A 224,118-nucleotide genomic window follows, 5' to 3' on the forward strand; every position below is an offset into this window, starting at 1 on the left:
TACCCATCAAGGTAGTACCCTACTGCTGTTTTAGACCTAAAAGGCTTTATAATTTACAATTTGTATGAAAGAAATAACCTTATTGTTAAGTTGCGAGATAATAATTGGGAAGGGGCAATAGTTATTCATTGCTCTAGTTTTCCTTTGGAGTTCAAAAGTGTGTAGTTTCAAAACAGAAATCAGAAAGAAACATGAGACTGATGCATTTATTCCAAGTAATTAACACATTAAAAAACTGTTAAACTCCAAGTCAACTTATAAATTCTTTAATCTTTTAAACAAAATATACAGCCAAAAACATCACACTTATGGTAGAAATAACTTGAGAAAAGGGAGAGGTAGGAGTACATATGGACTGTGAAACAGAGAATGAGTCCAATCTCAAGACAAATTTCAAATCTTCCACCTCTTCAGAAGAGAAATATCTGTTAAACAATTTAACACAAAGTGTTACTGGATCATAATACAATGAAAAAAGGCCATTTCAAAAATAAAAGTGACCCCAAAAACTTCTGTTCCTAGCACTGAACCATGAACAAGTCTTACCGATCTGCTGTCTTCCAAAAGTGAGCCTGTTAGATTTCCTTCCATGCTTACAAGATCATTTCCAAACAGCTTTGTGAGTTCACATGACCATAGTGTTGTAAAGGGTATGGGAGTGAGGCTGACATACCACAAAGAAGTAAAGACAGTAAACAAAAGAGCTACTCACACTGCATTTCAAATAATGTTAAGGCAGGTCCATCCAAATGGAAGCTTGGGAGATGAACAACTTTTCCTTCATTAACAATTTTCCATTTTAGTAGGCTTTCTGGTGTTTCTCTTAGAGATCCATCAGTGCCCATGAAATTGGGTGGGGATACAATACAGCAACTGGAGAAGTCAATTGTTTCCCTCCTCCCCCACATTCCAGAGTGACAGAGCCAAAGCCAAAATACAATCACACTACATGGTGAGCCAGATAGACATCTGTTTTTAATGACAAAGTAGGTAAAATAAGTTGACCAAAATTATTAACAGAAAATACAATTTACAAATAGGTATAGTAGTTATGATAGGTTTGTCTTTTAAGGAGAAAGGAGGTAACTTTTTTTAAACTCCCACATTTACTGTAAGATACTGACTGCATCTTTTGATGTAGATTCCAGATGAAAGAAGCCAACTTGTCCTGCATAATCTGGGCACCTTATTTCTAGAAGTCAATTTGATTCATCCACAAGTAGCTCCAGATGTATATTCTTGGTCATGAACAGTACATTCTGTGGGGTCCTGAATGGCATCAACTGTGGCTTCTTGTGTGGTTATTTCCTGAGGGATAACATTGCCTCTAACTACATGTTCCCTTGAAGGGGACTGTGGAGCCAGAGATTTCACTAAATTCAAAGTATTGTTATCGTCCTCATCCACTTGAGGATGAGGATCTGTGAAGGATGCATTTACTTTTTCTAGTTGTACTGGTTCCACATCTGGGGAACATTCAGGAGTGTCACCTGGTTCAGAGGAGGGAGAACACATCTCTTTTTGAACTCCAGATGTTCTTGTGACAAAGTCAACAAGGTCTGGAAGGCAAGGAGATGGCCCAGCCCCTGTAGAGTTCATTGTTTCTGATTCCAACCTGAGTGAATCTTGTTTCTCTAACTGAGTTTCTTCTATTTCTTCAGGCATCATTCCTCCTGATAATAGGTCAAGGGCCTGGTGTGTTCCCTCTAGGGTTCCCAAGCTAAGCTCATCAGCATTTTCTACAGAAAGTGCAGGTTTCAAAATGTTATGAGTGATCCTCCTACTTCTGGGATTAGATGAGTTTTGTCCACCCTTTGTGGCAAAATTAAGCACCAGGGTTTTGGGAGAATCTGATGGAAACTCAGAAAAGGATGGGGTTGGTTCCAAGTCAGTAGCAGTAGTAGTGCAACTACATCCTATAGGTAACAAAGAATTTTCTTCACACACATTCTGAACCAGGGCAACTGGGAATCTATGTGCTGTGTCTGCCAGGTTCCCAAGAGGAGTTATCTCTTCGACTTTTAAGTTTGTAATTTTAAAATCTTCTAAGGCCTTTTTTTCTACTGTAACTTTTAATTCTGGATGTACATCTTGTATCTCCAGGACTTCTGCTTCTGATTTCTTTGGACTCTCCCAAACCTCTGGCTTCTTATTTTCATCCCAAGCAGCCTGCTTATAGGTCACTTTTTCCTGAAAGTCTTCTGGTCTTTCTCTCTTGAGTTTGAGGCTTCTGTATGTAGAGGCTTTGGAAGCTGATTCTGGAGCTGAATTTTCTGTTCTTTCTTCACTATCAGCTAAAACTCCTTGTTGTTGTGTGCTATTTGTTAAATACATATCTGACCTGGCTGAAGACTGAAGAAACAATTCTGGGGCTGAAATTTTCAGAGGCTTACTTGGTGGGTTTTGCAATAAAGACTTAATGTCTGACTGATATGAATCTATTTTTTCCTCTGTGGAAAAGTGAGTCTGTGTACTCAATTCAGTAACTACTCTATTTTGAATTTCAACTCTTGTCATCATTTTCTTGGACTGTTCAGCCTCAGCCTTCTTATCAGTCATTTGCAATTTAGGCTGTTCTGCTTCTCTCTCCCTTATGTATTTATCCCCACGCTTCATATTAATATTCTCTGTGCTGCTGGGTCCAATACTGACCCCTATTCCCTCTCCTACCATCCTTTCAGAATGTCTTGCTCCTCTTTCCTTTAGCTCAGTGTTTGTATCTGCCACACATTCTCCATACTCCTTAGAATGGTGGAACTCTTGGTTTTCCCCATCCTGGCTACCAGATTCCATAAGATGGGCTTCTACCAACTTCTGAGAGTCCATAGCATGACAGTGTATTTCTGAGAGTTCAGCTGGTTCTATGTCTGGTTGTTCTGGATCTCCTAGGTCAAGCTCATTTCTTCCCTCTAAAGACCTAGTCCTACTAGCATCACTCTGGGAAGTGCTAGAAGTCCATCTAGTGAAAGAATCTGTCTGTGAGGTAAAAGTTTCATAAGGCTTGCTTTGACATAACCTTGTCAGAGGCTGAAGGAAGCCATAGCTATTGTCTTTGCATTTTGAATCTGTTTGTTCTACAACTGACCATTTTCCTAATGACATCAAAGTTTTTGCATCAGATTTTTCAGAACTGTTGGCTGGAGCAGAAACCAAACAGCTACCTGGAGACAACTTCTCTTGCGATGCACTGCTGTTCAAAGTAGAAGAGATGTTTGAACTTTCAGTTTTAGAAAGGTTGCTATTTTCCCCATTGGCCAGTAATACATCATTTAGCTTGGTCTCAGAAGCCCCCTTTCCACCACCACCACTACTGTAGAATATATCATACAGATCCTTAGCATTGGCTGTGGCTAAACATAAATTTCTCTTTTCTAACTTTCTGGCTTGTTCACTAAACACACTTGAGAGGGGAGGTGGAGGACGCACTAATACAGAGAATAGGGTCTGGTCATGGTCATTCTCACTCACTCCAGGAGCTGTCTCATCAGAAGGAATAGCAACTGGCTGTTCCGAGGCCAGGATGGCTACTGGCAACACTGGGTTCAAAACGTTAAGACCCAGGAAGCTAGGGCTGGCAGTATGAGATACAGCTGCATTTGATTTTATTGGAGCAAAGACAGCATTTACTTGAGTGGGAGATGGGGCAGCTGAATGAGGTACAGCTGGGGGCGGTAGAGGTGGTGGTGGAGGTGGTGGTGGGAGAGGTGTTATAATTTCTTCAGGCATATGAGATGGTTCTTTCTTTTCAGTTAGTGCCATTTTTTCCTCCAGAGATCCTTTTAGAATCACCTCTTCCCCTCCAAATGCTTTGGAGATGATGTCAGGAGGTAAAAGGAGGTTAGCTGAAGATTCTTTAACCACTGGCAAAGGTTTGGCAGTGGTTCCAATAGACTTAATGGACAGAAAGGTATTAAGAGGAGCTGGTTTGCTCACTACAGATGAACCTGATTTTCGGAGTACTGTAGATGGGATAGGAAGGTTGGGTCGGATTTTAGTCTGTGTGGAAGTTGTCACTATAGGAGTCCAAGAACTAGTATGTGCAACAACAGTTTTCCCAGACAACTTGATTTTAATGGGCTTTGCCTTCCCAATTTCAACTTTGCTATCCTCCTTATCCTTACTACTTTCCACGGTCTCTTCCTTGGGCACACCTGGGGCTACCACTGAATTTTTTTCCTCCTCTTTTTCTGGCTTCTTCCAGCTGAATTTCCCAAATGAGGAAGAGAGTAGTGATTCTTTCTTTACCTTCTCTTTTAGTTGGAGTTTGGTGGCACTTGTCTCTTTATTTTCAGGGGAGTTCAAACTCTCAGAGAACTCTTCTGGTTCTTCAATGGTCTTGATATCCTCCTTTGTTTCTCTCACAATTTTTGCCTTTTTTTCTTTTTTGTCTTCATTTGGCTTCTCACTAAGTTTACGCTTCAACTCAATCTGTCGTCGCCGTTCTGTCTCTAGGACCACAGCCAAGCCTGCTTGACGATCCAGATTCCGCCGTTCTTCATATAATGGGTTTTCATCCACATAATTCTGGGAAGAGAAAAGATAAAAGCTCAACAACTTCTCAAAATACTGTAATAGAGAAAATCTTGATCCCACCATTGTTAGAATTCACATAGTAGAAATTCCTAGTGTCATCTTCCACGAGAATATAGGTGATGCTTATCAGGTAAGCTTCTCTCACTAGGACTGTAAGCTTCCTGGTGCTTATATGGATTTGAAGTATTAATGATTTTTTTCCTGGTTAACTTTTTTTTTCTGTCTTAACTAAGTCAGAAAGATTATTGCAGAAAGTGGGAAACTCCACAAGCTACAATAAAGGCCAACCTTATATTTCTCATTATGTTGGTGACCCTTCACATGTTGTTCTCCAGAAATCGAATCCCCAAAAAATTCTTCACAGAGCTGACAGTAATATCCAGTGATGGGAATCAGAAACTCAGAGCCTGAAAAAAGTAGAATAAAGTCAAGAAAATAAACTCATTTCCACCCAGTATTACAGTAACCAAAAGAAATCCTACTTCCCGGGAGTTGGGCAGTAGCACAGTAGGCTAAGTGCACATGGCGCAAAGCACAAGGACCGGCATAAGGATCCCAGTTTGAGCCCCTGGCTCCCCACCTGCAGAGGAGTCACTCCACAGGCGGTGAAGCAGGTCTGCAGGTGTCTATCTTTCTCTCCCCTTTTCTCTCCATTTCTCTCTTTCCTATCTAACAACAACATCAATAACAACAACAATAAAAAGGGGGGGTCAAGAAAAGGAAAAATAAAAAAAAAATTTTTAAATCCTATTTCCCTTTCTCCACATAATGGTTAATGGTATTAAGGGTACTACCTACTTTTAAGTAAAAAGTAGCATTTAGATTAACCCCAATGGCATATTCTTCCCAACTTAAATTTGAACTCAGAACCTCTATCCCATCTACCTTTTGGGAACACTAACTGGCTAATTCAGTAGTTTCGTGAGTGAGACTTCCGTTGCCGTTCTCTTCAGACCCCTAACATTAAGCAACTTAGAAGATTCTTAAAAGAGTATAGATCCTAGAAAGGGATGACAGAGGACCTAGTGGGGGTTGTATTGTTATGTGGAAAACTGAGAAATGTTATGCACGTACAAACTATTGTATTTACTGTTCACTATAAAACATTAATCCCCAATAAAGAAATTAAAAAAAAAAAAGTTACGCAAAAGACTTTCATACCTGAGGCTCTATGGTCCCGGGTTCATTCCCCAGTTCCACCATAAGCCAGAGCTGAGCAGTGCTCTGGTTGTTCTGTGTCTTTTTCTCTCTCTCATTAAAATAAAAATAAATTAACTTTTAAAAGTTCAGTCAATTATATTTTAGCAGCATGTGTATGCTTAGTGTGTTAGATTTCTGGCCATATGTAAAGAGAACATTCTTATAAATCTGTTTCTTCAGAACCTCATACTGTTTTACATATAAAAGAATTCTTACAGTTTTATTAAAAGGAATGGTTATTGGTATGTCTCATTCTATGTTTCCTATCCCCCTAGAGTTCAGGGACACTTCTCCTTGGATGACTGTAAGGAAATCACAAAGGAGGCAAAGAGGAAACATACCTTTTGCAGGAACAGTAATCTTGTCAGTGCGCTTTATAATATCTTGCTTGGCCTTTGTGGGTGTCTTTGAAGCCCAAGGTCTGTAGTAGGGATCCAGTGTCTATTTGCAAGAGGCAGAGGCGCTCACACAATAGCATTACCAACTCAATAACCTACTTCTATCCCTTTTTGCCCCCAACTAGCCAACCCCACCCAATCTACCAATGGAAATCACCTGTGGGAAAAGCAAACACATTAGAGCAAATACTGGCAATGAATAAAAAGAAACAAAAAATGAGATACTCAAGGAATTGAAAGAGAAAAAAGCCTCACTTACAACTGTCATGGTGTTTAGTTAGAGGACATTCCCCTAGGCTGAGCCTGGGGATGGTGTCTCCTTTGTTGGTATCTCTTGGCTCTTCATATTGGGGCTCCTGCCCATAGGAGAGTATTTCATTTTCTTTTCACCTTTGTTATGCAGGTTTAAGGGGAAGAAGGAAAAGAAAAGAGGGCAGGAAACCTACCTTTGTGTGCTTTGTATTGTGCATATGGGTGAAGAAGTCAAACATGGTTCCACAGATGGTATTGCAGTCTTTGCACCAGTGACTGCCAGCATCATAATACTCATAGACAGCAGTAGGCTGATCAGCCTGCTTAGCAGCTGACTGGGGGTTCTCAGGAGGCTTAGAATAGTTCTCATTTACGTTTGACTTCTAGAGGGGGAAAAATACCACATACAAAGAATTCAGGGTGGGGGTAAGGGTAGATAGTACAATGTTTATGCAAAGACACTCATACCTGAGGTTCCAAAGTCCTAGGTTCAGCCCTTGCTATACCATAAGCCGGAGCTAAACAGTGCTCTGCTTAAAAAAAAAAAAAAAAAAAAATTCAAGGGTGGTCTGGGAGGTGGCACAGTGGATAAAGCACTGGACTCTCTAATGAGATTCCCTGGCAGCACATGTACCAGAGTGGTGTCTGGTTCTTTCTATCTCATTAGTAAATAACTAAAATCTTAAAAAAGAAAGAGAACTCAAGGTTGTTAAAATCTGTCTTTTTTCAATATAAGTAAGCAGTCTCCTTTGATAATAAAAATAAGGCCACAGGACATTTTTATTGTTTAAAGTTGCATAAGCTGGGGAAAATCCCTAAGGAAGTCTGCCTGCAAAGTTCAAACAAGAATGTTTAGTTCCATTGCCTAGTGTAGAGTGAATAATGGCTAAAATGTCCTTAGAATACACAAGATTATGCTGACTCATCTATGGAAAAGCAAAATAAATCTGTCATTACCCCCAAAAAATAAAAAAGAAAAAAGAATACACAAGAGTATGGAAACACTGGCTGTCTTTGGGAAAGGAAAATGAAGGACAAGGTTGGATTGTAATCTCCTACATACCCTTCGGTATTTACTTAATGTGTTGCCCATGAAAGTAAATACATTAAATTTAAAAATAATGACAACTAGGGAAGGAAGAAAAGGTAGTGACTTAAGCAAATGTAGAAAATCTGACTAAATGATGATAGTGAACTCCAATCCTGGTATAAAAAACTGGAAAACATGACTGGTGTTGTGTATAGAAAAAGCAAACCTTTCCTTTCATAGTATACTCTAATTCCATCCCAGGTGGTTCACTTTCTAACAAAGTCCCAAAACCTAGATACAGACCAGGTTCTGTGAGAGAGAGCATACGTTCACACGTATCCATAAACTACTGCAAAATATATACCTGAAAGCAGAAGTACACTAGAGTATGCAGTGAGTATCCCCCTAACACTTCCTCTCCACTAGTCCAAGCTTTGGGTCCATGATTGCTCAACAATTTGTTTGGCTTTGTATGTTAACTCTCTTTTCAGTCACCGGGTTCCAGATGTCATCAGGATGCCGGCCAGGCTTCCCTGGACTGAAGACCCCACCAATGTGTCCTGGAGCTCCGCTTCCCCAGAGACCCATCCTACTAGGGAAAGAGAGAGGCAGACTGGGAGTATGGACCGACCAGTCAACGCCCATGTTCAGCGGGGAAGCAATTACAGAAGCCAGACCTTCCACCTTCTACAACCCACAATGACCCTGGGTCCATGCTCCCTGAGGGATAGAGAGTGGGAAAGCTATCAGGGGAGGGGATGGGATATGGAGATTGGGTGGTGGGAATTGTGTGGAGTTGTACCCCTCCTACCTTATGGTTTTGTTAATTTATCCTTTCTTAAATAAAGGAAAGAAAAAGAAAAAGCAAACAACGATGTAGGATGTTGTACAGGAGAAAGGGCAAAATATTTCTTTTTTAAATATTTATTTACTTATTTCCTTTTTGTTGCCCTCATTTTTATTGTTGTAGTTATTATTGTTGTTATTGTTGATGTCGTCATTGTTGGATAGGACAGAGAGAAATGGAGAGAGGAGGAAGACAGGGGGAAGAAAGATAAGACACCTGCAGATCTGCTTCACTGCTTGTGAAGCGACTCCCCTGCAGGTGGGGAGCTGGGGCCTCGAACCGGGATTCTCATGCCGGTCCTTGCACTTTGCACCATGTGTGCTTAACCCACTGTGCTACTGCCCGACTCTTGGGTAAAATATTTCTAACAAGGACCAGCAAGATAGCTCATCTGATTTCTCATGTGCATGGCCTAGGTTCTATTGTGGCTCCCACCACACTGGGGGGAACTTTGGTGCTCTATCTTCCTCTCTGTGTCTCTATCCAAAAAGCTGGCCTGGAGTAGTGGAGGCCCCGTAATGACAAAAAATATATATATATTTGCAGCCTGGGAGGTGACACAGTAGCTAGAACATTGGAGACTTGCAAGGAAATGCTGCCAGGTTTGATCCCTAGCATTGTATGTGCCAGAAATGATGCTCTAAAATACTACTAGAATTTTTTTTAAGCATTTACTACCTAAAATTACCATGAAATCACTTTCAAAATAATCAACTTCTCAATAATACATTAACAATAATATAAGGTTGGGCAGTGGTGCATCTAGTAGGGCAGCACACATATTGCAATGCTTAAGGAGGCTGGTTTAAGTCCACATACCCCACCTGCAGGGAGGAAGCTTCATGAGTGATGAAACAGTGCTGCAGGTGTCTCTTCCCCTCTCGACCTCCCTCTTCCCTCTTAATGTCTCTTTGTCTCTATTCTAAGTAAAATAAAAACAAAATAATTTTAAAAATAATTTAAGATGAATTCAGTAATTTGGATATAGGCACTTAGTAAAGAAAAAAATTTTTTCTCTTGATGTCAGAGAGTGAAATACCAGGGGGGAAAAAAGACAATTGGAGTTGGAGAGAGAGTGTAATTATGCAAAAAATTCTCATGCCTGAGGATCCAAAGTCTCGAGTTCAATACCCAGCACCACAATAAACCAGACCTGAGCAGTGATAGGTGAGTAGGTGGGTGTGGGAGTGGGTGGGTGTGTGTCCATATCTCTTATGAAAGAAAAAAAAAAGACAATTGTGGAACACAAAGTGATAAAATATAAATGGGATTCTGTAATAGACAAGACTGAGGAACTAGGCACCTGGAATAATACTTGTAGGAAAAAGACAGGCTACAGAAAGGAAAACAATTAGAAAACTTTGAATAGTGATGGGGGACATAACACAGATGAAGCACTGGACTCTCAAGCATGAGGTCCTGAGTTCAATCCCTGGCAACACATACACCACAATAATGTCTGGTTCTTTCTCTCCTCCTATCTTTCTCATTAACAAAACTTTGTATAATCTGTCCCAAGGGCTGGGAGATAGCTCATCTGGCATACTGCACACTACTGTGCATGCACTCCTGGATTTAAATGCTGACATCACCTGGGAGCTCCATGATAGCACCAGAGGAACTCCATAAATGATGGACTGATGTTATGGTGTCTCTTCTCACTCTTTGGGAAGAAAGAGAGAGAGAGAAAGATAAGAGACAGAGAGGAAGATAAAAAGACAAAATTCAGCTAAGGGAGGTTGCTTACTTAGTATCACACATGTGTAATGCCCCTAGTTCATTGACAAATAGCACATTAAAATAATAAGGATATTTGGTGTATTGTACTAAAGTAAAAGACTCCTGTGGGGGATCCTGGAACATGGTGGAGGAGGATCTAAGTGGGGGGTTAGAGTGTTGTGCAGAAAACTGAGAAGTGTTACATATATACTACTGTATTTACTGTTCACTATAAACCATTAATCCCCCCAAAAAAAATAATAATAAACACAAAGAGAAGTCTGTGCAGTGGTGCTATAGATAAAGCACTGGACTCTCAAGTAAGAGGTCCTGAGTGCAATCCCCAGCACTTCATGTGCCAGTCATACTCTGGACTCAACTCTCTCTTGCAAATAAATTTCTTTCTTTAAAACAAACAGGGCTGGAGAGACAGTATATGGTTATGCAAGACTTTTATGTCGGGGATGGGCAGCAGGTTAAGAGCACATGGCGCCAAGCCAAGGACCAGCATAAGGGTCCCGGTTCGAGACCCTGGCTCTCCACCTGCAGGGAAGGGTCCCTTCACAGGTGAAGCAGGTCTGTAGGTGTCTATCTTTCTCTCCCCCTCCTCTCTCAATTTCTGTCCCGTCCAACAACAACAGCAATGGTAACAACAAGAGCAACAACAACAACAACAATAACAACAACAACAACGGCAACAAAATGGGAAAAGTGGCCTCCAGGAGCAGTGGATTCATAGTGCAGGTACCAAGCTCCAGAGATAACACTGGGGGGGGGGGGGGGAAGACTTTCACACCTGAGGTTCTGAAGTCCCAGGTTTAATCCCCAGCACCACCATGAGCTAGAGCTGAGCAGTACTCTGGTCTTTCAGCATCTCTATCATTAAAATAATAAAAAGGGGATGGGTGGTGGTGCGCCTGGTTGAGTGCACATGTTACAATTCAAAAGACCCAGGTTAGAACACCCATTCCCCACCTGCAGGGGGAAGCTTTGTGGGTGGTGAAGCAGGGCTGCAGGTGTCTCTCTATCTCTTTGCCACTCCCTTCCCTCTCGATTTCTGGCTGTCTCTAATAAATAAAGATAATAAAAAATTTAAATAAAATACTAAAAAGTAACAATAATAAAAACAAATAAGCAAACAGGGCAAGCAATGACACGTGGTTAAGCGCACACATTATAATGTTCAAGGTTCAAGACAGGGCCCCACAAGCCAGGGAAAGCTTCACGAGTGGTGAAGAAGTGCTATAGGTGTCTCTTTCTCCCTATCTCCCCTTTCCCTCCTGATTTCAGGTTTTTAAATAAAAACAAACAAACCTATGCAGCAGGTGCTTGAGTAGCATGAAGATCATGCCAGACTCTCAAATATGAGGTCCCAAATTCAATATCCAGCATCAACTACATCAGAATAATGCTCTGGTTCTCTCTCTTATATCAATAATTTTTTTTCTCTCTAAAGGCAACTCGGTATGTATTTCAGTGGCAGAGCATATGCTTTAATGTATGATGCCCAAGGCTTGATCTCAGGCAATAAAATGAAATAAAATTAAAAATAAATTTAAAAAGATGGACCAGGGAGATATCACAGTGGTTATGCAAGATTTTCAAGTCTGAATTTTTGATGTCCCATCTATGTCTCTATCTATTCTTTTTTTTTTTTTTTAGATTTTCTTATCTTTTTTTATATTTATTTTATTTATTTATTCCCTTTTGTTGCCCTTGTTGTTTTATTGTTGTAGTTATTATTATTGTTGTTGTTGTTGTTGGATAGGACAGAGAGAAATGGAGAGAGGGAGGGGAAAACAGAGAGGAGGAGAGAAAGATAGACACCTGCAGACCTGCTTCACCGCCTGTGAAGTGACTCCCCTGCAGGTGGGGAGCTGGGGTTCGAACCGGGATCCTTATGCCGGTCCTTGTGCTTTGCGCCACCTGCACTTAGCCCGCTGTACTACAGCCTGACTCCCAGATGTCCCATTTTCAATCTCCAGCACCACCATAAACAAGAATTGAAGCTACAAGGAGTTGGGCAGTAACGCAGCAGGTTAAGCGCACGTGTCGCAAAGCAAAAGGACTGGAGGAAGGATCCCGATTCAAGCCCCCGGCTCCCCACCTGCAGGGGAGACACTTCACAGGCAGTGAAGCAGGTCTGCAGGTGTCTATCTTTCTCTCTCCCTCTCTCCATTTCTCTCTGTCCTAACGACGACATCAATAACAACAATAACTACAACAATGAAAAACAACAAGGGCAACAAAAGGGAAAATAAATATATGCAATCCCAGGGATGTTTTATCCACTGCACCACTTCCTTAGCCACTTTCTATTTTTAATTATTAATCCCAATTCCAGCATTGCTTTAGTAGGAAATGATGATTTGTAGTATTGCTGTTGTCACAACATACCATATCATATTTTGAGTATTACTACGTGCCAGGCACTAAGTTATATATTGAGGAATATATTGAAAAATGAGAGGGCTGAGGCACACTGGGTAGAGTATACATGTTACAATGTTTAAGGACCCAGGTTCAAGCCCCTGTCCCCATCTGTAGGAGGAAAGCTTCACAAGTGGTAAAGCAGCACTGCAGCTCCCTCCCTCTCTCTCTCTATCTTTATCAAATTATATAATTAAATGTTTTAAAAAATGGTGTTAAAAATAAAAGACATGGTGGTCGGGCTGTAGTGCAGCAGGTTAAGCGCACATGGCGCAAAACTCGAGGACCAGTGTAAGGATCCCGGTTCGCCCTGGCTCCCCGCCTGCAGGGGGGTAGTTTCACAAGCGGTGAAGCAGGTCTGCAGGTGTCTATCTTTCTCTCCCTCTCTCTGCCTTCCCCTCTTTTCTCCATTTCTCTCTGTCCTATGCGGCAACATCATTAATAACAACAATAATAATAACCACAACAATGATAAAAACAACAAGGGCAACAAAAAAAGAGAAAAAAATTTAATAAGACATATACAGACTCTAATCCTTTGAATCTTAAAATCAAATTTGGTGGTCTGGGAGTTGGTGCAGTGGATAAAGCATTGGACTCTCAAGCATGAGACCCTGAGTTCAATCCCTGGCAGCAAATGTACCAGAGTGATGTCTGGTTCATTCTCTCTCTCCTCCTATCTTTCTCATTAATAAATAAAATCTTTTTTAAAAAAAATCAAATTTGGGGAGTCAGGTGGTAGCTCAGTGAGTTAAGGGCAGGTGGTACAAAGTGCAAGGACGGGCATAAAGATCCCAGTTTGAGCCCCCAGCTCCCCACCTGCAGAGGAGTCACTTTACAAACGGTGAAGCAGGCTGCAGGTGTCTTTCTCTCCCTCTCTCTGTCTTCCCCTCCTCTATTTCTCTCTATTTCTCTCCTATCCAACAATGACGACAACAATAACAACAACAATAAAACAACAAGGGCAACAAAAGGGAATAAATAAATAAATATTAAAAAATCAAATTTGGAGAACACATGTAATTATCTAAATACAATAATAAATGCTCAGAAGAAAAGTTAGGTTTTATTAGTGCATATAGGCAATTTTTTTTTAATAGACACAGAAAAAATAGAGAGGCAGAGAGTGAAAGAAACTATTGCACATGAAGCTTTCTGCAATGTAGCAGACGCTAGGTTCAAACATGGATTTTGCACATGGCAAGGCAAATTTAATAGTTTGGGAAAACAAGGAAGCATTTAAGTTGATGTGAAGGGTGAATGAGTTTGTTAGGATAAGGAAGTTATAGTTAGAAGACTTCTGTAGGAGTTAATCGAATTAAAAGGTGAAATAACAGAAATAGAAAAGTTGAGGTGTGGGCGGGGCTAGATAGCATAATGGTTATGCAAAGAGACTCTCATGCCTGAGGCTCTGAAGTCCAGGTTCAATCCCCTACACCACCATTAGCTAGAGCTGAGCAGTGCTCTGATTAAGAAAAGAAAAGTTAAGTTGTTACCTTACTGTTGAAAGAGTTTGAGGAAGATGCTTTTTCTGGGCTCTTTGATTTTTCTCTTTTTCCTGTAGACTCTTTACTATCTTTAGACTTCTCTGATTTATCGAAAATATTGATTCCCAAGATCTGAGCAACTTTGTCCAGTTCAGATTGCTTCTTTTCGGCCTTTTCTGCCTCTTGTCGAAGTTCTGCAATGTCCTTCATAATGTTATCCTGAAGCCGACTCACCTCCATCAGAAGTGGGTCTTTGTGACCATCCTTTTCCCTACGTTTCTTGCGCATCATTTCTCCTGAGGAGTCAAAAGACAACAGGAAGAAATTAAGTTAAGAGGAGTTGTTTTGGGAGTCAGGTGGTAGCGCAGCGGGTTGCGCAAAGCGAAAGGACCGGCATAAGGATCCTGGTTTGAGCCCCCGGCTCCCCGCCTGCAGGAGAGTTCCTTCACAGGCAGTGAAGCAGGTCTGCAGGTGTCTTTCTCTCCCTCTCTGTCTTCCCCTCCCCTCTCCATTTCTCTCTGTCCTATCCAACAACAATGACATTAATCATAACTACAACAATAAAACAATAAGGGCAACAAAAGGGAATAAATAATAAATATTTTTAAAAAGGAGTTGTTTTTCAGTAAAAAGAAATACTCTCAGTGGGGGTAGATACATAATGGTTATGTGAAGAGACTCATGCTGGAGGCACTAAAGTCCCAGGTTCAATCCCCACCACCACCATAAACCAGAACTGAGCAGTGCTCTGGTAAAATAAAAATTAAAAAGAAAATAAATACTCTCTTAAGACTTTATGGTCATAAACTCTATTCCCAAAAAGTTCTTGGACTAGCAAAATAGTGGATAGCATGCTGTTTTGCCAGTAACATTTTGGGAAAAGAATTCATGACCATAGAGTACATAAAAAACAATGGGAGGGGGGACCAGGCAGTGGCTCACCTGATTAAGCACACATACTACAGTGTGCAAGGACCCTGGTTGAAGGCCCTGGTCCCCACCTGCAGGGGAGAAGCTTCACCAGCAGGACTGCAGGTGTCTCTCTGTCTTTCTCCCTTCTCTCAATTTCTCTCTGTGTCTATCCAATAAGAAATAAAAATTAAGGAAAAAAAAATGGAGGCTGGCAAAATAGCTCACTTATATACTGTGCTGCTTTGCCATATATGCACAACCCAGGTACAAGCCTGGCCCCCAATAAACTGAAGGAAGCTTGGGTGCTAGAGAGAGAGAAAGAGAGAGTGAGAGGAAGAAAAAGAAACAGGATTGCAGAGGACCTAGTGGGGGTTGTAGTATGTGGAAAACTGAGAAATGTTATGCATGTACAAACTATTATTAATTCCCCAATAAAGAAATAAATAACAACAACAATAATAATAAAGGTACATTATCATACCAAAATAACACAGTCAATTTTTGAGCAGTTTTTCAGCTCTGGGGTGTGGTGGTACCAGGGATTAAACCTTGGACTTCTGTTGCCTCAGGCTCTGATGCTCTCTCAGTAGCCTAAATAACTTTTTTTTTTGCCTCCAGGGTTATCTCTGGGGCTCAGTGCCTGCACTTCGAATCCACTGCTCCTGAATGCTATTTTTTCCCTTTTGTTGTCCTTGTTTATCATTGTTGTCGTTGTTGTTGTTGTTGTTGTTGGATAGGAAAGACAGAAATCAAGAGAGATGGGGAAGACAGAGAAGGGAAGAGAAAGCCAAGACACTTGCAGACCTGCTTCACCGCCCAAGAAGCAACCCACTGCAGGTGGGGAGCTGGGGGCTTGAACTGCGATCCTTACACTGGTCCTTGTGCTTTGCATCATATGCACTTAACCCACTGCACTACCACCCAGCCCCCCAAACAACTTTTTCTTAAGTGAGACTTCAAGATATCAAACCTGAAAATCCCCAAATCTCTCTATTGGTCTATTATATAAGTAACTACAAAAAAGGCAGCCACACAAAAAAATGTCTGGTACCTTGCTGTTTATGAAGCCGCTCCAACTCATTTCTGAGATAGTACATCTTTTTCTGGCGAGCTTCCCGATCACTCTTCAGTTTTTCCCTCTCTTCAATAACCTGCAAGGTACAAAACAGTAAAAGTCCTTCCACTTCCAACATTCTCCTTTTTCTCTTGCTATTTTCCACCAGTCCTCTATGATACATACATTTGAATACCAGGATCCAAATGCCTGAACATAGAGTCTGATGTGACTACAGTCAAGGCAATATTTTGTTTTAATCTAAATTCTAGAACAAAATTATCCTTTTCAGAGCTCTCTTTCCCTGAACTTATTATTTTGGTGCAGAAAACATCACCCCGTTAATATTAAAGCTAATGACAGCAACTTTTTTTCTCTTAAATATTCATTTCTCATTTAAAAATATTTTAGATATGTGGTCCAGGAGGTAGCACAGTGCCTAAGGCACTAGACTCTCAAGCATGAGGTCCTGAGTTCAATCCCTGGCAGCACATGTACCAGAGAGATGTCTGGTTCTTTCTCTCTTATCTTTCTCATTAATAAATGAATAAAATCTTTAAAAAATATTTTAGTTATTTATTGGATAGAGACAGAAATCAAGAGGGAGGGGGGCAATAGGGAGAAACCCACAACACTGCTTCACAAAGCTTTTCCCCTGCAGGTGGGGACCAGGGATTTGAACCTGAGTCCTTCCACAGTGTAACACGTGTACTCTGCCAGGTACGTACATCATCACTGGCCCTTAACGAAAACACTTAAGAGGGGAGCCGGGCGGTAGCGCAGAGGGTTAAGCACAGGTGGTGCAAAGCGCAAGGGCCAGCTTAAGGATCCCAGTTCAAGCGCCTGGCTCCCCACCTGCAGGGGAGTTGCTTCACAAGCTCACAGGCGGTAAAACAGGTCTGCAGGTGTCTATCTTTTTCTCCCCTGCTCTGTCTTCCCTTCCTCTCTTCATTTCTCTCTGTCCTATCCAACAACAACATCAATAATAACTACAACAATAAAACAAGGGCAACAAAAGGGAATAAATACATATTTTTTAAAAAACACAAGAGAGATTCTAAGCCCTCAGAGAACCACTGAGAAGGAATTAATATATGCTACGGATGTGGCAATTAATGTCTTAAGTTACTTTACATATGTCATCTTCAATTCTAGTGATATTTTCTCTTACAATAAGAAAACTAAGGTCACGGAGCCAGGTGTAGCAAACCTAGTAGAACAGGAACTTTTTTAAAAATATTTTATTTTTCTTTTTTAATCTTTATTTATTAGAGACAGCCAGCAATGGAGAGAGGTGGGGGTTACAGAGAGGGAAAGAGATAGAAGCTCCACACCTGAAGCTTTACCCCTGCAGGTGGCTTGAACCTGGGGACTTGAACCTGGGTCCTTGCACATTTTAACATGTGTGCTCAACCAGATATGCCACCACCACCTGGTGCCGAACATGAACTTAATAAGCACAATGACCTAGGTTCAAAACCCCAGTCCCTACCTACAGGGAAGAGGAAGTTTGTAAGTTTGATGAGCAGTGAAGCAGTACTGCGTATGTCTCTCCTCTCTGTCTCTTTCTCATTCCTTCTACCTCTCATGTTCTATCAAAATAATAATAATGAAACAAAAAAAAGAAAGAAAGGAAAAAGGAAGAAAGAAAGATGGAGTAGGGCACCAAAGTAAAAACCCTGGAGTGAGGGTGAGGGTAGATATTCAGCTTCCCGGGGTGGCTGGGAGGTGGGGGTGGGATGGCACACAGTCTTTTGGTGGTGGGAATGGTCTTTATGTAAACTATTAATTTGTAGTCATATAAATCACCATTTAATTAATATGAGAGGGGAAAAATTGATTGTATGTCTCAAACTTTTTAAAGCACAGACTGAGTCTTCTCAATACATAGGCTGAGTCTTTGATATGATGACTCTCTCAAAAGCCTAGACCAGGGAGTCGGGCGGCACAGCGGGTTAAGCGCACATAGTGCGAAGTGCAAGGACCGGCATAATGATCCCGGTTGGAACCCCTGGCTCCCCACCTGCAAGGGAGTCGCTTCACAGGCGGTGAAGCAGGTCTGCAGGTGTCTTTCTCTGTCTTCACCTCCTCTCTCCATTTCACTCTCTCCTATCTAACAACAATGACATCAATAACAACAACGATAATTACAGCAACAATAAAATACAACAAGGGCAACAAAAGGGAAAATATAAAAATTTTTTTTTTTAAAGTCTAGACCAGGGAGAACAGAAGCAACCAGTGGCACAGCTATATACAAGATGTTGGGTATTATACAGCAAATCCTAACAAAGGGATTTTTCAAAATTAACCCAATTACCAAATGATGTGATTATAATAATAATTATTTATTGTTTTCGTGAACCCTAAGACAGCAGGAACCTCACATTTCCACTAGAGCCTGTATTTCCCCCAGTCCTGGAACCTTAGGGTGGGGTATACTTTCCTATATGCTTCTCTCAATTCATATGAAATAATATTGCATCCACTGATCACAACCTAATCAATGCAACAAGTGCCACCTCAGCATGCTTCACTTCAGACTGTGTCCAGAGACTTCAGGTGTGGAATGACAACCCTTCAGCTTCATTACTCAGGTGAGATCTTCCCTTTCATAGTATTCTCTAGTTCCATTCCAGGTAGTTCACTTCCTAACAAAGTCCCAAAACCTAGAGATAGACCAGGTCCCCTGAGATAGAGCCTATGTTCACACATATCCATAAACTAGGGCAAAATATATACCTGAAAGCAAAAGTACACAATAGTCTGCAGTGAGTACCCCCAACACTTCATCTGCACTATTCCAGCCTTTAGGTCCATAACTGTTCAACAATTTGTTTAGCTTTGTATGTTAACTCTCTTTTCAGCCACCAGGTTCCAGACGTCAGCATGATGCCGACCAGATGACCCCGCCAATATGTCCTGGAGCTCTGCTTCCCTAGAGCCCCGCCCTACTGGGGAGAGAAAGAGGCAGGCTGAGAGTTGGATCAACCAGTCAACGCCCATGTTCAGCAGGGAAGCAATTATAGAAGCCAGACCTTCCACCTTCTGCATTCCACAATTACCTTGTGTCCATACTCCCAGAGGGATAAAGAACAGGAAAGCTATCAGGGGAGGGGATGGGATACAGAGTTCTAGTGGTGGGAATTGTGTGGAGTTGTATCCCTCCTATCCTATGGTTTTGTTAATGTCTCCTTTTTAAAAAAAATTTTTAAAAGAGAAAATTTTTAAAAGAGAAAGAAAATTTTAAAATTTTTAAAGAGAAAGAAAAAAGAAAAATGGCTGCAAAGAAAAAAGTGGAGTTATACAGGCACTGAGCCCCCACAATAACCCTGGTGGGAAAAACCAAACAAAAAAAAACATTGAATAGGACTGGGGAGATGACATTATGGTTATGCGAAGAGCCATCCATGCCTGAAGCTTCAAAGTTCCAAGCTCAGTCCTCAACTCTATCACAAACCAGAGCTGAGAATTGCTCTGGTTTAAAAAAAAAAAAAAAAAAAAAAAAAAGACTGAATAATCTAAGGACATACTGCAAAAAGATTTAAAAGGAAGGTATATCTGTCTTAAAGTTCATGATCTTTCAATTATATTACTACTTAATATAAATATTATAAACAAATATGGCTTTGGGAGGACCAGGCAGTGGTGCACCTGGTTAAGCATACACATTACAGTGTGCAAGGACCCAGGTTCAAGGCCTGGTCCCCACCTGTAAGGGGAAAGCTTCACAAGTGGTGAAGCAGGGCTCCAGGTGTCTCTCTGTTTCTTTCTGTCTCTATCTCCCTCTACCCTCCCTTCTCAATTTCTGCCTCTATCCAATAATAAGTAAATTAATAAAAAAATTTTTAAAATTAAAAAATAAATCTTTTTTAAAAATATGGCTTTACCAGACAATCACCTGATGGTTTTACTTCTATATGGAATTTAGAGAACTGAAATATATGAACTTGGGGGTGGGGGTGGGGAGACATAAGCAGCCAAACCAAACTATCTCTAAGTATGGAACTGTTGGTATGCTTCTAATTCTGCTTTTAAAAACCCCTTCTGTTTCATTTGGTTTAATCCCCCCTGCTTAACACTGTATTCTATTTACATAACCACTGTTAACAAGCACCACCCTCCCTCCAGGGCATTGGTGGTAGAATTCTTGCCTGCTCCGCCCCCTCTCCTTGTCACACCGATATTCACCAGTCACTTTTCTCTCCACCCTCTCTACATCACATCCTGTTTACACCCTACTTGGAAAGTATATATAAAGACAGCATTGTTAGTTTAGTTTAGCTCGGCTTAGATTGTGCTGCGTCCTGCATGAATAAAGAGATACTGCGTACAACCCAGCCATGAGTCCCGGGTCCTCTGTCTCCGCTGGCGAAGCCAGTCCGACATGGAACTATAACAGTTATCATTAGGAGGGAAGAGGAACAGATATTTTGGTTGTAGGTGCAGTGTGGAACTATATCCTGTAATCTTATGAAATACTATTTTTATTTGTGTGTATTTTATTTATTTATTTATTTGAAAGAGACATGAGAAAAATTAAAGAGGGATGGAGAAGACAAAGAAAAAGCAAGACAGACACCTCTAGCACTGTTTCACCCCTCACAAGCTTTCCCCTTGCAAGTGAGGACTGGGGGCTTGAACCTGAGTCTTCTGGCATTGTGATATATGTACTCAACCAGGTGCGCCACTGCCCAGCCTCATAAACCACTGCTAAATAACTAATTATAATAGAAATAATGGGAGTCAGCAGTAGCACAGCAGGTTAAGGGCATGTGGCGCAAAGCGTAAGGACTGGCGTAAGGATCCCGGTTCCAGCCCCGACTCCCCACCTACAGGGGAGTCGATTCACAGGCGGTGAAGCAGGTCTGCAGGTGTCTATCTTTCTCTCCCCCTCTGTCTTCCTCTCCTCTCTCCATTTCTCTCTGTCTTGTCCAACAATGACGACATCAATAACAACAACAATAGCTACAACAATAAAACAAGGGCAACAAAAGGGAATAAATAAATAAATATAAAAAAGAAAGAAGTGGGACTGGCAAAACAGTCCACTTGGATAGTGTGCTGCTTTGCAATGTGAGTCCCAGATTCAAGCTTAGCCCCCATCACACTGGAGGAAGCATCAGTGATGGGGTCTCTTTGACACTGTTTTCATATCTCTCTATCTCAAAGTCATCCCAGTTTGATGAAATCTCAGGGATGATCAAAATGTGTGTGTGTGTGTGTGTGTGTGTGTGTATAAATGTGTGTCTACAAAGGGATAATTGTGATAGACCTGTTTATTACCCACCTTGACTTACATTTTTAATATTTATTTATTAAGATAAAAAAGGAAGACTTGGAGAGGATCAATTTAATTTCCTTTGGTCTATATTTTATTTTATTAAAAATTTACAGGCAGGGCTAGATAGCATAATGGTTATGTAAAGAGAGTCTTATTCCTGAGGCTACAATGTTCCTGGTTCAGTCTCTCACAACACCATAAGCCAGAGCTGAGCAGTGCTCTGGGGAGAGGAAAAAAATATATATACAATGACGACATCAATAACAACAACAATAATAACTACAACAATAATAAAAAAAAAACAAGGGCAACAAAATCAAAATATAAAAAATTAATATAAAAAATTAACAGTATGTCTTATTTCTACTAGAAATTTCTTTATTTTATCCTACATTCCCTGCCTCTATGTAATTTTTACCTTCTATTCTAATTAAAAGATCTAGAATTGAGCTGGCCAAATGAAAATATCACTTTGATAGTGTGTTGCTTTGCCATTATCAGTGACCCATGTTCAAACCCAGGCCCCACCGCTCTGGAGAAAACTTCAGTGCTGTGATATATTTCCCTCTCTCCCCCTTTAATTTTCCACTTTAGATATAGGCAGAGGGGCAGAGAAATTGGGAGGGGGGCAGAGGGAGGGGAAGGGGAGACCACAGGCACAGAGAGGCAGGGAGAGAGAAAGAGAGGGGTTATGTGGTGTCACACCTGGCTGAGTGCACATTACAATGCACAAGGACCCAGGTTCAAGTCCCCAGTCCCCACCTGCACGGCAAAAGCTTCACAAGGGGTGAAACAAGTCTGCGGATGTCTATCTCTCTTCCTTTCAATCTCCCCCTTCCCTCTTGATATCTGGCTGTATCTATCAAATAAATGAAGGTACCAATTTTTTTTAAGTATTAAGGGGGGGAGATAACATATGATTATGCAAACAGACTTTCATGCCTGAGGTTCTGAGGTCCCAGGTTCCCCCAAATCACCATAAATCAGAGCTAAGCAGTGTCCTGGAAAAATAAATATATAAATAAGTAAAAATTTTAAAAAAGAGAGACTGTCTCTCTGACCACACCACTGAAGTTTCAAAGGAACCTGGGTCACTCATATGGCAAAATAACACACTGTCAAAGTTAGATTCTCACCAACCCTGTAAAGATTTGTTTTATTTATACATATCTGTGTTCCTCATGAAACAGAGAGCCAGAGAAAAAAAGTGAGAAGTCAAACCACCATTCCAGTCCATGTGCTGCTAGTGGAGCTTCAGGTATCCAAGTCCAATGATCTACCATTTGAGTCATTTCCCTAGAGCTATCTTTCTACTAAAAAAAAAAGAAAGTCAGCCCTAGGAGTCAGGCCGTAGCGCAGCGGGTTAGGCGCATGTGGCCAGAAGTGCAAAGACCAGCGTAAGGATACCGGTTCGAGACCCCAGCTCCCCACCTGCAGGGGAGTCGCTTCACAGGCGGTGAAGCAGGTCTACAGGTGTCTTTCTCTCCCTCTCTCTGTCTTCCCCTCCTCTCTCCATTTCTCTCTGTCCTATCCAACAATGACATCAGTAACAATAACTACAACAATAAAAAAAAGGGCAACAAAAAAGAAAATATATAAATACATATTTTTAAAAAGTCATCCCTAAGTGAAGCCACAGACTTTACCCCAAACCCTAAAAGTCTAGATTACATCAATACCCTTGTCACTGGTCCTTTTCAACAGCCTAGAGACTCAATAAACCTTGATAGTATGAAAACTGCTTTTAGGGTGGTGGCACACCTGGTTGAGAGCATGTGTTACAATGCACAAGGACCAAGGTTTGAGCCCCTAGTCCCCACCTGCAGAGAGAAGCTTCATGTGTGGTAAAGCAGGGCTGCAGGTGTCTCTCTGTCTCTCTTTCTCTTCCCCTTCCCCCTTGATTTCTGACTGTCTCTATTCAATAATAAATAAAGATAATAAAATTAAATAAATACATAAAAACTGCTTTTAGGGGGGAGGTAGTGGCTTACCAGGTAGAGCGCACACATGACCATGCAAAAGGGTTCAAGTCCCTAGCCCTCACCTACTAGGGGGAAACTTCAAGAGCATGGAGCAATACTGAAGATTATCTATCCTCAGTCTCTTTTACCCAGTTTATCAAAGAGAAAAAAATAAACAACAACAAAAAAAAAAACGCCACTAAGAAAGGTGGAGTTGTTTGTTCTTTTTAAATAGCCAGATCACTGCTCAGCTTGGGATGCATTGGATCGACCTTCTCGTGGTGCATCCCGTGAGTACCCATTCATTGGGGAAACTGACGATCCTTCCTAGCCAACTGAATCCACATGGATCCCAGTCACTTTCAAAGCCAGCAACAAGCAGCTCCTGACAGCTTTCAACCTGACCTGTTGACTGGCTACGGAAGAAGGGCAAACGCTAGAAGAAGAACTGCTCAGCTCTGATTTACGGTGGGGTAGGGGATAGAACCTGGAACTTTGGAGCCTCAGGCATGAGTCTCTTTGCATAACCATTACACTATCTACCCCCCCACCCTACCCCACCCCTCCGCCCGGAATGGTGGAGTTCTGTAAGCAACAAGCCCCAACAATAATCTCAGTGGATCAATGTGAGAGGTGTTGCAGGAGGGGCAGGGGTAGATAACATAATGGTTATGCAAAGAGACTCACTTGCCTGAGGCTCAGGTTCAATCCCTCACACCACCATAAATCAGAGCTGATCAGTGCTCTTTAAAAAAAAAGAGAGAGAGATACAGGTCCAAGAAGGATGACAGAGGACCTAGTGGGGGTTGTATTGTTATATGGGAAATTGGGGAATGTTATGAATGTACAAACAATTGTATTTACTGTTGAATGTAAAACATTAATTCCCCAATAAAGAAATAAAAAAGGGGGGGCAGGTGGTAGCGCAGTGGGTTAAGCGCACATGGTGCAAAGTGCAAGGACAGGCGGAAGGATCCAGGTTCAAGCTCCCGGCTCCCTACCTGTAGGGGAATCGCTTCACAGGCAATGAAGCAGGTCTGCAGGTGTCTATCTCTCCCCGTCTCTGTCTTCCCCACCCATCTCAATTTCTCTCTGTCCTAGCCACAATGACAACAATTAATAGTAACACCACCACCAATAAACAAAAGGGGGGGAGAGAGAGATTGCAAGATAAAGTACTAAACTCTCATGTGTGAGATTCAATCCCTAGAACCACATGTGGCAGATTCTGGTTCTCTCTCAATAAATAACAGTAATAATAATCCCTCTGCTGGCGCGGGGGGGGGGGGGTGGTACAATGGCTAGAAGATTGAACTCTACAGCATGAAGTCTCAAGTTTGATCCCTGACATCAATATGCCAGAGTGATGCTCTGGTTCTCTCTCATAAATAAATCAATCCGGGAGTCGGGTGGTAGCACAGTAGGTTAAGCGCACATGGTACAAAACACAAGGACCGGCGTAAGGATTCTGGTTCAAGCTCCTGGCTCCCCACCTGCAGGGGAGTCACTTTCCATGTGGTGAAGCAGGTCTGCAGGTGTCTATCTTTCTCTCCCCCTCTGTATTCCCCTCCTCTCTCCATTTCTCTCTGTCCTATCCAACAACGAAGATATCAATAACAACAACAAGTACAACAAGAAAACAAGGGAAACAAAAAGGGAAAATTAATAAATATTAAAATAAATAAATCCTAGCACCCACCCCCAACCCCCCTTCCAAAAACAAAAGGCCAAATATCAGCATAGGAAGTGGTACAGTGGATAGTGTTGGACTCCCAAATAAGACATCCTAAATTTAATCTTTAGTATCACTTAAAACAGAGTGGGGGAGTCGGCAGTAGCACAGCGGGCTAAGTGAACGTGTCACTAAGTGCAAGTCCCACTTCTGGTTATCTTGTCCATCTCCAAAAATCTCTCCCTTTACACTGTCTGAACTGGAAGACGCTTTGAAGAGGGTTAAACCGGGCTGCTGGCTATGATAACATCACCCCAGAACTCATTCTTAACCTGGGCCCCGCGGCAAAGAAGTGGCTCGCTTCATTCCTGTCCCACATCCTGGAATCTGAGTCTATGCCCAAAGTTTGGCGTCGTGCGAAGATTATAGCGGTTTTGAAACCAAAGAAAGACCCAACACTGGCCGCCAGCTATAGACCAATTTCTCTCCTCTCCGTGTGTTACAAACTCCTTGAGAGGCTGCTTCTGTCACGTATTTCTCATCTTACAGAGAAATTCCTATCACCCGCCCAGGCTGGTTTCCGCCCAGGAAGATCTACCTGCGAACAAGCCCTGGCCCTCTAAACTTACATTGAAAATGGATTCCAGAAGAATTTAAAGACGGGTGCTGTCTTTGTTGATCTCACAGCAGCCTATGACATGGTCTGGCACTGTGGTCTCCTAGTCAAGATCTCAAGATGCCTGCCTCCATGGGTGGCCAACACTATATCGTTTCTTCTCCAAAACAGAAGATTCCGGGTACATCTGGGTGACAAGTCTAGCAGACGGAGACTTGTCTCAAGTGGCCTCCCCTGTTCTGGCTCCTACGCTATTTAATATTTACATCAATGACCTCCCAGAAACTTCTTCAAGGAAGTTCATCTACGCCGATGACATCTGCTGTGCAACTCAGGCATCCAAGTTCGACATCCTCGAGGAAACACTCACGAAAGACATGTCTCTGATATCTGATTACTGTAAAAGATGGCGACTAATCCCTAGCACTGCAAAAACGGTATCATCTGTTTTCCATCTACACCATGCCTCGGCCTCGCGTGAGCTTAATGTGCAGCTTGGCGATATGAGAATCCGGCATGAAGCCCAGCCAGTCTATCTTGGCATTACTCTCGATCGCACTCTGTCATTTCACAAACATCTCATAAAAACTGCAGCAAAGGTGGGCGCGAGGAATAACATCATTGCAAGACTGGCCAGCTCCTCATGGGGCGCGAGCGCTTCCACACTACGATCATCCTCTCTGGCATTATGCTATTCCACTGCAGAATACTGTGCCCCAGTATGGTTCCGTAGCCCCCATGTCCACTTGGTCGATTCCAAATTATATTCCTCCATGAGGATCATTTCTGGAACCATCCGTTCCACCCCGGTTCCATGGTTGCCAGTTCTTAGCAACATCGCCCCGCCAGATATTCGTCAGGATGCGGCATCATCTAAGTTCATTTCCCACGTCTATGCTCGACTGGACCTGCCAATATACGCGGATATCTTCGCCCACCCTGTCCAACGCTTGACGTCTCGTCACCCAACCTGGTCCCCTACGCCTACACTGAACTTCTCTGTTCCAGTCTCTTGGAAACAGAGCTGGCAGTCAGCTGAGGTAAAGAACAAATACCTCATCACAGACCCCTGCAAGCGTCAACCCGGCTTTGACCTAGCACGTTATGATTGGGCCCTCCTCAATCGCTATTGAACAGGCCATGGCCGGTGCGCCGCTATGTTCCACCGCTGGGGAGCCAGAGACAACCCGAACTGCCCCTGCGGCTACAGACAGACTATGACCCACATAGTCAACGACTGCCACCTCTCCAGATTCAAAGGAGGTCTCGAAACTTTACATCAGGCTCAACCTGATGCTGTTGACTGGCTACGGAAGAAGGGCAAACGCTAGAAGAAGAAGAAGTGCAAGGACCAGCCTAAGGATCTTGGTTCGAGCCCCCGGCTCCCCAGCTGCAGGGGAGTCTCTTTACAGGTGGTGAAGCAGGTCTGCAGGTGTCTATCTTTCTCTCCCACTCTGTCTTCCCCTCCTCTCTTGACTTCTCTCTGTCCTATCCGGTAACGACAATATCAATAACAACAATAATAATAACTATAAAAATGAAAAAACAAGGGCAACAAAAGAGAAAATAAATATTAAAAAATCATTTTAAAAAAGTGAAACTCAGGTTCTTTCTCTCTTCTTGTCCCTCCCATAAATAAATCTTAAAAGATTTATTGTGCAGCTAGAGAAAGGTAGCTTAGCAGGCAGTATGCAGAATTTGTAGCATAAAGCCCTGGGTTCATTCCCCAGCACCACATATATCTGAGTGGTTCAATCTTCCAGAGTCACCATAAACCAGAGTTGAGCAGTGCTCTGGTTAAAAAAAAAAGGGAGGTGGGGGGGCTGGGAAGTAGCACAGTGGGTTCAAGTCACATGGCACAGAGCGGAAGGGCCGGAGTAATGATCCCGGTTCAAGCCCTCGACTCCCCACCTGCATGGGGTCACTTCACAAATAGGTGAAATAGGTCTGCAGGTGTCTTTCTCTCTTCTCTATCTTCCCCTCTCTCTGTCCTATCCAACAACAGCAGCTATGACAATAACTATAACAAGGGCAACAAAATGGGAAGAATGGCCTCCAGGAGCAGTGGATTTGTAGTGCAGGCACCAAGCCCCAGTGATAACCTTGAAGGCAAAAAAAAAAAAAAAAAAAAAAAGGAAGGAGATTGAAAACTTTGGGAAACAGATTTGCTGATGCTCCTTCATTCAAACGAATGAAGCGCAAAGACCGGGTAAGCCCATGGTTCGAGCCCCCAGCTCCCCACCTGCAGGGGAGTTGCTTCACAGGCAGTGAAGCAGGTCTTCGGGTATCTGTCTTTCTCTCCCCGTCTTCCCCTCCTCTCCATTTCTCTCTGTCCTATCCAACAACGAACGACATCAATAATAACAATAATAACCACAACAAGGCTACAACAAGGGCAACAAAAGGAGGAAAAAAATGGCTTCCAGGAGCAGTGGATTCATGGTGCAGACACTAAGCCCCAGCAGTAACCCTGGAGGCAAAAGGGGGGGGGGGGCTGACAAACAGTACTACTAAAAGATAAATACAAACTTATATTAAGAGAGAAAACCAAGTGCTAATACTCACCTTCTGCTTCTGGGAAGCACGGTTCTTTTCATCAGAGATCTTCTCTGGATTATATTTTATGAGAGATGATGGGGTGGATTCCTGCACAGGATTTTGGACATTAGAAACTGAGCCAAGTGCTGTTGCCTCCGGCTTGGATTTAGTAGGAGTCACAGTAGGAATCACACGGAGATTGGGACGGCTACGAGTCGTCTGTTTGGTAACTGGTATTAGCCTATGTGGTTCACATAAAGGGTGGCCTGAAGGTTGAGAGGTGGGATATATAGGCCATCTTGAGGCTGCGTATGCCATGTAGTGACTATAGGCATCAAAGGAGGGAGGAGAAATGCCAGATCCTTGGTAGTTTGGAGGTATCCGAGCTGCAGAAAACTGCGAAGACCTTGGCAAACGAAACTGAGATAAAGGAGGAGGGTGTGTAAGTCTAAGTGGGGTAGGAGGAACTGATGGCAACATGCATCTGACTGTGACAGATGACTGAAATCCTCTGCCAACCAACTCTGTTCCTGCAATGTGACCAATTGGCTGGGCAGACTTTAGGAATGGGGGGTTACTTTTTGTGTGCAGGTAAGGATCCATAGATGAGACTGAATGTGCATGTGACACCTCTGGGGAGTGAATACTGTTATGGTGTTTCTCCTGGCTTTCTAGACTGTGAAGATCTGAGGTACACCGATCAGCTGAGAAACGTCGGTCAACTGAGTATCGGTCAACTGAAGAGTATCGGTCAACTGAAGAGTATCGGTCAACTGAAGAGTATCGGTCAGAAGAAAAGCGCTGGTCAACTGAGGTGCGTCGGTCAGCTGATGCACGTAATGGCTTTTTGCCATGAAGTCGTTCCTGGGTACGTACACCCATCTTACTAAACTCTGCAACCCCAATATCCAGTCCTATGGTCTTGAGCAAATCATGAATCTTAGCATATTCTGGATTAGGTTCTTCTGATTCTAGCTTAATAGATGGAGTTGATGAGGTTAGGCTGCTCGGCTTCTGCCTTACAGCTTCATCTTCTGAGCCACCAAGGGGCTTTGGTGGAGATCCTGCCTTTAAATCTTCTTCATCTCCATAAAGAAATTTCTCCTCATCCTCAATGTCAGGGAAGCTGCATTGACTTTTTTCCTGTGTACTAGCAGAATCTGCCAACAGACTCAGAATACGAGAAAATCCATTGCCATCCTGGCTGGCTCTCTCATGAGGCAGCAAGAAGTCTGTGTGTTGTCCATGTCCCTCAGTTTTCATATTCAGTTTGTCTTTATGGCACAGGAAACTTCCAAACTTCTCTCTAAAAGGGCTGTTGTGTTTGGTCTGTCCAGTGAGAGGACCCCTTTGGTAGGGGTTGCCCTGAGGTTCACTCAAGGGAGTATCTACCACAGTCCCCCCGCTGTTTTCAATCTCAGAGGCAAAAGTAGCAGTAGCATCACTTAATGAGAGAGATGGACGTCCAGAATAGAGAGAATGATCCTGGCTGGAACTAGTATTGCTGGAAAAACTTTCATGCTGAAAACACAAACATAACAGATTTAGCCTCTGTAGAATCTCAGAAAAATATAAGTATTAATGAATGAAGAGTAGGCTGGAGGGACAGCTCACTATCTAGTTAAGTGTCTGTTTTTTCATTCATACCACACAGGTTCAGGACCTAACACCACATCACAGTACCATCCTTTCTGTGTCTCTATCTGAATGAAAAAACAAAAAGGGAAAAAAACAAAACAAAACAGCCTGGGGCTAGTGAATCACTGCATGGTGCTTCATGTACGAACAAGGTCCCAAATGACTCAAAAAAGAAAAGAATTATGGGTATGCTTAGCCAGAATCAGGCTCTCTCCATATGCTTTTTTGCTTTACTTTACTTATTTTGGATAGAGATGGAGAGAAATTGAGAAGAAAGCAAGAGACATAGAGGAAGAGAGACCCACAGCACCATTTCACCTTTTTTTTTAAAGTATTTATTTATTTTCCCTTTTGTTGCCCTTTTTTTTTTATTGTTGCTGTAGTTATTGTGGTTATTGATGTCGTCGTTAGGACAGAGAGAAATGGAGAGAGGAGGGGAAGACAGAGAGGGGGAGAGAAAGACAGACACCTGCAGACCTGCTTCAGCACTTGTAAAGCAACTCCCCTGCAGGTGGGGAGCCAGGCACTCGAACTGGGATCCTACCACCAGTCCTTGCACTTTGTGCATGTGTGCTTAACCTGCTGCTCTACCGCCAGACTCCCCATTTCACCTTTTGTGAAGCTTTCCTCCTACAGTTGGGGACTGGGGACTGAGGACTCGAGTCTGGTTCCTTGAATACTGGTATGTGCTCAACCAGGTAGGTGTGCCACCACCCAGCCACTCCACATGCTTCTTCTATAGCAAAGGAGAGGGCTAGCAACATAGCTTTACCATGTGTGACTCTGATTTGAGGCCAGCCCACATTGAAGGGTTGTGGTTTCTCTCCCTACCTCTCTCTCTGCTCTCTGTCTCTCTAGCTGGAAAAAAAAAGTTATAGTCTAGAATGAAGAAGTCCTGGCAAGGAGAAAAAAAACACACACACACACACACACACACACACACACACATCATAGGAGAACCAGAAATAAAGCAGACAGGAAGATGGGTGGTAGTTCAGCGGGGTTAATCTCAGGTGGTGCACAGCACAAGGACAGGCACAAGATCCGGGTTCGAGCCCTCGGCTCCCTACCTACAGGGGAGTCACTTCACAAGCAGTGAAGCGAGTCTGCAGGTGTCTTTCTCCTTCTCTTTCTTCCCCTCCTCTCTTCATTTCTCTCTGTCCTATCCAACAACAACAACAATAAAACAAGGGCAACAAAAGGGAATAAATAAATAAATACTAAAAAAAAAATCTTAAAAAGAAAGAAAGAGAGAGAGAGAAAGAGCTCAAGGACCCAGGTTCAAGCACCCGGTCCCCACCTGCAGAGGGAAAGCTCTGCAAGTGGTAAAGCAGGGCTGCAAGTGTCTCTCTTTTTCTCTCCCTATTTTCCCTACCCTCTCTATTTCTGGCTGTCTCTATCCAATAAATAAAGATAATTTTTAAAAAATTTTTAAAAATAGAAACCTCACTTTTTTTTTTTCTGTCTCCAGGGTTATTGCTGGGGCTCGGTGCCTGCACTACTCCACTGCTCTTGACTCTTATCTTTTCCGGGTTTTTTGTTAGTTTGTTTGTTTGTTGTTGGATAGGACACAGAGAAACTGAGAGAGGAGGGGAAGACAGAGAGGGAGAGAGAAAGATAAGACACCTGCAGGCCTGCTTCATCTCTTGTGAAGCAAGCCCCCTGCAGGTGGGGAGCCAGGGGGCTTGAACTGGGATCCTTGCACTTTTTATGTGCACTTAACCCAGTGTGCTACCATCCAAATCCCGAAACCTCACAACATTGTTGTCCATTTCAAAGTAACTGAATTCAAAGGCACCAGCTTGTTTTCTTTTTTCTTTTTTTCTTTTTTCTTTTAATTTTTTATTTAAGAAAGGATTAATTAACAAAAACATAAGGTAGGAGGGGTACAACTCCACACAATTCCCACCACCCAATCTCCATAACCCACCCCCTCCCTACCAGCTTGTTTTCTTTGTATCACCAAAATAAAAGCAAAATAAATTCAGAACCCTATCAAAGTCTGTATTCTTTTTTTTCCCCTTTTTTTGCCCTTGTTTTATTGATGTTGTTGGATAGGACAGAAAGAAATCGAGAGAGGAGGGGAAGACAGAGAGGAGGAAAGAAAGATAGACACCTGCAGACCTGCTTCACCGCCTGTAAAGCAACTCCCCTGCAGGTGGGGAGGCGGGGGCTCAAACTGGGATCCTTACGCCAGTCCTTGCGCTTTGTGCCACCTACACTTAACCCGCTGCACTACTGCCCAACTCCCCTCAAAGTTTGTATTCTAATAAAGCACCCTAGACCCTTTTTTTGAAATTGAAATTTTATTATATTTATTATAGGATAGAGACAGAAATTGAGAGGGAAAGGGGAGAGAGAGAAGGAGAAAGATAGAGACACCTGCAGCTCTACTTCACCACTGGTGAAGCTTTCCCCATACAGGTGGAGATCAGAGGCTTGAACCCAGGACATTCCACACTATAGTGTGTGCACTTGACTAGGTGTGCCACCACCTGGTCCCACTCCCTTAGACACTTTAGCTCCTAAGAGGACAGCTAAAAACTAGTGCTCTTGACTGATAATCATTTCATAAATGAAGGAGAAATATAAGACAAAAAAGAGAGTTAACTTTTCTAAAAATCACAAAACAGGCAGGTATATAGCATAATGCAAAGAGACTCTCATAGCTGAGGCTCTAAAGTCCCAGGTTCAATCCTCCATACCACCATAAGCCAGAGCTAAGCAATACTCTGGTAAAACAATAATAATAGGGGATCGGGCGGGTAGCGCAGCAGGTTAAGCGCATGTGCCATGAAGCGCAAGGATCGGCATAGGGATCCCGATTTGAGACCCCCAGCTTCCCACATACAGGGGAAGTCGCTTCACAGGCGGTGAAGCAGGTCTGCAGGTGTCTGTCTTTCTCTCCCCTCTCCGTCTTTCCCTCCTCTCTCCATTTCTCTCTGTCCTATCTAACAACGACAACACCAGTAACAAGAACAAAAATAACTACAACAACAATAAAACAAGGGCAACAAAAGGGAAAAACAAAAAAACAAAATGATAATAATAACAAATAAAAATAAATTAAAAAATAAAAATTACAAAGCAAAGTAATTAGAGAGGTGAGTACAGAATTGGAATCACCTAAACTAATGGCCCAACATACTAACCACATAATTTATTTATTTATTAATTCCCTTTTGTTGCCCTTGTTGTTACATTGTTGTAGTTATTGATGTCGTTGTTGTTGGATAGGACAGAAAGAAATGGAGAGAGGAAGGGAAGACAGAGAGGGGGAGAGAAAGTGAAGCGACTCCCCTACAGGTGAGGGCTCAAACCAGGATCCTCAGGCCGGTCTTTGCGCTTTGCGCCACCTGTGCTTAACCTGCTTCGCTACGACCGACTCCCACTACCGACTCCCACTACCACATAAATTTTGTCTTCTTTGTAAAAGAAATGAGGAAAGTGTGGTCTGGGAGTGGTGCAGTGAATAAAGCACTGGACAAAGCAATGGACTCTCAAGCATGAAGTCTTGAGTTCAGTCCCCAGCAGCACATCTACCAGAGTGATGTCTGGTTCTTTCTCTCTCCTGTCTTTCTCATTGTAAATAAATAAAATCTTTGGAAGAAAAAAAAAGATGAGGACCTTGAAAAATTCATGTTAAGTGAAATAAGTCAGAAACAGAAGGATGAATATGGGATGATCTCATTCTCGGGGAGAAGCTGAAAAACAAGATCAGAAACGAAAACACAAGTAGAACCTGAACTGGAATTGGCATATTGCACCAAAGTAAAAGACTCTGGGGTGGGTGGGTGGGGAGAATACAGGTCCATGAAGGATGATAAATGACATAGTGGGGGTTGTATTGTTAAATAGGAAACTGGGGAATGTTATGCATGTACAAACTATTGTATTTACTATTGAATGTAAAACATTAATTCCCTAATAAAGAAATTAAAAAAAAAAAAAAAGATGAGGAATGTCAGATCATTTCCTCTCTTTACCATTTGAGTACTGCCATGGACAGGGGAAAGAACATAATGGTCATGCAAAGACTTTTGTGTCTGAGGTTCCAAACTCTGTACCACCATAAACTAGTTTAGTCGTGCTCTGATTTAAAAAAAAAAAAAAAAAAAAAAAAAGGACTGCAGGGGGAAAGCTTCACAAGTGGTGAAGCAGGGCTTCAGGTATCTCTCTGTCTCCCTGTCTCCCCCTTCCTCTCAATTTCTAGCTGTCTCTGTTGAATAAATAAATATTTTTTTAAAATTTTAAAAGGTGAAGTTTTATTGCCACAGGCCAGAAAATATCACAGTGATTTTAAAGATTTTCATGCCTGAGGCTCTAAGGTGCATGTTCTGGGATCAACCCCTGGCACCACCATCATAATAAGCCAGACTTAAGTTATGTTTTGATGAAAAATAAAACTATTGTCAGGGCCAGGCAGTTATTCACCTGGCTGAGCCCACATGTTACAATGCTCAAGAACCTGCGTTCAAACCCCAGGTTTCCACCTGCAGGGAGAAAGCTTCATGAGAAGTGAAGCAGTGCTACAGGTGTTTCTCCCTATTTCCCCTTTACCTCTTCATTTCTGTCTGTATCCAATAAGTAATAAATAAAATATTTGTTAAATTATTGTCAAATAGGGAGTTGGGCAGTTAAGCACACATGGTGCAAAGCGCAAGGACCGGCATAAGGATCCCGGTTCAAGCCCCTGGCTCCCCACCTGTAAGGTAGTCGCTTCACAGGCAGTGCAATAGGTCTGCAGGTGTCTGTCTTTCTCTCCCCCTCTGTCTTCCCCTCCTCTCCACATTTCTCTCTGTCCTGTACAATAACAACAACAATAATAACTACAACAACAATGGAAAACAAGGGCAACAAAAGGGAAAATAAATAAATATAAAAAAAAAGAAAAATCAAAACAAAAAAAAAAAAATCTTGTCAAATAACCCCATACTCCAAGATTTATACAGGCCTATCCAATTCAGAGTAAAAACATTCCAACAGAAACTCTCTAAAATATGTTTAGAAACCCTAAATATATGGCAGTAGCCCTCTTCTACTGAGGCATTAGGAGGCCTAAAGGTTTCCTTGGGGGGCCAGGTGGTGGTGCACCTGCTTGAGTGTACTTGTTACCATGCACAAGGACCCAAGTTCAAGGCCCCAGTCCCCACCTGCAGGGGGAAAGCTTTGCAAGTGGTAAAGCAGTGTTTCAGGTATCTCTCTGTCTCTCTTCCTATCTTCCCCTTCCCTCTTGATTTCTGGCTGTGTCTATACAATAAATAAATAAATTTTTAAAAAGTTTATGAAAAAAAAGATTCCCTTGGAAATGTACAGCAGAGTGGTCCAGGAGATGGCGCAGTGGAAATGTACAGCAGAGCAGCTCATCAGAATGGCAATATGGGCCCAGCATATATTCTGAACACAGCCCCCTGGACAGTAACTAAGCTTTAAGATTTTAGAGAACTAACATGACACCCTAAAGAAATATAGCAAAGCGAGTTGGGTGGTAGCACAGTGGGTTAAGCACACATGGCACTAAGTGCAAGGACTGGTATTAAGGATCCAGGTTCAAGCCCCCGACTCCCTGCCTGCAGGGAGGTCACTTCACAAGCAGTGAAGCAAGTCTGCAGGTGTCTGTCTTTCTCTCCCCATCTTCCCCTCTTCTCTCCATTTCTCTCTGTCCTATCCAACAACAATGACATCAGTAACAACAATAATAACCACAATAATAATAAAAAATAAGGGCAACAAAAGGGGAAAATTTAAAAATAATACTAAAAATTTTATAAAGGGGGAAAAAAATAGCTTCCAGGAGCAGTGGATTCGTGGTGCAGGCACCGAACCCCAGCAATAACCCTGGAGGCAAAAATAAATAAATGCAGCAAACTCAGGTTCAAATCCAGTCCTCACCACATTGAAAAAGTCTCAGTGATGTGGTTTCTTTACTTCTGTCTGCTTTTATCTAAAAGAGGAGGTTGGAGGGCAGAGAGAGAAATACAACACAGACCTGCACAGAGGAGTCCACGTTCACTTCAATCCGTTTCTTCAGAATGGATTTCTTGGGCATCACAGATACTTCAGCAGGATGATGTAAAGAATATCCTGGTTCGGATGATGGCAGGACAGTTGATAATCCAGGAATGGGACAGCTAGTGCCACCATCATCAACTGTCAACAGTTCCTGATTCAGGATCCTACTTCGGTCTTTCTCCTCTTCTCGTTTACGCTGGGCATGATCCAGTACTTCAAACTCAGGGTCCAGAAATTCAGGGCTAGGGCTTCGCCTACGCTGTCGATAATTGCGTGTTCCTGATGTAAAACCTGGCTGATCATCTCCCCTGCTGTGTATCTTCTCTCTGTCATCATAACGAGGGCGTTTGGCCTCCCTGCTCCTTTCCTCAGGTCGTATATAATAGGAGCCCTTCAGCTTGTTTCTGTTCTGTTCTGTTCCCTGTAATAACTCATCATGACAACTAACATGAGGGCTATAATCAGAACGATGCAGGTAAGTTTCTCTTGTTCGGTAATCCTCATCAAGATGACCTAAGAAGGGACTGAGAGGTCCTTCTTGCCGGGAAATAAATCGATCGAGACCTCTTCGAGTGAAGACCAAATCCTCAGTCAGGTCACCTCTAATGAAAAAGACAAGCATCACTGAATATAAGGGACTTGAAAGGAGTACAACCAGAGAAGGCATAGAATAGTTAGGGCAATAGACAATCATGAAACCCAAAAGCAAATCTATGGACACATGCTGGACATTTCCTCTTCCCTTCCCTCAGCACAAGCAGTTTAAACTTGTGGCTGGAGAAATAACTCAACTAGTAGAGCATGAACCTCCATTCCAGATTCCAGGTTTATTCCCTGTTATCATGTATACCAGAGTGGCTTATTTCTCTATGTCTCATGTAAAATACTCTGTCTCACACATATAATAAGTAAGTCTTTGTGATTCGGGAGGTGGTGCAGTAGATAAAGCATTAGACACTCAAGCATGAGGTACTGAGTTCAATTCCCAGCAGCACATTTACCAGAGTGATGTCTGGTTCTTTCTCTCTCTCCTCCTATCTTTCTCATAAATAAGTAAAATATTAGAAATAAATAAATCTTTTAAAATGGGGGTGTGCAGGTGGTAGTGCGCCAGGTTAAGAACACACATTACAGTGCACAAGGATCCAGGTTCAATCTCCCAGGCCCCACCTGCAGGCAGATGCTTCACAAGTAGTGAAGTGTTGCAGGTGTCTTTCTCTCCCCCATCTATTTCCCCTTCTCTCACTTTCTCTGTCCTATAAAATTAAGAATAAATAAATATTTTAAAAAGCTGAAAAGTGGGGAGGCGGGCTATAGCGCAGTGGGTTAAGCGCAGGTGGCACAAAGCACAAGGACCGGCATAAGGATCCCGGTTCGAACCCCGGCTCCCCACCTGCAGGGGAGTCGCTTCACAGGCGGTGAAGCAGGTCTGCAGGTGTCTATCTTTCTCTCCTCCTCTCTGTTTTCCCCTCCTCTCTCCATTTCTCTCTGTCCTATCCAACAACGACAACAACAATAATAACCACAACAATAAAACAACAAGGGCAACAAAAGGAAATAAATAAATAAAATAAATATTAAAAAAAAAAATTTTAAGAAAAAAAAAGCTGAAAAGTGTTCCTCTGTATCTTTTTCTCTATATCTTTTACTAAAATATTTCTAAAAATAGGGCACCAAAGTAAAACTCTGGGGTGAGTATAAGGGTGGACATTTGGCTTCCCGGGGCGGCAGGGGTTGGGGGTGGGATGGGACAGTCTTTTGGTGGTGGGAATGGTGTTTATGTAAACTCCTATTAATTTGTAGTCATATAAATCACCATTTAATTAATATGAGAGGGGGAAAATTGATTGTCTCAAACTTTTTAAAGCACAGACTAAATCTTTTTAATACATAGGCTGAGTCTTTGATATGTTGACTCTCTCAAAACCTAGATGTTGGTATTCTTCGTGTTGGTTTGGCCCCCTTCCTCCTACCTCTGAGAGAAATGGTTTGGCCCTTGCTAGTTTCGCACCCCTCTTTCTCCCCGCCCCATATGCTAAGGACATGCAGAGTCCCAGCAGCAGCGGCAGAGGGAGAATGATGGAGAAGCACATGGTGTGGTGATTTGCCCATTTGTGAATAAAGATTAAACTGCAGCTTCTCAGCCCAGCCGTGTGTCCCCGAGTCTACCTCTGTCTACCACCATGACGCTAGCCTGGCCTGCTGGAGCCCCCAAACTTTAACAACACCTAGACCAGGGAGAACAGAAGCAACCAGTGGCACAGCTATATACAAGATATTGGGTATTATACAGCAAACCCTAACAAAGGGACTTTTCAAAGTTACCCCAATTACCAAATAATGTGATAACAATAACTATCCATTGTCTCCTTGAACTCTTGTCATTAAGCCAGCTTGGCATTAGGCCAGCTCCCCCTGCTCCACCCTGCATTGCTGATAGTATGGCCTATTTACATAATCATTGAAAGATCCCCACCCATTCCATTCCTTTGATCTATCTTCTTTGAGACCCGCCCTACCTGCAGGGTAACATTAATCCCACCAGTCAAAACCACCACAACAGTTGCTAGGGAAGTTTATACCTTCTCAGCCCACTTTTGCCTTTCTCCACCCCTCTTCCTAGCCATTTCTGTTTTCTATTTGTCACTTCCGGCTCTATCCTATAAAAGCATTGTCTCTCTGATCAAATAAAGACATTGCATTACCTCACACCACGTGTTTGGTTCCTGAGTCATCTATCTCCTGTGTCATTGAGTGAGTAGCAGGCCATCCTGGCTCAGGTCGAGTTCTCTCCAACCCAGAGAGTACGCACCTGGGAAGAAGCACCCCCACGTAGCCCGGCACACCCTAAGACAGGAGGAACCTTATATTTCCACTATAGATTCTATATTTCCCCCAGTCCTGGAACCTTAGGGTGGGGTGCACTTTCCTGCATGCTCCTCTCAATTCATATCAAATAATCTTTCATCCACTGATCACAACCTAATCAGTGCAACAAGTGCCTCCTCAGCATGCTTCACTTCAGACTGTGTCCAGAGACTTCAGCTTCATTACTCAGGTGAGACCTTTCCTTTCATAGTATTCTCTAGTTCCATTCCAGGTGGTTCACTTCCTAACAAAGTCCTAAAACCTAGAGATAGACCAGGTCCCCTGAGATAGAGCCTATGTTCACACGTATCCATAAACTAAGGCAAAATATATACCTGAAAGCAAAAGTACACAATAGTTTGCAGTGAGTAGCCCCCAACACTTCATCTGCACTATCCCAGTGTTTAGGTCCATAATTGTTCAACAATTTGTTTGGCTTTGTATGTTAACTCTCTTTTCAGCCACCAGGTTCCAGATGTCAGCATGATGCTGACCAGACTTTCTTGGACAGACAACCCGACCAATGTGTCCTGGAGTTCCGATTCCCCAGAGACCCACTCTACTAGGGAAAGAGAGAGGCAGACTGGGAGTATGGATCGACCAGCCAACGCCCATGTTTGGTGGGGAAGCAATTACAGAAGCCAGACCTTCCCCCTTCTACAACCCACAATGACCTTGGGTCCATATTCCTAGAGGGATAAAGAATGGGAAAGCTATCAGGGTAGGGGCTGGGATATAGAGATCTGTTGGCAGGAATTCTGTGGAGTTGTACCCCTCCTATCCTATGGTTTTGTTAATCTCTCCCTTTTTAAATAAATAATAAAAAACATATATTTCTGAAAAAACTCTAGGGTAGGAGATAGCATAATGATTATGCAAAGAGACTCACATGCCTGAAGCTTGAAAGTCCAGGTTCAATCCATCACTACAAGCCAGAGCTGAGTAGTGCTCTAGTGGGAAAAAAAAAAAAGCTTAAAAAAATACACCCTAATAAAAGTGACAAAAAACTTAAAGGGGGGGGAGTCGGGCTGTAGCGCAGCGGGTTAAGCGCAGGTGGCGCAAAGCACAAGGACCGGCATAAGGATCCCGGTTCGAACCCCGGCTCCCCACCTGCAGGGGAGTCGCTTCACAGGCGGTGAAGCAGGTCTGCAGGTGTCTATCTTTCTCTCCTCCTCTCTGTCTTCCCCTCCTCTCTCCATTTCTCTCTGTCCTATCCAACAACGATGACAACAACAATAATAACTACAACAATAAAACAACAAGGGCAACAAAAGGGAATAAATAAATAAAATTAAAAAAAAAAAACTTAAAGGGGGGAGGAGACAGACAATGGTGCACCCAGTATGGTACACATCACATCGCTCAGTAGGAAGCTTCACTAATGGAGCAGTGTTGCAGTTGTCTCTCTCTCCCCTCATTCTGGATTTCAGTCTTTAACAAAATGAAAAAGAAAAAATATATATTAGTGCCTAGGAAGTGGTGTTATAAGTAATATGCTGGATTCTCAAACATGAAGTCCTCAGCTCAATCCTCAGCATCCCATGTGCCAGAAAGATGCTATGGTTCTCACTTCTCTCCCTATCTTGTGTTAATATCTTTTAAATATTAAAAAATTTGGGGACTCAGGCAGTAGTGCAGCGGGTTAAGCGCACGTGGCACAAAGCGCAAGGACCTGCATAAGGATCCTGGTTCAAGCCCCTGGCTTCCCACCTGCAGGGGAGCTGCTTCACAAGTGGCGAAGCAGGTCTGCAGGTGTCTGTCTACTCTCCCCGTCTTCCCCTCCTCTCTCCATTTCTCTCTGTCCTATCCAACAACAATGACATCAAGAATAACTACAACAATAAAACAACAAGGGCAACAAAAGGGAATAAATAAATATTTAAAATGTTTAAACTTACATATAAAAAAGAAAAAAAATATTCCACAAAAATTCTTTTTTTTCTTAGTGATTTAATATTAATTTGTAAAATTACATGTCAACAGGGGTATAATTCCATACTGTTACCACCAGAGCTCTGAATCCCCAACCCCCTTATTGTAAGCTACAGCAGTTTTTCAAAGAAAATAATCTTTTTTTTTTTTTTTCCCACCACCCAATCTCCATATCCCACCCCCTCCCCAGTAGCTTTCCCATTCTCTATCCCTCTGGGAGCATGGACCCAGGGTCATTGAGGGTTGCAAAAGGTAGAAGGTCTGGCTTCTGTAATTGCTTCCTCGCTGAACATGGGCGTTGACTGGTCGGTCCATACTCCCAGTCTGCCTCTCTCTTTCCCTAGTAGAGTGTGTCACTGGGGAAGCTGAGCTCCAGGACACACTGGTGGGGTCTTCAATCCAGGGAAGCCTGGCTAGTATCCTGATGGCATCTGGAACCTGGTGACTGAAAAGAGAGTTAACATACAAAGCCAAACAAATTGTTGAGCAATCATGGACCCAAAGCTTGGAATAGTGGAGAGGAAGTGTTAGGGAGGGTACTCACTGCAAACTCTAGTATACTTTTAATTTTTTAATATTTATTTATTCATTTTCCCTTTTTGTTGCCCTTGTTGTTTTATTGTTGTTGTTATTGGATAGGACAAAGAGAAATGGAGAGAGGAGGGGGAGACAAAGAGGGAAAAAGAAAGACACCTGCAGACCTGCTTCACCGCCTGTGAAGTGACTCCTCTGAAGGTGGGGAGTCGGGGGCTTGATCCAGGATCCTTAGGAAGGTCCTTGTGCTTTGTGCCACCTGCACTTAACCGCTGTGCTACTGCCCGACTCCCTTACACAAAAATTCTAAGAGTACTCTGAGCTACCTACATAAAGGATATTTATTATTCTTGAGAAATCAAAGACGGCATAGTTCTGGGATTTCCACTTCAATGAAACTGTACTAAAGGTGCCAGATCAAGGTGCACTTTGTAGAGTGGACATGTTATCATGTGAAAGGACACAGGTTCAAGGCCTGAGTCCCCACTTGCAGGGAGGAAATTTCAAAAGCAGTTGAGTAGTGCAGCAAATTTTTCTTTTCTCTCCCTATATATAGCTCCCCCTTCCCTTATAAAATTCTGTATTAAAATAAAAAAATATAGGGGGAACTTTTTTTTTTAATTTTTTTTTATATTTATTTAATTTATTTATTCCCTTTTGTTGCCCTTGTAGGGGAAACTTTTAATTAATGAATATCTAATTGACATGACATTCTTCAACATTTCAGAAGTCTCCAAAATTTTGTACTACTAGTATATATATTTTTAAAGATTTACCTTATTATTTAAATCACAAGAGTGACCCAGGAGGTGGTTCAGTAGATACAAGCATTGGCTTCTTGCGCACTGGGCCAACTCATCAGTTTTTAACTGTCCATTTCAAGTGAACTATATGATATATACTACTATATGCTACAATGCACAAGGACCCATGTTCAAGCCCCCAGGCCCTACCCACAGGGGGAAAGCTTCACAAGTGGTGTAGCAGTGCTGCAGGTATCTCTCTGTCGCTTTCCCTCTCTATCACTCCCTTCCCCCTCGATTTCTGGCTGTCTCTATCGAATAAAGATTACTTTTAAAAAATTCATTTTAAAAATCATTATAAATAGTAAAGCCATTAAAATCATACATGGCAGGGGCTGGGTGGTGGTTCACTCAGTTGAATACATGTGTTACCATGTGCAATGACCCAAGTTTAAGCACACTTGTAGGGGGAAGCTTCACAATCGGTGAAGCAGTGCTACAGGCATCTCTCTCTCTCTCTCTCCTTGTCTCTCTCTCCCTCTCAACTTCTGTCTGTCTCTTTCCAATGTGTCCTGGAGCCCCGCTTCCCCAGAGCCCTGCCCTACTAGGGAAAGAGACAGGCTGGAAGTATGGATTGACCTGTCAACACCCATGTTCAATCAGGAGGCAATTACAGAAGCCAGACCTTCCACCTTCTGCAACCCTCAATGACCCTGGGTCCATGCTCCCAGAGGGATAAAGAATAGAAAAGCTGTCAGGGGAGTTGGGCAGTAGCACAGCAGGTTAAGCACAGGTGGCGCAAAGCGTAAGGACCAGTGTCAGGATCCTGGTTCGAGCCCTCGCTCCCCACCTGCAGGCGAGGTGCTTCACAAGTGGTGAAGCAGGTCTGCAGGTGTCTTTCTCTCCCCCTCTGTCTTCCCCTCCTCTATCCATTTCTCTCTGTCCTATCCAATAACAACAACATCAATAATAATAACTACAAAAAAAAAGCTATCAGGGGAGTGGATGGAATCCGAAGTTCTGGTGGTGGGAATTGTGTGAAGTTGTACCCCTCTTAATCTATGGTTTTTGTCAGTGTTTCCTTTTTTAAAAATATTTATTTATTCCCTTATGTTGCCCATGTTGAGTGTTTCTTTATTTTATAAGAAAATTTTTTTAAATTAAATATAGGGAGTCAGGCGGTAGCGCAGCGGGTTAAGCGCACATGGCAAAAAGCACAAGGACCAGCACAAGGATCCCGGTTCGAGCCCCTGGTTCCCCACTTGCAAGGGAGTCACTTCACAAGCAGTGAAGCAGGTCTGCAGGTGTCTGTCTTTCTCTCCCCCTCTCTGCCTTCCCCCCCTCTCCATTTCTCTCTGTCCTGTCCAACATAACATTAATAACAACAAAACAACAAGGGCAACAAAAGGGAATAAATATTTTTAAAAATTAAATATAATCCCCACCTGCAGGGGAGTCACTTCACAGGTGGTGAATCAGATCTGCAGGTGTCTGTCTTTCTCTCCCCCTCTGTCTTCCCCGCCTCTCTCCATTTCTCTCTGTCCTACCCAACAATGACAACATCAGTAACAACAACAATAAGACAACAAGGGCAACAAAAGGGAATAAATAAGTAAATAATTTTTTTTCCTTTTTTTTTTTAATATTTATTTATTTATTTCCTTTTGTTGCCCTTTTTTTTTTTTTTATTGTTGTAGTTATTATTGTTGTTGTCGTCGTTGTTGGATAGGACAGAGAGAAATGGAGAGAGGAGGGGAAGATAGAGAGGAGGAGAGAAAGACAGACACCTGCAGACCTGCTTCACCGCCTGTGAAGCGACTCCCCTGCAGGTGGGGAGCCGGGTTCAAACCGGGATCCTTATGCCGGTCCTTGTGCTTTGCGCCACCTGCGCTACAGCCCGACTCCCAATAAATATTTTTTAAAAGTCATACATGACAAAGCAAAATATACACATCAGGGAGAGAGTACATTAGATCTGCATGCTGATGCTTCAGAGGTCCTAGGCTCAGCCAAGGTAATGCTCTGGTCCACTCGTCTATCTCGTGAAAAACTGGAACTCCCTCCCTCCAAAAAAAAAAAAAAGGCCAAATACCTAAGTCATTTTTGTCTTTTACTGATTCCCCATGTATGTCACAAGAATACTATTTACTACAGCAAATAAAGGAAAAGAAACCTATTCCAGTGGGCCAGGAGGTGGCGCAGTGAATAAAGTGTTGGACTCTCGAGCATGAGGTCTTAAGTTCAATCCCCAGCAGCACATGTACCAGAGTGATGTCTGGTTCTTTCTCTTTCCTCCTATCCCTCTCATTAATAAATAAAGAAAAATATTTAAAAAAGAGAAAGAAAGAAAGAAAGAAAGAAAGAAAGAAAGAAAGAAAGAAAGAAAGAGCCCTATTCCAGACAAGGATGAGTTAAGAGACAAAAAATTCAGGGTCCAGAGAGTGGTACATCTGGTTTAGCCTACACATTTACCATGTACAAGGACCTGGGCTCAAGCTTGGGTCACCACCTGCAGGGGGAAAAGCTTCATAATTGCTGAAGCAGTGCTACAGGTGTATATATCTCTCTCCCCCCTCCCTTTCTGTGTCTCCTCAATTTCTTTCTGCTGGGCTCTACCCAATAAAAAAACAAAATAAAATAAAAATAGTAAGGGGGGTCAAGCAGTGAGTGGTACACCAGGTTAACCACAGAGTATGAAGTACAAGGACCAGTGCAAGGATCCTGGTTCTTCAAGTCCCCAACTCCCCACCTGTAGAGTGGTCACTTCACAAGTGGTGAAACAGGTATGCAGGTGTCTTTGCCCTCTCAATTTCTCTCTGTCCTATTCAATAAAATGTAAAAAAGAGCCGCCAGGAGGAGTGGATTCATAGTGCTGGCACTGAGCCCCAGTGATAACCCCAGAGGCAATAAAATAAAACAGAATAAATAAAATAATAATAATAAAATACAAAAAGTTCATTAATGGGCAGGGGTAGATAGCATAGTGGTTATGCAAAGAGATTCTCATGTCTAAGGCTCCAAAGTCCCAGGTTCAATCCCTTGTACCAACATCAACCACAGCTGAGCAGTGCTCTGGTAAAAAAAAAAAAAAAAAAATTCATCAAAAGTTCATTAACTGGTTCTAGGAGATAGTAGATAGCGCAATGGTTATATAAAAACACATGTAGGGCATGGGGTAGATAACAATGGTTATGCAAAGAGAATCTCATGCCAAGGCTCCAAAGTTCAAGGTTCTATCCCCTGCACCACCATAAGCCAAAGCTGAGCAGTGCTATGGTAAAAAGAAAGGGGTGGAGGAGAAAGAGAGAGAGAGATAAGTAGATATAGACAGACAAACAGATATAGTGTCCCAGGAGGTGGCACAAGGGTAAAGCTCTGGGCTTGCAAGTATGATATGAGATCCCAAGTTTGACTCTGATACTGCATATGTCAGAGTGCTGCACTGGTCTTTCTATCTCAGGTGAGACAAATAAAAATAATTAATTTAGAAAATTAATTTAAGAGCAGGAATAGACAGTGTAATGGTTATGCAAAAAGACTTATGCCTGAGGCTCTGAAGTCACAGGTTCAATCCCCGCCCCCACCATGATAAACCAGAACTAAGCAGTGCTCTGGTTAAAAAAAAAAAATTAACCAGGGCCAGACAGTGGCGCACTTGGTTAAGTGAGCACATTACAGTGTGCAAGGATCCAGGTCAAGTCCTTGGTCCCCACCTGCAGGGGGAAAGCTTCACAAGTGATGAAGCAGGGCTGCAGGTGTCTCTCTGTCTCTCTCCCTCTCTATCTTCCCCTCTCAATTTCTCTCTGTCTCTATACAATAATAAATAAAACATTAAAAAAATTTTTTTAATTAATCCCACTTTCTGCACCCCAAAAAGAACTTTGGTCCATACTCCCAGAGAGGATAAGGGAAGACAGGATGGCTCTGGATCCCAGTTCCACCAGGATCCGAAGAGTTTGTGGCCAGGAATCTTTTTTTTTTTTTTTTTTTTTTGTACCATCAGAGAAAGAGAAGCAAATCTGGGGTGGGGGTATAACATAATGGTTATACAGAGACTTTCATGCCTGAGACGCTCAAGTCCCAGGTTCAGTACCCCACACCTCCATAAGCCAGAGCTGAGCAGTGCTCTGGTAAAAAAAAAAAAAAGAGAGAGAAAGAGAGAAGCAAATCTGAAAAACACCAGAGGAAGCCAGGTACAGTTTCCCTTATCAGAGAGAAGAGGAAAAAAAAAAAAAAAGGACACCCACAAATTAAAAAAAACAAAAACAAAAACAGGGAGTCAGGTGGTAATGCAGTGGGTTAAGCGCAAGGACCAGCCTAAGGATCCCAGTTAGAGCTTCCAGCTCCCCACCTGCAGGAAAGTTGCTTTACAGGCGGTGAAGCAGGTCGGCAGGTATCTTTCTCTCCCCTCTCTGTCTTCCCTCCTCTTCATCTCTCTGTTCTATCCAACAATGATGACATCAATAACAACAATAACTACAACAATAAAAAACAACAAAGGCAACAAAAGGGGAAATAAATAATAAAAGTAAAAAGTAAACTTTGGTTTTTTTTTTAAAAAAAAAGGACACACAAAAGTACTAATAGGTATAGGTGTGATTTAGAAAAGAAGTTAATGGAGCGGAGGGTAGATAGCATAAAGGTTATGCAAAAAAGACTCTAATGCCTGAGACTCCAACGTCCCAAGTTCAATCCCCCGCACCACCATAAGCCAGAACTAAACAGTGTTCTGGTTAAAAAAAATAAATAAATGGGAGTCGGGCGGTAGCGCAGCGGGTTAAGCGCACGTGGTGCAAAGCGCAAGGACCAGCATAAGGATCCCAGTTTGAACCCTGGCTCCCCACCTGCAGGGGTGTCGCTTCACAGGCAGTGAAGCAGGTCTGCAGGTGTCTGTCTTTCTCTCCTCCTCTCTGTCTTCCCCTCCTCTCTCCAGTTCTCTAACAATGACATCAATACCAACAGCAATAATAACTACAACAATAAACAAGGGCAACAAAAGGGAATAAATAAATAAGAAAAAAGAAAAGAAGTGAATGCAGAAAAAAAAAATGAATGTAAGAACACAGAATAAAATATAGATGGGAGCCGGGTGGTGGCGCAACAGGTTAAGCGCACATGGCGCGAAGCACAAGGACTGGTATAAGGATCCCAGTTCGAGCCTATGGCTCCCCACCTGCAGGGGAGTCACTTCAAAGGTGGTGAAGCAGATCTGCAGGTGTCTATCTTTCTCTCCTGTCTTCCCCTCCTCTCTCGATTTCTCTCTGTCCTATCCAACAACAGCAATAACAACAACAATTTAAAAAAATTATAAACAACAAGGACAACAAAAGGGGAAAAAATTTAAAAATGTATAGAGGTATAGGTATACATAGCTATAAAGTCAATTCATATCGGCAACCATGGGAAAACTACTGCGGTTTCCAATGGAGGGGATGAGGACACAGAACTCTGGTGGTGGGAACATTATGGAATTACACTATTCTCTTATAATTTTGTAAACCAGTATTAAATCACTAATAAAAAGAAAGAAATTTTAAAGTGACTGGCTGTCTGCCAGAACACTGTTTGTCCAAAGGACAATGAAAAGAAATTATACTCTAAGCTTCACGAGTTGAAACATTATAGTTACCTCAAAACCTCAGCACTGAAGGAGGAGAACCACACATACTAAGAATCTGGGCTCAGTCATTTCCCAAAATAGCCAGAAGGACATAGGCTATTGCCTCATTAAGCCACATATCATGAAGACCTACCTTCAGAGGCCTAAGTGTTATGTAACACAGAACTGTCCTGCTTTGCTTCACTGTGACTGTTACTAGAGCTTTGAAATAAACATTACCAAATGGCAATACTACCACTCAGACTTACTGCTCAACTGTCCCCCACCTACACTTATGCTCTCTACTACATGGGCAGATTCATTTTGTTTTATTTTAGATAGACACACAGAGAGTAAGAGTAAGAGAGATCACAGAACTAAAGTTTCGTTCAATGGAGTTGGGGGCAAACTTCAACCTGGGGATCATACACATGGCAAAGCAAGCACACTACCCAAGCAAGTTACTGGGTTGTCATGATATATATATATTTTTCTAAAGATTTTATTTATTGATTCTAGAGAGATGATAGGAGAGAAAGAAAGAACCAGACATCACCCTGGTACATGTGCTGCTGGGGACTGAATTTAGACCCTCATGCTTGGGAGTCCAGTGCCTTATCCACTGCGCCACCTCCCGGACCACTCATAATATATTTTTCTATACAAAAATGTGTTATAACTTTTCTGAAAACCCAGAAAGACCTTTTAAAGTCTCTAATTATTTTTATTTTATTTACTAATGAGAAAGGAGTTAGAGAGAGAACCAGACATCACTCTAGTCTATGCGCTGCAGGGGACTGAATTCAGGACCTCATGCTTGAGAGTCCAGTGCTTTTACCCACTGCACCACCTCCTGAACCACAGTCTCTAATTCTATGTAATGCTTTCAGCAAGTCTATATTCATCACTGTCCCCACTCAGAAAATCCTTTCCCATGATCCGGGAGATTTATTTAAAAAAAGAGAAAGAGGGGAGAGGGGAACAAAGCATCAGGAAGGCAGTTATGCAGACTTTTGTGCCTGAGGCTCCAAAATAACAGGTTTAATCCTGCACCACCATAATCCAAAGATGAGCAGTACTCTAATGAGGGCCAGGCTCGAAAGTATCACATACATTGGCAAAGCAGTGAGCTATTTTGCCAGCCCTTATTTATTTATCTATTGGATAATCAGAGAAATTGAGAGAGGAAGGGGAAACAGAGGGAGAATGACAGAGAGACACTTGCAGCGCTGCTTCACCACTCATGAAGCTTTCCCTTTGCAGGCAGGGACCAGGGCCTCGAACCCCAGTCCTTGTGCATAAAAATGTGTGCGCTTAACCAGGTGCACCACTACCCGGCCCCCTTCTGCCTTTACTTATTAATGAGAGAGCTAGAGGAGAGAACCAGAGCATCACCCTAGTACATGTGATGCTAAGGACTGAATTCAGGACTTCAGGCCTTACAATCTTCAGAATCGAGTAGTTTATCTACTATGCTACCTCCCAGATCATATTTCTTTTGGTGGAACTAGAGCTGATTTCAGAACTACAGGCCACCCTTTCATGGTAGGTAAGTGGGTGGGAGGCACACATAAGGACACCATAGCACCAGAGCTTCCTCTGTTGCCACAACACTTGCCACATGGGTCCAGGCCTTAAACCTGGACCAAGCAATGCAGGCACCCAATCCAGTGAGTTTCCTCTCCTGTCCAACATTTCCAACTTAAAGTACTGTTAAAGTATGCCTTGCCTTAGATGAAGCCTACCTGCCCACATCCTCCAGATCATCCACAGGTGACTCCAGTCGATCACTAAGGCACCGCCGTTCTGGTATGCTGGCACAGAAGTGGTCATTGCCAACAGTGATCCTTAGGCTCTCATCCAAAGAATCAGAATGCAAACCAGGAGAGTGTCTCTACAAGTAGAAGGTGACAGTCAATTGGATTAAGGTATTTCTGTATGTAAAAATGTTCATTATCCTAGTGACAAAGTTGTGATCTAACAAGGCAAGAAATATACTAAGATACTACTCCAAAAATAAAACCCTTAAGAAAAAAATAATCATTTTCTTGATGGCACCTACATCCAACCCTTCCAAATCAATGGCCTCCCATTATTTTATTTATTGACAATGAACACAGAAATGGAGTAATGAGAAAAGTTCATTCAGAACCCAGACATTTCTAGTAAAAGAGGTAAGCCAAAAACTGCTTTTTAAAGGATCAGTAACAATAATTCAAGCTATACCATTAAAACATGATAGAGATTGGGGGAAACAGTTACTTCAGATGACATTTAGAAGTTTTTTGTTTTTTTTTTACCAGAGCACTGATCAGCTCTGATTTATGGTGGTGTGGGGGATTGAACCTGGGACTTCAGAGCCTTAGGCATGAGTCTCTTTCCATAATCATTTTGCTATCTACTCCTGACCCCAGGAAGGATTTTTCTTATGAATGAGGTCCAAATGAAATGTTAGCATTACAAGAACAGAGAGGCAAGATGTTTCACGTAAAAAAAGCAAGTTCTGGTAGCCAGGGGAAAAAAACTCAACTGGTGGTAGTTTCAGACTTACATGCTTATAATTACAGGTTCAACTCCTGGCACATCTAACAGTTATACACCAATTTGTCACTCTCTGTGTTCCATGTGATGCCCTCTCATAATGGATAAAATCTTTAAAAAATAAAATAGGGAGTCGGGCTGTAGCGCAGCGGGTTAAGCGCAGGTGGCGCAAAGCACAAGGACCGGCATAAGGATCCCGGTTCGAACCCCGGCTCCCCACCTGCAGAGGAGTCGCTTCATAGGCGGTGAAGCAGGTCTGCAGGTGTCTATCTTTCTCTCCTCCTCTCTGTTTTCCCCTCCTCTCTCCATTTCTCTCTGTCCTATCCAACAACGACAACAACAATAACTACAACAATAAAAAAAAAAAAAGGGCAACAAAAGGGAATAAATAAATAAAATAAATAAAAAATAAAAAAAATAAAATAAAACAGTGGTCTGGGAGGTGGCTCAGTGATAAAGCTTTGGACTCTCAAACATGAGGTCCTGAGTTCAATCCCCAGCAGCACATGTGCCAGAGTGATGTCTGGTTCTTTCTCTCTCCTCCTTTCTCATAAATAAAATATTTTTTAAAAAATAAAGTAAAATAAATAAAAATAAAACAAAAAGAGTTCTGTAATGGTAACAGCAGTAATGCCAGTGTGACTGCAGCCACAAGGATAGAAAACTAGAGGGTGGCGAAATCGCTCACTTGGGTAGTATACTGTTTTGCCATGCATGAGAACCAGGTTGGACCCCACCATACTATATTAAAGGAAGTTTCTGTACAGTGGTCTTTCACTCCCTGTCTTCATCCAAAAGAAAACAAAGTGGAATACAGGGGCCGGGTGGTGGATCACCTGATTGAGCGCACGTTATAACATGCAAGGACCTTAGTTCAAGCCCCCGGCCCCTACCTGCAAGGGGAAAGCTCTGCAAGTGGTGAAGCAGTGCAACAGGTGTCTCTCTTTCTCTTTCCCTCTACCCACTCGATTTCTAGCTGTTTCTTTTTTTAAAAAATAATTTTTATTTATTTATTTTCTTTTGTTGCCCTTTTTTTAAATTGTTGCTGTAGTTATTATTGTTGCTGCTGTTAATGTCGTTGTTAGATAAGACAGAGAGAAATGGAGAGAGGAGGGGAAGACAAAGAGGGGGGGGGAGATAAAGACAGACACCTGCAGACCTGCTTCACCGCCTGTGAAGGAACTCCCCTACAGGTGGGGAGCCAGGGACTTGAACCGGGATCTTTACGCAGGTCCTTGCACTTTGCGTCACGTGCACTTAACCCGCTGTGCTGCCGGACTCCTGATATCTGGCTGTTTCTATCTAATAAATAAAGATAATTTAAATTTTTTTTTTTGTTTTTAGAAGAAAAGTAGAATACAAATACCACAGTAAGAGAGAGTTAGATGGTGGTACACTGAGCACACGTTACAGTGTACAAGGACCTGGGTTCAAGCCCCTGGTCCCCACCTGCAAGTGGGAAGCTTCATGAGCTGTGAAGCAGATTATGTCTCCCTATCTTCCCTTTCGCTCTCAATTCATCTCTGTCCAGTAAATAAATAAACTATAAAAAATAAGAAGCCGTGGTCTGGGAGGTGGTGCAGTAGATAAAGCATCGGACTCTCAAGTATGAGGTCCTGAGTTCGATCCCCAGTAGCACATGTACTGAAGTGATGCCTGGCTCTTTCTCTTTCATCCTATGTTTCTCATTAATAAATAAATAAAATCTTAAAATAAATAAATAAATAAACCACAGTTAAAGAAATGTGGAACTTAATATTATATACCAAGAAGTCAAAGGAAGATTACAAGCAAATGAATGCTATGACCTGACTACATTCTTCTTCCAGATGTGCACACTGCTCATAACTTCATCTATTTCAGGTGTTTATATAAAACTCATTTTCCTGGGCTGGGGAGACAGCATAATGATTATACAAAAAGTTGTTTATGCCTGAGGTACCAAAGGTCCCAAGTTCAATCCCCAGCACCACCATAAGCCAGAGCTGAGCAGTGCTCTGGTAAAATAAATAAATAAATCATTTTCCCAAGAGCAGTTCTCCAGCTACCTTTTCAAAACTTTTAAGTTTTTTGGTTTTGTTTCTTTCTTTATAGCTGTTAGCCACTTTAACATGTGTTAACATCTTACTTCTCTATCTTCTTTATAACTGTCTGTCTCCTCCAAGTAGAATATAAATTCCATGAAGGTAAGGGTTATCTAGTTTGTTCACTGCTACCAAAGTGCTAACAAATACTTCTTGGAAGTACATAATAAAAGTGTCTGAGGGTCTGGTGGTAGCACACGGGATTAAGTGCACATAGTACAAAGGGCAAGGAAGGATTCCAGTTCCAGCTACCAGCTCCCCACCTGCATGGGGTTGCTTCACAAGTGGTGATGCAGATCTGAAGGCATCATTCTTTCTTTTTTCAAAATATTTATTCCCTTTTGTTGCCCTTGTTTAACTGTTGTAGTTATTATTGTTGTTGTTATTGATGTCATCCTTGTTAGATAGGACAGAGAGAAATGGAGAGAGATGGGGAAGACACAGGGGGAGAGAAAGATAAGACACCTGCAGACCTGCTTCACTGCTTGTGAAGTGACTCCCCTGTATGTGGGGAGCCGGGACTGGAACCATAATTCTTATGCTGGTCCTTGCGCTTTGCGCCACATGCACTTAACCTGCTGTGCTACCGCCTGACTTCCCGGTATCTTTTTTATATATTTTTATTTATTTACTTATTTATTTATGAGAAATATAGGAGGAGAAAGAGAAAGAACCAGACATCACTCTGGTGATTGAGAGTCCGATGCTTTATCCACTGCACCACCTCCCGGACCACGGTATCTATCTTTCTATCTCCCTCTCCTCTCTCAATTTCTCTCCGTCTGATCCTATTTAAAAAAAATTAAAAAAAAAAAAAAAGCCTCCAGGAGCAGTGGATTTGAAGTGCTGGCACCAAGCCATAGCGATAACCCTAGAGGCAAAAACAGATAACATAATACAAGTTTTTAAAAAATAATTCTCCACCTGCAGGGGAATCACTTCACAAGCAGTGAAGCAGGTCTGCAGGTGTCTGTCTGTCTTTCCCCGTCTTCCCCTCCTCTCTCCATTTCTCTCTGTCCTATCCAACAACAATGACATCAATAACAACAATAATAACTACAACAATAAAACAAGGGCAACAAAAGGGAATAAATATTAAAAAATTAAAAAATTAAATAATTCTAGGGGGAGTTGGGCCGTAGCACAGTGGGTTAAGCACATGTGGTGCAAAGCACAAGGACCTGCGTAAGGATCCTGGTTCCAGCCTCTGGCTCCTCACCTGCAGGGGAGTCGCTTCACAGGTGGTGAAGCAGGTCTGCAGGTGTCTGTCTTTCTCTCACGCTCTGTCTTCCCCTCCTCTCTCCATTTCTCTGTCCTATGTTAACAATGACGACATCAATAACAACAATAACTACAACAACAAAAACAAGGGCAACAAAAAGGGGATAAATATAAAAAATCTTTAAAAAATAGTAATAATTATAGGAAGGCCCAGTAATGCAGCAGCAGTAGTATGTGGAATCTGCATGCAAGAGATCCCAAGGTACCACTACATACCAGAACTGAGTAGTGCTCCAGTCAAGAAAATAATCATTTCAGCTGCTGGGTACACAATAAAGTGGATGGTAAAGTGGACAATCTGGAGAGGAGTGTAAAGAACGTCGTTGCAATAACCCAAGCAAGAAGTAATCAAATGGAGTGATAGGAGGAGGACAGGTTGGAATAAAGGGGTAACAGAGATAGTTAACCCAACAGATTAGATTTAGGAAATAGAGAGCTGTCCAGTATTTGACTGAGTGATATCATTTACTAAAACAGAGAGACTGGAATAAATAAAATGTGTGTTGAAGAAGAAAAAAGGAGTTTGGAAACAAATATTCCTTTGCAGTACTAACAGAATATCCTTGATCGTGTACCCAGGGCAGTGGGATACTGCTCAAGAGAACACAAATTGTCACAGGGTTCATAAAAATACTGGTGGGAGTCACACACGTGGCGCCAAGTGCAAGGACCGGCCTAAGGATCTCAGTTCGAGCCCCCGGCTCCCCACCTGTAGGGAAGTCGTTTCACAAGCGTTGAAGCAGGTCTGCAGGTGTCTATCTTTTTCTCTCCCCCTCTGTCTTCCCCTCCTCTCTCCATTTCTCTCTGTCCTAACCAACAACAGCTATAACAACAATAGCAGTAATAACCACAACAAAATGGGAAAAATGGCCTCCAGGAGCAGTGGATTCATAGTGCTGGCACGGAACCCCAGTGGTAACCCTGGAGGCCAAAAAAAAAAAAAGAAAGAAAGAAAGAAAACGATTGGCTGAGAGACTTTCATATTTATGGTTCTAAGACCCCAGGTTCAATACCAAGCACCACCATAAGTCAGAGCTGGTGTATTTTTTTTGTCTCTCTTATTAAAATAAATAATTACAAAGATTTATTTCAGGAGAAAGATAGCCAGAGCATCACCCTGGCACAGGCAGCACTAGAGATGGACCTCATTCCCACAAGGACTGGGCTCTCCCAGACCGTTAAATCCCTTAACTTCCATTTTCTGTCCCTCTAGACAGGGACACATGGGTGCTGGGCGCCTCGCAGATCTGAGCTGAATCCCAGTTCCCCCACTGCCCGGCTGTGTGACTGCCTAAGTGGCTTGGCTCTCTGGGCTCCTGAGCTGTCCCGTAACATCAAGTGTCTCAGCTCACGGGTCACATCGTCCGAAGGCAACTTGTGCATAAAGCCAGAGCCAAACACGCAGAGCCTCCTGCCTTTGGCCAAAGCTCGGTGAGCCGCAACAGCCCATCCTCACAAGGGCTGTACAGGTCCCGCTCGCTGCGTTTTGGAGAGGCGGCTCCCACTTACAACGCTGACAGCCAGCCGCGCCGCGCTAGGTGTCAAACCCCCAAGTCCCCCGACGCCTCTGCTCCTCTTCTAAGATCCGGAGACTAGGGGCTGGGGGAGAGGGCGGCAGGCTGACAAGGAGCGAACCTCCAAGTGAGAAAGCACCATACGATTGGGAAGAAACTGCCCCTGCAACTTCTCTCCACACCCACTCGCACCCCAACACCCTACCGCGGAGAAACGGGGCATCCCTCCCACCAGGCGCCGAGTTCCCGAGTGCGGTGGGGGGGGGGGTGACAGGCGCCTCGGGACTACGTGGGGGTGGGTTTGCACTCGGGGGTCCGGGCCTCCTCGAGGCCCCGAGCTGCCTGGGCTGCGAGCGCGGGACGCGGGGGCGGGACGCGGCGAGGTCTGCGATTACCCTGCTGCCGCCGTCGCCCGAGCGGTCGCGGCTGTCCCCGCGACTGGCGCCTCGGAAACCGCCCGGACCCGGCGGGAAGAGTCGTCTGCCCCGCGGCGGCGACGGCGAGAGGCGACGGCCCCGAGGCGAGGACGGCGAGACCCGGCGGCCGCGGGGCGGAGACGGGGAGGGCCGGCGGCCGCGGTGCCCCGAGGGAGATCGGGGCCGGCGAGCCTGAGTCCGCGACGAGGAGGAGCCTGAGGGCGGCGGCGACGTGCGGCGAGCGGGGCCTGAGGAGACGCAGGAGCTGCGCCCGGGGAGCGAGCCGTCCCCGCCGCTGTCCTTAGGCCGGTGCGAAGAGCTGGGGGGCCGCGGGCCGCTGCGGTACATGGCGCCGGCGGCAGCGGCCAGCGCGGCAGTGCCGAGCCGGGGGCGCCCTCGACGCCGGTCCGCTGAGCGCCACGGCCGCTACAGCCGCAGCCACGACCACCGTGCGCGCCGGCTCAGCCCCGCCCCGCGGCCGGGCCGAGCGCGCGCCCGCGGCCGCCAGTTAGCGGGCGCAAGAAGCGCCTGACAACCTCCGCCCGCCGGGCTCTGGTCTCCCCCGCTCCGCGCGCGGGCGGCCGCCGGAGTCAGGAGAGGGGAGGAGCGCGGAAGCGGGCGCTCGCTTGGCTGCAGGAAGGGGAGCTGGGGCGCGCGACCTCGCTCCGCCAGCTCCGCCTCCAAGCCGGGAAGATGGCGGCTTCCGAGCCGCCCACTTCCCCTCCCCTGGGTGGCCACGTGACCCGGCGGGTCTCCACCGGAAGGAGGCTGGGCGGAAAGGACCTGTTTGACTCCAGCTGTGAGGGCTCTTCCGGCCTGGGCCTCGGCCGCCTTACAAGTGTCGCGAGTCCTTGGGGCCCGGCCCAGCCCTCCAGCCCCGACTACTGTAGGCAGGAAGAATGAATGGTTTGCAGTGACCCACCTGTGTCGGAGTGTATGCAATCAGAAGCGGCCTCTGGAGTGCCAGACCCTGCTGAAGCTAATGACCAACCGCCAACTTTCTTTCTAGTTTGCCTGGGAAACTGATGATGAAATGGAAGGGAGATCTGAGGGGCAGCGCGAATCAACCCAGGAGGATTGAGCTTTTGTTGTATTGTGTGTTTTTTTTCGTACTGTTAAGGCAGTACAAAACCGAAAATATTGCAAAAGGCTTCCATTTTTGGTAGCTGGGGAAAACAACTGGTAGGTCACCAGACTTAATGCCTGAAGGTCAAGGCACAACCTGTACCAGAGTAGCTTGTCTCCATCTCTCCCTCCTGTGAAAAACTAGCAGCAGCCCAGAAAGTGGCATAGTGTGGCCATTGGAACCTCAAATATGAACTCTTCAATTTGACTCTCAGTATGGAATCAGATAGAAAGTACCGGCATGAAAAGTGACGAAGTCGTGCTCTCAGTCTCAATCAATGAATATTTTTTGAAGGTTGTAGGCCAAACATCTCCTTGTCCATGACTGACCACATGTGGAGGTGGACGGCTCACAGACGTGTTCATGAGAGCTATTGTCTCTACTCACAACTAATGGCTCAACTAATGGTTCCTGATCCATCTTGCTCAGTTGCCATCTTGGGCATTAGGAAATAAGACAAAGAGTTGAGAAGGGTACTCTGTGAGCTCAAGTGGGTCTAAGGGGGCAGTGAGGAGGCAATTACCTGTTTATTTACACAGCCTTAAGATCCTTTAGTAAGGTAACTTTTTCTGCATGCCTCAGGGCAATGAATTTTAAGTAATTTAAATTTAAGCATTCCTGAATGTAGTTTCTTGAAAAACTGCTTTGGACTAGGTAGATAATGCAATGGTTATGTAGAAGACCTTCTTATCTGATAGTCCGGCATCTTGGGTTCAGTCCCTGGCACCTATACAAACTAGAGCTGAGCAATACTTGGTTGGCAAAATAAAAAGGAAAACCCAGAAACCTCCTTTGTCCCAGGTTTGAATCCCCCACTGCACTGAGATGCTTCTGTGCTGTGGTGGTATCAATCTCTGGTTTTTGTTTGTACCAGAGCACTACTCAGTTCTGGTTTATGGTGAGTGGTGCAGGGATTGAACCCGGGACTTTGGAGCCTCAGGCATGAGAGTCTCTTTGAATAACCATTATGCTATCTACTCCTCCCTCCAACCTGTTTCTTTATCTTAAAAATCTGCAGAGATGAAACCCCAACAAGGACGGGTGGGGCTGACTGCTTCATAAAGGACTAGGGAAATAGAATAATCGTTATGCAAAAGATTTTCCTGCCTAGGGCTCCCAGTTCCAAGTTTCAATTCCAGGTACCATCCATCACGTGTCATAGTTCTGAATAGGAAAATAATAGCATGGCCATGCAGTGGCGCACATGATTGAATACACCTTATAATGCACAAGGAATCAAGTTCAAGCCTCTAGTCTACACCTGCAGGGGGAATGCTTTCGAAAACAAAGTCCTGCTTCAAGTGTCTCTATTTCCCCTTTCCTTCTCAATTTCTGTCTTTACCAATTAAATTTTAAAAATTTAAAAAACACTTATTTCTATAAGAGAGATACAAAGAGGGAGAGAAGAGAGAGAAGTCCGAGAGGTGGCACAGTGGGTAAAACTTTCAAGAATCAGGTTCCAAGTTCAATCCCCTGCAGCATATGTATCAGAGTAATGTCTGGTCCTTTCTTATATTTCTCATGAATGAATAAATAAAATCTTTAAAAAAGAGAGAGACTCCAAAAATACTGCTTAGCTCTGGTTTATGATAGTGCTAAGAATTGAACCTAGGACCTTGAAGCCTTGGACATGAGGCTTTCTCCCTCTCTGTCTTCCCCTCCTCTCTCCACTTCTCTCTGTCCTATCCAACAACGAAAACATCAACAATAATAAGTACAATAATAAAACCAGGGCCACAAAAGGGAATAAATAAATATAAAAAAGGGGGGATTAAAAAAAAGAACCAAGCTACTGGGCTATTTTGGCCTTCTGGCTTATGGACTCTCAGCTGATGGTACCTGTGTGCCTGTGTGTTTACCTTTGTAAGTTTGTGTCTTTTTACTGGCTTTTGTATGTGCTTGTGTGAATAAATACTTCAACATCATCTGTTTGCTGAGTCGACCTCAGTTTGTAATGCCCGTAAGCAAAATTTAACAATCTACTTATTGAATAGAGATAAAGAGGGGAGGGGAAGATAGAGTTGGAGAGAGACACTGTCTCTCTCCCTCTGTCACCCCCTTTCCTCTTGATAGAATCCAATAAATCTGTCTCTATAAAACAAATAAAGACAATAAAATTTTTAATTAAAAAAAGGGAGTCAAGCGGTAGTGCAGCAGGATAAGTGCACATGGTGCAAAGCGCAAGGACCAGCCTAAGGAATGAGGTTCAAACCCCAGGCTCTCCACCTGCAGCTGCAGGGAAGTCACTTCACAAGTGGTGAAGCAGGTCTGCAGGTGTTTTTCTCTCTCCTTATCTGTCTGCCCCTCCTCTCTCCATTTCTCTCTGTCCTATCCAACAATGACATCAATAACAACAAAATAACTACAACAATAAAAAGGGCAACGAAAACCCAACACACCCATCCAAAGAGATCTGTGTACACATATGTTCTTGGCAGCACAATTGTAATAGCCAAAACCTGGAAGCAACCCAGGTGTCCAACAACAGGTGAGTCGCTGAGCAAGTTGTGTTATATAAATACAATGGAATACTACTCAGCTATAAAAAATGGTGACTTCACCGTTTTCAGCTGATCTTGGATGGACCTTGAAAAATTCATGTTAAGTAAAATAAGTCAGAAACAGAAGGATGAATATGGGATGATCTCACTCTCAGGCCGAAGTTGAAAAAAAAAAAAGATCAGAAAAGAAAACAAGTAGAACCTGAACTGGAATTCGCATATTGCACCAAAGTAAAAGACTCTGGGGTGGGTGGGTGGATAGAATACAGATCCAAGGATGACAGAGGACCTAGTGGGGGTTGTATTGTTATATGGAAAACTGGGAAATGTTATGCATGTACAAACTATTGTATTTACTGTTGAATGTAAGACATTAATTCCCCAATAAATTTTTAAAAAGACAAAAAAAAGGGCAATAAAAAAGGGAATAGATAAATGAAGAGTGTGCACAATAATAAAGAGAGAGAGAGAGAACAGCCCTGCTTCAACAGTCATAAAGCTTTCCCCTGCAGGTGGGGAATGGAGGCTCAAACTTGGGTCCTTACACATTGTAGCATGTATGCTCAACCAGGTGCACCACCACCTGGGCCCTCTATATCTCCCTTTTCTATCTCAATTTCTCCCTGTCTTATTGAAGAATATAGAAAAAAAAATTTTTAAAGGAGGGGGGCAAGGGTAGATAGATGTTTATGCAAAGATACTCTCATGCCTGAGGCTCTAAAATCCCAGGTTTAATCCCATCCATCACCATAAACTAGATCTAAGTAGTGCTCTGGTAAAAAAAAAAAAAAGAAAGAAAGAAAGAAAGAAGAGAGAGGAAGAAAAGAAAAGAAAAAAGAAAGAAAAAGAGAAAAATACCCACCAGGAGCAGTAGATTCATACTGCTGGAAGGTACCAAGCCCCAAAGACTAGAGTAAAAAAAATAATATTAATAATTAAAATTAAAGAAAAGAAAAAAGTGCAAGGACTGGCGTAAGGATCCAGGTTCAAGCCCCCAGCTCCCCATTTGCAGGAGGGTCACCTCACAAGTGGTGAAGCAGGTCTGCAGATGTCTATCTCCCCCCATCTCTGTCCCCCCAACCTCTATCCATTTCTCTCTGTCCTATTCAGCAACAACAACATCAATAACAATAATTACCATAACAATAATAAGGCAACAAGGGCAACAAAAAGGGGGAAAAAAATACTCTCTAGGAGCAGTGGATTCCTTGGTGAAGGCACTGGGCCCCAACAATAACGCTGGAGGCAAAAAAAAAAAGAAAGAAAGAAAAGACAAATAGCATTATAAAGTGCTACCATTATGCTAAATAAATTAGAAAAACAGTGGTCCGGGAGGTAGTGCAGTGGATAAAGCATCCAATTCTCAAGCATGAGGTCATGAGTTCAATCCCCGGCAGCACATGTACCAGAGTGATGTCTGGCTCTTTCTCTCTCCTCATCTGTTTCTCATTAATAAATAAAATATTTAAAAAAAAAAAAAAAAAGAAATACATCAGTTATTTCTCTCCCTTTCTCCACCACTGTGTTGTACTGATAAACTAGTCTTCATCAAGTCTTCTTGAAATAGTTAAGGAGGGGGAGTCAAGCAGTAGCACAGAGGGTTAAGCGCAACTGGCACAAACGACAAAGACCAGCGAAAGGATCCCGGTTCGAGCCCCGGCTCCCCACCTGCAGGGGAGTCACTTCACAGGTGGTGAAGCAGGTCTGCAGGTGTCTATCTTTCTCTCCCCCCTCTCTCCATTTCTGTCCTATCCAACAACATCAATAGTAACTACAACAATAAAATAACAAGGACAACAAAGGGAATAAATAATTTTTTTTTTTTAAAAAAAGAGGGGAAGTAAGGCGGTAGCACAGCAGGTTAAGCGCATGTGGCACAATGCTCAAGGACCAGCGTTAGGATCCCAGTTCGAACCCCAGCTCCCCACCTGCAGGGGAGTCACTTCACAAGTGGTGAAGCAGGTCTACAGGTGTCTATCTTTCTCTTCCCCTTCTCTCTCCATTTCTCTCTGTCCTATCTAACAACGATGACATCAATAACAATAACTACAACAACAATAAAAAACAAGGGCAACAAAAGGGAAAATAAATATTTAAAAAAATTAAAAATAGTTAAAGAGGGACCAGGCAGTGGCACAATTGGTTAAGCGCACACACCACAGTGTTCAAGGACCTGGGTTCAAGCCTGCTGCAGAGGGAAAGCTTCACAAGTGGTGAAGCAGGGTTGCAGGTGTCTCTTTCTCTCCATCTCTACCTCCCTTTCCCCTCAATTTCTGTCTCTATCTAATAAAAAATTAGTTTTTTTTAAAAAAGAAATAGTTTAAGAAAGACCAGGCTGGATGTAGACATAGGGAATGCCACTGCAGAAAGGTATGTAAAAACATATATAACTATATGTGTAAACTGTAAGAGCCAACTGCTAGTAATCTATTTCTATACTCCATGCTTGCTATGCACCAGTGAAATTGTGCCAAGTAACTTAAAGACCTGTCTTACAGGTATAACTCTGTATCTCCTCTTTTTCAGAGATCTGACAAGCCCTCCTTTTCCAAATATTGGTTCTCTGATCTTGTTTACCACAACATTCTTGTTCTTCTTCTAGCGTTTGCCCTTCTTCCATAGCCAGTCAACAGCGTCAGGTTGAGCCTGATGTAAAGTTTCGAGACCTCCTTTGAATCTGGAGAGGTGGCAGTCATTGACTATGTGAGTCATAGTCTGTCTGTAGCCGCAGTGGCAGTTCGGGTCGTCTCTGGCTCCCCAGCGATGGAACATAGCGGCACACCGGCCATGGCCTGTTCAATAGCGATTGAGGAGGGCCCAATCATAACGTGCTAGGTCAAAGCCGGGTTGACGCTTGCAGAGGTCTGTGATGAGGTGTTGCTAGAGGCAGTAACTCTAACATAGTTATAAGTATAGTTGCTTTTTGAGTTTGAGTTTTAAGAATAGTTTAAATATAGTTGCTTTTTGCCCTCCTGCCCAGTGAGGTAAAAAACTCCTTGCCCTTTTCCCCTCAACAGAACCTAAAAGGCCATCAATTATTTTGACAGACCCTGCAGCAAACAGGCCTCCTCATGAACTCTGCAACAGAATACTGTTACCAGATAGTTAAAACAGATGGCCTGATAAATGATGGCCTGGCCTGATAAATGATGGCCTGATAGATGGCAAACAGATGGCCGGGTGGTCCCAACTAAGAATGTGGTGACCCCACTTTGGCCGGGACCTGTTGGTCTGGTTTGATTGAACTAGCCCATGCTTTGCTCTGAATAGATCAGGCTTTTGCTAAGTTTGAAATGATTAGATATAGGCTGATAAGGTGATGTGTTCCCCCCTCCATGAGTGTAGTCTGAATTCCTATAAATTGTATGGTTTGAGCTTTGTTCAGGGTCAAGCTGGCAGACTGCTGTCTGTTGCCACTCGGCCTGGATTGCAATTTGTGAATAAACATCTTTTGCTTCTTGCAGTGGATGGTGGTTTGATTTTGCTCGCTAACATTTGGAGGCCCCAGCGAGATCTCCTCAGACGGAGATTCCTGAGGACACCCCATCCCGGGTCCAGATCCTAGGAAAAACCTTGGAAGCTTTTGCCTGGCACCAGTAAGTCAGGCCTGATTTTTGTGCATGGTACCATTTCGTTTGTGTGTTTTTGTGTCCTCGCGGGGCCTCGGTCTGTGGATTGCGGGACGCCACGTTGGAATCCCAGACCACAGCGCTGGGAAGTGACGACTTCCAGGCTGCTGGGGTTGGGTGATAACTGGATCTGAAACAGGGTCCGCACCCTAAGGATCTGAAATAGGGTCCGACAGCCCAGGATACTAGTTCTGTCTTTTGTGGCCATTTGTTGTGTCTGTCTTCTCTCCTCTTTGGCGATTCGCGATAAGGTTGACCTTGTTAGTGCAACAAGCTACTCTCCGGTGACTCCTGAAGGCCTAACTTGTGGCGCCTTAGTAGCGGCGGCTGGACAGGTAATCGCCCTCCCTTGACGGAGTGAATGGTTTGATGTGAATGCTAGTGTGCCTGTTGCGTGCCTCACAGTCAAAAGACTACGGGGCTTGATTGGGCTCCAACCTGCGTGTCCGTGGAGTCGTTTCGGCTCAGTGGAGATTCTCAGCCTACTGAGACCGAGACCGGGGTTTATACGGCTACTCCTAAGCTAAGACTCCTTAAGGTCCCGTGAGGGGCACAGCCAGGTGAGCATAGTTGATTGTCTGGCATCCATCGGATGTCAGTTCTTTTTCCAACACTCACTGTTTGTCGCTTTCTGTGTCAGCCTTCTTGCTGTGTCCAGACGCCAACAGGCTCCAAAAAGGAACTCTTGGGTAGGAAAACTGGAGTCCTCTTTTATAGAAGCTCCATACAGTCTAGATAAGGAAGAAAGTCCCAGGTGGACACCCTTTGGGTTAGTAGGAAAAACAGTTGAGAGTGAGAGAACGTGTGAGAGTGTTTGGTGCGCTGACTAGTGAGTACAAGGAAGAGTGAGAGGAATCTTTGGTCTAATTGCTGTGATTCTTATTGCAGTGTTTGTCTCCCTTCTGTTCCACTTTGGCGAGGAGATGGGACAGAGTCAGTCCAAAACCAGCTCGCTCACCCCCCTTGAATGTTTGACTAAAAACTTTTCAGATTTTTCCAGGAGAGCCGCTGGTTTTGGAGCCCAGGTGGACGCCTTCACACTGAAGAAGTTCTGTGAAAGGGAATGGCCAACCTTTGAGGTTGGCTGGCCTGAGACAGGAAGTCTCAACCTGGGAAAGTGCACAGCAGTGCATGATGTGATCTTTGGGAATCCCGGGCACCCTGACCAAATGCCATATATTGAGATCTGGATGAGTATTGCTTATGATAAACCAAGGTATCTGCGGGAGTGTCAGGGTGACCCCAAAGGAAAGGTCAAAAGCAGGTCGAGAGTGTTGGTGATTGAGGGCATGAGGGGGGATAGATTCCCTAGGAGGCCTACAGCTCCTCCTGTCCTCCCTGCTAAGCCCGAATCCCCCCTACGACTGAGAAAGAGGAGGGATGAGAACCCTCCACCGTATGCTGGCACTTCAGGGGCTACCACTCCTGAACCCGATTCCACTTCTGGGTTGCCGTCAGGGGTCCTGAGCCCACCTCATACCAGAATGGGAACTACGTTCGGGTCAGAGTCTACGCCGGTCGGGACCTTTCCTTTACGGGAAGTGGGGGAGTTGGATGCGTCAGGACGGCCCCTCCGAACTTACGTCCCGTTTAGCACTTCTGACTTGTATAATTGGAAGAACCAAAACCCTCCTTTCTCTGTAGACCCCGAAGGGGTGGCAACCCTACTTAAGTCAGTTTTTTACACTCATCAACCTAGTACCCTATTCACTCTAGAAGGGAGAGAATAAAAATCGAGGGAAAGAAGCAGGTCCAGGATAAAAAGGGAGAGCCTCCCACCGACCAGGACGTGGTGGAGGTATTCCCCCAATCCCGACCTAAGTGGGACCACAACACGAGCACCGGGTATGAGGCCCTCACCAGGTACCGCCAGACTCTATTAAGGGGTATCCGGGATGCGGGTCGGAAACCCACCAATCTGTCTAAGGTGACCGAGTCTAAGCAGGGTGCAGACGAGAGTCTGACTGCCTTCTTGGAGAGGTTGTACTAGGTGTATCGAACTTGGACGCCCATAGATCCCAAGGCCCCTGAGAATGTGCAGGCCTCCAGTTTGTGGCCCAATCCGCCCCAGATATTAGGAAGAAGTTGCAGGAATTAGAGGGTTTTGAGGGGAAGTCTCTCTCGGAGCTGTTGGCTATAGCCCAGAAGGTTTTTGATAATAGAGAGGACCCTGTGAAAGCCACTCTGGAACTGAATAAGAAGATGGCGCAGGTCCTTTTGGCTAAGGAAACAGGAAATAGAGAGGAAAGAGGGAGGTATGCGAGAGAAAAAGGGCAGATGAGGGGAAAAGGTAAACCCCTAAGAGGACTGAGAAAGACTCAGTGTGCCCTATGCAAGGAAGAAGGGCACTGGAGGAAGGAATGTCCAAAAGGGAAAGAAGAAAGAGGATGGAGAAGGAAGCCCCCCTCTTAGTTCTAGACTGAGGAAGTCAGGGCTCCTCCAGTCCCCGGGAGCTTAGGGTAAAACTCTCGGTAGGGGGGAAGGTAATTGATTTTTTGGTGGATACCGGGGCCACCTACTCAGTACTTCAACAACCAATTGGACCCACTGGAAAGGATAAGGTTAAGATTATAGGAGCCACTGAGGAAGAAAGGAGTTACCCAAAGTCCATAGGAAGAGTCGCCGGCTCTGGCCTGAGGACTATTACTCACTCTTTCCTGGTGATCCCTGAGTGCCCTGAGCCACTGTTAGGTAGGGATCTCCTTAATAAGCTACAGGCCACCATTTCTTTGAGACAAACGAAGGACCAATAGTACAAGCAGGTGGCCGAATTTTGCTCACCATGCCGGCAAGGGAGGAATATCGTCTCTATGAAGCACCACAGAATGCAGGCAAGCAGGACCTATTAACAAGGTGGAAGCGGGAGATCCCAAGAGTTTGGGCCGAGACCAATCCCCCAGGGTTGGCTAAGCATGTGACCCCCCATAATAATTCAATTGGTCAGCACTGCCACCCCAGTCTGAGACCGGCAGTATGCCATGAGTCAGGAAGCCCAGCATGGTATCAGGAACCATATTAGATGCCTAAAAGAGGCCGGTATCTTGGTGCCCTGCAAGTCGGCTTGGAATACACCCCTTCTCCTGGTCCGAAAGCCTGGAACAAACGACTTCAGAACAGTGCAAGATCTGCGAGAGGTAAATAAGAGGGTAGAGACCATTCATCCTACAGTTCTCAACCCTTATACTTTCCTCAGTCTCCTGTCACCTGACCAAACCCGGTATAGCGTCCCAGATTTGAAAGATGCCTTTTTCAGCCTCCCCTTGGCCCCGCAGAGCCAACCTATCTTTGCCTTTGAATGGACAGACCTCGAGGAAGGGGAGTCAGGACAGCTGACTTGGACCCGACTTACCCAAGGTTTTAAAAACTATCCTACCTTGTTTGATGAAGCACTGAGCAAAGACCTACTGACCTTCTGAGGTGAGCATCCCGAGTGCAGCCTCCTACAATATGTAGATGATCTGCTGATCACGACCTCATCTCATGAGGACTGCGAAACGGCAACTAGAGACCTGCTCGAGGCACTGGGGAGCTTGGGGTACCGGGTATCAGCCAGAAATGCTCAGCTGTGTACCCAAGAAGTAACCTACCTGGGCTACCAGATTAAAGAGGGACGACGGGCCCTGTCTGAGGGAAGAATCCAGGCTATCCTAAAGATCCCAACCCCCACTACCAAGAGACAGGTCCGAGAATTCCAGGGTCGGTAAGCTATTGTAGGCTATGGATCCCAGGGTTCGCTGAACTAGCAAAGCCCCTCTCCACCACCACCGGCGAAGGCGACGCTCCTTTGAAATAGACTGAGACGGAGGAAAGGGGTTTCCAGGCACTGAAGGAGTCCCTGGTAAATGCCCCCACTCTAGGCCTCTCCGACCTGAACAAACCATTCCAGCTGTTTGTAGCAGGAAATGCCGGTGTGGCTAAGGGAGTACTCACTCAAACCCTGGGCCCCTAGAAGAAGTCTGTCGCCTACCTGTCTAAACGACTGGACCCAGTAGCCGCCGGATGGCCTGGGTGTCTGAGGACAGTGGCGGCAGCTGCCCTACTAGTGAAGGAGACTACCAAACTGACTTTTGGGCAGACCCTAGAAATCACCACAGCCCACAACCTGGCCAGCCTACTTCACTCACCTCCGGACGGATGGATAACCAATTCTCGGGTGACCCATTACCAGGTACTGTTGCTGGACCCACCTCACATTACTTTCAAACAGACTGCAGCCTTAAATACAGCTACCCTGCTCCCAAACCCAGAGGAAGACACCACCCATGACTGTGGAGAAATCTTGGAAGCCCTGACCTCGTTGAGAGTTGACCTGACGGACATCCCACTACCGGACACACAGGAAACCCTCTACACAGATGAAAGCAGCTTCGTGGAAGATGGTGTACGATATGCAGGTGCTGCGGTGGTCACCAACCGGGAGGTCTTGTGGGCTGCATCCTTGCCACAAGGGACATCAGCCCAAAAGGCAGAGCTGATAGCACTCATTCAAACACTCAAGTGGGGAGCAGGGAAGAAGATAAATGTGTACACCGACAGCAGGTATGCTTTTGCCACTGTCCACGTCCATGGGGCTCTGTATCAAGATAGAGGATTGCTGATGGCCAGAGGGAAAGCTATCAAGCATGCCCAGGAAATACTGGCCCTGCAAGCAGCTGTTTGGGGGCCAGAGAGGGTTGCTGTCATCCACTGTAAGGGACACCAAAAAGATGACTCAGAAGTCTCGCGAGGCAGTCGGTTGGCAGACCAGACAGCCAGGAAAGCGGCCCAAAGACTAGTGGGGACCCTGGCCCAACTGGTGGTGGCTACCCCTATACCAAGAGAAGTGAAAAAAAGACAAAAACCAGTGTACTCAAAACAAAAAGAGGAGATGAGCTGGAGACTGGGGGGAGGCTAAATGAGGAAAGATGGATCGTCCCCCCAGATGACAAGATTATATTACCCCAGCCACTGGGAAGACAGGTGGTCTCTCAAACATACCAAGGTACCCATTTTGGGGGAAACAAATTAGCTGAACTGATCAGTAAATTTTATTTGATAATTGGTTTGCATAAGATCTCCCAGAGTATGGCAGGTCGCTGTGCAACGTGTGCCAGAGTCAACACTAACCCAGTACAAGTGAAAGGACCAGAAACCAGGTGGTGGCGGGGGGGGGAACCTAGAGAACATTGAGAACTGGACTTCACTGAGATGCCTGTGGCTCAAGGAAGATATAAGTATCTTAGTCATGGTAGATAGCTTTTCAGGGTGGGCCGAAGCCTTCCCCACTAAAAAAGAGACTTCCCAGGTAGTACTAAGACAACTGGTCTTTGAAATTATCCCTAGGTTCGGGCTCCCTTATTCACTGGGGTCGGATAATGGCCCGGCATTCATTGCCAAGGTCACCCAACAATTGGCAGAAATTTTAAAAATTAAATGGAAGTTACATTACATTTACCGCCCCCAGAGTTCAGGACAAGTAAAAAAAATGAATAAGACTATTTAAAAAAGCTTAACCAAGTTAAAAATAGAGACTGGCGGAGACTAGATTTCCCTTTTACCCTTTGCTTTGCTTAAAAGTAAAAATACCCCATATGTGTCTAGATTTACTCCGTTTGAGATTGTATATGGTAAACTGCCAACCCTGGTGCCCTGGGTTGAGACTAAAAAATTGACCGAAGTGTCGCGGAGCAGACTCCTCAAGTCCCTACAGGCCTTGCAGGTGGTGCGAGGAAAATCCAGAGCCATCGTCCAGGACGAAAAGCCTGGGACCCAGAGGGAGGAAAGCCGAGGCCAAGTTCCCTTGTTCAAGCCTGGTGATTCCGTACTGGTGAAGAAGCTGCATCCTGACCATCTTGAAGCCCGGTGGGAAGGACCATACACCGTGATCCTGAGGACGCCAACTGCCGCTAAGGTTGCTGGGAAACGACACTAGATTCATCATACTCGCCTGAAAAAATCCGTGGCGGACCCCCCAAAAGTAGCGAATCAGAAGAAATGGTGTGCCATACCCACCCCGGACCCAATAAAGGTCTGCTTGGTCTCCTGCTGACTTGTGTGTGTGTTTTGCCTGGTGCACTTCTGTTTTACCTCTGCCACTGCCCGAGCTCACATGCCTCCCACCCCCCGAGTGTCCTCTCTGTACGTATGGGAGCTGAAAAACAAAGGGAAAGGTGGTCGCCAACCGTCGGGCAGCCTATATTCACTCTTGATCTGTGTGATCTATTTGGTGCCAACTGGACCGGGGTAATCTATGCTGGCCAGACTGCAACCGGGGAGATTACTATAGATGGGAGGTGCAGCTCCATTGACCTGGAGGCTCGCCTTTGGGACAGACCCTATTATGTATATCCCAAAGACGACAGCCCCACCAAATGTAGAGGAGAACCATATTTTTTTTCTGTGGGTTGTGGGGAGAATGTCTGACAGCATCTCCAGGGAGGGATGGTGATAAGCACCTGAAAGTCACAAGAGTGATTCGACCAGGCGGCCTGACCGAACCAGGTACTTGCTACATTAAAGACTGTAACCCTGTGGAGGTGACGGTCAAAACTTGAAATGAGACTGATTCATAGATGAGAGAAAAATGTGGGACATTAAGATTCTTTTTTCTGAAAAGGACTTTGAAACATTATTCACTATTCAACCGCAGACGCTGCCATGGACTCAAAATCCTATTGGGCCCTTGAGACGCACCATTTTGGGAGAAAAGCCCCGACCTACTCTCTCCCTCTTTAGAGATGGAGGGAATGAGACTGATACAGATCAGACTGACGTTGTGCCAAGTGGCACTAAACCGACTGATACAAAACCCTTGCATCCCAGGGTAAAGCCACTAGTGAAAACTGTGGAATTAATGTATTACCTTTTAAATGAGTCTGACCCTAACATAACCAGAAACTGTTGGCTGTGTTTATACCCTGAGCCTCCTTATTACATTGGTGTGGCCGCCTCTACAAAAATAGGTAGCCAAAAGAGAGACATAAGGAAGCTGGCTCTATCCTCTAACAACTTTAAGGGCCCAAAATATAAGTGAGAAGTACAGCACCACATGACACTGAGAGATATCCAGGGAACAAAAACTTATATTCTCACAGCCAACTATAAATTAGACTCCTCCCCATACAGGGGAAATTACAACCTAACCATTAAAGTTAATAAGACTCAAGAGTAAGCGACCCTCCTCAAAGCTCCTGAGGGGACTTGGTGGGCCTGTACTTCGGGCATGACCCCCTACGGAATGACCAAAGACCTCTGTGTTTTGGCCCATATCCTGCCCCATGTATACTATTCCCATGGCGAAGAAGGTTGGGCGCACCTTGAACGGCAAGAAACAAACTACCTCAGACCAATAAGACGAAAGCGCGTCCTGATAATAGTTCCTATACTTGTGGGGGCAGCCATAGCAGGGACAGTGACAATGAGAGCTGCGGCCCTAGCTAAGGAGACTACTCTAGTACAATTAGATCAGCAGATCAATCAGGATATGGCCACACTAGAGGGCACTATTAAATCTCTCAAAGGGTCCCTATCTTCGTTGGCTGAGGTGGTCCTGCAAAAACGTAGGGGGCTTGATTTGCTATTTATGAAACAGGGTGGGTTATGTGTGGCCCTGAACGAGGCCTGTGGCTTTTATGCCAACCACTCCGAAATGGTGAAAAAAACTTTAAGCGAGGTCAAGAAAAAAATAGAAAACAGAGATAACCGTCTAAGAGACCTGAGCGAGAACAGCTGGTTCGCAAACCTATTTTCTTGGCCCTCTTGGTTAAAAACACTAATTAGTTCCCTGGCAGGGCCTCTGATCACCCTACTTCTACTTCTTACCCTGGGGCCTTGTCTATGGAGGTCTTTGATCTCCTTGAAAGAAAACTGAGAAGGTTATGCTCCTGGAGTCTCGGTATGTCGAGGTGCAATACAACTCAGAAAAAGAAGATGAATCAAGGATTTGATTCCCAGCTAAGACCAGTGGGGAATGTTAGAGGCAGTAACTCTAACATAGTTATAAGTATAGTTGCTTTTTGAGTTTGAGTTTTAAGAATAGTTTAAATATAGTTGCTTTTTGCCCTCCTGCCCAGTGAGGTAAAAAACTCCTTGCCCTTTTCCCCTCAACAGAACCTAAAAGGCCATCAATTATTTTGACAGACCCTGCAGCAAACAGGCCTCCTCATGAACTCTGCAACAGAATACTGTTACCAGATAGTTAAAACAGATGGCCTGAAAAATGATGGCCTGGCCTGATAGATGGCAAACAGATGGCCGGGTGGTCCCAACTAAGAATGTGGTGACCCCACTTTGGCCGGGACCTGTTGGTCTGGTTTGATTGAACTAGCCCATGCTTTGCTCTGAATAGATCAGGCTTCTGCTAAGTTTGAAATGATTAGATATAATCTGATAAGGTGATGTGTTCCCCCCTCCCTGAGTGTAGTCTGAATTCCTATAAATTGTATGGTTTGAGCTTTGTTCAGGGTCAAGCTGGCAGACTGCTGTCTGTTGCCACTCGGCCCGGATTGCAATTCGTGAATAAACATTTTTTGCTTCTTGCAGTGGATGGTGGTTTGATTTTGCTCGCTAACAATTCTCACAAGACTTTCAGAATTCCTGGTCAAGAAACACAGCAGAATTTCCCAGTCCGGGTGCCGGGCTATAGCTAAGCAGGTTATGCACAGCGGGTTAAGCACACATGGCACCAAGAGCAAGGACCAGTGTAAGGATCCCAGCTCAAACCCCAGGCTCCCCACCTGTAGGGGGATTGCTTCACAAGCAGTGAAGCAGGTTTGCAGGTGTCTTTCTCTCCCCCTGTCTTCCCCTCCTCTCTCCATTTCTCTCTGTCACATCCAACAACAGCAGCAATAGCAACAACGATAAAAAAGGGCAACAAAAGGGGAAAAAAAATATCCTCCAGGAGCAGTGGATTCATGGTGCAGGAACCAAGCCCCAGCAATAACCCTGGAGGCGATAAATAAACAAACAAATAAAGTCAGTTACAACTCCCAAGAAGAAACACTGGAGAAGAGCAAAGTAGGGTCTATAAGGAGTCCCCTAAGATGTACACATACTTTTTTTGTTATCATTGCTGTTATTATTGTTGTTATTGCTGTTGATTTTGAATAAGAGAGAAATAGAGAGGGGGAAGACAGAGAGGGGTAGAGAAAGATAGACACCTGTAGACCTGACTCACCGCTTGCAAGGTGTACATCCCTGCAGGTGGGGAGCCAGGGCTCGAACCGGGATCCTTTTGCCGGTCCTTGAGCTTTGCTTCATATGCACTTAACCCTCTGTGCTATTGCCCAGCCCCACACATACTTTTCTTTTTTTTTTCCCCCTTTTGTTGCCCTTGTTTTTTATTGTTGTTGTATTGTTATTGCTATTGATGTTGTTATTAGATAGGACAGAGAGAAATGGAGAGAGGAGGGGAAGACAGAGAGGGGTAGAGAAAGATAAGACACCTGCAGACCTGCTTCACTGCCTGTGAAGTGACTCCCCTGCAGGTGGGGAGCCGGGGGCTCAAACTGGGATCCTTAAGCCTGCAAACCTGCTTCACTGCCTGTGAAGCAACTGAGATTATGGATTTCATGGATCAATCACTTCTTTTTTTTTTTTTTCCCCCAAAACATGCCTGACTATACCCCAAACAAGCAAGCTCCATAAAAATGGATGTCCAATTTGGAACTGCTACAGTAGACTAGAAAAAAATGGCTTATTACTTTGGTTGAACTTTAGGGGGTTTCCAGACCTATCTTGCAAAGAACAAAAGCTGAAAGTTGAGAGTAGGCCACAGGAGTCAAACCACCCAGGAAGGACATAAAGAACAGAATGATAGGTGGCATAACTGGTGGTCAGGCATATCCTGCCAAGGATAACTAACTTGTCTCATATCTGTCATACTCAGGAAGGATGAAGCCCACAAGTAAAATATCACCTGGTTTACTGATGGGGAAAGGTGCCCACTTGTAAATAACCGCAGGTAAAGCAGACATAAAGAGAATGGTGGCTAAAAGTGACCTCTGCATCATTAAAATGTCATTGTGATATAAATTTACGTTGAGATTTTTGCACACTCCCACAGCCCTGTGGGCTTTTCTGTATGTATCATGGGTAAGCAAATTTGCACGATACTATTAATTATATAACCGCCAGTTTGTCAGTCACTCATGTAATTTTAGACTCATCTCAAACTTTTGCTTAAAAACACACTGCCCTGTATTTTGGGGCTTCCTTCCTTTCTTGGGGCTAGTGGTCTGGGAGGTGCATTAGTGGATAAGGCACTGGACTCTCAAGAATATTTTGGGGCTGGGAGTCTGGCAGTAGCACAGCAGGTTAAGTGCAGGTGGCACAAAGCACAAGGACTGGTGTAAGGATATGGTTCGAGCCCCGGTTACCCACCTGCAGGGAAATCACTTTACAAGTGGTGAAGCAGGTCTGCAGATGTCTTTCTCTTCCATTTTACCCTCCTCTCTCCATTTCTCTGTCCTATCCAACAATGATATCAATAACAACTACAATAAAAAAGGGCAACAAAAGGGAATAAATATTAAAAAATATATATATATCTTGGGGTCAGGCGGTGGTGCACTTGGTTAAGTGCACACATTACAGTGCACAAGGCCCAGGTTCAAGCCTCTGGTCCCCACCAACAGGGGTAAAGCTTCAAGAGTGGTGAAGCAGGGCTACAGGTGTTTATCTCTTCCCCCTCAATTTCTCTGTCTCTATTCAATAGCAAATAAAGTTTAATAAATTAATATCCTTACTAAAACTGTAATTAACTCTGCTTCAATTTTTTGTGTATTAATGTCCAATTATTTTTTAATAGTCATTTATTGAATAGACAGCCAGAAATTGAGAGGGAAGGGGGAGATATAGAGGGAGAGAGACAGAGAGACACCTGCAGCCCTGCTTCACCTCTCCCATGCAGGTAGGGACAAGGGGTTCGAACAGTATTTATACAATTTTCCCATATTTGGGAGCTACTCTTCACTGGTCCAGCTTCCTAGTCCTTTTTCCAGCCATGACATCATCTCCCCAGACAATAACTTAGGAGTACTAACTACCTATAAAACAGAGACGCCCCCAACTCTTCATATGAACCTAGCCTTTAAGTTCGTGATTTGTCAACAATTTTTTTTCCACTCAGAAGGCATCCTCTCCCTCTAGCCCTCCATAGGGGGAGAGCAGAACGGTCATCAATGGCAAGAGGCAGTTGCAAGTAGCAACACCTAGAGTCAACTTCACGATCAGAAGAGAATGCTATATACCTTCTCCTCATGGATTTGGGTGCCCTACACATTCAGAGGAACTCCTCTAATCAACAATTTTTTTTTTTTTGGCTCTATAGCCATCAGGTTCTAGACACTAACATGATGCCAACTGGACTTCCCTGGGCAGACAATCCCACCAATGTGTCCTGGAGCCCCGCTTCCCCAGAACCCCACTCCACTAGGGAGAGACAGGCTGGGAATATGGATCAACCTGCCAACGCCCATGTTCAGCAGAGAAGCAATTACAGAAAAGCCAGACCTTCCACTTCTGCACCCCATAATGATCCTAGGTCCATACTCCCAGAGGGATAATCAATAGGAAAGCTATCAGGAGAGGGGATGGGATACGGAATTCTGGTGGTGGGAATTGTGTGGAGTTGTACCCTTTTTATCCTATGGTTTTTGTCAGTGTTTCCTTTTCTTTCTTTCTTTTTTTTTTAAGATTGTATTTATTTATGAGAAAGACAGGAGAAAGAACCAGACATCACTCTGGCACATATGCTGCTGGGGACTGAACTTGGGACCTCATGCTTGAGAGTCTAAAGCTTTATCACTGCATACTATGGCTCGTGCCAAGAAGTAAGTAGCGTTTGGAAGACCTAGAGCTTTTAGACTTACGGGCCAGGCAGTGGTACACCTGGCTGAATGCACGTTATAATGCTCAAAAGTCTCAAGCCTCGGGACCCACCTGCAGATTATTAAAAATAATCTTTTTATTTTTAATGTGAATTTTAAAAAATCTTTATTTATTGAATAGGAACAGCCAGATATTGAGAGGAAAGGGGAAGATAGGGAGATAGACACCTGCAGCCCTGCTTCACTCGTGAAACTTTGCCCCCTGCAGGTGGGGTCCTTATGTTTTGTATTAAGTGTGCTCAATCAGATGCACCACCACCCCGACCCGGGGAATTCTTTTTATGTGGTGAAGGTGTACCACAGGTGTCTTTCTCCCCTTACTTTCAATTTGTCTCTATCCAATAAACATTTTTTTTTACTTACTCCTTTTGTTTTCCCAGTTATAGAAGTACTTAAAGGATTAGTTTATAGTACTAAGGATAAGGTCCTGGACCTTATATAATTTTTCCTTTACTTGCTGTTCCTTGCTTTTTTACCATAGCACTGCTGAGCTCTGGTTTATGAATGCCAGGGCATTCATTGAACCTGAAACTTCTAATCTTCAGACTTGAAAATCTGAAAAGCTAGTACCATGCTATCTCATCGGCGCTTTAAACAGATTTACGCATAAGGACAGAACCAGAGTACCATCCTGGCACATGTGATAGTGGGGATTGAACTCAGGATTTCATGTTTTTAAAATCTGATGCTCTTATCACTTGGCCAACTACTGTATGAGATTTATGTTTTGTAGGTGTGAACCAAAGCACTAGCACTCAGCTCTGGTTTCTGGTGCTATAGGGAATTGAAGCTGAGATTTTGAAGCCTCAGGCATGGAAGGCTGCCTACATTACCCTAGCCACAGACAAATTTTTCATAAACTTTGTTTTGAATGGCTTCATTTACTGCATATTGATTAATCCTGGTTATAATACATTTGCCACCAGAGCTTCACCCCTGTGCTATTCCACCCCCCCCACCCCATTTTCCCCAGAGCACTGCACAACAAAGGCTATGATGATGCCTGGAACTGAGCTTTAGACATGTAAATTGTTTGCATAACTATTATGCTATCTCCCTGGAGGGTGTAGTATTATTTTTCAATTTTAGGTAAACACCTACAGACCTGTTTCACCGCTTGGGAAGCTTCCCCACCCCCCCACCCCCCCCCACCCCCCCCCACCCGCAGGTGGGAACTAAGATCTTAAACCAGAGTCCTTACTCACTGTAGTGTATGCCCTTAACCAGGTATACCACTGCCTGGTCTTTTTTTTTAGTTGCTGGGGCTTTGTACCTGCATGATTCCACTGGTCCCAGTAGTTATTTCCCAGAGGATGAGAGGACACTAGCACTGCTCCATCAATTCTAAAGCTTTTCCCTTGCATAGTGCTCCCATATGATGAATGGGGTTGGGGTTAGACCCCACACTTACATAGAAAACGTGTCCTTTACTGAGTGAGACATTTTCTAATCCTTCTGGGTACAAGTTTTGAGGAAATATTTGGACGTAGATGGGAGGGGCATTGTGAATGTGTCAACATCAACTGGGAGATTTCATTCAAGAGGATGGTAGTTTATTCAACAAGCACTGATTCTCAAAAACAATTCATTGTCTCCAGAATCAACTTGTGGAACAAACAAAGGATGTTAATAATTAACTTAGGGTCAGGAAGATAGCACAGACTCATATGTGAGACCCTAGAGGTTTCAGCTTCAACTCCTAGCATAATATGCTAGAGCTGAGCAGTGGTCAGGTCTTTTTCATGAAAACAAATTACAAGTTAAGTCCACTTACTTAGCTGACTCAACTATTTCTTACTATTAACTTGTGCATTAATTCCTTCTTTGGGGAGAGTATAACCAGTTTGAGTAAGACATTTTCCACTGCTCCCAGACCTACTCTTTCATCCTTTTAAAGTATTTATCTGCTTACTTATGTTTATTTATACTGTAAAGAGACAGAAGTTGAGAGGGAGGGGAAAGATAGGGAGAGACACCTGTGTGTGTGCTCAACTTGGTGATCACTGCTTGGCAGAAAGAGCACCACTCCACCAACCATGGAACTTACTCCATTGCTCTAATGCTCCTATGTGGTGCTGAAGCTTAAATCTAGGGTCCCATGAAAAGGAATGCAAGCATCTCCAGGCATCACAGTTCTCGTTAGTATCCACCTAATAAATAGAGAAGAAAAATAAAGAGAAAAGGACATAAATAAAAGGAAAGAAGGTTCAGGGGCTGTTTTAAGAGAAATTTCCAGAGGGACAAAGCAAGTCTGCAGGTATCTTTCTTCCTATCAACTCTCTGCTTACAATTTCTTTTCTTGTCCTGTGTCAAATAAAATAGAAAGAAAAAAAAAAGATTTAAAAAATGGCTATCAGTAGCAGTGGACTAGAAGTGTTTGCACTGGGACCCAGTGATAAACCCTGTGGGAGGAGGGAAAAGAGATTAAGGTAGGTATGGGGCAGGGGTAGATAGCATAATGGTTATGCAAACAGACTCTCATGCCTGAGGCTCTTATAGGCCCAGGTTCAACCCCCCACACCACCATAAATCAGAGCTGAGTTGAGCTCTGGTTAAAAAAAAAAAAAAAAAAAAAAAAAAGGTGAGGTATGCATCTCTGTCAATAAGGAGAGGTATTCATTCACAATCTGAGGCTGACTCGTGGAACCAGGTAAGAGGGAGAAGATTGGGGAAAGCCCTTGTGGCTTCTTGGAACCATCCATGCCACTGGGAACTGGGAAGACCCTATAAAAGCTGGAGAGAAAGCTCAAGGAGAATAAAGCACTTATGTTTGAAAGTAATCAATATTCAATGTTCTGGCTTTTTGCAAAAAAAGCACCATTTCGGCTTCTGGTTCAGTGGAGGAGCTTTCATTTCACAGTGTTGATGGTTAAGGTTTCCAGTGCTCTTCATATCATGTGGCTCATCTTTACACTTAGGAAGTTGTTGCTGGTGGGTGCATTCAGCCATTTTACTAAGCTCAGCTACTAAGTTACCCAGCCCCATGCTTTTGACCAACTCATGAATCTTAGCACTTTCTGGATTAGATCTTTCTGTTGGTTCCAACTTAATGGCTGGAAGTGATGAATCTGCTAGAGGTCTTGGTGAAGATTCGACTTTTATAGCCTTTTCTTCCTCCCCGTAGAGAAATTTTTCCTCGTCTTCTATATCAGAGAAACTAAGTCGCCCCCTTTCCCGTGTGCTGGTAGAATCTGAAAACATACTCAGGATACGAGAAAACCCACTGCCATCCTGAATGGCAATTTCATGGGGCAGCAAGTCGTCTGTAGATTGCATCGGCTCCTCAGATGCCATTTCCAATTTGTCTGCATGGCAAAGAGAACTTCCAAACTTCTCTCTGAAGGGACTATTTGCAGTAGCTCCACTGAGTGGAAGAGATGGATGACCAGAGGGGATAGGGTTATGTTGGCTGCAATTGGTATTGCTGGAAGAACTGTCAAGCTGCAGAAACAGAGACAATTGGGTTAGGCTCTATGTAGAATATTGGAAAACCACTAAGGGATAAATCTTTTTTTTTTTAATAGTTATTTATTTTCCCTTTTGCTACCCTTGTTGTGGTTATTGATGTTGTTGTTGTTGGATAGGACAGAGAGAAATGGAGAGAGGAAGGGAAGACAGAGATGGGGAAAGAAAGACAACTGCAGACCTGCTTCACCACCTGTGAAGCGACTCCCCTGCAGGTGGGGAGCCAGGGCTTGGAACAGGGATCCTTACGTGGGTCCTTGTGCTTTACTCCCGGGATAAATCTTAAATACTTTGTACTTCTTCAAATAGCAGGAAAAGATCCAGATTTGGATAATCATCTGATGTTTCTATAAGAAGCAACAGTAGAAGGAGCCAGGTGGTACCTCGCCTGGTTGAGCGCTCACATTACAATGAACAAGGACCAAGGTTCAAGCCTGCTGTAGGGGGGAAGCTTCATGAGTGGTGAAGTAGAGGTGCAGGTGTCTCTCTCTATCTCTATCTACCTCTCCTCTCAATTTCTGGCTGTCTCTATCCAATAAATAAATAAAGGTAATACAAATTATTATTTTTTAAAAGCTGGGCTTTTTTTTTTAACCTCCAAGGTAATCACTGGGGCTTGTGCCTGCACTATGAATCCACTGCTCCTGGAGGCTATTTTTTTCCCCTTTTGTTGCCCTTGCTGTTTATCATTAATATAATTACTGTTGTCATTGTTGCTGGACAGGACAGAGAGAAAGGGAAGACAGGGGGTGAGAAAGCTAGACATCTGCAGACCTGCTTCACCACTTGTGAAGTGACTCCCCTGCAGGTGGGGAGCCGGGGGATCAAACCAGGATTCTTGCGCAGGTCCTCGCATTTCACGCCATGTGCGCTTAACCCACTGTGCTACCATACTGCCCGGCTCCCAATAAAAAATTATTTTAAAAAAAGTGATAGTAGTGTTGGCAAAAAACAAACAAACAAACAAGAAGACAACTCACCTGGATAGTGTCCCCCCTCCCCCCCCCCCCCCGTGTCATGCACATGATCCAGGCTGAGCCAGGGAGCTCCAATGCTGCTGTGTTTTTTTACTTTCCTATCTAAAAATATCAGATTGAAGAGATAATGCCCCAGTGACAAAGAGAAAGGGAGGAAAAGGTAATAAAAGAAAAGCTAGATTATTTCCCGCTTTATTTTCAATTTTTTTTTAATTATCTTTATTTATTGGATAAAAACAGCCAGAAATCAAGAAGAAGGGGGTAACAGAGAGGGAGAGAGACAGAGACACCTGCAGCCCTGCTTCACCACTCATGAAACTTTCCCCCTGCAGGTGGGGACCGGGGGTTTGAACCCGGGCCCTTGAGCATTGTAATACATGTGCTCAAACAGGTCTCTGCCACCACCTGGCCCTAATTTGTTGTAGTTCTTATGAAGAAAACTGAATCCATTGACACTTTGAAACTGTCTCAGATTGTATTTCATTTTCTGTGGATCACCAGGAGAAAAGCACATAAATGTTGCTGCTATGTGGAGAAAAGAAATTGTGAAACCCTCACTGACAGTGTGTCAAGGCATCCCTTAACATGGCTTTTCTCTATTTAAAATAGGTTAAGTGCACACATTACAAAGCACAAGGATAGAAGTTTGAGTTCCCACTCCCCACATGCAGGGGGTACCCGCTTCACAAGCAGTGAAGCAGGTCTGCAGGTATCTCTGTCTCTTTCCCTCTCTAGTCCTCTCCTCTCAATTTCTCTGTCTCTATGCAATTATAAGTAATATGAGAAAGAGCAGCAAAGGTGGGCGCGAGGAATAACATCATTGCAAGACTGGCCAGCTCCTCATGGGGCGCGAGCGCTTCCACACTACGATCATCCTCTCTGGCATTATGCTATTCCACTGCAGAATACTGTGCCCCAGTATGGTTCCGTAGCCCCCATGTCCACTTGGTCGATTCCAAATTATATTCCTCCATGAGGATCATTTCTGGAACCATCCGTTCCACCCCAGTTCCATGGCTGCCAGTTCTTAGCAACATCGCCCCGCCAGATATTCGTCGGGATGCAGCATCATCTAAGTTCATTTCCCACGTCTAAGCTCAACCGGACCTGCCAATATACGCGGATATCTTCGCCCACCCTGTCCAATGCTTGACGTCTCGTCACCCAACCTGGTCCCCTACGCCTACACTGAACTTCTCTGTTCCAGTCTCTTGGAAACAGAGCTGGCAGTCAGCTGAGGTAAAGAACAAACACCTCATCACAGACCCCTGCAAGCGTCAACCCGGCTTTGACCTAGCACGTTATGATTGGGCCCTCCTCAATCGCTATCGAACAGGTCATGGCCGGTGCGCCGCTATGTTCCATTGCTGGGGAGCCAGAGACGACCCGATCTGCCCCTGCGGCTACAGACAATGACCCACATAGTCAACGACTGCCACCTCTCCAGATTCAAAGGAGGTCTCGAAACTTGACATCAGGCTCAACCTGACGCTGTTGACTGGCTACGGAAGAAGGGCAAATGCTAGAAGAAGAATGAGAAAGAGAAAATAGGCCAGGAGCAGTGGATTCATAGCACCAAGCTCTAGCAATAACTCTGGTGGCAAAAAATAAAATCTGCTATTGTGTGTAAGAGACACCAGAGCACCACTGTTTATGGTGCTATTTATTTGCTTCTCTCCTATGGTTTCTCTGATGAAATGTTAGGGATCAATTGCAGGACTCAAATGCAGGGCATGTGTTCTATTGCCAAACCACTTCTCTAGCCCCCTCCAAACACATTAAATGATTTGAGCTTCTCTAAGGCCAGATAATAACAAATATCCTTGTGCCAAGGAGACAGCATAGTGGTTATGCAAAAAGATTTCATGGTGAGTCACCGAGGTCCCAGGTTCAATATCTGGTACTACCATAAAGCCAGAATTGACTAGTGCTGTGGTAAAAACAAGTGAGTGCTACAGCTTCAGAGTTGGTGCAGCACATAAAGATCCTCAAGCAAGCATAAGGTCCTAAGTTCAATCATCAGCAACACATATCCAGAGTGATGCTTTGGTTCTCTTTTCAAAAAATAAATCTTTAAAGAACAAATTAGTACTACTATCTGACCATCATAAGTGAGCTAAGTTGGCAGAAACAGCCAAATAAAAACTAGCTAATGACAAAAGTGACTTCTAATCCAGTTTCATACTACTTATATATTGTGTTCTCCCTGAAAACTGCAGAAAGACATGTAGGATGAAGCTTTGGTCCAACCTATATTATATCATTATGGGAGACAAACATAATGGTTACACATGTAAATCAAAGGCTCCAGGTTCAATCCCCAGCACTACCACAGGGTAGAGTTGAGCAGTATTCTGATGAAGCGACACCATTAGGGACACAGCTTCCAAGAAAACAACCACTTTTATTTTTTAAATGGAGCACTGCTCAGCTCTGGTTTATGGTGGTGCTGGGATTGACTCTGGGCCTATGATGCCTTGGGCATTAAGATTTTTTTGCATAACAAGTACGCAGTTTCCCCTAGCTGAAATAACCAGACTTAAAACATTAGAAGGGGAAGTCGGAAAAAAAAAAAAAAAGAAGGGGAAGTCGGGTGGTTGCGCAGCTTACATGGAGCAAAGTGCAAGGACCTGCTTAAGGATCTCAGTTTGAGCCCCCGGTTCCCCACAGGGGAGTCGCTTCACAGGTGGTGAAGCAGGTCTGCAGGTGTTTTATCTTTCTCTCCCCCTCTCTGTCTTTCCCTCCTCTCTCCATTTCTTTCTGTCCTATCCAACAATGCTATCAATAACCACAACAATGTTAAACAACCAGGGCAACAAAAGGGAAAATAAATAAATAAATAAATGTAAAACATTAGAAGGATCAGGAAGTGTGTGTGTGGGGGGAGCATAACAGTTGCACAAACAGGCTCTAATGCCTAAGGCTCAGGTTCAGTCCCCCATACCACTAAAAACCAGAGCCAAGCAGTCAGTGCTCTGTTAAAAAATGAAAAGGATTATGAAGAGACCCTGAAAGAAATTCAGCAGAGACCTGCACAGAAGGTTCCATGTCCACCTCAACCTCCTTCTTCAAAGTCAGCTTCTTTGGTATCACAGATACTTCCTCTGGACGATGTAAAGAATGAACTGGTGCTGATCTTGGCTGGGTATCAGATAATTCAGATTTAAAACAGCTAGTGTCAGAAACATCAACTTTTCGCTCCCCCTCTTCTTGATTTTGCTGGGCAAGGTTCAATTCTTGAAATTGAGGGTCCAGAATCTTTGGGTCAGAGCTTTGCCTAAATTGTTGATTATTGCCTGTCCTTGATGTAAAACCTGGGTGACCCTCTCCCATGCTGTGCATCTTCTCTGTGTCATCATAACCATAACGGGGCCGTTTGGCCTCTGGACTCCTTTCCTCAGGTTGTGTATGGTAGGAACCTTCCAGTTTGTCTCTGTTCTGTTCTGTTCTCCGCAACAGTTCATCATGACAATTCATATGAGGGCTAGAATTAGAAGAATGCAGAGAGATTTCTCTTGTTTGGCAGCCTTTATCATGCTGACTTAAGAAGGAATTCAAAGGTCCCTCTTTGAAAATAAGTCGTTCAAGATGTTGAGTGCATTTTGAACTTTGATTGAAGGCTGAATCATCTGTCCGGTTGCCCCTGAAGAAAGAGACAAACATCACTAAATATAAGGCACATGAACATAGGATAATGGCTATGCAAAAGGAGTTTGTATTTTTTTTGTCTCCAGGGTTATTGCTCCTGGAGGCCATTATTCCCATTTTGTTGCCCTTGTTGTAGTTGTTATTGTTATAGCTGTTGTTATTTGGATAGGACAAAGAAAAATCGAGGGGGGGGGGGGAAGACAGAGGAGAGAAAGACACCTGCAGACCTGCTTCACTGCTTGCAAAGTGATGCCCCTGTAGGGGCTTGAACCGGAATCCTTACCCCAGCCTTGTGCTTTGTGCCATGTGCACTTAACCCCCTGCACTACCACCCAGTCCCCGCAATAGGACTTTCATGACTGAGGCACCAAAGGTCCCAGGTTTAATTATCAGCACACCATAACCTAGAGCTGAGCGGTGCTCTGGGGGGAAAATTACAAGAAGGGGCACAAAAAAAGGGAAAGAGACCAACAATTGGCAACAGTGCTATAGAATGCTTAGGGCAGTGGTCTGGGAGATGGTGCAGTGGATAAAGCACTGGACTCTCAAGCATGAGAGATCCCAAGTTCAGTACCCGGCAGCATATGTAATATGTATTGGAGTGGTATCTGACTCTTTCCCTCTATCCTTCTCATTATTTAATAAAACCTTTAAAAAAATGCTTAGGACAAAAAACAATAGTCATTAAATCTAAAACAAAATCTATGTATACAAATGAAATATTTTCTCCCACTTCTAGGCAAAAGCAGTTTAAGTCAACCAGGGAGATAAGTTAAGTAAAATCTCCTACCTAAAAGAACAGTTAGAGGGCCAGGTGGTAGTACATCTGGTTAAACACAGTGTCCAAAGACCTGGGTTTAAGCCCCTGGTCCCTACCTGCAGGGGGAAAGCTTCATGAATGGTGAAGCAGGGTTGCAAATCTCACTCCTTCTCCAGTCACAATTTGTTTCTATCCATTAATAAATAATTAAAAATTTTAAAAAATAAGGGGGTCAGGTGGTACAGAAGGTGGCACAGTGGTAAGGCTTTGGACTCCCAAGTATGAGGTCCCGAGTTCGATCCCTGGCAGCACATGTGCCAGAGAGTGATGTCTGGTCCTTTCTCTCTCCTGCTATCTTTCTCATTAAAAAAAAAAAAAAAAGTTATAAAAAAATAAATAAGGGGTCAGGTGGTGGTACACTGGTTTAAGTGCACATAGTACAAAGTGTAAGGAACCACACAAGTTTCCCAGTTTGAGCCTGGCTCCCCACCTGTAGTTCTTTCTCTCCCCCATCTCTCTCAATTCCTCTCTGTCCTATCCAATAACATGGCAGAAATGGCCACCAGGAGCAGTGAATTTGTAGTGTAGGCACTGAGCCCCAATAATATCCCTGGAGGCAAGGTTATACCTAATAATAAAAATAAAAGAACATTTAGGTCAATCTCTTTGACTAGACTTTGGGGATACTGGGTTCAGGTGGAGATATAACTAACTGACCTCCAAAAATACTGAAAGTGCTAGGTTATTAAACTCCACATGGGGAGTGTGTGTGGGGGGGGTAGCACAGTGGGCTAAGTGCACATGGCGGCAGGACCGGCACAGGGATCCCGGTTTGAGCCCCTGGCTCCCCACCCGCAGGGGAGTCGCTTCACAGGTGGTAAAGCAGGTCTGCAGGTGTCTATCTTTCTCTCCCCCTCTGCCTCCCCATCTCTCTTGATTTCTCTCTGTCCTATCTGGTAACAACAGTAATAACAATTAAAAAAAATAATGACAAAAAGGGGAGAAAAGAAAAGCCTCAAGGAGCAGTGGATGTGTGCGTGTGTGTGTGTGTGTGTGTGTGTGTGTGTGTGTGTGTGTGTGTGTATGAAAGAGGTCCCAGGTTCAATCCTTGGTACCACAATAACTACAGCAAGAGTGAGCTTTGGACAGAAACAAATAATGCCCAGGTTGTAGTGATGCTCTACATTTAAAGTGTTGGAAATATTAATATCATTTTTACTTTTTTCCTTCATTTTAACGTATTTTTAAAAAATATTCATTTATTTATGAATGAGAGAAAGAACTAAAGCATCACTCTGCTGCATGTAATGTCAGGACCTGGAACTTGGAATCATGTATTTGAGAGTGTAGGGCCATATCTTACTCCTTGGGCTGCCTTTTTCAGTCATTTGTTTTTTTAAGATCCATTTTGTTTGCAATTCTATTAACTTCCTGCAAACTACTTTTAAAGAATATTTTATTTATTTACTAGAACACTGCTCAGCTCTGGATTATAATGGTGCTGGGATTGAACCTGAGACCTTTAAATCCTAAGCATCAAACTCTTTTGGATAACCATCATGCTGTCTCTCCCCGGCCCACCTATAACTTTTTAAATTTTTTAAAAATATTTATTTATTTACCCTTTTGTTGCCCTTGTTGGTTTTTGTTGTTGTTGTATTTATTATTGTTGTTACTGATGTCATCATTGTTATATAGGACAGAGAGAAATGGAGAGAGGAGGGGAAGACAGAGAGGTGGAAAGACAGACACCTGCAGAGCTGCTTCACTACTTGTGAAGCCACACCCCCTGCAGGTGGGGAGCCTGGGGCTCAAACCAGGATCTGGTCCTTGTGCTTTGTGCCACCTGCACTACCTCCCGACTCCCCCACCTTTTTTTTAACCTTATGTTGGGTCACAAACACAACCTCAATAAATATGTGAAGATTGAAATCATAAAAATTTACTATATATTTTTTAAGTATTTTATTTATTAATGAGAGGTATAGGAGAGAGAGAAAGTATCAGACATCTCTCTGGTACACGTGCTGCTGGGGATTGAACTCAGGACCTCATACTTGAGAGACCACAGTGTTTTATCCACTGTGCCACCTTCCGGACCACAAAATTTACTATTCTTTCAGTCATGAAACTGGGAGGTTAGGTTAGAAATCAACCACAGTGGTCAACCAGAAAAAGAAAAAAAAAAGAAATACACCCAAAAAACATGGGAATTAACATAGGAGCCACTGAAGAAATCAAATGAGATGTGTGTGGAGGGGGAGATAGCACAATGGTTATGCAAACAGATTCTCATGTCTGAGGCCCCAAAGTCCCAGGTGCAACCCCCACACACCACTAGAGCTGAGCAGTGCTCTGGTTAAAAAAAAAAAAAAAAATCTAAAGAGAACTTAACTACCCAGAGAGCAACGAGATGAAGAACCAGACCCTATGGGATGCTCTTTATCACTAAGTCAAATTGTTACGGACAGGCAGGGCAATGGAGTCCCAGGTTGCCAGGAAAGGGCTTCTACAATACAAAAGAAAATAAATGATCAGAGGGCTGACCGATTAACTAAAATTTGGATGTGTGTGGAAGTTGGCTGCCTCCAACTGTGACACAGAACATTGTGTTCCAGGATGAACAGCAGTCAGAAAAATCATGAAGGGTAAGGGTAAATAGCATAATGGTTATCCAAAGAGACTCTCATGCCTGAGGCTCCAAAGTCCCAGGTTCAATCCCCTGTACCACCATAAACCAGAGCTGAGCAGTGCTCTGGTAAAAAAAAAAAAAAAAAAAAAAAAAAAAAAAATCATGAAATGTTGCGTAAACTGTCACTGATTATCACAACAACCCTGTTTTTTGTCCCCTTTGTTGCCCTTGTTTATCATTATCATTGTTGCTATTGTTGGTAGGACAGAGAGAAAAGTAGAGAGGAGGGGAAGACAGAGAGGGTGAGAGAAAGACACCTGCAGACCTGCTTCGTCGCCTATGAAGGGAACCCACTGAAGGTGGGGAGCCGGGGGCTCGAACCGGCATCCTTATGCCAGTCCTTGTGCTTTGCGCCATGTGCACTTAACCCACTGCGACACTGCCTGGCTCCCAACAACCCTAAGTTTCTTTGTCCTAGGTGGGGACCAAGGCCTAGAACACGGGTTCTTTGTGCACTGTAGTGTGTGTGCTTAACCAGGTGTGTCACCTCCTGGCACCCCTATTTTTTTTTTACTAGACATGACAGAAATTGAGAGAGGATAGAGAGATAGAGAGAGAAAGAGAAAGATAGACAACTGCAGACCTGCCTCACTGCTCGTGAAGCATCCCCCCTCTGCTGGTGGGGAACTGGGGGATCGAACCCAGATACTTGAACTTCTTAACTGGGTGTGCAACCACAAACCCCATTCATATTCTCTCAAATGAGAAAAAAAAATTAAGATAGATTCTAAGAGAGAGAGAGAGACACACACCACAGGCAGGGGCCAGGTGGTAGCGCACCTGGTTGAGCGTACATGTTACAATGTTCAAGGATCCAAGTTCAAGCCCCTGGTCCCCACCTTCAGAGAGAAAGCTTCACAAATGGTGAAGCAGTATAGCAGGTGTCTCTTTTCCTCCTCTCAATTTCTGTCTATTCATAAGCAAACAAACCAACCAACCACAGCCTTGAAGCTTCTTTCAGTGCAGAGGGGGGTCAGGCTCAAACCTGTGTTGCACAGATGGCAAAGCATCACCTTAACCAAGTGAGTTATCTCAGTGGCCATGAATAAATTCTTGTTTTTAAAACAGAGCACTGCTCATCTCTGGTTTATGGTGGTGCTAGGGATTATACCTGGGAGCTTTGGTGGCACCCCAGGCATGAAAGTATTTTTGCATACCTATTATGCTATCATCGCCACAGATCCCAAGGAATTTTCTAAATGAATTATTTGGGGTAGGGAGATAACTCAGTGATTATCAGAGGGTTGGAATTTCCAGTTCTTCCCCTAGGAAGATGTGCGACTACCGACTGAGTAGTTGATGATTTATTTGTGCTGAAGTAATGAAAGCAACATCCAAACCCAAGAGAAAGTTTGGATAGCTTCCTGACTGCCAAACATGGGTAGGTGAAGAGTAGTCAGTCTGATCAGGGCCTAAAACCTGTGCCCCTTTCCCATGTCTCACATAATGCATCTCTTCCTAACAGCTATTGCTTCTTTTTGTTTTTTTCTTAAAAAAAAAAAAAAAATTAATGATCTAGTAAGCAAAGAGGTTTGCTGCACAAGCGAAGAACAGATGGAGCTTGAGGATTTTCTAGGAGCTTAAATTGATAGGAAGTAAGGATAAAATCTCTCCCTCTTCAGATAGAGGAAGTAACAAGTTAATATCAAACACCTTAAAACACTGGAAGAGAAAAAGGCCAAATCCAATGACTTTTATGTCTGTAAATTCTGAAACAAACAGTGGGGAGAGGATTATAGGCTGTGCAGTGTGATCTGGAACTTTAAGAGTAGGTTGCAGCAGTATGACATCTAACAAACCTTGCTGTGGATATTTGCCTTACCTTAAGATAGAATTCTCAGATAGGTTTCTGGAGGCCTACCTAAACCTAGCGAACTACATTTAAATATAAGAGTTTCTACACGGGGCCTCCACTAACTGTCAGAACAGTATCTCAGTTTTAAAAAACCCATCAGGGGAGTCGGGCGGTAGCGCATTGGGTTAAGCGCACATGATGCAAGGACCGGCAAAAGGATCCCGGTTCGAGCCCCCAGCGCCCCACCTGTAGGGGAGTCTCTTCACAGGTGGTGCAGCAGGTCTGCTGGTATCTATTTTTCTCTCCAACCTCTGTCTTCCCCTCCTCTCTTCATTTCTCTCTGTCCTATACAAAAACGACAACACAATAACTACAACAACAATGAAAAAGAACAAGGGCAACAAAAGGGAAAATAAATAAATTTAAAAAAAAGCACATCAGAATCTAGGGCACCAAAGTAAAAACCCTGTGGTGAGGGGTAGACATGTGGCTTCCTGGGCTGGTGGGGGGTAAAGTGTAGTCATATAAATCACTAGTTAATTAATATGAGAGGGGGAAAATTAATTGTATGTCTCGAAGTTTTTAAAACACAGACTGAGTCTTTTTAATATATAGGCTGTGTATTTGATATGCAGATTCTCTCAAAAGCCTAGACCAAGTAGATCAGAAGCAACCGGTGGCACAGCTATATACAAGATACTGGGTACTATACAGCAAACCCTAACAAAGGGACCTTTCAAAGTTAACCCAATTACCAAATAATGTGAGAACAATAACTAGCCATTGTCTTTTTGAACCCTAAGACAGCAGGAACCTCACATCTCCACTATAGAGCCTATATTTTCCCCAGTCCTGGAACCTTAGGATAGGGCCCACTTTGCCACATGCCTCTCCCAATCCATATCAAATAATATTGCAGATGCCGATCGCAACCTAATCAATGCAATGATTGCCACCTCAACATGCTTCAGCTCAGACTGTGTGCAGAGACTTCAGGTGTGGAATGACAACCCTTCAGCTTCATTACTCAGGTGAGACCTTTCCTTTCATAGTATTCTCTAATTCCATCCCAGGTGGTTCACTTTCTAACAAAGTCCCAAAACCTAGATACAGACCAGGTTCTGTGAGAGAGAGCATATGTTCACACGTATCCATAAACTAGTGCAAAATGTATACCTGAAAGCAGAAGTACACTAGAGTTCACCCCCCAACACTTCCTCCTCTGCACTATGCCAACCTTTGGGTCCATGATTGCTCAACAATTTGTTTGGCTTTGTATATTAACTCTCTTTTCAGCCACCAGGTTCCAGATGCCATCAGGATGCCGGCCAGACTTCCCTGGACTGAAGACCCCACCAATGTGTCCTGGAGCTCTGCTTCCCCAGAGACCCACCCTACTAGGGAAAGAGAGAGGCAGACTGGGAGTATGGACCGACCAGTCAACGTCCATGTTCAGTGGGGAAAAAATTACAGAAGCCAGACCTTCCACCTTCTACAACCTACAATGACCCTGGGTCCATGCTTCCAGAGGGATAGAGAATGGGAAAGCTATCAGGGGAGGGGATGGGATATGGAGATTGGGTGGTGGGAATTGTGTGGAGTTGTACCCCTCCTATCTTATGGTTTTGTTAGTTTATCTTTTCTTAAATAAAAAATAAATTAATAAAAAAAAAAAGCCATCAGAACCTTTTAATTTTTTTTAAATTTATTTATAGGATAGAGACAGAAATTGAGGGACTGGGGTGGTAGAGACACCTGAAGCATGCATGAAGCTCCACACCTTGCAGACGGGAATCAGAAGCTTGAAACTGGGTCCTTGCACATGATAACATGTATGTTCAACCAGGTGTGTCACAAACCAGCCCCTCATCAGAACCTTTTTTGGACTGATCTCAAAGTAGCCAGGTGGTCACAGAAATAGGTAATGAACAATCAGGACTTGAAGATGGTGTCTTGCAGTCTGGGAGGTAGTGCAATGAATGGAGTGTGTTGAACTCTCAAACATGAGTTAAAGCCCTGGCATCGTATATGCCAGTGCTGCTCTGGTCTTCTCTCCCCCCACCCCAATTTAAAAAAAAAAAATCTCTGGTGGGAGCTAGGTGGTAGTGCAGGGGGTTAAGCGCACATGGCGCAAAGCTCAAGGACCAGCATAAGGATCCTGGTTCAGGCCCCTGGCTCCCCACATGCAGGGGGGGTGGGTCGCCTCACAAGCAGTGAAGAAGGTCTGCAGGTGTCTATCTTTCTCTCCTCCTCAGTCTTACCCTCCTCTCTCCATTTCTCTCTGTCCTATCCAACACAACAACTATGACAACAATAACAATGGCAACAATAACAACTACAACAAAATGGGAAAAATGGCCTCCAGGAGCAGTGGATCCGTAGTGCAGGCACCAAGGTCCAGCGATAACCCTGGAGGCCAAAATATATATATATATCTGAGAGTCCGGCGGTAGTGCAGTGGGTTAAGTGCATGTGGCGCAAAGCTCAAGGACCGGTGTAAGGTTCCCACTTTCCCACCTGCAGGGGAATCGCATCACAAGAGGTGAAGCAGGTTTGCAGGTCTTTCTCTCCTGCTCTGTCTTCCCCTCCTCTCTCCATTTCTCTCTGTCCTATCCAACACTGACGACATCAATAACAACAACAATAATAATAACTACAACAATAAAACAAGGGCAACAAAATGGAATGAATATTTTTTTTAAAGTCTCTAGAAGTGGGGGCGTGGGGACACCAAGTTAAGCGCTCACATTACAGTGCACAAGGACCCAGGTTCAAGATCCTGTTCCCCATCTGCAGGGGGAAAGCTTCACGAGAGGTGAAGCAGGGCTGCAGGTGTCTCTGTTTCTTCCCATCTCTATCTCCCCTTCCCTTCTCTCTGTCTCTATCTAATAATAATAAATGTTTCTTTAAAAAGTGGGCTGCATGTGATCCACCACATCAACAAAAGCAAGACCAAAAACCACATGGTCATATCAATAGATGCAGAGAAAGCCTTTGACAAAATACAACATCCCTTTATGATCAAAACACTACAAAAAATAGGAATAGATGGAAAATTCCTGAAGATAGTGGAGTCTATATATAGCAAACCTACAGCCAACATCATACTCAATGGTGAAAAACTGGAAGCATTTCCCCTCAGATCAGGTACTAGACAGGGCTGCCCACTATCACCATTACTATTCAACATAGTGTTGGAAGTTCTTGCCATAGCAATCAGGCAGGAGCAAGGAATTAAAGGAATACAGATTGGAAGAGAAGAAGTCAAACTCTCCTTATTCGCAGATGACATGATAGTATACATGGAAAAACCTAAGGAATCTAGCAAGAAGCTTTTGGAAATCATCAGGCAATACAGTAATGTGTCAGGCTATAAAATTAACATTCAAAGGTCAGTGGCATTCCTCTATGCAAACACTAAGTTAGAAGAAATTGAAATCCAGAAATCAGTTCCTTTTTCTATAGCAACAAAAACAATAAAATATCTAGGAATAAACCTAACCAAAGAAGTGAAAGACTTGTATACTGAAAATTATGAGTCACTACTCAAAGAAATTGAAAAAGACACAAAGAAGTGGAAAGATATTCCATGCTCATGGGTTGGAAGAATTAACATCATCAAAATAAATATATTACCCAGAGCCATCTACAAATTTAATGCTATCCCCTTCAAGATCCCAAGCACATTTTTTAGGAGAATAGAACAAATGCTACAAATGTTTATCTGGAACCAGAAAAGACCTAGAATTGCCAAAACAATCTTGAGAAAAAAGAACAGAACCGGAGGCATCACACTGCCAGATCTCAAACTATATTATAGGGCCATTGTCATCAAAACTGCTTGGTACTGGAACATGAACAGACACACTGACCAGTGGAATAGAATTGAGAGCCCAGAAATGAGGCCCCACACCTATGGACATCTAATCTTTGACAAAGGGGCCCAGACTATTACATGGGGAAAGCAGAGTCTCTTCAACAAATGGTGTTGGAAACAATGGGTTGAAACATGCAGAAGAATGAAGCTGAATCACTGTATTTCACCAAATACAAAAGTAAATTCCAAGTGGATCAAGGACTTGGATGTTAGACCACAAACTATCAGATACTTAGAGGAAAATATTGGCAGAACTTTTTTCCGCATAAATTTTAAAGACATTTTCAATGAAACGAATCCAATTACAAGGAAGACTAAGGCAAGTATAAACCTATGGGACTACATCAAATTAAAAAGCTTCTTCACAGCAAAAGAAACCACTACCCAAATCAAGAGACCCCTCACAGAATGGGAGAAGATCTTTACATGCCATACATCAGATAAGAGTTTAATAACCAACATATATAAAGAGCTTGCCAGACTCAACAACAAGACAACAAATAACCCCATCCAAAAATGGGGGGAGGAATTGAACAGAATATTCACCACAGAAGAGATCCAAAAGGCCGAGAAACACATGAAAAAATGCTCCAAGTCTCTGATTGTCAGAGAAATGCAAATCAAGACAACAATGAGATATCACTTCACTCCTGTGAGAATGTCACACATCAGAAAAGGTAACAGCAGCAAATGCTGGAGAGGCTGTGGGGTCAAAGGAACCCTCCTACACTGCTGGTGGGAATGTCAATTGGTCCAACCTCTGTGGAGAACAGTCTGGAGAACTCTCAGAAGGCTAGAAATGGACCTACCCTATGACCCTGCAATTCCCCTCCTGGGGATATATCCTAAGGAACCCAACACATCCATCCAAAAAGATCTGTGTACACATATGTTCTTGGCAGCACAATTTGTAATAGCCAAAACCTGGAAGCAACCCAGGTGTCCAACAACAGATGAGTGGCTGAGCAAGTTGTGGTATAGATACACAATGGAATACTACTCAGCTGTAAAAAATGGTGACTTCACCGTTTTCAGCCGATCTTGGATGGACCTTGAAAAAATCATGTTGAGTGAAATAAGTTAGAAACAGAAGGATGAATATGGGATGATCTCACTCGCAGGCCGAAGTTGAAAAACAAGATTAGAAAAGAAAACACAAGTCAAACCTGAAATGGAATTGGAGTATTAACCAAAGTAAAAGACTCTGGGGTGGGTGGGTGGGGAGAATACAGGTCCATGAAAAATGATGAATGAAATAGTGGGGGTTGTATTGCTAAATGGGAATCTGGGGAATGTTATGCATGTAAAAAAAAAAAAAAGAAGAAGAAGTAGAAACGCAAAGCAGAAATTGACTGAGTTTGGAGTATGGCACCAAAGTAAGAAAGCAGAAGTATACTAGAGTTTGCAGTGAGTACCTCCCTAATACTTCCTCTCCACTTTTCCAAGCTTTGGGTCCATGATTACTCAACAATTTGTTTGGCTTTGTATGTTAACTCTCTTTTCAGTCACCAGGTTCCAGGTGTCATCAGGATGCCAGCCAGACTTCCCTGGATTGAAGACACCACCAATGTGTCCTGGAGCTCAGCTTCCCCAGAGACCCATCCTACTAGGGAAAGAGAGAGGCAGACTGGGAGTATGGACCGACAAGTCAACGCCCATGTTCAGCGAGGAAGCAATTACAGAAGCCAGACCTTCTACCTTCTGCAACCCTCAATGACCCTGGGTCCATGCTCCCAGAGGGATAGAGAATGGGAAAGCTATCGGGGGAGGGGGTGGGATATGGAGATTGGGCGGTGGGAATTGTGTGGAGTTGTACCCCTCCTACCCTATGGTTTTGTTAATTAATCCTTTCTTTAATAAAAAAAAATAAAATAAAATAAAAAATAAAAAAAATAAAAATAAAAAGTGGGCTGCGGGAGTCGGGCGGTAGCGCAGCGAGCTAAGCGCATGTGGCGCAAAGCACAAGGACTGGCGTAAGGAGCCGGTTTGAGCCCCTGGCTCCCCACCTGCAGGGGAGTCTCTTCACAGGCGGTGAAGCAGGTCTGCAGGTGTCTATCTTTCTCTCCCCTTCTCTGTCTTCCCCTTCCTCTCTCCATTTCTCTCTGTCCTATCCAACAACGACATCAATAACAATAATAATAACTACAACAATAAAACGGGCAACAAAAGGAAATAAATAAATATAAAAATATTTTTTAAAAGTGGGCTGCGACAACATAATGGCTATACAAAGACTTTTTATTTTTTTAAACCTTTATTTATTTATTGGATAGAGACAGCCAGAAATTGAGAGTGAAGAGGGTGATAGAGAAGGCGAGAGACAGAGAAACCTGCAATCTTCCTTCAGCACTCGCAAAGCTTTCCCCATGCAGGTGGGGACCAAGGGCTCGAACCTGCATTTAACTGGGTGTGCCACCACCCAGCCCCTGGTTATGCAAAAAGCCTTTCATGTCTGAGGCTCTGAGATTCAAGATTCAATTCCCAGAACCACTATAAGCCAGAGCTGAGCAGTACTCTGGTATTTCTCTGTGCTTTTCCCTCTGTATATCTCTTATTAAAATAAAAATAAATTATATAAATTTTTAAATAAAGGCGTGTTAAGTCTAGGAGGGGTTTATGATAATCCTCAGTGAGAAATTGGCTACTTTAATCTAAAATAGGTATCAGTCTTGGAATACTAAGCCAATTTTCCTTTGTATTCTTTTTTTTTTTTTTAATTTCTTTATTGGGGAATTAATGTTTTACATTCAACAGTAAATACAATAGTTTGTACATGCATAACATTCCCCAGTTTCCCATATAACAATACAACCCCCACTAGGTCCTCTGTCATCCTTCTTGGACCTGTATTCTCCCCACCCATCCACCCCCACCCCAGAGTCTTTTACTTTGGTGCGATACGCCAATTCCCTTTGTATTCTGATGCTACAAATGTCTTAAAATTAAGTTTAATTCTCAGGCATTCTGCTGGTGTTCAGAATTGCTTCTTGATGTGGGAAACTCCAAACACACTCATTTGGAAATTTATTCTCAGGAACCAAATTCACTACATTAATTTTCCATTTATATATGTATTTATATTTATTTATTTTTATTCCAGAATATGCTCAGCTCTGGCATTGAACCTGGGACATTTGGTACCTCAGGCATGTATAAGTCATGCATAAATTACTGTGTATTCTCACTGATGAAATTTTTTATTTAGCGCAGATACATATATTAAAAATTATCTGAACCTTTTCAGATTGTTTCAAATGAAAAAGATTTCCAACTTATCTGAAACTTCCTTTTGAAGAAGGAAAACCTAGTTCCAGTCTATACCATCTGAAATATTTACCTTGATTTTAGCACAACACTGCTCTATTGTGACTTATGGTGGTATAGGGGAGTTTCATGCATCAAAGTCTTTTGTATAACCGTTATGCTGTCTCCCCAGTCCGTCTCAACTATTTTTAATTTAGAGGACTGTATGTCTCTTCAGCTTTCCTCATTCTAGCTGGACAAAAATGATCTTTACATAATTTTTTTTGTTTTGAGTTATTACTGGGGCCTGGTGATTGCACCACAAATTCACTGCTCCTGATGACCATTTTTCCTTTTTTTTAAATTAATTTATTGGATAGAGACAGTCAAAAATTGAGAGGGAAGGGAATGATAGGGAGAGAGACAGAGAGATAAATACCTGCATCACTGCTTCACCACTTGAGAAGGCCTTCCCCTGTAGGTGGGGGCCGGAGACAAACCTGGGTCCTTGTGCACTGTCAGATGTGCTCTCAACCAGGTGCACCACCACTTGGGGCCCCGCCCTGTTATTTTTCCCTTCTTTTTTCCTCCATTTTCATTTGATAGGACAGAAAGAAACTGAGAGAGGATACAGAGATAGAGGTGGGGTTGGGATTTAGTATACTGGGTTGAAGCACAAAGGTCTCGGTTTGATCCCCCAGTTTCCCACCTGCGGGGGCAGGGGGCGGTGTGCTTCACAAGCAATAAAGCAGGTCTGCAGGTGTCTCTCCGCCTCTCTTCCTCTATCTCCCTTCCCCCCTCAATTTCTTTCTGTCCTAGCCAGTAAAAATGAAAAATTGGCCACCAGGAGCAGTGGATTTATAGTGGTAGGTAGCACTGAGCCCTAGCGATAACTCTCAAGGCAAGAGAGAGAGAGAGCGAGTTAAGACACTTGCAGTGGTCTGGGAGCTGACACAATGGATAAGGCATTTGGACTCTCAAGCATGAGGTCCTGAGTTCAATCCTCGGCAGCACATGTACGAGAGTGATGTCTGAGTTTTTCTCTCTCTCCTTCTATCTCTCTCAGTAATAAATACAATATTAAAAAAGAAAGGAAGGAAGGAAGGAAGGACCAGTCTGATACAAGTGCTGCTGGAGCCTGAACTTGGAACCTCATGCATGAAAGTCCAATACTTTGTCCACTGTGCTATTTCCTGGACTGCAAACATTTCAATGTTAATTTTTTTTTTTTTTAAACCAGAGCACTGTTCAGTTCTGGCTTATGGTAGTGCGGGGGATTGAACCTGGGACTCTGGAGCCTCAGGCATGAGAGTCTGTTTGCATAACCATTATGCTATCTACCCACAGACCTCAATATTAAATTTTTAAAAACAATTTTATTATTTTTATTTATTTATTATTGGATAGCGACAGAGAGAAATTGACTGGGGAAGAGGAGGTAGAGTGGCGAAGGCGCTGCCATGCGATCTGCTTGACGTGGTACCAGCTTCGCAGGAAGTTCAGCACGGCTGGACTCTCCAGGCCAAACTGAAACCATCTCGCCTTTTGCCATGATTAAGCTCTGTGTGGTCTTAATAATATTTACCTATGGCCAGGCTCAGAGCCTGACCAATGACAAAAATAATGACAAAGCCTGCACTGCACTCTGTAAGATTGAACATAATGGAACAAGCAATATCAGTAATGCAAAATTTTTCAGGAGGCCCCAATAGGAAGAAATGTTTTCCCCTTGATCTACACCACTTCCTTTAGTATTCCCCCTAAAATATAAAGAAAAATTGGTGGTTCCCACAGTGCAGGGGCCACCTTACATAAATAATTAATGGAAAGTTCTGGTACCTGCCTAGATACAATGGGCCTTTTAATCTACCATCCACCACTATGCTCCCACCTCCTTATGCAGAAATAGTACACAAGAACCTAGGTCACATAGTGAGCATACACAGAAGATGGATTCTAGCTAGAGAGTTTAACTTGGAATAAAATAAAACAAAACTCCTTGATCAAACAATGGAACAGATTTTGTGAAAAATGGGCTGATCAATTTGTTTAAGGCCCCTAGAAACATAACAAGCTTGAACTTTCTATAAACCATTGTCTTCTGATGCATAGGGCCAAGAGAATGGCATAAAAGGTAGAATATTAATCTTAATCAATAGGACATTTGCCTAGCACACAGGTACAGGAAAAACAAAAGATACAGAAATGGTGATGTGATTTCTAGGGCGGAAAGTGCCCCTGGAATGTAAATTCCACAAAGCAGGAGGTGTTCCCTGCCTGTGCTGTTCTTACTTGGTGATTTTTGTTTCAATAATCAATACCATGGTGATTTTTGTTTGAATGATCTAAGCCTTATGAGACTATAAAAATAAAGTTCTGCTTAGGTAAGACAGAGATGTCTGCTTGAGCTTGATTCAGCATCAACTCACTCGTCTTTCATTCTTCATTCTTCGCCGACGCCCCTCCTCCTCCAGGCTAACCCTAATAACCTGCTGGGGCTGGCCCCGGCAGTAGAAGAATAGAGACAGTGGGACACCTGTAGTCCTGCTTCAACACTCGTGAAGCTTTCCCCCTTCAGATGGAGACTAGAGGCTTGCACACTGTAATGTGTGTGCTTCAACAGATGCGCCACCAACTGGCCCCCCAGTATTAAACTTTGTCCTGCGCACAGTGCAAAACTTCAATACTAGGGCCAAATAGCTCACTTGGATTGTATGTCACTTTGACATGTGTATGAGCCACGTCACTCACTGCACTGAAGGAAGCTTCAGTGTGCTGTGGTCTCCTCCCCACCTCCCTTATTTATTATTAGTATCTTTTAAGATTTTCTTATTTACTAATGAGAAGGTAGGAGGAAAGAAAGAATCAGACATCACTCTGGTACACATGCTACCAGGAGTTCAACTCAAGACCTCATACTTGAGAGTCTAATGCTCTATCCACTGCGCCATCTCCTGGACCACACAAAAATATGTATTTATTTATTTATTTTCATTTTTATTTTATTTCCTTTTTGTTGCCCTGGTTGTTTTTATTGTTGTTGTAGTTACAATTGTTATTGATGTCGTCTTTGTTGGATAGGACAGAGAGAAATGGACAGAGAAGGACAGAGAAAGACAGACACCTGCAGACCTGCTTCCTCGCCTGTGAAGTGACTCCCTGCAGGTGGGGACCTGGGGGCTTGAACCGGAATCCTCATTCCAGTTCTCGCGCTTTGTGCCACATACACTTAACCCGATGCGCTAACGCCCGACTCCCTTTTATTTTTTTATTTATATTTTATTTTATTTATTTATTTTCCCTTTTGTTGCCCTTGTTTTTTCATTGTTGTTTCAGTTATTGATGTCATCGTTGCTGAATAGGATAGAGAGAAATGGAGAGAGGAGGGGAAGATAGACACCTGCAGACCTGCCTGTGAAGCGACTCCCCTGCAGGTAGGGAGCCAGGGGCTCAAACCATGATCCTTACTCCGGTCCTTGTGCTTCGCCACATGTGCTTAACCCGCTGCACTAACGCCCAACTCCCTTATTTATTTTTTATTTGATAGAGACAGAGAGAAATTGAGAGAGATGGGGAAGATACAGAAGGAAAGAGACAGTGGTCTAGGAGGTGGCGCAGTGGATAAAATATTGTCCTCAAGGACATCTTTGATGAAACAAAACCAGTTGCAAGACTAAAGCAGAAACAAACCAATGGGACTACATCAAATTGAAAAGCTTCTGCACGAAGTTAAAAAACAAGATCAGAAAACACAAGTAGAACCTGAACTGGAATTGGCGTATTGCACCGAAGTAAAAGACTCTAGGGTGGGTGTGTGGGGAGAATACAGATCCATGAAGGATGATAAATGACATAGTGGGGGTTGTATTGTTAAATGGGAAACTGGGGAATGTTATGCATGTACAAACTATTGTATTTACTGTTGAATGTAAAACATTAATTCCTCAATAAAGAAATAAAAAAAAAAAAAGCTTCTGCACAGCCAAAGAAACTATCACACAAAGAGACCCCTCAGAGAATGGGAGATCTTCACATGCCATACATCAGACAAGAGACTAATCACCAAAATATATAAAGAGCTCAGCAAACTTAGCAACAAAAAAGCAAATGACCCCATCCAAAAAATGGGCAGAGGATATGGATAAAACACTCCAGAGGAGATCCAAAAGGCTAACAAACATATGAAAAATTGCTTCAGGTCGCTGATTGTCAGAGAAATGCAAATAAAGACAACATTGAGATACCACCTCACCCCTGTGAGAATGGAATACATCAAAAAGGACAGCAGCAACAAATGCTGGAGAGGCTGTGGGGACAGAGGAACCCTTCTACACTGCTGGTGGGAATGTAAATTGGTCCAGCCTCTGTGGAGAGCAGTCTGGAGAACTCTCACAAGGCTAGACATGGACCTTCCATATGACCCAGTAATTCCTCTCCTGGGGATATACCCCAAGCACTCCATAACACCCAACCAAAAAGATATGTGTATACCTATGTTCATAGCAGCACAATTCATAATTGCTAAAACCTGGAAGCAACCCAGGTACGCAACAACAGATGAGTGGCTGAGAAAGCTGTGGTATATGTACACAATGGAATACTACGCAGCTATTAAGAACAATGAACCCACCTTCTCTGACCCATCTTGGATAGAGCTAGAAGGAGTTATGTTAAGTGAGCTAAGTCAGAAAGATAAAGACGAGTATGGGATGATCCCATTGAGAAAGAATAACAGAAAGGGAAACTCAAAGCAGGATCTGACTAAATTTGTAGTAGGGCACCAAAGTAAAAACCCTGGGTGGAGGGTGAGGGTGGATGTTCAGTGTCATGAGGTGTGTGTGTGTGTGGGGGATGTAGAAGGGGTGGGATGGGACACAGTCTTTGGTGGTGGGAATGGTGTGTATGTACACTCCTATTAATTTGTAGTCATATAAATCACTAAGCAATATGAGAGGGGAAAAACTGATTGTATGTCTCAAACTTTTGAAAGCACAGAGTCTTTTTAATACATAGGCTGAGTCTTTTGATATACTGACTCTCTTAAAAACTTAGTCAAAGGAGAACAAAAGCAACCGGTAGCAAAGCTATATGCAAATAATGTCAAAAGACATAAAATATGGTGACGGTGGGTATGATACAGCAAATTCTAACAAAGGGATTTTTCAAAGTTAACCCAACTGCCAAACAATATGATTATTGAAATAACTATCTATTGTCTTCTTAAACTGTAAGACAACAGGAATCTCCCGCTTCGTCTATAGAGCCTATGTTTCTCCCAATCCTGGAACCTCTAGGGTGGGGCTCACTTTCCCGCACGCTTCTCTCAAGTCAGGCCAAATGATATTGCATCCAGTGATTGCAACCTAATCAATGCAACAAGTACCATCTCAGCATGCTTCACCTCAGACTGTGTACCGAGATGTCAGGCATGGAATGCCAACCCTTCACCCTCATCACTCGGGTGAGACCTTTCCTTTCATGGCATTCTCTAATTCCATTCCAGGAGGTTTAATTTACTTCCTAACAAAGTCCCAAAACCTAGATATAGGCCAGGTCCCGTTAGATAGAGCATATGTTCACATGTATCCATAAATTAGGGCAAAATATATATCTCAAAGCAAATAGTCTGTAGTGAGTATCAAGTTCATAATGGAATAGTGTCCACTTAGACTTAGATATCCACTTAGACTTAGATACCCTCCTCACCTACCTCCTATTAAGTTTTCTCACTCACTCCAAAGCTAATCTTATCAAAGCAAGGACTGCAAAAGCTGAATAAGGGCAAGAGACTGGCATACTTTAATGATGACTCTTTATAGTCACTATCAGGCCATTCCACCAGCTGGGGCCCTAATCCGGGAATCCTGAGATTCCCAAAGAGACCTGATGGGCCTAGAACTAGAATAAATCCCTCTTTCCAATGATACCGGTCATTTCTATCAGGAAAACAAAATAGACCCCTCTGTGGGTCCCCATAGGACCTTGCCCTCAACTTGGATCAACAATGGTAGGTAGAGAATGTTCCATCCTCTGAAGGGAGGATGGACAAGATACTCTATGCTACACCTGAGGAAGATGGGTTGATACTGGGGCAGCATGGAATGTTCCTACTCATGACCACAGAATGTGAGCTCAGATCTACAGGGATGCAGAGGTCACAAAGCCTCCTAAGCTAATTATGGGGCCCAGATCACATCAAATTGATGGGGTTTACAGTCAACAATTTTTATACCCCTTTCCCATATTAGGGAGCTACTCTCTTCCCCAATGCAGCTTTCTGGTCCTTTTCCTAGCCATGACATCATCTCCCTAGACAATAAGTTGTATCCACCTGCATTTCAGGCTCAGGCAAAAAAAAAAAAAAAAAAAAAAAGGCCCTTTGAAATATAACTAAAATATGCCTACTAGCTATCGACAAAATGGAGGACCCTCGAACACTTCATCTGCACTATTCCAGCCTTTAGGTCCATGATTGTTCAACAATTTGTTTGGCTTTGTATGTTAACTCTCTTTTCAGCCACCAGGTTCCAGATGCTAGCAGGATGAGACCAGACTTCCCTGGAGAGACAACCCCACCAATGTGCCTTGGAACTCCGCTTCCCCAGAGCCCTTCCCCACTAGGGAAAGAGAGAAACAGACTGGGAGTATGGATCGACCTGGCACCGTCCCTGTTCAGCGGAGAAGCAATTACAGAAGCCAGACCTTCAACCTTCTGCATTCCACAGTGATCTTGGGTCCATACTCCCAGAGGGGTAAAGAACAGGAAAGCTTCAACAACAACAATAATAACTACAAGAAGGCTACAACAACAAGGGCAACAAAAGGGGAAGAAAAAAAAAAAGGTTTCCAGTAGCAGTGGATTCATGGTGCAGGCACTGAGCCCCAGCAATAACCCTGGAGGCAAAAAAAAAAAAAAAAAGAAAGAAAAGAAAAATAGGAAAGCTATCAGGGGAGGGGATGGGATACGGAAGCCTGGTGGTGGGAATTGTGCGAAGTTGTACCCCTCTTATCCTATGGTTTTGTCAATGTTTTCTTTTTATAAATAAAAAATTGGAAAAAAAATATTGGACTCTAAAGCATGAGGTCCTGAGTTCAATCCCCAGCAGCACATGTACCAGAATAATGTCTGGTTCTTTCTCTCTATCTCCTCTACTTCACATTAATAAATAAATAAAAATCTTTTTTTTTAAATGGTGTTCTTTAAAAAGAGAGAGAGAAGGAAAGAGACAGAAAGACACCTACAGCACTGCTTTACCACTCATGAAGCTTTCCCTCTGCAGGTGGGAACTAGGGGCTTGAACCTGAGGTCTTGCACACTGTAATGTTTGTACTTAACTAGGTGGACCACTGCCTGGCCCCTTCTCTGCCTCTCTATACAACAGAAACACACAACAACAAACTTCAATGCTATTCTCTGTTATCACTCCAAAAACACTTTACCTGCAAGTTCTATTATAGTCCACCCTGCCTTCAATGAAGCCTACCTGTCCAGAACCTCCAGATTATTCACAGGTGACACCAGCCCATCATCGCTAAGATGCTGCTGTGCTGGTATGCCAACATACCGGAAGTAGTTGTTGCCAACAGTGATCCTTAAGGTATGATCCAAAGAGTCATAGCGAAGACCAGGAGACTGTGTCTACAAAAGAAAAGGTAACGGTCAAAGGGGTGGCTTGGGAGGGTGGAGGAGTGATAAAATCATTGCACTCTCATGAGGCTTCAAGTCTGATACCCAGCATGGCATGATACATGCCAGAGTGGTGTTCTGGTCCTTTCTCTTTCTCATAGAAAAATTAAACCATCTCTAACCCTCCGAAACCAGTGCCTCTCATTTCTCTTATTCTTTTTTTTTTTGGTTACTAGGGTTATCTCTGGAGCCTGGCCCCTGTATGAGGAATCCACTACTCCTGGTAGCCGTTTGGTTTTTTTTTTTATCCCCTACCCTTTAAATTATCTTAATTTATTTATAGGATAGAGAAAGCTAGAAATGGGGAGGGAAGGGGAAGATAGAGAAGGAGAGAGACAGATAAACACCTGCAGCCTTGTCTCACCACTTGCAAAGCTTTCCCCCCTGCAGGTAAGGACATGGGCCTCCAATCTGGGTCCTGTGCACTTAATGTATGCGCTCAACCAGGTATGACAATCAGCCCCCAACCTTTCTTTTTATTTTTATTATTATTTTGCCTCCAGGGTTATTGCTGGGGTTCGGTGCCTACACTATGAATCCACTGCTCCTGGAGGCTACTTTTTCCTTTTGTTGCCCTTGTTGTTTATCATTGTTGTTATTGCTGTTGTTGTTGGATAGGACAGAGAAAAATGGAGACAGGAGGGGAAGACAGAGAGGGGGAGAGAAAGATAGACACCTACAGACCGGCTTCACCACTTGTGAAGCAACTCTCCTGCAGGTGGGGAGCCAGGGCTTGAACCCAGGTAATTACACCATTCCTTGCACTTCACACCGTGTGCGCTTAACCCGCTGTGATACCACCGCCTGACTCCTGGTCTCTCCCTTTCTATTTCCCTCTCCCCTCTCAATTACTAAATAAAAAAGAAAGGGAAAGGGGAGTCAGGTGGGTTAAGCACACGTAGCCTGAAGCGCAAGGTCTGGTACAAGGATCTGGGTTCGAGCCCCTGCTCCCTATCTGCAGGGGTGTCACTTCACAGGCAGTGAAGCAGGTCTGCAGGTGTCTGTCTTTCTCTCCCCCTCTTTCTTCCCCTCCTCTCTTCATTTCTCTCTGTCCTATCCAACAACAAGGACATCAATAATAACTACAACAATAAAACAACAAGGGCAACAAAAGGGAAAATAAATAAATAAATATTTAAAAAAGAGATGGAGTCAGGCAGTAGAATCCAATGCCTTACCCACTGTGTCACCTCCTGAACCACCTGATGGTCTCTCATTAACAGAAGTCAGTCACAAGAGGGTCACAAGCAATGGAGTGATGTCTGTCATCTGATTACATTTCCTTTTCCAAATGTGCACACTGCTTCTTTACCTCATTCAGATCTTCATATAAAAGACTATTCTGGGGAGCTGGGCGGTAGCGCAGCGGGCTAAGCGCAGGTGCAGGCACTAAGTGCAAGGACCGGCATAAGGATCCCGGTTCGAACCCCGGCTCCCCACCTGCAGGGGAGCCGCTTCACAGGCGGTGAAGCAGGTCTGTAGGTGTCTATTTTTCTCTCCTATCGGTCTTCCCCTCCTCTCTCCATGTCTCTCTGTCTTATCCAATAATGACGACAACAATAATAACTAAAACAAGGGCAACAAAAGGGAAAATAAATATTTTTTTTTTAAAAGTTACTTAAAAAAAAAAAGAGACTATTCTGTTAATTATCATCAGATTCTCCCTGCTAGAATACAAATTCCATTAAGGGACGAGGTTAACTGGTTTGTACACTGTTGTGTACATAGTGCCCAAAATACTACCTAATACACAATAGATTTTAACAAATACTTCTTGAGGGGAGGTAGCACAATGGTTATGCAAACAAATACTTCTTGGATGCCTAAGAGGTCCCAGAACAATCTTCAGCATCACCATATGCCAGAGTTGAGCAGCACTCTTTGGCCAAGAAAACAGATAATAGACACTTTGGCTCTTGGGTAAATAGTAAACTAGAAAGTAGCAAAATGAGTGTAAATGTGATAATCTAAGCAAGTGAAAGACTGGAGTAAAGGCAGGAGGAGGACAGCTTCGGAACAGAGACAAACTTAATCTAATGGATTAGAGATGGAAAAAAGAGGGTTAATTAATGTATCTCACTTAGTGGTAGGTGATATCATTTTACTAAGACAGAGAGAACCAGAACCAAAAAAAAAAAAAAAAGAAAGAAATGGGTAACAGAAATGGGCAGGGACCGGGTGTAGCACACTAGGTTAAGTGCACATAGTACAAAGTGGAAGGACCCAAGCAAGGATCTTGGTTCGAGACCCCCGGCTGGGGGGGGATCACTTCACAAGTGGTGAAGCAGGTATGCAGGTGTTTATCTCTTTCTCTCCCTCTCTATTTTCCCCTCCCCTCTCAATTTCTCTGTCCTATCCAAAAAAATCTAAAAGATGGCCACAGGAGCAGTGGATTGGTAATGCAGGTACTGAGCCCCAGCAATAACCCTGGAGGCAAAAAAAAAAAAAGCATTACTCTTTAGTAATTAATACTCAGTTGGTCAGCTATGAAAATATTTACTTATTTTTTTATCGTTGGAGCTTCACCACATTGAGCTCACTTTTTTCTATCAGAGACAGAGGAAGAAAAGAAAAGATAATACAGCACTTAAGCATCCTCCAGCATAAAACCGGTTGCGCACATCAGCTATGAAAATTTTAATAATGGACTGGGGAGACAGCATAATGCTTATACAATAGATTCATGGTGAGGCTCTGTGGTCCCAGGTTCAATTGCCAGCACCACCATAAGCTAGAGCTCAGCAGTGCCCCTCTATATTTCTCTTTTATTAAAATAACTGACTAATTAAAAAGAAAAACTTAATAGTGGAGGTAGAAGGATAGGTAGGTGGAGGGTTCCAACTGGTGTGATGCCACAAGAACTTCAGTGGTGTGAAGAGCTGTATACACACAATGCACACACACAGCTGTGAAACTACACTCGTAAAACCTTACAATATTAAAGGCCAATTTAAATCAATAAAAATATATTTTAGGAGTCAGGCAGTACGCAGTGGGTTAAACGCACGTGGCGCAAAGCGCAAGGACTGGCTTTAGGATCCCGGTTCAAGGCCCCGGCTCCCCACCTGCAGGGGAGTCGCTTCACAGGCGGTGAAGCAGGTCTGCAGGTGTCTATCTTTCTCTCCCCCTCTCTGTCCTATCCAACAACAATGGCACCAATAATAACTACAACAATAAAACAAGGGCAACAAAAGGGAATGAATAAATAAATAAATATTAATATATATATATATTTAAGGGTGGGGTATAGCATAATAGTTATGGAAAGAGACTTTCATGATTGAGGCTCTCAAGTCCCAGGTTCAATCCCCCACACTGCCATAAGCCAGACCTGAGCAGTGCTCTGGTAAAAAAAATAAAGAAATATATTTTAAAAACACATTTGATTTCATTTTATCTATTTGCTCTATTGCCACCAGGGTTATCACTGGGACTTGATGCCTGCATAACTTCACTGTTCCCGGTAGCCATTCTTTTCTCTCTTTCTTTCTTTCCTTTTTTTGCCTCCAGGGTTATTGCTGGGATTCAGTGCCTGCACTTTGAATCCACTGCTCTTGGTGGCCATCTTTTTTTTTTTTTTCTTTTTTCCCTTATTGTTGGTGGTGTTGGATAGGACAGAGAAGTTTGGAGAGGAGGGTGGGGGAGAGAAAGATGCAGACCCACTTCATCACTTGTGAAGCGATCCCCCTAAAGGTGGGGAGCCAGGGTCTCAAACCGGGATTCTTGTGCTTCACTCTTCGTGAGCTTAACCTGGTTGCTACTGCCTGACGCCCTATTATTTTCTTTTTATTCCTTATAGACCCAGAAATAGAGGGAGAAAAGGAGGGGGAGAGACCTGCAGCATTGCTCCACCACTGGAGAAGCTTCTCCCTTGAAGGTGGGGGCCAAGGGTTTGAAACAGGGTCCATGCATATAATGTGTGTATTAAACCAGGTGCAACCACTGACCAGCCCCCCAAACAATTTTATGGCCCATGTTTGAACTCCCCCTGGGATACTGCATAGGATTGCTATGGCACTTAAGAAAACTTTAGTATTAAGGTGTCTTTTGCACTTCTTGTGAAAAAGTCTAGTGTGGTAAAGTCTCAGCAACAACAACAAAGTAATCTTTTTTTTTTAAATATTTATTTTATTTATTTATTCCCTTTTGTTGCCCTTGTTTTATTGTTGTAGTTATTATTGTTGTTGTTGTTGTTGGATAGGACAGAGAGAAATGGAGAGAGGAGGGGAAGACAGAGAGGAGGAGAGAAAGATAGACACCTGCAGACCTGCTTCACCGCCTGTGAAGCGACTCCCCTGCAGGTGGGAAGCCAGGGTTTGAACCGGGATCCTTATGCTGGTCCTTGTGCTTTGCGCCACCTGCGCTTAACCCGCTGCGCTACAGCCCGAATCCCAACAAAGTAATCTTAACAGTGACAAGCCGTGGTCCGGGAGATGGCACAGTGATAAAGCTTTGGACTCTCAAGCATGGGGTCCCGAGTTCGATCCCCGGCAGCACATGTGCCAGAGTGATGTCTGGTTCTCTCCTCCTATCTTTCTCATAAATAAATAAAATCTTAAAAAAAAAACAGTGACAAGCCAACTCATCTACTGCTAGAATGCCAGAGCACTGTGATACTGTTTTTTTTTTAATTTTATTTACTTTCCCTTTTGTTACCCTTGTTGTTTTTTTATTGTTGTTGTAGTTATTATTGTCGATGTCATTGTTAGATAGGGCAGAGAGAAATGGAGAGAGGAGGGGAAGACAGAGAGGGGGAGAGAAAGATAGACACCTGTAGACCTGCTTCACTGCCTGTGAAGCGACTCCCCTGCAGGTGGGGAGCCAGGGGCTGGAACCGGGATCCTTATGCCGGTCCCTGCGCTTCGTGCCACGTGTGGTTAACCCGCTGCGCTACCGCCCGACTCCCTGTGATACTGTTAAGACAGCAAGCCAACAGAAATTTTGAAATGGGGTTTAAAAACAAAAATTGATGAGGGGAACCAAGAGATAGCTCACCTGGTAGAGTACATATCTTACCATTTGGGAGGACCTGGGTTCCAGCCCTTGGCCACCACATGGTAGCACCACGGGAAGGGGAAACTTCATGAGTGGCGAAGCAGTACTGTGCTGTTTCTCTTTCTCTCTCTGTCTTTCCCTTTGTAGCTCACCTTCTGTCTGGAAGAAAAGAAAGAGTCCACCAGTGGTGGCGAGAAGTCTTAATGAAAGGGGTCAGGCAGTAGCACAGGGGGTTAAAAGCATATGGCAGGAAGTGCAAGGAACAGTAAGGATCCCAGTTCCTGCCCCTAGCTCCCCACCTGCAGGGGAATCCCTTCACAAGCGTGAAGAGGTATCTTTCGCTTCCCCTCTTTGTCTCCCCTCCTCTCTCCATTTCTCTCTGTCCTATCCAACAACAGTAACATCAATAATAACAATAATAACCACAACAACGATAAAACAGCAAGGGCAACATAAGGAGAAAAAATAGCCTCCAGGGGAGTCGGATGGTAGCGCAGCTGTTAAGTGCAGGTGGCACAAAGTGCAAGGACCGACTTAAAGATCCGGGTTCCAGCCCCTGGCTCCCCACCTGTATGGGAGTCGTTTCACAGGCAGTAAAGCAGGTCTGCAGGTGTCTGTCTTTCTCTCCCCCTCCTCTCTCCATTTCTCTGTCCTATCCAACAATGACAACAGCAACAATAAAACAAGGGCAACAAAAGGGAAAATAAATATAATTAAAAAAAAAAATTTTAAAAGCCTCCAGGAGCAGTGGATTCGTAGTGCAGGCACTGAGCCCTAGCACTAACCCTGAAGGCAAAAAAAAAAAAAAAGAAAAAAATTCTCAGTGAAAATTCTGGTGTTGGGTCACCAAAATAGCTCACCTGTGTAGTGTGCCTGCTTGACCATGCCTGCTCCACACAGCCTCAAGCCCTGCCACCACTGAATTGGAAGAAAGCTTCCAGATTCTTGTGTATTTATTTCCCTATTTTTCTCCCTCTGGAAAAAAAAAAAAAATCATCCAAAGCAGTGAAGTCTTGACAACTACAGGAAGGAAAAAAATGCAAAGGACTGGGTGGTGGCTTAGGATGTACAGCCCAGTTACTATGCTTAAGGGCCCACCTTTATGAAGGGTGGAGCAGTTCTGCCTGTTTCTTTGGTCTCTCCTTGTCTCCCTCTTCAACTTTCATGCTGTCTTTATTTTTTTTATCTTTATCTATTTATTGGATAGAGACAGCCAGAAATCAAGAGGGAAGGGAGAGAAACAGAGACACCTGCAACACTGCTTCACCATTCATAAAGCTTTCTCCCTGCAGGCTTGAACCTGGGTCCTTGCGTATTGCATCATGTGCACCCAACGAGGTGCATCACCACCCAGCCCTCATCTCTCTTTAAAAAGAAAAAAAATTTTTTTTTTTACTATTTTTATTTATTTGATAGAGACAGGCAGAAATCGAAAGGGGGATATAGAGAGGGAAAGACAGAGACACCTGCAGCACTTGAGCCTGGGTCCTTGTGCATTGTAACATGTGCTCAACCAGATGCGCCAGGACCTGGGCCCCCATCTCTCACTATCAAAAATAAAACCTTGGAGACAAAAAAAAAAAAAAAAAGAGAGAGAGAGAGAGAAGACTGAAGCTGAAGCTTTTGCAACAGGTAGAGGACAGGCATGAGTCTGTTATATCCATAGCACTGAATGTGGCAGTAATGCTTAGGTTCTCGTTCCCTTTACCTCTATCTTGTGAAGTAAAATTAATCTCTAGGGCTGGAGAGAGGCTATAATGATTATGCATAAGGCTTTCATGTCCAAGGCTCTAAGATCCCAAGTTCAATTCCCAGCATCACGATAAGGCAAAGCTGAGCAGGGCTTTGTTCTGCCTCGTTAAAATAAACTGTTTTTTTAAAAATATCTATTTATTTACTTATTCCCTTTTGTTGCCCTTGTTGCGTTATTGTTGTAGCTATTGATGTCGTCGTTGTTGGATAGGAGAGAGAAATGGAGAGAGGAGGGGAAGACAGAGAGGAAGACAGACACCTGCAGATGTACTTCACCTCACCGCTTGTGAAGTGACTCCCCCGCCCCCGCAGGTGGGGAGCCCGAGCCTCGAACCGGGATACCGGGATCTTTAAGCCGGTCCTTGCGCTTTGCACCACGTGCGCTTTACCCGCTGTGCTACTGCCCGACTCCCAAATAAACTGTTTTTTTAAGAAATACATATATTAAACATACTTATCACGGCAAGATGAGACATTTTACCCATATGTCAATAGCTCTACTGTAACCCATTAACCCAATAAAATGAAAAAAATAAAGCATATATAAAATTTCTGTCTAAAACTAACTATATAGTGGTGGGTGGGAGCAGATTGCATAATGGTTACGCAAAGAGACTCTCATGCCCTGAGGCTCCAAAGTCCTTGGTTCAATCCTCCGCACCACCGTAAACCAGAGCGGAGCAGTGCTCTGGTAACTAACAAATGAATCATCCAAAACACCAGACCCCCATCTATAAGCGTTACAAGAGTTACCATTACAGAGAAGGTTCAATGGGGGTCAGGCGGTGGCACACCTTGGCTAAGCGCTCACATTAGAGAAGGGTCAAAACCACGTAACTCCCAGGGAACCTCAACAAGTGAAAAAGTACCAGGCACATGGTTTGGCCGAAACTGCCCCAGCAACTTTGGCTCGAATTCAAACAGCCCCCAGCAGCAGGCGCGCTCGGGTCACCGGCACAGCTTGGTGGGTGGCGATGGGGGTGACCGGAGCCTCTGGAAACCTTCTGCGGGTCCGCGGGGCTAGGGGAGAATCTTAGATTTTGCCGTCCAGGCTTGGGGACCTCTAAGCAGCTAGCAGGCGCACGTTCTGAGAAATGGGGACCCCGGGAAGGCGTTGCGGGGTTACCTCATGGCCACTGTCCTCGAAAGGATCTTCGCGGACGTAGCGCGCAAAGTCGGCGCGGGACACCCCCCGCCTGCGGGCTCGGAAACCCGCCCGACTCGGGCGGGGCAGCAGCCGGGCCAGCGGCGGCGGGAAGCGGTAGAAGATACAGCCGCGAGGCGGGGCGGGAGGGGACCTGCGGCCGCGGTGCCCCATGTCTGCGCGCGGCCGTCGGGGGCGCCGACCCCGGCCCCGAGAGGGCGATGGTGCGCCGGAGCTGCATTCGGGGTGCGACTCGCCCTCGCTGCCGTCTTCGGGGCGGTGCAGCGCCCCGCCTGCCGTTCCAGCCCGGGGGCGCCGTGGACCCCGGCTCGATGGGCGCCTCTGCTGGCGCGGCCACTGCTGCCAGGGCCCGTTCCCGTCGTGCGCCCCCCTCACCGGGAAGGACCCCCTCTGGTTGCTCCCGCGCCGCCCCCGGCCGCCGACGAACTGCCTTCGGCCGCCGGAGCCCCGGACCGCGAAGTGGGAGCCCTGCTCCGACGTGGCCGCCTTGCTCTCGGCCATCGCGCGTGCAGACTCAGGGCGCCCGCAGAGCCGCTGGAGCGAGTGGCGGCCGGCACGTGGCCCAGCCCGGGGTGGGGTGGGGGCACCGAGGCTCCACCTCCCGGCCCCAGAGGCCCGCAGCCTCGGCCGCTGCCCTCCCCCAGCTACACGTGACGCGGAGGCTTCCAACCTCTGGGGCTGTGAGGGGCGCGCCCTCCTACCCGGAGGGGAAAAAATGGCTGTAGCGGGAGCGGAAAGGGCTCTTGCTTAGCCTGCTGCTGACTTAGAGTCAGTGAGAGACAACATTTTCCTATTCCTGGCCACCACCTCCCCCCCCAGCTCTGTAAATTTACATGAGACTAAGAAATGGTTATAATACTCTCTTTCGCACTATATGCATCTGGAATCTCGTTGGTGGAGCTAAGATCCAACCAGCAGTTTACTTGTCCTGGTTTCTTTAGGATAGGAAGTTGATTATGGGAAAGTACGCAATTGGCATTTGTAGGATGAAGATCAACCTCGAAAGAGTGAAATATCCAACGAGTAAAATATCCAGCGATGACTAGTATTTTCCCAATTGTCTGATTGTAGTTTAAGCCTGGTAAGTCTTAAAGTCCTGCTTAATAAATGATCAAAACACGAAAATGTTGGCCTTAACCAGTCAGCTCTTGAGACTAAAACAATGGCTTAACACTTTTTTTTTTTTTTAACCAGAGCACTAATCAGCTCTGGCTTTTGATGGTAAAGGAGAATTGAACCTGGAACTTCAGAGTGTCAGGCATGAGAGCCATTTTGCATAACCTTTATGCTATCTACCCCTGCCCGGTTTAACACTTTCATCTATTAACCAGAAATATAAAGTCTGCAGTTGGAATGGTAGATGGTCGATTCAAAAGATAGCATTAGATGAATGGAATCAGAGGACAGGAAGAGACCAATGATTTTGCAAAAAGACATATCAGACTATAGTCTGATTCAATACCCTTCACCACCTTAAGCCAGAGCTGAGCAGTGCTTTGGATCAAAAAAAAAAAAAAAAAAAAAGAGGAGGGGAGGGAGTTAGGGAGGAAGAGTTAGAGGTGGAAAGGAGAACAGAAAGGGCTGCTTTGTATGATTTGCATATGTGAGACCCCAAAGTAGATCCCCTTATGGGCATGTGCCTACCAGAATGGATCAATAAACCTGGGTTTCCCTCAGTTTCTCAGTAAATAAACTTTAATATATATATAGAACTAGGGAAAAAGCATAATGGTTATGCAAAAAGACTTCCATGCCTGAGACTTATAAAGTCCCAGGTTCAAACCCCAACACCACCACAAACCAGAGTTGAGCAAAGCTCTGGTGGTTTAAAAAAATAATTTAAAAAAATTTTAAGTACATTTATAAATGTTTAAGTTAATATTAATCAATATTTAAATATCAGTATTGTTCATTATATAAATATTAATACTGTGGTCCGGGAGATGGCACAGAAAAAAGCTTTGTATTCTCAAGCATGAGGTCCTGAGTTCAGTCCCTGGCAACACATGTACTAGAGTGATGTCTGGCTCTTTTTCTTTTCCTTTTTCCTTTTATACTTATTATATATATATATATATATATATATATATATATATATATATATATATATACCAGAGCACTGCTCAGCTTGGCCTACAGTGGTGCAGGAGATTGAAACTGAGACTTTGGAGTTTTCAGGCATTGGTTTGTTTGCATAACCAATATTTTATCTACCCCTGCTCAGTCTGGCTCTTTCTCCTCCTATCTTTCTCAATAACAAGTAAATAAAATATTTAATTAATAAATATTAATGTTTTAAATATTAATACTGGTAAATAAAATATTGATATTAAAATAAATTGTGGTACAGTGGGTGAGTCAACTGATTTACAAGTATGAGGTCATTGTTTGGATCCCATATGTTAGGACTATGTGCATTTAGTCCTTGCATCAGTATAAAGATTCACAACAGGGGGCCCAGTGGTAGCACACTGGTTAAGCTCACATGTGACAGTGGGAAAGGACCCGGGTTCAAGCCCCTAGTCTGCACATACAGGGGGGATGCTTCACAAATGTTGAAGCAGGGCTGTAGGTGTCTCTCTGCCCATTTTCCTCTCTATCTCCCCCTCCCTTCTCAATTTCTGGCTGTCTCTATCCAATAAATAAAGATAATTAAAAAATTTAAAAAGCAAAAACCATCAAAACAAAAAAAAAAAAAAGAGATTCACAACAGGAAAAGTATAAAAGTAAGCAAGAGGCAGGGTGGGGTGGGGAGAAACTACAAAATAACTCACTTGGATAGTGTGTTGCTTTGAATCTGTACTACCCAGATTCAAGCCCCACTACTTACCATACTGAAGGAAGCATTGGTGCTGTAGTCTCTCTCTCTCTCTTTTTCCCTCTCCCTCCTTCTTCCCTTCTTCCTCTCAGTCTCTATCTAAGAGAACAGAAAAGACGAAAGAAGAGAAGAAGTTGTTAAAGAAGGGGCTAGAAAGAAAGCATAATGGTTATGCAAAAGTCTTTAATTTTTTAAAAATATTTGTTTATTCCCTTTTGTTGCCCTTGTTATTTTATTGTTGTTGTTATTGATGTCATTGTTGTTGGATAGGTCAGAGAGAAATCTGGAGAGGAGAGGGGAAGACAGGGGGAGAGAAAGACACCTGTAGACCTGCCTCACCGCTTCTGAAGCGTGAAGCGACGCCCCTGCAGGTGGGGAGCCAGGGCCTCCAACCGGGAGCCTTAAGCCAGTCCTTGAGCCTGTCCTTGTGCTTTGCGCCACTGAGCTTAAGGTAACTACACTACCACCAGACTCCCCGCAAAAGACTTTCATACCTGAGGTTCCTAGGTCCCAGGCTCAATCCCCAGCTGAGCAGTGTACTGATCTTTTTCTGTGTCTTTATCTCTGAATCGCTCTCATTAAAAATAAATTAATAAGTGCTCGCTTCGGCAGCACATATACTAAAATTGGAACGATACAGAGAAGATTAGCATGGCCCCTGCGCAAGGATGATACGCAAATTCGTGAAGCGTTCCATATTTTTTAAAAAAATAATAAAAAAATAATAAATAAATAAATTAATTAATTAATTAATAACAACAAGGGCAACAAAAATGGGCAAAATGGCCTCTAGGAGCAGTGGATTCGTAGTGCAAACACCAAACCCCAGTGACAGCCCTGGAAGTAATTAATTAACAAATCAATTAACTAACAATGGAAGAGGAGAGTCTTTACTAGGAAATAAGCCAATAAGGAGTAGCTTGCAGGAGACAGAGAAAAGGCAAGGACAAAGAACTCTCAGACGCATATAAAAGAAGCCTTGTAGGGAGCTGGGCTGTAGCGCAGCGGGTTAAGCGCACGTGGAGCAAAGCAGAAGGGCCAGCGTAAGGATTCCCATTAGAACCCTGGCTCCCCACCCTGCAGGGGAGTCGCTTCACAAGCAGTGAAGCAGGTCTGCAGGTGTCTATCTTTCTCTCCCCCTCTCTGTCTTCCCCCTCCACTCTCCAATTCTCTCTGTCCTATCCAACAACGATAACAATAATAAGCACAACAATAAAACAAGGGTAACAAAAGGGAATAAATAAAATAATTTTTTTTAAAAAGTCTTGTAGTTGTCCAGGAGGTGGCGCAGTGATAAGGCTTTGGATTCTCAAGCATGATGTCCTGAGTTCGATCCCCTACAGCACATATGCCAGAGAGACATCTGGTTCTTTCTCTCTCCACCTATTTTTCTCATTAGTAAATAAATAAGATCTTTAAAAAAGAAAGAAAGAAAGAAAGAAAGAAAGAAAGAAAGAAAGAAAGAAAGAAAGAAAGAAAGAAAAGTCTTGTAACAATGCCCTTTTTCCAGTGTTTACCACCTCCTAACAGTTGCCATCACCACTGGTCTAGTTTTGTTTGAAGATAATGACTAACTCCTAATGTTTTGCTTGGTTAGATATGTGTCACTAAGGCGGAACATGAGAGTACCAGAAAATGGATGTACATCACCAAACCCCAGGAATTTCCCCCAGTGATGAGGGCAGTTGGGTCTTCTTTTGTTTGCTCTCCATCTCAATTCCAAAGAAATCTTCAGACTTTGAATGGCTTGTTAATGAGGCTATGTTAATGATGGTAATTTTTGGAAAACACCCCTAAAGGGAGCTGATAGCCAGAATGCAGAGGGGGTGGGGTACCTTTAGCACGTGGATTTCCTGGCAGGGGAGAGGGGCTAAACATTGGCTTCAGTTAAGAGACAAATCATTTACTCAGTCCTGCCAACCTAAAGAAGCAAAAAAAAAAAAAGCTATGTTGAGGAACTGGAACTTTATTTCCTGTACCACCATACTTGAGGACAGGTGTTCCTTTTACTGAGAACTTCACCCTCTCTTTCATTTTTTAAAATCTGTCCATTGATTCATATCCTTTAGTAATCCTTTTGTATCAGTTATTTATTTATTTATTTTTAACCAGATCACTGTTCAGCTCTGGTTTATGGTGGTGCAGGGGATTGAACCTGGGACTTTGGAGCCTCAGGCATGAGAGTCTGTTTGCATAACTATTATGCTATCTACCCTCCACCCTGTATCAATTATTTTTAAAATATATATTTTTTAATATTATATTTATTTATTAATGAGAGGGATAGGAGGAGAGAGAAACAACCAGACATCACTCTGGTACATGTGCTGCCAGGGACTGAACTCAGGACCTCATGCTTGAGAGCCCAACACTTTATCCATTGCGCCACCTCCCGGACCACTTAAAATATCTTTCAAAAATTTTTTTTATTTATTCCCTTTTGTTGCCCTTGTTGTTTTATTGTTGTTGTTATTGATGCCATTGTTGTTAGATAGGACAGAGAGAAATGGAGAGAGGAGGGGAAGATAGAGAGGAGAGAAAGACACCTGCAGACTCCCCTGCAGGTGGGGAGCCAGAGGCTGGAACCAGGATCCTTATGCTGGCCCTTGTGCTTTGCGCCACATGCACTTAAGCTGCTGCACTACAGCCCGACTCCCTAATTCTTTTTTTTTTAATTATTTGTGTTTTAAAATTTTTTTATCATCATTATTTATTAATTGGGTAGAAACAGCCAGAAATCAAGAGGGTAGGGGGAGACAGGGAGAGAGACAAAGATAGACTTGCAGCCCAGCTTGCTTCACTGCGCATAAAACTTTTGCCAGTGGAATATACCTGAAATAGACCTACTAGCTTTTTCCAAATCGGAGACCCCAAATCTTCATTCGAAATGTTCCAGCCTTTAGGTTCATGATTAGTGAACAATTTGCTCTCCTTTCCATCTTAACTCTTTTTCAGACACCAAGTTCCAGATGATACCATGATACCAACCTGACTTCACAGGGCAGATGACCCTACCATGTGTCCTGGAGCCCTGCCTCCCCAGAGCCCTGCCCCACTGGGGAGGGAGAGAGACAGGCTGGGAGTATGGATCAACTCTCCAAAGCCCATGTTCAGCAGGGAAGCAATTACAGAAGCCAGACCTTCCACCATCTGCACCCCATAATGACCTTGGATCCATATTCCCAGAAGGATAAAGAATAGGGAAGCTACCAGGGGAGGGGAGGGGATACAGAGTTCTCATGGTGGGAATTGTGTGGAGTGGAGTTGTACCCTTCTTATCCTATGATTTTCTTTTCAATTTTTTTTTGTTGTTGTTATTGGATAGAGACAGAGATAAATTGAGAGAGAAGGGGGAGATAGAGAGGAAGAGAGACACCTCCAGACCTACTTCACCGCCTGTGAAGGGACTCCCCTGCATGTGGGGAGCCAGGGCCTTGAACCGGGATCCTAACTGGTTCTTGCGCTTTGCACCACGTTGCTTAACCCGCTGTGCTACTGCTCCACTCCCCTTATCTTATGGTTTTGTCAGTGTTTCCTCCCCCCTCCCCCCAGAGTTATCACTGAGGCTCAGTGCCTGCACTACAAATCCTCTGCTCCTGGAGGCCTTTTTTTTTTTCCCCTCCCCATTTGCATTGCCCTTATTGCCCTTGTTGTTATTATTGTCATTGTTACTATTGCTGTTGTTCTTGTTGGATACTACAAAGAGAAATAGAGAGCAGAGGGGAAGACAGGGTAGGGGGAGAGAAAAATAGACACTGCAGCGCCCCCAACCCATTCAGACTTCAAGGAAGCTGGGCAGAAGGACGAGAATGGGTCAACGCATTCTCCCCCCGTTATTGCTACAAACAATTATACTGTCACAATTGATTAATAATGCTTTGGCAGTGCCTGGTGGAAATGGAGAGTCAGAAACACCCCCTCTCCCTTACACAGGGACATATTTGAAACTTACATTATGTAAGTGGAGAAGGTGGGTCAACAGAGACGGACAAAACAAGTCATGTTATGACTTGCCCCTCATAGAAACAATACAGAGATTGAGGCCTCCCTGGTACAAGTTGACGTATTGAAACAAAGAAAGATTAATAGTTAAATTGTACCAGACCTAGATGAGCAGTGGTCCACGACTAGGCAAAGATCTGTATGCCCCCATAGAAGATTAATGGTAGAGATAGCCCTCAGCAAAAGTCTAAAACAATTCTGGGTATGACCTCCCCTGAGAACAGAACCATACAAAGTATTGTACCCATTCTTTACAGTTATAGGGGAGTAACATGTAGCTTGCCAAAGCCACAAGAATATGATGTTTATTGTTACTTCTTTATGAGCTGGTTGCTTAGGCACCTGAATGTAACCTGAAAAAAGTATAAAAGCTAATGCAGTTTCACTATTAAAATGAGTCCAGATTCACCCTCCAATAGAGTGTGGTGTCTATCTGTTCTCCCTCACCGACTCCTGACCCACCTGAGAGGTTGCCTTCAAGACCCCTGACCCTCCTGCTGCTGCTCATCCACTGTGGTGGTCCGCAGCAAGACACCTGCAGTCCTGCTTCACTACTTGTGAAGCGACCTCCCTGCAGGTGGGAAGCCAGGGGCTCCGATCTGGATCCTTGAGCTGATCCTTGTGCTTCGCACCATGTGCATTAAAAAAAATTTTTTTTTATTATTGGGGAATTAATGTTTTACATTCAACAGTAAGTACAATAGTTTGTACATGCATAACATTCCCCAGTTTCCCATATAACAATACAACCTTTCCCATATAACAATGCAAGCGCACCATGTGCATTTAACCCATGTGCTGCACTACTGCCTGGCCCCCAGTGTTACCTTTTTTTTTTTTTTTTGTCTCCAGGGTTATTGCTGGAGCTTGGTGCCTGCACTACAAATGCACTGCTCTTGAAAGCCATTTTTTCCCTTTTTGTTGCCCTTGTTGTTTATCGGTGTTGTTTTTACTATTATTGTTGCTGTTGTTGTTGGATAGGACAGAGGGAAATGGAGAGGAGGGGAAGACAGAGAGGGGGAGAGAAAGATAGACACCTGCAGACCTGCTTCACCACCTGTGAAGCCACTCCCCAGCAGGTGGGGAGCCAGGGGCTCAAACCTGGATCCTTATGCCTGTCCTTGGTCCTTGCACTTTGCGCCATGTGCGCTTAACCAGCTGCGCTACTGCCCAGCCCCCAGTGTTTCCTTTTTATAAATAAAAATAAAAAAAAGAAAGAAAGAAAAGAAACAACCCAAGTGTCCAACAACAGATGAGCAGTTAAAAAAAAGTAGTGGTATAGGGGGTCGGGTGGTAGCGCAACGGGTTAAACGCAGGAGGCGCAAAGCCCAAGGACCCCGGTTCAAGCCCCCAGCTCCCCACCTGCAGGGGAGTAGCTTCACAGGCGGTGAAGAGGTCTGCAGGTATCTTTCTCCCCACCTCTGTCTTCCCCACCTCTCTCCATTTCTGTCTTATCTACCTACGACATCAATAGCAACAACAATAGTAACTGCAACAACAATTAACAAAGCAACAAGGGCAACAAAAGGGAAAATAAATTTTTTAAAAAAAAGGGCAACAAAAGGGAAAATAAATATTAAAAAAAAATTTTTTTTAATATTTATTTATTTGCTGGGTAGTGACCGTCACAAACTGAAAGGGAAGGGGGTGATAGGGAGAGAGAGAGAGACAGAGAGACACCTTCAGCACTGCTTCACCACTTGTGAAGCTTTCCCCCTTCAGGTGGGGACTTGGGGCAAGAACCTGGGTCCTTGTGCAATGAAACATGTGCACTCAACCAGGTGCCACCACCTAGCACTCCTCCCATTTGTTCTTCCTTATCCATCTGTGACTGGCCCCTAGCTAAGTCAATACACTATGTGAGATCATTCTTTATCATCAACATGAGGCAAGGTAAGGGCCAAATGGGAGAGTGCAAGATCAAAAGAAATCAGGATATCAAGATGGAGTTGTTTTTTCCCCCTTTCCTTCCAGTCCCTTCCTTCCTTTCCCCTTTCCTTCTCTTCTTTTCCTTTCTTTTCTTTTCTTTCTTTCTTTCTTTCTTTCTTCCTTTTTCTTTCTTTTTATTTATTTTCTATTGGATAGAGACAGACAAAAATTGAGAGGGGAGGGGGAGATAGATAGAGAGGGACGCAGCCCCGCTTGACCACTTGTCAAGTTTTCTCCCTGCAGGTCAGTACCAGGGGCTTCAACTGCACTGTAGTGTGTGTGCTTAACCAGATGTGCCCCCCACCTGGCCCCTACTTTTCCTTCTTTCTTTCTTAGATAGAGACATTGAGGAAGAGGAAGAGGAGAGGATAGGAGAGGAGAGGAGAGGAGAGAAGGGAGGGGAAGGGAGAAGAAGGGAGGAGAGGAGAGGGACCACAGTATCAAAGCTTCCTTCAGTGCAGTGGAGGCCAGGACCTGAGTCAAGCAAATAGCAAAGAACACATTAAGTGAGTCATTTTGCTGGCCCTAAGGTGGATTTTTAAAAAAAAATTATTTATTTTCCCTTTTGTTGCCATTGTTGTTTTATTGTTGTAGTTATTATTGATGTCGTCGTTATTGGATAGGACAGAGAGAATTGGAGAGAGGAGGTGGAAGACAGAGAGGGGGAGAGAAAGATAGACACCTGCAGACCTGCTTCACCGCCTGTGAAGCGACTCCCCAGCAGGTGGGGAGCCAGGGGCTCAAACCAGGATCCTTATGCCAGTCATTGTGCTTTGCACCACGTTTGCTTAACCCACTACGCTACTGCCCGACTCCCTAAGGTGGATTTTTTTTTAAAGATTTTATTTATTGATTCATGAAAAATGATAGAGAGAAATAACCAGACATCACTCGGGCACATGTGCTGCCAGGGATTGAACTTAGGACCTCATGCTTGAGAGTCCAATGCCTTATTCACTGCGCCACCTTCCAGACCACTAGGGTGGATTTTTAAATATTTGTTCTGATGTCTGTTTCTTTACAATTAAAATCACTGTGTAGTCATGGGAAAATAGCTCAACTGGTAATGCATAGGATTTATGTGAGTGTAGTTTCAAGTTTGATCCCTTGTGCTCTGGTTTGTCTCTCCCCCTCCCATATGAAATTTTCTTTCTTTTTTAAAAATTTTTAATTTTTTTAAATATTTATTTATTTTTCCCTTTTGTTGCCCTTGTTTTTTATTGTTGTTGTAGTTATTATTGTTGTTGTTATTGATGTCATTGTTGTTGGAAAGGACAGAGAGAAATGGAGAGAGGAGGGGAAGACAGAGAGGGGGAGAGAAAGATAGACACCTGCCAACCTGCTTCATCGCCTGTGAAGGGACTCCCCAGCAGGTGGGGAGCTGGGGGCTCAAATCAGGATCTTTAACGGATCCCTGTGCTTTGTGCCACCTGAGCTTAAACTGCTGTGCTACCACCCAACTCCTGAAATTTTCTCTTTCTTTTTTTTTTTTTTTCCTCCAGGGTTATTGCTGGGCTTGGTGCCTGCACCATGAATCCACCGCTCCTGGAGGCCATTTCCCCCCCTTTTTGTTGCCCTAGTTGTTGCAGCCTCGTTGTGGTTATTATTGCCATTGTTGAGATTCTTTGTTGTTGGATAGGACAGAGAGAAATGGAGAGAGGAGGGGAAGACAGAGAGAGAGGGGGAGAGAAAGATAGACACCTACAGACTTGCTTCACCGCTCGTGAAGCGACTCCCCTGCAGGTGGGGAGCCGGGGGCTCGAACCGGGATCCTTACGCCGGTCCCTGCGCTTTGCGCTACGTGCACTTAACCCACTGCGCCACCGCCCGACACCCAAATTTTCTCTTTCTATATATACTAAAGAAAATAAACTTAAATAAAAATAGAATAATTGTATAGATGGAAATGGGTTAGTAGTTTCAACCACTTAGTAGTAAAGATTATTTTCCTATAGATATAAAAATTTTTATTCCATGGCTTAAATAAAAAAAAAATTACTGAGTTAATCAAAGGAAGAATTATGTTTCCAGAAAAATCTCTAGGAAATGTATTGACTGTTATCTTATAATCTTGCAAATCACTATTAAATTACTAATTAAAAAATTTAATCAATTTCTGTCTTCCTATCAAATAAATAAAATAAAATAAACTTAAAAACAAAAGAGAGGGGAGTTGGGCTGTAGCACAGTGGATTAAGCGCAGGTGGCACAAAACTTGCGGACTGGCGGAATGATCCAGTTCAAGCTCCCTGCTCCCCAGCTGCAGGGGAGTCACTTCACAGGCGGTAAAGCAGGTCTCCAGGTGTCTGTCTTTCTCTCCACCTCTCTGTCTTCCCCTCCTCTTTCCATTTCTCTGGGTCCTATCCAACAACGACGACAACAATAATAACTACAACAATAAAACAACAAGGGCAAGTGGTCTGGGAGATGGCACAATGGATAAAGCATTGGACTCTCAAGTATGAGGTCCTGAGTTCAATCCCCAGCAGCACATGTTCCAGAGTGATGCCTGGTTATTTCTCTCTCTCTCCTCCTATCTTTCTCATTAGTAAATAAATAAAATCTTAAAAAAAAAAAAACAAGGGCAATAGGGGATATGTAAATAAATAAATATTAAAAAAAAGAAATTATTTTTTTTTAAAAGGGGGGTTGGGTGGCTACACAGCGGGTTAAGCATACATGGTGCAAAGCACTAGGATCCTGTTTGAGCCCCTGGCTTCCCACCTGCAGGGGAGTTCTTCACAAATGGTGAAGCAGGTCTTCAGGTGTCTATCTTTCTCTCCCCCTTTCTCTCTCCCCCTCCTCTCTCCATTTCTCTCTGTCCTGTCTAACAACAGTGGCATCAATAACAATAATAATAAACCACAACAGCAATAAAACAACAAGAGCAACAAAAGTGGGAAAAAATAGCCTCCAGGAGCACTGGGTTTGTGGTGCAGGGAGGAAGCCCCAGCAATAACCCTGGAGGCAAGAGAGAGAGAGAGATCCTTGCGGACACACAGGACTCCAAGATGGTGTCAGCCGCACCACTAAAGGAGAAGTTGCTCTTGGATGTGAAACTAGCTGAGCTGCCAAGCTGGATATTGATGCATGATTTCACCCTGAAAGGCATTGCCAGGGCATTTCAAAGAGTTTACCACCTCTACTACAACAAGTACATCAATGTGAAGAAAGGCAGGTGGAGGGTAGATAGCATAATGGTTATGCAAAACAGAGTCTCATGCCTGAGGCTCCAAAGTCCTAGGTTCAATCCCCCGCACCACCATAGCCAGAGCTGAACAGTGCTCTGGTTAAAAAAGAAAAAAAAGGGAGTCCAGCGGTAGCACAGCGGGTTAAGCGCACATGGCACAAAGTGCATGGACTGGTGTAAGGATCCCAGTTCAAACCCCCAGCTCCCCACCTGCATGGGTGTCACTTCGCAAGCAGGTCTGCAGGTGTCTGTCTTTCTTTCCCCTTCTCTGTTTTCCCCTCCTCTCTCCATTTTTCTCTGTCCTATCCAACAACGACGACGATATTAACTGCAACAATAAAACAACAAGGGTAACAAAAGAGAAGAATAAATAAATAAAAAGTACAAAAGGCAGCATGGCTGCGGTATAGATGGTGCTGGCCACTTATGTGCTGTTCAACTACTGCCGCTTTTACAAGGAGCTCAAACAGGAGCGGCTATGAAAATACCACTGAAGAGGCCTGGTGTGGAGGAAGCCCTACAATCTTGGCTGGCCATCACCCTGAGCCCTAGAAGAAACCCTTTTCTATGCTGGTTGAGATTAGCACCCAATAAAAGATGACTGGTTCAAGGAAGAAAAAGAGAGGGAGAGCGAGAGGGGGAGAAAGACAGAATTAGCAAGATTGAGGATGAATTAGAGACAACTAAAAAAGAAGTAAGAGATCTCAAAAAGAGATTAAGAGATGCTGAAAACAACAACAGAGTCCTATGGGATGACTTCAAAAGAAACAATATATGCACTATTGGCTTACCAGAGGAAGAAAGAGAAGGAGAGGAAGAAAGCATTTTCCAGGCCATAGTAGCAAAAAACTTCTCTAGTCTAAACAACATCAAAGACATAAAAATTCAAGAAGCCCAGAGGGTCCCAAACAGAATTAACCCAGACCTAAAGACACCAAGACATATCATACTTAGAATGGAAAGGAATAAGAATAAAGGATCCTGAAGGCTGCAAGAGAAAAACAAAGAGTCACCTACAAAGGAAAACCCATAAGATTAGCAGCAGACTTCTCCATACAAACACTACAGGCCAGAAGAGAATGGCAAGATATCTATCGAGTGCTCAATGAGAAAGGCTTTCAGCCAAGAATACTATATCCTGCTAGACTGTCATTCAGACTAGATGGAGGCATCAAAACCTTCTCAGACAAGCAACAGTTGAAGGAATCATCCATCACCAAGCCTGCCCTGAAAGAAGTTCTGAAAGGTCTCCTATAAACAACCAGACCACCACAAATAGGACATATATCAAAACACTCTAAAATTCTACAAGAATGGCATTAAAATATCTTCAATCTTTGATATCAATAAATGTCAATGGCCTGAATTCACTTATTAAAAGACACAGAGTAGGAAGATGGATCAGAAAACACAACCCAACAATATGCTGTCTACAGGAAACCCACCTAACTCAACAAGACAAACACAGACTTAAAGTGAAAGGATGGAAAACTATCATACAAGCCAATGGCCCACAAAAAAGGGCAGGAACAGCTATTCTCATATCTGACACGATAGACTTTAAAATAGATAAGATTAAAAAAGATAGGAATGGACACTACTTAATGCTCAGAGGGTGCATCTGGGTGACAAGTCTAGCAGACGGAGACTTGTCTCAAGTGGCCTCCCCGAGGGCTCTGTTCTGGCTCCTATGCTATTTAATATTTACATCAATGACCTCCCAGAAACTTCTTCAAGGAAGTTCATCTACGCCGATGACATCTGCTGTGCAACTCAGGCATCCAAGTTCGACATCCTCGAGGAAACACTCACGAAAGACATGTCTCTGATATCTGATTACTGTAAAAGATGGCGACTAATCCCTAGCACTGCAAAAACGGTATCATCTGTTTTCCATCTACACCATGCCTCGGCCTCGCGTGAGCTTAATGTGCAGCTTGGTGATATGAGAATCCGGCATGAAGCCCAGCCAGTCTACCTTGGCGTTACTCTCGATCGCACTCTGTCATTTCACGAGCATCTCATAAAAACTGCAGCAAAGGTGGGCGCGAGGAATAACATCATTGCAAGACTGGCCAGCTCCTCATGGGGCGCGAGCGCTTCCACACTACGATCATCATCTCTGGCATTATGCTATTCCACTGCAGAATACTGTGCCCCAGTATGGTTCCGTAGCCCCCATGTCCACTTGGTCGATTCCAAATTATATTCCTCCATGAGGATCATTTCTGGAACCATCCGTTCCACCCCAGTTCCATGGCTGCCAGTTCTTAGCAACATCGCCTCGCCAGATATTCGTCAGGATGCAGCATCATCTAAGTTCATTTCCCACTTCTACGCTCAACTGGACCTGCCAATATACGTGGATATCTTCACCCACCCTGTCCAACGCTTGACGTCTCGTCACCCAATCTGGTCCCCTACGCCTACACTGAACTTCTCTGTTCCAGACTCTTGGAAACAGAGTTGGCAGTCAGCTGAGGTAAAGAACAAACACCTCATCACAGACCCCTGCAAGCGTCAACCCAGCTTTGACCTAGCACGTTATGATTGGGCCCTCCTCAATCGCTATCGAACAGGTCATGGCCGGTGCGTCACTATGTTCCATTGCTGGGGAGCCAGAGACGACCCGATCTGCCCCTGCGGCTACAGACAGACTATGACCCACATAGTCAACAACTGCCACCTCCTCACCAGATTCAAAGGAGGTCTCGAAACTTTACATCAGGCTCAACCTGACGCTGTTGACTGGCTACGGAAGAAGGACAAACGCTAGAAGAAGAAGAGGATCAGTCAATCAAGAGGACTTAACAATTATTAACATCTATGCACCCAATGAGAAGCCATCTAAATACATCAAACGTCTACTGAAAGAGCTACAGCAATATATTAACAGTAACACAATCATAGTAGGGGACTTCAACACCCCACTCTCTCAACTTGACAGATCATCCAGGTAGAAAATCAATAAAGACATAAGGGAGCTAAATGAAGAGATAGATAAACTAGAACTATTGGACATTTTCAGAGTCATTCATCCCAAGAAACTGGAATACACATTTTACTCAAATCCACATGGGTCATTCTCAAGGATAGACCATATATTAGGCCACAAAGACAGCATCAGCCAATTCAAGAGCATTGAAATCATCCCAAGCATCTTCTCAGACCACAGTGGAATTAAACTAACACTTAACAATCAACAAAAGATTAGTAACAGTGCCAAAATGTGGAAGCTCAACAGTACACTTCTTAACAACTTCTGGGTCAAAGAGGAAATCAAGGAAGAAATCAAAATGTTTCGAGAGTTCAATGAAAATGAAGACACAAGCTATCAAAATATTTGGGACACAGCTAAAGCAGTCCTAAGAGGGAAGTTCATAGCTATACAAGCACACATTAGGAAACAAGAAAAGGCACAAATAAACAGCCTGATTGCACATCTTAAAGACCTAGAAGAAGAACAACAAAGGAACCCTAAAGCAACCAGAAGGACAGAAATCACTAAAGTTAGGGCAGAAATAAATAACATTGAGAATAGGAAAACCATACAAAAGATCAATGAAAGTAAATGTTGGTTCTTTGAAAGAGTAAACAAAATCAGCAAACTTTTAGCCAGACTCACAAAACAAAAAAGGGAAAAGACCCAAATAAATCGGATAGTAAATGAAAGAGGAGATATCACAACAGACACCGCAGAAATTCAACATATCATGCGAGGCTTCTATGAACAACTATATGCCACCAAGCTAGAGAACCTGGAAGAAATGAATGATTTCCTAGATACCTACCAACTTCCAAAACTAAGTCAAGAGGAAGTGGATAACATGAACAGGCCCATCACAGCTAATGAAATTGAAACAGTTATCAAAAATCTCCCCAGAAATAAAAGTCCTGGACCAGATGGTTTTACAAATGAATTCTACAAAACTTTCAAAAAAGAACTAACACCTCTACTTTTAAAAGTCTTCCAGAAGATTGAAGACACTGGAATACTCCCTGCCAGCTTCGATGAAGCCAACATCACCCTGATACCAAAAGCAGACAGGGACACAGCCAAAAAAGAAAACTACAGACGAATATCTCTGATGAACATAGATGTGAAAATATTGAACAAAATTCTAGCCAACCGGATACAGCAGTATATCAAAAAGATTGTTCATCATGACCAAGTGGGGTTTATCCCAGGCATGCAAGGTTGGTTTAATATACGTAAATCAATCAATGTGATCCACCACATCAACAAAAGCAAGACCAAAAACCACATGGTTATATCAATAGATGCAGAGAACCTTTGACAAAATACAACATCCTTTTATGATCAAAACACTACAAAAAATGGGAATAGATGGAAAATTCCTCAAGATAGTGGAGTCTATATATAGCAAACCTACAGCCAACATCATACTCAATGGTGAAAAACTGGAAGCATTTCCACTCAGATCAGGTACTAGACAGGGCTGCCCACTATCACCATTACTATTTAACATAGTGTTGGAAGTTCTTGCCATAGCAATCAGGCAGGAGCAAGAAATTAAAGGGATACAGATTGGAAGAGAAGAAGCCAAACTCTCCTTGTTTGCAGATGACATGATAGTATATATGGAAAAACCTAAGGAATCCAGGAAGAAGCTTTTGGAAATCATCAGGCAATACAGTAAGGTGTCAGGCTACAAAATTAATATTCAAAAGTCAGTGGCATTCCTCTATGCAAACACTAAGAAGAAATTGAAATCCAGAAATCAATTCCTTTTACTATAGCAACAAAAACAATAAAATATCTAGGAGTAAACCTAACCAAAGAAGTGAAAGACTTGTATACTGAAAATTATGAGTCACTACTCAAAGAAATTGAAAAAGACACAAAGAAGTGGAAAGATATTCCATGTTCATGGGTTGGAAGAATTAACACCATCAAAATGAATATATTACCCAGAGCCATCTACAAATTTAATGCTATCCCCTTCAAGATCCCAAGCACATTTTTTAGGAGAATAGAAAAAATGCTACAAATGTTTATCTGGAACCAGAAAAGATCTAGAATTGCCAAAACAATCTTGAGAAAAAAGAACAGAACTGGAGGCATCACACTCCCAGATCTCAAACTGTATTATAGGGCCATTGTCATCAAAACTGCTTGGTACTGGAACATGAACAGACACACTGACCAGTGGAATAGAATTGAGAGCCCAGAAATGAGGCCCCACACCTATGGACATCTTATCTTTGACAAAGGGGCCCAGACTATTACATGGGGAAAGCAGAGTCTCTTCAACAAATGGTGTTGGAAACAATGGGTTGAAACATGCAGAAGAATGAAACTGAATCACTGTATTTCACTGAATACAAAAGTAAATTCCAAGTGGATCAAGGACTTGGATGTTAGACCAGAAACTATCAGATACTTAGAGGAAAATATTGGAAGAACTCTTTTCCGCATAAATTTTAAAGACATTTTCTTTTCTTTTCTTTTTTTTTTAAAAGACATTTTCAATGAAACAAATCCAATTACAGAGAAGACTAAGGCAAGTATAAATCTGTGGGACTACATCAAATTAAAAAGCTTCTGCAGAGCAAAAGAAACCACTACCCAAACCAAGAGACCCCTCACAGAATGGGAGAAGATCTTTACATGCCATACATCAGGTAAGAATTTAATAACCAACATATATAAAGAGCTTGCCAGATAACAAGACAACAAATAACCCCATCCAAAAATGGGGGGAAGACTTGGACAGAATATTCACCACAGAAGAGATCCAAAAGGTCAAGAAACACATGAAAAAATGCTCCAAGTCTCTCATTGTCAGAGAAATGCAAATCAAGACAATAATGAGATACCACTTCACTCCTGTGAGAATGTCATACATCAGAAAGGGTAACAGCAGCAAATGCTGGAGAGGGTGTGGGGTCAAAGGAACCCTCCTGCACTGCTGGTGGGAACGTCAGTTGGTCCAACCTTTGTGGAGAACAGTCTGGAGAACTCTCAGAAGGCTAGAAATGGACCTACCCTATGATCCTGCAATTCCTTTCCTGGGGATACATCCTAAAGGAACCCAACACATCCATCCAAAAAGATCTGTGTACACATATGTTCTTGGCAGCACAATTTGTAATAGCCAAAACCTGGAAGCAACCCAGGTGTCCAACAACAGATGAGTGGCTGAGCAAGTTGTGGTATAGATACACAATGGAATACTACTCAGCTGTAAAAAATCTTGGATGGACCTTGAAAAAATCATGTTGAGTGAAATAAGTCAGAAACAGAAGGATGAAGATGGGATGATCTCACTCTCAAGCAGAAGTTGAAAAAAAAGACCAGAAAAGAAAACACAAGTAGAACCTGAACTGGAATTGGCGTATTGCACCAAAGTAAAAGACTCTGGGGTGCGTGGGTGGGGAGAATACAGGTCCATGAAGGATGATAAATGGCATAGTGGGGGTTGTATTGTTAAATGGGAAACTGGGGAATGTTATACATGTACAAACTATTGTATTTACTGTTGAATGTAAAACATTAATTCCCCAATAAAGAAATAAATTTTAAAAATTTATTTAGGGCAGGAGAAATAGCATAATGGTTAGGCAAAGAGACTCTCATGCCTGAGGCTCCAAGGTCCCAAATTCAATCTGCAACACCACCATAAGCCAGAGCTGAGCAGTGCTCTGGAAAAAACAAAAAAAACAGCTAGTCAGTCTGTAATAGACTGTTGGCCTGACACTAAAGAACCAGGGTGAAAAAAATTTATTAATTAACACAAGATAAAGAGAGAGAGAAAGAGATTGATAGAAAAAACCAGGGAGGGAGTGTGTGTGTGTGGGGGGGGGGGGGGGTTAAGCGCATGTGTTGCAAAGTGCAAGAACTGGCAGAAGGATCCAGGTGTGAGCCCTGGCTCCCCACCTGCGGGGGAGTCGCTTCACAAGCAGTGAAGCAGGTCTGCAGGTGTCTATCTTTCTCTCTTCTTCTCTGTCTTCCCCTCCTCTCTCCATTTCTCTCTGTCCTATCCAACAATGACGACATCAACAACAACAGCAATAATAACTACAACAACAATAATAATAATTTTAAAAAGGGCAACAAGAGGGAAAAGAAAGAGAGAAAGGAAGGAAGGAAGGAAGGAAGGAAGGAAGGAAGAAAGAAAGAAACAAAGAAAGAAAGAAAGAAAGAAAGAAACCAGGGGGACCTGGTGGTAGCACAGTGTGTTAAATGCACATGGTGCAAAGGGCAAGGCCCGGCTCAAGGATCTCGGTTGGAGCTCCTGGCTTCCCACCTGCGGGGGTGGGGGGGTGTCACTTCACAAATGGTGAAGCAGGTCTCCAGGTATCTATTTTTCTCTCCCCCTCTGTCTTCCCCTCCTCTCAATTTCTCTCTGTCCCATCCAACAACAACAACAACAGTAACAACAACAAGGGCAACAAAGGGGGGAAAAGTAGACTCCAGGTAAGCCTGGGGTGGCCCAGCGGGTGTAGTGAGCTTATAACTCTAGTAGTAACTCTAGTAACCATAGCGCGCCTGCATAGTGTGATAAAGACAGAGACATATGTATGCATAGGATAAGATGTCAACCCGAACCTGATTGGCCAATGGAAATGTAACTTTAAAACCAGAGGCAAGCTAAGTATAAGTAAAGTCATCTGCAGGGGAGTCGCTTTACAAGCAGTGAAGCAGGTCTACAGGTGTCTATTTTTTTCTCTCTCTCTCAGTCTTCCCCTCCTCTCTCAATTTCTCTCTGTCCTATCCAACAACAATGATGATAAACAACAAGGGCAACAAAAGGGAAAAAAATTTTTTTTAAAGACAAAAAAAAAAAAACCTCCAGGAGCAGTGGATTCGTACTGTAGGCACTGAGCCCCAGCAATACCCCTGGAGGCAAAAGAAAGAAAGAAAGAAAGAGAGAAAGAAAGAAAGAAAGAAAGAAAGAAAGAAAGAAGCAGAGCACATGGGATGCTGGAGATTGAATTCAGGACTTCATGCTTCCACGTTCAGTACCCTACTCACTGCACCACCTCCCAGCCCCAGGAGCTTTTTTCATAGCTACTTTAAAGGCTAATTAAAAAATTATTTATTTATTCTCTTTTGTTGCCCTTGTTGTTTTATTATCATTATTGATGTTGTTGTTGTTGTTGAATAGGACAGAGAGGGATGGAGAGAGGAGGGGAAGACAGAGGGGGAGAGAAAGATAGACACCTGCGCTTAATCCACTGAGCTCCCTAAATGCTAATTTTTTAATTTTATTTTTTAGTTTTCCCTTTTGTTGCCTTTGTTTATCGTCATTGTTATTATTGTTGTTGTTGTTGCTGTTGTTGTTGGACAGGACAGAGAGAAAAGAAATGGAGAGAGGAGGGGAAGACAGAGACGGGGAGAGAAAGATAGACACCTGCAGACCTGTTTCCCTGCCTGTGAAGTGACTTCCTTGCGGGTGGGGAGCACGGGGCTCTAACCAGAACCCTAATGCCGGGGTCTGTGTGCTTTGCGCCGTGTGCGCTTGACCCGTTGCACCATTGCCTGGCTCCCGTGCTAATTTTTTTTGTGTGTGTGCTTGCCATTCAGTTTCACATTATTTTCTTTTGAAAAAAATTTTTATTAATAAAACAGAAATATTGACAAGACCATAGGGTAAGAGGGGTACAATTCCCACCACCAGAAATCTGTATCTAATCCCCTCCCTTGATAGCTTCCCTATTCTTCATTCCTCTGGGAGTATGGACCCAGGATCGTTATGGGGTGCAGAAGATGGGAGGTCTGGCTTCTGTAATTGCTTCCCCACTGAAGATGGGCATTGACAGGTTGATCCATACCCCCAGCCTGCCTCTCTCTTTCCCTAGTGGGGCAGGGCTCTGGGGAGGTGGGGCTCCAGGACACATTGGTGGGGTCATGTGCCCAGCAAAGTCAGGTTGGCATCATGCTAGCATCTGGAACCTGGTGGCTGAAAAAAAACTTAAGATATAAAGCACAACCCACAACGACCCTGGGTCCATACTCCCAGAGGGATAGAGAATGGGAAAGCTATCAGGGGAGGGGATGGGATATGGAGACTGGGTGGTGGGAATTGTGTGGAGTTGTACCCCTCCTATTCTACGGTTTTGTTAATGTCTCCTTTCTTAAATAAATAAATAAAAAGATATAAAGCAGAACAAATTGTTGACGAAAAGTGCAATTTTTTAAGCTGATAATTTTATTTTTATTTTTTGGTTCGGTTATATATGGACTTCTTTTTAAAAATTTATTTATTGGAAGATTAATGGTTTACAGTGGACAGTAAAATAGAATAGTTTGTACATGGTTAACATTTCCCAGTTTTCCACATAACAATTCAATCCCCACTAGGTCCTCCTCTGCCATCATGTTCCAGGACCTGAACCTTCCCTCCAACCCCAGAGTCTTTTACTTTGGTGCAATATATCCTATGTTGATAATTTTATATGATTCACAAGTGATGCTATAAATATCCAAGCATCCTTGACAGAAAAAAGTTCCTACACCCACTCCTGATTTAGAAAGTACAGTAACCCAGGAGACCAGAATAAGAATATTATTGTGTTATATATATATAATTTATTTTTCCCTTTTGTTGCCCTTGTTTATCGTTGCTATTGTTGTTGTTGTTGTAGCTGTCGTTGGATAGGACAGAAAGAAATGGAGAGAGGAGAGGAAGACAGAGGAGGAGAGAAAGATAGACACCTGCAGAACTGCTTCACTACCTGTGAAGTGACTCCCCTGAATGTGGGGATCTGGGGGTTCGAACCAGGATCCTGATGCTGGGTCTGTGTGCTTTGCGCCATGTTCGCTTAACCTGCTGCACCACTGCCCGGCTCCCTATTGTTATATATTTTTAAGATAAAGACAGAGAGACGGGCAGAAAGAGTAAAAGAGACCAGGGGACAAGTAGTGGTAGACCTTGTTGAGTGCACGCATTACCATGTGCAAGGACCCAGGTTCAAGCCCCTAATCCCTGCCTGCATAGAGGAAGCTTCAACTGAAATTCAGAGCTCCATATCCAACCCCCTTCCTTGATAGCTTCCCTATTCTTTATCCCTCTGGGAGTATAGACCCAGGGTCACCATGGGGTGCAGAAGGTGGAAGGTCTGGCTTCCGTAATTGCTTCCCTGCTGAACATGGGCGTTGGCAAGTCGATCCATACTCCCAGCCTGTCCATCTCTTTCCCCAGTGGGACGGGGCTCTGGGGAGGAAGAGCTCCAGGACACATGGTAGGGTTGTCTGCCCAGGGAAGTCAGGTTGGCATCATGGTATCATCTGGAACTTGGTGGCTGAAAAAGAGTTAAGATAAAAAGCAGAGCAAATTGTTGACTGATCATGAATCTAAAGGCAAGAATATTGCAGATGAAGATTTGGGGTTTCTGTTTTTGAAAAAGCTAGTAGGCCTATTTTAGGTATATTCCAAAGGGCCCATAACTTTACTAGTTTTTGCCTTCACATGACATAATATGCAGGTAGACCCAAGTTATTGTTTGGGGAGGTGGTCACAAAAGTCATGCTGTTGATGATATTCCTGGGGTCTGCTTTAAAGTTATCATAGTAGCCAGTTTCTCTTTGTTTTATACAAAGACAAGATGGAAAGATCCAGATAATAAGTTTTGATTTTGAAAGTACCATGGTAATAAATGTTCATAATGCTAGAAAAAGAAAGAGGGAGTCAGGCAGTAGCGCAGCAGGTTAACTGTAGGTGGTGCAAAGCCCAAAGACCCACATAAGGATCCCAGCTTGAGCTTCAGGCTCCCCAACTACAGGGAAATCACTTCACAGGTGGTGAAGCAGGTCTGCAGGTGTCTGTCTTTCTCTCCCCCTCTCTGTCTTCCCCTCCTCACTCCACTTCTCTCTGTCTTATCCAAGAACAAAAACAATGATAACTACAACAATAAAACAATAAGGGCAATAAAAGGGAATAAATAAATAAATATTCAAAAAAACAAAAAAGAAAGAGAGAGAGAGAGAGAGAGGCATTTGATTTGGTTGGACACATACTAAAATTAGAACCACACAGAGCACACAGAGATGATCAGCATACTTCCAGTGCAGAGATGACACATAACTTCGTGAAGTGTGTGTGTGTGTGTGTGTGTGTGTGTGTGTGAGAGAGAGAGAGAGAGAGAGAGAAAGAGAGAGAGGTAGATAGAGAGAGAAACACAGAGAGAGAGAAAGAGAGAGAATGATTGTGGTCCAGGAGGTGGCGCAGTGGATAAGCATTGGATTCTCAACCATGAGGTTCTGAGTTCGATCCCTGGCAGCACATGTACCAGAATGATGTCTGGTTCTTTCTCTCCTCCTATCTTTCTCATGAATAAATAAATAATTAAAAAATTTTAAAAAGAGAGAGAATGATTGGAGAGAAAGCTCACCAGGTAAGCCATGCACCTAGACATGTTCAACTCTGGCTCAAGCCTTGGTAACACATAGGAGGTGCCATGGCATCAGAGGAAGCTCGAGTTCTCTAATCTCTCTTCACCCCTGTCTATCTGAATGAAAAGCAACCCAGAGCATCGATATCATGCATGCATGAAGTCCTATTCCCCACCCCAACATGCAAATGAACTGCTAATATCTATCACAATGTTGGTGAATTGAAAAAAATTATGCTAAGTTAAGAAAGAGAGAGAACTCGAGAAAGAAGGGGGAAGAGAGGGAGGGGGAGAGAAAGACAGACACACCTGTAGATCTGCTTCACCACCTGTGAAGTGACTCCCCTGCAGATGGGGAGCTGGGGGCTTGAACTGCGATCCTTACACTGGTCTTTGCACCTTGTGCCATGTGCACCTAACCCGTTGCGCTACTGCCCGGCCCCTGCAAAAATACTTCTATTTTTGGTGGTTCCGGAGGTGGCACAGTGGATAAAGCGTTGGACTCTCAAGCAAGAAGTCCTGAGTTCGATCCCTGGCAGCACGTGTACCAGAGTGATGTCTGGTTCTTTCTCTCTCCTCCTCCTTCCTTTATAATTGTCCCGTCCCGCGGGACCTTCCACGTGGGTTAACCTAGGAGGAGGGAGTGAGGACAAGGAAAGAAGGGAGAGGGAAGGGGACAAGACATGCGAGAGAAATGAGACAAGTCAAGATTCTGATCAAGTCTGTTTACTAGCACCAAAGATGCTGTTTTTAAGGCCAGGGCAAGGGGGGAGTTAGCAGCTGGGGACTGTTGATTGAAGTGGTGTGTTGTCATGGTAATCAGCTGTTATCTGGAAGGTCCTGGGTGATTCATGGGGAGGTGGAATTGGGAGACAGGAACTTATCTTGTCTGTGAACAAAGACTCTAAGGTGTAAAGAAGCAGGACCTTAACTTTTAAGCAAGGCCAGTCTGTGAACAAACACTCTGTGGTCATGCCAATAGCAACCTTGAGGGCACATGTGGCTCCCCACATATAATAAATAAATAAATAATTTAAAAATACTTCTATCCTTGAAGTTCTAATGTTCCTGGTTCAATCTGCAGCACCAGCACAAGCCAGAGCTGAGCAGTTCTCTGGTGAACATATATATATATATATATATTCACACATACACACCACCACCACCTACAACAACAACTAGCAGCACTGAAAATAATCCTCAGAAGGTGACCTGATGTTAGGAAGATGATGTAGGTAAGATAAACACCTAGGTGTGGTGTGGGTCTTGCCTAGCCCCAGCACTAATCAGCTTTGCTCCTTGCTCTCTAATAAATCACCTTGTTGATGACTATGGAGCAAAGTGCAGGCAAAGGGGGGAAAGGGAAAGAAGAGGAGAACCGGGAGACAGAAGCTACTGCTTGGAAAGCCACAATCCGAGAGAAAGCTCTTCTCCATTCCACTGAGGTACTATTTACTACCCTCTCTGGCTTCCACCACCTGCTAGTCACTCAGCTGAAACTTCCCACCTACTTCTCACTATCTCTATGAGTGCTTTGTCATCCTTTCTCAGTTCACATTGCTTTTAGGTGTGGAGTCTGAAGTCAATGTTCAGAATTCTAGAATCATACATTGACCATCCAGGTTTTAGAAAAAATGGCCTTTTTTCCATTCTATGAACTGTGACTTATCAATGACTTTCTCACCTCTCTTTTTTCTTCTCATCTAGCTGTTCCTCCAATTAACAAGTCCCCAAAATGGGGGGGAAAAGATAAACTTCTTGTCCATTTGACTTCATTTTTCAGAAATATTGGTGTAAAATATTTGGGTGGGGGGGACTGAGTGAAACCAAGGGATCAAATGACATTAAACAGAGGAATTATTTGTTTCAAGTTTTCTTTTCCTCTTGTGTTCTAAGGCAATGTATATGAGTTGGTTGCTTTTTTTTTTTTTTTTTTTAATGATAAAGATAGGAAGAGAAAGAACCAGACATCACTCTGGCACATGTGCTGCCGGGGATCGAACTAAGACCTCATGCTTGAGATTCCAAAGCTTTATCACTGCGCCACCTCCCGGACAACAAGTTGGTTGCTTTTAACAGTCAGAAAGGATCATGATTTTTCTTCTTTTTGCCGCCAGGGTTATCAGTGCACGGTCCTTCCTCCCTCTCTCTCAGTCTCTGATAGAAGGTGAGAGACAAAAAAAAAAGTGAGATATAGAAAGAAACAGAGAGAAAAAGAGACACCACTGCACCACTCTGCTGCTTGTGAAGATCCCCTAATCAGTCACTCCCACATGGCAGTACTTGGTTCCACCCTGGATCCTCACGTTAAAGTGTGCGCTCTAAGGGAGCCAGGCGGTGGCACAGCTAGTTAAGCGCACATGGCACAAAAAGCAAGGACCGACATAAGGATCCCGGTTCGAGCCCCCGGCTCCCCACCTGCAGGGGAGTCGCTTCACAGGCGGTGAAGCAGGTCTGCAGGTGTCTATCTTTCTCTTCCGCTCTGTTTGCCCCTCCTCTTTCCATTTCTCTCTGTCTTATCCAACAATAACAACAACAACAACAAGGGCAACAAAATGGGAAAAATGGCTCCCAGGAGCAGTGGATCCATAGTGCAGGCAAAACCCTGGAGGCAAAAAAAAAAAAAAAAAAGTGTGTGCTCTAATGAGTGAATTATCTAATGCCCCTTCTCCCAGGAATGATTTTACAGATGATGTGACACTTTTCCTAAATTTATGATTGAAAATTAGGAGGGGGGGCATGTGATGGCGCAACTGACTGAGCGTACATCTTACAACGTGCAAAGACCGAGGTTCAAGCCCCCAGTTCCCCATCTGCAGGGGGAAAGCTTTACAACTGGTGACGCAGGTCCGCAAGTGTTACTGTCAATTCCCTCTATATCACCCCCTTCCCTCTCGATTTCTGGCTGTCACTATCCAATAAATAGTCAAAACAAAATTTTTTTTAAGTAGAAAAAAAAAGGAAATTAGGAGTAATAGCCTGGGAGGTGGTGCAGTGACAAGAGTATTGGACTCTTAAGCACAGGGTCCTGAATTTGATTCCTGACATTACCTGTGATGCTCTGGTTCTCCCTCTTTCCTCTCTTATTAGTAAATAGTAAAACAATTCTTGGGGCCGGGTCATAGCATACACTAGGGGTTCAAGCCTGCAAGGTGTACAAATAGAGAATTGAAAATTAATGAGATTGGGTAGCTTTCCAAGATCATGTAAACCTGGAATAAGGAGGGAAATGGCTTAAGTGTTTTTATGGGGGAATTCTTCCTCCCTGTATCATTAACTCTCTATAATATCATTAGCCACAGTCAACAGTATAACTAAGGGAGCGAGTTCTCTACATGAAAATGTATAAACGACCTGCACTAGAACCGAGACAAGTCCATATGCAACTGAGGCAACATACACCTGCCAAATAATAACGGGGGTGGGGTGGGAGTGGGGTTGGCGCACCACAGCACGCGCCTGCGCAGGATAATACCTCTTCGGCGAGCACCCTAGTAAAAGCCCGCAGAATGGCCGGGGCACATGCTGAGAAGTCCTCCCTCCTCTAGGGGGCGCCAATTTCACTGGTTTAGCACTCTAATCCCTCTACAAGCCTTCTTGGAGCCCGGCAGTGTTCAAGATCCGCGGAAAGCAGCTTCTTCAGGTTAGAGGTTCCGGATCAGGGGGTCTTGGGCAGAGGGGAGAGGGAAGGAGAGGAAGGGGGAGAAAGCTGAGGTTGTGTGGGCGGCCATTCCAGAAATCGACCATCCATCTCTATGGAGTCAGACAAGTCTCCTTCTACCCCTTGAGGTAACGCGAGAATGAACGGGATCTGGCTGCTGTGACCCGCTGCGAGGGCGGGGCTGAAGGCGGAGAGCCCGGGCCCGGACGAGCTGTCAGAGGTGCTGGCTGCCTGCGTTGCCATCACTCTGGGGAATGTGGGGGCCCCGGGGAGGGCCCCTCTCTAGTCCCTCTGACCCCCGTCCACAGGCGAGGCCTCCATGGAGCGGCTTCTGGCCCAGCTGTGCGGCACCAGCGCGTGGCGGCCGCTCCCGGTGTGGGAGGGAGACACCGCCGGCCACTGCTTCACCCAGCTGGTGCTGAGCGCGCTGCCCCACGCGCTGCTCGCCGTGCTCAGCGCCTGCTACTGGGGCGCCCCCAGGTGGGTAGAGACGGAGCAGGATGTCTGTCCACCTGTGCCGGAAACTACACCTTCCCCTGCAGTGTAACCAGAATAGCCAGGTCTCTGGAGTAGGGCCAAAGGAGAATAAAACCTGGGCATTAACCACTTGGCAGCAGTGTGACTGGGGGGCGGGGGCGGGGGGGAGCTGGAGGTGGCCGGAACAAGATGCCTGCCCTCGCTGAACTCAGCACTGATGGGAGCCTTAAATTAGATGATGTGCATATAATGCAGCCACTCCCTGGCACATTTTTAAAAAGTTCAGTACGTGGTAGTAGTCATCATCTTTTTAATAGATGCAGAGGGGCCCCCAAACAACTGTCATGAATGGGACGGGGAGACACAAAAGTAGCTGAACAGTTATTAACCACAAAGGTAGTTTGTGTTGAAGTTGTAAAGTCAGCCAGTTTGTTATCACTTCCATTTGTGTTCCTGGATTAAAAAAAGCACATGCACTGAACTAGAGAGGAAGCAATAGGTAAAAGAGAAAAAAAATGGATTGGGTAGTGGCATTCCTGGTTAAACACACATCACGTTGTCTGGGAGGTGGCACAGTGGCTAAGGCACTGGACCCTCAAGCATGAGGTCCTGAGTTCAATCCCCAGCTGCACATGTGCCAGAGTGATGTCTGGTTCTTTCTCTCTCTCCTATCTTTCTCATTAATCAATAAATAAAATCTTTTAAAAAATTGTTTAAACACACACACACATCACAGTGTATAAGGAAGGGGCAGGGTTCAAGCCCCCAGCCCCCATCTGCAGTGCTTCAGGTCTGTCTGTATCTATCTTCCCCTTCCCTCTCAACTTCTCTCTGTCCCTATCAAAAATAATAAAAAATATTTTTAAAAAAGATTTAAAAATGGGCAGAGTAATGACACACTGGATTAAGCACACATGCTACCTACACAAAGACCTGGGTTTGAGCCCTCACTCCTCACCTGCAGGAGGGATGCTTCACAAGCAGTTAAATAGGTCTGCAGGTATCTATCTTTCTCTCACCCTCTCTGTTTCTTCCCCTCCTCTCTCAATTTCTGTCTGTTCTATCCAGTCAGAAATAGAAGAAAAAAAATGGGGAAACGGCTGCCAGGAGTGTTGGATTCATAGAGCTGATACTGAGCCCCAGCATAACTGGTGGAAGGAAAAAAAAAAAAAAGAATTAAAAGAGAGAAAGAGAGAGAAAACAAAGTCAAAACCTTAATCCTACCTGGGTTTGGAACTATAAGGTGTGGATATAAGTGAGCCTTCATTTTGTGCTTAGTTCCTAATGGCTAGTCTCTCGCTGTTGGCAAGACAGAAAGGAAGGGTCTTTTCAGTCTCTAAGAGTACCTCTTCTGATAGATGGAATGTGTCCCTCTTTAGGATGAATGAGGATAGTTAGTCCCTTACTTAGGTTGGGAGAGCTTTAGATCTGCTTGGTGTGGAAAGAATCTTGATTTGTTTCTCATGCAGAATGAAACAAGAATCTAGAGAGTCTTTGCAGTTAGTATAACTATCCATAGCCTTCTTAGGGAAGTTTCTTAAAAACTGACATGGTCCTCTGGGAACTCAGTCTTTTTTTTTTTTTTTAAATATTTTATTTGTTTATTTTCCTTTTTTGTTGACCTTGTTTTTATTAGTGTTGTGGTTATTGTTATTGATGATGTTGTTGCTGGATAGGACAGAGAAAAATGGAGAGAGGAGGGGAAGACAGAGATGGGGAGAGAAAGATAGACATCTGCAGACCTGCTTCACTGCTTGTGAAGTGACTCCCCCCCCCGTAGGTGGGGAGCTGGGGGCTCAAACCAGGATCCTTATGCCAGCCCTCGAGTTTCGCACCATGTGTACTTAATCTGCTGCGCTACAGCCTGACCCCCAGGAACTCAGCCTTTTTTTTTTAATTATTTATTTTCCCTTTTGTTGCCCTTATTGTTGTTATAGTTGTTGTTGGATAGGACGGAGAGAAATGGAGAGAGGAGGGGTAGACAAAGAGGGGGAGAGAAGGATAGACACCTGCAGACCTGCTTTACTAATTGCGAAGCAACTCCCCTGAAGGTGGGGAGCTGGGGGCTCGAACCAGGATCCTTATGCTGGTCCTTGCACTTCATGCCACCTGCACTTAACCCACTGCACTACTGCCTGACTCCCTGGGAACTCAGTCTTAATGAGAAAGTAAGAAAGACTTCCCAGTAATCAATAGAAATGATGGTTCTCTCACTTAGTAGACTTTTGTTTTTTATTATAAAAGGTTAGAGAGACCCAGCATCTCAGAAAGGGAAAGACCTGAGATTTTGAGTCCAAACTCCTCACTGTTAACTATATTGGTGAGGGAAATGAGTTACAGAGGTGAAAGGAGACTTGCCGGAAGTCATTAGTTTGGCCAGTGGCCAACTTCAGTTCACCCAACCAGACTCTAAGAGCCAACACCCTTCTTGATTTGCATCCTCATTTTGGGAATGCCATTTTCAGTGCTCACCTCTGGTTTATGGTGGTTCTGGGGATTGAACCTGGGACCTGAGAACCTCAGGCATGAAAGTTTCTTCTTCCTTTTTTTGTTTTTGTTTTTGTTTACAACCATTATGCTATCTCCCCAGCCCTATTTAAAACTTTGGTGGTGGGTGGGGAACTGGGACATAGCTCATCTGGTAGAATGTGTGCCTTATCATGCATGAGGCCTTGGAATTGAGCCCCATTCCACATGGAAGCCCTTCAGCACCAGGAGAAGCTCCATGGACAGATAGCAGTGCTGTGGAACCTCTCTCCCTCTATCTGAAATAAAAAGAATAAAATGGTGGTCTAGGAGTGAAATCGTGCTTGCACAAGGCCATGGTGCCACAAATATGATAAAAGCTTTCACAGTCCATGAATATAGAGACAAAATTAAAAAAAGAAATCAAAATAATATTTTATTTATTTACTAATAGGAAAGATAGGAGGGGAGAGAGAAAGAACCAGACATCACTTTGGTATATGTGTTGCCAGGGATTGAACTCAGGACCTCATGCTTGAGAGTCCAGTGCTTTATCCACTGCACCACTTCCTGGACCACCTTTTCTTTTTTCTTTTCTTTTTGTTAAACTATTTACAAGAATGATTCATACTACCTTCAGTAGCTGTTGGAAAAAAGAGTAGAATATTCTGGGTATCAAAAGATTTAGGCTGTATTATTAGAGTATAGGAGCTGAGTATAGGAGCTGAGTGTAAGTCAAATATTTAGTGATCTAATTATGCCTCAGGTAAATTTCAGGGTTGATCCTTAACAAATGTCTGTTTATTTTTTAAAATTTATTTATTAATGACAGAGAAAGGGGGAGAGAGAAGGAGAGCCAGAGAATCAATCCAGCACATGCAGTGCCAGAGATTGAACTCATCACTTTGTACTTGAGAGTTCAACACTTTATCCACTGTGCTACCTCCTAGGCTAGGCACATAGCATGCAGGGGGTGGAACTCAGGACCTTTTACTTGAAATCTCAGTACTTTATCCACTGTACCACCTCTCAGGTCCAAGCCTGAAGGGCCAGATATCATAATAGGTATGCAAGAGACTCTCATCCCTGAGACTCCAGGGCCCCAGGTCCAGTCCCCCACACTCTGTAAGACAGAGCTAAGGAGTTCTCTGATAAAAAAAAAAAAGATAAAATATACTAGCGTATTGCACCAAAGTAAAAGACTGGGGTGAGTGGGTGGGAGAATACAAGTCCAAGAAGGATGACAGAGGACCTAGTGGGGGTTGTGTTGTTATGTGGAAAACTGAGAAATGTTATGCATGTACAAACTATTGTATTTACTGTCGAATGTAAAACATTAATTCCCCAATAAAGAAATTAATAATAAATAAATAAATAATAAAAAAGATAAAATAAATATTAAATAAAGTTTTCATCCCTTAGTGGCATGAAATTTAGTTTTTTTCTTTTTAATTTTTTAAAAAAATTATCTTTATTTATTTACTAGAGACAGCCAGAAATTGAGAGGAAGGGGGATATAGAGAGGAAGAGGTAGGTAGATAGCATAATGGTTATGCAGATTCTCATGCCTGAGGCTCTGAAGTTCCAGGTTCAAACCCCCCAACCCACCCACCCACTACCACCACCATTAGCCAGAGCTGAGCAGTGCTCTGGTTAAAAAAAAAAAAAGAGGAAGAGAAAGAAACAGACCTGCAGCCCTGTTTCACCACATGTGAAAGTTTCCCCCTGTAGGTGGGAACCCGAGTCCTTGTGCACTGTAATATGTGCACTTAACCAGGTGCACCACTGCCTGCCCCCCCCTTTCTTTCTAAATAGGGCCTTTATACTCAACAAACCTTAATTCAAAGAAACTAAATGCTATTCTGAAAGAATGACCCGAAATGGTGTGGTAGATCAGAAAAACAGATTAAGTTAATCCAAGAAAACAGCCTAGAAACAAAGGCCCTGGGCTCTAAGGAAAAGGGCAGATAGAAGGTGTACAGTGCAGGAAAAAGAAGTGATTCTTTTTAGGTGAGGGAGTCATTGGAGGCATATCTGGACCTTGATTCAGCCACAAAGTGCTTCCTTTTCTCTTTCTCCCCAGGAATCCAGATTACAACCTACCCTGCAGTCCTGGCTGGCGCTGCCGACTCGCAGCCTCCTCCCTGCTCTCCATCGTTCCACTGTTAGACCTCCTGCCAGTTACTTTACCACCAGGAGCAGGCCCAGGGCCTGTAGGGCTGGAGGTGCTGGCAGGGGCCGTGGCAGCTGTGGCCTGGCTCAGCCATAGCCTGGCCCTGTGGGTGTTGGCCCATTCCCCTCATGGCTGCTCCCGGGGACCCTTGGCCTTGGCTCTGACTGCCTGCCTTCCAGCCCCAGCCCTGGTGCTAACCCTCCTGTGGCACTGCCAGCGAGGTACCCTTCTGCCCCCACTTCTCCCAGGGCCCCTCGCCCGCCTGTGTCTTCTCATCTTGCAGCTGGCAGCACTCCTAGCTTATGGGCTGGGCTGGGCAGTCCCTGGGGGACCACGGGAACCCTGGGTCCAGGAGCTCCTGTCTGAGAGGCAGGAACCTGAGGTAGCTGAAGATGGGGAGAGTTGGCTGTCACGCTTCTCCTATGCCTGGCTGGCACCCTTGCTGGCCCGAGGGGCACAAGGAGAGCTCAGGCAGCCTCAGGACACTTGTCGCCTCCCCCATAGACTACACCCGGCCTACCTGGCTCGCCTCTTCCAGACACACTGGCAGGAGGGCACACGGCTGTGGAGGGCTCTGTATGGGGCCTTTGGGCGGCACTACCTGGCACTTGGATTCCTGAAGCTAGTGGGGACCATGTTGGGATTCTCAGGACCGCTGCTATTGTCCCTATTAGTGGGCTTCCTAGAGGAAGGGCAGGAACCACTGAGCAACGGCCTGCTGTATGCCCTGGGGCTGGCTGGTGGAGCTGTGCTGGGTGCTGTGCTGCAGAATCAGTATGGGTATGAAGTCCGGAAGGTGACGCTGCAGGCACAAGGGGCCGTGATGAACATCCTGTACCGAAAGGCTTTGCAACTGGGACCCAGGCGCCCTCCAACTGGAGAGGCCTTGAACCTGCTAGGCACAGATTCGGAGCGCCTCCTCAACTTTGCCGGGAGCTTCCACGAGGCCTGGGGCCTGCCCCTGCAGCTGGCCATCACCCTTTACCTCTTACATCGCCAGGTGGGCTTAGCCTTTGTGGGTGGCCTGATCCTGGCGCTGCTGCTGGTACCTGTCAACAAGGTGATTGCCACTCGCATCATGGTCAGCAACCAGGACATGCTACAACATAAGGATGCCCGGGTGAAGGTGAGGGCCAGGGACCCCACCAAGCATTCCTGTCCTCCAGGTCCTCCCTTGAACAGTGCCTGAGGTAGTGAGCATGATCTAGCAGTAAAGCGTTCTTAGTAGACTTAAGACTAAGGTTCAGATCCCAACTCTACCTTATACTAGTTTAATCGCATGAAAGTCTTTTTGCAAAACCATTATTCTAGCTCCACAGTTATTATTTATTTAACTTTTTTTGAATTTTTTAATCTTTATTTATTGGATAGAGGCAGCCAGAAATCAAGAGGGAAGGGGGTGATAGAGAGGGAGAGAGACAGAGACACCTGCAGCCCTGCTTCACCACTTGCAAAGCCTTCCCCTTGCAGGTGGGGACCAGGGGCTCGAACCTGGGTCCTTGCATATTGTAATATGTGCGCTCAACCAGGTGCGCCACCACCTGGCCCCTTTAACTTTTTTTTTTTTTTTTAACATAACACTGTACAACTCTGGCTTGTGGTAGTGTAGGGATTGAACCTGGGACCTTAGAGCCTCAGGTACTAGAGTCTGCCTAGCCATTATGCTATCTCCCCCACCCACAGTTCTTATTTATTTATTGACGAGAGAGGAAAGATGAGGATGAGGATGAGGAAGTAGAACCAGAGCATCACTCTGGAACATGTGATTCCAGGGACTGAACTCAGGACCTCCTCCTTGAGAGTCCCATACCTTATCTACTACACCACCTCCCAGGCCACTTAACCTTGGGAATCCACTTTCTCATCTGTGAAATGAAGACAACTGTTGCCTCATATGTCAGTCCCACAGCAGACACTAAGTAAGTGGCCCAGGAGTAATATACGCTCATGTGGCTTTAAGCAGTAAATCTAGGAGGTAGAAACTAACCTGTCTGGGGTCAAAGAAAGTCTTAGTGATAAAGTCAGGATCCAGTCACTAGCCTCTTCATTTAGAGCTTAGGCCATTTCATATCTGTGCATTGAGAGGCCTAGAAGAACCCCAGCTACCTCATAGGGGTGGACTGTAGTTAAGGCATCAGGTCATGCTCCTGCCTGGGCTATTCTAAGTGCTTGAGGATCTGACTGACTTAGTTCTGCAGTGATTGTAAATACTTCTAAAGAAGAGGTGACAGGGGCAGGGGGGTAGATAGCATAATGGTTATGGAAAGAGATTCTCATGCCTGAGGCTTCAAATACACCCACCCCCACCCCCACCCCCACTATAAGCCAGAGCTGAACAGTGCTCTGGTAAAAAAAAAAAAAAAAAAAAAAAGTCACAGTCCATATAGCATATCTGTCTCCTTCTAACTACAATAATGCAGAATCAGAACTTAACAGATAGCTACAGAATAGCCCTCCACGGTCATCTGGGAAGATTCCTTGTGCTTCCTTGGCTTGCAGGCTGGAGATGTGTAAATACTAGGATTCTGGGAGTTCATCTGGCCCTTGTCCCTCTCACCTGGACCTGTTGACCTGTTTGACCCTGTGCTGTGGTGTGGCTTCCGACACCTGTATACTTCTACTGCAGTAGTTCCTATATCACTCAAGCCATGGGCTACATTGGTGACCAGCTCTCAAGGACCACATCTTCTGGACTTGGGAATGAGTCCTCAGTCCCTTCCCTGATGGAAGAATGAATGTTTGTTTGTTTGTTTGTTTATTCCCTTTTGTTGCCCTTGTTTTCTTGTTGTAGTTATCATTGTTGTTGTTACTGATGTCATCGTTGTTGGATAGGACAGAGAGAAATAGAGAGGGGGAAAAGACAGAGGGAGAGAGAGATAGACACCTGCAGACTTGCTTCACTGCTTGTGAAGTGACTCCCCTGCAGGTGAGGAGCCGGGGGCTCAAACTGGGATCCTTACACCGGTCCTTGTGCTTTGTGCCTCCTGTGCTTAACCCTCTGCACTACCACCCAACTCCCTTTTTTTTTTTTTTTTTTTAATCCTAGTCTGGTAACCCCTTTGCACTTTCCACCACTTAGTCTCTTAAGATGGTACAAGATTCCTACTGCTCCCAGCTGGGGCACGTGGAGAAGTAAATGACTTGGGGGGGAAGTCAGAACCGAAAAAACCAGGCAGGACTTCCAGAAAGGGCTGAGGTGAGGAAGAAAATCCAGACTAAGGAAATATAGAGCTGCTAGGGGCTCCTTGACTTACCCTGTTAGGGGTCTGGGGGGATCTGGAAGGGCGGAGACACACAAGCAGCATATCCACTTCACACTACTCTCCTGTCCCTGCTCCCAGCTCATGACTGAGGTGCTGAGCGGCATTCGGGTCATCAAGTTCTTCGTGTGGGAGCAGGCGATGGGAGCCCGAGTAGAGGCCTGCCGGGCTCGAGAGCTGGGGCGGCTGCGGGTCATCAAATACCTGGATGCAGCCTGTGTGTACCTGTGGGCTGCCCTGCCTGTTGTCATTTCTATCACCATCTTCATCACCTATGCCCTCATGGGGCACCAGCTCACAGCCACCAAGGTGAGGACCAGGAGGTAAGGGGGTGGCTATGGAAAGGCATGGAAGGGGGGGCCGGGTGGTGGCGCACCGGGTTAAGTGCACATAGTTTGAAGTGCAAGGACCCATGCAAGGATCCTGGTTTGAGCCCCCAGCCTCCTACCTGGAAGGGGGGGGTCTTTATCTCTCCTTTCCCTCTCAATTTTTCTCTGCCTCATCCAATAAAAATGAACAATGGTCGTCAGGAGCAGTGATTCATTTTGCTGGCACCAAGTCCCCCTGATAACCCTGGAGGGAAAAAAAGAAAAAGGCATGGAAGATAGCAGCAGCAAGAAGACAGATGCACAGATGGGCTCAGCCCCCTGCCCCACCAAGCTGACTGGGATGGAGCATCCCAGACTCCTATCCTTAATCAATCAAAGAAGTTCTTTGACAGCCTCTTTGCTGGGGCCCTGCATCGATAACTCTTCCTGCCATGAGAGACTTCCTGCTTTTCCTCTCTTCCCTTCCTCTCTAGCTTCCAGTCAGATTCAGGCTCTGTTTTGTGTCCCCTAGTCATCCTGATGGCCTTGGGGGACAAATTTCATGATACAATGCTGGGTCTAGCTAAGGCCAGACAGTGTGACTACTTAGAAATACTGAGATCTCAGAATGAGCTAGGCCCATGTGCTTATCAAGATACTACCTGGAGTGTGAGAGTGGAAAGAAAACTCAGCTGAGAGGGTGCCTGCTTTGTCATGTGAATGACTCAGGTTCAAGCCCCTGCCCCCACATTACTTGTGGGAAGCTTCAGTGCTGTGGTCTGTATCTCTATTTCTTAAAATTTTTATTTATTTATTTTCCCTTTTGTTGCCCTTATTGTCTTTTTATTGTTGTTGTAGTTATTGTTGTTGTTATTGATGTCGTCGTTGTTAGATAGGACAGAGAGAAATGGAGAGAGGAGGGGGAGACAGAGGGGGAGAGAAAGATAAACACCTGCGACCTGCTTCACCACCTGTGAAGCGACTCCCCTGCAGGTGGGGAGCTGGGGGCTTGTACCAGGATCCTTACACTGGCCCTTGCGCTTTGCACCATGTGTGCTTAACCCACTGCACTACCGCCCAACTCCTTTTTTTTTTTTCATTATTGGATAGAGACAGAAATGGAGAGGGGAGGGAGAGATAGACAACTGAAGCCCTGCTTCACCACTTATGAAGCTTTCTCCCTGCAAGTGGGGACCAGAGGCTTGAACTTGGGTCCTTGCACACTGTAATTTGAGTACTTAACCAGGTATACCACCACCTAGCTCCCTTTCTTTCCTTTATTATTATTATTATTTGCCTCCAAGGTTATTGCTGGGGCTCAGTGCCTGCACTACAAATCCACTGCTCCTGGAGGCCATTTTTCCCATTTTGTTGCCCTTGTTATTGTTGTCATTGCTGTTGTTGTTGGATAGGACAGAGAAATGGAGAGGAGGGGAAGACGGGGAGAGAAAGATAGACACCTGCAAACCTGCCTGTAGTTGGCGAGCTGGGAGCTCAAACCGGGATTCTTGCACTGGTCCTTGTGCTTCATACTATGCTCTTAACCTGGTATGCCACTGTCTGCTCCCCCCCCCTCACTTCTATTTGGAAAAAAGTCAACCAGGAGTGATGAAGTCCTGGCTACAACTGAAAACATACATATCTTGGAGGATGAAGTGTGGGTGTAACTTGGTAGTAGATCACTTGCCTCATATGTATGAATAGTACAGTGGATCTTCCCTGAGCCCAGGGGTTGGATTGTCCAGCCAATCCCTCAGTTCAGCCGCCACCGTTTTTCCCCCTCCATAAACTTGTTCATGGTGCCACCCAGAAAGCTTGTCTTTTGTGAGCTGAGACTTAGTGATGCTTCGCCCTTCCACACCCTTCTATGCTTCTTAGGTGTTCACAGCACTGGCGCTGGTGCACATGCTCATCCTTCCTCTCAACAACTTCCCTTGGGTCATCAATGGCCTATTGGAGGCCAAAGTGTCCCTGGACCGAATTCAACGTTTCCTCGACCTTCCCAACCACAACCCCCAGACTTACTACAGCCCAGGTAAGTGGGAAGCTAGAGAGGTTTCACACATGGTGTGGAGGGCATTGCAGAGAGCTGCTGCTGAAAGGAGCCAGAGGTAGCAGACTCCTGGCAGGGCAGGTGGTCATCCTGGGAGAGGACCTTTAGACCAAGACTGAGGCTGAACTAGTCCTGGGCAGGCAGATATAGAACAGACAAACCAATGGCACAGTTTGGTTTGCCCTCCCCAGCAGGGATGTGGTGGGTTTGGAGCCCAAGTTGAGTAGCTTCTTCCCCGTGCAGACCTCCCCACAGAGCCATCTACAGCACTGGAGCTGCATGATGCCTTGTTCTCCTGGGACCCAGTTGGAACCAGCCAAGAGACCTTCATTAGTCGCCTTGTAGTAAAGAAGGTTTGTTGGTCAGATACAAGAGGAAAGTCCTCAAACTACTGAGGGAGACGGTGAATTAATGGCAGATAACAAGGCAAAGACCAGGCTAACCAGAACTAGATGACCCCATGACTCTAATTAATCATGGGGAGGGGGGGGCTGGAGGGGTTTGTGTGAGCAGGTTCCAATTTAGTGGAGATGGGGGTCGGGCAGGGGCACACCTGGTTGAGCACACACATTACCAATTTAGTGGAGATTATACCTCAGCTCAGAATGTTATCCCTCCACACACAATTTTTTTTCAGAATTGTCATATCTCTAGACTTTAGACAGCTCACATCTGCCCAGTCCAGAGCAACATGTGTGTTTGTCTTTTCCTGTCTGCCAGAGGCTGTATGGTTCAGAATGGACCTTAAAGCTTACCTAGCTTCTCCCCTGCACTGGAGACCAAGGGAGAGGCTCCACAGCCTTTTCCAATAAAGGTTTTTAAAAAATATTTATTTATGGGAGTCGGGCTGTAGCGCAGCGGGTTAAGCGCAGGTGGCGCAAAGCACAAGGACCGGCATAAGGATCCCGGTTCGAACCCCGGCTCCCCACCTGCAGGGGAGTCGCTTCACAGGCAGTGAAGCAGGTCTGCAGGTGTCTATCTTTATCTCCTCCTCTCTATCTTCCCCTCCTCTCTCCATTTCTCTCTGTCCTATCCAACAACAACAACAATAATAACTACAACAATAAAAAAATGGCAACAAAAGGGAATAAATAAAATAAATATTTAAAAAAAATTAAAAACATATATTTATTTTCCCTTTTGTTGCCCTTGTTCTTTATTGTTATTGTTATTATTATCGTTGTTGTTATTGATGTAGTCATTGTTGGATAGGACAGAGAGAAATGGAGAGAGGGGAAGACAGAGGGGGAGAGAAAGACACCTGCAGACCTGCTTCACTGCCTGTGAAGTGACTCCCCTGCAGGTGGAGAGCCGGGGGCTCAAACTGGGATCCTTACGCCAGTCCTTGTGCTTTCAAAGTTTTTTTTTTTTTTTTTTTTGCAAATGGGGTATACGATCCTCTATTTAGCCTGGTGAAAAGGAGTCATACTTTGTGACTCACACCACAGTATACATGGATTTTTTTTTTTAAATAATGGTTCACAGAACTTGTTTTTTTTATTCTTTTTTTAAACTTTATTTATTATTGGATAGAGACAGAGAGAAATTGAGGGGAAGGGAAGATAGAGATGGAGAGAGACAGAGAGACACCTGCAGCCCTGCTTCAGCACTCGTGAAGCTTTCCCCCTGCAGGTGGGGACCAGGGGCTTGAACCCCGGTCCTTGAGCACTGTAGTGTGTGCGCGTAAACAGGTGCACCACCGCCTGGCCCCGGATTTTTTTTTTTTTTTTTTTAACAGAGCACTGCTCAGCTCTGGCTTATGGTGGTGTAGGGGTTTGAACCTGGGACTTTGGAGCCTCAGGCAAGAGAGTCTCTTCGCATAACCACTATGCTACCTACACCCACCCCATGGAAGGCTTTTTGCACAAACATTTTGCTATCTTCTCAGCCCTACAGGTCAAAGAAGCACTTGCAGTGAGACATTTCTGGTGAGATCTGACTCCATTGTGCCCCCCTCCTAAGTTTACTCTGCCCTCTTTTTTTTTATATTTATTTATTTTCCCTTTTGTTGCCTTTGTTGTTATTCATTGTTGTTGTAGTTATTGTTGTTATTGATGTCATTGTTGTTGGATAGGACAGAGAGAAATGGAGAGAGGAAGGGAAGACAGAGAGGGGGAGAGAAAGATAGACACCTATAGACCTGCTTCACTGCCTGTGAAGCAACTCCCCTGCAGGTGGGGAGCTGGGGCTCGAGCCAAGCCAGGATCCTTAAACCGGTCCTTGAGCTTTGCGCCATGTGCGCTTAACTCACTGTGCTACCGCCTGACTCCCCCTCTCTTTTTAAAAAATATTTATTTATTCCCTTTTGTTGCCCTTGTTGTTTTATTGTTGTAGTTATTATTGTTGTTGTTCTTGATGTCGTCATTGTTAGGTAGGACAGAGAGAAATGAAGAGAGGAGGGGAAGACAGAGGGGGAGAGAAAGATAGACACCTTTGGACCTGCTTCATCACCTGTGAAGTGATGCCCCTGCAGGTGGGGAGCCAAGGGCTGAAACCAGGATCCTTACGCCGGTCCTTACACTTTGTGCCACCTTGCGCCACCTGTGTTTAACCTGCTGCACTGCCGCCCGACTCCCTACTCTGTGCTCTTAACCTCTGTTAACCTTTGTCTAACCTTTGCCCCACAGCTCAACCCAGTCTTCCTGGTGCTGGAGCCACCTCCACTGCACTTGGCTCACACTTCTGGCTTGCGGTGTATATTTGTTTTTTCTCTTAGTTCAGACAAGACAAGGCTGGAATTTTACTAATGTGTCAGTTAGGGCTTTCTTTTCTTTTTTTCTTTTTTGGATATAAATCTGTAAGTCATAGAAACCCATTGGAGCTAGCTTAAGTAAACAAAAATTTACAACAAGGATGTTGCGATCAAGGGCAGGCTCCAAAGGCAAACATGCAGCCAGACCTCAGCAACAGTTCAGAACCAGGCCCCAACTTGCAAGACATTCTCTGTCTCCTGCTTTTCCTTTCATTTTTTTCTTTTTCTCATGTCTACACACATAACAAAGCAGCACACTATCCAAGTGAGCTATTTTGATGGCCTTCCCTATATATATTTAAATATTTATTTTATTTCTTTCATATAAGATAGTTTCACATGAGGGACAGAGAAGCCAGAGCATGACTGGTACACATGTGACACTGGGGATTGAACCAGGAGGTTCAGGCATGTAAATCTCAAGCTGTGCAAGTTGAGCTGTTCCCTTAATCACACACACAACAAAATAGTGCACTATCCAGGTGAGCTATCTCACCAGCCCACACACCACTTTCACAGCTGAGGTCCCAGAGATCACAGAATGATTCCTAGTACCACCACATGCGTAAGCTAAGCATTACTATGATATCCTTCTCTCTCTCAAAAGTTAAATTAAATAGGGCTAGGGAGATAGAACAGTGGTTATCACAACAGATTCTCATGCCTGAGGCTCTGAAATCCCAGGTTCAATCACCTATACCAAAATAAGCCAGAGCTGAGTGAAAATAAATATTAACACCCTACTTCCACAGGTCTAAAACAACAGTAGAGGGCAGAGAATTCTTTCCCTGTAAAACACTGGGGCCTGCAAGGTGATTGGTAGTCTGGGGTTACAAGAGGGAGCCCTCTCACTGACTTGCATGGCTTCCTTACAGGGAATCCTGGTGGGCATCGTGGGAAAGGTGGGCTGTGGGAAGAGCTCACTGCTGGCTGCCATCTCTGGGGAGCTCCACAGGTAACAAAGCTCCAATACCCCTTATCTTTGTCTCTGCCCTTCAGCACACAGCCACCCAGCCCTGCTAGGCTCTGGACAAATTTTCAGAGGGCTCTCAGAGAGGCTAAAGTGAACAAGATGTGGTTCCTTTCTTGGGAGAGGTTCCAGTCTGGAAAGTGGAAGACAGATTTAAAAAAAAAAAAAAAAGTGAGTTACTGCCGGGAAGGCAGCATAATGGTCATGCAAAACAAAACCAAGTTACCAATCAGAGTGGCAGACATGCTATAAAAGTGACAAAGTACATGGAAATACACCCAGCATCAGCTACTCTTAGAAACTGTGTTCGTGAAGAGAAGGGATCCAGAGAGGAGCAGAGGCATAAAGGAGGAAGGCCTTCGTATTTTAAGGTGAGAAGGAGGGCTGTGTGGTAGCCATTCTCTTCAGAGGTCCTGAGCACATCCAGATATGATCACTGCTTTATCACAGCCAAAGTGCTTTGTTTTCCCTTCCCAGTATAGATGGTAGCAGTCTCAGGAGGCTTCTGGGAGGCAGAGGTTGGGCACGGAGAGATCCAGTGGGGAGCTGGACCTCCATGCTGCTTCCCTGATTCTCTGCAGGTTGCGTGGCCAGGTGGCAGTGTGGGGGCTCTCTGAAGGCTTTGGGCTGGCCACCCAGGAACCCTGGATTCAGTTTGCCACCATCCGAGACAACATTCTCTTTGGGAAGACCTTTGATGCCAGGCTGTATAGTGAAGTGCTAGAGGCTTGTGCCCTCAACGACGACCTCAGCGTGAGTGCCTTGTCCTGAAACCTCTTGGTTGTGTGCATCTCCTTGAGTCCCTGACAATCTCTCAAATCAGAGACTTGTTCCTCTGGGGAGGGGTTGCGTCTACTCAGGCATTATTTACCGAGGATTGACTGCCGGGCTTCGATCCTTTCAGTGTGTCCATCTTCTGGCCCCCTCTCTCCTGCAGCTTCTGCAGGGGTGCTGATATGGTGGCTGGGTGTTTTACATCATAGCTGGGGGAGCCCTGAGACCTCCAGAACTAGAGAAGGGTTACCTGTGAGGCTTATCTCTGCATAGGTCAGGCTAGTGACTCTGGATCAGGAGGCCCTTTCCCACAGGCCCTGAAAAAACCTGTTAAACTCATTCAACTTCCCACATCCAGACTACTAGGTATAGGAGGCAAGAGAGTCCAGATTTCTTCCTTGACTTTCGAATTCAGTCTTCATTGTCTTCCCCCCCCCGCCCCAGCACTTTCATCCCAATCTCTTGTCCAGGTGACCATGGAGCCTCCTAAAAAGGAGAGCCTTTGATTTTGATTATTGGATAGCCTTAGATCCTTCATGCAGCATTTGTTTCTACATCAGACATTTCCCCAGTGTCTGCTGAGTGCTGTGACCTGTTCTAGGCACTAAGAGAAAGATGAAAAACAAAGCATTTCCCTCAGGTAGACCAAAAGGAGCTTCCTCAGGTATAGGGACCCTTCACCTAAGGCAACCACTCTTGAGGCACGGGAAAGCTAGCAGTACTAGTGTGAGTGTTTTCAGAGTGGATACACTCATCACCACCCTTGCCTGTTAAAAAGGCACAATAGTGAGGGATCCTGGAAATGTCTCTTAAAAAAATTTTTTTATTATCTTTATTTATTTGATAGACAGAGTCAGAAATTGAGAGAGAAGGGGGTGATAGGAGAGAGACACCTGCAACACTGCTTCACCACTTATAAAGCTTTTCCCCGCAGGTGGGGACCAAGGGCTTGAACCCAGGTCCTTGTGCGTTGTAACATGTGTGCTCAACCAGGTGAGCTACTACCCAGCCCCTGGAGATGACTCTTTGACCAAAGTGCATGCCTTACCATATGTGAGGCCATGGATTCATTCCCTGGCACTACAATGGGAAAGGAAGGGGAAGGAAAGGAAAGAAAAAGAAAGAAAAGGAAAGAAAAAGAAAGGAAAGGAAAGAAAAAGAAAGGAAAGGAAAAAGGAAAGGGGAAGGAAGGGAAAGGGAAGGGAAGGGGAAGGAAAAAGAGAAGGGGAGGAAGAAGGAAAGGAAGAAGGGAAGGGAAAGGAAGGAAAGGAAAGGAAAGGAAAGGGAAAGGAAGGGAATTGGAAAGGGAAGGGAAAGGAAAGAAAAAGGGAAGGGGGGAAGAAGGGAAGGAAAGGAAAAGGGAAAGGGAAAGGAAAGGAAAGGAGGGGCCAGGTGGCAAAAATGCTTTTTGTTTATGGGATTATGGCTTATCCTCTCTGGCTTGTTTTTTCCAAGCTCAAGTCCATTCTGTTTACTTTCCTTTTTTTTTAAAGTACATTTAAAAAAACTGTTTAAGTCTTTATTTGTTGGATAGAGACTCAGTCAGAAATTGAGAGGGAAGGGGGTGATAGAGAGGGAGAGAGACAGAGAGACACCTGCAGCACTGCTTTACCACTTGTGAAACTTTCCCTCTGCAGGTGGGGACCAGGGGCTCGAACCTAGGTCCTTGCGCACTGTAATGTGTGCTCAACCAGGTGCGCCACCACCTGGCCCCCATTCTGTTTACTTTCTGTCTCTCAAAAAATAGCTTCTTTTGGGAGTCGTGCGGTGGCACAGTGGGTTAAGCACATGTGGCACAAAGTGCAAGGACCAGCGTAAGAATCCTGGTTCGAGCCCCCGGCTCCCCACCTGCAGGGGAGTCGCTTCACAGGCCGTGACGCAGGTATCTGGCCTTCTCTCCCCCTATCTATCTTCCCCTCCTCTCTTCATTTCTCTCTGTCCTATCCAACAACGATGACATCAATAACAACAATAAAAAACAAGGGTAACAAAAGGAAATAAATATTTAAAAAATAGCTTCTTTTAAATTTTATTATTATTATTTTTTATCAGAGCACTGTTTAGCTCTGGTTTATGGTGGTGCTGGGGATTGAACCTGGGACCTTCAGTGACTTGGGCATCAAAGTCTTTTTGCATAACTATTATGCTATCTCCCCAGCCCAATTCATCTTCCTTCCTTTCTTTCTTTCTTTCTCTCTTTCTTTCTCTCTTTCTTTCTCTCTTTCTCCCTTTCTTTCTTTCTTTCTTTCTTTCTTTCTTTCTTTCTTTCTTTCTTTCTTTCTTTCTTTCTTGATAAGATTTATTTCATAGGCTACAGAGATACACCAGGGCAGCACTCTGTCCTCTGGCATATGCAGTGCTGAGGCTCAAACTCAGAACCTCACACTTACTAGACCAAAGCTCTACCACTGCACCACCTCCCTGAAAGCTTCTCTGACTCTCTTGAATCTTGCCATCATTTTCCTGCAAAGGGATAGGAAATAGGCTAGACAGTATTGGAGAGCTCACTGGCCAACACTAGAGGGCTTGTCTTTACAGATTCTGCCTGCTGGAGATCAGACAGAAGTTGGAGAGAAGGGTGTGACACTCAGTGGGGGACAGCGGGCCCGGATTGCTCTTGCTCGTGCTGTCTACCAGGTGAGTTAAAGGTGAGGGGGTCCAGCTCCTTTGGAGTACAATGTTGAGTAGAAGGATGGGGGACATTTTTATCAGCATTCAGTTTCTCCCCTCCCCCCTCATAATTGTGAGGTGTTGTTGATCCACTGGCTAGTCGTGTCCCCTTTTTCATCTCCAGGGGTGAATTAAAACCTTTAAAAAGCATGATGTGGCTCATGGCACTGGGACCCAGCAAAGCTAAGCACAGGCCATGGGATATAGACCTTGCATGAATAGAGATGTGTACCCTCAGACTGCATATTCTTCTCTGTTAATGTAGGGTAGCCCCCCACATTTCTCTCCGCTCTCTTTTCTGACTGCCTGATCATGTCCTAGGATAAGTTTGGGTTCCAGCCATAGCCTTGAGGCTTGGTACCCATGGTGCCCCTGCATCTCCCTAGGAAAAAGAACTCTATCTTCTTGATGACCCTCTGGCTGCGGTGGATGCAGACGTGGCCAAACATCTGCTGCAGCGGTGCATCCTGGGAGTGCTGAGCCACACCACTCGGCTGCTCTGCACCCACCGCACTGAGTACTTAGAGAGAGCGGATGTGGTGCTGCTGATGGAGGCCGGCCGCCTCATACAGGCTGGTAATGGCTGGTAGGGTGGGATCCCAGCCAAGAGAGAGCAGCAAGTGACTGGGAAGGAGAGATGGATTGTTAAGTACAGTCTGCTGCTTGCTCTAGGTGTGACCTGGGTCTGCTTATTCTTCCTGTCTATTGGGAGACCCTCTCCTGCTTTAATAGAACAGGTGTGAGGAAATGGACAGCAGGAAGGAAGGGAGCTCACTGGTGAAATAGATGCCAATGGGTTGGAGACTTGGACTTTGTGACTGGATGCATTGGGGAACTTAGAAGTTCAGGATTTCTGATGTTCTTGGAGAAGAAAAATCAGTTAGATTTGCAGCAGTGTTTTGTGTGTGTGTATATACACACACACACACACACACACCCCACATATGGATTAGCCAGAGTGACCTAGATATCTGAAAATTCTCTGGGAGGGCAACAGGAAGAAAGGAATTTCTGCGTGCTTAATAGAAATTTCACAACCCCCCCCCCATCATAAGCCAGAGCTGAGCAGTGCTCTGGTTAAAAAATAAAAATAAAATAAAATAAATTTTAAAAAATATAAATTTCACAAAGTGTGATGAGAGAAATCTAAGTAACAAGTTTGCTCATGCATGGTTGTGACTCTGGTGAACATTTTTTCAAGATTTATGTATTCATGTGTATGAGAGAGAAGGAGGTGAGAGAATCAGAACATCATTCTGGCTTATGTAGTGCCAAGGACTGAATTTAGGACCTCATGCTTGAGAGTTCAGTACTTTATCCACTGCATACTCTCCTGAATCACAGGATGAATGTTTTCTGTCTGTGTTAGTTGGTCTTCACATTCAGAAAGATGGACCTGGTTCCTGGTCAGAGTCGGGGCTGTCCAGTGCAGGGTCAATCAGGAAGGAAGTCCAGAGAGATGGGGGGTAGAGTCCTCACACAGGTACTCTCTCATTACATAAAAGGGTGCAGGGAAAGGAGTCGGGTGGTAGTGGGTTAAGTGCACGTGGTACAAAGCTCAAGGACCAGCATAAGGATCCCGGTTCAAGCCCCCAGCTCCCCACCTGCAGGGGAGTCGCTTCACAGGCGGTGAAGCAGGTCTGCAGGTGTCTATCTTTCTCTCCCCCTCTCTGTCTTCCCCTCCTCTCTCCATTTCTCTCTCTGTCCTATCCAACAGTGACAACAACAATAATAACTACAACAATAAAAGAGCAAGGGCAACAAAAGGGAATAAATAATAAAAAAAGAAAAACAACAAGGACAACAAAAGGGCAATAAATAAATAAATATAAAAAGAGTATTTTGCACAATCTCTGTGTTACCTCCCCAGCCCTAGATAAATCACTAAAAAAAGAAAAAGAAATGAAAAGAAAGAGAGAAAGGAAGGAAAGGAGAAGGAAGGAAAGAAAGAAAAGAAAAAAGGAAGGAAGAAAGAAAGGAAAGGGCAGCTGGGAACTGGCTTAACTGGTAGAGTATCAGACTTGCATATGTAAAATTCCCAGTTTGATCCTTGGTACCACATAAAGCAGGGTGGTACTCTGGCTTGTCGTTCTCTCTTTGTCTTTGTTTCCTGTGAATCAATACCACCTCCCCTCTCCCAATGCAATACATAAAAATATATTTAAAACAGAGTCATAATACTTATATTCAGTGCAGCATTTGGCAATTCTCCAATGTCTTCTAGGGCCTCCATCTGAGATCCTGCCATTAGTACAAGCTGTCCCCAAAGCCTCGGCTGAGAATGGACAGGAGTCAGACTTAGGTATGGCTCAGGTGGGCAGGGGAAAGGGCTTGTTTTTAACTACTACACTGCAGAAAGATGTTTTCCACAGAACTTTCTTGTCCCTCTGAAACACTGAGGTTTTAAAACTGTCATCCTGTAAGTCTGATCCCTCCCTACCCTTTCCAATTCTTGCAGACACATCCCAGTCAAAACCAGGAACAGAGAAAACAAAGAAGGCGCTGGCTGTGCAAGAGAGCTCCTCATGCCGCCTGCTGCAGGAAGAAAGCAAGAAGGAGGGTGCCTTGGCCTTCCACGTGTACCGCGCCCACTGGAGGGCCGTGGGCTGGGGCCTGGCCCTGGCTATCCTTTTCTCTCTGCTGCTCATGCAAGGTAGGAGTTCACCTTGGAGCCTCTTGTTCCTTCTACAGCCCTGTTGTCCCAGCTCCCATCACTTTGTAATGATTGAGACTTACCAGGCTTAGGGAACAGCTGGGATGAGAGGCATTATCTCCTGTGATTCAGTAGGTTGCACAGTGGATAAAGCACTGGACTGTCAAGCGTGAAGTCCTGAGTTCAGTCCCTGGTACCACATGTGCCAGAGTGATGCTTTGGTTCGTCCTCTCCCTGTCCCTGTCGCTGTCCTCCCTCTTCCTTTCTTTCCCCTTCTTCCTCTCTCTCTCTCTCTCTCTCCTCATTAAATAGATAAATAATCTTTTTTTAGAAAGAGGTATACTTGGGGGGATGGGCGGTAGTGCAGCGGGTTAAGCACACATGACGCAAAACGCAAGGACTGGCAAAAGGATCCCGGTTCGAGCCCCTGGCTCCCCACCTGCAGGGGAGTCACTTCACAGGCAGTGAAGCAGGTCTGCAGGTGTCTACCTTTCTCTCCCCCTCTCTGTCTTCCCCTCCTCTCTCCATTTCTCTCTGTCCTATCCAACAATAATGACATTAATAACAACAACAATAATAATCACAACAATGCTAAAAACAAAGGCAACAAAAAGGAAAATAAATAAAATAGAAATAAAAATAAATAAAGAGGTATACTCCAAATTAAAAAAAAGATATTTATTTTTGCCTCTAGGGTTATTGCTGGGGCTTGGTGCCTGCACTACAAATCCTCTGCTCTGGGCAGCCATCTTTTTTCCATTGTTGCTGTTGTTGCTGCTGTTATTGTTGTTGCTGGATAGAACAGAGAGAAATGGAGAGAAAATGGAAAGACAGAGGGGGAGAGAAAGATAAACACCTGCAGACCTGCTTCACCGCTTGTGAAGCGACTCCTCCCTCCCCCCCACTCCCCGCCCCGCAGGTGGGGAGCTAAGGGCTTGAGCCAGGATCCTTGTTCTGGTCCTTGAGCTTCACACTATGTGTGCTAAGCCCAGAGCACTACTGCCCCCCTGTATTTATCAGTGAGAGAATGGAGAGAGAAAGAGAACCAGAGCCTCACTCTGCTACATGTACTGCTGGGGCCTGAACTTGGGACCTCATGCTTGAGAGCCTAATGCTTTACCCACTGTATCATTTCCTGAACTACCATACACCCAATCTTGAGGGAGTACCAGGAGTCTGGGGGGATTCTCTCTGTACCCATCTTCCCATCTGTCTCCAAAGCTAGCTCCCATTCTACAAATTTAAAATCTCTCTTTCTCTTCCAAGCTGAAGGGTGATGAGCCTGGGGCAGGGAAATAGGACAGCAGTTTATTATTTCCTTAGCTAATGTTTGGATGTTGAACTCGTTGTTTTGTGCTTCACCCTCTGGAGGACTTTTAGCTGGACTCTTGTCCTGGTTCGAGTCTCCAATATTTTTTCTTGTTGTTTTAACCATTTTAAATAAGTTAACAGTTTTTTCAATCCCTGAGTTGGAGTTCAGTGTTGTAAAAGCCTTTTTTTTTTTCCCCTGTAGGCTATGGGAGCCTGAGGGCTTTTAAACTATCAATAGGCTTCTTAGCTTAATCACTGACTCCTGACCAAGAGATAAAGCAGGGTGTGGCAGAGATAATCCAGTGGTTATGCAAAGAGACTTTCACAGCCCCTCAGCTATGCCACCGAGGCATAGGTCTTCTGAGTTTCCCGGTTAGATCTCTGTACCCTGGTGTCCCTCCCTGTTGCTGCTCCAGATTCTGAGGGTAGTAGCAATGGAGACTCAGAGTTGCACTTGGTGAGTCTCTGGGGAGTCCTTTCCTCCCTTCAGCTGTCCCCTTGTTGGTGGAGCAGACTGAAGGTGGTGTCTCCACTGACAAACTGTCGAACTGTTAGCAGTCACTTAATCTCTCCTTAGGTCCCTCTCTCCTCTCTGTCACCAGCCACGCGTGTTTGTACTCACGGGTGATTTACTGGGTTTCTGTGGTCATTCTAGTCCTGTCTTGTTTCGGTCCGGGTGGTCTCCTTTGGTCTTCCTAGTTGATCCGGGAGAGAGAGGAGAGGAGAGAAAGCGATCTGCTGCTCGTAGCTCCGCCTCCGGAAGTCGAATCAGGACAGCAGTTTAAATAGTAGACTGCCAGGGGCTAGGTGGTAGCGCACTGGGCTAAACCCACATAGTACAAAGTGCAGGCACTGGCCTAGGGTAGTCGGTTCACAAGTGGTGAAGCTGGTCTGCAGGTGTCTTTCTCTCCCCCTCTCTATTTTCCCCTCCTCCCTCAATTTTTCTCTGTCCTATCCAAAAAAAAAAAAAAAAAAAGCCTCCAGGACCGGTGGATTTGTAGTGTACGCACCAAGCCCCAGCAGTAACCCTGGAGGTATACACACACACAAAATACACTGCCATGCTTGAGGCTCCAAGATCCCAGGTTTAATCCCTAGCTCCACCATAATCCAGAGCTAAGCAGTGCTTTTGGGTGTGTGTGTGGGTGTATGTGTGTATGTGTGGGTTTGGGTAAGAAGCACAAATAGAGGCATGGTGGTGGGGGTGGGGAGGTGGTGAGGATGAGTAAACAAAGGTGGAAACAAGTTCAGGGCAGAAAAAGGGGTTTTTGGACAGTGACTCTCGCTCACAACTCTTTCCTTCCCACCTCCACCAAGCCACGCGAAACGCTGCAGACTGGTGGCTCTCCTACTGGATCTCCCAGCTGAAGACAGCCAAGAATAGCTCCCAGGAGGCACCACCCCCCAGCAGCTCAGACTCAGAAGGGCTACTATCCCCTCAGCTGCTCCTCTTCTCCCCAGGAAACCTCTAGTGAGTGACTGGCACTAGAAGCAGGCCCCATGCTCTGGGCTTTTCCTAAAGCTAGAGTGAGAGTTGAGGGGACTGACATTCTAGGGGCCATCTCCCAGAGGACAGAGAGAGGTGGCATAGGGGGAGGGGGAGGTACCCGAGTGGCCCTACTCTTGGTTACCTACAGCCCCCTCCCCACCACCCAGCACCTCAGTGTTTGCACTGCCCAGAGCTGCCCCCAATGGCTCCTCAGACTTGCGTTTCTACCTCACCGTCTATGCCACCATTGCTGGTGTCAACTCCCTCTGCACTCTCCTCCGGGCGGTGCTCTTCGCAGCAGGCATGCTCCGGGCAACTGCCACCCTGCATCACCGCCTGCTCTGCCGAGTCCTTAAGGTGAGAGGATAGGAGGGGAGAGGAGAGCTGGGGGGAGCATGGCCTTACCCCTGTGAGTGTCCTCTCAGTACCAGGACTCCATTGGGCTCCATCCTGCTACCCAGCCCTCTGGGGGAAATAGCTCCTCGCAGGTGGGAGCCATGGGCAATTTGAGACCTAGACAGGTCAAGAGCGTAGTGACTGCCTGGGTGCAGGTGGAGATACCTAAGCCTATAACTTTCTCTGTCTCCTCCTCCTTCTTCTCCTTCTCCTTCTCCATCTTCTTTTCAGTCATTTAAAACATTTAGAAAATATTAAAGGGGCCAGGTTCATCTGGTAAAACACAAAGACCTGGTTTGTGAGGACCTCTGGTTCCCACTTTTCAGGCAGGGGGAAACTTCATGAGTGGTGGAGTTGTGTTGAAGGTATTTCTCCTCTCTGTTTCTCACTTGCTTTTTTTTTCCTCTTCCCATTTCTATCTCTTTCACCCTCTACGGAAATATGCACACACACACAGCCACTGGAAATGGCTGAGTTGTCATTGGAGGCACTGAGCCACAGCTATAGCCCTGGTAGCAAGAGTTGAGAGAGAGAGAAAGAGAGACACACTAAGTTTCTTGCCTGATAGTTAACATCTGGTTAGTGACAGAGCTGAAATCCATATATCATCCTGAGTGCTTAGAAATGAGATAATACTGTTTTTGACCACTGCCTTCCCAGCCTTGTCCAGGCAGAAGAAATCAATTGTTCTTCCTAACATCTAGCTAAATCTCACGCGCTAAGTCCCTGTCCCTTGGGGGAAACTGTTAGCTTCTTGCCCCCAGAAGGGAAGTAGGCTTGTCCAGCATAGTTAGGGAAATATCCAGCATAGCCTTCTAGGGGCACCACTGGCCAGAGGGAAGGGACAGTCTCTTTTTTCTCATTCCAGTCTCTTTTCTCATCCTGGACTATTCTGCCTCTGGACTCCACTAGCTTCTCCTCTCTGCCCCAAACTCTGAGGACACTTTACTGCTTTCCAGTTCTCTGTGTGGGGCCTCCCTCTCCACCCCCCACCTTCTTCTGCTCCCAACCCCTTTTTCTGCTGGACCCTGCCCTGGCCCAACCACACCCCCTCTCCCAGGCACCAGTGACCTTCTTCGACTCCACACCCGTGGGCCGGGTCCTCAACCGCTTCTCCTCGGATGTGGCCTGTACTGACGATAGCCTGCCCTTCCTCCTCAACATCCTCTTGGCCAATGCAGCAGGTCTTCTAGGCCTCCTGGCCGTGCTGGGCTCTGGCCTGCCCTGGCTGCTGCTGCTGTTACCACCCCTGAGTGTCATCTACTACCGAGTACAGCGCCACTACAGGGCATCCTCGCGGGAGCTGCGCCGCCTGGGCAGCCTCACTTTGTCACCACTCTATACCCACCTGGCTGACACTTTGGCCGGCCTCCCTGTGCTCCGGGCTGCAGGGGCCACAGACAGGTGTGTGGGATCTGCCACTTCAATCAGAGCTTAGGGGATAAGGTGTTGGGGAGAGAAGGGGAAGGTTGTGATTGGGGTAGGGAGGCTCAGGTCTCCTGAGAAGGGAAGGATGGGTCAAGGCATTAAGAGAAAGAGGCTGAGGATGTGGCTTAGCCATAAAATACATGCTTTGCATGTGTGAGGCCCTGGGTTTGACCACTGGCACCCAGAGAAAAGGGAAGAGGAACCAGACAGAAAAAAGAGGATATGGGTGGGTCATGCTAACCATTCAGTGGCCTTGCTTTCCTTCTGGCCTCTCCTAGGTTTGAGGAAGAGAACCAGAGGCTCCTGGAGCTCAACCAGAGGTGCCAGTTTGCTGCCAGCGCCACAATGCAGTGGCTGGACATTCGGCTACAGCTCATGGGGGCCTCAGTGGTCAGTGCCATCGCGGGCATTGCCCTGGTGCAGCACCAATGGGGCCTCGCTGACCCAGGTGCCAACTCACGGCCCTTCACCCTCACCTCAGAAGTACCTTATTTTCACCTCAGCCCCAAATATCTCCCTGTACTCTCCCCCACAACATATCTCTGTGAGGATATGTTATAATTATCATCACCCTCGTTTATTTTTTTATTATTATTTTTTACCAGAAAACTGCTTGGTTCTAGCTTATAGTGGTGCCAGGGATTGAACCTGGGACCTCAGGACCTCAGGTATGAAAGTCTTTTTGCATGACCATTATTCTGTCTTCCCACTTTTGTTTATAAGAGAGATTGGAGTGGGGAGTGAGGGAACCAGAGCACTCCTCTGGCACATACGATGCTGGGGATTGAACTCAGGACTTCATGCTTATATGTCCAACACTTTATTTGCTACACCACTTCCTGAGTTGCTCATCAACCTTGATTTAGAGTTGAAGAAACTGAGTCTTTTTTTTAATATTTATTTCTTCCTTTTTGTTGCCTTTGCTGTTTTATTGTTATCATCACTGTTGGATAGGACAGAGAGAAATGGAGAGAGGAAGGGAAGACAGAGAGGGGGAGAGAAAGACAGACACCTACAAACCTGTTTCACCATCTGTGAAGCGACTCCCCTGCAGGTGGGGAGCTGGGGGCTCGAACCGGGATCCTTACTCCGGTCCTTGCGCTTTCCGCCACCTGCACTTAACCCGCTGCGCTAACACCCGACTCCCGAAACTGAGTCTTAAGGAGTGACTTGCTATGCAAAAAACCTTTGGTGCCTCTGGCACCAAAGGCCCCAGGTTCAGTCCCTACCAACACCATATGCCAGAGATGAATAGTGCTCCGTTAAAAATAATAATAATAAAAAGAAAGGAGAGAGAAGGAAAAGAAAGAGTAACTTGCTCAAGCAATGAGGGGCCTGGTGACCTAGGACTAGGATGAGATCTTCTCATCTTAGCCCATTGTCTTCTCTACCCACAGCCCCAGATCTCTGCCCCTGACCCACCTGTCTTCTCCCTGTCATCCTTCAGAATTAGCTTCCCCAGACCCCCTCCACTCCCTCCCCTGTATCTATTTCCTAGTCAGCTTTTGCTTCTCTGTTGACTTCCCTTGAATGCCTACAGTCCACAGCTTGGGAGTCTCACTTTAATATCCACCTCTCCCTACATAGGTCTAGTACCCAAACCCCCTCTGCAGCTAATGCTCCTTTCCCCCAGGACTGGTGGGCCTGTCGCTGTCTTATGCCCTGTCCCTGACAGGCCTGCTCTCAGGCCTGGTGAGCAGCTTCACAAAGACGGAAACCATGCTGGTAAGCGTGGAGCGGCTGGAAGAGTACTCCTGCGAACTACCCCAGGAGCCGCAAGGCCCACCGGCACGGGTAGGCTTGCACTCAGTCCAGGCCTGGGTGCTGAAACCTGAAGCCCTCTCCTGTACACTCCAGTGTCCCCGCCATTTCCTGTTGCTCTTCACCATTGTTCTCAGCTTCTCTAAGTTCTTGCGTGATCACTATCCCACCTCACAGTGTCCCTCATGTCGGTGTTGGTTCTGTGGCCTCTGTACCTCTCACCTCCGCCCTCACACCATCCCTTTCTTTCTTTTTTTAATATTTATTTATTTATTTATTCCCTTTTGTTGCCCTTATTGTTTTAGTTATTATTGTTGTAGTTATTGATGTCGTCATTGTTGGATAGGACAGAGAGAAATGGAGAGAGGAGGGGAAGACAGAGAGGGGAAGAGAAAGATAGACACCTGCAGACCAGCTTCACCACTTGTGAAGCGACCCCCTGCAGGTGGGGAGCCGGGGACTCAAACTGGGATCCTTGTGCCGGTCCTTGCGCTTTGTGCCCTGTGCGCTTAACCCGATGCGCAACCACCTGACTCCCACACCATCCCTTTCTCATTCTCCTCCACCTCCCCCGCCCAGCTGCCCTCCTCTTCTTTATCCCACCCTATCTCACTCACCTCTCTTCTTCTCCCACCCACGGACCCCAGCTGGGCTCTGGCTGGCTGACCCGAGGGAGTGTGGAGTTCCAAGACGTGGTGTTGGTGTACCGGCCTGGGCTGCCGAATGCTCTGGACGGGGTGACCTTTCGAGTGCAGCCTGGAGAGAAGTTGGGCATTGTGGGCCGCACAGGCTCCGGCAAGTCTTCCCTATTGTTGGTGCTCTTCCGGTTGTTGGAGCCTAGCTCAGGGCATGTGCTGCTGGATGGAGTGGACACCAGTCAGCTGGAGCTGGCCGAGCTCAGGTTCGGGGGAAGGTTGGGTCGGGGGGGGGGGGGGATTGGGGGGACAAGGGTAAGGAGGCCCAGTCTATTGGCACCAAGACAGAAGACGCCCAGCTAGAAAGACTGTAAACTCAGGGCAGAGAGGGATATGAACTCTTGGGCTCAGGTCCAAATTCAGAACTGTGGTTCCAAATCTTTCAGCCAACCCAGGCCAGTCTTTCCTGCTTCATCTTTGTCCTACTGCCCAGTGTTTGCCCTCTACTCTGTAACCCTGAATTAGAGTCTCCCAGGTGCTGTGCCAGGGACACTGCTGCCCTGTCTCTAGCCCTAGTAGGTGACCTCCAACACCTTGGCCCATCCTTTCTTCTCCCCAGCCATAAGTGGCTTCTTCTGGGATGAGACATCTCAGTTAACCTAGTATCGTTTTCACCGAGTTGAGTTACACTATATAGAAACAATAGAAAATAACAAGTGCGACAAAAGGGAAAATAAATAAATATTAAAAAATTTTTAAAAGAAAAGAAAAAATAGGGGGCTTTCTCCTACAGACCCACATATCTGACTTATCCCACACCTGCCATTCCTGCCCTCTGTCCCCACCACCCCCAGTCCCTCACTCCCTGCGAAGTCTTTATCTGCATGATTCCACCACTCCCTGAGAAAGAGACACAGACAGAAGGAAAGACTGGTCCACTGCTCCCCTGTGCAGGTATTCCCATGTAGTCACTGAGGTGTTGAACCCAGATCCACAGGCTTGGTAGAATGTATACTCTACCAGGTGATCTGCCTCCATCCTGTTCTCTCCTAACTGTAGTGCCCTCACTTTCTAGTCCAGATAGTTCCTTAGCACCCAAGCCTAGGTCTGTCTCCAAGTGTCCTCTGCCTATTCAAAGTCCCTCGTTGTTGTTAGTCTTAGTGACTGCTAGAGTCACTGCCACTCTTGCTCCTTGATTTTGGTACTTAAATGAAATACCAACCCCTTATACTTCTCACAGAATCAGCACAGTTCTAGGCACTTGATTGACCAGAGGATGATTTTGTGAGGATGGAATTGAGAGAAGACTAAAGATTATGTTCAGGCCTTATCCCCAAACTTTCCTTTTTAAAAATTTTATTTATTGGATAAAGACAGTGAAATTGAGAGGAAAGGAAGAGAGAGAGGGAGAGGGGGAGGGCCAGGTGGTGGCGCTCCTGGTTAAGCGCTCACATTACAGTGCGCAAGGACTGGCCCCCTCCTGCAGGGGGAAGCTTCATGAGTGGTTAAGCTGGGCTGCAGGTGTCTCTCTCTCGTTTTCCCTCCCTACCTCCCCCTCCCCTCTCAATTTCTCTGTCCAATAATAAGTAAATAAAAGTTTTTTTTTTAATTTTATTTATTTTCCCTTTTGTTGTCCTTGTCTTTTTATTGATGTTGTAGTTATTGTTGTTGTTGGATAGGACAGAGAGAACTGGAGAGAGGAGGGGAAGACAGAGAAAGGGAGAGAAAGACAGACACCTGAAGACCTGCTTCACCACCTGTGAAGCGACTCCCCTGCAGGTGGGGAGCCGGGGGCTCGAACCGGGATTTTTATGCCGGTCCTTGCACTTTGCGCCACCTGCGCTTAACCCGCTGCGCTACCGCCTGACTCCCAGTTTTTTCTTTTTTTCAAAATATTTATTTATTCCCTTTTGTTGCCCTTGTTGTAGTTATTGATGTCATCGTTGTTGGATACAATAGAGAGAAATGGAGAGAGGAGGGGAAGACAGAGGGGGAGAGAAAGATAGACACCTGCAGACCTGCTTCACTGCTTGTGAAGCGACTCCCCTGCAGGTGGGGAGCTGGAGGCTCAAACTGGGATCCTTTTGCTGGTCCTTGCGCTTTGCTGCATGACTCCCAAGGTTTTTTTGGGTTTTTTTTTGTGCCTCCAGGATTATTGCTGGGGCTCAGATGAATCCACTGCTCTTGGAGGCTATTTTTTTTCCTTTTGTTGCCCTTGTTGTGTAAATAAAAGGTTGGGTTTTTTTTGTGTGTGTGTTTTTTTTTAAAGGAGGGAGAGAGATACCTGGAGCACTGCTTCACCACTTATGAAATTTCACCCCTGCAGGTGGGGACTGGGTCTTGAACCTGGGTCTTTTTGCATTATATCTTGTGCATTATAAGGTGCGCTACCGCCCAGCTCCTATCCCCAAGCTTTCCTGAAAGTACTAGATCTATAACTAAAGCCTGAGTAAGGAACTAGAAGAAATGCCCCATCTCCATCCTCAACTCCATGTCCTGTCCCTTCTTTGTCTCCCAGGTCCCAGCTGGCGATCATACCCCAAGAGCCCTTTCTCTTCAGTGGGACTGTTCGGGAAAACTTGGACCCCCGGGGCCTACATGAGGACAGGACCTTGTGGCAGGCCCTGGAGCAGTGCCACCTGGGTGAGGTGATCATGTCCATGGGTGAGTATTCTACCCAACCTTGCAGGATGGCAGAAGGGTAAGTAGGACCTGGGAGTAAAGATGCTGTGATGCTGGTGCCGTGCAGGTGGTCTGGATGGTGAGCTGGGTGAGGGAGGCCGGAGCTTATCGCTGGGGCAGAGGCAGCTTCTATGTCTGGCAAGAGCACTCCTCACAGATGCCAAGGTAAGGAGAGAGGATGAGATCTTGGAGGAATCCAGAAAGAAACCAGGGGACATATCGGAGATAAGGAAGTGAGTGGGTTGGGTAAAGATTTTAGGGGCTGAGTGGTGGCACACCCAGTTAAGCGCATATATTACAAAGCACAAGGACCCAGGTTTGAGTCCCTGCTCCCCACCTGCAAGGGGGCATGCTTCACAAGCCATGAAGCAAATCTGCAGGTGTCTGTCTTTCTCTTCTCATCTTTATCTTCCCCTCCTCTCTCGATTCCACTCTGTCCTATCGAATAAAATGAAAAAAGATGGCTGCCAGGAGCAATGGATTCATAGTGCAGTTGGCTGGAACAGGTGGTAGAAGCTGGTGCCTGGAGAAGAGCCAAGACTAGCTGCCTCCCCCCCTCCCTTCTCCCTTCTCTCCTCATGCTCTAGATCCTGTGTATTGATGAGGCCACAGCGAGCGTGGATCAGAAGACAGACCAACTGCTCCAACAGACCATCTGCAAACGCTTTGCCAATAAGACAGTGCTAACCATTGCCCACAGGTGTGCAAACAGCCAGCAGTGGGATCTAAACCCTTCCTTTCAAGGACCCTCAAGGGTCAGGACACTGAGTTCAACCTCTCTAGCAGTCTCCATTCCTCTTTCTCCAGGCACGGGCCCAGGTCCTGCTGAGCACCCTTTCTAAGGGAGCCTGCGGCCCCAAACCCTAGCACAGAACCAGGGCAGACCTGTACTGTTCAGGGGAGGAGAGGAGGAAACATGATCGGTCCTCTCCTTTAGGGTGCTGCCCCCCTCAATGACTGTCTTCTCCCACACAGGCTCAACACGATTCTTAACTCAGACCGGGTGCTGGTGCTCCAGGAAGGCAGGGTCATGGAGCTGGACTCCCCTGCCGCCCTCCGCAGCCAGCCTCACTCACTGTTCCAGCAGCTGCTGCAGAGCAGCCAGCAGGTTGCCCCCTCTCCTCCATGAAGACCCCAGCCCAGCGCCCCGCTCCCCAGGGTCTCCCCCATCTGGCCCACTACTGGGCAGGTGCACAGGCACCAGCTGCTTTTTTTACATTCTCCTCCTTGGTTCTACCTCTCCCTCACTTCCCCAGAGGGAAAAAGTGTACCCTGGGTCCTTCTTTGGAAACTACTCCTTGTTTGGGGGTTAAGGAAATGGGCAGTGTCCTGGCATTTCCCCAGAACCAGACCTTGGCTCAGACTCTTGCTTCTGGGACTCTGGGCAAGTTTTCCTGGCAAAGGAACCCATTTGTACTGTCTTTGTTTATTTTCATAAAATTCTCATTTACAATCTGTGTATTAAAAAAATAATATTTCTAACGTGAGGCTGAGGTCCCTCCGTGTAAACACACAGCAGAGGGCTGGTGAAGAAGGGTCACTCCAGTTTGAAGGTGGGACCTGACAGCCCCCCAGCTTCATCACAGTGCTGTGGTCTTTCCAGGCTCGGGGGCCAGGTCAGGTGGCAGTGGGGGGATCCCTGCTGGCAGCATGCTCACTTGGCACTCCTGGTCCTGACGTGCCGGCGCATAGTGTGGGGCAGGATAGCAACAGGGTCCCAGAGTGCAAACGCCCCGGCGCCAGGCCCTCAGAGTTAGCAGCACTGTGGACAGGACCAGGGCAGCAGTGAGGGCCCCAAATACCATCACTGCCACCAGGCTAGATTCACCTAGCCCAGCTTCTTGCCTCCGTACCACCTCCTTCACTGAGATGCGCAGCAGACCAGTCCCCGCACTGTGTGGGGCGGGCCCAGTGGCAGGTGCCACCGCAGCTGAGGTTGGTGCCAGGGGGCTATCCACCGTAGTGACAGGTTCGGGGACAGGTAAAACTACCTCGCAGGTCTTGCCACCGTAGCCAGTGGGGCAGAGACAGTCGAAGTCATGGACACGGTCCCGACAGCGGGCCCCTCTCTGGCACGGGCGGCTGGCACAGTCATCCAGGTTGATGGTGCAGAAACGTCCGGCAAAGCCCTCAGGGCACAGGCAGGAGAAGCGGTTTATACCATCCACACAGGTGGCGCCATTAGCACAGGGCCGCATCAAACAGTCATCTACATTCACCTCACAGTGGGTACCCACAAAGCCTGCCAAGCAGCGGCATGTGAAGTTGAGGGCAAAGCCCTGGTCATCCTGGCACTGCCCACCATTCCGGCATGGGGCGCTGGAGTGAGAGAGGGCATTGATACCAACTTACACTTAGAGGGTAGCTCAAGGCAACATCTCCACTACTGTCATCTGGCTTCCTCTGCTTTCTAGCTATGTCACTTTGAGCCTCTCTTCCTTCCCTTCTTTCTTTTTAATTTGTTTAAAAATTTTATTTATTTATGAGAAAGACAGGAGAGGGAAAGAACCAGGCATCACTCTGGCACATGTGCTGCCGGGGATCGAACTTGTGACCTCATGCTTGAGAGTCCAAAGCTTTACCACTGTGCCACCTCCTGGACCACTCTTTTTAATTTTTTAAATATTTGTTTTCCTTTTTTGTTGCCCTTGTTCTTTTATTGTTGTTGTTGTTATTGATGTTGTTGTCAGGTAGGACAGAGAGAAATGGAGAGAGGAGGGGAAGACAGAGAGAGGGAGAGAAAGATAGACACCTGCAGACCTGCTTCACTGCCTGTGAAGTGACTCCCCTGCAGGTGGAGAGCTGGGGGCTCGAGCCAGGATCCTTATGCTGGTCCTTGCGCTTCGTGCCACGTGCACTTAACCTGCTGCGCCACCACCCGACTCCCGAGCCTCTCTTTCTAAGCCTCAAATGCCTACTTTTAAAAGGGGGGATAAGTTGGCAGAGGAGGTGGCTTGGCAACAGGGCATATACCTTGCACACGCAAGACCCTGGGCTCCATCCCTAGCACCATATTGAAAAAGAGATAAAAGTGGGACTGAGACTAGTCCTCAGCTTCCCAAATTATGAAGGTTAAGTGAGGCAATTCAGTGTTAAACAGTACAGGACCTGACCCAAAAGCCACACTCCAAGCTAATGTGCTATTATTATCCTCTAAGCTCTCAGACCAGAGGCAGAAATGAGGTCAAGCCCAGCCCTGCCGGCCTCCTCCCCTCACCCACATTATGAGGCACAGGACTGTTATGATGAACATCCTCAAGGAGTTTCATGTCAGCTTTCCTGGGAGGATGATGGGGTCTTAGATCCTTGCCCTCCCTACCTAGAGCTGTTACACCTTCAGCTCCTGTAGAAACCATTTCAGCTATTGCAGAAATGGTTCACATGGTACAAAATGTAGAGAAATCCTGACCTAGGAACATTTTAGCAGATTAGTGTTTGATCCTGGGGTGCCCCCACATGGGACTTCTGACCCTCAGCCCTCCCTGCCCTTCCTCCTCCCATCACCAGTGTCTCGGATGAATTCCCACTCAGCCCTTGTGACCATCACTCACCCTGCCTGCTCACAGGGTCCGGCCTTGCGCTCACAGTCTCGCCCATGGAAGCCTGGTAGACACACACAGTGGTACTCACCGCCCCCATCGTATACACACTGGCCTCCGTTGCGGCAGGGAGACTGTGTGGTACAGATGTGCTCATCTGGACAAGAGACAGGGTGTTATGGGACAGTCCTTCACAGCTGGTACCCAGACTTGCCGAGGCCTTAGCCGAAACCCTGCAGGTGTGCTAGTTTTTGTTTTGTTTTCTTTTTTCCTCCAGGGTTACTGCTGGGGCTATCTGCCTGCACTACAAATCCACTGCTCCTGGCAGAGGTCTTTTTGCCACTGTTGTTGTTGCCGCTGTTATTATTGTTGATGGATAGGATAGAGAGAAATTGAGAGAGATGGGGAAGACAGGGAGAAAGACACCTGCAGACGTGCTTCACAGCTTGTGAAGCAACCCCCCTGCAAGTGGGGATCCCGGGCTTAAACCAGGATCCTTGCGCCAGTCCTTGCACTTCACACTATGTGCACTTAACCAGTGCGCTACCGCCTGGCCCCCAGGTGTGCTAGTTCTAAAACCTACCCTAGGTTGATCTAGTGTAATGAGGGAAAGCAACAAGGCTGAACTTGAAGTCAGGGGGCTTCTAGTAGTGGCACTATTAATTATGTCTCAATGTAGCTTTGGGGAAGTTGTTTCTCAGTTTCTTCATCTGTAAAATAAGTGCAATTTTGTTTACCTCATAGGGTAATGTTCAGGACCCATTCAGAAAACAGATGGGCATAAAGTATAAAATGGTATGTAATACTATGGCTATGGATATAGCTCTGCTAGCAGAGGGCAGAGCTTGCATGCCTAAAACTCCTGGTTTCATCCCCTGTGCTTCACGTACTGGAATGGTGCTCTGGCTTCTCTTCCATGTGAAAACCTCTCTCTTAAAAGATTTTATGGGAGTCGGGTGGTAGCGCAGCGGGTTAAGCGCACGTGGCACAAAGCACAAGGACCGGCATAAGGATCCCAGTTCGAGCCCCCGGCTCCCCACCTGCAGGGGAGTCCCTTCACAGGTGGTGAAGCAGGTCTTTCTCTCCCCCTCTGTCTTCCCCTCCTCTCCATTTCTCTCTGTCCTATCCAACAACGACAACAATAATAATAACTACAACAATGATAAAAACAACAAGGGCAACAAAAGGGGGGAAAAATGGTCTCCAGGAGCAGTGGATTCGTGGTGGAGGCACTGAGCCCCGGCAATAACCCTGGAGGCAAAAAAAAACTTTATTTATTTATTTATGAGAAAAATAGGAAGTGAGGGGGGTGAGAACCAGACATCACTGGGTACTGAACTTGGGACCTTATGCTTGAGAGTCCAAGCTTTATCCTCTGTACTATGTGCTTAACCCAGAGTGCCACTGCCCACCCTCCTCCAAGCTTTATCCACTGTACCACCTCCCAGACTACTATGTGAAACTCTCTTTTTTTTAAAAAAAAATTTATTTATTTCCTTTTGTTGCCCTTGTTGTTTTATTGTTGTAGTTATTGATGTTGTTGTTGTGGATAGGACAGAGGGAAATGAAGAGTGGAGGGGAAGATAGAGGGAGAGCGAAAGATAGACACCTGCAGACATGCTTCACCTCTTGTGAAGCCAACTCCCCTGCAGGTGGGGAGCCGGGGGCTCGAACTGGGATCCTTATGCTGGTCCTTGAGCTTTGCGCCACCTGCGCTTAACCCGCTGTGCTACTGCCCGACTCCCTCTCTATTTTTTAAAAAAATATTTTATTTATTTATTTATTTATTTATTTATTTATTTATTTATTTATTTATGAGAAAGATAGGAGGAGAGAGAATCAGACATCACTCTGGTACATGTGGTGCCAGAGATTGAACTTAAGACCTCATGCTTGAAAGCCCAGTGCTTTATGCATTGCACCACCTCCCGGACTACCATGTGAAACTCTTTTTTTTTTTTTAAAGATTTTATTTATTTATTAATGAGAAAGGTAGGAGGACAGAGAAAGAGCCAGACATCACTAGTACATGTGCTGCCAGGGATTGAACTCAAGACCTCATACTCGAGAGTCTAGCGCTTTACCCACTGCGCCACCTCCTGGACCACCATGTGAAATTCTTTATCTCATAAAGTAAGTAAAGATTTAGCACCTGATTTACATGCATGATGTCCCAAATTCAGTCCCTGGCATCACGTATGTTAGAGTAATGCTCTGGTTTTCTCTGCCACATATACATATACATATACATACACACATATATATTTACTTAAATTGCCACTAGCGTTATTGATGGGACCTGATACCTGCACAGAAAATCCACTGCTCCCAATGGCCAGTTTTTACCCTTTTATTTGAAAGGACAGAGATAAATTGGGGTGGGGTTAGGTGGGGCTGGGTGGTGGTACACCTGGTTGAGTGCACATGTTACAAAGTGCTAGGACCCAAGTTCGAGCCCCCGATCCCCACCTACATGGGGAAAGCTTTGCAAGTGCTGAAGCAGGGCTGCAGGTATCTGTCTTCCTCTCTATCACTCCCTCCCCTCTCAATTTCTGGCTTGTCTCTATTCAATAAACTAAGAAAGATAAAAAATAAATAAAAGAGGTAAATGGGGGGCAGAGAGATAGAACAAAAGAGAGATACCTGGAAGACAGGTGATAGCACACCAGGTAAAGCACACATGGTACAAAGCACAAGGACCAGTGTACAGATCCTGGTTTGAGCCCCCAGATCCCCACCTGCAGGGGGTTAGTTTCACAAGCAATGAAACAGTTCTGTGTCTTTCTCTCCCCCTCTGTCTTCCCCTCCTCTCCTGATTTCTCTTTGTCCTATCCAACAACAATAATAACAACAAGGGCAACAAAATGGGGAAAAAAATGGCCTTCAGGAGCAGTGGATTTGTAGTGTAGGTACCAAGCCCCAGCAATAGATACTCCTGGAGGCAAATAAATAAATAAATAAATAAATAAAAAGGTCCAGGAGATGGCACAGTTGATAAAGCATTGGACTCTCAAACATGAGGTCCCAAATTCATTCCCCGGCAGCACACATACCAAAGTGTGATGTCTAGTTCCCTCTTCTCCTATTTTTCTAATAAATAAACAAATAAAATATTAAAAGAGAGAGAGAGAAACATCTGCAGCACTGCTTTGCTACTCATGAAGCTTCCCCTCTACTGTTAAGGACTTGAACCAGCATCCCTGAAAATGGTAACATGCACTCAACCCAGCTGTGCCACCACCCAGCCCCTAACAAGTAAAATAAAAAATATATAAGATAGGGCTAGGGAGACAACATAATTGTTATACAGAAGATTTTGTGCCTGAGACTTCAGTTTTTTTGTGTCTGAGGTCCCAGGGTTCAATCCACAGCACCACCATAAGCCAGAGCGGAGCAGTACTCTGGTCTCTTTCTGTATCTCTCTCTCTCTCTCATTTAAAAATAAATAAAATACTTAAATATATGGAATGATAAAATACCATGTACTTGAGGATTTGAGCAGAACACAATAGACAGTAAGTAAGGATGATATCCTCCCAAAACATAGGATCCCCAGGCCAGCAGCCACCCTCATCACTGCCTACCTTTGTCACAGAATTTACCAGCCCAGCCACTCTGACAAATGCACTGCCAGGGCTGGTGGCAGGTACCATGCTGGCAGCCAGGCATCCTCACACAGCGCTCACAGTGCAGTCCCTCCCAGCCTGGGTCACACCTGATAGGAGGAAGTATAGGGTCAGGGCTCTGGCTAGGGTGGTGTGAGGAAACAGGCAGGGCCAGAGCTTCTGGTAAGCAGGTGGATTGGAGGCATCCTCTTGGGGAAAGACCTAGCCTCCTTGTAAGTGGAGGTAAGCTTATAGAATGTATACAGGAAATCACACACCAGCATTCTGTGCTTTGATCTTTCTAAGCCTCAATTTTCTCACCTCTAAATTGAGGATACACCTGGCAAGCAGGTGTCAAACGATAAATTGTTTTGATGTCTGTAAATGATGCTGGTACCATTCCTGGTAAGTCTGAGGTGCTCAAAAACACTTAAAAAAAAGTGACTGGGGGCTGGGTGGTGGTGCACCTGGTTGAGCACATATATTACAGTGCACAAGGACCCAGATTCAAGCCCCCAGTCCCCACCTGCAGAGGGAAAGCTTTGTGAGTGGTGAAGCAGTGCTGCAGGTGTCTCTCTGTCTCTCTCTCCCTCTCTATCACCCCCTTCCCTCTTGATTTCTGGCTGTCTCTATCCAATAAATAAAGATAAAAAAATTTTTTTTTAAAAAGTGACCTTGAGTAACTAGTGAGATTAGGGTTAGGGTTTAGGGTTAGGGTTAGGGTTAAGGCACAATATAGCACGTGCCTTACACTTGTGATGCTCAGGTATGACCCCAGATATGGTGTGAGAAAGTAACAAAAACAAAAACAAAGCAAGTGGTGTCTTGGTATCTTTTTTCATTTAAAGAAAAAAAAGTGACCTTGAAAAGTTATCAGCACTATCTTCCCAAAATGATTCCAGGGCCAATGCCAATTTGTTCAAATCCTTCAGACATGAAGGTGAATCACAAAAACCTCACCAGCTCCAGCCACTGGTCAGTTCATTTCCTCTACCCAGCCCCCACTCACTCAAGGACACAGTGATTACTCAAAAGCTCCGGTAAGATCCTTTTTCCTGAGTGCTCTCCTCTCAGCATCTTTTCTTTCCCAAGCTAAATCAATCCAGCCTATATAGCTTTATCTCTCCTCTTTCCTCACAGCTCAATTCACAAACTCTCAAGCTTCACGTTTTTCTCCTGGGATCTAGTGGAGGGGTGTTTCAAGAAGTCCTAGAGCCATTCAAAATCTTCAGGAGAGTAAAGAACTGGGGAGACATTAGCATTGTAAAAGAAGCAAAAGAGACCAGGCAAAGGGGACCTGTTGGGGGAGTGTATGGTCAGCTTGCCTTACGTGCTGCTGCGACATGAACAGCAAAATCTTAAACTGGACAATATCCTAGGGCCTGAGCTGGCCGGGCTATGGGAGCAGAGGTTTTGGCTGCACGTGCGTGAAAAGTTACCTGCAGGAGCCATCGGGCGCACAGCAGCCGTGGGCCAGGTCACAGTGGGAGCTGCAGTCATCAGCTGCAAGAGATGGATGTGTGAGGGGTGAGGCTCGCTGAGACGCGGGATTCAGCAGAGGTCGAGGTGGGCTCAGCTCTGGGGCTGGAAAGAACAGAGGCATCCCATTCCAAAGGGACCAGCTGGGTCTGCCAGCCTCGCGGGGGGGGGGGGGGGGGGGAGGATGTGGGCGGGGGGGGGGGGGCGGCTGCAGTGCCCTCTTCGGCCAGCAGAGGTCAACGTGCAAGCAAGAGACCCGCGTCAGGGCCGCAACCGGAGCCCCCTGGGGGGGGCCGCGCTCACCTCTGGCTGGCTGAACAAGTGCCCCCAGAATGCACAATAGGCACACGAGATGGAGGCAGGGGCAGCCGCTGGGCATGGTCAGCGCCGGCCCCAGGGGAGACGGATGGACGGCCGGACGTGCGGACACCTGTGGGACTGCGCAGGCTGGCAGGCGGCCGGACGCGGAGATAGCGGCACGGATTCCGGTTCCGAGTGACAGAAGCCAAGCCGGAGAGTGGGGCGTCTGAACCGGAGAAAGGGGTGTGGGCAGCGCGAGGCGGGGCAGGGGAGGATCGAGAAGGCGCGGGGGTTGGAGACCCGAGCTCTGGAGCGGGCGCGGTGGGAAGGGGGGAGGATGGGCAGCGCCGGGCGAGGTCAGGGTGGGGCAAGGGCTGGGAAGACGTCCTGGATGGAGTGGCCCCCAGCGATGGGGACGGCCTCGGGCAAGGAAGGGACAGTTCCCGCAAAGAGCATTTTCCACCCCCTATCTCCCAGGACTCGCTCCCACGCAGCCTTCCCATCTCCGCCGTGCAGGCCCGGGAGCCCCGGAGCGCCCCCTGCTTTGCGCGCCCCTGCCCTCGCTGTACTCACCTCGGGCTGGAGGCGGCGCGCCCCGGGCCGCGCAGAGGCGGGGAAGCGGGGTTCCGCCGAGGGGCCCGGCCGGGGCGTGGGCTCGACCGTAGCGGGCCGCGGGGCCGTGAGCCCGGGCGGCGGCCAGGAGAGCGCAGCGCTCGAGAGCCTGGGGCTCCGGGCGACCCCGAGCGGCGGCGGCGGCGGCTCCTCGCGCCGATGCGGGCTGCCTGCCAGCGGCGCCCTGTGTCGGCCCAGCCCGCCTCCCGCCTCCAGTCTCCCCGCCTGCCCGTCAGCGCCCTGCGCTCGCCCCTTTCTCCACCGCCCCCAGCTGCGCGTCGCCACCCCGCCCCTCCCAACCTCGCCTTCTCCCAGGAAACTGGGAGACTCAATGGGAGCCGGCTGTGAAGGGTCGGCCCAGTGCGCGCAGTCCTTTTATTCTCCCATCTCGCACCCCAGCGGTCTAGACCCGCTCCAGCCCGCTTCCCATCACGCCTCGCCTGGAAATCCCATACGCGCTCAGTGCACTCACCCGGCTCCCCGCCCTTCTCCTGTCACCAGCCCACGCCTCCTCTGTTTGTAAAGCCCACATCTCCGGCTTTATCTTCCTCTCTTCCCCGCCCACTACTCATTGTTATCCCAGAATCAACCCAAGCCTATCCGAGATTCGACACGGGCGCTCCACCCCACCCTCCACCAAGCCTCCGTCTTGCCCACACTCTTCCTTTTCTTGGTAGCCTCGCCTGATATGGAACGCCCCTTACTCTGCACATGTGCCCACCCCCCCCCACCCCCCAGTTTTCCATTTCCCTACCCTAGATAGCATCCATTCTTGACCTCACGCTCACCGTCCACTGCCCAAACCCAGAGCTCAGGCTGAGAGGTTCTGTGGGGGGAGTATGGGAGCTTTCCCCCTCCAGGCTAATGGCTCAAAAACACCTGTGCAACACAATGTCAGTTTCTTGTTTGCACCAGGCTACAAAAACAGACGGCAGAAATGCCTTTGACCAACTCCCAAGCTTCAGATCGAGGTTCACTATCCTTAAATTCAAAATATTGTAAGGAGGAGTTCCTAGTCTAAATATAGAGCAAAATTCCCAGAGATAGTCCCACAGGAACACAGTCCCTGCAGTGTTTTCTTGCAAGCTCCATTTTCACCGCACACAGTCACATCAGTCCCACCTTTAGCCAGTTCCACTGAAAATTACCTTTTTTGTAAAGAACTTTCTGAATTTGAGTATTGGTAGAGTTTTAGTCATTTATTTTGTTAGAATAGTGGATAAAATGTTGGACTCTCTAGCATGAGGTCCTGAGTTTGGTACTGGCACGCATGTGCCACAGTGGCTTTCTGATTCTTTCTCTCTCGCACTCTTTCTCAAAAATAAATCAGGTGATCCGGTGGTAGCACAGCGGGTGAAGTGCACGTGGTGCTAAGCACAAGGACCTGCACAAGGATCCCAGTGCGAGCCCCTGGCTCCCAAGGGCTCCCCACCTGCAGGGGAGTCGCTTCACAAGCGGTGAAGCAGGTCTGCAGGTGTCTTATCTTTTTCTCCCCCTCTCTGTCTTCCCCTCCTGTCTCCATTTCTGTCTTTCTATCCAACAACAGAACATCATCATCAACAACAAAAATGACCACAACAAGGCTACTATAACAAGGGCAACAAAAGGGGGGAAAATGACCTCCAGGAGCAGTGGATTCATGGTGCAGGCACTGAGCCCCAGCAATAACCCTGGAGGCAAAAAAAAAAAAAATACATAAATAAATCATTAAACATCTTTAGTAAAATAGTTACAAACAGCTTATAATATTCAGAACTGCTATAGACCAAATAAGTATGTCTGCACTATGTAACATTCAAAAATCACTTATATGAAGTGAAAAGCCAAGAATATGTTGCGTGGGGAGAAACAGCAAGAATCAAGGCAGAATATATCTTAGTCTTAGCACTGATTTTTTTTTCCTATGATGAAAGTTATGGGTTATTTTCCTTTTTTTAAAATAAACTTTATTCATTTTTTCCCTTTTGTTGCCCTCGTTATTTATCATTGTTGTTGTTATTGGTTAGGACAGAGAGAAATGGAGAGAGGAGGGGAAGACAGAAAGGGGGAGAGAAAGATAGACACCTGCAAACCTGCTTCACCGCCTGTGAAGCAACTCCCCTGCAGGTGGGGAGCCGGGGGCCCAAACCCAGATCCCAATGCAGGTCCGTGTACTTTCTGCCATGTGCGCTTAACCCACTGCGCCACCGCCTGGCTCCCCTTTTCTTTCTTTCTTTCTTTCTTTCTTTCTTTTTTAAATAAGGATTTTTAATCTTTATTTATTGGATAGAGACAGCCAGAAATCAAGAAGGAAAGGGGAGATAAAGAGGGAGAGAGACAGAGGGACACCTGCAGCCTGCTTCACCACTCGCAAAGCTTTCCCCCTGCAGGTGGGGACCAAGGGCTCAAAACCAGTCCTTGAGCACTGTAACATGTGCTCAACCAGGTGTGCTACCATCTGGCCCCTAGGTTATTTATTTATTTATTTTATTTAAGAAAGGATAAATTAACAAAACCATAGGGTAGGAGGGGTACAACTCCACACAATTCCCACCACCCAATCTCCATATCCCACCCCCTCCCCTGATAGCTTTCCCATTCTCTATCCCTCAGGGAGCATGGACCCAGGGTCATTGTGGGTTGCAGAAGGTAGAAGGTCTGGCTTCTGTAATTGCTTCCCCGCTGAACATGGGCGTTGACTGGTTGGTCCATACTCCCAGTCTGCCTCTCTCTTTTCCTAGTAGGGTGGGTCTCTAGGGAAGTGGAGCTCCAGGACATAGTGGTGGGGTCTTCAGTCCAGGGAAGCCTGGCCAGCATCCTGATGACATCTGGAACCTGGTGACTGAAAAGAGAGTTAACATACAAAGCCAAACAAATTGTTGAGCAATCATGGACCCAAAGGTTGGAATAGTGGAGAGGAAGTGTTAGGGGGGTACTCACTGCAAACTCTAGTGCACTTCTGCTTTCAGGTATATATTTTGCAGTAGTTTATGGATACATGTGGACATATGCTCTCTCTCACAGAAACGGGTGTATATCTAGGTTTGGGGACTTTGTTAGAAAGTGAACCACCTGAGATGGAATTAGAGTATACTATGAAAGGAAAGGTCTCACCCGAGTAATGAAGTTGAAGGCTTGTCATTCCACACGTGAAGTCTCTGGACACAGTCTGAAGTGAAGCATGTTGAGGTGGCAACCGTTGCGTATTTATTTATTTTTATTGATGCTTTTCAGCATTTCCCCTTTTCACAATAAACGTAAGTTTTTATTTATTTATTTTCCCTTTTGTTTGCCCTTGTTTTTTGTTGTTGTAGTAGTTATTATTGTTGTCATTGTTGTTAGATAGGACAGAGAGAAATGGAGAGAGGAGGGGAAGACAGAGAGGGAGAGAGACACCTGCATACCTGCTTCACCGCCTGTGAAGTGACTCCCCTGCAAGTGGGGAGCCAGGGGCTTGAACCCAGATCCTTATACTGGTCCTTGTGCTTCACACATGTGCTTAACCCACTGCGCTACCACCTGACCCCCAAGTTTTCTCTCTTTTTATGTAAGATTTTATTTATTTTTAAAATTATCTTTATTTATTTATTTATTTGGATAGAGACAGCCAGAAATCAAGAGGGAAGGGGGTGATAGGGAGAGAGACAGAGAGACACCTGGAGCCCTGCTTCACCACTTGTGAAGCTTTCCCTCTGCAGGTGGGGGCCAAGGACTCAAACCCAGTTCCTTGCGCACTGTAACATGTGCGCTCAACCAGGTGCACCACCACCTGGCCCCTGTAAGATTTTATTCATTCATTAATGAGGAAGATAGGAGCCAGGGAGGAGAGAGAGAACCGACATCACTGTGGTGCATGTGCTGCTGGGGGTCAAACTCAGGACCTAGTGCTTAAGAGTCCAATGCTTTCTCCACTGCACCATCTCCCAGACCACTATCCAACAACTACAGCAATAACCACAGTAACAACAACAAAAACAAGAAGGGCAATAACAAGGGCAACAAAATGGGAAAAGTGGCCTCCGGGAGCAGTGGATTTGTAGTATAGGCACTGAGTCCCAGCAATAACCCTGGAGGAAAAAAAAAAGAGAGAGAGAGAGAGAAAGAGAAAACTCCATTAAAAAACCCAGTAAGTGGGAGTTGGGCGGTAGTGCAGGTGGCCCAAAGTGCAAGGACTGGTGTAAGCATCCCGGTTCAAGCCCCCGGCTCCCCACCTGCAGGGGAGTCGCTTCACAGGCAATGAAGCAGGTCTGCAGGTGTCTATCTTTCTCTCCCCCTCTCTGTCTTCCCTTCCTCTCTCCATTTCTCTCTGTCCTATCCAACAACAATGACATCAATAATAACTACAATAATAAAACAAGGGCAATAAAAGGGAATAAATAAATAAATAAATGTTTTTTTAAAAAACCAGTAACTATGCTATTCAAGTGAGCTATTTCAACACTTTTTTTTTTGCTTTGTTTTTTAACTCCATGGTATATATTGGTAGTCACCCCCCAAAAAAGGCATAATTTTGGTGGCTTCATGATATTAAATAGATGTATTATAGTTTATTTAACTTAGCCCTCACTATGGAATTTTTAGCTTGTGTTTACCTTTTTTGTTATAGGTTCATTCAATAAATATTTACTAAACAGTAATGTGCTACTTCTATATGCCAGATGATTATAGGCACTGGGGATGCAGCTCCCAGGGGATGCAGCTCCTAGATTAGTACCGTGGAGTCAGAAGATAGTTCATCTGTTAAAGCACACTATTTGCCATGCTCAAGGACCCAAGTTCAATCGCCTGGCCACCATATAAGAGCAGCACACCAAGAAGTTTCTTGTGTGGTGAAAATATCATCAGTGCTATAATCTCTCTCCTTCTCTTTCTGTCTTTCCTCTCACAAGTCCTCTAGGAGTGGTGGGATCATGTAGGTGCAAAGCCCAGGCAAAATAAATAAATAAATAAATAAGTTGCACTGAAAATTCTTTTTAAAAAAGATATTTATTTATTCACTTTTGTTGCCCTTGTTGTTTCATTGTTGTTGTAGTTATTATTGTTGTTATCGGTGTCACTGTTGTTAGATAGGACAGAGAGAAATGGAGAGAGGAGGGGAAGACAGAGAGGGGGAGAGAAAGGTAGACACCTACAGACCTGCTTCACCGTCTATGAAGCCACTCCCCTACAGGTGGGGAGCTGGGGGCTCAAACAGGGATCCTTATGCCAGTCCTTGCACTTCACGCCACCTGTGCTTAACCCACTGTGTTACCACCTGACTCCCCTTTTTTTTTAACCAGAGCACTGCTCAGCTCTGGCTGACAGTGATGTGGGGGATTGAACCTGGGACTGAGAGTCTCTTTGAGTAACCATTATGTTATCTACCCATCATCCCTGGCAACTTTTTTTTTTTTTTGCCTCCAGGGTTATCACTTGGGCTCAGAGCCTGCACCAGGAATCCACTGCTCCTGGAGGCCATTTTTTCCCATTTTGTTGCCCTTGTTGTTGCTGTTATTGTTGCCATTGATGTTGTTGTTGGATAGGACAGAGAGAAATCAAGAAGGGAGGGGAGACAGAGGGGGAGAGAAAGACACTTGCAGACCTGCTTCACAGTTCATGAAGTGATCTCCCCTGCAGGAGGGGAACTGGGGGCTCGAACCGGGGTCCTTACACCTGTCCTTGCACTTAGCGCCATGTATGCTTAACTCCTTGTGCTACTGCCCAACCTCCCACTTTTTTTTAACTGCCAGTAGAGTTATTGCTGGAACTCAGTGCCAGCACTACAGATTCACTGCTCCCAGTGGCCATTTTTCCTTCTTTCTCTCTTTCTCTTTTCCTCTTTTTATTTTCTTGGATAGGACAGAGAGAAATTGAGAAGGGGAGATAGAGACAAAGAAAGATAGACATCTGCAGACCTGCTTTACCCCTCATGAAATTTCCCCCCTATAGGTGGGGAGCAGGGGGTTGAACCCATGTCCCTGAGCATGATTACATGTACATTCAACTAGTTGGACCACCACTCAGACTGTCACAAATTTTCATTATTTTCTTTAGATAAAATCTGAATAACTGGAAAGTGTGTCAAAGAAACTAAGAAAAGAGTAGCTCCTTTTCATTAATGAAATTCATTTGACATTCACAGATGAAACCAAAATATATCTGAAGGGGGTCGGGTGGCAGCGCAGCGGGTTGAGCGCTCGTGGCGCAAAGCACAAGGACTGGCATAAGGATCCCGGTTCGAGCCCCTGGCTCCCCACCTGCAGGGGAGTCACTTCACAAACGGTGAAGCAGGTCTGCAGGTGTCTATCTTTCTCTTCCCTTCTCTGTCTTCCCCTCCTCTCTCCATTTCTCTCTGTCCTATCCAACAACGAATGATATCAACATCAACAATTATAACCACAATAAGGCTACAACAACAAAGGCAACAAAAGGGGAAAAAATGGCCTCCAGGAGCAGTGGATGCATGGGGCACTGAGCCCCAACAATAACCCTGGAGGCAAAAAAAATTATATATATATATATATGACTTTGGAAGTTGATGGCATCAGCTTATATCACTTACTACTCCCTCATGCTTCAAGGATTTTAACACTTGACTTGTCATTCTCTTCTCTCCCACATCTGTCAAGTTCTTGGTGATTCTTAGGATATAATACTACATAGGCAATTCCTCTAGTAAATGTGATTGTTCACTTGCAAGAATGTCTCTATACTTCCTTCTGGCCCATAGTGACCCTTTTTTTGTGTTTTTACTGTTCATCTTGGCTTCTCAACTCCTTGAATCTGGTCTACCCTTGTGACTTGTTCTGACTAATAGATTATGGTGGGAATGACATGGTTAGGCAGAAATGACACTGGGTAGGTTGCCAGAATATGGGCTTCAAAAGATTTCAGCTTGCCTTTTTTCCCCCATTAGAACACTTTGAACATTATGTAAAGAAGCCCAGTCTAGGTCAGAGATATAGCTCAGCAGTAGAGCACAGGATTTGCTTCTGGATGTCCCAGATTTGATCCCTATACTGCATATGCTAGGGCTGAGCAGCTCTCCCCCACACATCAAGTGAATAGAAATACCTTTTTTAAATCTCTTTAAAAGTGTTTTAAATATTTATTTATTTATTCCCTTTTGTTGCTCTTGTTTTATTGCTGTAGTTATTCTTATTGTCATCGTTGTGGGATAGGGCAGAGAGAAATGCAGAGAAGGGGGAAGACAGAGAGGGGGAGAGAAAGATAGACACCTGCAGACCTGCTTCAGCACCTGTGAAGCGACTCCCTGAAGGTGGGGATCCAGGGGCTGGAACCAGGATCCTTATGTGGGTCCTTGCGCTTTGCGCCACGTGAGCTTAACCCCGCTGCGCTACTGTATGACTCCCATAGAAATACCTTTTTAAAAAGAAAGAAAATCTGGGGACAGGTGGTGGCATGGCTGGTTGAACACACGTATTACAATGCGCAAGGACCTGGGTTCAAGCCCCTGGTCCCCACATGCAGGAGGAAACTTTTGCAAGTGGTAAAGCAGTGCTACAGGTGTCTGTTTCTCTCCCTCTCTATCATCCACTTGATTTCTGGGTGTCTCTATCCAATAAATAAAGATAATAAAAAGGAAGGAAGGAAGGAAGGAAGGAAGGAAGGAAGGAAGGAAGGAAGGAAGGAAGGAAATCAGTGAAGCAGTGGGGGAGGTAGCACAGCTGATAGGCACAGGACTCACCTCTGTGCAGCCCTGGGTTTGATCCTTGCCACCACATATGCTCGGGAAGCACACTTACTCTCTCTCTTTGTGTCTTTAAATAAATGGAGAGATAAGATGGGCACTGGTTCACCCTATATGGTACATGTGTCTTTAAATAAATAGAGAGATGGGATGGGCACTGGTTCACCCTATATGGTACACGTGACTGTCCTTAAAGATCTAGGTTCAAGCCCCTCATCCCCACCTACAGAGGGAAGCTTTGCAAGCAGTGCTGCAGGTGTCTCTCTTTCTCTCTTCTCTGTCTCACCCTTTCCTTTCAATTTCTCTCTGTGTCTATTTTTAAAAATTATATATACATATACATATACATATACATATACATATATATATATATAGAGAGAGATTTTGAAGGCCAATCAAGCATCCGGGAAAACAACTCAGTTGGTAGACATGGAACTTGCATGCCTAAGATTTCTGGTTTGATCCCTTGCACTGCATATGTAAAGTGGTGCTTGATTTCCTCTCTCTCATGACAGATTCTCTGTCAATATTACTAAAAGAAGGTTTGGTCCTTACCTTTTGAAGGAGCAATTAATCAAGAGGCCAGCATTGGTATAAGACGTCTTTTATGGGGCCAGGCCAGTCGGTGGTGCAACCATTAGAGTGCACGTTACAATGCACAAGAACCCCGGCTCAAGTCCCCAGTGGTGAAGCAGTGTTATGGATGCCTTTCTTCCTCTCTTATTTCTTCCTTCTCTCTCAATTTCTCTCTTGTCTCTATCCAGTAAACAAATAAATAAATAATGTTTTCTAAAACTAAATCTTTTATCATTTTGCTAGGATATCATGAGAAGATGGCAGATGTGTGCCTCAAAAGAGTCGGGCTGTAGTGCAGTGGGTTAAGCGCAGGTGGCGCAAAGCACAAGGACCGGCAGAAGGATCCCGGTTCGAACCCCGGCTCCCCACCTGCAGGGGAGTTGCTTCACAGGCAATGAAGCAGGTCTGCAGGTGTCTTTCTCTCCTCCTCTCTGTCTTCCCCTCCTCTCTCCATTTCTCTCTGTCCTATCCAACAACGACGACAACAACAATAATAACTACAACAATAAAACAACAAGGGCAATAAAAGGGAATAAATAAATAAAATAAAATAAATTTAAAAACAAACAAACAAAAACCACCTCTCGGGAGTCGGGCGGTAGCGCAAAGGATTAAGCATAAGTGGTGCAAAGTGCAAGGACCAGCGTAAGGATCCTGGTTCCAGCCCCGGGCTCCCCATCTGCAGGGGAGTCACTTCACAGGCGGTGAAGCAGGTCTGCAGGCGTTTAACTTTCTCCGCCCCTCTCTGTCTTCCCCTCTTCTCTCCATTTCTCTCTGTCCTATCCAACAACGATGACATCGATGATAACTACAACAATAAAACAAGGGCAACAAAAGGGAGTAAATAAATAAATATTTTTTAAAAATCTTTAAGAAAAACACCTCTCTCACCTTAGACAGTAAGCAGGATTTAAAATTTTTTTTCTTATATTTATTAATTTTCCCTTTTGTTGCCCTTGTTATTTTTCCTTTTTTTAATTTCTTTTTTATTTTTTATTATCTTTATTTATTTATTGGATAGGGACAGCCAGAAATTGAGAGGGAAGGGGTGTTAGAGAGGGAGAGAGACAGCTGCAACAATGTTTCACTACTAGTGAAGCTTCTCCTCTGCAGGACCGGGGGCTTGAACCTGGGTCCTTGTGTGCTGTAACATGTGTGCTCAATCAGGTGCGCCACCACTCACTCGGCCCCTCCCTTGTTGTTTTTTATTGTTGTTGTAGTTACTATTTTGTTTTTATTCGTTGTTGTTAGAGTTTGAGCCCCCACTCCCCACCTGGAGGGGGAACCCCATGAGTGAGTGGGAAGCAGGTCTGCAGGTGTCTATCTTTCTTTCCCTCTCTCTATGTCCCCCACCCCTTTCAGTTTCTCTCTGTCCTGTCAAGACAAAATAGAAAAGAGAGAGAAAGAAAGGTCGCAGATGGCAGACTCTGACTTTCTCTGGAAGCTTTCACAATTTTTGGATAAGATTCTATTAAAAGGAGTTGTAGTTTTTCATATAGGAGGTTTTGCTGTGTTCTTTCTGGTTCACATAACTTCAAATTTGATCTGATCCACAGCAAATTGTCTGTTTCGTTAAGGCTTGCTCCTGGAATTCTGTTAGGCGCAAGGAGTGCAAAAATGGAGTTTATTATTTTTTAAAATTATCTTTATTGGGTAGAGACACCCAGAAATCTAGAGGGAAGGGGGAGAAACAGAAGAAAGACAGAGAGACCAGTGGCACTGCTGCACCACTTGTGAAGCTTTCCCTGTAGGTGGGGACCAGGGACTTGAACCTGAGTCCTTGGCATTGTAATGTGTGTGCTTAACCAGATGCACCACCACCCAGCCTCCCAAAAATGGAGTTTATAATGCTTACTAACATCACCTCAGATGAAATAGGTAAGTCTTTTTTTTTTTTTTGGGGGGAGGATCAGGTAGTAGGGCAGCGGGTTAAACGCACATGGCGCAAAGAGCAAGAACCGGCATAAGGATCCCGGTTCAAGCCCCCCGCTCCCCACCTGCAGGGGGGTCGCCTCACAAGTGGTGAAGTAGGTCTGCAGGTATCTATCTTTCTCTCCTCCTCTCTGTCTTCCCTTCCTCTCTCCATTTCCATCTGTCCTATCCAACAATGACATCAGTAACAACAACAACAATAAAAAACAAGGGCAACAAAAGGGAATAAACAAATAAATAAATAAATAAATATTTTAAAAAATTAAGGGACTAGGTGGTGGCTCACCTGATTAAGTGTACATGTTACAATATGCAAGGACCCAGGTTCCAGCCCCCGATCACCACCTACAAGGTGAAAACTTTGCAAGTGGTGAAGCATGTTGTGGGTGTCTTTCTGTCTCTCTTCCTCTCTATCACCCCCTTCCCTCTTGGTTTCTGGCTGTCTCTAACCAATAAATAAAGATTTTAAAAAGTTAAAAGAAAAAAATATAGTCCAGCTTATTGAGAATCCTCAGGGAATAGAACTGAGTCACCCCAGTCAACAACTACCAAAGTATGTGAGGTCCTGTTACCCAACTTCCAAATGGCTGTAGCCCCTTGCCTGAGCCTAGCAAGACCCTGGATGAGCGGCTCAGCAGAGCTTTGTCTATATCACCATGTTATGAACCCATAAGTGGCAGTGGCTTTAAGTTTTAGAATGGTTTAATTTGTAGGTTTTATTTTATTTATTTTTATTTTTTATTTTATTTTATTTTATTTTATTTTATTTGCCTCCATGGTTATTGCCAGGGCTCCAAATCCACAGCTCTTGGAGACCATTTTCCCCCTTTTGTTGCCATTTTTGTTTGATCATTGTTGTAGTTATTATTATAATTGTTGTTGTTGCTGTCGTTGGATAGGACAGAGAGAAATGAAGAGAGGAGGGGAAGATAGAGAGGGGGAGAGAAAGATAGACACCTGCAGACCTGTTTCACCGCCTGTGAAGCAACTCCCTTACAGCTGGGGAGCCGGGGCTTGAACCGGGATCCTTACGCTGGTCCTTGCATTTTGTGCCACATGCTTTTAACCCCATGCGATACCACCCGACTCTCTTTATTTTATTTTTTTTTTAAGATTTTAAAATATTTATTCATGTGGTCCGGGAGGTGGCACAGTGATAAAGCTTTGGACTCTCAAGCATTAGGTCCTGAGTTTGATTCCCCGCAGCATATGTGCCAGAGTGATGTCTGGTTCTTTCTCTCTCCTCCTATCTTCCTCGTTAATAAATAAATAAAATCTTTTTAAAATATTTATTTATTTATTACTTTTTGTTGCCCTTGTTCTTTTATTGTTGTAGTTATCATTGTTGTTATTGGATAGGACAGAGAGAAATGGAGAGAGGAGGGGAAGACAGAGAGGGGGAGAGAAAGACACCTGTAGGTCAGACCTGCTTCACCACTTATGAAGTGACTCCCCTGCAGGTGGGGAGATGGGGGCTGAGGGGTGGGGATGTTTTCCAACCCGTCCTTGTGCTTTGTGCCACATGCGCTTAACCTGCTGCGCTACCGCCCGATTCCCTATAAGTTGTGTTTTTAATTTTTTAATATTTATTTATTCCCTTTTGTTGCCCGTTTTTTTTTATTGTTGTAGTTACTGTTGTTGTTATTGATGTCACTGTTGGATAAGACAGAGAGAAATGGAGAAAGGAGGGGAAGACAGAGGGGGAAGAGAAAGATAGATACCTGCAGACTTGTTTCACCACCTGTGAAGGGACCCCCTACAAGTGGGGAGCCAGGGGCTTGAACTGGGATCCTTTTGCCAGTCCTTGTGCTTTGAGCCACATGTGCTTAACCTGCTGTGATACCGTCCGACTCCCCACTGTAAGTTTAAAAAAAATTTTTAAATTATTTATTTTCCCTTTTGTTACCCTTGTTGTTTTTTTATTGTTGTAGTTATTGTTGTTGATGATGATGTCATCGTTGTTGGATAAGACAAAGAGAAATGGAGAGAGGAGGGGAAGACAGATAGGAGGAGAGAAATATAGACACCTGTAGACCTGCTTCACTGCTTGTGAAGCGACTCCCCTACAGGTGGAGAGCCGGGGGCTCAAACAGGGATCCTTCCACCGGTCCTTGCGCTTCGTGCCACGTGCGCTTAATCCGCTGTGCTACCGCCCGACCCCCTAAGTTTTATTTTATAGTGATTAGTGATTTTTCCCTTTTGTTACCCTTTTGTTTATTATTGTTGTTATTATTATTGTTGTTGGATAGGACAGAGAGAAATCGAGAGAGGAGGGGAAGACAAAGAGGAGGACACACCTGTTTCACCCCTTGTGAAGCCACCCCCACTGTAGGTGGGGAGCCAGGAGCTGGAACCCGGATCCTTATGCGGGAATTTGAGCTTTAGGCCACGTGTGCTTAACCCACTGTGATATCGCCCCGCCCCCTGTGATTAGTGACTCAACAGTGGTTTATAAGATTATAAGGAAGCAGGGGTATAGTTCTGTACCACATCTACAAAACAAAATTCGGTTCCCCTTCCCCAGTGATAACCACCATCGTTTTCTCAATATCTTATAAGATTTTTTTTTTTTTTTTTTTACTTATTACGCATAAGAGTTTCACTGAAAAAGGGAGGGAGAGAGAGACAGAGAGAGAGAGAGAAACAGATAGGCAGTCAGACATGGGGGCCAGGTGGTGGTGCGCCTGGTTAAGCACACATAGTTCTATGCAAAGGATCCACGCAATGACCAGGCTTTAATACCCTGCTCCCCACCTGCAGCAAGAAAGCTTCACAAGAGATGAAGCATTGGGCGAGGGTAGATAGTGTAATGGTTATGCAAACAGACTCTCATGCCTGAGGCTTCGTCAAGTTCCAGGTTCAATCTCCTGCATCACCATAAGCCAGAGCTGAGTAGTGCTCTGGTAAAAATAAAAAAATATTAAAAAATTTAAAAAAAGAGATAAAGCATGTCTGCAGGTGTCTGTCTTTCCTTTTTCCTCTCTATCTTCACTTTCTCTTTAAATTTCTCTCTCTGTGAGAGTGAAAAAAAAAGTGGGGAAAAAAAGGAAAAATCTGGGGAGTGGGCGGTAGCGCAGCGGGTTAAGCGCAGGTGGTGCAAAGCGCAAGGACCAGTCTAAGGATCCTGGTTCAAGCCCCTGGCTCCCCACCTTCAGGGAAGTCACTTCACAAGTGGTGAAGCAGGTCTGCAGGTATCTATCTTTCTCTCCCCCTCTCTGTCTTCCCCTCTTCTCTCCATTTCTCTCTGTCCTTTCCAACAATGACTACAACAATAACTACAACAGTGAAACAACAAGGGCAACAAAAGGGAATAAATAAATAAATATTTTTTAAGAAGGAAATATAGGAATAAATGGCCACCAGGTGTGGTGGATTTGTAGTACTGGCACTGAGTCCCAGCAATGACCCTGGAAGCAAGAGAGAAAGAGAAAGAGAGAGAGAGAGAGAGACTGACTCCAGAGCACTACTCTGGGACAAGAAAAATCTAGGATTGAATCAAGAGCCTCAGATATGCAAGTCCAATGTTCAACCAGCTGAGCTATTTCCCTGGCTGAAGTTTTGCTAAGGTGGCAATTGAAAAACCGATACAATGAAGTTCTCATTTCCTTATTTACTTTCTAATGAGAAGGCTGAAGTTTCTACTATATATATTCTACTATTTATATTCATTTCCTATCATATTTAAAAATTAAATAAAAATTTTTGAGGATACCTAAAAAAGTATTGTGGGTCTTTGTCACTGTGCCTCCAGTGAAGAGGTTAATCCTGTCTCTCATCCATTAATTTCATCTCCAACCATCCCCCCTTTTTTTTGTTGCCCTTGTTGTTTTTTTTATTGTTGTAGTTATTATTGCTGTTGTTGTTGATGCCGTCGTTGTTGGATAGGACAGAGAGAAATGGAGAGAGGAGAGGGAAGACAGAGAGGGGGAGAGAAAGATAAAACACCTGCAGACCTGCTTCACCACCTGTGAAGCCCCTGCAGGTGGGGAGCTCGAACTGGGATCCTTATGCCAGTCCTTGTGCTTTGCGCTACGACCATCCCCCCTTTTAAGACTTATTATATTAATTATTTATTTAATATCATGATTATCATGGAGGTGTCACAGGCAAACTCTTTCCTATAGAAAGGCCGGAGACAGGGACTGGGCAAGTGGTGTACCTAGTAGAGCACACACCTTATTATGCCTGAGGACTTGGGTTCAAGCCCCTAGTCCCCACCAGCAGGCTGTGGTCACATGACAGAAATGTTGTGTTTAATGGGCTGTATATCTGATGTTACATGTGTTGCACAACAGAACTAGCATTGTCCTAACTTGAACAATAGGAGCAACATGTGACTTGCAAGATGTGTGGTTTATGACATGTGATACAAGTAATGAGCAGCTAGATGATTTGAGTGATGTCTGATAACATGATATAACTGTGCCTTCTCTAGCCTGCACACAAGCAGCCCAGTATGGCTGGAAAAATTCACACTGAGTAGCCTCACTTAAATTTATGACCTTCAGGAGTCGGGCAGTAGCGCAGCAGGATAAATGCACGTGGCACAAAGCGCAAGGACCGGCATAAGGATCCAGGTTCAAGCCCCCAGCTCCCCACTTGCAGGGGAGTCACTTCACAGGTGGTGAAGCAGGTCTGTAGGTGTCTATCTTTCTCTACCCTTTTTCCCCCCCCCTCTCCATTTTTCTTTGTCCTATCCAACAAAGACAACATCAATAACAACAACAATAATCATAACAATAAAACAAGGGCAACTAAGTGAAATAAGTCAGAAACAGAGGGATGAATATGGGATGATCTCACTCTCAGGAAGAAGTTGAAAAACAAGATCAGAAGAGAAAACACAAGTAGAACCTGAACTGAAATTGGCACCAAAGTAAAAGAGGGGTGGGAGGAGAATACAGATCCAAGAAGGATGACAGAGATCCTAGTGGGGGTTGTATTGTTATATGGAAAACTGGGAAATGTTATGCATGTACAAACTATTGCATTTACTGTAGAATGTAAAACATTAATTCCCCAATAAAGAAGTTACAATAAATAAATAAAAAAACAAGGGCACAAAAAGGAATAGATAAATAAATCAATAAATATTTTTTAAAAGTCTTTTTAAAAATTATGACCTTCAAATACCATTTTAGTTGATCACTGTTACTCCTACATTTCTTTAGTTTGGGGAAGTTGCCCATCCTCCTCAACAGATGCTTTCTATCTTCTCTCTCCTTCAACTTCTAGTCCCTCCTCCTCTCTCCTCAGTCTGCAGGTGGTCTTGCTTCCAACTTTACGGAGAAAATAGAAGCATTCCGAAGTGAATTCCCACATACTTCCACCACCTACCTGCATCTATTTCCATGTGCTCTGTCATCTTTTCTATATATGACCATAGATATGCTGCCTACATTCTAACCTATATGAGCCCCTCAAGCCCAGCACTGGTTCCCATCTCTCTTCATATCTGTTAACTTCAAAGGTCACCACTTCTCTCCATCTCTTCTTTCTGTATCATCAGTTCACACACATGCACCCCCCCATACACACATAATTTATTTTTATTTTATTAGATAGAGAGAAATTGAGAAGGAAAGGGGAGTTAGAGAGGAGATACCTGCAGCACTGCTTCAAAACTTGTGAAGCTATCCCTCTGCAAGTGGGGACTTGGGGTTTGAACCCAGGTTGTTGAGCATGGTAACATGTGCACTCAACCCGGTGTCCAGTGCCTAGTCCCAGTTTACTCAGTTCTATATGATCATTTTGATCATCCTTTCTCCTATGTTAAAATAAATAACCTGCTGAGGCCAGTCAGTGACACACTTGGTTGATTGATGAAGCAGATCTGTAGGTGTCTCTTTCTTCCTTTCTATCTCCTGTCTCCCCTCTCAATTATTCTCTGCCCTATCAAAATATAAGAAAAATAAACATAAAGATAAAAAATACCTTACATATCATCCTATGTTTTTCTTTCTTTTTTAAAGATTTTACTTACTTATTCATGAAAAAGACAGGTAGGGGACCGAGTGGTGTCACACCTGGTTGAGTGCACATTTTACAATGCACAAGGACCCAGGTTCAAGCCCCGGGTCCCCACCTGCAGGGGGAAAGCTTTGCGAGTGGTGAAGCAAGGCTGCAGGTGTCGCTCTGTCTCTCTCCCTATCACCCTTTCCCTCTCAATTTCTTTTCTTTTCTTTTTATTTATAAAAAGGAAACATTGACAAAACCATAGGATAAGAGGGGTATAACTCCACACAATTCCCACCATCAGAACTCCCAATCCCATCCCCTCCCCTGATAGCTTTCCTATTCTTTAACTCTCTGGGAGTATGGACCCAAGGTCATTGTGGGATGCAAAAGGTGGAAGGTCTGGCTTCTGTAATTGCTTCCCCGCTGAACATAGGTGTTGCCAGGTTGATCCATACTCCCAGCCTGCCTCTTTCTTTCCTTAGTGGGGTGGGGTTCTGGGGAGTCGGAGCTCCATGATACATTGGTGGGTTGTCCCTATCCAATAAATAAAGATAATAAAAAAAAATTAGGGAGTCAAGTGGTAGCACATCAGGTTAAGCAGGTGGCCCAAAGCACAAGGGCCAGCATAAGGATCCTAGTTCGAGCCCCTGGCTCCTCACCGGAGTCACTTCACAATCGGTGAAGCAGGTCTACAGGTGTCTATCTATCTTTCTCTCCCCCTCTCTGTCTTCCCTTCCTCTCTCCATTTCTCTCTGTCCTATCCAACAACAACGACATCATTAACAACAATAACTACAACAATAAAAACAGCAAGGACAACAAAAGGGAATAAATAAATATTTAAAAATTAAAAAAATTAAAAGATAGGCAGATAGAAAGAACCAGACTTCACTCTGGTACATGTGCTTAACAGAGCACTTCTCATTTCTGATGGTGATGTGTGTGGGATTGAACGTGGACTTGGGAACCTCAGGTATGAAATTTTTTTGATTAACCATTATGCTATCTTCCTCATCTTCAATTTCTCTTGATCCCACTCTCACTCCAAGAAAATTATTATTTTTTTAACAATTAGTGAGAAGGAGAGAACCAGGACATTACTCTGGCACATATGATGGATGCCAAGGATTAAATTCAGGACCGCATGCTTGAAGGTTCAACACTTTATCCACCATGCCACTTCCCAGGCAGGGGCCGGGTTGTGGCACATCTGGTTAAGAGCACCTATTACCAGGCTGCCTCCCATATACTTCTTCTCCTTCTCCTTCTTTGCCTCCAGGGTCATCACTGGAGCTTAGTGCCTGCACTACAAATCCACTGCTCCTGGAGGCCATTCCTCCCCCCCCCATTTTTTGTTGCCCTTGTTGTTATTGTTGGATAGAACAGAGAGAAATCGAGAGAGGAGGGGAAGACAGAGAGGGGGAGAGAAAGACACCTGCAGACATGAAGTGACCCCCCATGAAGGTGGGGAGCCAGGGGCTGCAACTGGGATCCTTATGCCAGTCCTTGTACTTTGCAACCATGTGCACTTAACCTGATGCACTACTGCCCAGCTCCTTCCCATATACTTCTTATTATGTGACTTTGACACTCCCATCAAGAGATAGAGTCTTTACTGCTGGTTTTCTCTGACTTCAGGTAGGCTTTGACTATAATGGAAGTGATGCCAGAGATAAGCAGTATTCTACCTTTCTTTCTCCCTCTCTGTCTTACCCTTATTTATTTTGAATGTAGCAGTGGATTTGCAGTGCAGGCACCAAGCCCCAGCGATAACCCTGGAGGCAAAATAAATAAATAGACTAATAAATAAATAAATGAAATTGAGAGGGAAGGAGGAGACAAAGAGACACCTGAAGCACTGTTTCACAGCTCATGAAACTTCTCCCTTACACATGGGGTTGGGGCTTGAACCCATGTCCTTGTACACTGTAATGTGTGTGACTTACCAGATGCCCCACCACCTTGTCTTTCATAGAACTTCAGTCCAGTAGCTGGACCTGAAACAACTGGGGCAGTTGGAGACCAAGCCTCTCCATGGAGCTGAAGTTTCTCTCTCCATGTGTCCTCCCCACTAAGGCTGGTTTGGGCTTCTTCATGATGAGCTTGGGGCATTCAGATTAATTACATAATGACTCAGAACTCCAAAAGCAACTGTCTCAAGAGAATCAGGTATTGCATCAAAGTAAAAGACTCTGGGGTTGGTTTGGGGTTCAGGTCCTGGGACAAGGTTGCAGAGGAGGACCTAGCAGGGGCTGAATTATTATGTGAAAAACTGGGAAATGTTATGTATGTATAAACCATTGTATTTTTTTTTCATCACTGTGTGTGTCTTTTTTTTTTCTTTATTGGGGAATTAATGTTTTACATCAACAGTAAATACAACAGTTTGTACATGCATAACATTCCCCAGTTTCCCATACAACCCCCACTAGGTCCTCTGTCATCCTTCTTGGACCTGTATTCTCCCCACCCCAGAGTCTTTTACTTTGGTGCGATACATCAATTCCATTTCAGGTTCTACTTTTTTTTTTTTATCTTGTTTTTCAACTTCTGCCTGAGAGTGAGATCATCCCATATTCATCCTTCTGTTTCTGACTTATCAAACCATTGTATTTTACAGCTGATTATAAACTATTAATTCCCAAATAAATAAATTAAAAGAGAGAGAGAGGGAATCAGGTAAAATGTAGGTCATCTTTTGTGATCAAACCTCAAAAGTTGCATGGCATCACACTGCATGTGTCAGAGTAGTGTTTTAGTCCTTATTCTCTCTGTTACACACACACACACACACACACACACACACACACACACACGAAGTAAATCTTTTAGGGGCTGGGTAGTGGTGTACCTGGTTAAGCACACATGTTAACAATGCACAAGGACCCAGGTTCAAGCCCCTCATCTCCACCTGCAGGGGGAAAGCTTTAGGAATGGTGAAGCAGGGCTGCATGTGTCTCTCTGTCTCTCTTCCTCATTATTCTCCCACTCCTCTTGATTTCTGCCTCTCTATATCCAATAAATCATTAAAGATAATAAAAAAAGTTAAACCCCATCAAGTGGGGCCCTATTCTGAGAGTCCTGAGATTCCCACATAGACATGATGGGCCTAGACCTTGAATAAATCCCTCTCTCCATTGTTACCGATCATCTCTATCAGGAACAGCAAAACAGACCCCTTTTTGGCCCCCATAGGACTTTGCCCTCAACTTGGATCAACAACAGTAGAGAATGTTCCATCCTCCAAAGGGAGGCTGGACAACATACTCTATGCTACACCTGAGGAAGATGGGTTCTGATATTGGGGCAGCTTGGAACATCCTACTCATGACCACAGAATATAAGCTCAGATCTACAGGGATGCAGAGGTTACATAGGTTCCTAAGCTGAATATGGGCCCCAGATCACATCAAATCGATGGAGTTTACAGTTAACAATGTTTATACACATTTTTCATATTTGGGAGCTATTCTCTTCCCTGATCCAGCTTTCTGGTCCTTTTCCAGCTATGACATCATCTCCCCAGACAATAACTTGGATCTACTTGCATATCAGATTTCAGGCTCAAGGCAAAAAAAAAAAAAAAAAAACTAGTATAGCCACAGGCCCTTTGGAACATAACTAAAATAGTCCTAGTAGCTATCTACAAAATGGAGACCCCCCTCCCAACTCTTCATAGGCACTACTCCAGCCTTTAAGTTCATGATTAGTCAACAACTTGTTTGGCTTTGTATGTTAACTCTCTTTTCAACCACCAGGTTCCGGATGCTAGCATGATGGCAACCAGACTTCCCTGGACAGACAACCCCACCAATGTGTCCAATCAACGTGTGATTCTGAAGAACCCCGTCCCACTAGGGAAAGAGAGAGACAGGCTGAGAGTATGGATTGACCTGACAAAGCCCATGTTCAGCGGGGAAGCAATTACAGAAGCCAGACCTTCCACCTTTTGCATCCCACAATGACCTTGGGTCCATATTCCTAATGGGTTAAAGAATAGGAAAGCTGTGGTCTGGGAGGTGGCGCAGTGGATAAAGCATTGGATTCTCAACCATGAGGTCGTGAGTACAATCCTTGGCAGCACATGTACCAGGGTGATGTCTGGTTCTTTCTCTCTCTCCACCTATCTTTCTCATGAATAAATAAATAAACTCTTAAAAAAACAACAAAAGATTAGGAAAGCTATTGGGGAAGGGGATGGGATACAGAGTTCTGGTGGTGGGAATTGTGTGGAATTGTTCCCCTCTTATCCTATGGTACTGTCAGTGTTTCCTTTTTATAAATAAATGAAAATTTAAAAAAAGAAAAATATTTAAAAAGAAATAAATCTTTAAAAATAGTTATCTGAGGGGTTGACGAGATAGCATAATGGTTATGCAAATAATCTTCTGTGTCTAAGACTTCAAGGTCTCAGGTTCAATCCTCAGCACCACCATGAGCCAGAGCTGAGAAGTACACTGATAAAAATAAATTAATTAATTTAATTAAATAGATAATAAGATATATATATATTTAAAGTTATCTGAGGACCAGTTTTTATTATATATTGTTTTGCCTAAAATTGTAGTTTTCAAGAAACTGATTAAGTTACTTGAGGACTTAGAGTCATTTATTTTTAATTTATTTTTTTTTCTTTATTGGGGGATTGATGGTTTACTGTTGACAGTAAAACACAGTAGTTCATACATGTATAACACTTCTCAATTTTCCATTCAAACCCTCCAGTTAGGTCCTCCTCTTCCATCATGTTCCTGGACCTGAACCCTGAACCACCCCCCCGCAGAGTCCTTTACTTTGGTGCAATACACCAACTCCAGTCCAAGTTTGCTTTGTATTTTCCTTTTTGTTCTTCTTTCTCAACTTCTATGAGTGGGATCATTCCATATTTATCCTTCTCATTCTGGCTTATCTCATTTAAGTTCCATCCAAGATGAAGTGAAGAAGGTGAACTTGCCATTTTTAATAGCTGAGTAGTATTCCACTATATATATATATACACCACAACTTGCTCAGTCACTCATCTGTTGTTGGACACATAGTTTGCTTCCAGGTTTTGGCTATTATAAATTGTGTTGCCATGAACATATAAGTATACACAAATCTTTTTGGATAGGTGTGTTTGGTTCCTTCTTAGAGTAGTTTCTTTATTTTTTAAGAAAGATTTTAAAAATATTTATTTATTTCTTCCCTTTTGTTGCCCTTGTGTTTTATTGTTGTAGTTATTGATGTCATCATTGTTGGATAGGACAGAAAGCAATGGGGAGAAGAAGGGAAGACAGGGAGGGGAGAGAAAGACACCTGCAGACCTGCTTCACTGCCTGTGAAGGGACCCCTTGCAGGTGGGGAGCTGGGGGCTCGAACCGGGATCCTTACGCCAGTCCTTGCACTTTGAGCCACCTGTGCTTAACCCACTTTGCTACCACCCAACTCCCCTTAGAGTAGTTTATTTTATTTTATTTTATTTATTTATTCCCTTTTGTTGCCCTTGTTGTTTTATTGTTGTAGTTATTATCGTTATTGTCGTCGTTGTTGGATAGGACAGAGAGAAATGGAGAGAGGAGGGGAAGACAGAGAGGAGGAGAGAAAGATAGAAACCTGCAGACCTGCTTCACCTGCAGGTGGGGAGCCGGGGTTCGAACCGGGATCCTTATGCCGGTCCTTGTGCCGGTCCTTGTGCCGGTCCTTGTGCCGGTCCTTGTGCTTTGCGCCACCTGCGCTTAACCCGCTGCGCTACACCCCGACTCCCCTTAGAGTAGTTTCTAAGAATGACTATAGTCCTGAAGTTTGATGCTTATCTATGCTTCCACATTCCCCACTATCCATTTTCACTGCGTCTTTAATACCCAAGTCATTATCTCACCATTCCATCACCTACGGAAAGAAAATTAACTCTCCCATATTCCAAAGGATAGCTCGATGAAGTGAATAAGCCAATAGATTTAAAGTATAGATGGGGGGGGCATATGTAGTTCAGTTGGATAGTGTGCTATTTTGCCATGAGTGTTCAGGCCCTACTCATCGGTGCTATGATTTCTTCTTTCCTTCTCTCTGCCTCTCTGTCTCTGTCTCTATCTGAAAAAGTCAGCTTGAAATAGTGAAGCCTAAGCAACAACAAAAAAAGTATGGCTAGGAAATAAATAACACACATACAACTATTATTATTATTAATTAATTTATTTATGTCACCAGACTACTTCTCAGCTATAGTTTATGGTGGTGTAGGAGATTGAAATTGGGACTTTGGAGCCCAGGGCATGAGAGTCTTTTTGCATGACCCTTATTATATCTCCCCTGACCTCTAATAAAAATTTAAACAGGGGAGTCGGGTGCAGTGGGTTAAGCGCAAGTGGTGCAAAGTGTAAGGATCCTGGTTCAGCCCCGGCTCCCCACCCACAGGGGAGTCACTTCACAGGTGGTGAAGCAGGTCTGCAGGTGTCTATCTTTCTCTCCCCCCTCTGTCTTCCCCTCCTCTCTCCATTTCTCTCTGTCCTGTCTAACAACAGTGACATCAGTAACAACAACAATAATAACTAAACAATAAAAAGAACATCAAGGGCAACAAAAGGGAAGATAAATAAATATATGAAAAATAAAAATAAATAAAACAAAGAAAATTTAAGAACAGGAAACAAAAGGGGGCAGAGGGGTGGCGTGCCAGGTTCAGCACACATATATGGAAGGACCAGTGTTCAAGCCTTGACTTCCCACCTGTAGGGGAAATGCTTCATGAGCGGTGAAGCAGGTGTGCAGGTAACCATCTTTCTCCAATGTTCTCTCTCTCTCTTTTTTTTTTTGCTCCAGGATTATCATTCTGGCACTACGAATCCTCTGCTCCTAGAGGCCATTTCTTTCCATTTTATTGGATAAGACAGAGAGAAATTGAGAGAGGAGGGGAAGATAGGGAGAGAGAGAGACAGATAGATACCTACAGACCTGCTTCACCGCTTGTGAAGCAACTCCCCTGCAGGTGGGGAGTCCCAGCTTGAAGTGGAATCCTTGTGCTTCATACTATCATACTATGTGTGCTTAATTCACTGTGATTCTCCACCCTTCTTTTTTTATTTTTGTTTATTATTATTATTTTTTAAACCAGAACACTGCTCAGCTCTGGCTTATGGTGGTGCAAGGGATTGAACCTGGGACTTTGGAGCCTCAGGCATGAGAGTCTCTTTATATAACTATCTACCCCTGCCCTCTCCACTCTTCTCTATCTCCCTTCCCTCACAGTTTCTGTCTGTACTGTCCAATACATACATACACACACACACACACACACACACACACACACACATATATATGGAAAAAATGACCACTGGGAGCAATGGATTCTAGTGCACGCACCGAGTTCCAGCAAAAGCCTTGGTGGCAAAAATAAAAAACAAACAAAATAGGAATCAAACAAAATACAAAGAGAAAGGCGGGGGTGGGGTGGGGAGAGATGACTGACTTTCCCCCCTGAGAGCCTAGGAAACTCCGCTGAGGTATTATTTGTGTTTGTTGGTGGGGGAATGAGTGCTTGAGACTAGCTACATCCAGGTACAGAACCAGCTCCCATCCGCAGGCCCCAGAGAAATGGGACACCTCTCCACTCTGAAATGTTGATGAGCTGTGGAAGGGAGAAGAACAGAGGAACAGATGGAATTCCTAGGCAATTGTTCTGGCTGTCACCAGAGAGGACAAGCAGGAGGGATCACTGGATAATTTACAGAGGAACAATGCTGAGGCTTCTCGGAACCATCTGGCTAAGAGAGGCCTAAGCTTGGGCTAGGTGTCATCTTTAAATTTAAGTAAATGCCTCACTCTCCAGTCCACCCCAGTTCCTCTGACTGAGGTATAGGTTTCCCAGGAGAACTCTATTTTCTGAACACCCAAACCCAGAGGGCCACCTGGCTTTCATTCCTCTTCTTTTGAGAGAGAGAGAGAGAGAGAGAGAGAAAGAGAGATAGAAAGAGAGAGAGGAGGCAGAAGAGAGACAGAGGCTGGGTGCTGGGTGGTAATGCACCTGGTTCAGGGCCCATAGCACCAAGCGAGAGGACCTGGGTTTAAGCCCCCACTCTCCATCTGCAGGGGGGGATGCTTCACAAGTGGTGAAGCAGGTCTGCAGGTGTCTTTCTCTCTCTCTTTAAATATTATTTATTTATTTATGATTATTGGATAGAGACAGAGAGAACTTGAGAAGGGAGAAAGAGATAGAAAGGGAGAGAGACAGAGAGACACCTGCTTCCCTGTATCCCTGCTTCACCACTCGTGAAGGTTTCCCCCAGGGGACCAGGGGCTTGAACTTGGGTCCTTGCTCACTGTAATGTTTGTGCTTAACCAGGTCCACCACCACCTGTCCCCCTCTCTCCCTCTCTATCTGCTCTCCCCTCTCAATTTCTCTCTGTCCTGTCAAATAAAACAGGAGAGAGCCAGGTGGTAGCGCAGCAGCTTAAGTGCAGGTTGTGTGAAGAACAAGAACCGGCATAAGGATCCCGGTTCAAGCCCCTGGCTCCCCACCTGCAGGGGGTTCGCTTCACAGGCGGTGAAGCAGGTCTGCAGGTGCCTGTCATTCTCTCCCCCTCTCTGTCTTCCCCTCCTCTCTCCGTTTCTCTCTGTCTCTAACAATGAAAATTAAAAAATTATCAACAACAACAAGAAGTTAAAAAACAATAACAACAACAATTTAAAAAACAAGGGCAACAAAAGGGAAAATAAATAAATATAAAAAAATAAAATAGGGAAAAAAAGGTCATCAGGAGCAGTGGATTCATAGTTCTGATACCAAGCCCCAACAATAACCCTGGTATCAATAAAAACAAATAAACAAATAAGTAAAAACAATGATAGAGAGAAAAGAAGCAAGGGTGTAAGGGAAAGAAAGAGAGAGAGACTATAGCACCAGAGCTTCCTCCAGTGTCATAGCACCTCCCACGTGGTGCCAGAACTTGAACCTGGGCATCATTTTTTTATTATTATTTGCCTCCAGGGTTATCGCTGGGGCTGGGTGCCTGCACTACAAATCCACTGCTCCTGGATGCTATATTTTTTCCTTTTTTTGCCCTTGTTGTTCATCATTGCTGTTATCATTATTATTGTTAGTAGTATTGTTGTTGGATAGGACAGCGAGAAATGGAGAGAGGAGGGGAAGACAGAGATGGGGAGAGAAAGACAGACACCTGCAGACCTGCTTCACCACTTGTGAAGTGACCCACCCCCCACCCACCCCCGCAGGGGGATGGGGGGAGCGGGTGGCTGGAACCGGAATCCTTGCGCTTCACGCCATGTGAGGTTAACCTGCTGCTCCACCGCCTGGTGTCTTCCTGATAACAAGGCATACTCTGCCAGGCATACTCTCTTGTACTAGGTATTGTTTTAGATACTGAGGATACAGTAATAAATAAGAAAAAATCCCTGAGTTCTGGGACTTGTAGTGGGAGATAGACAAAAGCCAAAGAAAACTTTAGAGCAGGTTAAGGGAAAGTGACTGAGGATGTTGTGTTAGAGTGTCAAGTTAAGGTTTCGCTAGGATGGATTATAATGGGGGGGCCGGGAGGTGGCGCACCTGATTGAGCTTGCATGTTACAGTGCGAAAGGACCCGGGTTCAAGCCCCTGGTCCCCACCCACAGGGGGAAAGCTTCATGAGTGGTGAAGCAGGGTTGCAGGTGCCTCTCTTTCTCTCTCCTCTCTATCTCCCCTTTCCATCTCGATTTCTGGCAGTCTCTATGCAATAAATAAATAAAGGTAATTTTAAAGAAAGATGGATTATAATGTTTGAGCAGAGATTCCAAAGGGAAAGACTTTCTGGAGGAAGAAGACTTTTTTTTTTAAAGTCATTTTATTTTAATGAGAGTTACAGAGAGAATGAGAAAGATCAGATAAACATTTTCAGCAGCAAACCTAAAGACTTTGAGGTAGAGGAGTGTGCTTAGTATGTTGGAAGATATGTAATATTTATTAAGTGCTTACTGTATACAAAGCATCTGATAGGTAAAATAAATATACAATCACACCTTTTTTATTTGCATTGAAGGTGAAGCAGTTTAGTGTGGAAAACAGCATTTAAATAACTACTTTAGAACAGGTTTAATGGGTCATGCAAATAACCTGTTTTGCCCAACCCTAAAAGCAGGTACTTTCAGAACCTGATCTGGGAGGTGGTGGTAGAAAACAAAGTTGATGAAGACGGAAGGGGCTAGGTTTTGTAGATCTCTGTCAGCCAAGCCACAGATGGTGCCCAGGGCCCTATGCACATTGAAGCATATACTCTACCACTGAGCTATATCTCTGGCTTCTGGAAAACTGATTTTATCCTTTCTATGTTCAGGAAGCAGGACTGTGACTTTCTACATTTTATGCTGCTTTGTCTTTTTTTTTTTTAATTTTTATTCCATTTTGTTGCCCTTGTTGTTTTATTGTTGTAGTTATTGTTGTCGTTGTTGGATAGGACAGAGAGAAATGGAGAGAGGAGGGGAAGACAGAGGGGGGAGAGAACGATAGACACCTGCAGACCTGCTTCACCGCCTGTGAAGCGACTCCCCTGCAGGTGGGGAGCCGGGGGCTCGAACTGGGATCCTTACGCCGGTTCTTGGGCTTTGTGGCTTTGTCTTATTTCTTTCCCCACACTTCTCGCCACTGCCTTCTAGCTGCCAGGTCTCCAAACCCCGCTCTTTGCAGATCTGCAAAAGCTTGGTCTGCACCGCTGAACCCTAGTCCGAGGCCACGCCCCGTGACCACGCCCCCGATGACGCGTGGCGCCTAGTGCGTGGGGATTCCCAAGGCCGTGGCCACTACCCGGCCTGCCCCGCGGCAAGATGGCAGCCTGAAGGCGGCGGGCAGCCTCAGAAAGTTTGTTGGGGACTGAAGTAGTCGGGCAGGGAGGCGAGGGATAGGGAAGGTGGCGGGGACACTTACGTGGAAGTGGGGTGGAGGAGGGACTGGCTCTCGGATTGAGAAGGGTAACGGGGTGGTAGAAGGTTGGAGGCGGAGAGGAAAAAAGTGAGAGAACCCGGCGGGCGAAGGGGAGGGACCTGGGATTCTTTGGCAGCTCTGGGGGAGGGGGCAGGGGCGGGGGAGCCTGAAGTAGGTGTTGTGCATCCCCTAAAGAAGCAGTCATGAGTTGATAGAGTAAATGCCTCTCTTACACAGAGAGTAAAGAATCCTGGAATGTGGGGCTGAGGCCTCACTGTGCCAGGCCCGGGGGGAGCGGGAGGGGTCTTTTCTGTGGAGGAGGATAGCTGAGCAGGAGAGAACCTAGGTCTGGAGGATGATGGGCAGGTTTGGTAAGGAGGCAACTAGAGTCAGTCAAATGACCCTCTTCTAGTCATAAATCAGCCTTTCCACCTTTCCACCGTTGCTATAGCACCATCTGCCCCAATTTCAGGTCAAGGCTCAGGGGTCCCAGGGCCTGGAAGAATCACAGTTCCTGCTTGGAGAGAAGAGATAGCGTCTTTCCCCAGACCAATCCCCAGAGCTGGTAAGGTGGCCTCCAGTCACAGGCTGGCATGCTTGTTGGGTCCAAGATGCATGGACTCTCAGTGATACCGAGAATCATTTAATGTGAAAAGAATACTCTTCCATAGAGGTTGTACTTTGCCTGTGATCCCAAAGATAGTGTTTCGCTTGGATTGCATGCAGTTTTTTTTTTTTTTTTTTTTAACCAGAGTACTGCTCAGCTCTGGCTTATGGTGGGACGGGGAATTGAACCTAGGATTTAGAAGCCTCAGTCATGAGAGTCTTTTTGCATAACCAGTATGCTATCTCCCCCCGCATGTATGCAGATTTTTGAGAGTTGGATGTCGAATTGAACCTTGTGTGCTTTCATCTGTGCAAATGGACATGGGAAAGGGCATAGAGATCAGACTGAAAGTACTGTCACGCATTCCAGATGTAAGCCATTTCCTATATGCTTATTGTATTCTCTCAGATCTCCCCACCAATCACACTTTTCAATTTGAAATCCTACCTGAAGTGGAGCTTTATGGGTGACAGATGGTGGGAGTCAAGAGAAGCAAGTTTCTGATGGTGTTCTCTGACCACTACCTGCTGTCACCAACACCTGCATTCACTCTAATAGAATTTCTTCTCTGTTGCACTTTACTTTTGATAAAAAGGGTTCATTAGTGTGCTTTTGGGGTTGTGAATGTGATGGTGGTAGTGGGGGGTTGGAGGAAGGGAAAGGCAGGTTGAAATAAGAAAAAGCCTACATTAGCTTGTTTTAAGAACTCATGATGACTGGTGTAAAACTCTGGAAATGTTGACTATATCACCCCTTATTCCTGAGACCCCTCAACTTTGAAAATTGCTTTGTAGTCTGCATCAAAGTGGTCATAGAAAGGATAATAGAACTTACCTTTTTCTTTCTGTATCTTTTTTTCTCTTTGGATTCTGTCAGGACACAATTTTTTCAGGACACATTTTTTTATTGATTTAATAATGATTGATAAGATTGTAAGATAAGAGGGGTACAGTTCTATACAATTCCCACCAGAGTTCCATACCCCATCCCCTCCATTGGAAATTTTGCTGTTCTTTATCCCTTGGGAGTATGGACTCAGGATCATTATGGAAGGTCTGGCTTCTGTAATTGCTTCTCCTCTGGACTTGGGTGTTGGCAGGTCAATCCATACTCCAGCCTGTTTCTTTTCTTTTTTTTAATATTTTTTTTATTATCTTTATTTATTTATTGGATAGAGACAATCAGCAATTGAGAGGCAAGGGGGTGAGGAGGTAAAGAGACAGAGAGACAGTTGCAGCACTGCTTCACCACTTGTGAAGTTTTCCCCCTCCAGGTGGGGATTGGGGCTCGAACCTGGGCTCTTGCACATTGTAATGTGTGCGCTCCACCAGGTGTGCCACCACCCAGCACCCTTCCAGCCTGTTTCTGTTTTCCCCTAGTGGGGCGGGACTCTGGAGAGGTGAGGTTCAAGGACACATTGGTGAGGTCATCTGCCCAGGGAAGTGAGGATGTTGTCATGGTAACATGTGCAACTTGGTGGCTGAAAAGTGTTAAGGTATAAAGCATGGGGGTTGGGTGGTGGCACACCAGGTTAAGTGCACATGGCATGAAGATCTAGGGCCACGTAAGGATCCTGGTTCAAGCCCCCAGCTCCCCACCTGCAGGGAGGTCGCTTCACAAGTGGTGAAGTAGGTCTGCAGGTGTCTATCTTTCTTTCCCCCTTCTCTTGTCTTCCCCTCTTCTTTTAGTTTCTCTCTGTCCTATCCAACAACAACAGCAATAACAATAACAAAAACAACAATGACAACAACAACAAAATGGAAAAAATGGCTACCAGGAACAGTGGATGTGTAGTGCAGACACCAAGCCTTAGTGACAACCCTGGAGGCAAAAAAAAAAAAAAAAAAGATATAAAGCAGAATAAATTGTTTAATAATCATGAACCAAAAAGGTAGGAATATAGCAGATGGGATTTGGGGTCTCCCTTTTGAAAAAGCTAACAAATCTATTTTATGTATATTCCAAGGGGGCTATGACTTTACTAGTTTCTTCCTGAGCCCAACAGGTAACATTGCAGGTGGTCTGAAGATATTGTCTGGGGAGATGGTGTCAGAGTTGGAAATAGGACTACAAAGCTGGATCTGGGCAGAGAGTAGATCCCAGATATGGGAAAAGTATATAAAAATCATTAACTGTAAGGGAGTCGGGTGGAAGGATCCCAGTTCGAGCCCCAAGTGTCTGTCTTTCTCTCCTCCTCCCTGGCTCCCCCTCCTCTCTCCATTTCTCTCTGTTCTATCCAACAATGATGACGTCAATAACAACAACAATAATAATTATAACAATGAAAACAACAAGGGCAACAAAAATGGAAAATGAGTAAATAATAAATATATATATATAGAAAAATCAGTAACTGTAAACCCCACTGATCTGATCTGGGACCCATATCTATTCATATTCAGCACAGGAGCCTGTGTAACCTCTGCATCCCTATCAGTTTTCATTCCATGGTCATAGCTAGGAACATTCTAGGCTGCACTCATTTCAGGACCAGTCTTCCTTGAGTGGCAGAGTAAGTTGACCCATCTCCCTTTGGAGAGTAGGGCAATTTCTTTCTTTTTTTAAAAAATTAATTTTTTAAAATATTTATTTTCCTTTTTGTTGCCCTTGTTTTACTGTTGTAGTTACTGATGTCGTCGTTGTTGGATAGGACAGAGAGAAATGGAGAGAGGAGAGAAAGACACCTGCAGATCTGCTCAACCACCTGTGAAGTGAACCCCCTACAGGTGGGGAGCTGGGGGCTTGAACCGGGATCATTACGCTGGTCTATTAGAGCTTTGTGTCATGTGCACTTAACCTGCTGTGCTACCGCCAGACTCCCGAATGGGGCAATTTCTACCACTGTTCTGTATTGAGGGCAAGGTCCTGTAGAGGCCCACAAGAGGGCTTATGATGCTGTGCTTGATGAAGATGATCAGTGATGGTGGAGAGAGGGATCTGCTAGAGGTCTTAGGCTCATCATATCTATGTGGGAATCCCAGGATTCCCTGACTAGGGCCCCACATCCCTGATATGAGGCCAACACTGGTACCTTCAGATTTAAAAAAAAAATTTAATATATTTATTTATTTTCCCTTTTGTTGCCCTTGTTGTTTTTCATTGTTGTAGTTAGTATTGTTGTTGCTATTTATGTCATTGTTGTTGGATAGGACAGAGAAATGGAGAGAGGAGGGGAAGACAGAGAAGGGGAGAGAAAGATAAACACCTACAGACTTGCCTCACCACCTATGAAGCTACTCCCCTGCAGGTGGGGATCTGGGGGCTCGAACCAGGATCCTTGAGCCAGTCCTTGGACTTTGCACCACATGCGCTTAACCTGCTTCATTACTGCCCGACTCCCCCAACTTTCAGATTTTTTAAAGAAATGATGCTATTTAGTTACTTCATTTTCAGAAGCTTGAGAACCTTTTCTTTTTAAGAACAATTTGTGGGTGTCCCCTTAGGAACTGTAATAAGAGCAAGCCAGAGAGATAATATAATTGTTACACAAAAGACTTTCATACCTGAGAGCAGGTTTAGACCCAGGCACCACCACAAACTAGAAATGAGCTGTAATCTGGTAAAGATCAGTAAATAAATGGTAGTGGTGTGAGTGCACACAAAGGTTAAGAGCACTATAGAGCCAGACTACCTACTTAAGATCCTGACTTTGCCATTTGTAGATCTGTAGCTTTTAGAAATTGCATAGGCTTTTTTAAAAATCTTTTTTTTAATCTTTATTAATTTATTTCTTTATTCCCTTTTGTTGCTCTTGTTTTATTGTTGTAGTTATTGATGTCGTTGTTGTTGGATAGGACAGAGAGAAATAGAGAGAGGAGGGGAAGACAGACAGGGGGAGAGAAAGATAGACACCTGCAGACCTGCATCACCGCCTGTGAAACGACTCCTCTGCATGTGGGGAGCCGGGGCTTGAACTGGGGTCCTTATGCGGGTCCTTGCACTTTGTGCCATGTGCGCTTAACCCGATGCACTACCGTCCGACTCCTGCATAGGTTCTTAAGAGGATTAGTTAATACATTGACATACATTTTTAATTTTTTAAATATTTATTTATTCCCTTTTGTTTTTTTATTATTATTGTTATTGATGTCATTGTTGTTGGAAAGGACAGAGAGAAATGGAGAGAGGAGGGGAAGATAGAGGGGGATGAGAAACATAGACACCTGTAGACCTGCTTCACCGCCTGTGAAGTGACTCCCCTGCCCTTGTTTTCTATTGTTGCTATAGTTATTATTGTTGTTGATGTTGTCATTAGATAGGACAGAGAGAACTGGAGAAAGGAGGGGAAGATGAGGGAGAGAAAGAGACACCTGCAGACCTGCTTCACCACCTGTGAAGTGACTCCCCTGTAGGTGGGGAGCCTGGGGCTCGAACCGGGATCCCCACGCTGGTCCCTCCACATTGCACCACCTGTGCTCTTAACCTGCTGCACTACCGCTGACTCCCACATTGATATATATATATGACAGAACTCAGGACCTCATGCTTGAGAGTCCAATGCTTTATCTACTGCACCACCTCCCGGACCACTCCACATTGATATATATATATATATATTTTTTTTTAATATTTATTTTATTTATTTATCCCCTTTTGTTGCCCTTATTGTTTTATTGTAGTAGTTATTATTGTTGTCATTGTTGTTGGATAGGACAGAGAGAAATGGAGAGAAGAGGGGAAAACAGAGAGGGGAGAGAAAGACACCCGCAGACCTGCTTCACCACTTATGAAACAATGCCCCTGCAGGTGGGGAGCCAGTGCTCAAACCAGGATCCTTACGCCAGTCCTTGTGCTTTGGGCCACCTGCGCTTAACCCGCTGTGCTACAGCCCAACTCCCCACATTGATTTCTTCTTTTTTCCACATTGATAATTTTAAAACAGTTCCTGACAGTAAGTATGTGTGTGTGGGTCAGAAATTAGCACTACTTTCTGCTTCATGATTGAATCTGGTGTTTCTCTTTGGGGGATCTGCACTGATATATATGAGTATGTGTATGTATGTATAAAAATATACTGGATAGGGAGTTGGGTGATAGTGCAGCGGGTTAAGCGCAGGTGGTGCAAAGCGTGAGTACCAGTGTAAGGATCTCAGTTCAAGCCTCCAGCTCTCCACTTGCAGGGGAGTCGTTTCACAAGAGGTGAAGCAGGTCTGCAGGTGTCTGTCTTTCTCCTTCTCTGTCTTCCCCTCTTCTCTCCATTTCTCTCTGTCCTATCCAACAATGACATCAATAACAACAATAATAATGACAACAATAATAAAACAACAAGGGCAACAAAAGGGACTAAATAAATATTTTAAAAAAGAAAAAATATAATGGATAGAGACAGGTAAATTGCGAGGGGAGGGAGAGATGAGAGAAGGAAAGAGACAGACACCTGTCGCCCTGCTTCATCACTCATGAAGCTTTCCCCCTGCAAGTGGGGACTGGGGACTTGAACCCAGGTCCTTGCACACTTTAATGTATGCGCTTAACCAGGTGCCCCATCTACTGGCCCTGTGTACTGACATTTCTTTAAAAAAATATTTTAAAATTCTGTAGGAGTGAACTTTTCATCACATCTTCACAGAAATAGTAACTCATTCGTGGTCCGGAGGTGGCGTAGAGGATAAAGCATTGGAATCTCAAGCATAAGGTCCTGAGTTCAATCTCTGGCAGCACATGTACCAGAGTGATGTCTGGCTCTTTCTTTCTCCTCCTATGTTTCTCATTAATAAATAAATAAAATCTTTAAAAAAAAAAAGAAATAGTAACTGATTCAAAGGTTAGGGAGGGAGCCCAGTTGTGCCATTTTAACCACATCTGCACGTTTCATGATTCAGTTAGATGATTGCCCTTTGGAATTGAAATTGAACCTAGGTTGAGTGAGCAGATTGGTGTTAGTTTCTACTCAAAGGGTGTCTTAAAGGGGTGTGTGTATATAATATGTTTATGTATATGTAAATATAAGACTCACTTCTGACTTTGATTCACTTACATAAGCAGTTGAAGTAACCATAGTGTTAAATTCATTCATAGATGGTCTAGACATCATCCATATATATATATATTTATTTATTCCCTTTTATTGCCCTTGTTGTTATTGTTGTTGTAGTTATTATTATTGTTGTTGTTGTCATCGTTGTTGGATAGGACAGAGAAATGAAGAGAGGAGGGGAAGAGAAGGGGAGAGAAAGATAGACACCTGTAGACTTGCTTCACCACCTGTGAAGCGACTCCCCTGCAGGTGGGGAGCCAGGGGCTTGAACCGGGATCCTTATGCTGGTCCTTGTGCTTAAACTGCTGCACTGCCGCCCGATCCTTATATATTTTTACCAGAACAGTGCTCAACTGTGGCTTATGGTGGTGCAGGGGATTGAACCTGGGGCCCTGGAGCCTCAGATGTGAGAATCTGTTTGTATAACCATTATATTGTAAATAGCATGTGTGTGGGGGGGAGAGGGGTTGTGGCATTTTTCCCAACTTGAGGGGAAAAATGGTGTGTGTGTGTGTGTGTATTGTCACCATCCCCTGCCTTTCAGTCACTGAGTCACTGATAGGGCTTTGCCACTTTGTGCTGACTTTTCAGGGATCGGGGAAGACACACACAACACCACAGCACCTCAGCTTCCTCCAGTGTTCCAGTGTAGTGTGGTTTTGTGTGCCCAGTGCGCACATCTCTCTTAGCTAGGCAGCCTGGAGGCAGAGGTGTACCCAAACTTTGATAGACTGGCTTTCCTTTGCCCTGTATTTAAGTTACATTCTTTCTCTCCTTGTGAGTCATGTCCTGTCTATTTAACATGCCTTTAGGGCCCATCTTTTTCCTCAGCCCTCTCTGACTCTCTGCCCTGCCATCAGAGTAGGCACGTGTCTGGTATCGGAACAGATTTTAAGGGCATTGGGGGCTCAAGACTTAGAATTTTGCCTGGGAGTTCTTACCTAGTTCTGTTATAAGCTTCTGTTTGTTGTGACTCCTGGTTTTGAGAGTCCTCTGTGATTTTTCTCCTCTCCTCCATTAACTTTGGAGCCACTTATCTTAGGATAATATACTTTATCTTGATTTGTGCTGCAATCAACATGCTGAAACGTGTCATTTCCATAGAGTACACCCTTGTGCTTTGGTAGAAGTCCTCAGACTTATCTGGGTTCAAGTCACATTTTTGCATATGGTTGGATTGCATGGTGAAGACTGGTGGATTTTAAACTGATTCTCCCCCTTACAGTGATTTCTTTTCACTGTCCTTAGTGATATATTATCTGTGAATCATCATCTCCTTCTAAGTACTATATTATGAGTGCCAGGGATCCCATGGTGAATTGGGTCTTCTTTTCTCATCCAGAGTCATCTGCTTAACAGCTCTCTGAATTATCTGTCTTTGTAGCTTCCAGTACTTTGTTAATACTGGGCCTGATGTTTGGAATGTATCTGCCCCTTTGTTTTTACCTTCCTTATTATCTTTCAGTTCTCAGTTTAAGTATCACTTCCTTTGGAATCCCACATCCTATTAGTGTCCTTTTGTGCTTCTGTTGTTCTTTTATTATTATTATTTTTTATTTTCACTTTTGTTGCCCTTGTTGTAGTTATTAGTGTGGTTGATGATGTCATTGTTGGATAGGATGGAGAGAGGAGGGGAAGACAGAGAGGGGAGAGAAAGATAGACACCCGCAGACCTGCTTCACTGCCCGTGAAGCGACCCCCCTGCAGATGGGGAGCTGGAGGCTCGAACCGGGATCTTTACTCTGGTTCTTGTGCTTTGTACCACGTGCGCTTAACTCACTGCACTACCACCTGACCCCTCCTTTTTTTTTTTTTCTTTTCTAACCAGAGCATGCTCAGCTCTGGCTTATGGTCGAATGGGGGATTGAACCTGGCTGGGACTTTGGGACTTTGGAGCCTCAGGCATGAGAGTCTCTTTGCATAACCATTATCTACCCCTCCCTTCTGTTGTTCTTGTAAGGTATATTTATTTATTTATGACAGAAGATAGAGAGTACTAGAGCATCACTCTAGTATATGCAATGCCAGGGATCAAACTTAGGTCCTCATGCTTATTTTTTAACTACATGCCAGTTTTTGATTGTTTATTTGTTTCAGTTTTTTTATATTTTATTTATTTTCCCTTTTGCCCTTGTTTTTCATTGTTATGTAGTTAATGTTGTTGTTATTGTTGTTGTCTATTGTTGTTGTCATAGTCTGTTGGATAGGACAGAGAGAAATGGAGAGAGGAGGGGAAGACAGAGAAGGGGAGAGAAAGAAAGATACCTGCAGACCTGCTTCACTGCTTGTGAAGCCACTCCCCTGCAGCTGGGGAGTCAGGGGCTCGAACTGGGATCCTTACGCAGGTCCTTGTACTTTGCGCCATGTGCGCTTTACCTACTGTGCTACCACCCATTTGTTTGTTTTTTTTTTAACCACCATTCCATCTCTCTGTTTATAACAGTTTTGTAAATACCTGCTTACCTGTCTGACTTTCACAAGACTGTGAGTACCCTGAAAACAGGGACCATCTTCTTCACTATTGTTTTCTAGTATTCGTAGTATGTGCTTTCTAATGCTGTGATGCATAGAGAATGAATAAAATGTAATGGGTAGGGGTCTTTAGTGGCACACCCAGTAGAGTGCCTACTGTCAAGGACCCAGGTTCAAGCTCCAAGCCCTCCCTTTCAGGGTGGAAGCTCCACAAATGGTGGAGCAGTGCTGCAGGTGTCTCTCTCTTCCCTTCTCCCTCTCTGCTTCTTACTGTCCCTATGGTCATTGGGGGGGTGTCATGGGAAAGAGCCACCTGGAATGTTGGATATTTTGTATATTATGCTATCTTCCCCACTCCTTTCTTTCTTTCTTTCTTTTTTTAACATTTTTTAATATTCCCTTTTGTTGCCCTTGTTGTTTTATTGTTATAGTTATTGTTGTTATTGATGTCGTCATTGTTGGATAGGACAGAGAGAAATGGAGAGAGGAGAAGACAGGGGGAGAGAAAGATAGACACCTGCTGACCTGCTTCACCTCCTGTGAAGTGACTCCCCTGCAGGTGGGGAGCCGGGGGCTCAAACTGGGATCCTTACACTGGTCCTTGCACGAAAGTCCAGAATTTTTCCGTTCTGCTGCCTCCTAGGCTGCACTAATCAGTTTCTACATTTGAATTAATGTAGTTAATGATCTCCTAGAGGTTTGATTTTAGCTATCTTCATTTTCAGATATATATATATGTGTGTGTGTAGATATAGATATATAGAGGGGGGGAGGGAGTGTGTATGTGTGTGTATGTGTGTGTGTGTGTGTGAGAGAGAGAGAGAGAGAGAGAGAGAAAGAGAGAGAGGGAGAGACATCGACATCCCTAAGTCAGCAGAGAGAAATTCATGGAGGAGTAAGGCTGGTAAAATAGTTTACCTTCTTAGTGTACTGCTTTGCCATGTGCATGACCCAGGTTTTAGCCTGGCCCCCACCACATTGAAGGGAGGCTTTGGTGCTGTGGTCCCTTTTACTCTCTTCTCTACCTCTATATTAAGAAAAAGAAGGAGGAGGGGCAGAGGTAGATAGCATAATGGTTATGCAAAGAGACTCTCCAGCCAGAGGCTTCAAAGTCCCAGGTTCAATCCCCTGCACCACCATATATCAGAGGGGAACAGTGCTCTGGTAAAAAAAAGAGGAGGAGAAGGAGAAAAGGAGTGGCGAGTGAGCGCTCAGCAGTAGAGTGCTCACTCTACCATGTAAGGACCCAGGTCTGGATACCAAGCCGCCACAGGAGCAAACGGGAAGGTTCACGAGTGGCGCAAGAATGCTGTGGTATCCTTCCTGTCTGGTCTGTCTCTTACCTTCTGTCTTAAACAAATAAACAAAAATGTTCACCTGGATTACTGAAATCCAGCAGGAGTAAAGCCCCAGCAAAAATCCCTGGCGGCAGCGGGTGGGAGAAGGGGGAGACTACACCCCTGATATATTTTCTTGCTTAAATAGCATCTGCTGAGTCTTTGGCTGCCAGTAGCCTCCTCTTTGTTATTCATTAAGCTCCCTTTAGTGCCTGGTGTACTGTGCTTGTTTTTCTGGTTGTGTCTGCTCTTATCTAGTGCTCCGCGCTCACAGCGAGGACTTAGTGCAGTCATGCTATAGCCTAGACTAGTTAAAGATGAAACCAGTAGCTAAAAGTGGAGTGAAGGAGTTTTTTCCTGGGCTTTACCCTTTGTTCCTCAGTGTGGAATCCTCATTGTACTGTGGCGTATCTTTGCTGATGGCATCTTGGAGGAGAGGTCAGCTTCATTGTACATTAAGCAGATTTGAGAGGAGATGCAGTGAGCCAGCTAGATTGGAGTGTGCTGTGTACCTTTATGTTTCAGGGACACCACGTATCCTGGGCTGGCCACGAATAAAAGAATGGAAACTCTTCTTTGTTAGTAATTCCTATCTCACAAATGCCAAGTGTCTATTAGCTGACATTTGGAATCTATAAAGGACGTGACCCCTATTCCCATTTGTGAAGATTATCTGTGTTCTCACAGTGAACTATGGCAGTGGGGATCCCTGAAGGAAAGGATTGCCTTCAAGAAGTCGGCTTACACCAAATGCACTGTCCTTCTACTCAGCTAACTGATAAGCTAAAACTGGCTTCTTCTGGGTGCTGAGAAGTGGCCTCTTTACAACTTCACTGGTAAGGGGAATACAGTCAGGAGCCTTTCATGGTCTTTCATGGGGTCAAAGTCATCTGGTATTCCTGTGCCTCTTTAGGTAAGAGAGCATTCCATGTTTTGCCCTGGAATTGGACATAGGAGTTCTTTTCCAGTTCTTTTTTTTTTTTTTTAAGTATTTCATTTATTTATTTATTTATTTCAGTAGAGACAGAAATCTAGGGGTGAAGGGGAGTAGACAGAGAGACACCTGCAGCCCTGCTTCACCACTTGTGGAGCTTTTCCCCTGCAGGTGGGGGTCAGAGGCTTGAACCCAGGTCCTTGTGCACTGTAACGTGTGCTCAACCAGGTGCACCACCACCTGGCCCCGAAGACCCTTTTTCTTTGCCTACTATTTCTGTCTAAGCCCTTTTCCGAAAGACAGAAACTATTCATTATGTATCCTAATTTTTCCCCTTTTCTTTTTTCTGCTCTGGTTCAACTTTTTAAAGTAGAAGAGAGACAGGGAGAGAGAGGAGAAAAATAACACTAAAATATACACTGAAGCTTCTTCCAGTGTGGTGGGGGCCAGACTTGTAACTGGATTACTTGCATGGCAAAGCAGGTGCCATCCCAAGCCCCCTTCTGATAATTTTTGTGGACTTGTAGACATTCCTTAAAATATAGCACTTGGAAAATGAACAAAACTCAGTAATAATATCTTGTTCCCCCCCCCCTTTGTTGCCCTTGCTGTTTTATCGCTGTTGTAGTTACTAATGTTGGATAGGACAGAGAGAGAAATGGAGAGGGGAGAGGAAGACGAGAGGGGGAGAGAAAGATAGACACCTGCAGACTTCACTGCTTGAAGCGACTCCCCTGCAGGTGGGGGATGGGAGGCTGGAACCGGGATCCTTACACTGGTCCTTGCGCTTTTGTGCCACGTGCGCTTAACATGCTGTGCTACCACCCGACCCCCATTTCCCGTTTTTTAGTTTGATCTTTTTTTTTTAATTTTTAAAATATGTATTCCCTTTTGTTGCCCTTGTTTTATTGTTGTAGTTATTGTTGTTGTTATTGATGTCATTGTTGGATAGGACAGAGAGAAATGGAGAGAGGAGGGGAAGACAGAGGAGGGGAGAGGAAGACACATGCAGACCTGCTTCATCGCCTGTGAAGTGACTCCCCTGCAGGTGGGGAGCTGAGGGCTCGAATTGGGATCCTACACCGTCCTTGCACTTTGTGCCACCTGCACTTAACCTGCTACGCTACTGCCCGACTCCCAAGTTTGTTCTTTTTACCTAACAAGTTACCCAGGGCTTGAGTAGTCTCTGTTGGAGTTTTGTTTTTTTTTTAAATTAATTAATTAATTAATTAATTTGCCTCCAGGGTTATCGCTGGGGCTCGGTGCCCGCACTATGAATCCACTGTTCCTGGAGGCTATTTTTTCCCTTTTGTTGCCCTTGTTTATCATTGCTGTTGTTATTATTATTGTTGTTAATTGCTGTCATTGTTGTTCGATAGGACACAGAGAAATTGAGAGAGGAGGGGAAGACGGGGAGAGAAATATAGACACCTACAGACCTGCTTCACCGCTTGTGAAGTGACTCCCCTGCAGGTGGGGAGCAGGGGCTAGAGCCAGGATCCTTATGCCAGTCCTTGGTGCCATATGTGCCACCACCCGATGCCCTTATTTTTGTTTTTAGTGGGGCCTTGTGCATGTGCAGCTTCACCTCTCTGTCTAGCTTTTTCAGATAGGAGATACCACAGCATCAGAGTTCCCTCTGGCACGATAGTACTCCCTGGATTGCATGCACAGCAAACCAGGTGAGCTGTCTTTCTGGCCCCTCTGTTGGAACTTTTGAGGATCTAGTTATAGTCTCCTTTCCAGTTTGATGGCTTCTCTAGGGCTGGCTCCTTCCAGAGATGGAGATACTTTTACCTGCTGCACCACCTTCTGGGCTGCATCTGACATGTTTTCTTACTGGTTCAAGGGAGAGGTTGGAGGCTACAAGAATTGTCTGTTTCTTAGATAATTGACTTAACCTCCATGATCAGACCTTAGCCTTTTGAACTCTAGGGCTATTGTGAAAGCGATATGGGGAATCCAGTGAGTAAGCAGTTAGGAACCCTACTGGAGACTTTCCCTGCCTGCATTAATCATTAGTCTAGGCTTGGGAGGAGGACAAAACCCACCTGTAGGTCCAGAGTGGTCACTGTTCATCCTTTACTATCCCAAGTCATCTGATCATCTATCGGGCTAATCCTTGCCAACCTCTTGCCCCTTTCCACTGAGCACAAGCAATATTTGGTAAGATTTTTGCTATAACTGCTTATCCTGCCCTAGGGATTACATCTCTGGGGGTGAGGTGGTCTTTGGGATTTTCCTACTGTGACCCCTATTTCCTGCCATAGCTTGAATATTTATATGATCATTTACAGACCATACGAAATTATCAACTTAAAAACTAGCCCTTAATGTTATTATGAGAAAAGTGCCTAGATTTATTGAATTTTAAGTCCTATCTGTGGTGGCATTGGCAGGAATAGACCGAATGATTTTACAGGCTGTGTGTGATCCTCAGGCCACCTCTGCCCTGGGTGTTACTGGAACTTTCAGTAAGAGTGTTTTCTGTAGTTCCCAGGGCTTGCTAAGGCAGGGATGCTAACCTCCCTGAGCATTGCTTATCTGAAAGTCTGGCATAGTCTCTGTTGAATCTGGAAACCTGGCTATAACACAGTCTGTGTGGGCCTGCTCCGTGGGCCAGCTATACTCCTGGCCCTTTCAGAAACAGAAAGGTGGCTTTGTGCCACCTCTTTCCTTGACTTGCCCAGCTCTGGGCCCAGTCACACACTGCCCCATTGTGCTGTGATTTCGATGCAGCTCTTGTTGCTTTGCTGCCTCCGATCCCTGGGCCATTATTTCTCTCTCAGTCCCTTTTTTCAGAGCCGTGGGAGGTGGTGGTGTGGACTCTGCTGGCATAAACATGAGCAGCTGCAGCTGTGGGTGGCTTTGTTCTTCTAGTCCAGCTTTTAGGACTCTAGTGCAGCCTGGCAGCAGTGTTTCAGGAATAGTCAAGGCAGGGGAGCTGCCCCCTGGTTGCTCTCCCTCCTTCTTCTTTCAGCTTTGTCTGTTACCTGGGGTCAGCGAACTGGACTCCCCAGTTGGAGGGGAGTGCTGTGCTTCCCCTGGCATGTTTTCTGGATGGGAGAGAGCCCCTGAGGATCTGTTGGTAAGTCTGGAGGAGCTGCCCCTGGCAGGAGAGCACAGTGTTCCCCTCCACATCCTGGCGTGCCTTCTGTTGCCTCTTTGCAGCTCTGGAGTTGGGCTGCTCACAAACCAAGCTGTCTGTTTATATGGAGTGCCTGGAGGGTAGCTGCCATGGGTCTGTCACGAACCGAGCTAACCAGGAGAGCTGGCTGGTTAGGGAGAAGACACTAACCCTGTGAGTCTGACCTGGGCCTGCTAGTCTGCCCTGGACTGCCACCAGTGGTGCCCTGCCCTCCCTCCCTCCCCCAGCCTGGCTGCCTCCTCCCCTTAGTGTTAACCATGTCATCTCCTCTGCCCTCCTATCTGGCTTCCAGTCTCCTTGTCCTGGGTGAGAGCTGAACTTGTTCATCCCCAGGAGGGAGGAATTTTCTTCACAAGACCACCTGCCCATTTGCCAGCCTGCGGCTGGACTTGCCTCCTGTCCACATCCTTTATTCAGTTCCATGCGTCTTAGTTCTCCTTTAAAACAGAACTGATTAGGAGTCTGGCAGGTGGCTCACCTGGTACAGCACACACATGACCATGTGTGAGGACTTGCCACATGGGAGCACCTGGGGGGGGGGGGGACGTGCAGGGGGAGCTTCAGGAGCATTGGTGCAGTGCTGAGGCCTCTCTCCTCTGTTTCTCCCTGTATCTCTGTCTTTTACCCTCTGTCTAGGGGAGAGGGGAAAAAAGGCTGCCAAGAGCAGTGGAGGTGTGTAGACACCAAGCTCCAGCAATAACTCTGGTGGCACAAAAGTAAAAAGAAGTGGTCTGGGAGGTGGCATAGTGGATAAAGCACCGGACTCTCAAGCACGAGGTCCTGAGTTCAATCCCCGGCAGCACATGTACCAGAGTGATGTCTGGCTCTTTCTTTCTCCTCCTATGTTTCTCATTAATAAATAAATAAAATCTTTAAAAAATGTAAAAAGAAAGAATTGGTTGGGATTTCTGTTTATTCTACCTTTTACATCATGGAGGTTGAGAATATCTCAGTTACCATGATGTTTCTTTTCCACATCTCAGAGACAGCACTGTAGTGGGAAGGGAATTTCTTGTAGATCAGTTAATTTTATTTTTTTTCCATGAATTTTAAATTTTATTTGGGAAAATTGAGAATATTCACATATTAGAACATTAGAGATAGAAAGAGAGAGGGAAAGACAGGGAGAGAGAAAAGGAGTTACTGCTTACATGATGATCTGAACAGAAGAGAGAGTAGATCAGTTAATTTAATTTTTGACATTCCTTCTTTCTTTTTCATAATTTTTTTATTTTAATGTTTTATTTATTGTATTTTAATGAGAGAGTGATGAAAAGAGGAAGACACAAAGAGAGATACCAGAGCACTGCTCAGCTCTGACTTACAGTGGTGCCTGGGATTGAACCTGAGACCTAGGAGCCTTAGGCACGAAAATCTTTAACATAGTCATTATGTTATCTCCAGCATCCTACCTACCTTTTTCAAGAGAGGAGGAGTGAATAGTGTCCCCATTATTCTCATCTCAGGATACTCATTAGAATGTGCTACAAGTTTCCCCTTGGGCTTGGAGAATTTGAGGAAGACCTTGGCTTGGGTACGGACAATTCTCTGGGCAGTGAAGCTGCTGAAACTGAGAGCTGGAGCTCAGAACTAGGTAACTGTCTGAAGTGTAATTCCTATCAGTGACCCCTACTCTGGGAGGTGGAGTGGGTGGAGTTTGCTGCCTCTCCCCACTTTAGGCATCTGGAGCTTCTTGTGAACTTTAGCCAAGAAAAGCTGGGAAGGAGTATCAGGTAGAGTGGGTAGGATCTGACTTTGGACTTACCGGTGGACCCAGAAAAAGCAATCACCTCAGACTGACAGGTGAGCAGCCTACTGTGGAGTAGCTCCTGCCACACTCCCTTCTTCCTCCAGGCTCCGAAGGGAAAAGGAAGACTGAGCTATAAGAGAAGACTGAATGTCAGGCTCCCTGCTGTTGTTTCTCACAGGTGACCCTGTAGATGGACTCTGTCTCCAGCTCCTGGTGGCAGTGCAGTGTGGGCTAGGCTGAATGAGGGAAATTTGAGTCTTGGAGGCCCTCTAAATGGATTAAGTTCCCTTTCAGCTTGAGGGAGAAGATGGGGCTCTTTCTCTTTGCACGGGGTGAGCGTAAATGTCAGTGGATATAGGGACCCTGGAAAACAAGCTTAGTGGTTTGGGAGATGGTGCAGTGGATAAAACATTGAATTCTTTTTTTTTTTTTTTTTAATTTTTTAAAATATTTTTTAATATTTATTTTTATTTATTTATTCCCTTTTGTTGCCCTTGTTGTTTTATTGTTGTAGTTATTATTGTTGTCATTGTTGTTGGATAGGACAGAGAGAAATGGAGAGGGGAGGGGGAAGACAGAGAGAGGGAGAGAAAGACACCTGCAGACCTGTTTCACCGCTTGTGAAGCGACACCCCTGCAGGTGGGGAGCCAGGGCTTGAACCAGGATCCTTATGCGGGTCCTTGCACTTAGCACCACCTGCGCTTAACCCGCTGCGCTACAGCCCGACTCCCAAAACACTGAATTCTTAAACATGAGATCCTGAGTTCAATCCCCAGCAGCACATGTACCAGAGTGATGTCTGGTTCTTTCTCCTATCTTTCTCATTAGTAAATAAATAAGATCTTTAAAAAAAGAAAAGAAAAGAAAATGAGTTAGTGAGCTCTGGGGTTTGTGGTTTGGCTTCGACCAGGTGAGCAAAAGGAGACTGGCCACCTCTTATGTTGCCCTTCCTGAGGAGAAGCCATGGGCACTAATGCCAAGTGCTGGGTTTGATCTTGGGGATGTTTTGGCCCTCCTCTTATGAAGGGGAGGGTTTGGTTTGCTTGGAACATCAGTAATAGTCTTCAGCCCCTTTGTTCCTAATGTTTGCTTGGATGAGTGGCCAGATCGGTTGATTTGAGTATTTGCTCAGGTGGGGAGCCAGGTGAGCTCTCACAGGTCACCAGCACAAGTTCTGAGTTCACAGGATTACTCTATGGCTGAATTCCCATTCTGCTTGGCTTTTAAAAACCTGTCAGTCTGTTCCTCTTAGAGCAGGCAGGAGGCCAGGTCAAGATTCCAGGCAGCTTGTCCCAAGAGGGTGAGGTTGAACTTGCCCAGAGGGATGGCAGGCATGATAGTTGGAGGGGCAGCAGGGCTGGTCTGGGCACAGACTGGCATCTTCCAGCCCCATCATCGGCTCAGCATAGCCTGCCCAGGCCCCACCCCATGAGCTGCTGGCTGCTTGCCTGCCACGCGCCCAGGATTGCCGAGAGCTTTGCTCATGTGTCTCAGGAACAGCTGCATGCCGGAAACTGGGGGCTGGTGGAAAACAGGAGGGCGCTCCGGGGATGTTTTGGGGAATGCTGAACCCAGCTTTGGTAGGATCAGCTCATTGTGCTGAGGCACTGTTGTGCTGTTCATGACAGTCACAGTGGACAGAGGCTGTATGGATGGTGGTGGTGGTGGGGTCTTTATGAGCAATCAGGCCCCTGCTGGGTCACTGAGGTTCCATTGGTTAGGAGGTTCACCTTTGCAGGACTGTGGCTTGTGTTTTTAGGGCCTCACTTGGAGGCAGAATCTGGATTTCAAGCCTTGAGAAGCAGTAAGACATGTAAAATAGGTGGGTGGGTCATTTATGCTCAAAAGTGCAGCTTCTTGCAGGCTTGCAGAAAGTTTACATCTAGGATGTAGAACCAAGAATCACTGTGATCAGACATTCATGTTTCAGCAGCTGACTAGGGCCTTTTGGAGGGGCCTATATTTATTATGTATATCCTGTTGGTTTCTGAGGGAATTAAAGCCTCATAAATTCACTGCTGAATTCTTATGAAAAAGACCTATTCTCCTTTCATTATAAAGGTGGCAACGATTACTCAACTTCTGTTTGATTTTCTGTGGGTGAATTACAAAGAGCTCTAATGATTTTTGTGGTGGTGTCTTGGCCCTTCGTGATTCAGGTATACGCCGACCCCCTTGAGGTCCGTCACTTGCTCGATTAGTGATAGCTGTGAACAGAACGGAATGTGGCTAAGCCCAGTTGAACTGTTGGGATAAGAATTTTATTTATTTATGTATTTATGTGTTTATGTATTTATGTATTTATTTATGAGAGAGAACCAGAACATCACCCTGATATATGTGATGTTGGGGATCAAACTCAGGACCAGTACTTTAGCTACTGTACCACCTCCCAGGTTGCAGAAACAAACTTTCTTTTTCCTTTTTTTTTTTTTTTTCCTCCACAGTTGAAGCTTTGCACATACACGGTTTTCCTACTCTGGGCTACTTTTTCATTCAGATGGCAGGGAAGGCAGCACAGCACCAACATTTTCTCTGGTGCCATAACACCTCCCATGTGGTGATGGGGCTTGAACCTGAGCTGTGCATGTGTTAAGGCAGGAGAACCACCCAGTTAGCTGTATCTGTGTCCTGTCTCCCTCTCCTGGGCCAGTGTTGAAGGGTTGGCCTCTGAGCTCTCTGAAGGAGGAAGCTGAATGCTTGAATGTCTCTTCTTCCCTACCCCTTTGACTTTGCTCTATACCTTGGACTGACACATGGGAAGAATGGCAGAAGGAAGTGAGAGACTATCCTTGGACTTGAGCCTTTTTATTGTTGTGTTCTGTGGGCATTTACTGGGTGTAGAAGTAAAGCTAGTGATTCTTCAGGATTCTGAAGAGATTTCTTTTATTTTTAAAGACTTTAAAAAATATTTATTTTCTTTTTGTTGCCCTTGTTGTTTTTATTGTTGTTGTAGTTATTGTTGTTGTTATTGATGTCATCGTTGTTGGATAGGGCAGAGAGAAATGGAGAGAGGAGGGGGAGACAGAGAAGGAGAGAGAAAGAGAGACACATGCAGACCTGCTTCACCGCCTGTGAAGTGACTCCTCTGCAGGTGGGGAGCCAGGGGCTCGAACCGGGATCCTTAGGCCAGTCCTTGTGCTTGCGCCACATGCGCTTAACCCGCTGCACTACCACCCAACTTCCTCTGAAGAGATTTCTTAGCTACTCGGTCTAATGATCAGTGAATGTGATGAGAGTCGCTAGTGACATACACGTGTCTTTCCATGTCCACAAAAAAGTGGTTGGTTTCAGCTCCATCTCCTGGTTTAAAGAGTGATGCCTGGAATTTTTTTTTTTTTAATTTTGTTTTTGTCCTTTGACAAAAGGATTCTGCACAGCCACTTTCTGGTGCACATTTCTCCTTCTTTCTGTCTGTGTCTCTACTTTCTGCTCAGCTGTTCAGTGGATTAACAGTGCAGCTCCGTCGTGCGTGCTGAGTCCCATTTCTAATGAAAGTAGACTTTGTTCTCTGGAGACAGCTAATCGTGCCCCATGGGCTGTAATCAAGGAGAAGGTATTTAATACAGGGCAGGCGGCAACAGGCAGCTTGTACTGACTGGTAGATTGCAACAGAGCAATTAGGAAGCTATCACACACCCCTCTACCCTAGCAGGTAGGGGGTTGACTCGCTGAACTGCTTCTAAGTGAGTGAAGAATGCATACTATGTAGAGAGGAGAGGGAGGTGGGGTTAGGTGGGGTGGGGTAGGGATAGTGAGGGGTGAGAAGAGCTGTATTCCCTTCTCACCTCATCTCTGTGGGATGAGAAGGAATTACGGCTGCTCTGCTGTCCCCTGTGACAGT

General features: G+C 44.8%; 4 protein-coding genes, 1 non-coding gene and 2 pseudogenes across 10 annotated transcripts; 3 read left to right on the forward strand and 4 right to left on the reverse strand.

The window, feature by feature from the left end:
• Positions 1-250: 250 nt before the first annotated feature.
• Positions 251-55,822, reverse strand: LOC103120080 (zinc finger protein 318). Its single transcript, XM_007530450.3, has 10 exons — positions 55,075-55,822; positions 49,005-49,153; positions 35,561-36,185; positions 27,961-29,454; positions 15,860-15,959; positions 13,906-14,192; positions 6,578-6,766; positions 6,075-6,174; positions 4,822-4,940; positions 251-4,524 (listed from the first exon to the last, which is right to left on the reverse strand). The coding sequence occupies exons 1-10, from the start codon at positions 55,441-55,443 to the stop codon at positions 1,210-1,212; spliced, it is 6,747 nt and encodes a 2,248-aa protein (XP_007530512.1). The 5' UTR covers positions 55,444-55,822; the 3' UTR covers positions 251-1,209.
• A 17,627-nt stretch (positions 55,823-73,449) lies between these two features.
• LOC132538376 (small nucleolar RNA U3) lies at positions 73,450-73,645 on the reverse strand (annotated as a pseudogene).
• A 2,091-nt stretch (positions 73,646-75,736) lies between these two features.
• On the reverse strand, positions 75,737-110,842 carry LOC132538094 (zinc finger protein 318-like). Of its 4 annotated transcripts, none has more exons than XM_060189831.1 (5): positions 110,236-110,842; positions 107,379-107,516; positions 102,241-102,314; positions 81,691-82,303; positions 75,737-77,659 (listed from the first exon to the last, which is right to left on the reverse strand). In XM_060189831.1, the coding sequence occupies exons 1-5, from the start codon at positions 110,773-110,775 to the stop codon at positions 77,006-77,008; spliced, it is 2,019 nt and encodes a 672-aa protein (XP_060045814.1). In that variant the 5' UTR covers positions 110,776-110,842; the 3' UTR covers positions 75,737-77,005. The 4 variants fall into 4 exon arrangements, with proteins under 4 accessions (XP_060045814.1, XP_060045813.1, XP_060045815.1 ...); XM_060189830.1 differs by having other exon boundaries at positions 102,160-102,314; XM_060189832.1 differs by lacking the exon at positions 107,379-107,516 and having other exon boundaries at positions 102,160-102,314.
• A 2,846-nt stretch (positions 110,843-113,688) lies between these two features.
• On the forward strand, positions 113,689-113,795 carry LOC132538395 (U6 spliceosomal RNA). The gene has a single exon (XR_009549763.1). It is a non-coding gene; the product is annotated as a U6 spliceosomal RNA (small nuclear RNA).
• An 8,224-nt stretch (positions 113,796-122,019) lies between these two features.
• LOC103120062 (ATP synthase subunit f, mitochondrial-like) lies at positions 122,020-122,707 on the forward strand (annotated as a pseudogene).
• A 14,451-nt stretch (positions 122,708-137,158) lies between these two features.
• On the forward strand, positions 137,159-168,958 carry ABCC10 (ATP binding cassette subfamily C member 10). 2 transcript variants are annotated; one of them, XM_007530449.3, is made up of 22 exons: positions 137,161-137,214; positions 137,541-137,712; positions 142,259-143,474; positions 145,690-145,917; positions 147,795-147,951; positions 148,213-148,322; positions 151,597-151,676; positions 152,273-152,444; positions 155,004-155,102; positions 155,522-155,711; positions 157,360-157,437; positions 157,594-157,788; positions 160,417-160,570; positions 160,756-160,945; positions 162,045-162,388; positions 162,691-162,860; positions 164,046-164,206; positions 164,821-165,074; positions 167,327-167,472; positions 167,558-167,655; positions 168,078-168,190; positions 168,466-168,958. In XM_007530449.3, exons 2-22 carry the CDS (start codon positions 137,552-137,554, stop codon positions 168,617-168,619), a joined length of 4,470 nt encoding a protein of 1,489 aa, XP_007530511.1. In that variant the 5' UTR covers positions 137,161-137,214; positions 137,541-137,551; the 3' UTR covers positions 168,620-168,958. The 2 variants fall into 2 exon arrangements, 1 of the variants encoding a protein (XP_007530511.1); XR_009549500.1 differs by lacking the exons at positions 164,821-165,074; positions 168,078-168,190; positions 168,466-168,958 and having other exon boundaries at positions 137,159-137,214.
• Positions 168,897-177,397, reverse strand: DLK2 (delta like non-canonical Notch ligand 2). Of its 2 annotated transcripts, XM_007530424.3 has the most exons (6): positions 176,987-177,397; positions 176,417-176,639; positions 176,074-176,137; positions 174,614-174,744; positions 171,042-171,186; positions 168,897-169,809 (listed from the first exon to the last, which is right to left on the reverse strand). In XM_007530424.3, exons 2-6 carry the CDS (start codon positions 176,490-176,492, stop codon positions 169,071-169,073), a joined length of 1,155 nt encoding a protein of 384 aa, XP_007530486.1. In that variant the 5' UTR covers positions 176,493-176,639; positions 176,987-177,397; the 3' UTR covers positions 168,897-169,070. The 2 variants fall into 2 exon arrangements, with proteins under 2 accessions (XP_007530486.1, XP_060045817.1); XM_060189834.1 differs by lacking the exon at positions 176,987-177,397 and having other exon boundaries at positions 171,042-171,093; positions 176,417-176,633.
• Positions 177,398-224,118: the final 46,721 nt, after the last annotated feature.

Source organism: Erinaceus europaeus, chromosome 4, assembly GCF_950295315.1.
Source record: "Erinaceus europaeus chromosome 4, mEriEur2.1, whole genome shotgun sequence".
NCBI classification, from domain to species: Eukaryota; Metazoa; Chordata; class Mammalia; order Eulipotyphla; family Erinaceidae; genus Erinaceus; species Erinaceus europaeus.

Coding starts and splice junctions, on each gene's coding strand:
- LOC103120080 (XM_007530450.3), bottom strand. CDS start 55,443: ATGTACCGCAGCGGCCCGCGGCCCCCCAGCTCTTCGCACCGGCCTAAG. Junction 49,154..55,074: donor CGGGCGACGGCGGCAGCAGG/GTAATCGCAGAC, acceptor TTCTACTTGTAG/AGACACTCTCCTGGTTTGCA. Junction 4,941..6,074: donor GATTACTGTTCCTGCAAAAG/GTATGTTTCCTC, acceptor TACTTTTTTCAG/GCTCTGAGTTTCTGATTCCC.
- DLK2 (XM_007530424.3), bottom strand. CDS start 176,492: ATGCCCAGCGGCTGCCCCTGCCTCCATCTCGTGTGCCTATTGTGCATT. Junction 176,138..176,416: donor ACTTGTTCAGCCAGCCAGAG/GTGAGCGCGGCC, acceptor CATCTCTTGCAG/CTGATGACTGCAGCTCCCAC. Junction 171,187..174,613: donor TGGTAAATTCTGTGACAAAG/GTAGGCAGTGAT, acceptor TCTCTTGTCCAG/ATGAGCACATCTGTACCACA.
- ABCC10 (XM_007530449.3), top strand. CDS start 137,552: ATGGAGCGGCTTCTGGCCCAGCTGTGCGGCACCAGCGCGTGGCGGCCG. Junction 148,323..151,596: donor GTCGCCTTGTAGTAAAGAAG/GTTTGTTGGTCA, acceptor GCTTCCTTACAG/GGAATCCTGGTGGGCATCGT. Junction 152,445..155,003: donor CCCTCAACGACGACCTCAGC/GTGAGTGCCTTG, acceptor TTGTCTTTACAG/ATTCTGCCTGCTGGAGATCA.
- LOC132538094 (XM_060189830.1), bottom strand. CDS start 110,775: ATGGCCGAGAGCAAGGCGGCCACGTCGGAGCAGGGCTCCCACTTCGCG. Junction 102,315..107,378: donor AACCCAGGTCCTCCCAAATG/GTAAGATATGTA, acceptor TTTCTTTTGTAG/ACACAGTCTCCTGGTCTTCG. Junction 82,304..102,159: donor AATCTGGAGGTTCTGGACAG/GTAGGCTTCATT, acceptor CTCTTTCTTCAG/GGGCAACCGGACAGATGATT.